Source organism: Motacilla alba, chromosome 7, assembly GCF_015832195.1.
Source record: "Motacilla alba alba isolate MOTALB_02 chromosome 7, Motacilla_alba_V1.0_pri, whole genome shotgun sequence".
Lineage (NCBI taxonomy): Eukaryota > Metazoa > Chordata > Aves > Passeriformes > Motacillidae > Motacilla > Motacilla alba.
The window spans coordinates 10487189-10740522 of NC_052022.1; the positions used below are offsets into that span (position 1 = coordinate 10487189).

At 41.7% G+C, this 253334-nt stretch overlaps 3 protein-coding genes across 5 annotated transcripts in view; 2 read left to right on the forward strand and 1 right to left on the reverse strand.

The window, feature by feature from the left end:
* HACD2 (3-hydroxyacyl-CoA dehydratase 2) overlaps positions 1-4758 on the forward strand; it is a 20529-nt gene extending 15771 nt beyond the window's left edge. For both annotated transcript variants that reach the window (XM_038142909.1, XM_038142910.1), the window contains 2 exons: positions 1-47; positions 737-4758. The exon at positions 1-47 is cut by the window's left edge and continues 132 nt beyond it. In XM_038142909.1, coding sequence (XP_037998837.1) covers positions 1-47; positions 737-819 — 130 coding nt within the window. In that variant the 3' untranslated portion in view covers positions 820-4758. The remainder of the gene's footprint in view (positions 48-736) is intronic.
* Positions 4759-12330: 7572 nt separating this feature from the next.
* Positions 12331-216797, forward strand: ADCY5 (adenylate cyclase 5). Its single transcript, XM_038143319.1, has 21 exons — positions 12331-13692; positions 132998-133147; positions 138119-138240; positions 160152-160263; positions 160442-160569; positions 164120-164278; positions 164468-164609; positions 173475-173615; positions 185776-185798; positions 190305-190449; positions 192096-192193; positions 194910-194997; positions 201410-201526; positions 202264-202428; positions 204670-204845; positions 209128-209154; positions 209957-210089; positions 211233-211496; positions 211827-212031; positions 212757-212881; positions 214236-216797. The coding sequence occupies exons 1-21, from the start codon at positions 12691-12693 to the stop codon at positions 214362-214364; spliced, it is 3651 nt and encodes a 1216-aa protein (XP_037999247.1). The 5' UTR covers positions 12331-12690; the 3' UTR covers positions 214365-216797.
* A 3817-nt stretch (positions 216798-220614) lies between these two features.
* On the reverse strand, positions 220615-240602 carry SEC22A (SEC22 homolog A, vesicle trafficking protein). 2 transcript variants are annotated; one of them, XM_038143322.1, is made up of 8 exons: positions 240537-240602; positions 236962-237136; positions 235229-235432; positions 233788-233951; positions 232512-232706; positions 227808-227926; positions 224741-224806; positions 220615-221427 (listed from the first exon to the last, which is right to left on the reverse strand). In XM_038143322.1, exons 2-8 carry the CDS (start codon positions 236973-236975, stop codon positions 221227-221229), a joined length of 963 nt encoding a protein of 320 aa, XP_037999250.1. In that variant the 5' UTR covers positions 236976-237136; positions 240537-240602; the 3' UTR covers positions 220615-221226. The 2 variants fall into 2 exon arrangements, with proteins under 2 accessions (XP_037999250.1, XP_037999248.1); XM_038143320.1 differs by lacking the exon at positions 240537-240602 and adding an exon at positions 240034-240475.
* Between the last annotated feature and the right edge of the window lie 12732 nt (positions 240603-253334).

The window sequence follows — 253334 nt, forward strand, 5'->3', positions numbered from 1 at the left end:
TGACTACTATACATTCCTGATCCTGGTCATGATCTCTTACATTCCAAGTAAGTATGAGTTTGTTAGGTTTCTTTGTATTAACAGCTGTACTGGGAAAAGCAAACAATTGTGGGATTAACGTAGATGGGAGCAACCCATTTTGCCTGCTGATGGCCTTGTTTAATTTTTGCATGGTTCACAAAAGTTTCTCATGGAAACTTCAGCTTTTGCTGTTTGTATATGTATGTTTTCCACCCCCTCCTTCATTGTTTTGCAAACATACTGTACAATAGTTTTAGAAATAAAAAGAGAAAAAGCTCTGGATAGAGAGAGGATTAATAGGCACTGATGTGTATAAAATGCCTTAGAGTCTGAAAAAGTGACACTAGAATTAGAAAAAAATCAAACAAATCTGGAAATTTCTCTTGAAGGACTGTTTCTGCCCTCAGTCTGTTTTCTTTGTATTGTGTGCATGCAGTTATGACAGCTTTTGTCATCTGCTTCCACATTTAGAGTTAAATAAGGCATTTTGCATTTTATTAAAAATGTGATTGCTCTAGCAGAAAAATTAATAGTACCTGAAAAACCTAAGAACAATATCAGTTCATCTCTTTAGAGTGTAAAAGGCAATAGATGACTTAAGCAAAAAGTGGCTTAGCACATCCTCTAATAGAGAATTGGTGACCTTGCCCATGTGACTGTGCATCTTGCAGGTCTCTCTTCACCCTTTATTGACTTGAGTCTGTTTTCTCCTCAGTCTTCCCTCAGCTCTATTTCCACATGCTGCATCAGAGGCGAAAGGTACTCTCCCACACTGAAGAGCATAAGAAGTCGGAGTAATTCCAACTCTTTTTCAGAACTTTTCAAACATCAAAATGCTGCAGTTTTTCAATACCCAGCACATTTGTAAAGAGTATACCAAGATAAGTCAGAGGTAAAAGACCAATAATTTAGCAAGAAAAACTAATAAATCTGATTTCAGTGAAATTCCAGGATGTCAAACATTGAAATAATTTTCAGCTTGCAATGCTTCAGAAAATTTAAACTTTATATGGCTTGGCAGTTAACCTTTTCCTTAAATGATGTGCTAAATGGTTTTCATTTATTACTAAATGCCTGAAGGTTGCAGTATGAGTGATGAAGTTGTACCCACTAAATGCCTGAATTGGGATTATATTACTGATACCTCTTTTTTTAAGTGCTTGACTGCATGCCAGAAACTGTATGTATTGCTGTGAAAGCAAACAATATGCTCTGGAATACTTCAGGATAATGTCAGAGCCTTCAGTGGAGAATGTAATCTGGGCAAAGTATTTGAATTTAGAAAGGTAGGTTGTGTATTTAAAGGTGATGGGAACAAGAACAAGAAACCAATTATGGAAAATGAGGGGAATGTGGTTCTTCAGGAATTTAAACAGTACAGTGTCTGACCAGAGTGTGCTCTCTGAAGATCTTGTTTAAGCTGATCACTCAAATGCTAATATTAATTCAGAGGCTGTAATTCTTATCTGAAACATTAAAACTACCCCAAGTACTGCATCCCTGAATACTTTTTTACATATTAAAAAAAAATTACTAACTGTAATACTTTAGTGGTATCAGTAATGAATCTAAATATATGGAGGTAGTTCACCCAGAAACAGGTGCAGTTCTCCCTTTTTTACCATAAAGTATCATCTCTAGTCATTGTCTGTGATACTCATCTTTCAGTGCTGAGATCTGTTTGGTCTACTGTGTTTGGGGGCCTTGTTCCTTAGCCTGACTTTTCTCAAGTGACTGAGGTCATCGCTCTGGCACATCCAAGCAGGCATTTCCAGGCACTCAACTTCTGAAGTGTTGCAAAGTCATAATCTGCTCTTGCAGAGAAGGTTATCTCACATGCTACATGCTGCCTTTGCCTGTAGGACAAGCCATCCTCGTCTGTTCTTTGCAAAGAGTGGAAGACCACAAGAAGTTATATTCTCCTAGGTGCTTTCTCTGGGTTCTCAGGCTTAACCTTTCCTTGGGAAGGTAAAAGGAAAATGAAAGAGCTGAGAAAGCCTTGTGGTGAGGCAGAAAGCACTTGTGCTGTGTGAGCTATGCCCCAAGCCTAGAAGAAACTTCTGACTGGGAGTAACAGGGTGGGGAATGAAGGGAACAAAAGGAGAAGGGAAAGTAATGGATATCCAAGCAGAGACAAAAGGAAATGTAGGTTATGGCTTTGCTCTGTTAGGAATTGATGGCCAAATAGTCATGTCTGCATCCAGTCAGAGTCACTAGACAAGACCATGTGGGCTTCTCAGGCTTCCCTCTGGTCATGATTTAGTGCATAGGTGAGGTGTGACCACTCCCATGCTGCCTGCAGTGCTGCCTCATGCTGTGCTTGCCAGCACCTCCCCTGGACATGGCCTGGTTGTGTTTGACACGTCCCAGCTCTTCTTAAACACAGCTGGGAAGTACTGAGGACACAGGCTCTCTGTTCTAGCAGTTGGGAAGAGCTGGGTTACAGTTATTCAGATTTATGCTTGTCAGAGCAATATTTAAAAAAAAAAATCCTTGTTATTTTTCAGTAATTTTCTTTGGCTCCATCAAAAGAACTGAATTTTCCTATCTCTGACTATATAGAGCCTTTCCTGTTCAACACAAACAGGGTTATTATAAGCAGAGAAAGGACAAGAGACAATAATAATCTTTGCTTCTATTTTCAACATTTCGGAGCCAATTATCGACTGGATTATAAAACACAGGAGGTTGTAGCAAGCTGGGTGTTGGTCTTTTCTCCCAAGTTACAAGCAATAGGACTAGAGCATACTGCCTCTTGTTGTGCCAGGGAAGGTCTAGATGGGATATTAGGGAAAAATTCTTCATGGAAAGGATTGCCAAGCATTGGAACAAGCTCCCCAGGGACATGATAAAGTGACCATCCTTGAAGGTATTTAAAATACCTGACTATGTGGTGCATAAGGACATGGTTTACTGGGATTTTGCAGTGTTAGGATGATAGTTGGACTCAATCTTAGAGGTCTTTTCCAACCCAAACAATTCTGTGATTCTATTACTATTGCCATATACAACCTCAAAATGGTTTTGGATTCAAAGATGCAACAATTCAGTGAATTTCTGTATTAGGTTATGTGCTTTGTTGTAGTGATCTGAGAAATGTTACCTTATTCTAAAGTCATTGTTTGAAAGTGTGAACTTCCACTTCTGAACAAAACATCTCCTTTTGCTTATACTTGCTGTTAAAGAAGTTAATGTCAATATTTCTGAAGGATGTCATCTAAAAGATCTGATTTCCTGATGTACTTAGGTTACTGGATATTGTCAATGCTCAGCTCCTGAACTTTTCTTAATTTGATTTCTGTGCCCAAGTAAAAGATTTGGTTTCAAATTTGTTGGTCCAATTTGGAGATAAAAAATGGCTGTGTAATACTCCTGCATGAAACAAACTCCTGGCTCTGTTGATGAGAAAGATACAGTACAGATCACAACAGATAGCACTGGCACCATGGAACAACAAAGCAAGCTGCCAGTAGGGAGAAAGCTTCTACAACCAACACCTTTGCTGAACAGGCTTTAATATGGAATATTTACTTTAACTGAAAGTATCAATTTATGACAAAAATGCAAATAAACTATGGCCTTTTAAAAGAAAATGGAGTTACTTTTCCTTTTAAAAGAAAAAGAAGTTGCTTTCACAGTAAGAATTCTTACTAGCAAAGTTGACATATAAATTATATTCTTAAGTCTGAACATGCAGTTACTGTGTGCAAAAATTCAATGCTTTATGTTGCAGTGCTTTTTCAAGTTTATCTTCCATGGAAATCACTGGAAGGTGATCTTGAGAGAGAACTGTAGTGTGTGATGCCCTAAAACTGTTAGGGTTGTTCCCTAATATTGATTCTGCTGACACATGTGGGGCTTCTTCTCCTCATAAAAGAAGAAGTTTCTCTTCATCTGTCACTGAAAGTGTGGTTTCTTTGAGCTCTGTAATAGAAGCTTTGATGGGTACTGTGTCACAAATGGGTTTATTTTCCCCACAGACTGTTTACTTGGCTTGCATGTTCTCCATCAGCCTCTCCAAACCAGCAGGCCCCCCTGCTTTGGTGCTCTCTGTTGTGTGCCCTGGTTCAGCTGACAGCACTTTTTGTTCTACCATGCCAGCTCTGAGTTAGTCACTACCCTCCAAAAGACCAAGGTTTTCACCAGTGTGTAGTTTACAACTGGAATTGTAGAAATGTTCGTATTTGTAAATTACAGTAAGAATGCAGGTTACAGTGCAGGTAAATTGTAATTTTTCACAATGTGATGTTTTTATCAGAGGGTTTTTTTCTTATCATTATGAAGGTTGGCATTTGTGTGGACCAATCTGCAGTGTCATTTTAAAACTTACCTTTCGGCTTAAAATTTTCATGAGTATACATCAAAATATATATTTTGATGTATATGTCAGTGAAACTTGGGTGAAAACTATATACAGTCATTTTTGTATTTTTTTCTATGTTGTGAAGAATAAAATTGTAATTTTATAAGTCTGATTCACTAAGATTATTATAAGTTAAATGTATTTTTTGTATATTTAGGAATCTGGTATTACCTGGAGCTCTGAAAGACTTAAGCATAGATTTTTTTATGCATGGTTGAAAGATATTTCAACTTGATAATGCAGTGAAATGGTTTGTATGCTAAAATACTAGTCCGTGTTGTTGCCTTGTGCAGTTGATTCTGTGCTCTCTGCCTGGATTTGGCCTACTGAACAGTGATACTAATTGCTATAATCCAAATAAAAAAATTCTGAACAAAATATGTTGTATTGTTGCTGTTTAAGGAACAAAAGCAGATACTTTGCAAGTGTGGGTTAGGCTGTATTTTTATTCATTTGTATACAATGTGTATCTTTTAATTTACAAGTTCTTTTACCACATGTAACTGTGGAGCTCAGACCAAAGAAATAAGAAGCTTCGTACTGTTATTAATGCTCTGCTTTCCACATTCAAAAGAGGTGCTCATAGCAGCACCTTTACTGACTATGTCAACACTTAGAACTCCCTGAAGGATCCTCAGCTGAGTGTGAGCTCTTTGTTCTCCTGCTGTTATCTGTACTCTGCATGCTGATGGTTTCCTTCAAAAACAAAATTGAGTCTTATAAATATAGTGGAATGCTTAACTAATGCAACAGAAAACTTCAGAGTTCATTTACTAAATATAATATGTCTGCTACCACAGCAACGTTTTTAGCATTTTTAACACTTCCTGAGAGAGATTTAAAAACTGTGTCTAGATGACATTAATGCCCATAAATAACAAGTTATAATCCCCTAAAAGGAACTGAGTGGTAGCTGCAGAGTGAGTGCTATTATTCTAGGCATATGCTTGTCATAAGATTGCACAACTACAGTGATTTTTTTGTTGACTGAGATGGGATGAAATGGTGTTGTCATGCCCAGCATCAGCACATGTCCTACGCATGATGGCTGTGACTTAGCACTGCTGTGTAATTAAAAACTCCAAAATGCTGTGATGGAAAGGTGCTGAGCTCTGTTTGTGCCTTGCAGGAACTATCACTGGCTATTTGTGTTTCCTCTCTGCATTTTGAAAACAGTGCGTGTGGAAACAATTTTCATTCCCTAGGGTAACAGTAAAGAATCTGAAAAGCATAAGGATTCTGTGGTTGTCAGCAAGTTAATGTCACAATAATATGTAAGGCTCATCTTAAAGCATTGGCAGTTCTTGATATAAAACTAGAGGAGGGATCTGTGCTGGGCTGTTGCATATAAAATAAAAAGGTGTGAATATCTGTGTGATTCAGTTTCATGTGATGTGAACTGAGCATTTCTACAGTTGAGAGTGATTGATTCAAGCCACCCAACTGCCTGGAACTTCATTCAGTATCAAGTAGCTTTTAAATTCTGCTTCCTGTCTCCTAAACAAATGCTCTTCCACACTTGTCAGAAGACTTACAGTAGTAAGATAATTAATAAAGCTTCTTAAGTGGTTTCTGAAGGCTGCCTTTGAAGTAGTTGCAGTTTTAAATGTGGATTAAAAATTTGTAACTCCTTTAATAATCTTGATCGCTAATTTCCAGAATCATATTTTCCTTTACAGATGTGCAAGATCCTAAAGCTCTTTTTATGGCCTCGCAAGTTACCTTGGACATTAGTGTTGTTTTTTGTCTTTGATGTGCCACAGCTGCCTCTCTCTAGATTCAGTTTATTCTGTGCAGTTCGTACATAGAAACTTTACATTATCTGGTACTACATGAGGATGTTACTATTGGGAAATTCTTTGGTGGAAGTTTTTTGCAGAGGCTTATTCAGCTGAATTGTGAGCAGTGAACTGCATGTTGTCCTGTGTTTTTGACTCCTGCTGCAGACAGTCTGCATAGTCTTCTGTGAACTGTAACCACTTGCAGCAAGTGTACATGAAAAGCTTCAGTATGGGCATTTCTAGTTTGAGCTGAAACCAGAACTTGCAGAATCTTAGCTCCTGTGTAATTACATTCAGCCTCTTGGGCAGGCCCGTGGATGAGTCTCACTCTACAGAGATAATCTGAAGAATACATACAAGGGGATTCAGGCATTTCAGGTTTCTTCTTTACATCAGTTTTAAGTTGATGGCAATGTAAAGATCAGTGCTTTGTTCTTTTCTGCACGTAGCATGCCCACAAAAACCATCACTTGTGGAGAGTAAATAGGAAGTGGAGGACCCTCCAATCAGCCTGGCAATAAATGGCTTTTATGAAATGAGTTTGCCATTTAAAGGTTTCTTTGGGTAAAATACATCCTCTTCACTTACTGGATAAGAAAAGATAATGAGTACTGGTCTCTACCTAATGACCATCAATAAAATGATGAGATGGAGGAGGAGAGGTACTGCAGGTTATAGAGCTCTACCACCGTGTTTCCCAGAGAATATGTGGGCATTGCCAAAACATGAAACTTTCTTCCTGTTCCCTTTGGAATGCAGTAGTTGTTGTTCTTTGGGGCGAGGGTGGTGGTGTTTGGTTTTGGGTTTTGGGAGGGATTTTTTGTTTGTTTATTAAGACAGAACAGCAGCACTTAATGGAAATGCTGCAATGTTTAGTCTAGTGTGCTGATGACATGAAGTTTGTTTTATTTTCCTCCAGGTGTTTATTACAAGACTATAAGGAACTGGATGCACTGTGTTAGGTGCTTTGTTTTAGTGCTCCATTCCTGGGTAGAAACCTCTGCTGGGAAAGTTGCTGATTTGAGAGTATCAAATGAGTTTCCTTACCCAGCTTTTTGGTGCAATTTAAATTAAGTAAACAAAGCACTTTGTTGCAAACTGGAACAGTGGAAAAAGCTGTCTTGCGTCAGCAAGAAAATGGATGTGAAATTGAAAATCAGACCTTGCTGGTTAGTTTTGGTAGTAAGACTGGATAGTGTTACTTAATAACTAGTTACTAAGTAAGAGAGTTGATACTGTTTCAGCCCTTTAGCAGAGGCAAACCCTGCAGTCTGAAATTCCGAGTTATTCTTCGAGAGGTGTTGTCAAGTCAGACAATGTGTGGAAACCTGCTCTAGGCTCACAGGTGTGTTCAGACAAGGGACAGACGTAAGCATTCATGGGCTGCTGGGCTCCAGGTTCCTGCTGATGCATAACTGCACACGAGGCCTAAGCACACCGGATTTTGAAGAAATAAACTGCTCACAGGAAGGTGTAAAACTCCTACAGAAAGATTCAAAACTCCTATGAAAGATGTAAAACTCCTGCTGTTGTGCTCTGAGCTTCATGCAGCCTCCAGGAGTCCACTCAGTACAGCCATTTCAGTCCTGTTCATTGCTTTGCTGTTATCCAAAGCTGAGCAGGTAAAGCTCTGCTGCAGTTAACAAATGAGCTGCTATGTTCACACTATGTCAAGAACTGGAATCCTTGGCTGGTTTTTTTCCTAACGTCGGAATTATATGAAATCCCTGGAATGACCACATGAATGACATGCATTATGGTGAATTTCATGATGCAATCCTCCAGTATTGCAAATGTGCACATGGAGATCTGTCCCTCAGCTTTGCTCGGACTAAACAGCACGGGCATGCAGGATATATTATTTCTACATTTGGGGTAAAATGTGGGTGCTGCTGTGAAAACACTGATAATGTGATTCAGTAAGCACCTTGTCTTGCTAGGCTTCTTGTGTATCCATGAAAAAACCCCAGAAGTCAGTAATGAGTCAGATTGTTTCGGGTTGGGCTTTTTGTTTATTTTTTAAGTCACTGTGGTTTTGTTTTTTCACTATTTTCTCACTTCTGGTTCTATTCATTTTGAATCATCACATTACTGGGAGATGGGTGGTGTGGAGCAAGAGAATTTGTAACAGCAGCTTGTTCTGTTTGAGTATTTCATGGCTTCAAGCTGGACTGTGTGATTGCCTCTTGGTTTCAGAGGGCTGTTTTGGATTTAATGTTTCCATGAATCTTGGAGTGCATGAAGACCACGAAGAGTGAAATGTGACACAGATGTTCTGAGGTCACTATCTAGTTGGTATTCCCCATTTAAAGTAAATTATGGGAAGAAAGAATGCTAATGTTTGTCTACTGCACCTGTTGTAGTAATAATAAAGCAAAAAAATGTTTGTATACAAATTATGAGACTACATGTGAAACCAGAATTTATGTGAACGTGTATGTTGAGGAAGTTTAGATCTGCCACAGTAGATCTCTGTTGACTCCCTCATGGCTTCCTGAAGGTTCTTGAGGAGGTGAAATCATTTGAATGATTTTGTGCAAGTCTTCCATATGTTTGCTTTCATTTAGGTGTTATTTTAACCAGATAAATACTTTTTGAAAAAGAGGCATGGTCAATTTAATTAAGATATGATTGAAGGTACTGAATGGAATTTTGCCCAAATACCCCACCCACCCACAAAGAAAAAAGAAAGAAAAGCTTTTATGATGGGGCAGGTAGAATTTGTGAAGGCTAGGCTAGATTGGAAGGTGCAACATTAGCCTTTCAGGATAAGGAATAGGAAGTTTCTCTGTTTTTCTACACAGTATTGTGATATTTGTATTTGTTGATCTCTGAACAAAGTAAATATTCTCATTTTATATGGATTTCTATGCAAAGCACTTATATTGATGCACTTATATTGATTAAGGTCATAATTTGTACATAGCCATGGGACCGAGATCTAGAAGCTCCTCAGTTTTACACTCTTCCTTCATAAAATGGCTGGGCTTAGCTGTGAGAGAAAAAGGCAACTCCTCTCTATGTATAATTCATTAACAAAGTATGATTGCCTGAATGTTCTTGTAGTAAGTGCTAGGCATTTTTAAATTACTTCACAGCCACCCAGAATATGCAGTGTTTTGCTTTCGTGCATAACTTTTTTGGGTGAGACAAACATTATATCTTACTGCCATTTGTCATGAGGTTCCTGAATTAGAAACGAGAGCCAAGGCTTGAAGAAACTGCAGGCTAGGAGGAAAGCTGTAGATAAGCTGTCTGTATTATGGTCTGTATCCTAAATATTAAAATATCCGGCTTGTTGCCTTTGTTCTGCTACTGTTCTATGTCATCCAGTAACATCATCATCTAGAAGCGGCCATTAAAGATTTTTACTATCCACATGGAATCATACATCCTCTTTGTCACAGCCCTGTGTGTCCTCACTGTGTGAGCTACCCATTTAGTTGGTGCTCCTCTTAGCTTCTGAGACACTTTTTAGCTTCCTAGCATCTTTCTTGTTTTCACAAATTGCAGATTTTCTGCACAAACTCTTCCAAGTGCTTCTTTACCCCTCTTTAAACTCAACACCTCATATTTATCTACCTGTTTCTAAAGTTACAGACTTTTTGTTGAAGACTCGTTTTCCCCTGTAGCAAGGACAAAACTTTTTTCCTCTCTGGCTGAATTTTTTTTTTAAGCACCCACAAACTGATTAAGCATCAATTCTTATGACATTACAGAAAAACAAAACTGTATGTCATTCAAAATGGCATAGTGAAAAGAAACTACTCTAGAATTGAAACTACCATTTCCCTGGTACCTGTGTATATAAATTTCCTGGAGAAGGGGCTGTAGCTTATTGTGACTGGAGTCCTGTCTAGGATTCAGGCTTCCAGAGGCTTCCATGGTGCAAAAGATAACTAAGACTTCATTTAGTCCCAGTGGTGAAACATAAAAACCTTAAAATTATTTGGTCTGTTATCTGAGCAATGCTTTGTTGATATCCAGAACGAAACATAACAAGATGTGGATGTCGAATGTGCTTGGTTCTTGTACATGCCTTCATAGTAACTTTCTGTGAAGCAGAATTAATTTTAGGGTCACCAATTTTATGGATCACCTTTCTCCATTTACTTGGTTTTATTGTGAAAAAATGAGATATTTTACTGCTGGCTTTGAGAGAAGAACTCCAAAATGGGACTTTGTGTACAAAACAAAAAGACCTGTCCCAGTTTACAGCTCACTGAAGAATTGTTTCACTGTCTTTATCCCTTGGGTTCAGGCACTGTTCAGCCAGAGTAACCAACTACACAATAATTCTTGAGTGTTGTTCTACTCAAGCAGAACAAAAGTAGTGTAAGGGTAGTGACAGTGTTGTATAATATCACAAGAAATGATAAATTCCATCTGAAGGGCTGTGGTATTTATATATAAAAATGTCTCCTCATGGGAAGCAAATGGTAAGTTGTGATCAGCTGCAGTACGTAGCATCTGTCAGGAAAGTGCCATGTAAGGGAGCCCCATTGTGATAGTTGTGTGCATTGTTTTAGGGAAAATCTTCAACTGCGAATTCCTGGTAAATAAAAGATGCTCTGCGGAAGAAGTTGCTGAAAATTTAGCATATGGTTTTACAAACCTCTGAAATGCACCAAGGCCTAAATTGCTGTAGTTTGTGGAGTTACTTGCACGTGTAAAGGACACGTGAAGGGCTTCTGTTTGGAGGGTTATCCGGTTTGGCTTTTTTTCCCCAGCTGTGTCCAGCACTGTTTCCTCTCTACAAATGTTGCTTATCTCTGTCCCTTGATAACCACAGCTTCAGCACTACTACTGCTAAGGACTGCTTGTGAGCAGGGATTTCCAATGTTTGATCAAACATCTAGACAATCACCAGTTTCAGCAGCTTAAGCCAAGCAGTTATCTGATTCGACGGTTTGTTTTTAATAAAACATGATGCAGAACATCAAGCAATAATATTATTCTTAGTACATATGAAGCTTACCTTCAAAACACTGTAAATCATTAATTGGCTCACTTACATCTGCAGAAAGAGTGGTTCACCTGAAAGAGCATTGTGGAAGAGTCTGGAGATTGAAACTTGCTGGGAACTGCTGTGCTGTCGTCATGCCTCACTCTCAGGTTAGGGAATATGCCATAAAACGGTGTCACGTCGCTTTCGGGTGATGGTGAGGGCCGTAGCTTAAGGGGTTGAAAAAAACAAGGTAAACCTACCTGTGCGTGTGCTTTACCCTTTAAATCTGCGTTAAGGCGGGTCCAGTAACAGGTGCCGCTGTTGCGAGAGGGTTTTCTGGGACTTGATTTTCCTCTCTTCGCCAATTCTGCCACCGGTGCTTGACGCACCGGCAGCCTGCCGGCCGCGGGAGCCGGGCGGCAGCGCCCGGAGCGGCCCCGCTCGCCCGGTGCGGCGCTGCCCGCGGGCTGCGGGCCCGTCCCGGCGGCGCCGAAGGGGTTAAGGCGCCCCGCCCCGGGCGCGCGCATTGGCGGGGCGGCGGCGGCGGCGGCCAATGGCGGCGCGCGGCGGCGGGGCCGCGCCAATGGGGGCGGGCGGGGGCGGGGCGGCCGGCGCGCGGCTGAATGGGGAGCACAAAGCGCGGCCGGGACGCGGCGCCGCCGTGCCCGGGAGAGCCGCGCGCGGGGCCGCCTCAGCCGCCGCCGCCGCCTCAGCCGCGCTCCGGCACCGCCACAGCCCCACCGGCAGCGCGGGGGAGGCAGCGCCGAGCCCCCGCCCCTGCTCCTTCTCGGGTTTTTTTGAATTTTTTTCTTTCCCCTTATCCTTCCGATTTTTCAGATTTGCCGGTTTCTCCCCTCTCCCCCCCGGTGCCCGTGGGAGAGGCGCTGCGGCCGCCCGAAGGCACCGCGGCGTAGCGGGAGCGGCGGCCGGGTGCATGAGCGGCGCGGCTGCCGCCGGCCGTGCCTTTCCGCCGGGGCTCCGCCGCTGGGAGGCGAGCCGAGCCGGGAGCGCCGCCGCAGCCCGGTCCGCCCCGGGCAGCCCCCGCGCCGCGCCCCTCGGGCAGGGGATGCTCCCGCCGCCGCCGGCTGCCGCATCCCTGCGAGCCTGAGCCTCCGCCCGCTCCCCGCCGACCGGCCCGCGGCGAAGCGCCCGCCCTGCGCCCGGCCCCGAGCGGCGGGGGCCGGGCGGGAGCGGTGCGGGCGCGCTGCGATGCGGCTCCCCCGCGGCGCCCCGAGCCCCTGCGGCCGCCGCGGCGCGGCTGAGGGCGAGCGGCCGTGAGCCGGGGGTGTCCCGGTCCCCGCGGTGCCGAGCGCGCTCGGCGGTGTCGAAGTGCCGGGGCCGGCGATGGCACTGCCCTGAGCGTCCCGCCGGGGACACCCCGGCTCTGGGGACGCCCGGCCGTTCCGGAGACTTTGGGGGCGTTTGCGGGTTTTGCCTTTTTTCTTTCTAATTTTTTTTCTTTTTTTCCCCCCATTTTTTTCTCCTTTTCCGCTGCCTTTTGGGGTTTTCTCCCGGCGGCTCGTCCCCTGCGCCTGCCCGGCGATCATCCCCTCGCCCGCGGCCCCGTTCCTCAGGGCATGTCCCGGTCCAACAGCGTCAGCCCCCCGGGCTTCGGCGCTCCCGCGCCCTGGGCAGGCACCGAGCAGCACCGCTCAGCCTGGGGCGAGGCGGAGGCCCGGGCCAATGGCTACTCCTACCCGCCGCCTCCCAACAGGTCCTCGGGCAAGAAGGCCTCCCGCATGTCGAGCAGGTGGAGGAGCGAGGAAGACTACGAGCCCCGGAACCGCGGGGAGAGCGGCTGCAGGATGATGAGCTTTAGGTCCAAATCCGCCTGGCAGGAGCACGGTGACGACAGCCGACGTCACCGGTCCCGCCACCCGCCCGGCAGTGATTCCCCCGCTGCCCCCAACAATGCCAGCCCCCGGCAGCTGGGGGAGCAGGGGGAGGTACGGCCCCGCTCTGTGGAGTTGGGGCTGGACGAGAAACGCATCAAGGCCAAGATTGAAGAGCTGGAGGAAGAGGACGGGGACGAGGGGGACTCCGAGGCGGCCTTCTCCATGGGCAGTTGTTGCAGTAGCCTGCTGCAAATCTTCAGGTCCAAGAAGTTCCAGTCCGAGAAACTGGAACGTCTCTATCAGCGCTACTTCTTTCGGCTAAACCAGAGCAGCCTCACCATGCTTATGGCCGTGCTGGTGCTGGTCTGTGTGGTCATGCTGATCTTCCATGCCGCACACGGCCGCTATGAGGTATCCTATGTCGTGGTGCTCTCCCTGGCCATCGTGCTGATGGTGGTGCTGTGCATGGTGTGCAACCGCAACAACTTCCACCAGGACCACATGTGGTTGGCGTGCTACTCTGTCATCCTGGTGATCCTGGCAGTGCAAGTGGTGGGGGTTCTGCTGGTGTGGCCCAGGAGCGCCTCAGAGGGCATCTGGTGGACCGTCTTCTTTATCTACAGCATCTACACGCTGCTGCCGGTGCGGATGAGAGCTGCGGTCATCAGCGGGGTGGTGCTCTCTGCCATCCACCTGGCCGTCTCCCTCAAGATCAACGCGGAGGATAAGTTCCTCCTGAAGCAGGTAGGCAAACCCTGAATGATTTGGATGTGTGTGCTCAGCATTGAAGGGCAAGGGAAGTGGGGCAGTCTGACTTCCACAGGCCTCCCTGATGCTGGAAGGTTGACAGGACTTTCAGCTGAACTCCTAGGTTACCTGCTGCTGGGTGGGATGGTGTCCCGTGCGGTGGCTAGCCTGTAATCTTGCTTTTTTCATTGCAGTGGTGTTCCCTCACTTCTGCTCCAAGTTAAGGCTCTAAACCTACAAGAAGTGTGTCTTACTGGGTTCCCATGAGGCTGCTCCAGCACTGTCAGCCTTCAGTTGTATTCACATAAACTACCCTGTGCTAAGCACACCTGTGGAACGGTATCCAAGCTTGCTGCTGTTTTACTGAGAAATGTGTAGAAAGTCTGGCTGTTTCTGTAAGATAGAGGTTATCTTTGTGTGTCACTCCAGGTTCAGTGTTTGCGCAGAACTTAGGAGTCTTAGGAGAGCATGCTCCATGGGAATGTGGGGTAGGCTTTTGCTTTAGCAGGGAAGTGTTTTGCTCTGAGATGTGCTGGAAATCTCTTATGGTGAAAGAGCCCCAAGTTCCTGTACAGGCAGGGTAAAAAGTACCCAAAAAAGTTTAAATGCAGGTTGTTATTTAGCTGTGATATCATGTTTAACTGAAGCAGTTCAGTTCACGGGAACAATAAGACTATTATCAAATGCATTACAGTGCAATTTTTAATTACCTTATCTGTATAAACAACAGCAGTGCAAGGCGCCACTCTTCAAGTGAAGCAGGCAGCCTTGGGACTCGTGCTTTAAGCTTACCACACGTAAAACATTGAAGCTATGAGGCAGATGTCATCCTTCTGATGTGCAGGACCCTGAGCAAGGATGAGCCTGTCACAGAGTCAGCCCTGATACCTCTGTGTTACCAGGGACTGTTTATTAAAATCAGGTGTTTGGTAGTTTTACAGCCCTAACACATAATACAAAATAAAGCCTCATGCTCAGTGCCCGCTTTGAGTCTTAGTTCTGGGTTGTTTTGAGTTCTGCCTATGGTAGTGGCAAGAAAAGTTGTAGAACTTAAATAAAGGCTCATCAGAATGAGGCTGTCACTGTTTTGCTATACAAAATAGCCCATGAAATTACTCTCTTCTCCCCACAGCCTCGTTAAGCCAACTTGGAGAGTTTCTGGCTTCGTTCTTAGTTTGTTACAGATATTTTTATAAACTGTACGTGACATATTCTTCTTATGTTTGATATAAATGGCTTTTTGTGCATTTCCAGCAGAGCATACAGTGTGAGTGGGACAGTTGGTGTTTTTCTGCTTGACTTGAAAAAGTTTGCTAATGGCCTCAGCTCTTCTCCACTGGGACTCTGGTCTTGCAAAGCCTCATATGTGCTTTTTGCTTTGTAAACGGAGATTTGTCCTGTTGAAATCAGTGTGTTTGGAAACTGTATCCTTACAAGGCAAAGCAAATCCCATCATGATTCCTGCTAGAAGATTTAGCAGTCTGTTATGAGCAGAGTTCGGCACATACTAACAAATGAGTAAAATATCATCGTGTTGGAAAATGTTGGTAACTGCATTTTAGTAGGAAGGAGCCTGAATTACAAAGGCCAAATGATTGACTCCCTCAGTAGAAAATGTGGAACAATTACAGCTCCCTCCCGTTCCAAATAGCAGGTTGTTTGTAAGAGGTTGGCTTGTGTATGAATGTGCACTTGTCAAAGGTAGAAGCATGGGCAGTAGGTGATGGTACAGCATGCACAAATCTGTGCATTGCACAGTTCCTTTTGCTTTCACAGTAAGGCTGGGGTTTTCCTATAGTTTGGCAATAAATGTTCAGTTAATAAGGAGTGTCCTAGGAGCACTCTTACTTTGTCTTCAAAGGCAGAGTGTCTCTCCACGTTGCCTGTTTATTTTCTCCTACTAACACAGTCTCTATCTTGCTGTGGTCTATACTGGCGTAGCATGGGCTGAATCAGTGGGGTTGTACAAGGCCAAGCATCAGATTCCTTACACGTTTGTGTACGAACACAAGCTGCTATCTCTGGCTGTCTGATAGAAAAATCTGTTCTGCTGAGCACATTGCCTTACAGCCCCAGTGAAGAAGGCCTGTTAATAGCTGTATCTCGTTGCCGTGGAAATCAGTTGCGTTCAGCTCTGCCCCCCTAATGCACGCAAGCCCTATTTTCCTCCTTCAAACTACCAGAGGCAAAGGCAGGTGAAGACCAGATAAGTCAAGAAGAGTGAGTTAAAATGTTTTCTGTGACTTCACACTGGAAGTCACATCAGCCTGGGTTTTGTGGAGCAGGAGTGGATGTGAGTGCCTTTGTGACTATGTGACCAGATGGTACTTTACATCCAGCGGTCACAGTAGAAAGGCAGGTTAGGATGTATATCACCTTTCCTCTCTTTTTCATGGCATTTTAAACTGTAGTACTTAAGCAAGTTTTACTTTGTGGGAGCTTTTTGCTTTAAATCCTCTCTGAATTGTTTCCAAACCAGGAGAAATCGCACACTCTCGTTATGATCACCGACGTTTAAAGCAGAGTGACTCTTGTGTTGACTCCTGAGCACTTTTGTAAGGCTCTGGAGCCTGTTAAAAACTCCTCTTTCTCAAGAGAGTGAAATTCTTGGTAGTAGGTCCCTTTTGGGGGAAAGGCAGCTTGTTGTATTCCCTAGCTGAGGATGCATGAGTTTGTCTGAATTATCTTCTCCTATCATTGCTAGATTTTTCTGTCCCCAGACTCTCTGGTCCAAGGCTATGCTAGTCAGACTTCATGGAAGGGTTAATGCAGTCTGCTGTTTCTGAATCTAGAACGTGACAGGAGTAAAAGTAGTTGTCATTGTTCAGTCTTAACTGAGCTGCTTTTTAAAATAATTCTTCTGGAATCACTGGATTTGGAAAGTAGGCTCTGACTTCTCTTTGCTACTTGGAGGAGTCTGTCTTTCAAAAGAGAAAGCACTCCTGTCAAAAAGATGAGTATTGTTGGTACCTCTGTGAGTTTGATCAGCTAGAGTTTGATCTTAACTTCTTGAATTGAGGTTTGATTGGAATAAAAAAGTGCTAATTATTGCATTATATTAAAAAGTTATCCAGTGCTGAGGGAGGGGAGAAAAAGAAATCCTGTGTTGGGGAATGTACTTGTTTCCAAAGGCAGCATGCCGCTGGAAGCGGAACACAGTGAATAGGTGATGCTCCACCAACTACAAATTCTGACTGCTTAAAAGGGGGTTTTTCATTTGTTCCTGTGATCAGTTAGCTCTAGAGGAACTGCTTTTGGATTTATTGGGGAGGGGATGACTGTATTAGTCTTCAGGTTTATGTTCTTGTGTTATTCTGGGACAGATTACAAATATGTTTCACTGCATGGAAGTGTGTCATCTTCTCTCTGCATGTAAGTGTATCTCTTTTCAGGCCAGCCTTTTCTATGTGTTGGCTTTGATGCACTTTCGGGCTCTGAAAACACACTCAAACTCTAGAATTCACGTAAGCATTACTTTACATGTGAATGATGCTTTCTAATACTTCACTGAGAAAGAAGTGTACTGTTTATCAGAAATCTGCCTGGCATTCACAGCAGAGATAACAGTGAGATTTATTCCCAGTCCCCTTGGAGCGAGCTGCCCAGCTGACCCACAGGCTTGTACGGGCGCATGGGAAGAGGTTCAGCCTGTGGGCTGCAGATGCTTAACTCAAGTCATGTGAGGAGACCAGCTGCCCTCAGCGCAGATAGTCTTGAGTAAGCCCTGGCATTTTTGTAAGACTATGGGCTAAGGGACAGGGAATTTCACAAGACAGTTTATTGGACTCTGAATCAGACTTAAAAAGGGATGGGAATTGTGTGTGGGAGTGAGTGGGGGACCAGGAGTAGGGGATAAGAATGCCATATACAAACATCAAACAAGCCCGTGGACTGAGGTTAGATTTACTCCTGTTTTCCCATCCAAACCTGTTTTATTGTAACTTTCTGATGTTCCTTGTTCAAGGATACAGTTAAGTCTTTGTAGTTTATTAACTCAGTGTGAGTGGGTGACTGGTATGGTACCACGAAAAATAAATACCTTTTTTTTGTCTTGTGTCAGTAACCTCATTGAAATAGAAACTGAAACGCACTGATCTCTTTTCTCCCCAAATACTACTGCAAACCTTCTGCAAAGGATCTCTGATAGCAAACTACCTCAGCACCTGTCTTTTGTTTGTCTGTCTGATTCAGGGCTCCTTCTTGCTTGACCCTTTTCCATGTCTCCATCATATCAACATTACATTAGTACTCCTCATCCTTCACTTTTGAGAAGTGTGTATGTGTTGGCCTTTCTCTCTGTCAATGCATGTTAATTGATTGATCTGCACCTGCATAGTGGCTCTCTTGAAAGTGCAGCATTTCAGTTTAACTGTTTCCCAGAAAATGCTGGTATGACAACCAGTCTCTCTCCTCTTCGTAAATAAACTCACTTCAGCAGGGCTAAAAACAATTCCTTACTGTAACAGCGAATTGACTTGAATCTTGTGGAGGTCTCCTAGCGCCTCGTAGAGATGCTTTCTAGTTGGCAATTTGAATGGCATTCAACAAGAAGTTAGTCACACAGTAGGAGAAGTAGTACTGTATGTTCCATCTCAGCCTCAGCAGGCTAACTACATGTAAGTGATGACTGATTTAGAGACAGGTTCTCATCAGTGTGTTAATCAAGTCCTTGCATTGTGCTTTCATTGTCTTCAAGCAGCATTGTCTTTATTCATCAGGAAGGAGAGATGAACTACCTGGAATGCAGATGGATCTGTGTGTCAGCTCTCCTCTGGTTATGTGCTGCCTGTTTTACTTTTGTCCACCTGGAAAATAGATTTGAGTAATGTTTGTATTGGATGGGATTTTTAAGGTGCTCAGCCACGCGGGGTCAGGTACTGGGTGCCTCAAACAGCACTTGATGCCCTGCTCTGCATAAACATTGATATCAGTGGAGCTCTCGTGCAGTGAGAAGAGCTCACTACTGAAGAATCTGCCTGAGCAGCAGTTGCACTGAAGTTAGTGAAAATTGATTTGTGTTCTTCTGTTCAGGGGAAAAAATGGCAACCTGAAACATTCAGTAACTGTTGCATTGCTAGTTGCCTCCCTAGGGTAATTCTGTAATAGAAGTAATTAAGTAAATCCCTGAGGTATTGTGTATCAATTTAGTCCTTTGTAAAAATATTGTCTTTATCTCTTGGGCATGTGTTGCTTGAGGTTCACAAAGGCGTATCTGTTTTTCTTATCTCCTGAATTACCCTATGATCCTGCCACCGATCTACCCCCTTGCTTTATCCTCTTTCCCCCCACCATGAATTAGTTTAATATTTCACCATAATGTTCACCAGTATCAAAACCTGTTAGTGTGATAGAGTGCTGTGTGCCTAATTTCTCTGTGTTCCTGGATTCTTAATAGCTTTGTTGTCTTTATAAATGGAGTTTATTTATTTTGAGTAATTTCTCTCAGCCTTGTGGTCATAATCAGACTTGTATAGCTGGCTTGGATCTTGGTGAATTCAAGACAAAACCTAATAGGGGCGATTGAGGTGCATAGCAAAAAGACTTGTCCTTCTAGGTACTTTTATGACATGCTTGAAAAGGCAGGGGGTGCTAGTTCTGGTTATTTCTGGAGAGGTGAAGATACTTCAGAGCAACATCAGGATTCATGAAGGTACTGGAGGGAGAAGGACAAATTTCCTTGCCTTAGTCTTACAAAGCAGCCATTGACTGGTCCTTCAGTGTCCTGGGCACAATGGCTTAGTTTGACACCTGTTCTCTGTCAGAGACCTGTCCAAGGCAGGACATCTTATTTATGTGGTCTTTTGTGATTAACCTCATTCAGGTGATTTATAAATATGAACAGCAGTGGATATAAAATGCTGATTATCCTGGTGCTAAAGGCTCACTAGAACCGGTTGTGCCCTCCTGGAGCCTGAATGGCCCAGTGCTTCCTAAATGCACTTTTGCTCTGAGTCCGCTGTTGTGTGGGCAGCACTGCCAAGGTCTGGGGTGGATGAGGACTGGGACTCAGCCCAGCTGGAATGTGAACTTTGGGCACCAGGCTGTTCTCCAAATGCATTCAATTTGTGTCTGATTAGCTAATCTTTCAGTCATGTACCATGGCTCCCTCTCGGTCTTTTAAGAAAAGTGGAACAATCGCTAGCTTTTTAGCCATTGCAGTCGTTGGAGTAGTTACAGTCTTTCGGTAATAGCTGGTTTGGCCATCATATTCTGGTACTACTGGACATTTACTCTCATTTTCTAATAGAACTAAAAGAATTTTCCCTCTGTCCTGGTAGAAGATACAATGAAAAATTCCCAACAACACCTGAAGAACTGAGAGGTAAAAACCAAAATTATTTTGACAGCAAATTCCGTGCATGTGGTAAAGTGATCCACCCTGTAGCTGGTAGTGGCTTCTGAGAACCATGCTTTGAAAAGCTCCTGTCTTTCTCTTTTCTTCTTTTCCTTCTCATCTCCTTTTTTCCCCCCTCTTGTCTCATTTTACTTATTTTAATTTTTTTTCTGTTCTTTTTTTTCTTTTCCATCTTCTTGGGCTGTTTTGGGGTTTTTTGGGTTTTTTGTTTGTTTGTTTTTTATTTTTTGTTTTTGTTTTGGTTTTTGGTTTTTTTGTTTGTTCATTCTTTTTCCCTGTGCAAGTGGGTATGGTTCAGAGAAAATACCCACTTTTGTTTGGGGAGGTAGAAGACAGGGCTCCAAGTTTTACCAGCCTTGGGCAGGGTTTGTGCTCCCATCTGCTCTGTACTGTAGGGTTTGCACGGCACCTTGCACAGGTAATCTGTACCAGAAGAGCTAGTGCTGAGGGAGCTGGAGTGCACCAGGATCCCCTCGAGCCTTCCAGCTGCTGCAAGATTTCATGATGTGCTACATGTTGGTTTTTTATGGCCCAGAGGGGTAGGACAGTGACAAAGTGTGTGCAAGGAATGTGAAGATTTACAGCTTCTGGGAAATGGGTGGGGTTCCTGTCTAACTGCTGTGTGACTTTTTCATCTCCTGCAAGTCCTGTGTTTTGATGTGGGATATGCTCGGTGTTAGTTCCTTCCCTCCCTCTGAAGTCTAGCCTAGTGATCTGAACTTGTGATATCTTTCATCCATGGGATGCTCTTTCTTCTTTTTGTTTTGACATTGGTGATACTTTAAAAAAAATGGTTTTTTTTGTCTTTACCTGAGAGGTAGCCCGCTGCTGCCAGAAACTTAATTTGATTCATTATTATGGAGTCCTTAGGCTAGGTAAAAACCCAAGGGGAAATCTCATGTGAATGAAAAAACACAACCCCAAAGATATTAAAAAGGATAATCTAGTTATGAGGGGGTGTGGGAAACAGACAAGAATTTTAATATTTGTCTCCTGAACTCCTAAATCTTCTCACCTTATCATAAGAAAGTCTGAAGTTTCTAGCACTTAATAAGGTCACACATAAAATGTCTGTCAGGCCAAGACAAGACTCAAAATGCTTTTTAGCACCTGCAGCTGGACCACTCCCAGTGAAACTCTCCGTGATGTTTTATGATGGTGCTGGCTCTTGCTGGTTTCATCACTGGCAGGTACAGGAATGGCAGCATTCAGCAGACCTGCAGTAGAATTTGGCATGAGGTGGTCTTGTTCTGACACTCAGAGAAATGGACTGAACACATTTTAAAGCTCTGCCTTGTGCTTCCAGTCTTGCTCTTGAATATTTGGGAAGCTCTGTCCCACCAGGAGCCTGGTGGGTAGACAAGCTTATGAACTGCTTCAGCCAGACACAGTTGGTTTTGCACCACAAAGATGATGTGTTTACAAATAGTAGGACCCCCCACAGTTGAAGGATTAATGGGCAGCATTGGCATCACCAACAGTATTGCTTCTGGTGCCAGACTGGCCTCACTAATGCCTAGTAGGATTTTTTTTGCATTCTCACTATAGAATGTTTCATTGTTTTGTCAGGCTCTGTTCTGTAAATAAAATATCATTGTGTTCTTTTTTCTCCATATTTATATGACACTAATGTAATTGCCATGTATCTTTATTCCCTTCCCCAGACATCAGGAACACAAATCATATTTGTGTATTTAAGATGTTATCAGGACTGTCTGTAGTGTGCATTGTATAGTCATCATTTGTGGCTTCTCCTGCTTCATAGCAGCAGAAATAGCAGAAGAGAAGTATATTTCAAAGCATCCTCAATCCTGCCCTGATTTTGTTTATAATTCCTTTACCTAGACTGCTTCTTCTGCAGTTTGAGTGATGAGTTTCCAGATGAAATATTAAACTGCCTTTTCTTTTCATGAGAAGTTTTACACACCCATGTAATACCCCTCAAATTTTTTACTGTGAATTGCCGTGTTTGGCTATCATCCTGTGTTTTCCTGGGAAACTTTGCTTTTGGGAGGTTGAGTTTTGGGAATTAAAGCTGCTCTTCAAATTCAATATACACATTCCACTAGTATCAGAGTGCATCTTTGCAGACAGTAAACAAAGAACTGTGCTGATGCAACACAGAGTGAATAGAAATGAAGGTTTGTGTTTTGTCTTTCTTTCCCCCCCAGACATTAGAAATTGATCTCTCAAAGAGGCAACTTACGCAAACTGTTTATTCTTCAAATATGTTTGCAGCTTGTATAAGACATTCTGTCTCACTTCATAGTCAGAAGAAAAGGCTGTGACATTGCTTGCAAGAATCTGTCATAAAATGTTGCTGATGCAAACAGTTCCCTGGCTGTATCTTCCCTTCCAGAAAAAGCCTTGCCTCCTTCCCTTAATTCCCCGCTTTAGACTAAACGCTACAAGCACTAATCCCTTTGTCCCTCTCACTCTGCAAACTGGATTCTTAGAGCCAGCGATGTGGTGAGGAACTACTCAAATCAGTATTTCTAAAAACAGTAGTTTGCTGGTTAGCCCACAGATGACAGAGCTCCTCAGACATGCTTGCTGAGTGATGAACTCTTTCCATTTGCTGGGAGGTACCCAATGGCAGCTTTCTCTCTGTATTCTTGCTTTTAACATGTGGGTATTCATACACACAAATGGGGGGACCAAAGGACATGTTATTAATGAAGAGGTTTCCATTTAAATGGGATTTCTCTTTTCTGGGCAGGTGGTTACTTGAAATCTCATAGGGAGAGGAAGAAATGCTCTGCAGTGCTAAGGAAAGAGGAGGCTGTGCAGTGTGGTGGGAGAATGTGTAATCACAGTGTCAGTCTCACTCATGCTGAAAGCTAAGTGCAGTCTTTCAGGCCGTTGAACATGAAGTAGGTTACTAGTGTGGGAACTGCTGTTGAGTGGTGAACTCTCTGGATCTTAAGGCCAGGATGGACTTCTGAGTTCATTTAACAGTACCCAATTCTTCTACACTTAAAAATTTCTTCCATTCAATTAAAAAAAAAAAAGAGTCTAAGTGCTGAATTGTATAGTATTTGTCAGTTGAAAAAGCAATCTACAGTGATTTCTGAACTGAACCAATACTTATTTTTTCCTCTCTCCTCTTAGTAAGACAAGATTTTAATACCCTGTGATGGAACATATTGGGGATATTTCTCTGCTCAAGTTGGTGGCATCTACTTAAATATAACACAGATGGACGTGTTAGTTGTGAAGGGGTTCTGACATCATGCCCAGATTTTGTACTGGCTAATTACATTCCTGCCTCCTTAATTGATGTTGAATATGGCATTTTCTTTGCTCCGTGTCTATTCTGGACTTTTTAGCAGTACACCACCAAATAGATGCTGTGCATATGGGTTTACTATCATATCTGAGAAATTTGCAAGGCTGTTGACAAGCCAAGAAAATGAGGGACTAGAACTCAGGCTTATATCTTCTTAGTCATGTCTGTGTGCTAGAACAAGTGCCACCTCCTTGATATGGCAGATGTACTGATAACTTTTGAAAGGTACAAACCCAGAAATGATATGATTGAAGGATACTTCCAGAGCTCAGCTATGCCATCGTGCTGCACCAAGACAAGACCAAGTCAGCCTAAACCATTTGTGGCAGGTCCTAGTCACAGACCCGTCTGCAAAAACCCCTCCTTCGTGTATGTGCTCCTGGGGGTCGCAAAAACACTGATGTGCTTTCTAGTGTGTTTGTTTCCTTGGTGGTTTTTAAGCAAACCAGCAAGCAGAGCCCTGTGTAGGGGCAGACAGTGAAGAAGAGCTGGCTGTGACTAGAGCTCTCTGGCTGCTCCCAGATGAAACTGGTGCTTAGTTTCCTTGTCTCACCTGGCTTCAGTTCCCACCCCACCCAGAGCCTGCTGTTCTCTATTGTCACAAGCAGTGAATTTGAATGACATCTGGCACAGCTGGGTCTCATTCCTGAGTGGAGCCTTCCTGAAAGCACTGCAGTTAGCTTACAGTAAGTAAGCTTGCAGTAAGGTTACAGTCCTTTCACAGGTGACCTCCTTTGTGGTGCCTGGCCCGTCTCAGCTGTTAGGGTAGCTGTGCCTAGGTAACTCCTTAGAACTCCAGGGACGCTTAAAAGTGTATGCCTCTTGCACTGTGGTTGAAATAACTGTGAACAAATACTTAAGGAAGTATTTCCTGAAAATATTTTCATATCTCAAGAGAGAAAGTTAGGAAACTGCAATTTTGTTTTTGTTAGTTTGTTTTCCTTCTTCCCTAATGCAGGTAATGAGTATCTGGCTGTGCCATGACACTGAAGGTTTGTCCAAGTAATGATGTCTAGGAAAGGTAACACTCTGTGGATTAGTTAAACCATAATATAAAGCCCACTATACAGAAACTGTAGTCCACTGCTGAAACCACCTTACTTGTCTATTTTAGATGCAAATGGACCTAGTTAATTTAATTCACTTCCAGAGGGAATGCAAACTAAATAAAGTCATGCTTGTTAAAAGAAGTGTTCTCACAGGTTTAAATAATTTTCTTCAATTTATTTTGATGAACTTTTCTGAACAGACCAATCTTTACCGTAATATCTTCGGGCTAAGGCTGTAGCTTATGTAAGTAAGGAGTACTTTATACTATTAACTTAGTGCATTGCCCTTGTATGTAATTTTCTTTTAGAGCTAGTGTAACTCTGTGCTACCTGCCTTCCCCCTTGGCAAGGGTTGGGGCTGGTTATGGTAGGGACAGAGTCAAGAGAGGAGCTTATCTGTCATGTTTAGCCAGCCCTTGGCACCATTTCCAAAGCTGCTTTTCAGGAGCCTGGTCACGAGTGTCCCCTCTCTTTTCCCCTGCTGTTTCTGTGCAAGGGGTGACTGCTCACGACTCATCCTTCCCAGAGAGATGATCTGCTTTCAGAGCATGACCTCTTCCTTGGGGCTGAGACCAAACCTTTCCATTACCAATTCCTTAGCAGCTGTGACCAGGACAAAATTCTGTATGCCTAAGATGCCAGGCTGCCACCTGGAATGCCGCAGAAGTGGCAGGTGATTCTCCTCTGAGTCTTTCCTGAGAGAAACTCCTTTGGTTTGCAGCAGCTCTCCTGTTTAAGCCATTTGCAATGCTCCATACGCTATTGAGGCAGTGCCTTGCTGCAACATGAGCATAATCTTGTGTGTCAAACCTCATGGGGAGATGCTGTGACAGCTCCCTGCCTGCCAAACCTCCTGCTGAAGCTTATTGGAGAAATATTGTGCTCCCTTCAAATGGGTGGCATTGTAACATTGGCTTGCTCATTGAAAAAGCATTTGGGTCTGGGCAGAGTGAAAATGTTGATTTCCTTTGAGTAGAAGAGGAAAAAACTGAAGGGTGCCTTCTGCACAAACAGTGGTCTTAGGCAGAGCTGCAATTTCCAGGACTGAGTCAACTAACTTTTGAATCTTAATGGCCATGATATTTACTTCTCCCTCTGCTCTTCCCTGTCCCAGTGAGATCTGGAAGGAGTCTTACCTCTCTTTGAACCATACCCTAAATCGTTGTTGCCTTGTCTAGTTTATATTTAGCACGGCAAGAAATGAGTTGGAATCTAAATGCCTCCTGCCTATCACCAAAAATACCTTTTTCCCTCTGGCTGCTTGCAAAATGCCTTTAACTCCCTTCAGGGCTTTTCTGTATGAAGGGACAGCTGGTGTAGAACAATAGCGACTGATTTACACTGATCAATCCTCACATTACTGAGAGGCATCTGTCTTGTACTAGGCACCCTGCAGTGTATCAGACCCGCTGGTGGAAGATGTGCCTGCAGTGTCTCCTGTCTCTCTTCCCAGCCTGACTTCTCTGTAGGTCCTAAGGAAAAAAAAAACTGGGAAGAAATACTGCAAAAAAAATTTTAGTAGTGAGAGGTGCATTTCGTGTTCTTCACTTATGTGGCAATGGATCATTCAGTCTGGTTTTCCAGGGTTTTTTAGTTGTGTCTGCTTCAGCAGCAATTCCGTTACTGCCAAACAGTCAAACTCAGGAACTGAAATGTTTTTTGTAGCCCAGCTCACCCAAAGTTAGTTTAGCCCATATATTTGGACCAAAACAGTCTGGGAGGTGCACATGCACACCTGAGCAAGCAGTTCAGAGGGGGGGTATCCTCCAGTGAGAAAGGAGCTAATGCAGCTGAAGGATGTTAAGAACATGTTACCACACTGATAGGGACATATGTTACTTTCAGACTTTGCTGAAGGGAAGGACATAAACCCCTTTTTTGTAGAATCATGAAGTGGTTGGATTGGAAGGGATCTTCAAGATCATCCATTTCCAACACCCCTGGCATGGACATCTGCTAGACCAGGTTACTCAGACCCCCATCTATCCTGGCCTCAACATTTCTGGGGATGGGGCATCCACAGCTTCTCTGGACAATCTGTTCCACTGTCTCACAATTCTGTTTTTCCAAGAAACCCTTAACAAAACAGGAGAGAGGATGGCCAAGCATGATCTGTCCACCTGCTGCAGTCCTCCCTCCCTCTGTTTTTTCCTTGCTTTCACCTCCTCAGAGATGTAAACAGCCCCAGGAGAAGCCCCAGGCAGTGCAGCTCTGTGTTCCTGCCACCACTGTTTATTTTTCTGATGCACTTTACCTGTGCAGGTAACTAGGATGAGCCCTGACAGCCATCAGCTTTTACTGAGAGCAATCAAATAGTGTTGCTATTACTGATAAAAGAAAAGACAGCCACAGAAGGTGGCTGAAGGATGGAATGGGCTGCTCCATTGCCCTATCCTCCACAGTGACAGCAGGGAATGGTTTGTTTCAGTGGCTCTTACCTTCTCTTACTTTGATAAGAAGCTCCAAACTTTGTTAATGTTTTGAATATCTCTGGTGGTCTGGTTAAAGTTTCATCTTTGGTCTCTACATAAGCTGTGTTTTCATGAAAAAACAAGACTGCACTGATTCCTTCAATTTTTCTTTCGTACAAGTGGAATGTGTGGTGAGAGCATGATCCAACAAGTGCTACTTTGGAAGACTCACCTACTGCCTGGGATTCAAGTAGTGCCCAGTCCCTTGCACTTCATGTGAGGGCAATTAGCGCACGTGCGTGGCAATTAGTGCTGCAAATGAAGTTGACACGGGTGTATTCTGCCTCTTTAATGGCTTGCTTTTCTCCTCTGCCAAAAGAGCAACCAAGCTGTCTCAAAGGAACCTGCTGCCTTCTGATATTTAATTTGCTTCAGGCTTACATTGGCATCCTGCCTCTTTCTTCTGCTGCCGTGCCTGGCCCACCTGCCTGCTCTGCTACCAGTGCTGCAGAGGAAATGATCCCTATTTCTGGCAAATCAGGCCACGACTTGCCCATGTGCTGCAGTTGGGCCTCACACACCTCCAGCACCATCTCTCCCTGATGTGCTTTGTCACTGCTGGTTTCTGACCTCCTTTCGGCAGAACATTGGGCTGGTTTCTGATGAGCTGCTCTGCAAGTGGCAGTGCCTGGCAAAGGAACCTGCTGATGGGAAACTGCAGAGCAATTCTTCTGTTATCCATCTCCTTGAGCTAGATATCACAGTGGCGGGGGCCTTCAAATATCTGTGATACCCAGTGTGTATTTGTGAGCAATGATGGCTCTGGAGTGTATGCTGGAGTACAGATGGCATGTGTATAAGCCCATATACATCAAGTGACATGATGTTATTCTTAAACAAAATTTTAACTGTTCCAGAATATTTTAAAATCAATATTGAAGTTTTGGTGCTGGCCTTCCTGAATGGCTTTCCTCATTGCACCTTGTACCATGGACCACACATCTAGGTTTGGTTTTGAATGCTTGAGAGGTCATATTTTTAGAGTGTCTGTTCATAGGAAGCTGGTAGTTTAGGATTTAAAATTTTGGGGTTGAATCTGGTTGTTTCCCAAAAATCAGGACATGAGTGCCCTGGATGGGAGTATGTAGTAACCAGCTTTGCTTTGAGTGGATGCTGTAGGCAAGAAAAAGTTCAGCATTAGTCTCTGTAAAATTGTCTTAGAGAACCCATCCACTGGAGATAACATACTGGGTTAATGGTGTTACTTTGGGAGCCTTTTTTATGCACCACTGATTACTGAGACAGTTCAAATGTGGGTCAGTTTTTCTTTCTTTCCAAGTAGAGTTTGCACAGAGTAACATGCAAGCTGTTGCTTTCTAGAAAATGTGGGTCAAGTGCTGTTGTGCTGAGGAAATCAGGAGGTTTTTTACTTAGCTAGCATTAATACTCAAATGCTTCCTTATTTCCTTGCACCAAGGTCCTGGGCTGTTGTGCTGATGAGTAACACTTTCTGGAACAGGAGTGTGCATGGAGCCATGATTTTGTGTCACCAGGAGCACTGGCTCGTGTGATTCACAGAGGTGGATGGAGTTCATGAAGGATGTGTGAGCCCTGCCATCCCAGCTGCCATCAAAGCAGCTGCAAAATGCATGAAAAGCAGCTGACCCAGGAGCACTGGTGACTTTTTGGAGGAGCAGGGGCAGACAGACAGAAACTGTGTGGGACAGGACTGCATATTCCTCCTTGTGAAGTAATGAGCATGAGGAACAGACTGCGGTTGAGGAGGTTGTGGGGGGTGGAATATTAACCATGGTGAAAATAATCCTGGAGGAGCACATTTATCCATGCTGGCACTTTGCACATGTGTCATGATGGAATTTTCAAAGGAGGCCCTAAACAAAACAGCTTTATGGAAGAACAAAACAGCATTGTCAGAAATGGCCAAGGAAGCTGTGCCAGCACCTCTTTCTGTATCTGTGCTCTGAACTGGTTCATGTTCTGGGGCTGTTGCATACACAAATGTGTGTTAGCATCTGCCTTGAAGGTGCAGAAAAGGGTGGCTGGGCTTTGTTTTCATTTAGCTATGTTTTCTAAAAGTTACTTCTTTTTATTTTGTTTTGTTTTCAGACCAGAAGAGCTTGTCCTAAGGGAACAGTGTATGTTATAGCAAGATTTTTTTTTTTTTTTTTTTCACAGCTGTGTTTGTGAGCATTCCCTTGCTTTGAGTCTGGGAGGCTGCATTATAGCCCTCTGCAGTGATCATGTGTCTAATCCAAGCTCTGGGCCTGGCTCAGCTCCTTGAGCCAGCAGAATCCCTCTCTCTGCTGGGCTGTTTGAGGAGTGTGATGAAGACTTGAGGTAGTCTGATCCTCCTGGATGAGCATGCACAGAGTTTGTCTGCCTTGATCATGGTCCCAGAAGAAAGTGGGTTGGGTTATGTTGTGCAGCATCTCATATTTGCCACAGTGAATTTATGGGACAGCTGGCCTGACCCATCTACCTTGCAGTACAAAGGGAATGCTTATGGCTTCCTGAAGTCCTTGGTGTTCCAGCCTCAGTAATGAGGGAGCTTTGGAGAGCTCAGAGGAAGGAGTAAAACCTTGCATCCTACTGGACTGGTTAAAATGTGAAATGAAGTTTCCAAAGCCATTCTTTCCTGTGGTGCCTTGGCTCTCAGCATGGTATGCCTCAGGCACCTGGAAGTTCCCAAGTGGGTCTTGTGAATTTAGACATCTAAAATCTTCCTAAAGAGCATTTTTCATTGACTAAATAGTGTGACTGCCTCCTCTTGCCTCTAGACATTTCTACAGAATAAATAATAAGCTTGTGGGCTTCTGTATTTCCTACTGTTCAGTCCAACTTTTGAATGTAGCTGCACTTGAACAGGCATGAGCTGCCTGACCGCTCCTGCATACCACAGCGTGCTGATTACTGATGTGATCTGCAGTGGAAATTGGTGTGGCAGAGCAGAGAGGGTTCTCACAGCACCTTTGACTAAACTCTGAACAGCAGACTTCTGCTAGGAATTAAAGAATATAAAGTAGACTTGGAGGCTTGGTCTCTGGGTTTTTTTTTTTCGTGGGAATACAGCTTTAAATTTGAATGTGGGGGAGCAAAAGGGAAGAGATTACTATTGGCAATTCTTTGTGTGTTGGACTGAAGAAAAAGGGCCTGGTCTATGGTGTGTAGGTAAAGGGCAAGCACTGAGAGGTGCAAATGGCTTCCCTACAGCTTCCTTGCTGAGTTCTGTGCTTGCAGTACTGCCTGCCTGTTTTCCCCTGTTCTCCACCCCTTCTGTGCCATCCCTGGAAAGAGAAGGCAGTGGCAGCCCACCGCTGAGAAGAAGTGAGATGTATGGGATGGTGGAGTTGGGTCTGGGGGATCCTGGGAAGGGCCAAACTGAAAATGAGATGTAGAAGAGTGTGTGTGTGTGAGGAGAGAGTAAATACCTTGCTGAGATGGAGGAGGCTTGTGGGCCTGTATGGAGACGGCAAGGACAACAGCCTGAGAGAGAAACCAGGAGGATCAGCAGGATGGTGCATGGAGCTGCTGAGAGACAGCTGTGAGATGTCATTTGGAGTTGTTATTTTCAGAGTAAACTTGTCTGTTCTTTTGAAAGCAAGGATCAGTTATAATCTGGACTGGATCAAGCAATTTTTAAATTTTCTTCTCTCCCTTGAATAAAGGAAAGCACTACAAAGAAATCGCAATTAAAATGAATTGTGAAGTGTTATCTGTTGCCTGCTGAGCAAAATCTCGTGTCCTAGCTGAATTAGCAGTCTGGTAGTGTTCTGTGTAGGATGCAGGGAAGTGCAGAGTCTTGGCTGTGGCACCAAAATGGGCCAAATGTGCCCAAGACCTGCTGCTGTCTTGGAAAGGGGCTGTGGGTTTATGGCAACAGGCTGAGAGGGTAATGATTGTTCAATACTGTATGAAGGAGAATTCAAAGAAGAGGGTGAAGGGAGGAGAGGACAACGGGCTGAATGCAAGAAACACTCTGAAAATGAGACCCACAATGTCTTGTGACAGATCTTATATTGGGACTAACACAGAAATTTCCTGGCATGCACGTGCTTTTTTCACATGTGACTTCTCCATAACAAACATCTCTCAGCTGGGACTGACAATGGAAAAATTGTAGGAAACTTTCACTAAACAACTTGGTAGTAGGGCTACCTCCTGTTTTGAGTTTTTCTGTTTTAAAGGAACCATCTGCTGTATAAGTGTAAACACAGCAGACAGCAGCAAGCCCAATCATTCCAGGGTCAGTATCCATCCAATGCACACTGCTGGCAGGCCCTGTGCCCTGTCTTTGTGTTGCTGCCACCGCCTCTTCTTCCAGGCTCTGAGCCTGTGGAATTGGACAGAGTTAACTTTGCAGATCAAACCTTCCCACAGTGTAGTGGTGGTATCCTGTGGCACATGCAGAGTTACCAGGAGCAGGAATAAGGGAAGCTGGAGTGTCACTTGAGCCGCAGTCACGCTGGATGATGGTGTGGCTCTGGGAGTGAGTCAGCCCGGCAGCCGAGCAGGTGTACTGCAGTTTCTCTTTGCAGGCTGTTTCACAGTGTCTAATCATGTCAGAAAACCTTCAGGAGGCAAAGCAGAGTACTCTGCAGAATACTTTCCCCTCTGCTTGCCCTGGCCCAACAGCATAGATCAGTAGTTAGTGCAGAAGAGTTACTTGGAGGGCTTTGGATCTTGTGTTAAAGCAAATCCTGACTGTGGGGTCTTGAGCTTTTGCACAGGGCAGGCTTCACACAGCTTTCTTCCCATGCTTTTATTGAAGTCATGTTTTACCTGTTGAGGCCTCTTGCAGAAGGAACAGGTGGAGGCTTCCAGGGCTAGAGGGAAAGAGAGCTGCTGGGGATGAAGGAGTGACAACTTGGTTCATTAAGACAAGGAACTCTGGTGGGGTCTGTTGGAGGAAGTGCTGGTCAGGGATGTGCTTACGAGATGTGATTTCTCCTCAGCAGAAGAGAAATCTTCTGTCCTGGTTTAATGCACACTGTGAACCTCCATAGCCTGGCACAGCCACCAAAAAAAGCATTTGCTGTGGCAGAACAAATATTTTTGGGGCATGTGGAGACCCAAATCTGGGAACTGACTGGATCTGAAATTACCTGAGGAAGGGGGAGAAGGCTAGTTTGAGATGATACAGGGACAGACACATAGCATGCTTGTTAGTGCTTGTGTGGGTGAAATTGTGTTTGAGTTCAGTGTGAAAGAAACTGGCCAAAATACAGCTCTTGAAGTGGTAATGTATGGTTTAATGCATTTCACTAATGGGATCTGACCTGGATTGCATGTAAAAGAGGAGAAAGAAGAAGGTAACACTTCCTCTCTGAACAGGTAGGCTAGATCATAGGGCTTGCGAGGGCCCAAGTCCTCATGCATGTCTTTAATTTAAGCCATGCTCTCTAGCAACTCGTTATAATTTATCAATTTCATCTTTGTTAAACTGATGAGGAAATTAATGCATGTTTATAGAGTCCATGCCACAACTGATATGAGGAGCAGCTGGTTAATGTTTAGCAAAGTCCTCCTGAAGATGAGGAGTGGTATACAAGTGCTATTCTGACTGTACCATTACTCTTGAAAGAAAAATGCTGTTTTAAAGAATGCTTGTGTCCCCTTCATCATTGTCTTTACAATTACCTTAAATTATCTATACCCATATATTCACCCATTGCCTAGCTAATACAGAATTAGAAAAGCATCCCTACAACCTAAAGAGAGCTATATGTCAGGTGAATGAAGCCTGGAGAGAGCCAAGCTAAGAAGCATGCAGAGCAAAGTGACTCAGATGGCAGAATGCCCCAAAGGAAGCTTTCAACAAGGGTGATTCATTAGCAGTCAAAGAGTCCTTTTTCTTTTCCTGCTCTGCTATATTTACATTTTGAAATGTGTGCACATCTCATGGAAACAGCCTTCCTAGTTAAAGTGTTGTTCTAAATGGGAGAAGAGAAGATTTTGTGCATTATGTTTGATAGGCTGTGAGGCTTGGAATACAAGCAAAGCTTTCTTTAGGGAGATACTTGCATGTAGTCTGTAAGGTTTTATTAAAATCTTGTGCTGATAGCATTGCAGGGATTTAGGCTGTGATTTCAATCTGCCTAAAGAAGACTCCCAAATCCCAGGCCTGGATTAGTGCAAAAAGGAGAGACCTTGAATTTGTCAGGTAATCCGCACGCATTCTGGCTTTTTCAGTGTGCTAAGGCATCATGATACCTGTGAATCCTTTTGCATCAAGAAATCCCTCTGAAACCAGGGTAAATGTCTTACCACAGGGACATGCATAGTTGTGTGAGCCACGTGAACTACTGACACCCCCTCTCTGGTGCTGGGGAAGAGTGTCTGTCCAGCAGCATCCAGAGTGAGTGTGATTCCTGTGTGGCACTCCCAGCGGTGTGCTGTGTCATGATTGCAAGGCTCCTGCTGTTAATGTGTGAATACGATGAGGTTTCCTGCATCGGTGTTGTGCTGGCAACAGCCGCCAGCTCCTGAATCAGTTAAAGCCAGGCACGATGTGGGCAGACTGGTAGCTGTGATTTACAGGGCTCTGTTGGATTAGAAAGCCTGTTGTCTATCAACACATTGTCCAGGCAGCACAATAGGGCAAGGTAAGCACTGGAAAAGCAAGGTCAAAGAGCTGACAATACCATATTGTGTTGCATGACCCTGAGCAAGTGGTTTACATGCCTTGCTTCTGCTATTCTGAGTAAAACCAGAATAGTGCTTGCTTTTAGAAAAAATGCTTTATGTTCTGTGGGTGGAAAGCATTAATCTGAGTGTGAAGTATTCCTGTTGTAGAAAGAGATAGTCTCCCTTTCCATAGTTTCCCCATTCCCAGACCTGGTTTTCGGGGAGATCAGATGCACTGGTTCCTTTTGAAGATGAAAATCTCTTTGTAGGTGTTCTGTACTTCATTCATCACGATCCATCTGGAAATGCATTTTAGAACAAACCATTTTGTTTGTGGCTTTGGCTGGATTTGCATTCTCCAAATAGCAGAGTGTGGTTTGGGCTTAATATGGGATATATGGCCTCCTTGGCTTGGTTTCAGCACAGGTTGGGGAGAACTTCTCTTTAGGTTTGTAAGGCAATAGAAAAACGGAAGGTATCTAGAAGCAGAAGCTGACATGGCTGCTCACTTACAAGCAGCCTATATAACAGTGATATAATTTGGTGGTCTCAGGCAGCCAAAAAAAAAATTAGTGTGCCTTGTAGAGGATCCCAGGAGATAAAAATTATTTGGAGTGAAGGATCAGTTACTGATTCAGGTTGCTCCTTGAAGTGGTCTCCCATTCAGTGTTGCTACAGTGGATTGTAAGCCTTCACAGCACTGTTTTCTTGCTCCTGCTAGTTCATGACCTTTCTCCAAATTCATAAGCTGTGGCCCAGTCTACCAGTCTGTATGGAAATGGCACATGTACCTGCCAGGTGAGCCAGCACCTTGTCTTTCTAGGCAACCTGGTGCCTAGAAGAATTGCAAGAATTTAAGCCTGTTAAGCCACAAACTCTCTTAGAAGGTTGGGGGTTTTTGCCCTTCAATGGGACTGGACCAGATATTATTATTAACCTCTCCACCTACCTCCCAGCTAGCTTTCCACTGAGTGTCTGCATTTTTAGATTCTGTCTGTCTGCGGTCCAGCCCCAAGACAGTTAATTTTAATAAATAAATAATGACAAAAATAGTCTCTGAGGACTTGGCAGGCAGCAGGCCAGGGAATCTGGGCAAGTCGCCAGCAGCTCTTCCACTTGAAATCTGATGTTAACTCAGACTGTGGCGCTCGCATCGGTCTGTTCAGATTCTTTGGAAAGTGCTTTGCCTTCCCCACCTCGGATGGAAGCTGTGCCTGCTGCCCGGTGCTGTGGGCTCCAGGGGTGGGAACACGAGACTCGGCCCAGCAGCGGGGAGAACACGCAGCTGGGGGCAAAATGCTGCAATGGCAGTGCTCCCCGAATGAAGGCTGGGGCATCAACTCGGCAAAACTTTTGTAAGTGCCAAAACTGCAGAAAAGCCTCAGCTGGAGCAAGTGGGTCGGCCACGAGATGCAAGGAAGGAGGAGGAAACCAGCCTCTGTGCATTCTGGCACTTGTGTTGCCAACTGCTCAGTCTGCTCTGATTTTTCAGCCAGTGTGCAATGGGCTCCATTTTAATCCCCAGGGTGACTTAATCGTTGTGTGATGTCCCACACCAATCTACAAGTTGTATCTTAGGATAGGAGCTGTCACACCTCACGCCTTTGCATTCCCATTTCCTATCATACCATATATTCACAGCATACCAGGACCTTAAAGAAACCATGTGAATCCTGGGCAGACAGTTACCTCTATCAAGAATGTCTGGGAAAATATGTATCCAAGAAAGTGCATGCCCTCTGGTGAGAACTATAGCCTGCCAGTAGGCGGGAAGGTTAAGAGTAAAAGAGTTTAGTTTTCCCCCTTGAAGGAGAAGTGAAGGGGTTTGGAAGAGCAAAGCTGTTTGGACATACCAGAACACAACAATCGGCACAGTTCTTGCACTATCATGCCTACCACAGAGAAGTCAAAAGTACAAATGCAAACTTGTGCCTTCTCAGCCAACCCTGCCAGAAACACTCCCCAAACCAGCCCTGCTTTTCTCAAATTGGTTGAGAGCTATTTTAAACCCACCAAAACGTTCAGACTTGCTCCTCTGTAGGCATGTTCCTGAAAGAGTGTTCACAGTAGGAACGGGTGGCAACCAGGTTTAACTCTTGCTCCCACGGGCTTTAAAAATCCTGAGTGTGGGATAATCAAACATCCCCAGATAGGCACACACCTGCTGCACTGGTGTGGGCATGGAAATTCCAGCAAAGGCTGGTTTGGAGCATGGTATGTTTGTTTCACTGACAAGGCTGGGCACAGTATCTCCTTTCTTCCCCTTAGCTTTATTTTCTGTGTTAATAATGTTTGGCCTAGAAAACTGGCAAGGTAGCAAAGATAAATGCACTTTCCAGATTTCCTATCGTGCAAGCCAGTCCCTGGGGATGTGTCTGTCAGTGGTCTCACCTGGAGCTGGGAGTGTAAAATAAAGCTGTTCACAGCTGGGAGGTGGTTGGCCAGCAGAGTGAAGAAGAGGAGAAGTATTCAAAGTACTTCTGCCTCCAACACCAGGGACAGTCTCAGGTGATATGGGATAATGAGGGAGAGGAAATCCCTTTGAATATCTGAGATGTCTACTCCATTTTGGGCCATCTAGGGGTGCACATTGCTTCTGAGGGAGGCAGTGTGGTAAATTGACATGACACTAACTCACTTGTCCAGGGCTCGGCTGCAGGAATGCAGGATGAGGGCTTGCACAGCTATGATGGATCAAAGGACCTGTAGAAGAGGGACGCTGAGAACATCCGTGGAAAATTCAGCACAGACTAGGATTACAGTTCTATTTATTTGAAGGTTTATTTTTTTCCCCTAATCATGCATTAGGAAACCCATCATCCCCACTTTCATTGATTTAGCCACTGTTCTTATAAAAGCTTGCCAATCTATGGTGGTGAACTCTGGGTGAAATTTCAGGGCTTGATCTTTCTAAGGCAAATGAATCACCCTGAAGCAGCCTTTAAGATTCAGCAATCTCAAGTCATGTGTGGGGAAAAGCTGGTAAGCAAAAGGCTTCTGGGATGCCTGTAGTGTCAGCTACCAGAATTAGGGAGGAAATTTGCTCTGGAAGCACCATTCCTGTAAGGAGAAGATGCAGAGAGAAAATCAATGGCCTTAGCTGCATCCCTGGAGTCTTTCAGTTCTTGGGAACTCCATGCCCCTTTGCAGGGTGACAAAAAACAAGGGCCCTTTGTAAATGCTCTTCTAGAGGGAGAGTCCTCAGTTTCTATGACAAAACTGAAGTGACAGGACAGGGCTCTGTCTTTTCCCCTGGCACCAGATGTGCATACTACATCAGTGAAAAAGTGAGATGATCTTCAGGGTTTCAGCACAGTATTGATGGCATGAGAAAATTGCAAGGAGCAAGCCCAGACAGCTCAGAGCTCTGACTGGGTCTCGTCTCAGGGAGTCCTTTTCCACAGTAAAAAATTCCTTCTTGGTCTGTAGCATTATTGGACTGATTGTCTTATTTGTCATGGAAATACATTAAGTTGAATAACTCTGGTCATGGCCTGTGACCCTGCATAACCTGGAAGGTAATGGATTTCCTTTGGTTTATCAGACATAGAATAAATATGTAAATACAAATTCTCAGAAGGCTGAAGTACTTTTTGTAGCTGTGTGCTGTAGCAGCTCACCTGATATTAACGTGGACACAGGACAATCCTGCATTAAGACAGGGTGGTTCGTCTCAGTTATTTAATAGTTAAGTACTCAGATCCTGCTGCAGTGACTGCTTAACTTAATAGTTAATAGACTTTGGAGGGTCTGGGATAATGCTGATAATATCTACTTACAGCTTCTATTCCCTGCATAGTTGGAATGAAATGCTTTGTGTAGGTGTGGGAAGAAGGGCTGGATGAAATTTTATACCCAAACATATAAGGCAGTTATGGAAGTGGGAATCATAGCGTAGTTATGCTGAGTCTGTGAAGTCTATCTTGTCTATAAGATACCCCTATTCTAGGAAAGGATGGAGAGGAGCTCTGCCAGGTCAGCATGCGGGGTGGTGACTCTGAGATCAGCAGACTGTCAAGCTGAAGACAAAGCAGGCAAAATAATTACATCTTGGCAAAAAAGTGTAATTAGGAAAGAAAGGCCATGGCTTAGATGGCTGAGCACCCCTCCCCCTGCCATGCTTTTGGATGGTGCTCCTTGGAGATTTCCACAGAGCAGCCCCCACTTGAGTTATCCCTTTACAAGGAGACACTTGCGAGAAGACGAAAAGTGAACAGCTTGTTCTGACTTCAGCTCCCCATGTTCAGGGAAGCACAGCAAAGCTCACGGCGGTGGTGAAGGGCCAGTTAGTTCCTGGGATAACCCATCAAAACCAGTGCTGTGCTCGGGGCTCCTTTGCTGTTTCAGAAATGGTGGTCAGCTACTTGTGCTGCCACCTTTACCAAGCCCCATCACCACTGCCAAGAAACAAACTTCAAAGTTTTGGCAAAGGCTTTTCAGCTGTGACCAGCAGCAGCTGTGCATTGCCACTGACAGATCCTGTGTTATTTTCTTGATGAAGTTGTGACCACTTTCTCTCTTGATTCAGACTTTTTGTCTACTCTTTTTACCAACCTTCCATCCAAGAGACTGGTCTGTTCTTTCAGCCTCTGTCTCTTAGCCAAGTCGTTGCTGCATACAGGGAAAAGGGATTGTGTTCGTTGTGTTCCATCACTATTTATTGTTGGTTTGTTTCCAGTAGTTCTGACTGCCTCCCTGTATGTGTTCATCACCTCTGCTTTCATTGCCAGTTTTCCCTGGTTCTGTCTTTCCTGTCCTAGTGTGTCATCCTCATACCTCTAGCCACCAACTTTTTGGATTCACCTCTCTTGCCTCTCTCTTTCTCTCTTTCTCTCTCTCTGTCTCTATCTAAACTATCTTCTAAATGTCCACAGGAGTAGGGAAGATGCTGGAGATTTCAGACAAACAGTTGTGGTTTGCAGGCCCACAAGGAGAGCTGTGTCTCACAGTGGACAGGAATATGGGATAAGACTCTTAATTCCTGTGCTGGCTGTCACTAAACCTCTCATTTGCAGTGGATGCATCATTGCTGGATGTCTCATCTGTAAAATGAGAAAAATTGTACAACACTTTTCCTACTAGTACTGAATCCTACAGTATTTGGGAAAAGTGTGTTTTATCTCGTGGAACGCTGGCAGCAAGTGCTAATGGTCTTGTTGAGCTTAGAAAAGCATGGACTTTGAAAAACATAAAATATTGGCATCGTGTAAAAGGCAGCTAGACTGCTGCAGCAGCTGAGCCTAGATCCTAGCACTAAGTTCCTAAATTAATGATATTGTACTAGTGAAATAATCTCAGAGAGCTGCTGAGAATCTCTGAAGATGTGCTTGAATGTTGCAATTAAAGCTGTTTACCTTTCATTTACTTGTTTAAGTTGTGTGAGACATGAAAGAGCGTGTCTCTTACCTTTAGCTATGGGATAATGTTTGAATGTTTAAAAATAAAGTAGCTTTAAAAAATCATGTTGAGGTAAACAAAAAAAGTTCCAGTAATCTATTGCTGGTTTCTCTCTGTGTCAAATTTGCTGTTGTTTTAAATTCAACTTGCCTCCCAAATTTTTGGCTCTCTGTTAAATATTTCCTTCTTCAATTCATCTTCCCATTGTGAAATGAGTTGGGAAGTCCATGCTCCAAAGGAGTATGCTGCACAATGTTTCCATCTTGTGCCAGGGCTCATAATTGAGTATTCGAGGTAGTGTTAGCTTTTCCAGAGAAATGAGATTCATTTTGGTAACCTAACCCTTGCATGGGAATTTCCTAAAACCACTTTTTTATAAACATTGTCAGTGTTTGGTGAAGTTTATGTACCTTCCCTCCAGTCAATTTGCTTCGCAAAGAATATGGAGGGAACATTGGCTGAGTACTTTCCCATTTTCCCTTTATTTTCTATTGTTCCACTTTATTTTCCAAATTTATTTTCCGTGTTTGTAATCAAGTAACAATATTGACTGACTGAGACACTGTTAATTTAAATTTAAATTACCCTTAAAGGGTGAATTAATTGAATAGTATTCTTAGATTCTCTGATAAGCAATGGAGTGGCACGTTTCTCTAGAATGTCTGAAAGTCTTTTACCTTTAATTTCTTCACTGTTGGAGACTTACAGCTATTTACCTTTCTGCTGTCAGGTGATGTGGTTGGTGGTGATACACAAACATTGCAACGAAGGGTCAGGAGGCTGCAGTCCTCCAAACCCATAATTGAGAACTAAATTTTAGCTGGCAGCATTTCACCTCTGTCAGTGGAAAGATAGGGAAGTACCTACATTTCCTTCTGGTTTACAGGATGGGTTGTTCATTCTTAGCCTTGCAGGAGAAAGTTAATAATAAACTACTTGATAGAGATTGTAGTATTAAAAAAAAAAAAAAAGAAATTTTGAATTATATCTATCAACATTGTTGTGTGACCTTTAATATAGCAATAGAAACATGCACCAGGAAATAAATAAAGGCTAAGTTTGATCAGCCTAAAATAAATGGATGGGAGTCAGTATAGTTTCTGCAAATAAAAAGAGTCAGACATCCAAAGAAACCTTTCCTATGTCTAATCTGGATATATTTGTACAGGTTATAGGCAGATGTGAGACTCTACCTGCAACTAATAAACTTGCAGAAAGCTTTACACAGACAAGGCCTGTGCAGATGCTGTGCAACCTCTTCCACTCTCTTAAGCCAGTGCCTCTTGCCTGGGCTGAGGAGCTAAACATCCGTGGAGCTATTTCAGACTCACAGGGATGCATTATGGAACTGCGATCAAGTTCCCTCTTGAAACCATTAAGGATCCTTTCCATTGCCTTTGTAGGAAGCTGGGTTACCCTACAGAGCAGAATAGCTTCTGTTGACAGTTCCACCCTTCCCTGTTTCTGAGGTTCATTAGTTTTCCCATAGGAGTGGTATGCTTAAATGGAGATGGAAATTTGGAACTCTGCTGAATACTGCAGGTGCCATTTCCCAATTTAGAGCTCCTGGGCTTGGCTCTGTCTTTAAATCATTGCACATGGATGTAAGTCTACCTCAACTGTCCAGTCTATAATAATCACCAAAGTAGACTGACCTTTGGGACCTTCACTTAAAACTACCTATTTAACAAGAAGAACAGCATTTAGTAGTGAAGAACTGTGTATAGAACTGAATTTACAGGCTTTGGGTAGTGTCTATTGTGTTTTATTGCCTTTATGTTATAACTGAAAAATACTATTGCTGTGGATTGTGGCATTTTAACTACTAAGGTAAGGAATAGGAATATTTTAAACTCAAAGTATGAAAATCAGTGAGAAAATTTGGGCTTAACAGAAGTATTCTTTATGGAAACCTCTCAATTTTGTATAAGAATCTGTCCTTAAAGCAAGGTATTCTAATACAGTTGCATTCTTTCTTGGAAAAAAAAGAATGATGCAAAGGTGGAAGCTGTTGTTGGCTCAAGATTAAATTGGATTAAAGTCTTGGGAACTTACATGATTACACCCCAGGATGGAATCAGAAGCTCAGATGTAGGCAATGTGGGCTCCTTCTACAGGGGAAGTTGGAGTACAATACAGACAAGCAATAGCATGCTGAGAAGCTTACAGAATTTTCTTGTATTTAAATATGTAAATTAGGGGATGCATTTAGGCCCTTGCCCCAGTGTGAATCCCCATGAAGGAATTTGAAACTACTAATAGTGGGCTTGTGTTTCCAAGCTCTTTTCTGTAGATTAAGGCAAGGCTGCCAAAGAGCCAAAGCAACGTGAGGTTTCTTGGAATACTGACATTTCCTCTTCACTGACTTTTTGCAAGTCTTTCAGAATAGCTTCTTGTTTGTGTAAATGGTTTTGTTTAAACCAGGCACTTTTCCTCAAATTTTGCTTGTTGATTATCTCTAATTACCAGGGAAACCAGCTAGGCTGCCATCATCCTAAGGTGTTCTAGATGAGCCCATGATAACTTGTGTACAAAACAATATTTTCATCTTCTAATTCTGTTCCCTAGGACAAATTCCCAAATGCATGCACAGAACTTCATGAACTCTTGGAGACAAACATTTTCAAACTTTCTCTGCTGAAGGAGGAGTAGTTCCTAAATATTTTAGTTGGCAAATTGCTATTCTTCTGACAGCAAGATTAGGTGTGAATTTTCTTCAAGTACCTCATTGCAATCAGTTTGAGATGTTTTATTTTTTTTTCTTTAATAGATATGAAATTGGACATAATGTATCTGTCCATTTTGAATTGTTTAGAAAATTCTGGAAGTCTATGGTAACATTAAAAGGGAAAGTTGCTTTTGGCTGTGAGACATGTTAGGCTTGGCTTATACCTGGGATTTCTAGCAGCTGAGTATTTATTTTGAAGTATGATGATGGCTTATATCAACATGACTCTTAGCTTGTATTCAGTGGTGTGACAGCATGCAGTACCATTTACAAAGACTTGTGGTTTTATACATAAATAAAATGTTTTAAGTGTTCTCATGGTCATGTAGTTTCATCCATGCTAAGGAAGTTTCACTGTTGTCCATGAGAGTCCTTGAACTAGATGTATACCACATCAGGATGTTAGCAAGGCTTTTGTTTCGGGCTGTTAGATTTTCAGAGTTTTTGTTTCAGGAGCAACTATGTGACTCTGTTACATTCAAACCTCTGGTGACCCTCTCATGTGATAAGAGAAATGATTGATGAAACTGCCAGAAAATTGTTTGTCATGCCCTCAGGCTGACAAGCTGTGCTCTGGGCATTGGAGCAGGGGTGCTTCTCTCGGTGTTGGTAGGAGCCATTTTCTTAAAAGCCCCATTTGCTGTCAGGAGCAGGCATGCTGGAACACTTAAAAAGTGGCTGAAACCCCCTTCTTACTGTGTTAGTTCTATTTGAGAGGTCATTGAGGTAACAGAATGATGGAAAGTATCAAACATAATGCCTGCCTTTTAAAGAAGGGGAGAGGGCAGTGGGAAGTGCTGGGGAATTGCAGGTCCATCAAGCTTCGGTTCCTGGAAAAATCTGAGAGAAATAATAGCACAATGTGCAAGCAGCTGGGTCATAACACAGAGATGAGGAACAGCCAAAGCAGCTTTGCTGAGAACAAATGGCATCCAAACAGTCACATTTCCTTGTGCAAATGCAGTAAAAGAAATTATAATAATAGCAAAGTTTTGTGTCTTGTGGGTTAGCTTCTGACTGTCTCATACAATAATTTTGGAAGTAAACAGTATCTAGAGTATATTTTCCCAGTTGGGGTCAAACAGGAGAGACAAAAATGATTGTTGATCCCAGCACAGTTGTAAAGGAGTCACTATTGAAGAATGCACTGGATGAGATTCTGTAGGTATGTTGGTTTGTTTTTTTTTTTCCTGGAACTGCTTCTACTCAGTGCCTAGCAGAAGAGATATAGCTTTCAAATGCGTAGGTGACCAAATCCCTGGAAGAACTGTAAGTCCATCAATACTGGTGGTGAGACAGCAAACCTCTCCTTGAACCTGAGCTGTTTCCTCTGGCCTCTATCTGTAAGGCTACAAATAAAATCCAAACTGGCTGTAGTCAGTGATGAATATCTGTTGATCTTGTCCCAGGAATGAAGTGGAAATTTGAAGCTGAGGTTGGCCAGACCTGCTTTCTGATAAAAACTAAGGTGACCTGAAGGTTACAGAGCTTTTCAGTCACCCCATGCCTTCCCCATATCACCCCACCAGGCTGTAGTGTTTCTGCTGACCCAGCAGACATCCCATGTCATGAGAAAAGGCACATTAAACAAGCAACCCCAGCAGACACAGAAATAAAATTCAGGCACAGCTTTGGTACTTAATTTTTTTTAATTTGTTTTTTGGGTGGTTTTGTTTTGTTTTTCTTTTTTGTTTTTGTTTGTTTGTTTTTGTTTAGTTTTCTTTTAGTCTGCAGCTGGGCTGGACAGCATGCCTTAGTTAAAGTGATATAAGCATCATTGCATGGGCTGTTGGAAGTAATTACCATTTACAGTCAGAGACAGTCACCCTTTCTGACAGTTTGGTGCTTAAAGCCATAAATTCAGTAGGGACAGGAGAAACCAGTCAAATGCCATGTATTTTTTCACACCTTGCATGACAGGCTAGAAACAGCTCTTTGACATGCTGACTTTGTCAATTTCCTTCAGCATTTGGGGAAAGCTTGGAATAGCAAATATAGATGGGTAAATTAATTTTGTTCTAATTGCTTCCCCTCTAATTAGCATATTGGAAACAAGATGCTGAAAAAAATGCAAACCAGCATGGATTTCTACAGCATTCTTAAAGGATGCTTCTATGATTTAAAGGACCAGCTTACAGATCAGGAGGTGGTATAAAGCATAAAATGTTAATATGAATAGTTTCGGGATACTTTTGGCTTGGCTTCCAAAGAAACAGCCTCTTTCCTTTCTCTTCCCTTCTTCTTCATTGTAACTTTCAAAGTGTTAGTAACTTCTACTATTTTGAACCAAGTAGGACCCTGACACAGTGGCAATTTCAGATAAAATGTCATATACTTAGGCAGGTGCAGGACAAGACATCTCATGCATTAGTGCCCATTCAGGCAGATGGTAATAATGAAAGACTGACCTCTGAATCTGAAAGACTGACCATTTTCAATCCTCAGAGAAGAAAAAAATTTATAAATATCCCAACGGCAAAATAAAATCTTTAATCAACAATCAAAGTAAATCTCAGCAAACCAAACAGTAAGTCCATGGGAAACTATATTTATTTTTCCTCATGATGGGGAGATAGTGTGGGCTGAGGCTCTCCTTCCAACATTTGCAGGGCTGGAACCTCAGAACCAGAAGCTCAAACAGCTCTGGAACAACTTTGCAAGTACAACCAGGCTTCCAGCAGGCAGTTTTCTGACTCCTGAGGATTTGCAGAAAACCAGTGTCTGAAATGTGTTTATGACCTGGCTCTGCTCCTTTTCAGCCATATAGGAGGAATAAGAGCAGAAGTGACAGACTCTCTACAAGCCTGACCTGTGCATTCAGTTGTTTTTAACTGGACTTCCATGGGCTGCCTTCACTGCTGAATGCTTAAGCAGTACTTATATTTCTCAATGATTTAAATCATGCTTTGGTTGTTTCTCTTGAATTTAGTGGTGAGAATTGTGTAGGTGAGGGGCAGCTCAGCTCCTGTGTTATAAATTAAATGTGAGCACTTTACTGCTTGTCTCATATGATGCCCAGTACAGCAACTCCATAACCTGTGAGTAGGCCCCCAGTCTTCCTGTTAGCAGTGTCCCTAGAGACACTGTGTTAATAATATCTATGTTTTAGTGATAACCTTACCTTTGAAGAAATGTTGTGAAAATATTGGAGGGATATTTACATGGATCACTTGTTTTCCCCATGTTTGTACTGCCTGTTTGGTCGTTTGGTTGTTTTTGGTTTTTTTTTTTCTGTCCAGACTATAAAAATTTGAGGGCAAGCTGCTTCAGGTAATTTAAAGGTATTTCCCTGAGCCCTTAATGTAACATACTCTACTGTTGTGTTTAAATTGTTCCCATTTCTGCTTTGTATAAAAGGGGAAATCTTAGTGTGGTCTAGCCTAGGGATGTTTAGCAGTTGCTAACAATGCTGAAGACTTCAGCTCTACTTTCTCTGTGGTCAAAGTCTGGCAGGTCACACCTTGGAGCACACATCTGTTAGGTGTTCTGTACTGAAGGTCTTTGTCCCAAAGCCCACGAAGATTTCCTGTTTGAGCTGAAAGATTCGCTTTGCCAGGTTTTACCTCTGGCATAGGCATTGCTAGATGGGGGCAGGACACAGTGGATGTGCAATGTCTCATTTTCCTCCCTGTTGGCCAACACAAGGACGTTTTACAGTTTATTTTGCCTTGGGCACCATAATCAAAAGCTCCCTTTTCTTCTCCCAGGGAAAGGCTGGGGTGATCTATGCAAAGAAGAAACCAGCAGTAGAATGCCTTGCCTTTCTTTCCTTCATGCAGTTTTAGGTGGTTGAATGTGTTGCTATTACCTAGAATGAAATAAGCTTTCAGCGTTGTCATCTGTAGTTGTTCAGACTACATTTGCTACAGCTGAAAGTTTCTTTTCCTCTGATGGCTGCTTGTGGGCTTAAACAACTTTTTAGCAGATACCAATTCACACTGAAGACCAATGGCAATACAATTTTTCATACTAAAGTCCAAAAAGCTGTGGACCATGACTTATAGTGATAGAGGGAGAAAGCAGAGCACTGGTGAAATGTGGGGATGAATACTATAGGGTGGTGACTGAACCAGAGGTGAGTGTAAAACCTCTGTTTACATATGAAGAAGATGGTGACTGAGATAGAGAAGAAAGCAAATTTTATCCCTGTTTCCTCAAAATCTTGCTATATTGCTTCCCTAGCTAGTCAAATTAAAAATTTGAGGTATGTGTCATTGGAACAAAACCAGATGCTGGGGGGGCTGAAATAATGTAATTTTCTTGTTCTCCTATATGTGGTGTCTGCATGTACCCGTTTGGTAATACAAACTGAGAGAATGAATATTGCAAAATTTAGGCTCTGTTTATGAAGTATGGAAAAACAGATCCCACTTTCTGGGGACAAGCAGAAGAGCTAGAGCAGTGTTTCTACTAATCTACAAAGAGATCTTTCCTTTGTATTAAAGTGGCAAAAATGAGTAATTCATACTGATGCTGTCTTAATGATGCTGCCTTGGCACTCAGACTGTTTCATACTTCCAGTCAGTGGCAGAGCTGGAAACAGTCCATCATTTCTGGACTCAGTTGCATATTGCTGCTATTAGTGGCTGCTAGCTCCTCTTATTAAGGTTTCTAAATGTTGTGTTAGTGGAATCTCGATAAATCATCCCTGAGTTCCAGCCACACCAGTTAAGCTGGAACTTTCATATGTTTACTTTATCATGTTTTCCTGAATGTCTCTTTCTTCACCTTGTATCACAAAGACTCACTTTTTTATTTCAGACTACTCAGAGAGAGTGCAATGTGACTCTGCTAGCCAAGCAAAAGGTGACTTATAGATTATTAGAGAATAAATCTGTGTTTCCCTCCATTGTCACCGTGGCATTCAGATCTTTCACATGTGGACAAAGTTTTCATCTCTTAAACTTCTTGCTTTGGAAAATAATTTAGTTGGCAAATGCTGTTTCTTTCAGGATACTGTATTCTCAATTGAATTTAGGTCTTGTTTTTCTCTGGATAAGAAACCAGGAAATTTTCATCGGGAAGCTTTGAGCTTAAGCAGCATTGATTGAAATAAGAATTGAGCCTTCATGTTTGAATGGTGACCATACAGGTTCAGCTCTATGTAAAATCCTTCTGAAGCAGAAACTTTCCTTTAGCAGCAGTTTGTTTTCAAGCTAGAATGTAAATCCCACCTGGTAGAAAGGTGTATTTCTGGAGTGATAATTCATTGCCAACGTTGAGTTTGTTTAGATGGGGTCAGTGAGACTCCTGTCTCTAAGTCACAGATGTGCTTTGTGTTTGAGGGCTCAGTTACTGGGAAATTCATTTCTCCCTATTTTGCATGCAGAATTAAGTAATGTAAAGCAGGAAACAAAGTGGCTGAAAAAACCTCATTGAGCAGCTGTGTTCTTTCACCTACTAAGGCAACAAGAATTGGTAAATTTCACCTTGCTAAATAGTACTGATTCTGACTTAATCTTACGCAAGGCATTTTGATGTGCAGAACAGAAATGGTTGAAGAATGCATGTTAGACAAGCTGGAAAAAAAGCAACCTTCCCCTTTGAAATAGACGTTATAGTAAGATTAAAGTAGGGCAGATAATTTCTTTCACTTTCTTCATGTCATGATTGACTTTTATGTCCTAATGATCTATCGTTTTGTAAAGCTGAGGAATCCAGTAACTGGAACCTCTGAGCTTCCCACGTGGACAGAGAGAGGCCCATCTGTGGTGCAGTGAGGTTGACAGTCCTGTATACATGGGTGCTTACACTTCCCTTTGAAATCCAGAAGAAACATCAGCTCTGGTTCTTGGTTTAAGGTCAATGAAAGCCTGATTAGTGTTGTTATCCTTAAGTGCACCCACCTTTTCCCTTAGTTTTTAGCTTTGATGGTAGCTTCAGCAAACTCTGCCTTTATAAAGACTCTTTTGTTGTATAAGCAAATGAAGGATATTTCTGGATCTCCTGTGGAGAATTGGTGGCAGTCCTTAAGTTATAAGGTGTTCCACTATAACACACTGTTGTTGCACATCAAAATGTCCAAGTACTTTACACTCGCTTTGTATAAAATTGTAAAATTGGATTTGTAATGCAGCACATCAGCTAAAGACCTTTCCTCGCCCTTTGTGGGTCATCGGTTATTATGGTTTTTTTTAGGAATTCCTTGCTGTACTTTCAGAATCTTCTCCTGAACATTTCAAATGAGGACAGAACAATCTCCACCAGTCGGCTAAGCAGCGCTCTTTTTCCAAGGTCCCTTCTAATATCTTCCTGATAACAGCACTTTCTCTGCCTTTGTGAGGAAAAGGTCACAGTGGTGGAAACTGTGTTTGTTCTCTTGTTTCTAAGCTGTGCTATTCTCTTTTTCTTGTTGTTGCTGCTGACAAGATGGTTGCCAAGCCACTTTGTCATCACTCCTGCATCTTGACAGAACACAGGAGCTGTCCCAGATAACAGGAGAATACGTCCTTCCAGCAAAACCTGAGTGACTTTATCCCGTCCCAGATTTAAACAGACCTGACATATTCTGTCCCTGTTTACAAACTGGATGCTTCAACAGGACTCTGTCGCAGAAGTAGCTATGTTTCTCTTGCTAGAAAACAAATGTTTCATTTTGGTAAAAACAGAGCTTGACACTGATGGCATAATCAGTAATGAATCTTGGTAAGGAGCCCATGCTGTTTATTGCTATCTGTCTTAAGCCTCTGATATTGCATTGTGCTGCATGTTGAAAGACAACAAACTAAACAGAAACTGTCTGCTGGGGCTGTTACACTGAATTCAGGCAATATAATTTTACATTAAATTACGTGTATGGTTGCTCTAATTGCGTGAGGAGAAGGAAGAACAAAGAGTGAATATAACAAACTACTGGCATCATTATCTTTTGTCTACATCCCTGTGCTACAGCCAGTTACATTAATGCAAATGGTAAGAGCCTCCTTTGATGCTCTTATCAGTCTGCCTGCAGTTCCTGTGCCCTGATGACTCCCAGCAGTCCATCGAGAGGCACACTCTGTGTGTAGCTTATCGTTCGGTGAAGTCATGATATCCTTCACAGCCCCTTCCTTCATGCATATACATTTACTTACATGTGGATTCTGGGATTTTCTGGTTTGGTGTTTATTTTTCACTTAATGCTCAGTGAAAAAGGCATTTCATAAACCTCCCTGTGTACCTCAGTCAGGATGACACATCTGAGATGCTGCTTCCCTGCTAAACAGCCATGCAGCATTACTGATGCTCGACAAGATGCTCCAAGTGATTTTATACTTTCTCAGTCTCCCAGAGATGCTGCCTCCTTATGTACAGTTTCCAATCTCAAAGTTATAAGGTGCTTTTAATGACACGCTTGATCTTAGAGATTCATTTATCTGGGAAACTATGGCAAGATGTGGTGTTTATCATCAGTCATGAGGGTTACACTTATTTGCTTCTGCTACTACTAACAAGGGAGCAGCTGTCTCTGAGGGAAGACAGACGGGCTTAAAAAGTCTGAAGAAAATCTAGGTTGGTTTTTTAGAGAGAAAATCTTTTTTAAATTGAAATATCTGAGACTACCTTTTTGAATCACGAAGCATAACTCTTTTTCTCAAAAACTCGTCAAAATTCAACATCCAGTTGACTCAGGTTTCTAAAATAGTTTCAGAAGATTTTAGAGAGTATATCAAATAAGATTTGCACTGGCAAAATGATGAGATAAATATAAATTGAAGGAGAGGAGAGGAGAGAGGAGAAAATAGTATTCAGTAATGCTTTTGCAGTGTTTTTTATCTCGCCATCTCTTCAAAGTAATGTAAAGATCCATAGCACTAGAGATGAGTGGAGAGAGCTGCCTTTAAAAGATGAAGACTCATCACATGCTAATTTATTGCCATCATTCATCAGAATTGCATGCTGCAGTCCTGATTTTTCAACAGCCTATGCTATTGCAATAACCACATCCGTAGGGAGGAGAGCTGGCTGAAGCTAGATGCAGTTCCAGGCACTTCAGATGTTTAATGTTGCTTGGAATGATACCTCGCACTGAGCTCTCCCACATCCATGAAAGTGTTTTAACCATGGGGCTGTGATGTCATGTTTTCCTTCTGCTCCCATGGTGTTTGCTTTCTGACTGCATTCAGGGAGTGCCTTCATCTAGATCAGCCAGATAGCGCAGGAAGGTGGGTACCATAATTGTAAATGTTCTTTAACTGAGTAGGGCATCTTTCATTTTTCCTGGCTGAATAAACTGTTAATTAAAGCTGAGCAGGGACAGCATGACCTCCTTCTTGCTTGACACATATGCCAGAAAAATCTTCAGTTTGAACCTCATGTTCAGTGCTCAGTTGGGTGTCTCTCAGTCGGGGTCTCATGTCCAGCTCCATGAAGACATCCAGTGCTCAGCCCTCATTCCAACACCTGTATCCTAGGGAGAAATGGGGACTTAGAGACCTTCATGTACAAAACTTACAGTGGGACCTAGGTAACTCTCTGTTATGGCTTGTGAGTCTGGAGCACCACTTTTCTGAAATATCCACTTCTCCCTAAGCGACCGTGTTGGGAACCCAGACATCTGGTTCTGTACTTCAAGTTGCCTGAGCTGGGCCAAGGGCTTATCAAATGTGCCAACATTAGAGAAGACAGACAAAGGAAACCCCTGCTAGTCATTACTTACTTGACTTCACTACTTTATGGTGTCAGTCCTGAGGGACTTGGAAATCGTGTGAAATAACCTAATAATACTTAGCATTAGGTGGGGAGGATCAGAAGGGGCAGAGGCTGGCATGGCATTTCATGAAGTTTGGACTTCCAGGTATGAGTTTGCAGGTAACTCTGAGCATTGCACAGCAGACTGGCAGTGTGCAGCCTGAATATCAGCTCTCTCCCTCTGAATGTTTTAGCACCTTGGCTTGTTTGCATCCATGCCTGGGAGAAAACCTGCTCCATGGCAGAGCTGAGTCCTCTCTAGCAGTGGTGTGGGTGGTGTGAGCTAGTGAGTAAGTGACACCACAGAAAGATGACACCTTCCTGTTACATGACATGGAAACTCTGGCTTTGTATTTCTGAACAGGCAGCAGCAAGGGATCTGTTGTTTGTCTCAAAATCACCTGAGGAAAAGGAAGTTACTTTCGTTATGATAAGTGTGCTTTAGAATAAACAATTGATTGTCTTCTACATTCAGATATTTTAAATGGACTGTCCTACTCCTGTCCTAAACTATCTTTATTCTAGGTTATCGAGTCTTGGTGGCTGCAATAGAGACATTGCCTTTGGCTTACCTCACTCTGTTACCAGTTAAGTTACTGGACTGCTCTTAAAAACTGTTTTGCTGGGCAAAGAAATCAATTTTGTGCAGATCTTCATTTTGTCTGACTAAATGAAAATGTACTTACTATAAAAGCTACAGAGTTCCTTGGTAAAATGCTGGAATAAATTAGGACTAGCCAAATGTGTGTGCATTTTTATGTCTCCAAAAAGGTTTGATTTTTAGGGACTGTTGTGTGAATATGTGAATTACTATTTCTAGTGGAAAATAAGGCCCTGTGTAATTAATTAATTGGTAGTGCTTGTGTGTCAGGATGGTGTCCTTTAACTTTCCAAGGGGGATATTAAGACAAGGTATTGGATAACTATTAATTGTGGGTGAGTCAAATACATCTTTCAATAAGTACAGCATAGTGTCTGATGATAAAGAATCTGAAATTTAAAAAAAGGGACAACAAGGAGCATTTTTTTCTGGCCAACAGCCAGAAGATGGATCATTCTGTGACCATGAAGTCTTTAGTAAAGAGGTTGGAGTACTCCTGGAAATGTGATGGCAGACTTGGCTGTAGGGAGGCATCAGTGTTTTGCAGGGGAAAATGTTATGCTTGTATCTCAGTGGTACTGGGGTGAAGCTTGGAAGAAGGAGGGGTGACGTGGCATTGCCCAGTAGCTGGCTGAGTGAAGGTCATGATTTCCCTCCGAGCAGTGCCAAAGAGCAGCCTTTCTTTTCATGTGCTGGGAACTGTGTGTCGAGGGCCAATGCTGCAAGTTCCTCTTCCAGAGGATTTTGTAACCCTGTTAGAGAACTGAAAGGCTGTTGTTCTTGGATAAGATTTCTTTTGTGACAAAGCAATTCCCTGCAAGCTGAAGGTTGTTTTGTCTGTCTAGTGGCAGATCCCAGAGTCTGCTCTCTGAAAGAAGCCACCAGCAAAGCTGCCTTGTTGGGCCCCAGGGAAACAAGCAGTAGACAGTGGTCTCTATCCTCAGCAGATGAGCAGGTGAGTGGTCGATCTGGAAAAGGCACTTGCTAAGCCAGTAAGGAATTTGACTAGAATCAGACTGAGAGTCTTTTAAATACTTTGTGTATTCTGCTATTGATTCACCTTAACAGGCTTTTCTTTTACATAATGTACAAAGTGCTTGAGCCTTTGGTGTTTAGCTTGGTTATCTGCCTGGTGGAGTTAGTGTCTTTCTGCATGTGGATAATTTAAATGGCTCCTTGTGGGTGCTGAAGAACAGAAGTTATTCTGCAAAGCTGCCTCCCTGAAAGTAAGTTATATTTACTTGATGATTCAGAGCTTTACATGGCACTAAGAGCAAGTGACTTAGAAGGGGCTTGGAAAATAATTCCTTTCTGCTGGATTGGAGTGTGTCTGGCTAACTTAGAATGTTCGTCTTGACATTAAAAGAGGAGTCACTCTACAGGGAAGAGAACGGATGCTTGGAAATGCCAAGGCGTTTGGAGCTTTTTCTGTTCTTTAGTAGCTCTGAGATCTGTAGATACAGGCAAATGGCAACACTTGGCAAGCTTCAATGCACGCATCTCTGTTTTTCTTTTTGCCCTCCCTTTATGTGTACTATGCATTGTTTATATATGGCAACCACGTCAGTGAGGAGCAAGCTCCATGAATTGTATGCAGGAGATGTGATAATAAAAACAGTCCAGAGCATCCAGTTTAGACATCATTAATTTGGCTCTTAAACAGCCTTTCAGTGTTGGAGTATCTGTGTGCTAACCATGTGCTCAAAATCTACTGATGTCTGCTCGCTCTCCTTCCTTCCCCATTGCACTGCCATAATGTGATGCATCATGAAAAACACATCACTGCAATTATTGCTGATACTCTTGCTTGAGATAGTGAAGGGCATATACTTTCTGCTGCTTGAGGTTTCTCTGTCATCTTATGCTCTGAAACAGAGCTGGCACTAAATTGAGTGTTCATTTCATAATTTGTTGGGTTTAGCCTTGTTTCCATAGGAAACGAGCACGCAAGATGAAGCTCCTTCTGCGTATATTTTCCTTCCTTCTTCTTTTCCCCTCCCTTTTTTAACCCATTGGCCAATCACAGCCAAATTTTCAGGCCGGTGGAAGTCTCAGGGATAACTGTGTTACTACAGATGAGCTTCTTCCTGTGAGCACTAAAAAATCTGCCCAGGGCACAGCCTTGCAACACGGTCCCAGCCATGGGAAGAGCTTTGCTGGAAGCTTGTGCTGTGAGGTATCACTGAGCTGGAGTTGCAGATTCTCAGGAAACCACCTCCTTGATTCCAGGACTCAATACATCTTCCGTATCAACTGGCAGCAATACCTGTGTTTGTAGCTTGACTTACATTAGGATTGTGTTTGTGTGCAGTATTCTGTAGCATGAGGACCTCCTGTTGGAGCCTAGACTGGAAGCCAGTTAACCCCAAGGCTGAGATCTCAGAAGGGCCTCCTGGGTTTGTGTGCGCTGTCTCTGTGTCATTCAAACAAACAAATAAATCCTCCTTCAGTTGTTCTTACTGTTTAAAATCTCTAATTTTTGTTGTGACATCTTTATTTTTTTGCAAAATAGAAATACTGCGGAACAGTTTTTCAAAGCAGAAGCAATCCTAGTTATACTCCTGGGCTTTACAGTCTCATCTCCATGATGCATAGCCTCCAAGTGATTTTTTTAATCCTGTTTCTGCTCTTCCCCTCTCTTGATATTTTAAATAATTCCTATGATCTTGAGGTTTTCAACCAGATATTTTCTCCTGATTTTTTCCTTTAATCTCTCTTTAATTATTTCAAGAACTTTGAGAGCTGTTTTCACTGTACTCTGCTTCAGGCCTAAAATGCTATTTAAAACTAAGACTTTGTGATGAACAAGCTGGTTTCAGTGGCAGTGTCTGGAGGGATTTCCATTTTAACAGTGTTGATAGTGCACTGGGATGCTGGTGTGAGCAGCTCTAAGCCAGTGTTTAGTGTCTACCAAATACAGTATAGTTGGGTCTTTAATTAAATATTTACTAAGACCCAAGTTTATTTCTTTAGCCTTCCTTCCTTGTGTTTGTTTCACACTCACCACTGTGACACCTGGAAATCATACAGACCTAAGCCCATCCTAGTGCATCACAGCCTGAATCCTCCCTCCTGCATCAGTAAGGAAAAAACAGCATCTTCTTTCAGCTGACAAAATCCCAGTTCTTTTTTTGATCTCTGCTTCATCTTGGCTCACAGTGCACATTGATCAAATATATTTTAGTCTCTTATTTCCATTCTGACTTCAGTTTCCTTATGTACTCTTCATGTGATCCATAGAACCATCTCAGGATGTCCTGGCTGTGATGGAATTAAGCACTTTCTGTAAAATCGAAAGCCTAAATAATAAGAAGTTGAATTATGACAGATGAAATTGGGATATCAGGATTGTCTTAAATTTGAGTCTTACAAAAGCCTGGCCTGTATTAGAATTATTCAGCAGGGAGATTTTAGCCTGTTGCACTGTTGCTACAAAGCATCCTTAGATTTTACCTTCCCCATCAAGAGAAGGAAGTTGAAGGAAAACACTCAGAATATCAATAATGGTTGGTTAAATACTTTTCTTATGGTGATTTACCTCCCTGCCTTCCCCCAGCTGATAATTATATTGAAGACAGGCAAAGGTTCTCAATCTTGCATTACTTTAAATGAGGTGAGATACCATTCTGCTGCTCGGCTTGAGGTAAATCAAATTCCTTGAACCTCACATTTTTAAAAGTTATCCCCACAGAGCAGTGAATGAGAGCCAGATTCTGAATAACCAGAACAGCTTTTCCTCTTCCTGCTTGGACACCAGCAGCCTTGCACAGCTTTATCCACTGCTTCCCCTGTTTTGTAAGGCTGTGCTGATGGAGAATCACAGTGTTTTGGACGAGTCATGTGGTCATGTTCTTCTCTTAGTCATAGCAGGAGAACAGATGGGTTTCTTCCTTTGGGCCTCTCTGGTAAGCTCCCTCACAAAGCTCAGTCTCACTTTCGCTCTGTCCCCCAGTTACATGCTTGTGTGTGCTCCGCTGTAGCTCAGCAGAGATGTCCTGAAATCAGAGTGACAGAGCTGGTGTTTCTGCACAGGCACATGGAACTGGGCTTGCATGTGCTTAACAAGCTGTGGAAGTTGCTCAGCTTTGTATCACTGTAGAAACATAAAGAAAAAAAAAATCTTGAGATGCTTTTTCTCTGTTTTCCATTGGCAAGAAGCTTTGACTTGGGGAGGTTCTCTGATTCCTGTGTTTTTGTGACAGAACAGCAGCAGGAGAAAAAAAAGCTAAGTCTTCTGGCTTGAAGTTTCTCTCTTTGCTTAGTGGTGAGAGCTGCTATATGTTGTCAAATTGCATGTCCTCACTTGAAGTTTTATCTTGGTGGTGCCTAGAGAACAGCCTTACATAAGGACCTATGTGCAATTCAGTCTTTGTCACACCTTGTTGGCTGCTTGTCCTCTTTTTCCTAACTGCTGTCTGTTCTTAGTTCACATGAAGGCATTTATTTCTCTGGCTCTGCATCATTCTTCAGCTGTACTGAGCATACAGCTCGGAACAAGGTGCACAGTAAAGTGTTATGTAGTGTACTTAAGCATGAGAAATTATCGAATGCAATGTTCTTAGGCTGAAAGAGCTGGATGTTTCTTCTCTACTTTTTTTTAATGACTATGTCTCTAGAAGTTTTAATGGGGAATTGGTTCCATATAACAATTCCATATAACAATTATGCCTCTGAAGTTTCAGAGGCATAAGGTCATGGTTTACTTAAAATGTCAACATCTAAAATACACTGACATTCTGCTTTAGTTTTGGATGAGTTTCACTCTGTGTTTCAGCTTTCAGGAATCTTTTATTTTCATTTCAGTGTCACTATGGCTGGCTTTCAGCCAGCTTTCACAATTTTGAAGGAATTATTAAGGAGAACATCCTGAAGATAATAGCATTTATGAGATAAATTAATAATGATGTGGTATAAAGCTTGTATTGCAGATAGTTTAAGAGTAGTGCATTATTTGCTGGCAGAAAAATCACTTCAGTGTAGCGTATTCTGAATGACTGCCAATAAAAGGAATCTGCACCCCACTATGACATGTTTAGGCTTTAGAGGCTCTAAGCTATAGTCTTCAAATCTGGGCTTTCTGTTGATGTACAATTGGCATTTGCTGCTTTGCATCCTGATGTAAATTTTAGCTGTTGTTCTGACTGCAGGATGTTGGTAGTGTAGAGGTCATAGTCCTCACCTTGAGAAACACGAGACCTGTCCATTTGACCTTCCACCAAGGGGGTGTGACATGGGTGTGCTTAGTAAATGAGTGTAGAAAACAGGGGGGGAAATGGTTTTTATTCCGTAAAATGGGGATATTCTAGAAACCTGTATGGTTTTGTATTGATAACATCAAACTGAGCATGTCTGGGTACCAGTGCGGGGAAAGAGAACCCTGGGTTGCCCTGGGCATGGCCCTGGAGGAGCCTTAAGGACTCCATGAGAGAGGAGCTGTGCCTTCAGTTCCCCCTGCTCATCTCATTCCCTGCATGTGCCAGTATCCAGCATTGCTCAGGATCCATCCCTTCCACTGTGAAGGGACTGTGCCTGTGGTTGATAACTGTTTGCATATCTGTACAAAAGAACATGGACTGAATTGGTGCAAACTCCCAGCTGGGAAAGCCCTGCAAAGAGTAAGTCATCATCTATCACAGTTGTGTTCAGACTTACAGCTTTAACTCCTAAATTACACATTGTGTGAGTCCCAACAAATTTTTGCTTTAAGCTGGGATGATGCTCTAATTCATCAGTATGAATTAGAGAATTTTCATGTGAAATACTCTGGTTAGATTAAAGTGGGTCCTAAATTATAGTTGATTACCATTGTCCTCTCTAAGCCATCACAATAAGGGATTACCTGTGTGGTAAAAACGTCCTGTCTGTTTCCAGCTTGAATATCCTGTTTCTAAAATTCTGACAATTGGGATGCTTGAATGGAAAACATTCCCATCATGTTCTGCCTTCAGCTGCATGACTCAAAGCTCTGTGGTACCAGTGATCTTTTCTGCATATGAATAATTGTCTCTCCATCTTGCTTTCACTGAGCTGTGCAAATGTGCTCCTCATGATCAGTTCTCAGGATCAGATCATTCTCTTAATTTTTCCTTGAAACCTTTTCAGACTTTGTCTTTTTTTGTGCAGGCTGAGCTTTAGAGTAGGAGGGGGCTTTTAGTAAAAGGTATGCCAGGACAGGCCTTCCATAGTGCCAAGGCCACCAGGAGCCACTGGGCGTGATACAGGAGCTAGACTTCCCCAAATTGTAGTTTATTGTATTGATGAAAACAGGACTATTATCAGGGTTGAGATCTTCAGCACAGAGAGGGGAATCCTAAATTCCCAAGAAATTTTGTATGAATTTTTGTGGTGGATTTTGGTTTGGTTTTGGGGTTTTTTACATGTTTGTTTTGGTGGGGGATTTGTTTGTTTGTATTTTTGTTTGGTTTGGGTTTAGTTAGGTTTGTTTTTTTCAGGTTTTTTTTTGTTTTGTTTTTAAAGAGATGTGGAATATGCTTTATAAGTTCAGCATACAAATGGGTGTAATGTTGTTTCTTCAGCTGACTGCAGGTTTCCAGACAGTACATGTTTCTCATAATGATAACAAGTTGATTGATTGAGCTGTTGCAGCTTGGAGAAGATGCTTGATTTCTAAGCAGCATTATCTCCACACCCTTTTCATGCAAAGTTCTGATTCACAGATCAAAACCTTGCTTGAAACAGGTCTTTAAAGGCATGACACTGATCTTAGTGAATTTGTGGAACTGTTTTATATTGTTTGCATGTAATTGTGAGCCCTATTTGAGAAGTAGGGAAAAAATGCTTACAAAAATAATACTTTTCCATAGCTCTGTAGGTTTACTGAGGAACAAACACCAGTTTAATGTTAGTTTCTAGCATCTTGTCACAAAAACACAGCTTGAAAAACCTCATGTTAGGATTTGGGTTTTTTTCTATTTCCCCCCTTCTCCCTTCCCCTCTCTCTGCTGGCAGGTGGTCATTTGCCCTGTGGTCTTTATCAAGTATAGAAATGTGTGGGTGATTTCATTTCCAAATGGATTCAGAAGAGAGATTCCACCCACTCAGAAATGACAGTCACATGGTTTTATTAGCCTTCAGTTTTCACAAACCTGCAACTCCTAGTGGCTTAGAGAATTGCTCTTTGAAACAGAAAGGCATTAGGATGCTTGGCTAACTAAGTGATTCGAGCAATTGAAGGTGTTTTTGTGCTTCTCCTTCCCCTCTCTGCTCTCTCCCTAAATAAAGGAGCAACTTATTCCACAACTGTATTCTAGGCTTTTAAAAATCTCTGTGGGGTAATAAGAGCCATTGCTGCCTTTTATGTGTGAAAATAACACAGCGAACAATTGATTCTAAATTAAAGTTTGGAAAAATGAGTCAAATCCCTGTAGAAAAATAACATGCGTCTGAAAATGCTTCTTTTGTAACAAGGTGATGTCAGATTTCAGAGTTCTGAGTCAACGAAATTGTCATTGAGTCAACAAAATGTGCCAGACAAATGTGTAGTTTTACTGCTTTTTTTGCCCTGATGTGATTTGAGATGCATTTTTTTAAATATCACCTTCTTCCCTCTTGCCTTTCATTCCAAGTGATCTGCCAGGCCTACTAATTAAAATTAGTTTCCTTAAGTGCTGATATGATTTGTAAAGATGAAAATGTTCAGAAAGAGGCTACTCTTTGGCAACTCTTGCAACTCTGCTTCTTCCTTTGACAGCTAGGAGAAGGGTGTTTTGTGTCAAGACTAGGTTAGTGGGATGTTGAACAGATGGTAAATGGCAGTGCATTTTTAGCAGTTCTGCAAATGAAGATCTAATACTGGTTTTACGGGTGAGGGGAGACAGAGACATGAACAAATGAAGCCCTGCAGCAACTCAAGGGTACATTTGAGATTCCAGCTCTGTCTTGTGCTTGTAGACTGTTTTGCTGACTCTATGTTTCAATACTTTTCCCCAAAGAAAATCTTTCTCTGAGTAGGATAATCTTTTCCCTTCTGTCTGTAGCAGCTTACTGTCTCCAGTTAAAAGAGTTGCTTAGAAATAAATTAACAACAATGGATAGTTTTCTGTGGTGGCAAAACACTGGGGAAAGCTCCTGGGCAGTCATGGAGATAAGTGTACCCCCAGACCATGGGAAACCACACAGCAGAGAGAGGCTAAGACTTTTTCAGTCCTATGGAATTTCACTAGATCTCCAGGCTTCCTCTGTTTCACATTTCTCTATTCAGAAACTGCCACAATGAAAAATATGTTCCACGGGGAAGAAGAAAAATTAACTTTCTGGCAGTGAAATAGCATGCCTTTTGCTGCAGAATCTCACTGCTCTGAATTTAGAGATAGAAATAAAAGTCTTCATAATTGGCAAATAAAAATCTGAACCCCTTCTTGTGGCACTTTTTAGGTATAAAAATACTCCTTTTATGCTCATGCCTGTAGTCATCTTCCAGAAAGACATGGAAACCTTTCCCGATGTGAACAGAGCCCTCTCAGCTTTGATGAGGGTTGGTCAGCTCCACCATCTCTTGAATGCCCCACTTGCCACCATTCTCTTGTAAGGCAGGCAGAGAGAAGACAAGCCACAGGGGAGATGTGGCTGCTCCCTTGGAGCCATACATAAGGGTGTGAGGAGGCCAGGCAGCACCCACAGGTCAGCCAGCAGGAATGGAGAATTCAAGTAAAATCCCTCCCAGGAGGGAGCTACTGGCCCTTGCTGGCCGGTCACTGCACTGTCCCTGGGCTACACTGCATGCCTGCTTGGAGCTCTCAGGACTGGCAAAGAGGGAAAGGGGAAGTACGTACAGCTCTGCTGTCATCTGCTCCCTCAGATTCTCCTGAGGCCCCAGCAAATGCACTCTGCCATTCCCTGCCTTCAGCCGGCGCCTTGGGAAGTGCAGATGGGAGGTGTCATGATGGACAGGCTGCTTTCCTACCTGCTGCTGCTCCATGGGTTCACCCCTTCCAGGGCAGGTAGGATCTGGTGCTTCTTTGCTCTCTTTTGCATTCCTTGGGTCTTCCCAAGGAGCTGGTGGGAGAAGTTACAAAATCCACATGGTTAAAGCTGATGAGGAATCATTGCACTGCTTAATGAGCAGAGCCAGCCCCATTTGGGTGAAGAACTCTTTCCTGACCAGGGGCACCTAGCAAGGCAGAGATTGGATGGCCCAAGGAAAGCACCCAGTCAGCCTTGTGACTGAAAAACAAGCAACACCTTTCCTTTTGTAAAGCTTTTCTAAAGCAGTTTCTTCAAGGCTGGCTGCGTTCACCGCAGAGCACAGCAAAGGATGCACAATGCTGTGTTTTATTTCATACCTCAGTATTTTATGATATTACACAAATCAATGCCAGTCCTTTCACCCTGACTGCACACAAAATAAAACGAGTCATGGTAGTGTGCAGGTCGTTGCTGGTGCATTTCTTTCCCATCCATTATGCTGTCTCCTCAGACAAAAAAGTGACACTGAAAAAGGGACCAATGACTCGAAGTACATACAGTTGTATAGGAGAAAGGTGGGGCAGTGTTGGACCTTAGCATGGGGCTTACAGAGGTCACTACAATTCCCTTGTGCCAATTTATTAAAGTATTTGCTTTTCCAAAGTTCAGGCAGCTGAAATGAAAGCAAATTGTGTGAAAGGATTAGGCTGTGTCCTGATGAAGAATAGAACTCCTCTTTCACCTCAGTTTTCTTTAAATGAAGTGTATCATTGCTTGCAGTTGCTAACCAGCAGTGTTCTTCCAAATCACAATGGGAAGGGCAGCAATAAAGTTAAAATTATTAGCCATGTTTGTGCAATGTGTCACTGATGCCTCGTGACTGTATTTTGTGTGCATTTCTCTCAGGTGATGGTAGGACTTCAATTATACAAATAACTGATATCCTAAAGCTATAAAACATGTGTTGCTGGTAATTCTGCTTATCAGCACAGGACAGTTATGCCTTGATTTATTACTTTAACTCAAGTTGTTTGGCAGCAGTGCTGAAAGATACTGTATGCACTTGCCAAGGTCTCCTAAATGATGAGTATCATAAAACAAAATTTTTCAGTTATTGAGAGAAATAATTGGAAAATTAAAAGGTCAAAATTATGGTATGAAAAACCATGAACAAATTTTTTATCTGTTTCATGTGACAGGTCATCCTGATATTTGCTTGTTAGCCATAAAACAGGACTGATCCTCTTTGGGGAATAATTCACTGTAGTCATTTTGGGAGAAGCTGGTGTATCTCAGGCTTTTCATATGTTAAAGCTTTAAAGAAATCCAGTGGTGGTTATGGTGCTGGGAACATATGCTTCCCTGTAATTCTGAGTACAGAAAAGGGAGAATGATGGGTAGGATTAAAAACACTCTCTGTTATCAAAGAATATGGAACTATGTCTGTTCTTATATGTTTTGTCATTACATGTACAGATGGGCTAAAGTAATTTCTGAATTTTCTGCAGCACGGCCTTGAAAATAATAGCTTGTAAAGAAAGACTCCTTTCAAAGTACAGTTAGCTCCTATTGTTTCCTTTCAAAGGCTGAGGAATACAGCTCCTGCACAAGTGCCTGGATGGTGCTGCGTTGGTTGTGATGGAAGGCTGTGAAATGGAATTTCTGGTGAACAGTGGAGGAGTTATTCCCACAGGAGAGTGGAGAAGTACTGCAGACTTCCCTGTGATGATGTTCAGCAGCATGTTCTGCTGGAAGCTTTACTTCTCAGGAGAGAAGGTTGTAAGATCAAACCTGTAACTACTGTGGCAGACAGGGAGTGTGTACCTGAGCGTTCCTCTTAAAAATTATGTTGAAGTCATGAGGTTGAGTAGATTTGCTTTAAAGTGACTTAAGATTTAGTTACTATCATATAGACCATCAATAGTGTTAAAATGCCAACAACTCTGGATACTGAGATGATGTTGAGGATAATATATCCATTTTGGGGGGTTACTGAACTATAGTTGTGAACCTTTGGGCATGTGCGTGCATGCAGCTGTACAGTGCTCCAGTTAGAATATGTGACACAGGGACCTGTCAAATACAATCTGCAATGATCTCTCCATGTTCTGTATGTTATTTGTCCTTTGGTTTTCCTGTCTCCATCAGGTTTAGAGTTGTTAAAGGTTTTACCTAGAGAGAGGTTGTTGAAGGTTACCTCTAGAGAGGTAAACCAAAAAAACACAACTTCTCATAATTTTTTCAATAAATGAATTGTCTTCCATGTGTGATCAGTCTTACCTGGTAACTTCTTTCAGGTTTTACTAAACTTAATTTGATTTAGCCAAATCACCTGGTAGGATAGAAGGGACTGAAGTGATAACAGTAGAAGGGAGTAAGCTTTTTTTGAAGATGCTCTTTTAGCTGGAGAAGCAGAGAGCTAAATCATTTGACAGTATTTCAGTGAAGCTTGAGGTATTTGGTTTCCTACTAATTTCTACTATGTTTAGCTGAAAGCTGAAGATGCTTTGAATCTGAAAGGACTGAATAAGTCCTGGGAACTTTCTTGGATCAGTTAGTCACTGTGTGTGTACACATGCCAGTGTGTAAAGTTGTATTGGGCTATTTTTAACAAAATGAGTCAGGGAACCTGTTATCAGAGAAATGAGTACATTCAATGATTAAGCTTTGGTAGGTAAAAATACAAAGGAATATACTATTCCATGAGACTGTTTGTACTTAGTGGGTTTTGTGTTGCTGTGAGAGAGATAAGTGTCTCGTATCTAACTGGTACAGATAGAAATACATATATAAGTCTAATTCTGTTTAAGTATATAAGATTCAGAAGGTGAAGTTCAGCTTTGTCCTCTGGTATTTCTTTTGATATAAATTTCACATGAAATAGAGAAAACTGACAGTAAGGTACTGATATAGAAAGGGTCTAATAATGGACTCCTCTGTCTCACTTGGCAGTTTAATCAGTGCAGCAAGTTGTTTTTAGTCCCTATTTTCTGTTGGTTTTTTTTGTTTAGTTGGTTGGTTTTGGTTTAATTTTTGGGAATTGTTTGCCAGTGTTTCACTGGATCTGTATCTGTCATTTTCTACCTGGGGAAGTGTCTCAAAAGCTATACATCATGTTTACAAAGGCTCCCTTGGAGGCACAAGAATGTTGGCAGCAGAAAAACAAGCCAGAAACATGTCTGTTTCTGGAAACACACAAAACCTGAGTGTCTGCCAGCGCGCAAGCCCACTGGATTTATTGCTTAAGAAAGGAGGATCTTGAACGGGAACAAGCATCCAAGGAATGGACTGGCACATTGTTACAAGGGAAGACACAAAGTCTCTAGGGTATAAATACAGTAGATTTATGTTCTTAAATGCAATACTGGACTTGGTGATTAAACTCTTTCCTCTTTTGCAAAGCTATCCTTTGAAGACTTGGGATGGAACAAAACTGTGTCCCTATAAACTTCTTTTCTTGCTGCCCTTTTTTTTTTTTCATTAGGAGCCTCCCTAACAAAGCCTTCTTAAAAAAGAAGTGGTTTTTTGGGTTTTTTTTCTTGTTTACTTCCTTGTGTATTATCTGTGGCTGTAGTTTTGGGAGGCTGAGCTAACTGAGCCTGTGTGGGTGAGGTGGAGCATCGAATAATCTGATACAGAGTTGTCATTCATATAAATAGTCCTGACTGCCCAAGCTTGATGGCTTTATAGCTTGATAGCTGTAAAAGCTATGGCTTGATAGCTTGTGGGGTGTGCCTGTGCAGACCAGTGTGGGTTCCCCAAGCTTTTATCAGATTGATTTTCTGCCTTGGTGCCAAAACTCCTTTCTGTAAGGAGCTTTCCTAGTTTTTACCAGGAAAAAGTGTGAAGTTGTTGTTAACATTTTTATCAAGGCAGAGAGTATAAAATGCTGATGGAGGTGGAACACAGCAGGACTGAATATAGTTCTACAGCACTGGAGAAATCTGTGCTGGTAGCTCTGTCACAGGCTCCTTCTGCCATTTTGGACAATTTGCATGAAAATCTTTACCTTTTCTGCTTGTTTATATAGTGAATCCCACAGGCCATGAATATCTCATTGTAATGATATATTAGACAGGAAAAGTTCTTGATGTAGTATCTATGGAAAAATCTTTCAGAAACATTCATTTTTTACCCCATTCTGCTCCCAAAAGAAGTCAATAAGAGTGTTGCCTCTTACCTATAGAAGAATTAGGCTCAAGGGGAGTGAATTTTAAAATAAGATAGAAGGAGTCCTGATGGTTCACCTTGTGCCTGAAGACAGCTCTGTGGTGATACACGGATGTGCTGGAATCCTTTTTATCCCCCCTTAATTTATCTGTTTTTACCCCACCCATCTAACTACAACTCAGACAAATATTCACTAGGTTACAAAAAATGTAGTTTTAAAGAAGTAATGCTGATTAGGCAGCTCCCCAAATAGTACTTGCATTAGGAATACAGCTTCTATAAAAGCTAACTCTCCTGTCATTTTAAAACGTTTTTCTACCAGTGACAAACAACAGACTGCTTAAATTATTCCTAAATGCTTGAATTGATTCATTATGCTTAAATTTATTGGTTGCAATATCTAGTTATAACCTTTATTGATCTTTTGTGTTGCAAACGTACTATCTTATTTACAGCAGGTGGGAGTACAAGCGCAGTGTGAAGCAGCATGTGCCTTGTGTGTAGTGGGTGTGCTACAGGAGCAAACAGAAAATCCTTGGTATTCATGAATGTGTGTGTGTGTTTAAACATGGCAGAGATTAACAGGAGAAAGTATGTGTTTCTTTGGAAACTGCGATTTCTTCACACCATTTAAAACAAAAATGAGGTGGAACGGGATACTTTTTTTGGGTGTGTGTGATAATCTAGTTTCTGATAGAGTTTTGACAGCATTGCACAATTATCAGTTACAGCTATGCAAAGCTCTTTCCAGTTGGCAGCTGTGGTTGTAATTTATAACAATGACGACTTTTTAATGTTTGTGACTTGCATTGGACCAACCCCTCTGGCAAGTGAAGTTTAACTCTATTTATGCAGCATGAGGCAGGAGCAGGGAGGCCCATCTCCAGGTGTCTGCTCCTTGACCTGGAACAACGAGCCCTGCAGCTTCAGTTTCCACACCCGCCCAGGCCTTGGCCGGCCATGCTAATAAGAATGCCAGTTATTTTTATGGACAAATTGCCAGGGAGAAATCTGTCACCAGACCAATGTCAGAGATCAGCTGTCTGAGCCACGCTGCAGCCATCTGCACAGAGAAATTGTACTGGGCAGTTCTGCTGCACGAGGCAGCCCTAAACCACTTGCTGGGCTTCAGTATCCTTTTCCTATGTTGTGGGATCATTTTCTTTCAGAGGAAAATGTAGGATAAACACACTTGAAGGAAAGTGCAAGACATTGTTTATTTTAAGAGTGTTGCCAGCAGTAATACAAGACTATCCATTTCTCTTGACAAAATGTAGTCTCTCATGAGCTTAGTGGGTTTAAAGAACATATTGTGCTACGCAAGGTATTAAAGGTTTCCATGGAAATATCAAAATGTGAAATACATTTGCTACTTTTAAAAAAGTTTTCTTGATGACCGTTGCCTATGAAACTTTTTGATTGGAAACACGGGGAGAAAAAGTTAAAAAGTAGGATTATTGGAGCTTTTGTAGCTCTCTGGGTTGTTAATTTGCAAGGGTGTGCTGCAAATAACTGTTTGCTATATTTGACCAGACTCTCATTTAAAAGAACTCTGCTTATGCCTGCGGAGTTCAGCCAAACTCCTCCTTTGTGTGTTTTTTCATTAATCTGTGCTAAAAGCATCCTTTTCTGTGGATTGCACTGGGGCTGACAGCCAGTGTCCTGCTGTGCTATCTCATCTACTTCTTGAATGAGACCTTGATCCACAGAACAGTGTTTGTTATGTGGTATAAGGGTCCTCAGCTCCTTGACTCTGCCATGTTACATTAAGATCACAGAAAGCTTTGGGATAGACTGAGAAGTGCTTGTTCAAATCTTGCCATGACACAAAAGGTACCCAGCTAGTTTGGTAGGCTTGACTTGAAGTAAAGATTTCAGATTGCCCTGATGAGCAGTGCACCACACAGTGAGGCTGGTCTCTGAAGAATTCATCTCTTGCTTCCCCACTTTCCTTGGCCTTTACTTTCCTGTAGCTGGTGAACGAATCTCTGTAACTTAATTTCTGTGCTGTATAAGGATGATATGGGATGGTGACTGCAGGTGGGAAACAGAGCCAGCTCCTAGGACCAGCATGCAAGGTGAATGAGCTGTCTGCCATAAGAGTCTTCAAATGATACAGTGATTTGAAATGAAAACAAATTTAGTAAGTTTAAACTTGTTTTAGTATTGAAGCATCCTGGCGTTACTTTGATCCCTCTTGCCCACTAACCTCTCTTCTGTTAGTCATGTAGCCCTAGATATTAAACTATAATTTACTTCAGTTAGACATGGTTATTATTTTACAGTCCTGGAGTGTACAGTAAGATCCCAACCTGGCTAATGGCTTCTCTGCAAAACACTGATTCACATTTCACTTGTGGGTCGTGTTAAGGATCCTTGAAAATTAGGCCATATAACGTCTGGCTAAATCTCTTATTTAGATATGGTCTTGCATATTATAAGACTTGTCTCTTACTCAGTTTATCTTGTGTCATGATGCTTTATCATCTAATTTTTGCAGAAGTGTTTCTAATCAAAAGTTTGTGTGGGCTGTGTGATGGGCAGGTCTCTGCTGACGGCAGGAGGGAGGGCGGGCGAGCTGGTCAGGGATTGCACCAGCAGACGATAAAACACCCGCTGCAAAACTGACCAGCTCTTTACATCAGCACTGCCACAACCCCACCTCATGAAGATAGTGTGGGAACAAACAGTCCACTCCCCTTGAAAGCGCTGGAGGGATGGGGAGTGATTACTGATGGCTTTAATCTGTGGGGAAGCCAAAATGAACACGGTGACAAAGCAGTTAATTCTGCCTGGGAAGCGACCGAAATAATGAGCCCAGCAGGAGCAGCTCGGCCTTGCTGTACAGATGTTTCATACACCATGTGATAAAGAGGCTGCTGGACTGCTCAAGGCAGGAGTGATACTTTGTCAGATGAAATGAATTGTCTGCTTCAAACTGGTGAGCTATTGGAAGGTTCTTTAGCACAGACTCCTTTCTGAGACATGTTTAACTTCACAAGACAGAGCTAGCAGGAAATGCATTTACAGGCAGGAAAAAATGCTGCTCAGGCCAACTCTTTACTATTTTTACCCAGTGATGAGTTCCAGAAAATGCTTAGGAAAAATGAACTTTGTCAAACTTAAGGAGCCCAGAGTAGAGTGGTTTGCCTCAAAGAATGATATGAGCTTGAAACAGCACTCTTCAAGGCTGCAGTTAAAGCAATACTCTCTGGTAACTGCGATGATTGTGATTTTAAAGTATGGAAGTGGAGGGCAAAGGTTAAGGGTGGATTCAAGCTCCATCATTATTATTCTGTCCTTTCCAAGGGAAAGATAGTGGATTAGAATCTACTCCCAGATTTTCACATTACCCGCTGTCCAAAACATCATCTGTTTATAAATGTATTGATATTGTGGTTTTCAGCTTCTGTGAGCTTCTGGGTTTTTAGCAGCTTTTCAGTCAGCTGTGCTTCTCATGGAAAGATCTTATGGACTGGTACTGCTGGCATAAGGAAGTGAAAAAGTAAGAAAAAAAGGTTATGAAGAAAGGGCAGACAACTAAAAAAGGACATCTGAAGACAGGGCAAGCAGAAACTAATCTTGGTCCAGAGAAAAGGAGAAACTAGGGGAAAAGATGAGGACAGGAGAGAGTTATCTGAGCACCCAGTAAAAAGAAGTATCTTACTACAGGGTATAACTACCATAAATCTTGTAATGTAATGTTCTGTATTCAAATTCACAAAATGGAGTAATGCCTTTTAAGCTTCTTTTAGTGGTCATTCAAATAAGTATTTCCTAAATAAATAAGTATAATTGACAATAAGTATAATTGACATATGTCCTTTAAAACCTCAAACCAGCAAGCAGGAAATTAACACTGCAGTTCCCATTTTAATGAAAGATCCACCCTGCATTAAAATAAACAGACAAATTTTACAGGTCTTCAGAAAGCCTGCCATGTATTTCAGTACAGATTAATCTTTATTTTGATCTCTACTATCTTGAAGCAATTTTTTACCTCTGCAGAAACAATACTAATCCTATTGTAGGCAGAAAAAATACTAATCCTATTGTGATGGCCTACGGAGTTGGTTGGAACTTTTAAATGTATAAAATATTTAGAAGAATGAATATTTTTTTGGTATATCCTGCTTGCTGTATCAAGTTGCATTATTTATATAGGGAGAACTACTTCCAGTGATGTTCTGGGAGTGCATTTCTTAGATACTAAAACAACCTGGAAGTCACAAATTCTAAAAACTCTGAAGTTTTAAAAAATAGGTATTGTTCATAAAAATTTACTGGAGCCTCACTCTGTTTGCACCTTGATCAGTTTTATATATCTTAAAGTAGATTGACTTAATGTATTCAGATATTAGGAATCTTGTAGCTGCTTGTCACTTTAAATGAACTTGGAAACTTAACCACCTTGGAAAAGTCCCACAGCTGAGACTTCTTATGGTTTCTCATGGGTCTGTGGTTTTAAAAGGAAACTTAAGAATGCTATCATTTTTTGACTGATCCATGCTGCTAAGGTCAGACATCATCAATCAGCTTTTGCACACTTGAAAAACCCCTCTGTCTCCCTCAGTTTCTCTCTCCAGTTGTGTTTATGATTTTTGGAGATGAAAGCTGTGGTCTTTACATTGTTTAGAAATTGCTGTTTGATATCTTTGAGAAATTAGTTTGACTTTGAACAAGTTACTGCTCTAGTGATCTAATTAGCTACATCTATGCCAGAGTGGGCAAAAACCAGTGATTATATGTTGCATGTGTCTATCCTTTTGACTAGAGAATTGAAATTGTTTGATAGTCAGGGAAAATGCGTATTTGAAGTTTTAATAAATGACTATTTGTTTGAATACAGGACACCTAAGAAAAAGTTTGGGTTAGCAATCATTTATTGTCTTTAGAAAAGATGCTGCAGTATTTGAAGTGACTCTTGAGATCCATTTCTAATCCAAATTAAACCCTTAATACCAATCTTGTTAATTTCAAGCCTTTCCGCTGATCAAGATAGCAAAGATTCATAGACAGTCCTTGAATCTAAAATAACTCAGGGATGGTAACAGTTTTGGACAGGTAAACTTATAGAGCATATGGAAGCCTTTTTAAGAGCTCACTGGGATAGAAACTATCACTATTGTGCTTCAAGGATGATTTCTGAACACCATGCTGTTGTCACTTGAGTGCCTCAAGGCCCTAACTGAAATCTAACCTCTGAATCTTCACTGTCAGCAACAAATTGAATTTAAATGTAGAGAAAAGGTGTGTATGTTCTGTCATTTTAACTCTTGAAATAGAGGAGACTATGATCAGCAGAGTGATTTGCCTGGAGTTGTAGGCAGAGCTGATATTCAGTAGTACATCTTCAGTGACCTGTCCAGTGCCTTATTTGTACTGGGACTCTTTAATCCATTGGTGCTTGTGAGATCCAGAGCCAGCTCAGCCCTAGTACACCTCTGAAGACCTTTTTCACTGTCTGCTCCTCCTTTGTCAGAGCTGCTTCTCGTGGACACAGGAAAAGGTTTTGCTTGTATTTCTCTCCAGAAGGCAGATGGAGAACCACTCCAGAGATGGAGAGGGTATAACAAAAACCTTGGTGGCAGTGAAATGCATTCAGATGTGCCAGTTCTAGATGCCTGTCCAGTGTATTTAGTCATAACCTTTTTTGATTTTTTTCTTGTTCTGCTGAAGGTACAGCTTGCAAGTTCTAGGGATAACTAGTTCTGGTGCAGTAGACTTGAAACCTGCTGATTTCAGGCTCTCCAAATTCTATATCGACTCAGAATGAGAATTCAGCATCTGCCTGCCTCAGGAGACAAGATTTTTCTGGGACTGCTCTTATTTTTAACCACATTAACAATAAATTTAATTAAATATCTAGGCCAGAAAGGCTGTGGTTGTGTACATGCAGCTGGCATACGTGTTGTCAGTTTTGCATAGATAGGGATTGGTCTGACTTTACTCCCTAATGCATAGTTATCAGCTTTTAACTGTAGCCTCATGTTGCTCTTTGAGTGGCAGACTGAATGAGCCCGAGCACTCTACGTGGTGTTTGTGAGTGCCATTTTGCTGGCTCTTTTGGGTGAAATCTTTGCCCTTTGACTCCTCCAATCTTAAACTGCTAGCAGGGACTGTAAATGCTCTAATTCCATGTGCAGCTGCAGCAGGATCCCTCCAGCATAAAAGCTCCAGAGGGCAGTGATTTTCTAGGCAGGGCTGATGTGATTAGACACATCTACAAGCCCTAATGCAGCACAGCCTCTGAGCAGTGCTGTGGCCCGTGGGACATCCTCACACAATTACCATAACTCAGCAAGGCCCAAAGGTCAGAGCAGCCAAAAGAACAGGAGTGCCAACAGGTGACACCACAAAGTCTCTCTAGTTTGTCCTACCCTTAGGCTCTGAATTCTGAACTGCTCCTCTCTATGGATGTAGGATGAAATCTTGCCCTTATTTCACTCCCAGAATAATGCATAATGCTGCAAAATTACATCAATTTCTTTCTAAAGCTGTTGCAAAAACCTTATCAGTGGTAACAGCTACAGAGAACATCATTAAAAAATTCATCCTGTGCACAGCAAAGCTGGGGTTCATCTTGTGCTTAAAGGTAACTTGTATGACTTACTACTATTTCATTAACTTGGTGTTTAAGTACGTGTGAGAATTTAAGATATTTTTCTATGGCATGGGGGGGTTTCCCCCCATTAAGAGCTGGAATATAATTCATGTGATAAGCTGCAACAGATCTGTAATGAGAAAGATGAATACAGAACAGTTCATTAGTTTTCTTTAAGAGTATGATACTGTAGATCTCTGTTAATTTAGACTGGAACATGAGTTTTGAGGTCTCTGCAGAATGTAACCAGTTTTGTACCTTTGTGTAGGGCATTCCTGCAGCAGAGTGCAGGGTTCAGCTATTCTGTAGCCATAGCTGTATTTTTTGCTTCTTCTCAGATGTTAATGGCATCCCCTGGAAGAGCTTCTCTATTCAGTGCATGTGTTGCTTCTTGGAAAGACAATTCCAGCTTTTGATTTAAACAATCTTTTCATGTGCAAACGGTGATCAGATTTGTTATGAGGGACAGGTTCAAAGCCCACACCCTATAAAACTTCAAATCTAAACAATGGGTTGTGATTTTCAGAAGGCTCAGAAGTGTGTTTTTCCCCATGGGAGCCTATGACTGCCGTTAGATAATACAGGATAATGTTAGAGACCCACAGCTAATCTTGACAAGATGGAGTTTTTTCTTCATGTTCTGTGAGCAATTTGAATGCCATTCCTTTCTCCTCTTTAAAAATTGTTTTCATTAGCATTTCCAAAATATACATTACAGGAAACTGTAAACATTATGGGATAGCAATCTGGCTGTGATTTGATACAAACTAAAATCACCACCGTCAGCAATAAGCAGAGACACCATAAAAGGGAAACGAAGCAGCTCTGCATGTTTGTGTAGGGGCAAGGTCAAACGTGAGAGACATCCCAGCCTCTCTGCTGAGGAGGAAGAGGTGATTGAAAGGGTGAGGGCCTGGGATTTCATCAGGCTCCAGGGAATGTTTGGAGGGAAATAAAAAAGGCAAAATACCAGGTTTACATAAATGGGAGCATAACGCAGGTGGGGTGAACGGCCAGGGTGTTGTGTCAGAAAAAGTAAATAGTTTGATTTCTGAAGGGGACAGTGTGACTTGATGACAGGGGAAAGGCCTGTGGGAAGCACAGAAACTTTGCTGGGGTCATCTTTGTTTTTTCCATTCACTGAATCCCCGGGCAGGCCTTGTGATGCTGCTTTGCAGGGCAGGATGTGTGCAGTGTGCTCCGTGGATGGACAGTACCTTGGGCTAACACCCGATGGCACCACCTGAACCCACAGAGCTGCAGCCCTGGGAGGGCTGGAGCTCATGGACAGCCCTGGGAAGGGCTGGAGCTCATGGACAGCAAGCACTGGGAAGGGCTGGAGCTCATGGACAGCACTGGGAAGGGCTGGAGCTCATGGACAGCACTGGGGAGGGCTGGAACTCATGGACAGCACTTGGAAGGGCTGGAACTCATGGACAGCACTGCTCTGCCCATGCAGTTCTCCTGCTTTGAGACTAGGGCACACATCCTCAGGGAAGGCACAGCAGCAACCCCTGCAGCTCTCTACCACTGTACATTAGGGGCTGGCTGCACATGCTGCTGGCAGCATCCAAACAGTTTAAAGGCAATATGCAGGATTTTTCCCACTTGTGTGCTTGCCACCTTTGCCATGGAGGGTGTGGAAAACATCTATGTGGGCTCCATGTCCTGTTGTCCAAGGGAAGATGGGGTACCTGCTGCCCCACTGTTGCCCTACTGCTCCCAGGTTTTTCTCCTGTGATACCCAGAAAAAGCCTGCTGACAAGTAGCTGTGGATGATGATGCTTCTCATTGCAACAAGCAGATTCTAGGAGTTGATATCTCTTCACAGCCAAAGTTTTGTGGCGCTTGAAACTGAACTAATTTGAACTGGGGTGTAAAGAAATCTGTTCTGGCACAGGGAAGGGATGCTTTCCTTCATCTTGTTCTTTCCTGTAAAACCACAGCAAGTTCTTCTGCAGGAAGCTGACCCAAGCAGTTATTGTACAATAAAGTACTTTGCAAGAGCAACATTTTTTTAAAATTTTCTGAAATGGGTGTTGCACTTTAAAACTATGCCTCATTCCAGAATCAAGGCTTCCTGTAGATAAACCTTCTGAGGTAGAAAAACCTTAGAAATGCTGAAACTGGAATAACCAAAAAGACAGAAAGTCAAGCTGGGAACACAAATGAAACAGACTGGGAGAGTAGTCCCTGGCACTGGAAGCCTAGTGCTCGGTGGGACATATTCCAGTTTCTGTGCTGATTAGTTTGCACTAAATCTCTCAAGTGTTCGGTAACGCAGTGATGAGAGAGAGCCACAACAATCAATAATGCAATTCTGTCTCAGTCTGCGATAGGTAACTCACCTTAAACTGCAATTTCATCTTTTTGTGAAGTTGTGCTTGCAGATTTTGCTCATCAGAGGCCCTGTGGGCACATTTCACAGAATCACAGCATGAGTAGGGCTGGAAGGGACCACACTGGGTCAAGCAGGGTCATCCCAGAACACATGGCACAGGATTGTGTCCAGACTCTTCTGGAATATCTCCAGTAAGGGAGACTGCACACCCTCTCTGGGCAATCTGTCCAGTGCTCAGTCAGCCACACAGCAAAGAAGTTCTTATATTCAGGTGGAACTTCCTGTGCATCAGTTTCTGCAAATTGCCTCTTGTCTTATTTCCACTTCTATCTCTTGAATGTGCAGTCACTTTATTTACTCACTGGAAAGGTTGATGATCTTGGGACAGTGGATTTAAAGTCTTCCTTTTTCAGAATAGAGGATAAGAAAAATATTGAGAGAAGTGTAGATAAAATGGAATGCAAGAGATGTTTCTGGGTCATCTGTTTAAGGCTGATTGATTGTCAGTGCTTTGAGAAATATGGCTACGTGAGGGCCTTTTTTATTTATGGGCAACCTCGTCACTGCATAGTTTGTGGCTTTATTTTACTGCACCTGTCATCCACTGGCCCACACCTCCTCCCACATGCAATTGCTGATACAAAATGGTTCTGTTACAGAGACCCAGATTGCATTGCAAACAAATAGGCTAAAATTACAGTTCAGCGTGGTGCAGATGATTTGTAGCTACAGTGCAGTGGTCTGTCATTTCAAATTACTGAAATGTGTGTGTTGCCTGAGAGGATTTTAATCAAGGAGCTCCTTGGTACACCTTTACTGCCTGTAGGGACCGGGTGCATGCTGAGCTCTGTGGCCCAAAAGAAGGAAGGGCCTGGGTTTCAGATGCCTGATCTGATTGCCATTTTAGCATCATAGGCAGAGTGTGAGAAGAGGGCAGGATGGCACACAGGCAGCTACACCTTTATCAGTGTAACTCACCTTTCACAGGGAGGACTCCACTGTCAGGCTCTGCAAAGATTGTTTCTTAACCCCTAGGAAATAGGCTGGAAAATGCATGGCAGCCAGGCTGGCTTTATGTCCGGTGTGCTCAGATGGTTTTGGGTGGGAGGTTCCACCCAAAGATGCATTACAGAGAGGTTAGAGACTGGGCTTTTCACTCACACACATGTTCTGTGTTCCTGGTGGGTTTCCAAGGTCAGTAGATTAAGTTCACGTAATTTTCAAAGACCTAGAAGGAACTATGTATTGAAAATGTGTTCACTGTCAGTTGCAAAGTCAAGATAGCCTAGGGGAGGCTTTAAAACTGCTCCTGCTTGTGATGGACAATGCAGGTTTATTTTGTAGACCTGTCACTATCTTACATTAATTTGTTCTGTCACAAATGAGGCCAACAAAAGATATAAAATAGAACTTCAAGATTTTTGTAAAATGTGTCAATATGCAGGGGTCTGGAGAAGATGGTTGTTGGTTCAATTGTTTTCTTTCAATTGTTTTCTAGGTTAAATCTGGTTTTTTGTGCTCAACTAGTGTGCTGTAGTAATAATTTATTAACTATACTGACAGTAAAGACAGGTGATTGATGCTGCCAGCTTCTGTTGGATGGCTTATAGACATCTGCACAAGATTTGTGTTGTTGATGGCTTCCTAATGGGAATAGCTTTTCTTTAAACACTATAAAACTTTCTAATTAGGTTGTAAATAGGGCACTACATTTTGAAAAAGAGGAATGTTAAATAAGCCATAATATTTAAACCAGCTTTTATTTCTGGCAATTACTCAGACTCTAAAGTTAAATTCCCTTTCATTAAATCATAGTGAGGGCCTATTGTTGCTAGTCTTTGTGTAAATATATACTTACCTGTACAAGTCAGGGAAAGATGGGCAGGAGAAACATGAAAAGAGTCAAGTGTTGTGTGTAAGGAGGCAGGGCTCATAGGGGACCCTTCTGAAAGAGATATTTCACTTCAGCAATAATAATCCTTGATGTTTGCACTGCTGCTTTGCACTGCATTGTCCTCATATTATCAATTGTCTTTTTGTAGAATTAATTCCCCTTCCCAGGTGAAGGTGGTTTTACAATCAGAATAGCTTAGATAACCCCAATTCTTCCAGACCAGGTCTGGCAGGTTTACCTGATAGTAAATAGTGCCTTTGGAACACCTGTAGCTACATCAGCTTTTTTCATCAGAAAAGGTTGTCCTTGAAAATAATTTCCAAACATATTTTTAAGACATCATATATCTGGAAGTAGGATTATTACCTGTTTTATGTAGAGTTAAGTGATCTCAGCTGATTGTATATAAAAGTAGTCTAGCCCTTAAATAAAAATATATTTTTTTAAAACCATGATAAAATTTTGGAAAAACTAAATAGGGCAGCTTCAAGTAAAATTTGTAGAAAATCTTCCTGTTTTAGAAAATAGTGTTTTAGAATCTGGGTTGCCACAGAAGGTAAAAAAAAAAAAAAAAGATAAACACTTCTGGTATTTTGTTTGTTTGTTTGTTTTGGGGTTTTTGTTGGCTTGTTTGTTTGTTGTATCATGGAACTTTCACTGCAATCAGTAAAAGTTTGCTTTAAAGTTGCCTTGTCAGAAATGCAGACTAGCTGCATCTCTTCAAACTCTCCACAATTTTCTGTTATGTTTGTGGAAGTACCTGCCAACTATTCCACCACGAGTTTTGCAATTCATTTAACTAAATACATACTTTGCTGTATCCTATGTGGGCTAAGGCAATGCTATTCTAACTGAGCAGTCCCTTTGCAAAATTTTGCACATTCACAACTCGGCACTTCTTGCTCCCGTAGGTAACACTGCCACGGACTTGCATGTCTAAACAGATGCTTGATTTTTCAGTGGAGTAAAAACTGACTTCATCTCTGTTTCAGACAGCTCTTGCTTACTCTAATGCAGAATAATTTAGGGTTAATATTGCCTGTTTGATTTGAGAATGAAGCAGTTGTTGAAGGTAGGGTGAATAATTCATTTTTCAGAGTTCTAAAGGGTACATGTTAATAGTGTGAAGCTGCAGCTGATGCTACTAAAGCCATTCATGTTAAAAGAACAAATTGCCATTTGGCATGCTGAAAAATTAACCCAATTTACAGCATGGGTGAAGATGAACTCTCTCTGGTGAAAGCTATATTTAAACCACCAATGAGATAATTACATCTTGGCCTTCTAACACATCTTATGTAGCACAGATGTGACTGCTTTTTCTTTATAAGTGAATGCATCTAACAACTTCTAAAAAAATGTGCTGTTTTTCTAGATTTTGTGCATTTTTACTGGGAAAGTCTGGAATATAAACAATGTAAAACATCCATGCATAATGTGTCAGCTAAGGATTAAGCTACAAAATAGACAAAGCCAAGCCACTGGATGCTTTTTGTACATGACCAAAATTTTGGAAGAATTAGTGCAAGTCCCGTTTCCAAGAAAGATGAATATCTGCTGTGGGTGCAGCATCTTATGAATACAGTTAATGACTGTACCAGTTAATTTAAATGGAAGCTTTGTCTTTTCATGTTTATTATTTTAATAGAAAAGTTGCACAAGCAAACCAGGGTCACTTCTCTGTGATGATAAAAATAAGGCCTATGATATTTGAACGGGGGATTTTTAGCTTTATCTGTTTAAATCATCTGCAGGACCTCACAGCAATTGCTACTCCTGCAATTGAGCTGAGCTTTCCTGAGCAAACAAATTGTCCACCAAAACAATGTCTTTGTGTTTCTAACAGAACTGAAACAAACACATCTCTTTTGTTCCCTTGTTTGTGCATGATTTGACAGTGCAGAGCAGGGAATGGCTTTCATCTGCTAAAATCTCTCCACTCACCAGGCTACAGGAAGATCCTAGAAGCACCTACCCCCCTGTACATCTTTTTGCCTCCCTGCTGCCCTGCCTTTCTCTAATTTGGGGGAAATGACAGCCCAGGTGTGATGTCTTGTGCCAGTTGACAGTAGTGGGGAGGCATTTGAACCTTGTGGCGTGGTGTCACCAGGACAGGGTGAACAGTCACTGGTGGTCACAGGGTGGAAAAAAAAACTGAGAAGGGGTAGGACAGTGTGAGAAAAATCTGAGAAGGGGTAGGACAGTGTGGAGCAGGGGTAGGAGAGAAGGGGTAGGACATTTCCCCTAGGGGAATTGTTTATTGTAATGAGTTTTTCTCTCACCTTTCTTTCTTCAAATCACTGGTCTTACAGCTGTCCTTCCCTGGGTGTTTTTAAGCCTGATGGCTTCCACGAAGTCCTGAGCTTCTTTACTGAGAGGGGCTGTCACTGTGCTTGTAAAAAGGTTTTGCTCAAGCCTTGCCTATTTCTGACACTCTTCTTGGGCTGAAACTGGCTGGTATTTACACCATCGATTTTATGTTTGTTGAGGAAAAGTTATAATTCACAGTCAGTTACAGAATTTAAGCAGGCTAAATAAACAGATCATCTTCCCATGCAAGTCCTGTTGGTTAAGCAACCCGAGATGCAGTTGCAAGGAAAAAAAGGTGCTCTGTTCTTATATAGCAGTATTCAGTCCTCCCTCCAAGAATACTTTCTGCACTCTACCTACCTGCAAATGTGCCCCAGATCCTGTTGTTTAGTCAGGGCTTACAGACAGTATTTGGGGAAGGGTCTTTGTGGCCTGTCATGTGTTTACAATTACCAAATGTCAGCATCTAAGTCTTTCTAAGAGAGCTTGGGGTAGCTGTGATGAATTAAAATATTCTTAATCTCCACATGGTGCAACTACACAATAGTTCCTGTATCACATGTACCTAAAAAAAGATTGGATGTGGCACTCAGTACCATGGTTTAGTTTAGTTGAGGAGTTAGGGCATGAGCTGGACTCAATGATCTTAAAGGTCTCTTCCAACCTAGTGATTCTGCAATTCTGTAATGAAATACTGATTTGTTTTCTTTGTAAGTAGACAGGTAAAATCAGACAGATTGTTACTTAGCGTCTTGAGCTCAAAAAGGAGAAATGAAAATGCTAGTTTTGAGATGGAGCTGATGAACTCATTCACTCAGATTTATCTAAGAAGAAAAACAGCTGAGAGGAGAGGTAAATTTCATTTTCTGTTTTGTTTTGAAGCCATGTCTTTACCTTTAAATTGATCTGAACCTTAAAAAGAGATCTGGATATCTGAAGCTAATAATAATAATAATAAAGCATTCAGTTCATGAACCTCAACAAAAAAATACAACCAAACAATCAAAAAAAAAAATCCCCAAGCAAGGAAAAAGAAAGTATTTGGGTATGGTTTTTTATTATTTGGTTACAGCTTTTTCAAAACAAGGAGACATCTTTGATCCATGCAGCTCCATGCATATTGAGTGCTGAATGTCCAGGGGGGTTATCTCCCAAACTTAAGAGCAGAGGAGGCTGAATTTGGAAAACTAGTTGATTTCTCAGTTTTTAATTAAAGAAGGAACAAACACAAGGGTGAAGTAGCATGCCAAAAGTCACACCACAAGTTGGTGACGGAGCTGAACACATTACCCATTTGAGTGCCTTGGTCACTGCTCCCTCTCAGCTCTGCAGGAGAGAAAAACAGATGCCTGTGGCTGATAGACTGAGCTGATCTCCTCCTTGTGCCTGTGCCACACTTTAGCAAAGTGTGGTTAAGGCTCGTTCCTCGTGCTGTGGTAGCACCCCTGCTCCTCTCAGCCATGGTTCACGGACAATCATTTATGCAGAACTGAGTTTTGCAGTGGTGTTGACTGGTTATGGTCTCTCAGTTCTAGCCAGTGGGGCAGGTTAGGGAGGGAATGAATGCACTGTGGTATCTGTATGGCATTAGAGGTGCAGTTTAGTATTTAATCTCCATTAAATACTGACTTCAGTTCTGAGAAAAACAAGCTCCAAATGCTGGTTCTGAGACTTGCCATTCAGTGGGATGTTAGTGTAGATTTACACTATGGGGAATGCTTTGCAGTTCCTGCTGTCTACTTGTGGGAAATATCAGAACCTTGAACCTTCACTCAGATTGTCCACCCAAGCATGGGAGCTGATCTAATAAATAGGGGTTAAGCTATTACTAGTGGAGTGAGTTGCTGGATGGATGTGGTGGCTGGATATCGGAACTTTCCTTTGACCTCGTGGGTGCCACTTAACTGCTGTGTGCCTATAAAGTGGACATAATTGCTCTGTGCTCATAAAATGAGTGTCAGAGCTATCTCACAAGGCTAATTAATGTTGTTAAAGTGCTCTAAGGCCCAGAGATAAAAGGGGTCATAGACTATTGGTGTTAAATCTGACATCTATTTGTTGATCGAGTAACTTCCCTCAGTCATTGGTTTCCTGCCCTATTGTCTAGGATCAGACTGATTCCTGCTTAATAATTTGAGTGTTTGTAGGTCTGGAGATAGATAGCTAATCAACTACATATCACTACAATTACTGATATGGAATCATCATTTTCTGTAAGGATTCCTCTAAACGGCTTCTTTTTAAGTTTGAATAGTCCACACACTTCATTACCATTTGGCATGAAAAAGTTTTGGAAAAAGTTTCTCTGTGATGAATAACTGGAAGCAAAGGCCATCTCTTGAGTCTCACCACTTGACCTAATCACATGTGTGATGTACAGTCCTAAATGAGCTGCATCCAGCATGCCATGGATTACCTCTCCTCCCCACTTCCAACAGGCATTTTCAAGCTTCCAGGTAAACCATGCTTGTTACAAATAGGGCTTGATGTGTGTTTAAAGCAGGAGGTTGTATGGATTTAAATAATTGACTGTAGTATGTCACAGTCTCAGAGGAAGGTTGTTGCTCCCAAATGCCATAAATTTACCCTAGTTGTCTAGAGATTTTTTTAAAAATTCATAGTCTTATGGTGATGGTCAGTTGAGAAAGTTTCAGGCTCCTTTGCCAGAATGAGGCTGGCATGTGTAAAAAAGCCTATCAAGCTGCATTTCCTTAGCTAGCATCCCTTGATTTTCTTTGGAGAAGCTGTGGTTGAGGTGGCCTTAGTTTGACATCAGATGGTGAAAATATAAATCATTTTCCTTGAGCTTTTCCCTCACTTAGTGCATAGTTCAGGCTCTGTTGTACTTGTGCATCCCAGCCAGTACAGCACGGAGTCATTCTGTGCCTGTGTGTGCATGCAGGCTTCTGTGTGCCTGTGCAAGAGGAGAGGGGGAACTGTTCAAAGCAGGACTTGTTGTGGGGTGCTGGATTGCACTCATCATGGTAGATGGGACATTATGGTACTGTGGGAAGATGTGTTCCCATGGTAACTGAGCTGTTTTACCCGGAGATGGAGTGGAAGCTGAAGCTGTGCCTTTCCTATGGTCCCTTACTACAAGTTTTTCATCCAGCATTAAGGGCTCATTATGTTTGAATCACATTGGTCTGGATAAGAGGTTTTTCAGCACAAGGCAGAACCTGGTTTCTCGTAGCTGCAAAGATGCTGCAGAAACCCCATGATGCTTTGTGGGCATTGGGAATTTTAGCAATAGGACCACACTGACAGTGCAGCTGTGGGGTTCCAGTTCTCCCCTCATGCTCTCTGGGAAGTGCAGCCTCTGAGAATGAGCTCTACACCATTATCAGAGTCAGTACAGGGCATCTATCTACCATCTATAGAAAAGCTACAGCATTGTGTCAGAGAAGCATCTGCCTCTGAAGGTTGGGAGCTGACTGTCCCAGTGCTCCCCTTTGCTCCTCTTGAAGGAGGGGAGTGTACAACCATCCCTTCACAGACCTCACACAGACCTTATACTCCAGGCAGAAGAACCAGAGAAGGTGGAGTTGGGGTTAAGCTGCCCCTTTTATGTCCAATAGCTCATTATTACAGCTTATTTTAGGGACTTGCTTTAGAAGCTAACCATGTTAACTCTTTTGAATGTGAATCTTGAATTTAAGTGCTGTTCCTTTAGGGTGATATAACATTTTCCTTTGTTTAACATTTTTCTCTGTATGTACTTTTTCCCAAAAAATATTTTGTGGAGTACATGAGAACAGGGCCCTTTCCAGCCTGTTTTGTGAAGAGTGTATAAAGGATATGTGGAATGGACACTTTTCCAATATTGAAAACTCCTACAAAGTTGTAAAAGGTTTAGTGCAAATCGCTCTCACTTCAAACCTGTCCACCTACCTGAATCTCATCTTCCCTGTTTTTTGAAAATGCAGAGGAGGAACAAATTTCACTTTGATAAAATTGCTTCATCTTGTTCCATAAGCACCTGAATAACTCAGTATTCTAAAACTATGCTAGGGAAACATTAAAGCAGAAACAGACAAAGAACTCCAGAAGCTGACAATGATTTGTATTCCTTCGTGCATAAGCATTTCTGCATAGCCCTGAATTATTGATTAGCTGTTATTTCAGTAATTGATTTTTCTGCATATTTGCACTGCCCTTAGAGAAACCTGCAAGAACACAATTGTTCATTTGTATTGTTGAGACAATCTAGCATGTCTTTAATGGCTTTTATGCGGTGATCCTGACCTTCTTTGGCACTGCTGATCCATGGAAATTCATTGCACTGGATTTAGCGTATACTGATATATATATATGAGAGAAGATGGAGCCTTTCATTGCTTTGATACATTTTTCTTCCTCCAAGCAATAGCTGTTGTGCATTTAGCAAGATGTTTTTGTGGTTTCAACACGGAAGCATTATTGTAGTGGCATAGAAACCTTTTGTCATGGACATGAAATTTCATGCAGCAGTAGGTTTAGCTGAAGTGGCTTTCTAAGTCACGTAGCAATGCCCAGATAAAAGAAAATCTAAAAGTATGAAGTATAGGTAATCACATTACTTTAAATAATTGCTCATTGTAATATTTCTGTTAATTTGTGGTATAGGGAAGGAATTAAATTTGGATATTAATAAGCATCAGATTATCAAAGACAAATTAGTCCATTTCAGAAGAGCATTGAAACAGCTACACTGGCTCACAGAAAAGTCCTTCTGTGATTCAGACCAGAGCTCAGCTCTTCACTTTCTTTTCCCAAAGCATCTGCTGCTGGCCAGTGTAGAGCAGCAGCAGCAGCAGTATTCTTTCCCAGCTTCTGGCAGCCAGCCATTTGGGTTCTGCTTCAGCCAGAGGTTGTATCTGCATCATTGTACTTAATAGCCCATGGTGGACCTTTCTTCCATGAATTTCTCTAATTGCTTTTCTTTTAATCCGTTTATGCTTTTGGCTTTCAAAACATCCTGTGGCAATAAGTTCCACAACTTAATTATGTAGTGTATAATAAAAAAAAAATAAAATTGGCCCCTCTTGTTTTAAGCAAACTGTCCGACCATTTCATTTGGTGCCCCCTATTTCTTGCATCATGAGAACAGTTGTTCCTCCTCACTGTCTCTGTGCTATTCCTGATACTAGACCATAATCATATTCTTCTCCACAGTGATCGCTCTTGCAGGCTGCAAAAGTCCTCATCTGGGTAATCTCTTCTTGTAAAAAAGGCTGTTTTGTACCTCTGCTATTTATGTCTTCCTTCTCCCTGTCTTTTTCTAATTATCCCAAATCCATTTCAGAACAGCACCCGTTAATGAAGATGTGGGCAAAACTCAGTTTATATGCAGAGAGATGATGTTCTCTGTTTCTTCTGTAATCATCCCTGACACTGTTTTTCCCTTTTATCATCCCCAAGCATTCAATTTGGCACTTTTCAGAGAATTCCATGTTGTGATTTCAAGATCTCTCTCCTGAGTAAGAAAGGGTAACTTAGATCACATAACTGTGTAAGCAGAAACTCTCTGGGTTTTATCCATGAATAGCCCATTGCATTTAGTGACACTGTAATTCCCAGCATCTCACAGCAGCCTTCTTCCTTCCTGCTGTTCATAGAGCGTATCTTTGCCTAATGGGTAGAACTGAGCAAATAATGTATGTAAAGATTTTTGCCTCAGTTGTTGCCTGTTTCAGTTGAATTGCAATTTCTTCAAATTCAGGTTTTCCCACTGCTGCACAAAGCAACACCGAGTGGTGAGAGGAAGATTTGCTTAAGCAAAAAACCACACTGATCTGTTTGTGCTTTTCCTGGGATCCAAACTAGCTCTGGAGTTCTAACACAGCCTGTGCTAGGGTGTCTCTGCCTGCACAGAAACTGGTCCAAGAGGAAAGCTGTCTCTCAGTAATACTTTTCTCTCTGAGTGATAAAAATTGCAGCTAACAATACATAAAAACCCCCAAAACCATTAAAGGTTATGTGGTATATGTAGGACCAGAGTATGACAGTGTAAATTCATGAATAAATAGATGAAAAGTGGATGAAGGCTTCTTCATGCTGTCCCTCACAAAGGCAAGGCAGGAAATGCCACCTGGGCAGGAAAAGAGGGGTGTAGGCAAAGGACAAAGGGTGCAGCAAGGGACCCTGCTTTCCTCCAGCTCCTTCCTTACCTCCTGGTGCACAGACATGACTCGGGTCAAGGTCTGCTTTGTTCTGTGAACTCTTTCTCTCTCCTGCTTCTGTATGAGTGCTAAACCAATGCAAAACTAAAAGCAAAGGTAAAAATCCATTTTACTGCCATTTGACTTGCTGAAAGGCACAGTATTTCTGGAAACAGAATACTTATGTGCTGTGACTGGCTCTTTGGTGGAAAATGAAAAGCTGAATAGCTTGCTAAAAAATCCAAATAATCTATTTTCTCTGGAGCTCTGGCTTTCCAAGTAGCAAAGCAGTAACCAAATTTGGTTCCTCAGAGGCTTGCATGGTCATTAGGTATTTAGTATTGAGTAAATATTAGCTTTCCTGATCTGGTGGATTTGTGGTACTGTGTGTGATTACTGTGTTTTATTAAGAGGCATCTTTAAACATCTGTGTGATAAATAACTGCAGCATTATGTCAACTTGTATCTGTCACATGAGTTCAGACACAACCCGAAAGGCAGTGTTTCTTCTATGGCAAATGCATATTTTGATGGTTTTTTCTTCCCCAGAGAAACAAGAAGACTTTTGTTCTCTGCAGCTCTGTGTTTATTGTCCTTCTGCTGCTTTACACTAGGGGATGAAAGTGGAGGGAGTGTTTTTTAAATTATTGTTGCTATTTTTTTTTTTTACCTGCAGCTATTATTATCCAGAAATAGAAGTTATCACTTTTTGGGTATGAGTAGAGCGTACAAGAGAGCCATTAAGTGCTATTGATATGAGGTGGCAGCAACTGCAGCTGGGCTTGCTCAGGAACCAAAATTAAAACTGCTGAATGCATAACTAGACCTGAGATAAGTCACAAAGGAAAGCAGGGAAAAAGTCAGCCAGTTAATAAATACATTAGATGCAATATCTGGCAGAGAGCCATCCCTTTTACATACCCACCCCCCACCATTCCCAGAGTATCCACTGAATATAAATTTAGAATCCCTGAATCTTTTTATTGCCTGAGTTTTGTGTGTGTAAGCTGATACTGAAGAAAAGTGGGAATGCTTCCATTTCCAGGTTTTGGATTGCTGGAGGAGGAAAGGAGGGGCGTGGTTAGGCGTAACTGCACATGAGAACCAAAACAGTTTGCTGAACCCAAGAGTCTTTCAATAGCATATGAGCCAACAAATCCTTTGTGGTTATAGCTTGTATTGATCTCATTAATGGACCTCTAACAATGAAACTTCCCAGCTGCAGATGGTTTACAGACAAGTGGAGAATACACAAAAGAGATTTACCTTGTTGACTGGATTCTATTATATTCTAATATACTACTATATATAAACATAGATGGATTTTTTTTTAATCCTGTAATGCTTGAATATCTAAACTGGATGTGACAAACTGGTAGAGGAAATTATTTGTCTGGGAATGCTTTTGTTAGATTACTTCTGAATCATGAAAATTTCACAATAAATATGAGAAACTTTTAAAATCTACATTTATGAGGAATGGCACAGTTAATTTGTATTTCAGTCTCATAAATATTCAGCATACTGTTTCAATAACATAGTGAGTAGACATGGAAAAGCATATGTTGAGAACAACTACAAGGAAAAAAAAAAGCAGCAGCATTTTGTACTTCAACGAGTCTATATATAGAAAATGAGTCATTGCACCCACCTCTGAAAAGGAATATGGCCACTTACTAGAAGAGTATTGCACCACTCTGTGATACTTCAGGGCAAGGTAACCATATAAATGTATCCTAGGCCACAGCTAAAATTTGGGGGCAAAGAGGCATCCTCCTGTCCTGTGCCTGCTCTGATAAGGAAAGTTTGCCCTCTGCCAACAGAGCATGAGCTGCAAACTTCTGCAGAGGTTTCCTTTCCATTGCCCTGCAACATCAAAAACTTTCCTATCTAAAGCTCAAAGTAGATATGCCTTTCTTAAAACAAAAATCAGGAGATGAAAGAAATTCTTCAGCTTTTGTTGACTGCTTTGTCTCTGATTGCTAGGTCAAGATTTAATTTTGCAAGCTGCACTGACTGCCATGTATTTTCTCTGAGGTGAAGCAAATTAGAAGGTAGAGAACGTTACCATTACAAACAGGTCAGATTTGCACCTCATCATGCTTATGGAACCGTGTAGCACGTTTTAATATCTGTGCTTTTCTGGTCTAGGGTAGATTCACAGCTCTTAATCATCTTCCCAGATTAGGAAGAAGATAGACTGATAGCATCAGAGTTAAGGAGTGGATATGCTCTCCTGAATTCCATATGGGAGAAGGTCCTTAAGAAAAGCTATCCTTAGGGCAATCCTTCAGCTGTGAAGAAAGCTGTACTGGACCCAAAGGCGATTAGCTGCTGCCCCGGGTCCTTTCCCTTCCACCTGTTCCTGTGAATATTGTAACTCAGCAAACACATGGAAAAGTCTCACTTAGGCACTGTGGGGCTTTGAAGGGAAACTTAATGGGATGAAATGTGGCTGTGCTATGGTGTGAGAGGAAGTGATGGTTGATTATTTCAATCCCAGTCATGGATTTGTAAGGAAGATTTCTGCCCAAGTGAATTATGTGAAATTATTCTCAAAGCTGACAGTTATTAGTAGCAGATCTAATTGGAACATCATGGGAGGACTGGAAATTTTTGCAGAAGAGGCTGAGTGGTTTTGTCAGTTGTATGTATGCCAGTGAAATTGCTGACAGTTTAGGGATCCAGGATCGCATATGCTTAAACAAATGAAGCCCTGCTAGCGTGGCTGTATTTCTGTGAACAGTTTGTGAATGCCTGGAGCTTCACCCTGTTTTATTTGTGAGGTTTTTTCCTAGTGAATTTGTGTACTACTAGAAACAAATCAGCATTGTACTTTGTGTTTAGTCCTGTCTGGAGTGCAGGTGCACAGTGGAGCTCACCTGGGTCCTCGGGATTTTCCTGTTACTTTTTAATGTGAAGGGTGCCAAGGAGGAGGAGGTGACCCTGCAGAGGGGGACTGTGGAGGGCTGAGGAAAGTGAAACTGGAAACCCCTCTGCCTTCTGGATTGCAGGGTACTGATGAGCTTGGTTCTGAATTTCATTTCTAAAAAGGTAAAATCTGTTATTTATATTGGGGAAAAAAGCCCAACCATGACTGGAGAGAACACTGGGGGTTTTGGGTCTGAAGGAATGTGATTTTTGTACCTCAGAAGGGGCCTGGTTAACTTCCCTCACTGTGTCTGCATGTTTTCCATGTAAGGCTTGGTCTCCTGTGGGACACGAACCCCTCTGGTTCAGGGGGCTCCCCTCCCCTCTTGGCCAGGCCAAGGGGGTGCAGTCCCCACAGTGCTGGTGAGGGGCACCTTCAGCCATACCCCTGAGTGTGGGATGGGGGAGGAAGCAGGCCATCTCTGGAGCTCTTCCTCATAACCCACACTCTCATTCCAGCAGATCTTAGAACCAACCTTTGACAGGATTCTCTGTTTCTGTTTGGGATTTTCAGCCTGACTTTCCAAGCAAATCAGGCCCTGTGATCACACTGTCTGTGAATTCACCTCCTTCCCTCAGCAGGATAGATTTAAACCAGCTTGCTGGTTTTCTACCATGTTTGACAATGCAAAAGAGGTCTCAAAAGTGGCTGAGGCTCCCAGAAATTGCATAAAATAGCATCTGGGGAGAGGGGGCAGCCCACGTTCATGCCTGCTGAGCGTATAGGCAAAACTTGGGAGCAGAAGCAGCAGCTGGGTGCCCAGTGTGAAGGGGGTGGTGGCCCAGTGGCCACTGCTGTGAACCAGCCCTGGACAGCCCTTCCTTGCCAGGGGGCAGGGCAATGGGGTACCACAGTAGGAGCAGAAAGTGTGTAGGATGTGTAAATCAACCCCTCCTTGTGTTCTGAGCTTTGGCTGTCTCCCTTCCTTCTTCTGCTGCCATGCTCAATGTCCGCAATCACTTGTGCTTTCCTTCTGCACAGAGCTTCTAAGGAGTTGGGTTTACTGAAAAATCAGGGTTTGGCACTTAGGTCTCCATGCAAGGCATGGCCTATGAGGGAAGGAGACGGTGGACAGTGGGATTTGGAATCCTGCTTTGCCACCTCAGGGCCTCTCCAGTTCAATTCACATAACCAGAGCCTTTGAGGCAGGAAATGCATCGGAATGATGGAAAAGGTCACGATCCCAGCTAGCCTGTAACCAGCCTCTGTGTTCACAAGCTAAAAATCCTCCTTGATGCAGTGAGGTCCCTGTGTCACCTCACTGCTGCATTCCCTGCTGGCAGTAGGGTAAGGGCATGTCCATAGCCTGAGGACACGAAGCCAACTTCTGCTGAGCTTTGGAGGAGCATGCCACTGTTCTTGCTCTTAACCTGTTCCCATGACATCTGCTAGAAAATAAAGTGGTTTTCCCAGGGACATGAGACAGTCCTGTAAAAGCCCTGTTTGCAGCACAACTTCCAGTAGAGCCAGCATAAACCTCTCCTGCACATTCCTGGAAAACTGAAAGTGAAGTTGCCATTTGTAGTGTTGCCTGTGGCTCCCTTGGCACTGTGAGAGTTTGTCCCTGTCGGTCTAGGAGCAGATGCATCCTCTGGGGGAAGGTGGATGTGTCCCAAAAATGCTGCAGAGACGCAGAAGCAGGATACAATTATGAGGTGGGAGCCCAGGTTTCTCTGCTCTCTGGGCAGCTTGCTCTGAGCACTGCAGAGCCACTTTGGTGCAGTCTGTCTCCAGAATCACGCTGTCTTGAGCTGGGTAAGGGACATGGGACTTCTCGTGTCACTGTGGAGAACAGCCCTGACAGCCCGAGGGCGAGTGTCGTGACTTCAGAAGAGGGGGCAGGAGGGGGAAGCCGAGTTTGTAGGAGGTGCTTTCCAATTTACACTTTCAGAAACTTTTAGCAGCTGATTTCCACCAAATTCTCTCCAAACTTCAAAGGCATGGCAATTGTTTGTGACCAAAGGGATGGAGGGCCACCCATGAGCAGCATTGCTAGCAAAAGCCACTTTTTCAAAGTTGAGGAAATGCTCTACTATGCAATGCTGTGTACCATGTGAGCCAGAGAGGAATGTCTCCTCTTCAGCTTAAGTGTGTTTTTTTGCAAAAATAAGCAATGTCTCATGAGTGAAGTGCATCACTGAAAATACATTAATCTAGGTTTTGTTTGTATCTTCCCTTCTAATTTTTTTTCCTGATCTTGGGGAATATACAGAAAGCTTTCAAAAACAATATTTATTTTTGAAACAAAAAGTAAAATGATTGTTAAAACAGAATCTTTGCAACTAGTGAGCATATGCATCTCCCAGTTGTGTGGCTTGAAAGTTAAGTTTTGGCAGTCAGAGCTGACACATTTGGGGAAATGATGTTGTATTCTTCACTGGAGTATGCTTTTTTATACACAGCATAAATATATTTTCAGGATTTTTATTGAAACAAAACTTTTTAGGACTTGTCTGATATTCAACAATGGAAGCCATTTGATGTCATAAAAATTGTGTTATAAATTCAGCTTTTTCAGAGACACTGATTGATAGTAGAGTAAACCTGACTTTAGGAATCTAATAGTCCAGCATCAAGGCCACTAAGGGATGGTGATGTGAGGCATATACCATGTGCTGCCTGTAGAGTAGCTGCTGAGAGATGGCCTCAGTGGATCCCACAATGGCATTTGTGGAGTCCAAGCTGAAGGTGTAGAAAAGAATTTTCAGCTTCCCCTCCTGAGGGATTTTTATTAGCACAGATTTTAGGCTATGGAATGGCCTGAAAGTGTTTATTGTAGGGTGCCATTCCTCACTGAATGGAACAGTATTTCACTGTTAGGGCTTCTTTCTTTAATGTTCATTTCCCTTCAGATTATCTGCAGTTGGGTTTTGTTTATTGTGTTGGAATTGTGGAAATTTTGTAGTTCAAGGAACTATAGTGAGGGTGCTTCTTCAAGATAATATTGTACTAGAGATAATGTAAAGGTATAGGTGGGTAGGAGCCACTGGACTGGACTTCTTGTTGAGTTTTGTTTCTCTCCTTTGATAGGTGTTCTGTTTACTGCTTGGATAAATTTAAATTTTATTCTGCTGTTTTATAAGGTACATGCTTATAATTCCCATTTTTCTTTTTAACCAACCCACAAGCTGAAGAGCTTCCCCAGACAGCTTTGCTAAGCATTTGTGTTTCAGGACAACTATAGGAATATGCAGAGTGGCTGGTGGCAATGGAAGTACACTGAGCATCTGTTATGTTTGTAATAACTGTAGAATAGCACACTAAAAATCCAGAGACGTAGCTTAAGTGATCCAAAATAAGACACAGATCTCAAGTCAGCCTGTAATTCAGGGTTTTTTCAGTTCATTGTGTTTCACAAGAATAGTCAGAAGAAAAGGAACACTAAGCAGGTTTACTCATAGCTTGATGTTCTACCTGCATACGAACTAAACCTGTTAAACTTTGCACACAGTCTGTATTCACCACGCTGGGTTGTAGCTGTGTGGCTTTATAGAAGAGTATTTACAATACATGGTCAGCATTAAACTTACCAAACCCTCATTTATCTGGAACATCTTCTTTCCACAAAAACGATCCTGAAGTTAAATTTCCCAAAATATTTTTGTTTGTATGCCTTACTAATTTAATGAGCAGAGAACTGTTGGAGGGCTGCTTTTAACTGCTTGCTTAAAAATACCTCTGTATCAGCCTCCCAATCTCACAGCAATTCTTACTGAGACAGTATCACTAGATCATGTTTCTTCAAGATTTTAATGTGTATAACTACTCTAAATGTTATGGCAGACAGCGACTTCCCCCCGTACTGGAGTTTTTTTAGCTATAATTAGAAACATTTACTAGTCCTGGGCAGAGGAAAGATGGTCTCTGAGTCCTACAGGGCATGCAGGCAGGAGCTGGTGGTGTAAGCAGTATTGTTCTTTACTCAGGTAGAAGAAGCCTCACTTGTGGAAGGTAATTTTATGGTAATAGTATAAAGTATGATGTCTGGCATAGATGTGCCTCCTCCTCTTGTAGGAACCTGCCCCTGCAAAAAACACTTGAGATTATTTAATTTTTAAAAAAAGCAAGAGAAAAATTTGTTTTCACTGGAGTGGCATTTTTATCTTGGGAAGGGAAAGAAGTGTTAATTTTTGAGTTCATTCACTGAAGACTTTGTCAGTAAATTTTGTTGTCCAGCATATTATAATATGCAGCACATCTCTGTGGAGAGAGCCTTTCTGCTTAGTTGCTCTGAACACCACCCCAATGGCACAGAAACCTTTGGTTGCAGTCATCGTGCAAATTCTTTTCTTCCCACCAGTGATGTCACTTCAGCAATGCTCAGGCAAAGGAAATGTTTCCCCAGCTCCAGTAGTTGATAAATGCAGGGGTCTGTGAGCTGCTGGCAGCTTAGAGAAAGAGAACTTTGGTCCAGTCCATGTCTAATATGGGTTACATACATTACCCCTCGTTGCAAGCAGGATTTTGCTTGTTTTTCAAGTGAAGTAGTTAACATTCTAAGAAGTGTCATTGTTGTCAAGAGCAGTGAATAGTGTTCAGGAGGGTTGGTTTATGTGAAGGCTTTTTTCTCAGCCTAAAGAGCCAACTAGGAGGCTTTTCTGGGAGCAGTTCAGAGCACCTATAGCACAGCTTCAGGTTTGAATCACTGTCCAAAAAAAGCATATTCTTCTGAATCCTTTTGCAAAGTCAGTTCAGCTTTTCTAAAAGAACCAGAAGTTGTGAGACTAGCAGCTACCTGCAGGTGGGCTTTGCTTTCTGATGCTTTTTTCTTTTATTCCCTCCCTGCCACCTCCCCCCCCCCCCCCCCCCCCCCAGTATCAGCTCAGGTTTGTTCTTGAAGCCTTTGGGAATCATAAATATAATCTACCCCTGGAAGGGACTTCAAGAAACTACACAGCTTCATTTTTCATGACTCACTCCTCTTTTTCTGTGGCACAGCTGATTATCCCAAGATGTTCCTGAAAGCATTTTTTTATTCATTAGCATTTTTAGTGAACACAGGTCAACAAGTATTCCTGGGACATGTTCCCATCCTCAAGTGTCCATATTTAGAGAAACATTCCCTAGAGTCTGACCTTAATAAACCTTCTCGTCTGCAAATAGAGCCAGCTACTTGTCTTTTACTCTGTAAATGTGATGAACGATTAATTGCTGTCTTTTTAAATATTGCTAAAATATATGAAGTTACTGTGGCCTCTCACATTCCTTCTTCTTAAACTAATCCAGATATTTCACCTTCTGCTTCTAATTAGTCCCCAAAGCTTTCATTTTCTAGAGAGAATTGCAACATTTCACTTTCCCATTTTGCTGAGCGTTTAATGTCAATGGGAGATTCTTGAAGATGTTTGGCAATGATTCACAGGTTTGTGTTTTTCTGATTAAATTCAGTATTGGGTTTCACCAGAACTTCAGGCTTGACTGCACTTACCCTGTCTTACATTTTTTAGCTGCTTCCTTCCTTATTCTTGTTCGTGTTTTTGACTGATTTTTGGAATTGTGGGAAGCTTCTGGCCATAGATAAGCCCTTTAAGACATGGAAGCAATGAAAGCATGGATTACCTTAGTCTCTCTCAATCATTTATTCCTTCCTTCTGATATATTTATAGAATATTCCCTTTTCATCTTTCATGTCCTTCAGTACATGCATTGCTCTTGTGATGTAGGTTCTGATTTTGGGGTAAGGGAGGTTTGCTGTTACTTCACATTCATACTGAGCCACAAGAAGTCGTTTCTGTGTTGGATTTTCAAAACTTGTGAATCTGAGCAGCTAATACCTTCTTGTCTACTGTCCTGCTTCTGTCCTGCTTCTATCCTTTCCCTCTGGCAGCTTTTCAGTGTTTTCTTTCTGAAGCTAGTTCACTGAATTTAGTGAAGCCTTTTTAAGTCCCATTATCCTAATTTTGTTGCTTTTATTCTTTGTCTGTACACTCAGAAGTTTCAGTCATCTTTCCCTGACAAGGTTCTTCCCTGTAAACCAGAACTACATCAAAAACACCTCTATTGTAGCTTCCTGCAGGTTTGAAAAAGTGTTAGTCCCATTATAAGTGAGTCTCCTTTAAATAAATTTTCATGTGTTTGAGATTCATATTATTTAAATGTAGATGTAAGTCCCTAAAACCTTGGTGCCATCTTGGCAGTACTTCTGAGTGATCTAGGCAATGGTAAGCAACAGGTATCAGTAGGGCAGTTCATCTCATTAGAGGAAGAAATTTTGTCGGAGGTGGGATGGTCCAAGGGCAGGGACAGAAGAAGTGAAGAAAACAGTTTATGTGTCTCAAAGTTGCTTTTTCTGCTATGTCAGCTCAACAAAACATATTCCCTCAATTTACAAACCTTGTTTTATCTTAGAGGATGGGCTTACTTCATCCCACCTCAGTAGAAGCCTGTTGTTTCTGGGTAGGTGGTGAGGAGGGGGAAGGCCTGGATGTGCCCACGGATCCTGTGGTGTACCCCTGCCACACCTGAGAAGAAAATTCCTAGTGGACATCATAGCAAATTCCATTTGAGGAATTGTTTAAAGCAAAATAGTTCATATAAATCACCAGAGTGAAAATCTGGACAAAGCAACTTCTGCTACTGTCCAGACTAGGAAAATGGCCAGTGTTTACCAACTGCTTTAGCTAAACTGTTTACCTAAAGTAGGAGCTAAGTGGTGTTTAAAACGTTAGCTAACACCTTTCCTGAACATGCCTCATCTGGTTTGTTTAGACAAGGCTGGCCAATATCTCCCTTCACTGGGAACGATTAGTCACAACCCAGAAAAACTGTTTGTCATGGATTTCTTAGGTTTGAGACTGTGGAGACACAAACCTTAGCCCCACAAACTGGTGGATGGTGCCTGCAGTTACCCTCTTAGTCTTTCCATGCCAGTTGTGTGGGTTTTGCTTGAGTACAAATTGTGTTTTTTCATTGCTAGTTTTCAGCTGGTCTAAAGGGAGAACATGAAAAGAGTGAAGTGCTCATAAAGCTTACTTTAGAAAAGGCTTCATTAACAAGTGACTTATTTACAATGATGGTTCTTCCAAGTCAGCGTCAGAAGTTGACTGAAGTTTTCTCAAGTCAATATCCACATGTAGTGAAGAACTCACCACCTTTTAGTCATCTCTGGCAGGACTTAAACTTTTAGTTGGCAACAGAACTGTAAATTTCAGAAGAAATGGGGAAAGTGAGAATGTTGTCTCCCAGGCCTCTACCTTCCCATCATACAGGGATGTGGATGTATTTGTGGATTGTTGATGAGAATGTTTTAATGATTTGCTGAACATCCCAAGTCATGCCAAATCCAAATGCCTCTCCCTAAATTTTCCCTGCAGCTGCCTCAGTAGGATTATGCCTCCTTTTCATCCATCTTTCAGTAAGTGTATTGTGCAAGAGCATGTAAATATCTGTACTGAGAGGGCAGATCAAACTGTGCACATGGTACTGTTTAGGCAACTCAGACAGATGGTGTGACTGTAGTTACAATGAAAACAATTCCTTCAACATGGGTGGAGGAACGTTTCATGAATCTTTGGCTGTGTGGCAGCTCTAGCGGGATCTGAGCCCGGGTAAGAGTAATTCCTCAGCTCAGGGCTTTTGCTGGCGGAAAATTGCTTCATGCCATTCCAAGTAGCTTGAGTCCTATAATAGTTCTCACTTCAGCAAAGGTGCAGGATGAAGGAGTAATGCTTGTTCAGCTGCTTTTTGTTCTGATCCTTCCTATTGTTTGGCTTCCAAGAAGCATTTTTATTTACCCTTCTGTGGAAGAAAACACAAAACAATAGTGGGATTGGTTTTTCAGGGCTACACATCCTCTGTTAGTCATTTACACTGCTGCAAAACACTTCCTGTGGTGCCAGACCCATCTTCTGCATTCTCATTCCCTCACGCACAGGTGAGGTGGTTGGAAAAAACAGAAAAGTAACCAAGGACCCCTTTTGGAAATAAGGACCAATGGCAAAGCTCACCAATTTAGACTCCCCATATGGAGTGGAATGTGTGTGTTCATTCCATCCATCCATCCATCCATCCATCCATCCATCCATCCATCCATCCATCCATCCATCCCTGCCTGGCTCATCCCCTTGCACTGGCTCATTATTCACCATTTGGCTGCATTCCTTTTAAAACAGGGACTTGGCAGTGTGGGAAAAAACTGGGGTGAGAGGAAACTGGGAGAAGGCACACACGGGGTGGGAAGGGCAGTAAATCTGTGCTCAGCCTATTCCTTGAGAACTGTCCTCACCATTCATCTTCCTCTGGCAGGGTGCCTTTGCTGCTCCCCCCACTCCCCTCCAGCATGCAGAATCCCTCCTCCCCTGCCTGTCTTGGCCATGGAGGAGCACCATTCCCTGTCCTCCCAGCTGCCTTTTGCTGGAGCTCCAGGGTGACTCGGGTGCAGAGACGTGTGACAGACAGGACCTTGCTCAGGCGAGCAGCTGTTGCTAGGGATGGATGTGCCATTTAGTGCTAGTGCAAAGGGTCAATAGATAAGGGCCCCAAAGATAATTCCTGTAATATGGGGTTTGTTGATTTGGAGTGGGGGAGACAGCAGTAAGAATTATGTAGCCACTACTAATCCAGGTTGGTTTGGGTTTTTTTAACCTTGCCCCAGAGACATCACAATTTCAAGCAGACAGGTGTTACCACCTTCAGATATTAAAGACATGCTTAATCTCTATGGAGACATTTGCTTCAGCTAATGAAATGTGCTGCAGCAATCAGTTTTATTCTGCACCTATTGATCATGTCTGTTTTAGGGAGACAAATACAAGACAACCTTAATTAAGAGGATCTATCTCTTCTTTTAGCAGTGGTTTCCGGCAGGAAGCTTTCACATCTCATGTACTTTTGGATAGAAAGTATCTCTTGTATTTGTATCAACATGAAATGGAAATCAAAATCTTTCATTTCTATACCCAGCACTGATTTTATAGGAACAAAGTATTTTGTCTTTTTAAAGTGCCTAATTCAATTTATTCAGATTCATTTTACAACAGGAATTTGAAAATCAATAACTTTAGCTGCCAGGTGCACTCTTTATTTATACATATATTTTTTAAGATTGTGAATGTGGATGGCATCTGTCTTTTCTAAATTGAGCAGCTTTGTTGTAAATAAATAAAAAGCATAGGACCATTTTTTCTTTAGCATTTATGTTTGAGGATAATCTCTCTTAGATTCTTTCCTTCTCTTCCTGGCCATGTTTCACATACAGTACATGCTGTTTGCAAACTAGATTGCCTTTAGCACAGTCCTCAAAGAAAGGAGCTCCAGGCAATCTAACAGGTATTGTGGGTGTTGTGGAGGGACATCTAACTCAACAGCTGCCCTATATATTAAACGAGATAGTGGTGCCACTGATGTAGAACATGCTCCTTTTAGTGTCTGAGGTCTAAATGTCACTTAAAATACTGTGGTCAGGTTTCTGAGAGAGTTAGTTCTGGACACCCATTCTAGAAAGCATTTGCAGTCAAATCTGTGAAGTGTTTGTGGCTGGTATCTGGCAGGGCTGTGTGGAGCTGGCTTGTTCAGCCAACACTGAGCAGTTTTTTGCGGGAAAGAGGGAAAAGATGGTAGTGTGATGGCTTTGTAGCAAGAATAGAGTTCTGCATCATTTCCCTGCCAAAGAAAAGCACTCCTGAGTGGAGGAATGTTTTCTCTGCTCACAAGGCATTCGTGGAAAATGCACACAGGAATTATATTTAAGGAAATATTTGCTTTTGTGGGGGCAGTGGCATAAAAACAGTTAAGCAGTGGCATTATGATAGCTCACGGTAACTCTCATGGTAGTGTGGCTCAGTGTTGAGCAATGAAGGTACCAAACTCTATCAGCAGGGAGCAGCTATAGTGCTCAGTATGTGCTGTGTTTCTCACCATCCCAATGCACACATCATCCTCCTCAGAGTGAGGCCTCTTCCACTGCATAGCACGATAAATTTGGGCACAGTGAAGTGTCCAAGCAAACTGTTGTATGGCAAAACTGGCAAGACTGCAAGAGGAACTTTGCTGTTCATCCCCTGAATCTCCAGGTGTAAAATAAGGAACACTTTGTGGTCTTGTCTGATAGCTCAGCATTAATAGGGCTTCCTGATCCCCTTGTTCCAAACTGGTTTCAGCTGGGTGCAGCATAGAAATCTCTGGCACATGGTGCAGAATATCACTAGGGTTAACTGGTCCTGACTGCGTTGGGGATGCTGAAGATGTAGCAATCTCTCTGTGCCTCGAAGTCTCTTGGATCCAGTGAGTCTCTGTGTGGGTGTTAATCCCAGAATGGTTTTGTAATAGCACTGCATTCACCCAAGTTCTCTTAGTTGAAAACTCCTCTTTGTGCCTCAGCCCACCATGTCCCATCATGCAGAGAACATTAGGTCTCATAGTGAAATTTCTTCTTCCATTCTTTAAAAGTTTTGCTCCAGGTACTTCTCAGGTCAGGGTCAAAAAGACTTTTTTACTTCTGAACTCAAGTTAGCCAAAGTAGTTTCCTTTTATGGGAAAGCTATGTATGGCAGCTGGGGGAAAATGGGAGTTTAGCAAGTTGCTCTAAACAAAGGGAATAATTTGATTCTTCAGTCTTTTAATCCCCACCTTTTGTGAAGCTGATAACTCTGTTTTTACAGAATAGTGCCTGAAATAATTACATGGAAAAAGTGTCTACTCAAAGCAGTAATTAAAGTGGTTTTCCTGAATTGACACTGAGAATTTCTTTGTGAACAATGATGGACTTACATAAGCTCATCTTTATTTACATAAAGTTCAATAAAATAATCTATTTAAAAATAATCTATGAATATTTTCTTCCTCCTCCTCTTTCTAGGATATAAATTTGATTTCATTTGACTTTCTTAGACATTTTTTGCCCCTATAAGGAAGTTTAGCATCTCACAGCAGTATGCTTTGCTTTGTTTTAGTTCTCTGCTGGGTCCCTGAGTGAAGTTTGGTGTTCTTTAGATGCTACTCAAGAATTCAACCCTCTAGTTTGTTTATTTGTAGGAAAACAGTTGTTACTGGACATCTGCTGCTTTTTGTATTTCATGCTAGAGTTAAGACTGTTGCACTGCTCAGCCTGAATTAGTAATAAGTACAGTTTGACTTATATGACTTTGAGAGATGGGACTTATCCAGGGCCTTACTGAGAGTGGGATGAAACATTATGTGAAGATGGATTTCTGAGTCCTGCTATGATGGATATTGTAGCCAGCAGGAAACCACTGCACTTCAGAGCTCTAGCCTTTCTTATTGTTATTTTTCTACTCAGACACTTGCTTCTCACAAAAAACAAACTTTAATGATTCATTAATTTAATGATTCAGCCAGCCCCCGTTGGTTCAATTTAGCCTGCACAGATTAAAAATGGTCGTTCTGTTGGTCTCGGACAGACAGACTGCAGAGAAATGAGCTCTCCAGGATGATTAGCTCGAGAGAAGGGGACTCTCCAGGGCTTTTCTAATGAACTGAGAGCTCTTTTAGGGGCCTGCTGGTAAGACAGGAGTGCCTTCTGCTTTTCTGTCTCCTTCCTCCATCTTCCTGCTCATCACTGCAATACAAGTAAACCAAAAAAAATGCCATGATTCATGCACAAAGGCTTTAGAACAATGTATTTTACAGCTGAAGACAGTGTTTTTTGTCCTTTGAGATACTGATGCTTAGATAGTTTTCTGTCTGGCATTTTTTTCTTTTAAAGTTTGTCAGTCATACTAGTATTTAATGACTTCTCAAAGGCCAGTTAACATCTACAGGACTTTGTGGGGTGTTTTTGTCCCAAGTATCTCTTTTCCAACCTTGACAGTGGATAGGGTTGCTTTCTCTTTGAGGTCATTTAAATATGAGACCAGTTTATCCAACAACAGATTGAAAAATGGGAGTTGTGGCACATGTTGAATATTTATTATTAAAATTATAAAATTGGAAATGTTAGATCTGCTTAAGTACCAGGTTGTATTCAATCTACCTAAATTTCTACTGGAATTTCCCTCAGAGATGGTTTAGTTCCTCCTCTTTGCTGTCCTGTGTGTGGTTGAGCTGCCTCAGCCTTTTCCAACAGGTTCATCCAATGGCACCAGGTTGAGTGTGTGTGACTGTGTTTCAGAGAGCTGCAATTCCTGTACTGGTATCTCTGTAAAGCCTGGGGGATTAAGGCACTCTGCTGTTGAGAAATGTTTTCTTGGTTTTATTACTGCAGTGATAACATCTCACATTGCTTTTTCAGTGGCAGTATTGCACCCAAGAGGGCAACGGTTCGTGCATTAGGACTACTACAAATTAACACTACTTTTCCCTTTCTCTTTAAAGTGAGGAAGTAGCATCCCTTTTTAATAAACAGATGAAGTTGAGGCAGAATTAAAATTCCTTTTGAAAAACAGTCAGAAAAGCTATTGCAGTGAGGTTTTAAGAACTCAACCCAGAAGGCAGTTTGTCATTGTGCGTTCCACAGGACAGAGACCCTCTTTTTAAATTAATGAGGCTAGTTAAAATAATATTCACCCATACACAGCCTTAGGTATCATGGGCTTGCTGTTAGTTCCAGCAAGGTAACATTTGCTTACTACACGGAGGCAACAGGCTTAGCTTTCAAAGACCCTTTTCATCTCAAGGTGTGGGAATCTGCTGTATGGTAAAAATGGAGGGGGAAAGGATTTTTCTCCTTACATAGAATCTTTCTGCAGTTTGCTTGCATTGTACAGCACAAGTCAATTGGAAATTCATGGGAAGAGTGTGTTTTGAATGCAGCTGAGTATCCCATATTGAAATAAGTGGTGAGGATTTAATAATTTTGAGGTTGGCGGCCAAACATGTTATAACACCACTTAGTATGCAGTCACAAAGTAGAATTGACTAAGTCATTTGACATGTGAACTCTGCTCACAATGGAAATGTTATTACAACTCCAGCTTCTTACGTTTCTGTTTAATGGTTAAATAATACGAGCAACATTTGATTGTTGTAATGTTGCATTGATTTTAAACCACAGGCTTACTCAAATGGTAATGATTCAGTTGTCTTTTTAGGAAACTTAGCAGAAAGAATTTCTTCTTTGAGGAAAAACACCAGTTAGTGGGCATTTTCAGGGCATCTCCATGGCATTGTTTCTGAAAACAAAGCGTAGGAAGGAGCATATGGTATTACATCTGCAGAGTGTTTGACAGTAACCAGTCCTGGGTGTTTCAGAGGTCAATTTACAGAACTCGGAAGAAAGCAGTTACTCTGCCCAAGGAAGTTAAACTTCTGAAAGCCAATAGCTTTGAGGTTAACATAAACTCTTAAGTGTTAGACATGTAACTCCTTCACCACTTGCCGTTTCTGAGCTTCATTTCTGAACACCTCTATGATCAACTGTCCAGAGATGGGTCCAGTTTTTCCTGGAACCTCAATCAGACTTTGGCTTCATTAGCATCATTAGTATTTTTCAAGCTTTACTAGGGATCTTGGGAAACTTTTGAATAACCCTTTGGACTTCAGTTATGAAAGAGTAAAGGATTCTGATATACATTCTGCTGGTATTTTGTGACTGCACATACTTCTGTCAGTCACTGTCTTACTTCAGGTATGAAGTTCCAGTCTCCCATGTCATTTTGTGAGAACACCTTTCCCTACCATGCCCTTGATCATTGTCATTTGTTTATAAATACTGGAAAGCTCTTTTTTCTTTTTTTTTTTAATGGAAAGAATGCTTCATTCTTCAAGATGAGAGTGAACCACTGGTTTAAACAAGTCTTTCTTCCAACTTTATGGAATGAGAACACTTATCATGTGGAAGACGGATGAGTTTCCTTCTCCACAGCTCTGTTCTTAAGCCCTGCTGATACAAAATTCTCATTTTAGATATTCAGTGATTAAGTATGAAGATCTCAGTGAAGCAGAGCCCCATCAGAACCCAAATTGCAACACTGAGATTGCTTTAAGCAGATAAATGATTTCTGTCCTATAAAGACTTCAGTGTCTGAAGAGATTAAATTGTAGCAGTGAACAAAACCCATATTAAAACTTATGTTAGCAAGATGAGCAATTTTTTTTTATTATAATTTGAAACTGGACATGAAAACCAGCCTGAAAATTTAAACTAATAGAATCATTCTTACTTTGCATGTGTTTTATTGTTTCACATTTGTTATGTTTGTGTCATTGACTTTTGTAGTAACTCCATAATATGAGCAAATTGTCACCAATGAAGCAGATGGAATGAAATTCCTTTTACATAATGGAATTAAGAAAATAAGCACATTGTAGGGAGAAGCTACTATGCTGCTTGCTCTCTCATCCAGCAGGAACTCGTCATCCATGCCAACCTCTTTTGGCAAAGCATGAGGGTGCTTTTTCTCTTCTTAAGCAAAAGACTGTTCTGTTTGGTTTTTCTTTTGATTTTGTGTTAAAAAGTCTTGTGTAAGTGATGATGCTCATAATTACTGCAATCTCACTGAAATGGTAAGAGTTTTGGCCTCATTGGGAACACTGCTGAATCCCTTAGTTATACAAGCAAGAGTGCATTTTCCTCTTAATTAGAAAATAAGTGTTTCTAATAAATAAAATAATTTCAGTATTTATTCAATGTTTCATTCTCCTAGCATAAGCCAACTGAGATGTATAATCCTCAGACATGTTAATTGACACACTGTATTTATTAAGAAACTGTGTCATTTAAAAAGTCATGCTCGTAAGATAATAATTAAAAAAGGCAAGATGGAAGGCTTAAGTGTCATTTTTGACCTGTCTCAATTATTATGTAGCATCTCTGGAGTTTGAGATTTCCCAGCTTCCCTAGGCAATCTGTTTCACTGCTTAATTATCTTCACATTTAGAAAGTTGTGTTTGTTCCTTAAAAAAAGAGAAGAAAACTAATGATGATAATTTGCTTTGCTTTGTTTTTTTTTTTGGTTTTTTTTTTTTTTTTTGGTTTTTTTTTTTGTTTGTTTGTTTGTTTTTGGTTTTTTTTTTTTTTTTTTTTTTTTTTTGTGCTATTAAGTTCTTGTCCTGGCTAACAGTGAAGAACATGAAGAACAGAACAGATGATTTTCCTTGATTTTGCAGTAGCCTTTCATATATTAAAATGTCAGTCTTGCAGCTGCTCTACTCCTTACAGTATTACTTTAATGATCTGTGTTCTCCTGTTGGAGAATGGCAGCATTGCTGTCTGTGTCATGCAGACCAGGTTCCTATTTATATACCAGTACCAGAGTTTCTGTTGGGTTTTTTTGTAATATTTGACTTGATTTCGTATCATGTGATAAAATACATGTCATCTGCATCATGTAGCTTACAAAAAAGAGGGGAAGATGTTGGATTGTGGTGTATATAAAGGGGGAATGAGTATGTTTGTAATTTAAATGCTGTTTTCCTAACATTACAGTTTTGCTGTAGTTCTTATAGGGAACATTGGTAAATATTCACCTTGTCTGTTTCACAGAATCACAGACTGGGTAAGGTTTGAAGAGACAGCTGAAGGTCATCTAGTCCAACCTCCCGGCTCAGCAGGGTTCTCTGGAGCATGTTACTGTGGATGGTATCCAGATAGCTTGAGAGCATCTCCAGGGAAGGAGATTCCTAAAGATAGTTGCTTGTGGCCGCTGAGATAAATAAAAAAAAAACTGCTCACATCTTTGCAAATGGTTGATTTATCTTGTTTTCAGGAGAAAAATTGTTAAAAAATACAAGACTTAATAGGTCTTGTTCAAAGCAAATCAGATGAGGTTGAAATTAGAGTGGGGACAATGGAGAAATAAAGAGCTGGAATAGAAGAAAGCTAGGGATAAATTGTAGCAACTATGTTTTTTACCATTTATGTTGTGTTTTATTGGTTTTGAATTGATCCACGTTAATAATTACAAATTACTGTCTCATAGGGTCTTATAGTAATGTGGTTTTCTTTATCCTTAATGTGGCGAAATGATTCTTTCAGCAATGATCTCTGGATTGTTTCCAGCATAAATCTGGATCTTGATTTTGTTGAGCATCAGAACATTTTGCAATATCATTAGTATAATGGCATCTCAGTATTCCTCATATTCTTGAGATGTGTTCAGCTGGAATATAAAAATGCAGAAGGCACCACAGCCTGAGTTGATTGACTTGGAGAGAATGATAGAAACTTAAAGAGATGACTGTAAAACTGCCTATCAGTGTTGCCACTGAAGACGTGAGGAAACATAATTTCCATCTTTCCAACAACTTGTACCTTTGTCTCTGTTGTCCTTGCGGCCTACAATGCTAAGGAATTCAGTGCAAAGACACCTGAGCTGGCTGGCTGCAGTCAGGTTGAATGTCACTGACTAATGACCTCCTTAAATTAGCATTAGTGCAACCTAATAAACTCACCTTAAACTGGAGTTAATAAGACTTAGATGGCTTTGTACTATGCCATGCCAGACATATTGCCTTGGGCCAGCAATAACTCATGTCTCTTTGCTCTGTTGTGTTGTCATGTAAACTTGTCCACCGCCTCACAGATGTCCTGAAAGATGAACAACGTAAGGTTTCTGTGTATGGCCATAAATTGAATATAACCCCCATAAATTTTTATTTGATGGCAAATCTAAAGGAGATAAAGGACTACTTGAAAGCTGTGAAAAGGGAAGCTCTTGGGAGAGTTTGGCAGCATTGTTAAACTAATGCAATCTTGGACCTAGCGGACACAAGATGTCTTCAGGTAAACCAACATTCCAGGCCCATGTGCTGGAACTCCATCTCTCCAAAGGGAATTTGCATGACTAGCACTCTGTTCTTTCACAGTTTATCATCTTCTTTTGTGACTCCCTAAGCATTTTCACTCTGTGAAAGGTGTCAAACCACAGTACTTCAGTTTCAGGTAGAAAAACTGCATAGAAAATTAGATTAGGAATAAAACAGAGAAATAAATGAGATAATTCAGACTAATCAAGTTCTTGCTTATTATCTTAATATTTGCAAACAGTGCGTCTGTATTAGACTTCACTAAAAGTTTACCATAGTGCAAATGTTCATCTTAATGTTAAAAAATGCAAGAGAAGGAAAGCATAGATAGTTATAATAAATGCATAATTTTTTTAAATATGGTAGACTTCAAATTTCCCATTATTTCTTTACAGCTTAATTTATTCCTTCTCCTATAAGAAATCGCTCAGAATAAAACTACTTTGGCACCTCTAATTTAATATTTGTTTCCTAGTGAAAAATTCTGCAAATTGGTGTTCAGATTGATAATCATGCAGATCTCATGATCTAAACTGAAAGCAAATGTAAAAGGTTTTATCATCTTCAGTGCATTTTGGACCACAGGTGACACAGAGAGGATTGAAATAGGACAAATTATATAGATATAATAGATTAAGAATTAATTGTATATTGCAACCAGAACTCAAATGGAATCGGGCATGAGCAATTCATAGAATTGCTCAGTTTTAGAGTTATGGCCAAATGATGATCTGTACTATGTACTGGTGAATTAGTCAAAAATGGGTGTTTGGCTCATCTTTTATCCAAGACTAAAAGTCTTACCAAGATCTGACCCTCTCAGGGAACAGCTGCAGGACTGAAGGCTGCCGTGGTCTCTTGTGCAGCTCTGGGATGTGTGCAGGCACTCTGTGGTTAAGGACCAGGCTCAGAAGCTGAGGTAATGTATCATACTGTCACTTTGAAAGGGAAGGGCTTTTAGAACCCTGCAATCCAGGGCAATATGAAATGTGTTACCACTTTAGCAGCAAAGCAAAAGCAGACAGAGACCCACTGTCCTTATTGTTGTACCCAGCTATGAAATGAAAAGCTTCAGGGTATAACTGAACATTTATTGGAGGAAAAATCCAAATCTTCTAACATGCGTGAATTTAAAAGAGATGAGAGAAATAACCAGGCTGAAAAACATGTGCCATCCTCAGAAGGAAGAGCAGCTGTTATTTGGATTGCAGTGGGAATTTCGAGGAGGTGTTTGCTTTTATCCCTGCTGCTATCTTGTGAAGTGGTGTGAGCCAGAGAAGTGACCAGGAGATGCTGGGGCACAAATAGTGCTGGCCCACCCAAAGCCAACACTTGGGAATAAAGAGGATTAAAGGAGTTTTCTAAGCTTCTCGCATTGTCTTGAAATAGCACATTGGAGAATGTGGTTTCCCTGGCATGGGAGAGAAGGGAAGACTGCTCTGTAACTTATCCTAGCTTTTTGTTCCCAGGTCAGCCTAATGCCTGAGGTCACTGTCCAACAGAATTGTGGAAAGTTCAGCAGGATTTATTTTTCAGTGAAGAAATACTTCTTTGTATTTTAGCTCCTGACCAAATACTCATCCAACATAGCACCCCACTCATCCCCAACTCCACCCATAGGATTCCTTTACCAGGGAATAGAGGAATTCAAAGGCCCATACTTCCTTCATGTTTTAGATATGCCCAGCTACTGGAAAGCTGAGTAAAGTTGTCATCACCCAGCTGGCCCTGATACCAAAGGGCACAAAGTTTCCTTAAATCTTGGATTCCAGACATCATTGTTCTCTATTTTTCCAAAGCCAAGAATTGTATTCCATGTGGGGAGTCCCCTAGGTCCCAATATGCTGGTAAAATCACTCGCTAACATTGTTATCCTCTTTGCTGAGTTGCTGCAGCTTCTACTGGTGGCATTACTTTGAGCATCCTGCCAAGAAACAGCAAATAAAGGTTTAGGAATACTTCCTTTTGTACAAAGTCCAGTATTTCATGTTGTAATGCATGGACACTATGAATACAATTGGGAAAATGTGGTGAAGCATAGGGAGTAGTTCAACATGGCAGGGAACTGTAGAGGTTAATGAAGACTGGGGAAGATTAGGGCAAAATGAGATGAATGGACATGAGGGTTATATAAAATGCATTTTTGTCACAGAACAAAGAATAAAAAGACTGATTTGTGCACATTGGGCAATTTTAAATTAACAGCCATTCGTGGGTGGAAAAAATATTTTTAGGAAAAAAATTATTTATTTCTGGAGCTTCCACTGTGGGAAGCTGAATGAGCATGCCTGCTCATTGTATGGTGGTGATCTAACAGAACATATGTCAGAAGAGGACAGCAAATAATAGTTTCCTTTACTATTTGTAGGCATTTTCTGTCTCTAATTCCATTCCAGTAATGCTGCATCTTTGGTAGAAAAATAATGAAGTCTGAACAAAATGATGCCTACCCAAGGTCTAGAACATATCGACCAATAACTTCCCCCTTTTTTCTTTATAGAGAAGAACTTCTCTGATTCAGACCATGAATTATGGTGAGTGATGGGGGTTAGGAGGAAGCTTCCTTCTGTGTGCAGTTTATCATCTTATTTTTCCTCTGGAGAGTTTCCTGCTCTTCTACTTTATCTCTTACCATGCATGATCAATTACTGGATAATTAATTCATCCACGATCAAACACTGGTCAGACTTGCATTGATTTTTGTATTGATTATATATGCTTATATTACAGGTTGTTTTATATCTGATACAACAAAAAATCAAACTGCCTTTATTGGTGACCAGTTCTGTATAGGCTTTAGGTCCCAATTGGGACAAACCTGAATATTGAGGAGCAAACTCTACAGGGAAAAATTAAAAAATTGATGCTGTTTCTGCCAAATTCTTAAAGCAAGAGTAAAAAACCCATAAATTTTGCACCCAATGCTGCAAACTCTTTTGGCAATAAAGGTACGTGTATGTCATTGTAGATATTGAAGATCCTAAGAATTTTAGAGAAAGAAACTGGAAAGATATCAGAAGTCAATTAAAATAACTTGGTAATGAAAAGACACTGATATGTAGTGGGACTTTGTAGATAAATTGAAAAGCTAACAGCAGAGAATGGGCATAAGAATAATTGATATTGTGGAACAATTTTATCTCCACAAATTTGTTTGTTTGTTTTTGTTGGGGGGGCTGAGATGACCACTAACTGCTTCCTTACAGACCTTAATTTCTGTTACACTGTAAGTGTGCAGAGAGGGATCAGGACCTTGCTGTAGTGAGCACTTGGCACACTCCTAACAAGAGATCTCCATGAAGGCCATTCACTTAAGATCTGGATTTGATGATTCTTGTGGGTCCCTTCTAACTCAGAATATTCTGTAACTTCTGTCAGAGATGTTTCCTAGCCCATTGGAATGTAAGGGATGACTAGTAAACAGTGTTAATACTCTGTTTGTTTTCATGTTCTGAACCACTGAATTCATCTTAGTGTCACATTTTTACAGTTTCAGGATTTTATTGTAAACTGAGAGTTGTGCAGCAGAGCGGAGAGTATGGATTATTTCCATTAAAACCTATGGAAATAAGAACTAGTTTATGAGTCCTTCAAGTTCATTTTGTATCACCCCATGTTATACAGATTTGAACTCGGGCAAAGCAGAAAGAACTTTAACTTTTTCACGTGTCAGCCCTTTTGTTTGTGCAGTGTTTAATTCAAGAAGTGGATTACCTGAAACTCCCCTGGACTGCAGGGTTCCAGCAGGAACAAAACTACCCCAGATGACTTCACATGGAAAAATAAGATTAGGTACAAATAACATGGAGTTCCTTCCTGACATTTGTATGCAAACTTCACTTGCTAACTGCCACTGAAATCCATCCAAGCTTGCACTGCATGGGACAGAATCTCCCAGAAAAAGTACCACTAAATGATGTGGAAATCAGCTCTGCTTTTCCCCAGATGTAATAGAAAATATGGCTCCTTGAGGAGACATGAAACATGGAGTAGCTTAATGAGCTTAGTCTCTTTTCAAAGATTCCTTGCAGCCCTTCAGCATAACATAGCCCCTTCCCACATGCATTTTTCTTTGAGGAGTGGCAGTGAAAAAGACATGTCCAATTTCCACTTTTATAGAAGTATACCTCATCTTGTCATGATGCTTGACCGTCTATTTATATTTTTTCATCCTTTAAAAGTAAGGGATGTTGCTTTCTTGCTTTTCTTGCTGCTTTTCTGTGTAGGTAGCCTTTTTTCCTCTTCTTACACAGGTTTGCACTGCACTTCTCTCTCCTGATTCCTAAGGGCAGTCTGCCATCCTTCCTCTTTGCTATTAATGTATTCCATAGGTCATGAATTTTTAGTTTCATGTGCTTTATGCTAGTTGTGACGCTGCCCAATTTATTTGGGACAAGTCTCTCTCTCTTTGAAACTCAGTTTTGGGGTTTTTTTTTTTAGTTTCATCCATATATTGGTAGTGTTTGATTCAAATATTTGCTTCTACCTTTATTCCAGCCTGCCTCAGTTCTAATCTTTCATTAAGTTTTTGCTTCAGTTTTGGGGAGGGATGGATTTATGTGGAATAAATATTGACAATATTTTGACAGGTTGGCATATTTCACTTCTTGTGTAAACATGATTATAATAATCTGTGGCCTGTTTTAAACTAGTGTTTGAAGCTTAAAGATTGCAGATGAAAGTGAGTCATGGTGGTCTATTGTATGTAAACATAATAGAAGTTTGATTGATTTCCAAGATCAGTTAGGATTACTCGATTAGAAAGGGTTGCCATGGGAAATGAAGGCGATAACCAAAGTAAGCAGCTCGTTTCAGCCCATGATGGCAACCACACGTTCTCATCACACCAACAGGACCATGTTCAATGGGGTATTTTTAAACCTTACCTTAGTCCTGCATAGTGTAAACATTTGCTGGAGTTCTGCCTCAGCGGAGCAAGAAGCAATATTTGCTGGAGAAAAAGGAGCATGGGGCAGGGTCACAGCAGCTACTCCTTGGCACACCGCAGCTGAGCTGGCTGGCTGATGTGTCTCCCAGCCTACCAGGCCACTCTTGTTTTTCCTTTCAGATGAATGATCTCTGGGGGGGCCAGGTTTCTGTGATGTCTCAGCAGGGGATGTGTGGCATTATGTGTGTGAGGTTTTATGCTTGTTTTGGAAAATGCTGGCTTCCACATGCCTTCTCTCTCATTTTGGCCAAGTCCCTAGATTAGAAATGTGTTCAGTAAATATTTAGTTCCATATATGCTGCCAGAAGATTCCATGCTCTCTGACTGCTTTGAGGTTTGTTAGTGTGAATAAGTTTTTATTATTTCTTAGAGCTGACCTTGCAGAAGCAGAAAAAATGGTTCTGAGCAATTATCAAAAACACTAGGTGAACCACCAGCCAGTGAAGTTGTAGCTGCCTACAGTACAAGGATAGCAGTTGTACCCTGTTATTTCCTAGGAACAAGCTGATGTTTGTGGCAGAGCTGTGAGCAATATCTCACCTGTCCCTGGTCAGCACTTCTGCCTCTTGGATCAGTTCTTGTTGTGTTACAGAGCACGAGGTTCTGAGGTGTTACAAACTGGCTTTCTTCATCACACTGTGTCGTTTAACTACCCACCTCATTGCAGTAATCCTGTTCTTTTTTTTTGCCTGCCTGAACATATTTACAAAGATAAAAATAGAGCAAGGGAAGAATAGCAGCTGCCAAGGCTGGGTTTGAGTTAAAGACCACCTAGGAATGGATTAAAGGTGAATAACTGTTTTGCCTCAGGACAATACTGCTGAACGACAGGGGAGAGGGAGAGAAGAGGTGAAAGGAGCATTGCTAAGGAGGAGATATGGAGAAGTGATGGTGTAATTGTCATATTAAAATACAAGCACGTTTTAAGCATGCTGAAGCGGTGATAGAGAGAGAAACGAGTAAAGAACTTGTAACAGGCAAATGGCAGTACACTGAATTACAAGGAATTTTAAGGAATGCTTTATTTTGGAGAGGATGCCATAGGTCTGAAGGATAGCAAATACAGATGGATATCTGAGAAGAGAAATTAATCTGAGTGAACTTTTAGGATGGTCTTCTTAGTGATCTCTGTTGTGATGTTTATTGGCAAAGAAAAACCTTGGCCTTAAACCCTGTTTTACAGCTGCACACTCCTTCTAGAGGAGTGCACACCCTAGAGGTAGGGTCTTATGAGTTGATAGGTGTTAAATCATCACATAGATTCCATTTCAGCTCCATGCTTAGCCTTCAGTTGGAAATGACAGAAAAGGAGAAAGACCACAGTGCATGAGTCAGTCTGAGAATGACTAAGCTGCTGCTGGTGCAGCCGTGAAAGACAAGTACAACCCTGGGATGCATTTAGTGAAGTGCTCCCTGTCCAAGGGGGGATTAGCAGTTCTGTTGCACACTGAATGAGACCCTGTGGAGTTAGGGATACTGCATACAAGTTCAGTTAGCCAGGCTTGGAAAATGATTTCCTGAAATTAGATGTATGGGAGAAGAAGGGGTTAGTAAAGGAATGGAGAGTTACTCTCTCACACAGGGAAATTAAAAGGAAATAGCTTCTCCTTAATTACAAAAAAGCAACACTGAATATTTTAAAATATAGTTGTTTACCCTGTTTCATGTATTAAAGAGGCAACTAAGAGCAGGAGAAGACAGAGTTAAACCAGAGGAGAGTATTCAAACAAAAAAAATGTGTGGCTGCGAGTTAATTTGAGCTGAATATTATTATTTCTATGCCTTCAAACAATATTATTTTAGGATAGCCTATGCTGGCCCTTCCTCAAACATCTGCCCTTCAGCTAAAGTTCTTTGGTCCTTTAGTCACAAACAGAAATTTATACCAAAATTGTCACAGTTGCACCCAGCTGGCCAGCAGCTGGAATCTGCAGAAAATTAGCAGATTAGATTCCTATAGAGCACACATTACAATGCATTTCCAGCTGCTTCTTCCTTGTGTGTATTCACTACACAAACAAATTCATCATCTGTCAGCATCATGACAGCATGCTTGCTTGCACGTGTACTCAGTGTGTTCAGGACTACTGCAGCTTTGGGGCAATCTTTTCAATTAGTGTGTGCAACTACAGCCAAACTTAATTTGGATTATTTTAATCCTGAGCCTTTGCTCTTGTTTGCCTGCTGATAGGAGCGTTGCACCAGATAGAGCAGGACCCCAAAAGGAGTTCTTTCTGTGCTAGCTGGATGCATAGTATTTATGATCAGTGAGAGATCTGCATAGTAGAGATGGAAAAAGTTAATTAGATTCAAGGGTCACCTACATAAATCTGTGGGAGATTGCCTGTGACACCGCGGGCCCAGTTTCCAACATCCCTTTTGCATTCCCACAGTGCTGGAGTAGCAGCATGGCTTAGCAGACCACTTTTAAAGGGAACACATGCTCTATGAAAACAGTAGTATTGCCTTGACTGTTGGCAGCAATTCTCTTTCCTCCTACCCCTTTCCTTCAGTTATCTTCATTCTGATTTGATATGTTGATGTTCTTTTAAAAATATTATTAAAAAAACCAAACAAAATGAAAAGAAAAAAACCCCCCAGAAAACGTAGTCAATTCAAGTCTATTAAGTAATGTTGGAGTAACAGCTTTCCCCCTCCCCACTCCCCCAGCTTTGTCTTTTTAGTGCTGTTTTAGGTCAGGTTCTGTCATTTTACACCTGTCCAACCTTGTGAAAGGCCTCACTGGGGTTGTACAAGGACAAGCGTGGGTGGAACTCAGTGTTCAAAACCTTGTGTGGCTGTTGACAATGTGTGAGAAGGGAAGAGCCCTCTGCTTCCCAGACCCCAAATTAAGCCTGCAGGGCTGACAGCAAAGCAATTTTTGTAATGGTACATGGAGCTAATTTGTTATGAAATCAGAGAAGCAATAAATTTGGAAAAACCCCCATTCCGAGTTTAGAGTAGTCTGGAGGAAAATTACACTGTGAGCTCCACTATGCTGCTGCTAACTTGCTGTGTTGTAGACTTGGGCAATGACAGAATGTGGTAGGTTCACCCCCTCTCATTTAGCCTTTCCTGAGCTGATGAAATGCACTTTTCCCTACTGCACCTTAAAACCAAGTGAATTCTTGTGGAGATCTCCCCACCAGGTTCTTAGGTGTGCTGTTCAGTCACAATACAGAGCTGCCTGTCAGTGCAAAATTGCTGTGACTTCTGAAGAAAGCAAGACTCAGCTGGTCAGACCCTGACATTCCTTGTTCCTGCTGCTCAGGGTGTCCTGCTCAGTGGGAAGGCTCTCCAGCCTCGACAGAGAGAAGTAGGCTACATCTGCAAGATCTTTGCAGGCAGCAAAGATCTGCAGCAAATCCTGCTAGCTGGACCAGCTAGGATTTGTGTGGCTTTGTTGCCAGGGTCCTGAGCTGCATTCAGGAGAGCCACTGCTGGCATTAGGGCACCCACATGGTTTTATTCCTGCCTGCATCATCCGTGGCACTCATTAGTTCTGGCTGTGAATACACTGTAGGCGTACTCAGCACACTCAGTACCCTTTGTAGATGAAAGGTAGTGAGGAAAGGTTGAGACTGGTGATAAGGTTGGGTTCAGGGCAGTATAGGTTTTGTGTGTCTTCTGAATAAGTAAGTACTTGAGTTTGTAAGGCATCTCCCATGCCAAGCTTTTTCCATTAAGGCACCAGCCAGGAAGCCTTGGTCAAATGCAGGATTTCTGTGCTTTATTATTCATCAAGGTTCATGGTTTTATTCAGCTCTATCATTGTTTCTGAATTCATGACCATAAAGAAACAGAGGTCCTGCAGATAGTGTAGGCTATGGGAAATTGCAGCACTGCTGAGATAACATAGTTGGTACCAGTACGTCCTGATCTCATGCTTTCCAAATTACTTATGTTAAAATAAACAAACAAAACAAGAAAACTCTGCTGGCCTGGAAACCTTTAGGCATTCTTTCCTATTTTATGTTGGAAAGACTTAAAGAAAAAGGCATTGTCTGTTTCTTATTTTCACTGCTTCTTTTTTACAAATTGCTTTTAAATGGAACACAAGTAAAACAGATTTTATTTGCTGTCATAGGAAAATACATCTAGAGAGAGACAAGGATGGCCTGGAAGGAAGAAATGATATTCAGGTTGCTATTTGAAGATAGTCTTTGTGGCTGCCTGTTGTGACTCAGCACATTGGCTGGGGCTTTGGATGGCAGAGGGGTGGCAGAGGGGATTCAACAGGTTGAGGTTTTAGAGGTTGGTGATAGCAATCAGCTATTTATTGATGCTGCTGCAAGTGCATTGATTTATTTCTTGTAGAAATTATGAGATTACTCTGACCAGCTGAAGGCACTAGGATAGGCTTTGTCCAAGGGACAGGACTATGGGGTTAAATCATGAAGAGTAATTGCTCTGTGTATTCTGTGCCTTACTGCAGCCTTTCCCTGCTGCCACTGGCCGGCCACACTGTTTGTAATAAATGGTTATTAAACTGTTCTCTGTAGGACCAGAACTGGAGCTGCATTGTGCTAGAGGCTGTGGAGCTGCATAGTAACAAACTGTAAGCTGTTCTCTGAGAGGCCTGGTTAAATATGAGAAGGGATATGAAACAAAAATAATCCACAACCAAGCTCTGGCACATAATGATATTAAATGAGTAGCTGTGGGTTGTACAGTAGGTCTGCTGCAGAGGAGGAAGCTGGGCTGAAGTCTTCTGTGCTGTCATTATGTGCTAAAAAAAATTAATTCTTTATTATTTTTGTTCTCACTTAACTGCTCTAATTTATTCCATCAGGTCTTGTCCAGAGGATGGTGTAGATGCACGTGCAAGTGTGCACGTGCAAAGGATTACAGCCTTTTCCCTCAAGACTACTTGCTCTCAATCCTCTACTATCCCTATTACTGTAGGGAATAATAGGGAGAGATTGCAAGGGTCTTGTATATTGCACTGGCACAAATGGGGTGCATCCTCGAGTGTGTTTAGTTTGAACTTAGGCTTTTGTGATTAGTATCTGCCTTCATGCAAAATACTTTTATATGAAGACTTGCATTCATTCTGGTTTGGGCTAATGAACTTGGTCATTTTAAACAGACACTTTGAAGACATGAGTCAACTCAGCTATTTGCTCCTCAGCTTTTTTTCTCTCCTCATCTGTTTGATGGAGAATTGGAAATTAAAGAGGGGCTATTGTCTGAATTGATTCTTCTCTCCACAGACACGGCAGTGGCCAAGGAGTTTTGGTGTGGCTGCAGTATTTTTAAATATGCAGGGACAGGAAATTCTGAAGTGTAACTTTTATGTTTGTGCTTGTTGGGAACACCAAAATAAATTTAAAGCTTGGGAATGTCTTGTTCGTGTGCAGTCTGTACCAGAACATCAGCAGCATAAGCAAGGAACAAATCCATCTTCAATGAACATGGTAGCCACAGGGCTTCCTCCCTTTCTTGTTATTTTTGACTTGCCTCCCTCTTCTCTCTGTTAGTTCTCTGTAGCTGAGCATGTGGACATGCCAGTAGAGCTTGGGCTGCAGTGCAGCTGTCCTGACAAGGCAGGCCCTGGTGCTCTGCTTGGTTTTCAGAGGTGGAAGGACTGGCAGTGTTGACACAGCGCAGTGTGGCGGGTGCCTTGTCACCCTTTGCCTTTCATTTTCCAAAGTTACAGCTCACCTGGTGCCTGGCCTGTGGCTCCACCTCAGGGGAGGTTTTCATAAGGCTAAATCAGGAACCAAGAGCAAGCCATGCAAGCTGAATTCAGGGAGTCTCCGTGTGTGTGATGGGGATGCAGGAACTCTGTTTCTTTTGATGTGCTAAGCCATGGATTAAAGCTCTGCTGACTTAAACTCAGGGAGCTGTGACACATGCACGCCAGAGAAGTCACTTTAAAAGGAGTTTCAGGCTCATTTTCTGCAAGTGCTCAACTTGATCAAGGCTGGTAGAACAAACTCTAATAAAAGAGGGGACAGGGACATAAGAAATCCTTTGTGAGAGCCATATGTAGTACTGGGGAGAGATGATCCTCACTAGAGTGTATCAGAAGTATTTGTAAGGTTATGTTTTACAACTGTGGGTTCTGTGCATTTACTCACCTGCCTCCAGCTCTTGTCGTAAGGCAGGCATGCAGGCAGCCATGCTGGAAACTGCCTCCCATCTTACTTTTGTTGTTTCCTTTTTTTTTTTTTTTTTTTGGTTTTTAAATTCATTTGAAGGTAAATAATCAAAACAGAATTCGGGGCCTCAAAAGCTGTAACTGCGAGAGTTGGCACTTAATGGCAGCTTTGCCTCTAGTCGTGGCATCAAGTTACTTTTGAAGCCTTTGAAGTCAACAGGGCTGGAGGGGGAAAGTGTTGTGTTGCTTCTTTAAAAAGAAACATGCTTCAGTTATATTTGCAGCTGGGGTTTTAATGGCTGCGAATTAAAGCATGTTTTATTTGGCCTTTGTTTTTAGTGCACTTTTACCCCTTGGGGCACTTGAAGCCAAGGCACAGCTTGAGATGTAGCTGGCTGCAGCACACGAACAGAGCCATCATCAGCCTCCTCTTCTGCTCCTCTGCAGAGCTCATTATCAGGGTTTGTGTCCCCCTCACCACCAGTGTCCCACCCTCCCCAGTTTACTTGCCTGGCACCTCTTTGCAGGCACTGGGTCTCTGCTTACACAACAGCAAGCAGTTTGTGGCTGGCAGTGAGGCTTGGAGTGATCTGATGTAAACTTTTTGTATTGGCCCTGGAGACCCTAATTTCTAATCAGCTCCAATTAAATTACTATGAATCTGATAAAGGGAAATAAGCTCAGTTCAAAACGGTGCAGATAGGCACTTAATGTGATTTAATGTATGTCTACGTAGTCTAACTGCTTATCTGCACATCTGGCCTAAATACTTGTGCAAATCTGACCATACTCTTTTTTTGACCACATTAGTACTAAAAGGAGAGCAGGTAGATTATGCAGTTAATATGTCACAGCTTGTTTCCCTGTCGATCCTTGGGGCATCAGCCATCCTGCTGAGTAGAAGCAAAGGGGCTTGGAGGATGGTGATGGGGGTGGCTGAGCAAAGTGCACTGCACTGATGGTTTAAGAGTCCTCTGACATGAGAAGATGTATAACCTTTCCAGCTGGGCATCTGCTAGGCCCTGTGTGGTAGAATCCTTAGGAAACCACATCAAAATGATGGCACAGGCACCAAAAAATACTGAGCAGCACCTTTTTTTCACCTTGCTTTATGTTCTGCCCAATTATGAGTGTTGCTACATTTTGTGATTAGCAGGCCACATCAGCTCAGTCTGAAGCAATGCGAAGATAAGACACATTTTTTTAAATGTAATTGTGTGATAGAAAGTAGTGCTTTGTACTGTTAGCTTTTTAAGCATGGAAGCAGAGGACATAAGACATCTGTCCTAATAATAAAATAAAGAGGTTTTTGCATGTTTGACAGGTGACAAACAGCCCAGTTCAGACTGTCTTTCTAGAGGCTATATCAGCGTTCCTTGAAGAATGAACAGAATTATACTGTTTTATCTGATGCATTGAATTTCAGTGAATATAGTAATGATCATTCTGATCCATAATCCATGAATATTGAGGACAAAATACTTTATGGTTTCAGTGAGGCCATGAAAAAGGGCCAAGGAGGTTCTTACATGTCCTCCACATACTTGCAGATGAAAAGCTCTGTCTCATGCAGAACAGAAATGATTCTTTGGTTCTTGTTATGAAGTAGTTTTCTTTATGTCAGAGTGATTTTATTCCTCAGTATCTGAGATTTTTGCAGCTGTCACGTGTTTCCAGCCTTTCATGAGTGACTTGGGGTCACTTTCCTTTCTCAGAACTCACAGAGGATATGGTTAAGGCAAATTCTGTAACATTTCTGACTTCAGGTGACACAGCAAGAATATTTTGCTTAGTTCTCCCTGTTTAGCTTTGTCTCAGAGACTGAGACAGAGAATCTGATGAATGCTTTTATTAAAGTATTGGATAATCTGTTGCTTGAGAAATCTGTATGCAAATCCTGGCTTTGCTGCTGTTTTTTTGCTGTGATCTTGGACTAAATATTTGCTTGTTCTGTGTGTACGAGACACGAAGGTACTTACCATTCTCATTTTGAAGCATGGTATAAGAATAGACCTGTAAGTACTTGAGGGGTCATGGAGTCAGGAAATGTCATCAACCAAATGTTATCGCCATGCTTGTACACCACTGTAAAGGAAAAAAAAAGTGAAGAGAGAAGATTTTTCTTGTGTCTCCTGCTATTCCAGCAGCCTGTTATTACCCTTCTACCTAACACAGCCCTGCCATGTGAGTCTGCCCAGCTTCTTGCATGGGGTACCTGACTTGGATGTTGCCCTATGGCTGGCTGTGTTTAGTTTTGTTTTTGCTGGGTTTTGTAGTTATCAGGACCTAGGGGGGGAAAACTTAGAGCATTCATTTTGTCTGAATGTTAACATGCCTTCTTCCTGTGCTTGGTCTCTGTAGTAGTTTTCCTTGTCAATTTTCTTTCTCAATAAGAGGAATAAGGAGTAGATCTCTGTTTTAGAAGGTATTTCCCCTGCCTCCCCTTGCTTTCTGTGCCTAGGAGGTGGTGGCCTGCAGCAAATTCCCTGCAGCATCTGTGTTATTGCATACACATGCTTGTGACACTTTAATAGCAGCTGTCAGATAACATTAATGTATTGCTGCTACAAATAAATCAAGCAGGGCTACGAGTGGAGAAGTGAGTGAATGAGACAGGACAGTCTTGTCCATCACTATCAGACAAGGCCACCCTAAGATTGTCTGCTCACTTCACCAGTGGAATTGTTGGCTGTGTTAAGATGTGCGCAGTGGACACACCCAGACCTTAGCCAGCAGCCCTCCTTTCTGTGAATACCCAAAGGGCTTAGTGTGTCATTTATTCAGAATAAGGAGAGGAAGCCTTCTGAAATGACCTTGTCCCGAGGACGATCCTTTTTTTGTGGGTCTGAACCTCACAGTTTCTGTCAGGTGACTCAGAGTGACTCCTGTGCTAAAGCCAGTGGCAGCAGGGTGGTCAGGTGGATCCTGGAGCCTGAAACCCCTGGCTGCCCTGCCAGCCCTCTTTCTAGGAAGGGTGTAGGTAGTGGAGCTGGTCACCAGACGAAACAACTGAGTGAGGGAAAAGCAGTCACACTGAAATTCCTCCCACAAAATTATAGGCCTCATCTGTCAGTGTGCTACCACTTAAGGATCTCTGTTCTGTGGCTCTCTTTATACTTCGTAGAAATTCATTAACTTAGTACTGCTTATAAAAGGCTCTTTATCTGATAGTGCAGATGTTTCCAAACTCAGGAGTGCAAACTGTGCCTGGAATACTGTCCTCCTCCTACTGCTTGTGGAGATCCTGGAATTATCTCTTGCATTTTAACGCTGTATTAGAAAATTGGCCAGCAGTAACTTGCTCACAGCTGAGATTGCTATATACTCACTGCACTGCCTCTGCAGGCTGTGCAGACGCACGGGGAGTACAGGTCTGGCATTTGAGAGCTGGCATAATGTGGATGGAAAATTACTGTGTTAGTTCTCCCACCTTAACTCTTGTTGATAGTTGTAATAGGTTGTGATAGACTACAAGGAAATATAAATCATAAACTTAAAGTATACCAGACCACTGCCTAGTTCCTGAAAAGCATTAAAGTGTCACATTGAATGACTCTGCGATTTAAATGCGTTCTTTGCAAGAAAGCTCAGAAAGTTTCAAGAAGTTTTTTTTAGAGAAAAAAAACTTCTTGCAGAAACATTTGCTTTTACTGTGTGAAGGTGGAAAATTATTCTTCAGGATCCAGCTGTAGAAAGGATCATCATTACTTTTATAAATTTATACATGATTGTCGTGTTCTTAAAATTCTCTCCATGACAAGTCCTTTGTAGTTCCTTAAACTGGTGATGATTTTATTATGCTGAATTTGACAGGTTAATGATCAAGTAGGAAATTGTTTAACGCTTGTTAGTGTTAGATATAGAAAGGATAGATTAACTCTATCCTTTCTATGTCTAAAATCAGAAACTAAATCTAGAGTTTGGTGGTAGGGCAGGAATTGTAGCAGGTAAGTACCAAGAGGACTGGCTGAGATCAGTGCTCCCTCATCCCCTTGCATATTGCATTTAGGATAGCAAAAGAAACATTAACCATGATGCTGAAGAGTCAATACCAAAATAATGGGCTCTTGGAGGAATATTGTGTGGGTTATTGTAGTGACACGTTGGTGTTATGTAGAATTTCTTGGAAGTATGTTTCTCTGAAGTATCAGGGTTGGAGTTTTGCTGTCTAGCAGAGGTAGCAGTACCTGGTGGTTTGTGTGCTGGTTTGGAAAACTGAGCCTGTTTGAAGGGGACTGCTGTCCCTTTTTTATTCAGTCATTAGCTCCCTTGCCATGAAACCACTATAAAAACTTGGTTTGAATGGGAACCTCTGTGCTATGGGCAGTCTCTGACAGTATGGTGATGGAGGTAGCATGGACAGAAGTGCTGACATGTCACTAGTAGTAATAAAAAGCAGTAAAGCAGTAAGAAGAGTAAAGGCATTTGGTCTAGGCTTGTGATTTGGAGAGCAAAAGAACCTGGAGCCTGTTTTCAGTCCTCATGCTCTGTGTATATATTTTAATAACTTATGTTTTTCCTGTTTGAACTGAGCAAGGCCCAGAGAACAAGCTGTTCTTCTGGAATCCTTTAGTTCATTTATTCCCAGTAGATTCCAGTGGGAAATAAAATCAACAGCCTCTCCTCTTCTGAACAGTGACCCTCACTGTGTTTGTTAATACCTTTCAGTGCCTGTCTCCATCAAAACTCAAGATATAATTGCTCAACCAGAATATGCAGGGGAACAAGAATTAAGTTGTGGTGTTTTGGTTTTTTTTTTGAGCTTTTAAAAATGGTCATTAATTGCATTTGATATTGGGTGTCCAAAATAAATGTTGCACTGTGGGAGCAGCTCATTTGTTTTAACTGTGATCCTGAGGTTTAGATCCTAAAAACACCTCATCAAAGCATCTTAATGAACTGGTGACAGCTATACACCTGAAAGATCTTTGAGTGTGTGGGCAGAAATGCCAAAAATTTATTTCCCTGTGGGACCAGGAGAAAAAAGCAATTTTTTAAATCTTCTGGGTGAATTTGCATGTGACTTTCCTATTACTTCATGCTGCTTAAATGGATTAGTGACTGAGTACTGCGGCATAAGATCTAGAGCATATTTCTAATGTGCACACCTTGAATATGCCCAAGATGGTTTTAAATCAGGTGTTGCAGAGCAATTATAACTGGGCTCTGTAGTGCACACAATGAGAAAAGGAGGCAAGAGCCAAACAAAAGACAGGAAGGTCTGATTTACCAAAATAGACATGGCAAGAGATCTGGTATAATGATATCCGGTAAGTAAAAGGTTTCTTGGAAGCGCTAAAATTCTGTTTGAATCATAATCCTAGAGGTCTAGACTGTAAATTCACTTTCTGTATATCTTGCCAAATGGAGAAACTAGAATTATACTCAGGGGGACAGAAAACAGTGTAATTGAGGCCTAAAGATCAGAGCAGACTCTGGTGAAAGAGGGAATATATGACAAAAAGTTAATTTGAGGAAGGTAATAATTTCTTTAAAAGATACCCCTCCCTGTGATAGTTGTAAAAAGTAGTGGCAATAGCTTCAGGAATTAAATAAATTTTCTCTGTCTGAATAAAGTACTAGTGACAGTGTCAATATTTTATGGGTCTTAGCACAAACTTCTTGACTACATGAGGTGCGAGGTAACATAAAGAAATGTGTGTTTTCCATTTAATGCAGCTGTTACAGACAGAGGAGGTAAAAAGGGGGCTTGATGGAGCTCCTGGTGGGTGAGATTTAAGTGTGTCTGGGCTGAGGCGCTTCTATAGAGCTGGGGAAATACTGAGATGCCATTGCATTATTCACCTCCCCTGAGGGAATTGCACCTGCTGTTAATAAGATGATTTTCAATGTCAGGGATCTTCATCTGCTTCCAGACAGATTAGGAATCCGTGTACTTGAGCACATTTTCTATCTGCATTAAGACCATGGGCTGACTTTCTTCTCCCTGAAGTGGAAGCTGTTCCTGCCAGGTGTATCTTTTGTTCCTTTGGTGCAGGTGCTGGTGTTTGACACTCAAGCTGCCAGGAGCAGAGCTGAGGAGGCATGCTTGCAGACAGGCTCTTCATGATCCACCAAACTGCTTTACTGTTTAGTCAGTGTCAGCCCACACTGATTCCAATTCTGGAGTGGCTTTTATGACACTGTATAGGGCAGTGGACTTAGGGCAATGAACAATTTTGGGTCTTTCTTTTCTCCTCCTTTCCCCTCCTGCAAGAAATCATGCTGCTCATGTTTCTTGAATGAAAGAAACACATGGGTAGTAAGCCAATTTATTTTCCTGTTTCTGTTGTTTTCAATCTCTAATTCTCATTCTTCTTGTGGATAGGTAACTTCTACCATTTTAATTCTTGTTTGGAACTGATGTGTGCATAGTTGGATGCCATCTGGCATCTGACCCATCTGTAGCAGTAGGAAATGGTGGGGAATGTAAATATTCTTCTTGGAGTCCAAGTCCTGCATATTGAGCTGTCTCATATACATATTGAAAGTCCAGTAAAATAGGATGCTGATCTTTCAAGTAGTTTCTCTTCCAAAAGAACACAGCTTGTTCTGAAAGTAATTAAACAGCCATTTTAAAGATAGTTCTTTGTGATCTGTGCAGTGCTGATAATCAGATAAAGAAATATTGCATTGTAAAAGTGATATTTTAAGGGCAAATGGAATCTCTGAAGTTGGGTACTCATGCTTGGAAATGTGACGCTGAGCCTTGCTTGAAACAGATAAAAACTTGCCTGTGAGCTGATGAACATTATTCAGCATTTAGGTATTTGCTGCTGCAGCTTCAGTTCACTTCTCTGGTTCAAGGCAGTCTCAGGACAAATACAGTGTTTAATACTTACATTCTCTGTGCAAGGGATGACAACAGAGTCCATTTGGTCCTTTGCAGACCTACTGATTGAAGGGACTGTACGTGTTGTTTGTTATTCAGCAGAGTTGGTATTGAGGCAGAAAAAACAGTGGGAAAAAAATAGTGGCTTGATTTCAGGTTCCATAGGAGGGAAATATGTAATAATTCCAAAAAGCTGTTTGTGCTTCTTTGTCCATAACTTACCACTCTTAGTCCTCTGTTCTGATCTCCATTTCTTTTTTCTGTCCCATTTGGTGTGGATTCTGCCCCTTCACTACACTCTCCCTTTTCTCTGCCTGTTGTGTGTGTGTGTGTTTTCCAGAACTGCAAAGACTTTGTGAATTTTTCAGTTAAACATGAATGCAAGAAGAAAACTGGTGGATGATAACCACATGAGCAATTGTCAAGCAGGTTATGGTAACAACAAAAGCATCAGATAAACTTAGCAGTGGTCACTACTGCTTGTGATGCCTGATGTCATGCCAACAGCTTAGCACCTGATTGCTGGACTAGCTGTGTTTATCCATTGATTTTTGCCACAAATTTCCAAAATTGTTTCTTAAAAGGGAAGAGTTTGGAGGGTTTTTTGTTCATAGGCAGACAGTGTTCATCTGAGTCAGTTTATTTTGTGCTTTCTGTTCTCAGACAGTAGTTGGCCTCTTTTAAAGACTGTCTTGTAGACCTCAATGGATGAATCAAGCTGATGACAAAAATGACACATTTAAGTCTTTTGGTTTAGTCTGTTATGTTTTTGTGTTCTCCCACTTTCCATTCCATATCTGGATTTGTGATTTTTGCCATCCTTTCACTTTTTCTTCTGTTTACTGTTATTGTACCAGTTCTGCAGCAGGATGTGCCAGTTATCACTGCTGTCAAGGACCACCTACTTCACTTTTGAAAGGATAGCTCATATTTGTTTCACCAGAAAGCACAAAGAAGTGTGTGATGAAATAACATCTTAGAAATATAATTAATCATTTTCCCTAGTTCTATCTGTCTTAAGCTGATACAGTTAAACTGATAAGAGTAGACAACTGCTTCCAATATCTTTATCCTATCAAAATGGTTTAGGAACTCCCTATTGGATTTAAACTGACAAATGCTATCACATTACAGTAGCATGGCAAGGAACCAGTTTAGGATTTCAAGCCACAGTCATGGATCTGATTACATACTGAAACATTTCACACCACTTCTTTATTATTATCTCTTGCTAAATTCTTCATTTGTGTGGCTTTCATTTCCTAGACATAAAGGCACCAACCGTACCTGTTTTTCTGTAGACAGCAAAACCTCTCAGCTGTTTTTCCTCTTTAGGCAATTGTTTATCCCGTTATCTTCCACGTTTGAAGTACTTTCCATAAACTCATTTTGTTTTGAAGTGAACTAGTAAATCTGCACACAATACAAGGGCTGATTTGTGAAAGGCTTACTAGGCAAGGCCAAGTGCACAGGAGCTGTATTCTTGGGAATTAAAAATCTGATGCCATCACTTAATATTTAAGCAGCGGTGCAACAGATGATGATGACAGGGAAAGAAGATTGCAAGCTAATTTGTTTATTGTCAATATTATCCACTCCAGGAAAAATGTATCTTTGGAATATATTAAGGGAAATATTGCATATAATATGAGAAAAGCAACTACTGCTATTCAGAGGACTTCAAACTTCAACAGAATTGTGGTAACAGTTTTTTGGTTATGACAATTTTTAAGAGGCAACTGGGAAATGAGCTCTATAGTCCAGGAGGTCTCTTAGATCCTGTCTTCTTGTCATATTACAAAAAATTCTGAAAATAAGTACTCCCTATTTTTTTCTGTTTGTCTTCCTCATATTAGGTTGCTTTAAATAATTGTAATTTATTGTTTTTCAAAGTTCAGTTCTGTGGTGTACAGTATCCTCTTGGGGAGGTTAGTATGATATTTGGTCTATTTTAGGTTCACCTCAGAAAACCTATTCAGCTGCATAATCTCTGGTAATGATCTTGGGGAGAATAAAAGTACATGCTCAATTACAGGCTCAAAATTTTCCACTAGCAGCAGAAATTTGGATTTAGTTTCTTTACATCCTGCCCAATTCCCAGCCAACCCAGCTTACTTCAATTGTCAGAATTCAGAGGCTCTTCCAAACTGTACATCTCCAGGAAAGTGAGGCTAATTTGTTTACTTCTGTTAAACAGTGGAATTTTTACAGTATTATAATTCCAGTATTTTCAGTATGTTCATCTTGCATATTTGACAGTAAGAATAAGCAGGTTTAAGATCCTACCAAAATATCATTTCCCTGTAGCATATCTTCATTCAAGAATCCAGCTTCCTGTCATTTCATAATGCTTACAGAAATTAATGACGCAGTCATGGGGTATGTTTCCAATGAATATACCTTGAAAATGTAGCTTGAAATGTTTTCCTTCAGATTCTGCAAAGCAATGTAAATTGTGACTTACAGAGTATGCTGTGAAAAACTCACGTAGTAGTGAGTAACCAAATTGTCGATGCTACTGGAACAGAATGAGGTTCATCTTGGCTAATTTACAAGCAGTCATTTGGGTTGATCCTGGAATCGTGAGGCATTTGTGTGTGTGTCTGGGGACAGACAGAGCTGGGGAGCTGAGGAGAAAGTGCAGGATGGAAAAAAATGGGATTTGCTGTGTAAAAAAAGGCAGAATGAAAGACTCATGGAGAGTGCAGTAGTGTAGCTCCAAAGGCACAGAGGAGAGGGTTTGTGTACAGTGAAATGGAGGCAGGCTAAATTATGTTGTAATTTGTATTATAAACAGAGCCAGTCGTAACCAATGTCATTGGGTTGTCTTACACTTGCCTTCATAAACAGTTCTGAAGTGTCTTTCAGAGCTTCTCTATAAAATCTTTATTGTATTACTGTAGACCTTTGAAATTCAGCGTGACAAAGCTGAAGGCCGAGGAATGTGCCTTCAAGCTGATCACTGGGCTCGGTTAAAATTTGGTCAAGAATTTGCTTACTGAGTTTTTGTGTTGTTGAATCCAAATCTGTCTAGAGATCAGCATGCTCAGCTGCTGGAGCAGCCAGATGCGATAACAAATGTCATACTTGTGTGCAGCCCCTGTGATGCAGAAGTGAGCCCAGTTTACTGTAACAGCTGGCAAAACCCCCCAGCAGCCTTTGAAGGAGAGGGTGTGATCCACCTAGGTCCCCACAGATTGACTTGGATGTTAGTGGTGTCTGTGTACAATCTTTGCAATCTGCCACGAATGCTGCTCCTTCACCTCATCTGGTGCAAGCCACTGTGTCAGTTCAAGAGTTCAAACTTTGCTGGTGGTGCTTTTGGTAAGTTTTGTTTATTACAAATATATGTTGGGATAGGGATGTTAACAGGAAGGAACAGAGATTGTGGGCAAGCTGCTCTGGCTTGATTTGCAATCCAGCAACAGAAGAGGAAAGGAGGTATTTTTTAAATCAAAACCAAAATACCCATCTGTATTCCATTCTTTCTCCAATTTTACATTTCTTCCCACACAAACAAACAAAACCAGTCTAACTCACCACCTCCCAAAAACACACATTCTAAATGCTTGGGAAATAGTAATTTTTATATCTTACAGACCATATTTAGGGCACTCATTTCTGCCTGCTGAGCAAGTGGAGAATGTTCCTTTTTCCCAGATAAATAAGACTTTCATGTAACTAGATAAATATTTTTGTTTTCCAAGTGACCTGGAGGTGACTCCTGTGCTTAAATGATGATGAAAGATAAGAGACGTGATGCATTGCCTGTATGAGAGTCCAGGGCTCCCTGAAATATTCCCAGGAACGCTAAGGACTAGGATTCACTGTGACAGGGGGAAGCAGAGGAGTGTTTGTCTTCATGATTTTGCCTATTTAGTACAGACATTTTCTCCCAAAGCCATTGAATGCAACCACAGCCTTGGGCACGTGCTTCCCTGTGGAGCATTTGCTGGCACTGTGCAGGGTGTTGGGAAAGGCAGAGCTCCCCTGGACAGGAGGGTGGGGAGGGGACATAGTGGCAGCCATAGGGGCGATGGTGAAGGACTGGGATCCTGGGCTTCACAAGTCTCTTCTGCTGAGATCACAAACTTGGTGTGGCTGCCAGGCACAACCCGTTCCAAAGGGGAAAAAAATTGCAGAAAAGCAAAGTAAACATAATCTTGCTTCCACTATGGCTTAGAGCAGTTTATGTATTTGCATGTTGAGTTATTTGGTGTGTATTAATGGACTTTCATGTTTCAGTGTAGCAGACTAATTTTAAGAGAGCCTGATGGAAAACCTAGGCATTTGTCTTCTGTCCTGCACATCCCTTCCATCAGATAGAGAAGGAAATGGGATATAAATGATGAATAAAGCTTATTTCTTGACTTTTCTCCTCATTGATTAGAGCTCCCTTTAGCTTCAGAGACATTGTGCAGAATCTGGATAACCAGATATCTTAATCTTCTATTCAATTACAATATTTTTCTACTAACACCTATGGTATCTTCTTATCTTACCAGCTCCTCGTGTCTTGGGAGCACAGGGACAGGTGGGACTGGCATGAAAATAACTCAAACGTGATTACAATCATTTGCAGAACAATTGATTTTGCTGGAATATTAGAGCTTTGCTTAATTTTGTTAACTAAAGTAATTGTCTAAATTGCCTAAGCTATCATGCATCTGGGAAAATTTTGTACAGTTGTCAAAATTATCTTGACATGTTTTTTATGGGAAGATGTTTATCCAATGACAGCTGTGAGTCATGCACAGAAAGTCTAGAAGCTTTCATCCACTTTCACATCCTCAAGGAGAAGTACCTAATGTTTCAAGGCCCATTTCAAGGGCTTTTATTTTGGTAAGATTGTATTTGGTTGCTGAAGTCTTTGTCACCTCTGTGGATCAGAAATAAACACACTTCCAGGGAGATGAATTCACTCGTGGTACAAATGCTTTTTTACTCGGGTCAGGTTAAGTGAGCTGGAGGGTTAAAATGTTACAAGCACTGCACAGTACCGCTCATGAGATGCGTTTCAATCCAGGTCCTCCATTTCCATCACGTTGTTCCTTCTGGAGGCTGCCACAGCAGATTTGAAACAGGCCAAACTTGCAGCTTGTGCTCAGCAGGAGCATCTGGCTGGTGTTCCATCTCTTAAGATAAGAAGCCACTGGATTTCAAGGAGACAGCCTGGTTGCAAAGACTTAGGTGGTAATTTAAATAAAAAAGCAGGGGCTGAATTGTCAGCAGGGGAAAGGAAATGAGAAACGTCTCTGTTTTAGTGGAGGAAGCCTCCCCCTAAGTTGTTTCACAGTCCCAGTCTTGCATCCAAGGGCCACGGTGTTTCCCTGGAATGCCCTTGCAGCTCTCGCCTGGCTTCATCTGAATCACCATCAAGGGAGGATTCTTGCATGAAAACCAGCGCTGATTTGTACCTTTTAAATTATGTTAAGTGTGGAGGTAAAGAAAAACTTGTTTGCCACAGAGATTTGTGGAGGATGGGTGGCAGACCCAGGAATCTCCTTCCCTACTGTTTCATTGCTAGAGAAGGGCAGCATTTTCTCCCCCAGGCTGTGCCACCATGCAAAGGATGCTTTTCTGGGATTGTGATAGAGTTCCAGGAAAACTTAGACGCACAAATATTTCTTTCAGCTGATGTTGCACCAAGATTTGGTTAGGACAATATATTTTCCACTTCTTAATCTTATCAGTCAGTAATGAAAGAAAATGAAATCCCAGCAGAAAAATTAATAAAACACTGTTAGGGAAGTAGATTTTATCCATTTTATGTAAGATTTTTTTCCTTTTGAGAGGCTTTATTTTAAAAACCTGTATTGGTAATATTTTGTTCTTTTAAAAAAGCAGGATTTAAAGGTTTTAATGATAAAAACCCCCAAATCATAAATACTGTATTCTGCATGACAGTACAAATATTGTTGGGCAAGAATGCACAGAAAGTTTGTAGTTACAACAATCATTAAATGAATTAAAATTATATAGAATAGAGTGGGAAGCATTACAATACAATGCAGCATCAAAGATTTTGGTATCCTCTGAAACAATTAAGAGAATTGAAAAATATAAATATCTTTTTTTTTTTCTCTGGATTAGGGTTATGGTGTTTTATGTCTCCACATGCAACTATGTATTTAAAAGGTAAATTAGATAATAATTCTTTTCATTCTAAAGAAAGAATGAACTTATATGGAGCAAAATACTTGTTTGGCTTTCCTCTGGGAGAACAGCATCACATTTGAGGGATCAGTGTACATTGGGGCTGGAAAGGTGAGATGGTCACTGAAATGCACAAAATGGATGGCATCAGATGAATGTTTTTATTGACTGCAGTTCTTGAACAGAGATATTCACAAGTGGCATAAGGGCTCTTTTAGTGTTTTCAGACAAAATACCACAGGTCACTCTCAGCAAGTAACTTTATGCCAAATATAGAATCTAGTTGAAAGAGTGAAGCGGGCAGCTTTTGTTCCTTTAGGCTCACCAAACAGAAGGAACATCAGGAAAGTTTCAGAAGTGTTTCTGCAGAGACATTTTTTTGTTCTCATCATCAGCTGAAGAGATTCAGTGCGTATGTAGAACATCGCTCTCTAATACTCTCTAAAGAATTCTGCTGCTTTGCAATAGTTCAGCTATGACTTACGGAGGCATTTACACTTGTGACACTGGCTTCAGCAGCACTGCTCTTGTGTCAGAGAAGCCTTTGGAAGGTGGTGGCTGTAACTGCTTTTCTGTTCTGCTCAAGATCCAAGCAGTGGCTGCTGTACAGCAGCGGCAGAGCAGAGGGAAGGCAGCCCACAGCACCTCCAGAAAATTTGTTCTGAGGCTCTGGTGTATTAATGTCATCTTTGGATGTTGCAGTTATCTTTCAGTACTCAGTAAAAGTACTTCCCACGTTTGAAATTGAAACCTCCTGATTTCTTCACTAGTACTTACACTGTTTTTTAGCAGCCAAACACTGGGAAAAGACCATGTGACTTAGACTGTTTAATTATCTTTCTAGCATAATCTACAAATTTTCACTATCTTAGTACTCTGCTGGCTGTAGCTCTGGGAAATGAAAGATGTTGTTGTATATACAACACAAATACATAAGTAATTTGATCTTGGAGCCAGCTGATGTTGTCTTTCATTTTAATTTTCATTATGCCTTTGGCTCTGTAGCTGCTCCAATTTTTTTATTAGACAGTATTGTATAAAGAGGCAATAGAGGGTTAATTGCAGTTCAGGGAAAGTGTTTAAAAACCAGCACCAGCTATATCTTATAACAGTAACACTTTTCCATAATGTTGGTGCTTTTTGTCTTTAGAATTTATCCATACTTCCAATTCATGATTGCACATATTGGTGCAGCAGAATTGTCTTGGATAGTTAGAGATTTTGTAATCATCATATTTTTGTTCTTACATTGTTTACAGTAAGTATTCAAGATTTCATAATAATTTGTAAAGGTTCAAAAAGTAACTCTCAAAAGTAAAGATAATCTCAGTATCTGCCCCTGCAATTAATAATTGGACCACTTTGCCAATTCAACAGACAAACACTTTAAAATGTAGCTTAGAAAGTCAAGTGCTAGCTGCTTTTAATCTGGCAGTTGCACAGATGATCACTTTAACAAAAAATTTGCTACTGGCTGAGTATGATGAGAGTTGGAAAGCTGAAGCAGAGCAGTGCCACACTGGAAAGAGGGGGTCCATAGTTTGGTGTTTGTTGCAGGTTGTTTCCTATGACTTTTAAATCTCCATATATGTGCTTTATTTCTCCTTGTGACAGTTTTGTTGTTTCACAGTAAAAGCTTCAAAAATAATTGTTTTCAAAACAGGACCTTATGAAAATATTGAAACAATATTTTGATTTAAATGAAAAATAAATAGAAAAACAGAATACTGGTTAGTTAGTGGTGTTGGAAACTAAAGGGAATAGCCTAATGCTGTGATCTTAGAACAGAAGTAACCCTGAGCCTCTGCAACAGAAGTGGACCAAAGCAGAGTAACATGGCAAAAAACCCAGAAGCTGTGACTATAATAAGCAATGATATTGCAAGGAATATGACCCACCTTCTCATGTCAGTAGCCAGCCTTGTTTGCTCTGGCAGAGGTAGGGAACTAACTAAATTTATCTCGATGCTATTTCTCTTAAGCATGTTGTTGTCTCTTAATTACATATTGAATAGCATCTGGTGTTTGAAGAATTATCGAATAGAAACACAGCAGGGGGAAGTGTGGCAATATTGCTGCAAGCTGATACTTTTTCTGCTGTGGTGGTCTGGAGGCTCTCTCCTGGCCACTGAGACATCCTGCTTCTTCCTCAGCTTGGCCTGAGGTGCCCAAAACATCAAAACAACACTGGTGTCAGGCCAAATTTAGCTCTTCATTTTGATTTTGTAATACCAGGTTTTCATAACTCCTAGAACATGTGGAACTAAACTGTTTCCATCTCTTGTCTTTTTTCCCTTTCAGTCACCAGGGGAAAAAAATTATTGAAAACAGTTTCCTGCAGGAGATTCAACAAAGGCGTTGCAGAGCTGTTTGTGCGATGAAATCAAAGCGACTGGAAACTGTTTTGTTGTCTGAGATTGAGGGATCTATTATTTCAGTGGCACTAAGGAGCCACAGTGGTTTTTGAAAACCCCTCATAGTACACAGCTCTTCCTTGGGTGCTGAATCACCTTTGAAGAGCTCTGCCTCGGTAACACCAGGAGAGCAGCATTTCTGCCTCACACAGGTCATGGAAGAGTAAACGTGTTAGTTTATGAAATGCTCATATGTGCCAATACTGCAGGCAGGTTTATTGGCTTACCTAGGAGTTATATGTAATTAAATGGTCTTTATAAACTATTGTGTTCCAAAAGCAGAAAGGTAGGAATCTTCTTACTTTAAATCTCTAGTTAGGCAGGGGAAGGAAGTCAACTACAAAACAGACAATTTTATCTTTCCATTGCCTTGAACAGCTCTTCAAGCGCAGATTGTCTGAAATAGCTGCCATAATATGTTTTTACTTTTCAGGCCATGGAGCTTAGGGAATCAGATTTTTAGTATCTACATCATCTCTTTCCTCCTGGGACTGAAGCTGGTTACCATAGCAAAATGGCAAGGAAGCTGATAAGCAAGTAGTACCATTTGGCAAACAGGATATAAATTTATTTTGTTAAGACAGAGGACTGTGAAAAAAAAAAAAGATTGCTCCTAGAATTTTTTTCATTTTATTGTGTTTTAAAATGGCTGTGTAGAAAATTATTGTGAACAGATCTCAAACAAAATTCTCTTGCTTGCTAACAAGTGTGACTGCAAATAAAAGGAGCTTCAGTTTTAAATCTCTGCAGATCTTTAATATTTTCACAGAAAAGTTACACAGTAACACAGATAATACAGAGTAATTTCACTCCTTGTGTTTCAGGGTGTTGCAAAGATGCCATACTGTGATTTAAATGAGCTCCTGCTAAACAGAATAAATACAGATACCTGTCCCCCCGCTACTTAAAAATTACATTGCAATATAGTTTTTGTTCCAACTTGATGAAGCATGGTCGTCTGAGTCTGTCTTGTAAATCAGTCTGTGAAGTCCCTTGGGTTTGTGTAGAGTAATGTGAGTGCTGAAAAGTTAAATTGCTTGGTGTTCCAAAAATGTTATCAATAATGTCAATTCTGATGGGTTTTTTTGTACTGCCTGTCTCAGTGTCCAGTATGAACCACACGCCCTGGACAGCACAGCCTGGCTGTTCAAGACATCATCACAGCTGCTGTATCTTTGTGCATGGACCCCACTGGGGAGACTTTTTGTTGGCACAACACCAATTTGTCCAGAAAGACCTAAAAAGAGCTTCTTTTCAGGGCTGAGGTGTTCCTCTTTCTGCTGGGTCAATTCTTGATATGTTGCCTGGCATCTAGACCACCCTTTGTCTCCTGTTCTTGGTGCAAGACTTGAGTCACTGTTCTGGGGAGGTTTTTGGGGGTTTGTGCTAGTGACTGTAAGCAAAATGAAATCTCAGAGTCTTGGGATTAAAGGCAGGAAACTGCTTATTTCCTTAAAACCTTCTTTGTTCTCAGTTTTATCCACTCAAAATATATCATACATGCTTATATCATTCTATATTCCCTGGCAAATTTTCTAATCACTGCACAACTCCAATAGCGAGGATTTTGGAGTCTTGCTGTAATCTGGACATGCAAAAGATGCTGTTTAGTTTTAACCCCTTTGAGCCCATATTAACCAGAACAGAACTTGTAGAAGTTCTGTTCATTGGCTGAGAGTCTCAATCAGTGCACCCATGGAGTGGGAACCCGAGTAAATCCTAGGAAACCCCTATTTTGACACCCTTTTTATGTTTGGGGTTTTTTTCAGTAGAATGAGCACTGGCTGAAGGTTTTTTTTATGTTAGGGGGGATTTTTCATTTTTAGAAATCATCATTATCACCAAAAAAAATAGCATCAAATGCCCATTGAATGCAGCACTGGCTCAGGTTAACTGAGCAGGATTTGGGTGGGGGTTGACTGGTGTCTGATCAACTTGGGGGAGAGAGGTGGAGAACCTTGGATCTGGCAGGATCCAGCCAGGCTTTGAAAGAGCTGAGTGAGAATACAGTTGTGAAGGGGATGTGTGGGTTTAGCATTGGGACTTATTTCATGTCCTCGTGTGTGACCTGCACCTTCATCACACCTCTGTGCCATCTGTGGGCTCTGCATGGAGGGACCCATCTGTAGGGGGTGGGAATAATTTCATCCTAGAAAACCTGTGTTCTGCAAATAGATCTGGATTGGTGACAGTCACCTGGGGGTGTCCATGACCTACAGGTCCTTGTATTGTAGAGTGGCACACAAATGTGGGAACTCACTGCGGGGGCATGGCCCAAAATGCTGCGCTTGGATGCAGGAGCTTGGGAAGTTGGAGTGTTGCCATCTACTGGCAGCCATCCACAGAGAGGAGTCCCTCCTCTGGCTGTAGTTGATCGTGTTGCTTATTTTGAGCTGACAGAGGAGGTTTTTCTGCCTGTTTCGAGTCAGAGCTGTCAATAAAAGAATTGTCGCTGTCCTTAGCATATGAACATAGTCAAACAGTTGGACTAATACCAGTCAGATTTTTGTGGAGAGGTTGTTACTCTTGGGATGTGGGTCCATGTTTGAGATGGGGGCAGCTCCTCTCTCCTCCACAGTGTCTAAGTTGGTCTGGGAAGTCCTGAGCATCCCCTGTGAGCTCAGGGCTTGAGGGGTGTCCTGCAGCTCTCCTGCCATTCAGAGTGTCTCCATATTTTCAGGGAATGGGCTGGGCTGGAAACTGCTTTTTTTATTCTGCAAGTAAAAAATTAATAAAGGCAAAGGATATATTTGGGCTCATTAGGGAATAGAGCAAAGATCTGTATTATTAAGAATTGGAGGTCTGACTGTCTTTTCCCCTGGAAGAGATGAGAGGTTTTTCAGATAAGTCTGTCCTCAAAGGGTGACCCAGTACAGCTTGTGCAAGTCTCAAAAAGTCCTACTGGAACTGACCTCTGTTAAGGGAAATGTTTACATTAAGCCATCCGTACAGGCTTTGAGTATTTTGCTTGAAACAAATACCAGCAATGGGCATTAATATTTTTTTCCTTTTTATTAAAAAATAGTTGGGAAATAAAAGGTTGCAATGCAAGTTTTCAGCAAAAGTTATGTGGCTGCTTCCTTACAAAACATAACACGCATGGGAGTAGAAGTGACATAGCTCTTCCTTCGTGCTTGTCCAGCTGAAATATGCTTCAGACTTAGCAACTCATTTCTGTACTTATGCATAGAAATGTAAAAAACTTATCTAGAAACATACAATTTTGAGTTGGAACTATATTATAAAAACTGCTCTGAAACCTTGTGAAGCACTATTTCAAAGTAATGGTTAATATACCTTTGAAATGTTTTTGAGCCAGATATGTAGGTGCACAAACATGAAAATATTAGTGTTCCTCTGCCAGATCTCTCTGCATGAGTTATAGGTGACTTCCAGTGATGGAGCAGTGATGCACTTTTAGATTGATTTGTGTCTCAGTAGTTCCCAGATAATAGCTAACCAAAAGCAAGATTGCAGAATTACCAGTCGAATTGTACCTTTTATTTGTGAAGTAGTACACAGTGGAAAGAACATATATTTGAGGTCATATATGGAAGTTTTATATTTTAAAGACTAGAGAGGTAAAATACATTAAAATTAAGAGACTGAGGTTTAAATATGTGTTGGTTTAAGGAGTAAGGGAAGGGACTGGATTCTGGCTGGTTCTTTGTTACCAATGGCAGTTTTCCAAAGTGTAACCAAGTATTTTTCTCTCTCCCTCTCTTTTTTTTTTTTTTTTTTTTTTTAGCTGGTCTCCAATGTTCTCATCTTCTCCTGTACAAACATTGTAGGCGTGTGTACCCACTACCCAGCAGAGGTGTCCCAAAGACAGGCTTTCCAGGAGACCAGGGAATGCATACAAGCCAGGCTGCATTCTCAAAGGGAAAACCAGCAGCAGGTAAGAACAACAGTTGGAAATAAAACATGAAAACACTGAAACAGAATTAGCATGCAAATTGTTCCTGTAGGATGGCATTTGCAGGCTTCTTGCTTCATGAGTAATCCAGGCAAGAATAGGTTGTTGTTAGAGGACAGGATTTTTAAAGGTTTGAAAGAAAGCTCTGGGCTGTAGTTCTTGCCCAATACTCTGGTGGACTTTTCCAGAGACAAGCAACATATGCAGTGGCATGTGCTCTGTGGACTAAAACTACACAGTACACAAAGAGCCTGCATAGTTTTTTGCACCGATCATTGCTGCCAAGATGCAACACACAGGCTTTGGACTGAACCTGTTTGTAAGGTTAAAGCCTGGCATGATTGTCAGCTATGCCACTGCCAAAAGAGAGCGTAAGGCAATCAAGAATTGGTCCACACAACATAACATTCCTTGATGCCTCCAAAGAAGGTCCTCTTCCCTCCTTTCCCAAAGGTTCCTACCTGCTTACACACCTCTCTGTATCTTATTGGCTTCAAATGAATTGTATTTGTTCAAAAATTAAGATTCATCATCAGCTTCATTGGTTTTTTGCTATAAAAAGCCCTCTTGCTGCCAACACACAGCTTAGTTATCAGGGTGCTGAATGTATCTGCTCCCCTAATTCATTTGTGGGTTCTCTTGCAATGAATCTCCTGTGTCTCAGAATTAGACACAGAAGGTCTTTTGGGGCAGCTTAACTATTCCCTTGCTAACACATCTCTGCCCTGCAGTACATCTCATAGTGGTCTGTTCAGTCCAATTTGAAATGAATCATGAAATGGGACTTCCATTTATCCCTTGGGAGATATCTCAGAGCTTGATTGTGGGTTTGAGGAGAGGTCAGGGGAATCAATCAGCTGGGGAGTCTTTGCATCTCTGTGGCAGCTCAGTTTCATTTTCCTTCATGTCTCAGCCCATCTGCATCTATGGATTTGTGTTTTGGCAATGTTTCATGAGGTACCTCTGGCTGACATAGCTGCTGTTCAATCCTTACTGTGAAATAACTGTACATGTGCTTGTTTGGTACTTTCTGTATGAAAACAAGATTCACATTCAAGACTCCTTTTTCCTTTGCAACGAATATCATCTCAGAAAGATGAAATGAGCAGCCTACTCCTTCTACACCTTGAAGTGGAGGAAAGGATTGAGCCAAGAGAATGTGCCATTTTACTCATTGATTACAGCCCTGTCCTCCCTGCTGAGAGCCTGCCTCAGCAGCGTGGCTCAGATGCCTGTGCTCTGCTGGATTTGGGCACTTCTGTCTCAGAAGCAGCTCCCTGGAACAGTCCTGACAAATGCCCTATCTTGATGCTTTTTTCTTCTTCCCCTCTCCAGGAAGTACTATACCATACATAAGAAAGCCAGGACATCAGAAAAAGGGTCAAAGCCAGGCAGTGCCAAGTGCTCTTCAGTCCCTGCAGCAGTAACTGCAGGTCCTGGCAGCTGGAGACTCCTAATGAGATTATTTGCTGCCACAGCCTGCACTGACATTGATCTCCAGGTTCAGTTCAGATGACTCTATGCATAATGCATTGAGATAAGCACGAGGTGACAGCAGACACAAATAAGGACAGCTCAGCCCACATGTCCAAAAAGGGGTGGAGGAAAATACAACTGCACAGCCCAACACTGTTATTTATAGTTGCTTGTCTTTTCCTGGAGATCGATGGTGCTCCTGTGTGCTGTTCTCTTATAAAGGCAGGCAGATTTTCTCAGGCAAATGACCTTGTATTTTCCTTTATTAAGCATCTACCAGCACCCAAAATTAGCCTGAAAGTAAATAGAAAATTCAGAATAGCCAATGCAGAAAAGAGATGACTTGTGATTTCATTACTTGAGATAAGCTAGGGCAGAGCCATAACAGGAATTGCTGTTGGTTGCCCACAACAAAATATTCTTGGATGAAAAATCATGTGTTCTCCACATTATGTAGGGAGCAGATAGCATTTGAGCAAGAGATGGGTTGCTGGGATTGGATTGTCTTAATTCTAGCATTGCATGTCTTCTGTCTCTGTAAAGTTGTTCTCTCCTTTTTTTCATCTCAGTATCACTTTTGGTAAAAAGTAACTGTTACTATACCTGAGGAGAAATGGATAATCTTAAGATACTAAATATTCACAGTGATTTGAGGTCATCTTGGGAGAGGACTTCATAAATAGTTAAAATTTCTTTGCATAGTCATTGTGGGAATGTGTGTGCCCATGCACAAATATATCCATGTGTACATGTGTGAAACAGGGTAGATCTGTGTTGAGCTCCTTCATCTATGTGCCTGTTTTAGACACCAGCTCTCCTTGGGATGCAGTTGTTTCATGTATAATTCAGTGGAACTATACTTGCATGTTATTTTGAAGGGAGAATTATATATGGATTTGCTCTTGCATTTTTATCAGGTCAGAATGCTGCCTTGTTATACTTGTAAAACAGCAGTCCTGGTCACCTCACTGGTGCCTAATACAGCATTTTACAGCGAGGGCTGCAGCACTTTCTAGTTATTGTATCAAAATGAAAATTGCTCTCTAGTGGAGACCCTCATTTCCCTGCTCCATTTGAAATAAAACATAGGGATTTTGTTGTTTCAAAGGCCTTTTCATGTGGTTTATGCCTTAGAAATGCACTTGTTATAGCCTTCTCCTGTTAGCTTCAGAGGTTATTAATTGTGATGACTCCAAGCAAACAGAATAAAGGTAATGCTCAGCTCTGTAACACAGCTCAACTTCCTAATTAGTAGCTGCATGAAGGGATGTTGTGCCACATGCATTTGTTTCACCTGATGAGTCTATCTTATCCCCTGATTATTAGTTCAGAGCAGCGGTAGTGCAGCTCCTGGAGATCTCAAGTGTCTTGAAAATATTGGTGATTTAATCTGGCAAGTGCCCATGGTGTCAGGAAGAGTAGGGGTGGGGGCTCTCAAGTAAAAGCTACTCGGAAATGTAGGTGACAATCTCCTGGAATGCTCCTAACTCAGGCTCCTGTCTGTGTTTTGGAAGCGAGTAATCCCTCCGTGCTCATGCGCCCACAGAGAATGTTCCAAACCTGTGGGTGCCCCCGAAACTCCCGTAAAGTTCCAAGTTATTTAGAGGATGTGTAAAATCACACATAAAATAGCAGCTTTCACACATTTGAGGATGCCTATTAGAATATGCAAATGACATCAGTGTATACAACGTTTACTCTGGAAAGGATACAAATGTGTTGTGTTTTTCCACTCAAGGAGTGCACCAATAGCTGACAGAAGCCTAAGGACACGTGCATGATTCATGAGCTGCTTTTTTTTAAAAAAAAATAAGGATATGTAACTGTTAGCACCTGCAGTATGCTAGTGACGGTGACAGCACTTTAAAAAACAAGTGTTTTCATGACTGCTGCAGTTTTGAGCAGAGATAGAAATCCCTCCAACACATCTTCTGTGTTATTACTATCTCTTCAAAGACTGAAGGCAGACTCTTTACGGTGCACATTGAAGGGGAAAAAAGAAATACTGGGCAGTGCTACAGACTATAAAATGTCTCAGTGCATGCTGAGCACATTTTCAGTGAATTCATCTTCTTCTGGTTCCCCCAGGGTTCCTCTCTCTCCTTAGAGGAAGAAATAAATGGTGAAATTTCAGTTAAAACTAGGAATTAGAAGCCAGAAATGTGCCTATAACTGCAGTATGGTTTGGTTTGGTGACGTGAGTACTTGGGACAGGATTGCTGACCCCTCTGAGTCAGGCCTGTGTTTGAACCCTGCTGCTCCCTGTGTGGTTGAGAATTAATGAGCTGTTAGATAAGGTTGGGGACCTTCCTTCTGTGTCATCAAGAAGGAAGGCCCTTTTCTTCCTCCTGCTCACTGCAGGGAAGGAAAAATAAAGAAAAGGATGGCACAAGCTTTTGGGATTTTTCAGCTATTCCAGAGCACTGCCTGCAGGTTGGACCAGACCACAGCAGAGCTGATCCTAAAGGAGATGCTCCCCACCTTCGTGAGCCATAGCAAAACCTTTTGAACTTCACGGGGTGTGACTGGGAATAGAATGCAGCTCTGGGCAGAATTCTCAGGTGTGATTCCTGATATACACAAATGCATCCCTGGGGCACAAATTACCTGCAGATTTAAATTCTATAATTTCTGTGTGAAATTGGCATCAAGTTTAGAACAACAAGCACTTTTTTTTATGTGAGTTTTTAGGAAAATCACCAGAAAGTCATCATTTTGTCAATTTTTGCATACTCTGTAGGAACGGCTTGCAAAATAATGTTACAAAAGTCACACAAAAGCTATGATCAGTAAATGAAAGTGCCAATTGAGGGGCAAGGAGAGCCACAAACTGTTGATGGTATGTGGTTATTGAAAATACTCTGGTGAGTGGGTGGGTTTACAGGTCTTAATGCAATTGGCACTAACAGCAGTTTAAAGTGTAGCAGTAGCACTTCTCATGCTGGTTTTATCGGGGCGTTTCTACCACATTTTAGCTGCTAAGAGCAGGTTTGTGCCTGCTGGGGGAATGTGCTCAGATAATTAGATAAGCAAGGAAGGAATTTTAAATAGTGCCCAAGGGTGTTGGGGTATCATTGCTCTGGTGTTAGGTGAAGGAAGACTTCGTGGTGGTGTGCAGAGAGTGTGTGGGAGGTCAGACAATCTCATTTATCTGAGTCCTTCCAAGAACGGTGCACGGACACTCTTTGAGTTGCCTGGTTGGCATGAAAATTGGCAACCATGAATTGTAAAGCCCGTGCATCTGGAATGAAAAATAATACTTTTTCTTCTAAAGCCATTGAATTCTTATTGTGGGGTTGGGAAGAGAATTGCATATGACTGGTTAGGGGATCAGCTCCTGGGTTTATGGAGCCCATTTTGCTTGGCTGTGCTCATCTCTCACCAAACTGATGAGTCATTTCTCCCCAGTAAGGAACAAAGTGTGTTTGTTAACTGGGCAGCAGGTGTTTTAATTGGTTCATCTGTCTGACTCCACAGGAGCGTCTCCTGCTCTCTGTACTTCCTCGACATGTTGCCATGGAGATGAAAGCTGACATTAATGCCAAACAGGAAGACATGATGTTTCATAAGATCTACATCCAGAAGCATGACAATGTCAGGTAAGAACAGCAGCCTGTCTCCCAGCCATAGGGGAGGAGGGACCCTCCCAATGCTTGGCCCTGAACACCCAGGGATGAAGATGTCAGTGGCACATAATCCAAAATTGGTGTAAAGGCTCTGAAGTGTCACTAGCTGACTTTTGAAAGTTTGTTTATAAGATGGTAGGAGGATTGCCTCATTCAAACAATATCTTCCTTTGAGAAGTGACTTGAACTGATCTCTTTCCTTACATTTTCTTTCTATTTTCCTTATTTCTTTGCTGGAGTGAGTGTTGATGGTTTTGAGAAGGTGTTATATTGGGGGTCAGTTATTTCTGGACAATTACAAGCAGCCCTCTGATAAGAGATGATGGAATGCAAGTTAAAAATTGATAACACTTTCCACAGGGTGAATTGCAGAGCCTGGCCAGGTCTAGATTTTCTGGAGTGGTTTCTGGCAGTTTGGAATTACAGGGGTCCATTAGTGACAACCTTGACACCTGCTCAGTCACCCAGCAATGTGTTGCTCCTTGGTCTACCTGGATGAGAAGAAGAGTTTGATATCAAATCTCTGGAAAGCCATGCAAAATCAAACTCAGCCTGTGCTGCTGGGGTAGTTCAGCCCCAGGAGCTTCTGAACATCTCCCACTGTCCAGTTTCCCAGGGAAGAGGCAATAAAGTAGTACTTCAGGTGGCTTGATAGCTTTATAGGCTGCAGTTGCAAAGTTTAACCTAATCTTAATGCATTTCACCTCTGCTGTTGTACCTGATCTCTTTGGAGATCACTTATGTCTCAGCTAAGCCAGGTCCTGGAACTGTGTAACAGCTGTGTCAGTCTATAAATGCTTCTTTTGAGACACATGGACTGGGGACAGACAGCTTCCCTTTTCCATCTCCCCTTACAACAAGGGTTTTTTCCTGTGAACTCCCCGTGTAGTCTTTCTCTCTCGTGCAGCCTTAGTATATTGTTGAATTGTATTTTCTGATACTTTATGCTCAACAAATAAAAGTGAATGTCTAACACACTGCACCCTCCCATAGCTGACGTGAAAAAATCCACATGAAATTCTGATGCATTTGAAGACATTACCTTAGGATTGAGGGTAGCTGGGAGAGGCAATGTGCAAGCAGAAAACTGGGAGCTTGCTCAGTGCTGAATGTAGAGTCTTATATAAAACTCACTGAAATCAGGGAGAGTCTGTGTGCTGGCTTGGATGGAATTCACCCCTTCAGTTTTTTTGGTTGTGACTCAGCAAAGAGATAAAGATCCACTAGCAATACAATGAAGACAAAACAGTGTCAGGAATCAAAGACAGTAACAGTTCAGTGATGAAAAGTAAAGGATATAGGCATGGTGATGAAGGGGAGGGGAAGAGGCCATCCACAGTGCCCTCAGCAGACTTTGTGCTACAGTAAATTACATTTTGTGTCTTCACATTCATTTTTTCCTTAATGACACTGAGCTTGTTCAAGTAGGTGTGTAAATTAATTGTGATAGATGCTGATTGTGAATTACTTTTTTCCATTATTCAAAGGTCAACCTGACATTCAAACTAAGTGCAATTCATTAGCATGCCATAAGACTATGGTATTTTAGTGTTCCACATCGATTTCCATATGTCATTATTCTGCAGGTTCGACAGTTGTTCAGTGGTCAAATCTTAGTAAAGCTGATTGTCTCTTTAGGATGATACTGATTTGAAATTTTAATTTATATGACTACATATACAAAAACTAAATAAACAATAATGAACTAAGTTTGCAAATGAAAAATTTTCAAGGGGGAAGGGGAATCTGATGTAACAATTGTGACTGGAGAAAATATAGACTAAAGATAATGGCTGGTATGGAGACATGGAGATCTCAAAAGATGCATCAAAAAATAGCACATGGCTAGGAGGTATAGAAAGAGAGAAGAGCTATGATTTTCAGCTATGGCTGTGACGAAACATGAAAGGTGAAACACAAATACATAAATGGCTATGTGCACCAGTCAGTTCCTGATGGGTAGCTAACATAACTCTTGCAAACATTTAATTTTCACATATTGCATATTTGTTGAATAATGCAAGCATTTATGTAATAGTTTCACTTCTGCAGCTTAAGAGTAATTTTGACTTTATTCCTCATGGTAATCAGTGTTTAGGAATCAGGCCCTTGCAGGTGCCAACCAGCTCCAGTACAAAGGGACTCTAAGGTCTCAAAAGATCTTAAGAGGAAACAAATGATATCTTCCTCAAAGTGTGGGCTTTGTTGTCTGTGCCTGTGAGGTCCTAAATCACAGCCCACTGAAATCATGGAAAAGGCTGGAAAAGTGAGATAAGAAATAGGAATCAAATAGTGTATGTGCTGAGAGCAAATAGAAAATAACTCAGGAACATCTCATCTTCATGTACTTTAGGGAAATGAATAACTAAGTGCGAATATTGAAGAAAGGAAACATGATTTGGAACAAATGACTCATTTCACACCAGGAGTTCAGCACGGAGCCTTTGCTCTTGCCTGGGTGCACTGAAACCACCTCTAGTGGGAATGGCTGTGGATGATTTTGAACCATTTACGTGCACACAGGAACACCCTGGAGGGGGGAGGTAGCATCTCAGGGATGCTGATTAATGAACTGGCTGAATAAAAGCAAGCAGGCTCTTTACTTTGCACAGGGAAATGCTCAAGGGGAGGCTTTTGAGATGAGAACGCTCCAAGCAATTCTGGTTTGTGTTCGTCACTATTCAAAAATGTCATAAGAGCTAAGTTTTTATGAGCTAAAGGTTATTGTGTCAAGGCAATTGAGAAGTATGTGAAGTCAGTGCAAGGGTGCTGTGCCCAGCCATTGAATCTGGCTTCCTGTTGATGATTTATCAGCAGGAGCATTTCCTCTGCAGTTCAGAGGAGTGGGAAGGTCTGTACAGAGCTGTGGGTTTTCCTTCTCCATCAGCTGTATTCAGTGCTTCTTTTTCCCCCCATTCTCCAAGATCGTGTATAAAGGCAGATTTTAATGAAGGTATAATGGATGGGAATTTTTGTTATCTATTGATTTAAAAGTTTGATTGTCATCTTAAAGCTTGGAACCCAACATCTTGATTTTTATTGGATTTTCAGAGTGAGGTTGCTTTCCAAACCCCCTGTCAGCATGAAAATCATGAGGCTCTGGAGGTTTCCATCCAGATGGGTTTAACTTGGGTCCTTTGAACTCGGGAGGCACCAGAGCACAGCCTGGTGCATGTAGCCTGGTTTGACATTTTGTGGGGGAGAAGTGGCTTACTAAATTCTCTTCCAGAGAAGATTAAATATTTTAATTTTCAGGGATGATTTGGTCTGGGCTTTTGGGACCACCTCTAATTTTAATTAAAAACCAAACCCAAACCACTCTACCAGCAGAAAACGTTAATCTAAAATTATGTGAAGTTAATGTGTGTAGGCTTTCTTTTCTAGTTTAGAAATGAAGTGTCCTTAACTTTACAGTTGTGCTTTTATATGATTAGTTTTAGATTCTAGGTTACATGGTTCATGGTTTTTTGGGGTTTTTTAGTTTGTTTTTTTGTATGTTTGTTTGGGTTTTTTGGGGGGGAGGGGGGTTAGAAAAAGAGGTTACACATTTCTTTTTTTTTTTTTCTTTTTTGTTTGTTTAAGAAAAAAAAGAAGTCAGTTTAAACTTTTGTAGAAGAGAACTTCATTAAGTACCAGCAGTAAGTCTGTAAAGCATAGCCATGGTCCTTCAATAAGGAGCAGTGCTGCTATGATATTGCTTACTGTGAGAGAGTGGGCTATCTCTCCATAAGGGAAAGATGATTTTTTCAATGCAAAAGACTGTGGTCCTATTTGACCTGGATGGGTAAAAGACAATCTTTTTTGAGCAAATCTTTTTATCTGGATTTCCTGCAAATGAGTTCATAATCTCCTGATTATTGTTATGGAAAGTAAAGTTCAGAGACTAATTTATCCACAATGAAAATATAATTTCCTGTAATTTTTGGCAGCAAAATTTGTTTCAGGATCACGTTCTTCTGAAAATTTTAGTGGTGACAAAACAAAGATGCAAATGTTTGAGGTTGATACCCTCTTTTTCAATGCGTGTGAAAAGAACCCTTAAACAGAGAATGAAACATTTTCCTGTCCTGATTTATTGAATGAGAATTAACTTTGACAAATCCAGAACCTCAGAGCATGATTTGACCTTTCCCACATATGTGTGTGTGTTAAATATAAAGTCTATTGTCAAAAGCAATCAGGAAAGGAGTTCCCAAGACTATGCAAGTAATTTTGGGTAAACAACAAGGTGAATTATGTAACTAAATTTGTTCATGTTATCATGAATGAGATTATGTCTGATAGACAAGCCCTAAATTATGCATAGATAATATTGTTTATCTATCATGCTTCCCAGACAGAATTTTAAGTGTTTTACATTACTATTACTATTTATAGTGTCTCACTGCAATGATAATGGCTTTAATGTTATCTAGGTTTGGCCAAATATAGTAATCTCTGTGCTATAAAAGGAGGCTTGAAGTCCTCTGTGAACGGATAAAGGTTGGCTTTGTCATTGAAATTCCTTTAATGAACTGTTTCAAGAAGCTTATTTTAGGGCTGGCATCCAAGTGCAGTAAAAGTGACAGTTTCCTCTCTTCACCCCTTCACATAATTCTTATGAATCATGTACTCAACAACATTAACCTGCTCTCAGAGTTTCTTAAACTTCTTGACAACTTGAACTAAACCATTTGCAGAAATGAAACAAGACCATTTGCTTTCAGCTTTTTAAATGAAAAGCATTTGTAACTCGTCTTCTGATTTCATGACATTCTAACACCAAAAAGCTCTCCCCTTAAAAATAACCAAAGAGTTGCACTTTGGCTGAGTGTCAGGGTATTCAGACCAGCTGTGTCAACTTAACCTCTTCACCTTTTAGGTGTTGTGATGCCTAACTAGTCACTTAGGAAGTTTTTTAAATTCCCAGGTTGCAAGGTTCTATGGAATTGTGAACTATGACATTTGAGGAAAAATTCAACTAAGCAAACATCTTTTTCTTCCTTCCTCCCACTGTCCTCACACACAGGACATCCATTATTAATGTTTCTTGGTGGTGAAGGACTTATGCTCCTTAATAAATAAAGTTACATTATGGCAAGTATAAATTTCTGACAGGTCTGCCATGGATATTTTCAAATATTGCAAAGTCCCTCATCTCTGCCAAAGTTTGTGTAGCTTTAATTTCTCTGGAAGGCCTCATTGCCAGGAAAGGGCAGGAGCAGTAACTTTTTAAAATATTTACTGCATAATCCATCTACCTCCTTGTCTTCTTTCCTTTCTGTGGGGAGGCAGAATGAAAACTGATGGTTTCTGTTTAAAAACAAGGAAGACCAGCATTAAGAAGCAGAAAGCCCAAGAGCCACTTTTATCCATGTTTTGCATGCTTGCTGCTGCTCTCTGTGCCAGTCCCTGAGCTTCAATTTCCTCCAAAGTGCGTTGATGGGTTGGTTGGTTGTTTCTCAGAATCGAGGCTTGGCAAGACCTCTCCCTCCTTTTCCTTATTCAAGGCATGTGCCCACGAGCAGTAGAAAGTTATTTTTGCCCGTAGGTGGGGGGTAACTGTGGGTTTCATGTGAGTTTAGAGCATTTAATTGCTCTAACTTCTGGTTGAAGCTGTAGGATGAGAAAAGTGAGTAGGAGGGAAATAATCCTGCCCACGTCTTTCCCCAAATGACAGCAGGGAATTTTACCTAAGCAGGAACTTTCTCTTGGGAGTTTCACCTATGCCTGGCAGATGTGAATCTTTGCTTTTTTATTGTTGCAGATTTTTCTTCTTTCTTTCAAGTTAGCAATAAGTTTTAGGAAGTGCAGAAGTAGGTTTCACCCATGGATGAAGGAGAAATACTCTGCTCTTACCACCACTAATCACTTGTCTCTTCCTAATCAATTTGTTGCTTTTGAGAGGAAAAAGTCATTTGTCTTTTGGAGATTGTCATTCATGCTAAAATTCACGTGTAAAGAAATTCACTTATTGCAGCCTTGACACACCTGGAGTTGACCTCAAAGCTGTGCAGTAAGTCTGGGTGTTAATATTACAGGGGATGTTTCAACCCAGCATCACTCCCTCTCCATAATAAATGTATTGATGGTTCAGCCATGGAAACTTTTAAGCCAATAAGGACAGCAGTTTTATATATTTTAGTAAATCTACCTCTTTGTGCATGTGCACAGCAACCTTTAAGAGCAAATACATGCTAACTCATTGAAGTATTCATTTGCTCTGTGATCTTCCTCTATGAGCTGGGAATTTATTGTGATCCTGGTCCCTTCTGGGAGCCCCTGGTGTCCTCAGGGCCGTGAGCAAGCCTTGTACCCTCTGCAGAACAAGGCAGATAAATGCCTGGTGCAAGGCACCCCGCTGGATGCACTCCTGAGCACGTGTGCTGCCATCAAGAAAACGTCCCAGAAGTGCAGCCTGCCAGGTGACTGCAGATCTGCAGCCAGCAGCAAGCCAGCAGCAATTAGGAAGGGCCTGTGATGTATAATTCACACCCTGCTATCTGAGTGTACACAAGGGCCTGTGAAGTTCACAGGGTGATGGATTGAACGGTGTTAGATGTTTTAATGATGAAATACTGTGAAGAGTAATTTGGAGAGAATAATGAAGGTGCCCGCAGAAGTTTACAGAGCAGAATTTTAACTCATCAAGGTTATTTGGATTCTCTTTTTTCTTCAGTAGTGCTAAGAAGAAATTGATTTTTAAAAAATGTATGACTGCTGATTGGTCTGATAAAAACAAATGTATCAAATTTATAGTAAAAAAACCCCATCTAATTACGTTTATTCAGCTAATTCACTCCCAGTCCTCTGTACTCTGGAGTAACCTTGACAAGAAAAATTGAGTATTCTCTGAACAAAACTTTTCTTTTGTGAAGACATGCTTTTACAGAGTTGCTTTTCTCCTGTAAAGACTTCGTGAGATTTCATTTGATGAACTGCTTTGTCATGTAGTTAACATGCAAAGTGGTTTTAAGAACACTGAGTTTATATAACATTTGAAGAGGTTTTTATTAAAATCATCATCCCACCTTTTTGCTTCCTCCCTAGATGATAATGACTGAAAAGCAAAAATTAGTTAAACTTTTTATTCTGTAATGCAGGGAACTTTGCAAAACTATTTGAAGCTCTCTTACAGAAGCTATAAAACAGAGGCACAGTTCTGGATGGGGATGGATTATCTTCTCTTGTTTTATACTGTATTTATATCCCTCAACAATTGCTGCTAATTTGTGCATCTGTTCCTACTGGTGTATATATAATTTTGACAGTGGATAAATAATAAACGAGAGACAAAGCTGAAACCAATTAATGGAGAAGAGCTCTTGAGTGCTCTGGCATCCTGTGACTCAAGTTAGTACCACTGCTAACTTGAGTCTATGTCCTTCAGTAAATGAAAGTCATAGTGTAGTTCCTAAAGTTTCTCTTTCTTATTAACTTTCCTTTATATTAAGTGCTGAAAAAGTTGGGGAGAGGTTGGTACTGACTGTGCAGTCTGCATAATTCTGTAAGTGGGGTTTTTGTAAGAAACCAAGCTAAGAACAGGTCACTTCAGAAACAGAACTGACAGAAATGAGGAGCACCAGAGGACTGCTCAAAAGAGCAAAGGAGGCAAAAGACCAAAGGTTTAATTAATTTCATCACACACATCCCATTGGCATGGCATTGCCCTTGTGGAATGATAGAAATGCTATTTTTAGAAAACTGAAATTTTTCTCTGCCCATTTGTGGTTTTGTTACAAAGCCCAAGAAGGATGCACATAATTTAAATGGTGGGAATAAGGATTTGTAAAACTGTGTAGATTCTGGGAACTTGGAAGTCTGCAGGTGGCTTTCAGAGATTGGGAAGTGTCTCTGTGCTTCTAATTAAAAAGCAACCAAAATATAGCACTGTAGGTGTTATCTTCCTTGATACCATGACCAGCAGAGCTCTTTGTGGTTGCTGTGTGTGATTTTGGCAAACATCTGAGGCTCTCAAAGGCACTGAGAAAATCTAAGGACGTTCTTGACCAATAACCACATCCATTTTTTGAATCAGCCTCCCAAATTGATGCCTTAAACATATAGGAGGATCATCAACATTTAAAATCAACTTCCTCATCTGCAGTTCTACAGAATCAACCCCCAAGATGAAAAACCTGGCTTGCTATTTATAAATTTATTTCTAAATATTTATAAAACTAATTATGAAACTTGGATCTGTGTGACCATCAGCAAAATATTCTCTCCTAGCCTCCTGTTGCAGAGATCTCCCCAGTAAGTGGCATGCAGAAGGCTGGATGACCAGGGCTTTGTTGAGTTGCAGGATCAGCTGTAAATGCCAGCGTGTCCCAGCAGCAGCTGTGCAAAGTACCTGGAAGCACGACTTGCCCTCTCACATGGAGGGGAAGGTGCAGGTAGGAAGCAGTGGGGAATTTTCCCAGCAGACTTACAGTAGTGACAGTTTGATCCACCATGTCAGCTGATTGTTTTGGGGTGTTTTGATGGTGATGTTTTGGGTAGGTTTTTTTCATGGAAGCATGATTCTTTGCAGAGTGTGATCATGCACTGGCTCCCTTCCTGCTCACTGTGGGGAATGCTCCTAATAGAGGGTTACTAGGACAACCCTCCTTCTTCTCACAGCTGCTTAATTTCTGTTATCTGCAAGGCCTGGCAGACCTATACATCAGTGCTGAATGAAGCAGCAATTCAGAAAAGTGCTTTGTAACTCCCTGGACCATGAAGGAACTGAGAGAACCCTGTCTCACAGAGCTGATGGGATGTTAGTGGGGAGGAGAAGTAGGCAAAAAATATGGGGAAGACAAAAAAAATTCTTGGAAAGAAAGGAGCAAATTTACCAATTTTTAGGATCTCTGGAGGAAAAAAAGAAGGGGCAATGGAAACCAGATGCAAGCAGGTGTAGATGAGGACAGTTATGTGCCATAGCAGTGCTGGTGGAAGCCTCCATTCCCAGGAACATGCACACCAATGCCCCACAGCTTTGTGCCGTGGCTGCTTCCAAAGAATGAGCTAATAAGAATCAATTTGTAGAACAAAACAAACAAAACTTTGGCTTCTGCTCAGGGGAACTTGAGCACTGCAGTTACAGATCAGGCTACAACAAATGCCAAGAGCTGATCCATAAAAGTATAATTATTCTGTTTCATTTGGAATCTTTTGTTCTGGATTGCATTCAAAACTACTGTAAGCCCCTTTGTGAGATTAATTTCCTTTCCAGGCAAGAGAAAAAGAGGCCTTTTCATTTAATAGTTCTACTTTGTTTCAATTAAAAATGAGAAAAAACTCATGTCCTCACCTTTCTTCCCTAAGGTACTTCCTTTCTGTGGAAGGGTGGCCATCAGGTCACAGTTTGGGGTGACAGGTCTCATGCAGAGACAAAAGTTGTGTTACAGAGTGGAAATTGTAAGTGATATTTTGTTCTTACTCTCCAATGCTCTTTAAAATTTTCAGCTGCAAACTGAGTAAAATTTTTCTGTTGAAATTGGAAGTGATTACAAATTTCTTACAAAGCCCAGGGACCTTGAAATTGCAGGTGTAGCTTACCTGCTGAGCTGCTTTTCCTTGGAAGTATGCAGTGGTGGAAGAAGTAAACTGAAAATGGTATCTCGTCTGAAAAGTTAAAACCTGAGACAGACAGTGAGTTCTTTAATTTGGCTTGGTAGTGAGGCTGATCAGAGCTCAGACATGCTTGGCTCCCATTGCAGAATTGTCCTGATGACTAGGTGGTGAAGGCTCTGAGGAGCCGTGCCTAAGGAGCCAGCAGGGAGTGTGCACAAACACAAACACACACTCACACTCTGTGTGGGCACTTCCCATGGGTGCTGGCTGTGCTTGTCGGGGAGCGAGCAGGGCATGGCTGGGCTGCAGTGCCAAAGGGGCATCTTCCTGTTCCTCACTGAAATGGAAACCCAGAGAATTAATCATTCAGTTGACATTCCGTGTGGCAGAAAGGACAATACAGAGGTAGCGAAGACCTGAGGAGGCACAAGGGATGAGGCACACCATGCTCATCGGGAGCCCACTGCCAGGGTAGGTAATCTGAATTCAGTTTTCCCATGTACCAGAGGGCATTTGAGGCCACGTCTCCTAGGAGAGGCCATAAATGAAGAAGGCATCCTTATTCTCTTTTGTTAATTCTGTTTCATTTTTCTATATAAAAGAATCAAACCCCGGAGCAGCAGCTTGAATCCCACTGTCCCATGTCACAGCGTGCACCATAATCAGCAGGGCAGAGCGGAGCGCTCTCCATCTCTGCCTCTAATTATTCTGAGTATTTTATATGTAATGAGCAGCTGCAGCATGAGGTCCTGAGGGCACCCCTGTTCCCAATCCAAAATAGCCAGTTGTCCAGTTCAGGCTGGATTCAAGCTGAGGGAAAATTAGATCCATGTTTTCTCACATCTTGGGTGATGGGTCTTAGGAGATGGTTTTCTTGCTTTCAGTTTCTCTCCATTTCCTTATAAATAGCAGGCATTTGCAAAATACTATGGAATCAAGGGTACAAATTTCTGTGTATGTTTCTGTACCTTAAAGATATGCCAGTTCTTTGTGACAGGCCAGTGGTATTTTATCTGGCAGGATTCTTGGCTCCCAGGTAAGATTTGGCTACAGTCATGTAGATGGCAACACAGACATGGGAGGCATTTTCTTTAATGCTGGACACATACTGTTTCTTATTGTAGCTGCTGACTTAGTCTGAGCCCTGTCTGTACCTCTTAATTCAAACAAACAAATAACAACCAAAGTGATAAATTAAACAACAGTCCTGTAAGGTGCTATCACGAGGCCCAAACTGAAGTGAAAAATCACTTGCCAGGGTTTCTAGCCGCGGTGGTCTTCGATTAACCACAGCATGTCCTAAGTAGCCAGGAGGTGCAGAAGCCAAGAAGATCCTGGGGATGATTTGCTTTTGGCTTTGACTGCTGTTAACTTCTTTTCTGATTCTGTTTACAAGGACTCTGGTGACTGGATGTTGTTAGCAGGATTTTTTTCAGTTGCATAAGGATTGAGAAAACAGTATCTGTCTGACTCTTCCACAGTGAATGGCTTTCAAGTTAAGCCATGGCTTCAGTTATTGTGCTCTAGCTGTGACACTATAAATAAAGTTATTAACAGCAATATGTAAATGGGTTTCTATTTTTGTTCCCTGTATTGTTTGCAAAATCTAGGGCAGTTATTCAGTAAGAATCATCTGCTATTTAGCACTGAGCCTACCAGCATTTGATGTGTGGGCTGCTGCACTTCCCCTCCTCCCCTCTTGCTTTCTTTCTGTGCAGTGGCTATTAGAATCCAGCACTTCTGCAAGTTTGTTTATTGTGGTATTTAAGAAATAGAGTAGCTGTGCTAAGCATTTTCAGGCTTCCGGAGAGCGGCTTGGTGTGTAGGAATAGGGAGTCATCTCCTGATATCTGAACTGCAGGAGCATTTAACCCAGCCATACAAGCACCAAATAGCACAGCTGCACTTTGCCTTAGTGAGCATCTTGCAAGTTGCAGACTGTTCAAAGATCTTTAGGGTTCGTGTTTGTTTGCATGCTCCGTTTCCTTCGGCTGCCCTCTGCACTGCTCCAGATCTGCCTGCCAGCCCCAGGCCCTGCTCACGCTGGCACCTGGTGCCACATCAGTTCATGCAGCCACAGCACAGACCCCAGGGAGAACACAGATGTGTTGTTTGAGAAACACTTCACCTCAGTCATTCCTACTCCTGTCTGGAGGAGCAAATCATTCTAATCCCTGGCATCTGTGAGAAACCTGAGTGTATCAGTGCTGGGGACAGGATCAGTGTGGCTGTTAACATGGATATTCTAAAAGACACTTCACTTGGGGCAGTTTGTTCAAACTCCTTCCTTCCCTGCAAGTGAATTCAGCTCTGGATTCCCCAGATCCCCAACAGGAAAAGTCCCAACCTGTCTGTCCTGTGACTCGTCAGCCACAATTTTATTGCCAGCTGTGTTAAACTTCACATGGGCATGTGTCCTCCCTGGTACTTAAATTCCATTCCATACAGCTTTGGGAAAACCAAAATTGCTGCTACTGTGGTGGCATAGAAATAAACAGAAATTAGCTAGACTGGTTTTGCATAGATGTAGAAAGATTGAAAGAGCAACTTTCCTCTTATTTTTATGCTATGAGACACATTACCATATTATATGTTTTAAGTGGTCTCCAAGTTGGCTTTCTGTGCTGTAGAAAAGACCTGGTCAGACTCGAGTGATTTTATTGGTATTAGAACACTGGTAAACTAATAGCTGTTTGCAGGAACTAAATTTGGTAATAATATTTTGTGAATATTGAAAGTAGCAAGCAAATGGCTTAGTGAAATATCTTAATGCATTAACACAGAAATTAAATTTTCCAATGGAAAAGGCAAGAGAAAAGCCATTTCTTTGTATGCAGATCTATTATTCTGTTGGTGGCAATTACAGTAATTCTCTTGAAATCAAGTTAAAATTATATGCCTGCTTCATTATGAGAAGAAACCACTGAGTACAAAAATCAGGGGAGATTTAGGGGAAAGTTAGAGAGAAATTTGCAGTGAGCTGACCTGCCTTCACCATGGTTCCTGCTCCAGCATGTCAGGAGTAGGGTTTGTGTGGATGTTTCCTGGGCTTAGGAGGCCAGCATTCACATTCCTGCTTTGCCAGGGTTTTCCCATGTCACCTTGAGCACCTTTCTGTATTTTATCTATATACCATACTGCTGTCTCTAGAAAATAGTGTGTTGTTGCTTCTCTAATACCAACGACATTGTAACAGTTGCTCAATGTCACTGCTTACTCTCTATGAAATCATGGAAATATGCCAAATATTTGGAATATGAGAAATGTTAGGGCCTGAAAAGGTGCATGGAATTTCATATTCCCTGTTCAAGGACCATCTTTGCATAGAAATCCTTATGCAGTAACTCACCTGAACTGCCTTCTGAGGAGGAGTGGTTTTACTGATGATACCAATTGTACAAAATTTCATTATATTTACCTTGTTTCTCTATGGAAGCTAGAGTTTTCTGTGTCACCAAAGGGAACCAAAGATAGATACCAGCCCAAGGGCCGCTGGTCAATTCAGGTGTGATGGTAGGTGACATCTTAAAAAGGGGAAAAACCCCTTAACGTTAAATTATAGCTCTTGTAAAGTTGGGAGACTTTAGTTGTGAGTTGAGGGTATCTATTCATAACTGATTCTTATCAGGTAAGGAAAATTAATGCAGTGTACAACAACCAGATAACAAGTTCAATTTCCTGCAGGATTTTTTCCTTTTCATTTGATTCTGACATTGCCACCAGTCTCCCTTGTCACTGAAAACATGAATGTGGTTTATTATTACATTTATTATCAGGTTTGTTTATTAATCAAATAACATTGATCCCTCAGTTAATGAGTTGTACCAGTTTCTTTGGGCAGCCATTTTAACTTCCAAAACACCTGATGAAGAATTATGTCTTCATTTTACAGTTCCTCTCCACTGATGTTCATTGGTGTTTCTCAGAAAAGTGACCATTACAAAGTGTGCACAGTTGAGTGTCTCTGAATGCTTTGGGCCCATTTCTCTTTGCAGTTTCATCAGTGTAATTTTAAAAACACAACTGCTCAACTACATTTTAAAGTGTAGAAGTGGGGGAGGGCAGCGAGTCCACTCATGCTGACTGTTCCAAAAAGGGCAGGAAGACTCGTGTCCATATTCTTCAGCACTGTTTTCCCACCAAATGGCCACTTTGTATTATTGATCTAATAAGCTACCCATGGAAATCATGTATACAGAACATCACAGCACTTGTCCCTTCTCAGCTGATCTGTTGGGAGTCTGTATTTTGCTACCTATCCACTTTGGGAAATGCACAACTGCTCCTTAATGTTTTAAATTATGACATTTATATACTAATGTAATGTTTCCATTATGTAGTGACTTTCCAGAGGGGAAACTCTGACTTGATAAATGACAAAGTAAATAGATCCCAAAAGGACAGGACATGGGAAAGAGTGAAGAAGTAAGGTTAGAGTGAAGTGCTGGCTGCATGCAGAATCACTGCAGCTTTTTGGTTGGGGAGTACAAAAGCATCATTGTTAGCCTGAATATCCATGATACCAGAGAACAGACTGAAGGCAGTTTTCACAGCTATGAAGAGCTCATTCTTTCTCCATCAAATACAAAGACCTGAGCAATATATAACAGAAAGCATCACAAACCTGATTAGAAGCAATTTCATCTCTATGCCATGTGCCTGAGCCAGGATACACTTGTGAAACTGTTAACTGTGACAAAATATATTACTCTCTTGCCTTCTCTGACAACTGATGGATTGCTGGCACACAGTCCCTTTGCAACAGGTTTTCTTTTGCTTTAATGCTTAAATTTTTAGGAAGGAATAGTGCCTTCCTGGCCTGAACAGAATTACAACTGTGCTGGTCCCTTTTTTCAGAATTCTTTTAGCCCTGTTGTCCTACTTATTGGTTTACAGCGGAATTTTCATATCAGAGATTGCTCCAATCTCAGAAAACAGGCTGCAGGAATGCTCAAAGGAAAAAGCACACCTGAAATTCGAAAACCAGAATATGGCTTTTCCTTTCTGTTTTACCTGCAGATCTGGATTTCAGGCTGTCTTGTGGAACAAAAATGAATCTGAGATTTATTTTGGTGTGGGCCAGATTCAGCTCCAGTTTGGACAGACCTGCCAGCTCTTTTGTACTGGTCAGGCCGAGCTGGGTGGGTTTGGGCTTGCTTGGAGCCACAGCAAAGGCACATGATTTGGGTTAGCACTGTGCATGGCTCCTTCCTGCAAAAGGCCCTGTCCTTCAACTTTGCCCTCTTAAACTTCCTCATCATCTTCCTTGGAGATGGAATGGATTTGGCATCTTTTTGCATTCACGTGATTTTTCCCCCTGACCAGAACAACTGGAAAAAAATTGGCATTCCCATCAGTCCTTTCTCAGATAAATGAAAAAGGTCTAAATTTCCTCCTTAAGCATAAAGTCTTATTTAGAATGGTTGGATCTCTTTTTTAGGTTTGGCAGACAGAAGTATCTATTTCAGCTGGTAGTGATGGAGGATTAAAATTTCTTTCACTCTCAAAGCCATCTATAGTGTGTCACACCTATAGTTTGGCTGGTAGCTGCTGTGTATCTATTTTTATTTGGTTTTGCCTTCCTCAAGTAGCTTTTCTTCCCAAAAGACTATTTATTGCTCCTGTTTCCAGTGAAAAATCAATCTGGTTAAATATAGTCAGCTGAAATAGGAAAATCTTGTAACTCAAAATGTTTAGGAGGAGAGGATAGCAAGTTTTTCATGTTTAAAATCAAAAAAGGAGTACTGATGTTGCCTAGCTATAGCTAAGTTCCAGTAACTGGGGATGCTTGCATGCTTGTAAACTGCAAACCTAGGGAGGTCATGGAAAAACTTTTCTTTGCATGACGGGTGCATTTTTCCCCTTCTGGTTAGTGATTTCAGGATCTTAATTTCTTCTCCTTTCCTGTGCTGTCAGTGAGGGACAGACCACTGAGGTGAGGAGATGACCATGATGGACGCTATGGTGCCATTTTTCTCAGCAGCTCCTGAGCATCAGCAGGGCTGGAGCCTTTCCATAGGGCATTCCCAGCCCTGCTAATGCAGACAGAGCTGCAGCCACAATGTTTGTGCGGGAGATTTGCATCTCCCAGATGAGCCCCTCAGGCAGTTCTGACCTCCAGTAACACTCACCTGAGAGCACACACAGGAAAATCAAGTCAAAGCAGGGCTCTGCAGTCTGTGTCCTTGCAATGAGCCTGGCTGTCATCATGCAGTGGCTGTGGATGGCAGTCTGCACGTTGCCACCAGTGTCTCCCAGAACCATCTGGTCTTCTGCTTCTTTGTTGGTTTTTGCTGCCACCAGATTTACTTAGTATGGCCTTGCAGAGTGGAGTTCTCAAATATGGCATGTGAGTTTGGTTTACATTTTTGGCAACTTTGAAAAGGGATGGGAGAGAGGCTTTCTGCCTTTTGTTGTAAAGAAAAAGGTGAAAAGGCTCACAAAGGGTTTTGGTTTTGTAAGGATTTTTTTATGTATTCCCTCCTATTTTGTGTTTTTCTCTCTCTTACCAGTACTCCTTTGCTTATCACAATATTTGTGTACATGTGTGCCTTCTCACGCTCTTGAGCAAGTGGGAGCCAGCATGAATGATCTCAAGGTGGAACATGGTGCAAGACTGAGTCCTCCTTTCCAAGGGGGAGCTGTGCCAGCTCATATGTAGCAGCAGTGCTAGGGCTCATTTTAAACAATAGGTGATTTCCAATACTAAATGGATCTTCTCCAAAATGACCATATAAGTTTAGGATAGAGCGTGTATCTTTTTACTGTTGTGTTTGGATTTTTCTCATGAGTGTAAGAAAAAGAAAAATTTTAACCTCTGGTCTGTCTGATATCCTGCTGTTCTGGAGAACATTTTTTGCATCGCTAAGGCTGTGTCTTTAGCCTGTCACTCAGACATCCCAAGAGAGCAAGGCTGTCGTGCTGTTGAGACCTGAGATGGTCTAGAAGCAGCTTGCTGGACTGGTCACTGGGCTGTCACTCAGCACTGTGATCTGTGTGGGCCCCTTCACCCTCCCTAGGCGGGCTCTGCTGCCCTTGCTCACATTAGTGCTGCTTTTCCCACACACGCTGCCGCCTGACCATGGCCACTGTGGCACCGCTGGGAACTTGTCCTCAGCTTGTTTTGGTTTGTCCTTTTGTTGTTGCTGCTGTCAAATTCAGCAGGGAAAGAGCATGATGAGATGTTCTCAGTGTTTCTGGAAGCTGGAATCCTATCTCGCGCACAGGGTGAGTAGAAGACACGGAGGATCTCTGTGCCATCCCATCCCCAAGTAGCTAGGAAGGAGAGATTGGATTTATCCTGATGTCTTGTCTATTCCAGCAACTTCTAGATGAACTTAATAATACGTTTATGCCACTGGAGCTGAAAATAATTCTGGGCTTACAGTGCATTTTAAACAGACGTCCAAGTGCAAAAATTGACTCATTTACCAAAATGCTGAAGAGATAATCCCACCTTGGAGATACTCAAAAGACATCTGAACATGGTCTTGGGTAACCATCTTTAGGTGGCTCTGCTTGAGCAGAGGGTTAGACAAGATGACCTCCAGAGGTCCTTTCCAACTTCACCGTTACTGTGGTTCTCTGAAAGCCTACTTTGCTGTAAAGAGCTTGACCCAGCCTTTCAAGTGAGAGTTTTGTTAGCTTCATCCTGGTCCATCCTTCTTCTTTGTTCTTTCTTGTTCACAGTATGACTCAATGACATGCAACACCAGTTGCAGTGGATGGTGTTGTAGCACCCTGAGACCCTGTCCTCACCCATTAGCTTAGGGAGCTCACTGGCAAGGGCAGACTGTGTCTAAAGTCAGTGGCGTTCTTGTTACACCTCTGCTCGTGAACGCTTGGTCCTAGCGAGCAATGATTATTTTATCACGGCATATGAACTCTTTCTTCTCTTGTAGGTAGTGTTCATTGTGGTAAAATACCATGGTTCAGATGCAGTCAAAAGCACTTTGTAGTTATTATAAGCCATTAAAGCTCTCTGAATCTGGGGTTTTGTTCTGTTTCCCATGCAGTGCCTGTGGCGTTTGGTTTCCAGCAACACATGGTGTTTATATTCATGACTGGCATTAGCGTTGTGATGGTGATAGGGTTTGTGTTTCTTGCCTTGCTTGATTTATGTTGTGGCTGGCGTGCATGGCACGCACATGGCTTGAAATAGAACACGACTGGGTTTTTTTGTTTTTACATTAGAAGCACTCATGATTTAATTTACCATTTTGAATAATCCTGCATTTGCAGGGAAACGTGTGTCATGTCCCTCCTTTTATAATTGTATTAGCTCCAGATATTAAAGTCTGCATTGCAAAATCATTCCCTGTAGATGTGTGTGGTTTTTAAACATCTCGTGGTTTCCTGCTTCCCACCTTGTCCTTAGCTCTTCTTATTCCTTATGTTCTTTGCTTTCTGCTAAATTTCTCCCCTTCCTGCACACTTGCAAAGAAAGTTCTCCTTTGCTATCTTTTGCCATCCCAAAGATCCTGTGATGCTTCTGCCTCAGGGTACATCAGTAAAGCAAGGATCACCTGTCTTACAGCAGATAGTTTTAAAGGGCCTGCAGTGGTAGGACTCCAGGTGTAGTGGGATGGACCTGAGCGGGTCTCTGGGATGTTGCACTGAGGCTCCTGCTGGTTCCAGAGCTGCTTGTCCTGGTGTATCGTAACTGTTGTGTGAATGCATTACAGACAGAAAAGTGGGAAAGCTAAACTCAGCAGGATGGGAATTTTCTCCTCTTGTCTCTGCATCCTGGCTGTGCCTCCCTCCATTTCAGCTCAGTCTGCCTTTGCAGTTCTGTGATGCACTGTGCACAGAGCACCCAGACATCCTGCCCATCGAGGCCTTGCAGTCCCCTGTGTCCTGGTGGTTTTGGGAAGAGCCGAGCTCAGGCAGAGCTGGCATTGCCATGGCAGCAGCAGCTGGAGCTGTGAGCCCAGCCTGCCTGTGCTGCCCTTCAGACATGGTGGATTCCATAGGAACCAGCTGCTATGGGGTGTTCCAGTTCCTGTATCCCTCTTTTCCTCTTCCCTTGCCTGGGGTTTGGGCAAGACCAGGCACGTATCAAGCTGCTCCCTAAGCAGAGGGGAGGATGTCAGGATCTGCCATCAGGCTCTTTTTCATCCTTTTTTCCTGTCAGTATCATGAGCCACGCAGGGCAACAGCCACAAAACTGAGCTTGCCTTGTACAGCTATGAAATCTTGAGTCAGTCCTTGCTGGAAATAGGAACTGAAATCGGAGCTTAGGAAAGTATTCACCTCTACCCTAAAACACAATTTGTGGTACTTTTCAACTAAAATAAAACAGAAAGAATTTTAAAAGACATATAAAATTAATGATAACTCCTCTTTTCTTCCCTGTCTTTCCCAGAAATAAACCATTTTCTATATTTTTTGAGGTCATACCCTGGTTACTGCTGGACAAAACCCAATCAGATGGTAAATCTGAAGACAGTGATGGAGTGGAAAATATATCGAGAACTCTGAAACCATTACAACATTTTAATTACATGCTAAACTGGTTTTTCCACAAAGCAGTAGCCTCCCAGATGAAGGGACTGGGACTCAGGGCTGATAATAGTTGCTGATGTCCAGGCTGCAGATTTTGTGGTCAGTCTCTTCTAATCTGTTCCAGCTAATAGTACTGCTAAACCACTGCCTTACTTATCTCACAATATTTTATGGCTATAATATTTATTTTCTTTGACCTTTTTTTGACCACTGTCATTTGCCACACATTTTGGCACAAGGGAGACCTGTTACTGGCATTGTCCTCCCACCAGCAAGGAAATGGCATGATCTCTGAAGACCGACAAATAGTTGGCATGAGTTGGGCCCTTCATCACCATCACCATGGTCCTTTAATAACATCTTTTCATTGCTAAGGGTAGTCTGACATGACTGAAGTGGAGAGTAAGGAGTTATGGGTAGTGGCAATCTGTGTGTTTCATCTCTAAGGCTGCTAGTCTGGGTAAGATGCACTGGCAGGGTCTGGAGGTGCTTCAGACATCTCACTGTGTGTGTTGTGTGTGTAAGGACATAGATATTACAGGCTTCATTTTCAAATAACAGCTCTGACTAAACACAGGATGAGGATCATGTGCTGTTCCATGATGGCTGCTGTAAGAGGCACCTCTTTTCCTTGTCACTTCTGGACTGTTGGGCATTCTACAGGGAGCAGGCTGAATTTAAGGGTTGCAAAGGCTAATAATAGCAGGAACAGAAGTTCCTCAGTCCCCATTCCTCCCTTGCAGGAGGGGCTGGGACTGACAAACCTGGCTGGAGTCTCTGCTGCTGGAGCTGCAGTGCTAGCAGGAGTGTGTGGAGGGGGCACATTGGGCAGAGGAGTAAAATGTGATTTAGTGGCTTTCAGAGTACCTTGCTGAGAGCAGAGGACAGAGGCTTCAGGCTGGATTCCAGATGTCAAGGACTGTTTTCTCTGACTCTTGTGTCCTGTTCTTTCTCCAGTTGCCTGGCATGAATGTGTCTGTCCTCTCCTCTTCAGTTCCCAGCTACCTGCACTGTCCTCTGCCATCTCACATGCAGTCCTTTCCATACGTGATGGGGTTTTCCATTCCCTGCAGCTCATGTATCCCAGGGAGTGTCTGCTGATAGCTCAGCAGTGTGGCTGTTTGGTGGCAGAGCAGGTCACACGGCTGGCTGGCTGCAATGCACCCAGGTGCTTGGTTAGCTAACACAAATCTGTGTGTAGAGCAGCTCCATAGGGCTCTGCTGAATGCTTAATTTGTGTGGTTGAAATATTGCCACCATTTCACTTCTAGAAATGTCTGATCCATTTATCTGGGATGATAGTAATGGGGGATGAAGGGAGCAACCTGAGTCATTTATCCACACTCATTAGGCACGAGGAGAAGGCTCAGGGCATCCCTGTGTAATATTTTCAGATACTCCCGTTGATATCTGAATGTCAGAGCAGCAGCTGATCTTGATTTCTCCTGTTCTAACACAAGGCTATTGCAACATGCACACATGCAGAGTGTGAACATGTTCAAAAATGAGTAATTTGCAATTTGCCCTATGTTGGAAGAGGAACGTGCTTTCAACAAGACATAATTTGTTACTGCCACTAGAACTGGAGACGTTTCCCATTTGTACATTACATATTAGCACATACTTAAATTGCTTATGAGCAGTACAGATTTGTCTAAGCTTTCATTTGATTTCAAGTGTGTTTCTTCAGGAGGTTTACTTTTATTTGTAAATATGTGGAATCTTGATTTATTTTTGTGTGTTTTCTCAAGTGTTTAAAAATGGCAAAGTATATTTTGATTCAGACATCCCTGCATTTGTCTTGTTTTTCTCTTGCACATTTTCGTATCAGTGTGACTAACAAAGAAGCATTTAATGCAATATGTTTGGTTGGTGATTTATTGGAGTTGAAATGTAGAAGGAAAATATGAAAAGCATGCCAGAACTGAAATGTGTTTCAGGATTTTTGCAAAAAATGCTTGTGAAAATATTTTTGTTGGTTTTGCTTTCTGACTGAAGGCATTGCAGGGAATTCCAACTGAAAACATACCTCTGCAATTTGCCTAAAACATGCTGGAGTTTTATTTTACAAAGAAGAAACAATTCCAAAGTCGTTGTTATTAAGACTTTTAATTTCTTTTCCAAGTACATCTTGATGGCAATAATCAACTTCAAAGAACAAATCAACCACTGGACAAATGTTTCAATATACAAGTAGAACTTATGAATTTTCTATTTATATAAATGTGTGTGCATGTCTACATTTTATCTCGGATCTACATAGATAAAGTCTGCTGCTTCTTTTACTGAATAGTTTTAAATTTGCCATAATGGCTGGGTTTGATTGCAAGTCAGTATTTTCCATGTTGTAATTATCAATGAGACAGAATCTTTGTGCAGTTTAAAAAAAAACCACAACCCACTGTTGTCCTTGCAGCACAACATTAATATTGATTCACTGACATCAAAGAGCCATTAATAATACTTGTGATTCAAATAATTGTGCTTTCAAAACAGTCCAGGCTGCTTTCACAGGGCTTTCCCAGTCCATCCTGGGTGGACTTGTGATGTGATATCCTTATGTCTCAGTTGGCCTCAGCTGGCAAGGTGTGCAATTGTCTTTTGGCAGCACGTTGGTCATTTTGGGCTTGCAGCCTTACTGGGAGGAGCTCCTGGGTGCTGCAGGTGGGGTGGGGACTGCGTCATAAAGCGTCATTAGAGCTGCTCATCTCCTTGTTGCTGTAGGGCTGGAACACCCCATAATCCTTCCCATCCCGGACTCCTATGTGCAATTTACACTTACACAAATATCAGCAACAAATTTTGTAACACTTTTTTTTTTTTTCCCTCTCTCTTTTCCCAAGCATCCTCTTTGCAGACATCGAGGGTTTCACCAGTCTGGCCTCCCAGTGCACTGCTCAGGAGCTGGTCATGACACTGAACGAGCTCTTTGCCAGATTCGACAAGCTTGCAGCGGTAAGTTTTCTATTATCATTTTGTTTCCTCTTGTTTTTATTCTCCTGTTGCACGAATGACATACTGTGCTGGTTCACTGGATTTCTTAAATATTCACTGCCCTAAAAGGCAAGCTATTGCAAGCATGAATATAAGCTGAATACTTCTTTCTCTTTTATTATTCTTATTTTTTTTTAAGGAGAACCACTGTTTACGGATCAAGATCCTGGGTGATTGCTATTACTGTGTGTCTGGGTTGCCAGAAGCAAGAGCTGACCATGCACACTGCTGTGTTGAAATGGGAATGGATATGATAGAGGCCATCTCGTAAGTACCATATTCCCCAAATGCAAGTAGATTCTCTTTCCTGCTAGTTCTTCTTAATATTAGGAGCAAGGTAACCAAACCAGAGAACTCTGGCCAGCAAAAAGGGAAAACAGCTGGAACAAAAAAACAAAATGCTGTTAAGGTTTGACAGCAGCAAAACAGACACTTGTGTCCATACAGTCATCTGGATGTCAGAGCTCAGCCCCTTGATGAGAAAGGCAAAGGTTACTGTAGTTACTGGAAGTCTCATTCCCAAAGGAGGATTCCAGAGAATTGCAGAATTGTGAATTCAGAGGGTTAATAATAACTTTATTACATTTCAGTCGCTATGTATTTAAACCAGTTTTTTACTCACCTTAAAATTGCTCTGCTAAGGTCTGTCTTGTCTAGTTCAACAAATCCTCCTCTATGTGTCCCTATGCCTAAAGGGTCAGATTCAAGGCTTTCTTACTTTAGCTAAATTAATTACTGAAATAAAGCCTGAAGTTGCTCTGGCACAGACTGGGACAAACTCATGATCTTTTTCCTTTATTTCCATTTACTTCCCCATCTGTATTTTTTTCTTTTAAAATATGTGGTGAGGCTTTGCCTGCTCCTAAAGTCAGACTAGCAACCATGTTAGTCCAGACCAGTCCTGTCTTGAGAGTAACAAAGAGGAGACCCATACCTAGTTTTATTGCTTGGAGGATTACAGACAGTGTTGAATATTGTTTGCATTGTAATTGTGCTTTCACAGGCCAATTCTTTCAGAATTCAGGGAAGGGAGATTTATTTGGTCATCTTGAGTGTATGCAAGTTTAGATGCAAAGTTCAGTCAGTTTTGGATGGTAGCTGAGCAGGCCTTGATATCTACACCATCCCTGCTGCACAGACTCTCCTGCTCTTTCCCTTCTCTTTTGTTTATTTTCTGAAAGCATCTTCTGAAGTATTAGTGGTACCAACAGAGAAGTAGAAGATCTCTCAGCATTCTCCCCTTATTCCATGCAGGAAATTGATGGAGTTTCCACTTCAGCTTGATAAAATCTAGAAGTACCTCCTTCCTGAGCTTGGTATAGTACATCCTTTACCATTCGAATCTCTGCAAGGACATCAATACTCCCCCAGAGTTTTCAACCTCATTTTCATAATGCAAATACACAGGGTGAAAAGCAGTGTTTTCACCTAGGAGACCCCATTTAAAGCACAGTATGCAACAGCATTCCCTTGCTTTGTATACAGTGTACACTGTCAGGACTTTTTACCTTTTCTTTCCTGGTTTTAAACTCCATTGTCTTGCACCAGTCTCCTTTTTGGGCTTGTATGCAATGTGCAAAATAAGAGGAATTGCAAGTAACTAGCCCTTGAAAGAATGCTGTTTCTTCCACATGAGATACAATTAAGTAGCAGGTGACAAAGGGTCTTGTCAAACACAGGGAGCAGCAATCCTTTGCCACCAGCCCCACAGAATATTGTGTTCACTGCCCAGTTGTTGGCCTGATGAAATCCAGAGGCCTTCAGGTGTTGCTGTCTAATTCCCCACAAGGCTAAATAACACCAGGAAGTCTAGACTTCATTGATTAACTGCAACCCACCTTACTTGGAATAAACACAGAGCTGAGGTGCACTCAGTGTTTGTTTACAAATAGCTCTTCAGCAGCCTTTAAAACTTGTTTCCCACTCGCTGTATAATGAATGCATTTAACAACCTTATCTCTTAATAAGTCTGGAAGGTGATTCTGTTCTCACTACCCCTGCTCTCCCTCTTCCTCCCTCCTCCCCTAAGGATCAAGATAAGAGGTTTCACAATTAAGGTAACCAATAGCTACTGAACATTTGATTGCAGGTAACAAATAACTACTGAACATTTGATTGCAGACTTCACCAACACTGGGCCCTGCCTGTAGGCTGATTTCATCTGTGTCTAATAACAGCAGGGAGTGTTACCCCAAATAGGAAAGACTTCATGAAAATTGTATTCACTGTACCGCTGGTATAAATGAGCTGAAATAAAAGGAAGGTAACAAAGGATATTTCATTTGTCTATAAAGAATAACCAAACTTATTTGTTTGCTGCAAAGTCTGGACAAAGTCACCTGGTCATCATTGACTCTACTGAGAAAAGTTCCCTTGTCTTGTGTCAATAACATGGCTTGGCAGGGGGTGCAGGAGGGGCTGTAGCCCCCAGTGGGGGGAGGAACTGCAGCTGTGTTGTTTCTATCAGGTTTATGAGTGCAGGTACATTTTTATTGCTAAAACTCCTGTTCCTTTCTCAAGTGTTGTGGTTGGAGCTCTTTCAGTTCATAACACCTCACGCATATCAGTTTCCTTTACCTGCTAGACAATCTCTGCTGCTTGTTAATAAAAATAATAAATGTCACTTCGGTGAGAAGGTAGTGAAGCATAAGATAGGGATCATAAAGAGAAAGGAACTCAAAGATGATAGGAGCTGTTTTAAGAAGAAGTCATCTTGGTCACTGTTTTAAGGGACATATTGCACTGTTAGGAGTGAACTGGAGTCCAGAACTGGTCTATCTTTATTCATGCAGTTTCATTAATAACTAAAGCCTAAATATTACAACTGTGTTGATGTTAGGGAGTTGGGAGGACTTATCTATCCAGATGATGTTATCTAGAAAGGACTAGATGAACCTGAAAACTGAAGAGACTGAAATCTGATAGGTATAAAGTACTTCCTTGCTTCAAGGAACGTATTATTCAAAGGAAGGGACAGTGGTATATGATATAGGTGATTTTGCCTGTGAAGCATGGACGTTCTGGGAGTGATATGATTGGCAATAATGAGAAGCAGAGTTGTTCTGAAGGCCTCATCAAGGCTTTTCCCTACCCACACTCCTAAATATATTTCTCATGTGAACAGCTCTTGAAGTTAACTTTTGCCCTGAAGGGGAAAACTCACTAAGTATTCTAGCAGTGTTTTTGAGAGTAAGCAGAGCATCCAAAACCTCATTACATTCAGAACTTGAGTATTTGTAGCTGCCTGTTTGGAGTGACTGCAATAGATGTGGTTCTCTGGTTTTGCTGCTGTAAGGCCTGTTCAAGCTTTCCAGCTTCAGTGGGGTATTTCACACACGTATCATATTTCATCTGTGGAAGAGTTGATGCTTGGTGCCATACAGACAAATTAAGATCTCTGAAATCATTTCCTTTTTCTCTTTGCAACATGCTATTACTCTCAATGAGACCGAGTGCTGGCAGGTTATGTCCAGCTTTGGTATGGAAATCAAAGACCAGCGCTTTCATCCTTTTACTGCCCCAGAGATAATTTTTTTTATGAATTCTCAACTTGATCCTGAGTTCAGTGTACATGGATTTACTCCAAGAGCTCCACGTTCTAATTAGGGCTCTTCTTGGCCAGCCTGGCCATCCAAGAGCAGTACAGATCGTCCAGCTTTGTTCTGTTGTCCTGTTGATGTGGATGAGCTGCACCGTGTGTATCTGGGAATAATTTATGGATCGTTATGGAGTTTTGTGTTCTGGGTGCAAGTTTGTGCTGCTGACTGCAGCCATTCAGTTGTTAATAACGGCCCTTCTCCCCCACGTCTCTTTTCAGACTGGTCCGTGAGGTTACGGGCGTGAATGTCAACATGAGGGTTGGAATCCACAGTGGCAGAGTTCACTGCGGGGTCCTGGGCCTCAGGAAGTGGCAGTTTGATGTGTGGTCCAATGATGTCACGTTAGCCAACCACATGGAAGCAGGGGGCAAAGCTGGGTAAGTGGCTTCATCCAAGTTGTTGTGTTTATCCATTAAAGTCTCACACTAAATGTGCAAGAGTAGTGGCATGGCTAAGTTGGGGTTTATTGCTTGTTTGTTCCAGTACATGGAACCCATCCCTGGCAGGACCTGGCTTTTTAGGTGATCACTTTACAGAGTTTACAAAACATGTTTGTCCCGTTCCAGGCGCATCCACATAACAAAAGCAACCCTGAACTATCTCAATGGAGACTACGAGGTGGAGCTGGGCTTCGGAGGGGAGCGCAACGCTTATCTGAAAGAGCACAGCATTGAGACCTTCCTGATTGTGAGGTGCAGCCAGAAGAGGGTAAGACCAAACAAACTAATGCAGGTTTAGGTACCTTTCATAACTTGATGTGTCTGACACACCAAAGTAGAGCCTTTATAGATGAGACAGTTGATATTCAGTGACTGAAATTCCAGTTTCTCTCTCCTTTCCTGAACTTTTATGTGTGTAGAAGGGAATAGCCACCATCTACAAAGGTGTCTGCATTGAGCTCTTTCTAATTCTTTCAAAGAAATTGTCCTCAATTGTTTCAAAATCATGTTGAAAAATGTTGTTAATATAGATATGTATTTTGTATAAGTACTTAAAGGCATAGATTAAAACCACAAAGATATTTTCTCTGTCAGATTACAGAGGTGATTTTGTCTGCCTGCTCACCAGATGAATGAACATGAAGATTAGAGCAGTTCCTATCATTGCTTTTCATCCTCTCTTTCTGAAGATGAGAAAAACTGGTCCACTGATCAATCATCATTGTGACAGTAAGATGAGGTCATACGAACTGTGACATGGTCAGGCTGCACAAAATAAGGCTATGAGGGCATCACTGACTTGAACTTGAATCAAGTCAAACTCAAGCGGACGTCAGCCAATAAATCTTCTTTTTGTGACACTGCCAATAGCAAACTATCACTAGTGTGTGTTCTTTTTAAAAATGGTAGAAATACTACAAAAGGACCTTTTTGATCTAGTTTATCATAACCAGTAATATTTCTCTTATTAACTTCTCACTGTAGCCCCTACTTTGCTATTCACAGTATGGGCAAGCATATACAGATTGGCCTGAATTGAAAATAATTTAATATGTTTCTGAATCTAAAATCAAGTAAACCTCCCCACATCTATAAATATGACTGCTATGAGATTAAGTGAATTAGTGTTTGTGACATGTTGCAACAGCACGGTTGATTTGAATAACCAACACCTGTACAGAAAGACTATGCTACCATTGCCTCATTTCCTGAGAGAATGGAAGTCTCAAATCTCCTTGATAGATATTGTGTAAAAAATCTCCAAGAAAATCCCTTATCATCTTCTAAAGAGAGAAGCTGATGTTTTGGTCTCTATCTGCTCATAAAATAAATCTCATTAGCAATGTCAATCTTAAAAAGAGGATTAGAACTTGCACTGCAAGATTATTGTTCCTGAGCATCACTGCCTGTCAATGAGCTAGCTGTTTTAGGTATCTAAGTCACTTCCTCTTTGCTGGGCAGATTTAAGAATATAAGCCAAAATGCCCTTGTGGTCAGACCCCCTCTCCTGGAGTGGAGAGCCTATACTGACTCTTAAATCATGCAGCCACCAGGTTGTCTGCATGTTCTTGTGAAGAATCAAAAGTTTCTCTGGAGAGAAGATGAAGACATAAGCCCTTTAGAGTGCTTGGCACCTGCCTTCATTTCTGAACACGAGATATATTTTGAGTAGGAGATTGGACAGAGACTTGTAAGAGATGTGGATTCCATTCCAGACATAGGTTTTGAGGAACTTGCATCTTTATGCCTTGATTTGCCATAGGAAAATAAAATAGGCCATTCTTTCACTGCTTTGTATGTATTTATTGCAGCTCTGTTACATAGTGTAGCCCTTAGCTGAAGTCTCTGAGCACTACTATAATGCTGCTGTAACATGCTGCATCCCAGAGTAGCTAAAAAATAGGACATTTGGATGCCTTATGTAATTATTGGGCTAAACTGAGACACTGAAAACAGCTGCACAGTGTCATGGGCATTAGGTGTTTGGAGTTTGAGGAGTTCCTGGTTTGCCCATACTGCTGCAACTTTTGTGCTCCCATAGCTATTTTTTATCTCTTTGTGAATAGTTTCATAGAATCATAGGAAGCCTTGGACTGGATAGGACCTTAAAGATTACCTTGTCTCAACCCCCCTGTCAGGGCAAGGACACCTTCCATTAGACCAGGTTGCTCAAAGCTCCATCCAGCCTGGCCTTGGACACTTCCAGGGATGGGACATCCACTATTTCTCTTGACAATCTGTTCCAGTGTTTAAAGTTCTCTCCCTGTTCAAAAACTCATTTTCACATAACATGTAAATCAGAAGTGAGAAAAGCTTTTGACCATTGTCAGTTCAGTCAGTCTTGGAATTTTTGCCTGATGGAGGCAAAGTTCTGGTACTTTACTTTTTCCTTTCATTTCTGCTTGATTTTAATGACTTCTTGTGATGTATTTAGCCAGGTTTTCAGTTCATTCTGTTCCAGTAATGGCCATAAAATGTTCACCTAGCTCAGTGAAGCTGTGTCTGGGTTCCTGCTGTCCTTGTACATAAGGCTTGGCATTAGTATTGACCTGAGAGCAGATCCAAGTAACTGCCTGAGCTGTTCCTTGGTTCACACAGCAGAATTATCTGGATACTTGGTTCATCAGTTCCACAGTCATCAAAACCCAACAATACCATGAGTTTTGATAAGTAGATGAAATGTAAGGATATGTGTTCTGTACCTTTTCTGCTTACTGCTGCCATGGGGAGCCACACTTGGAATTTTCTGTCTTTTTTATTTGTTTAACTTTTTCATTGTGTTAATGCCATTTATTGGGCACAGAGTAAGTGGGAGGAACATCTATCTAATATTTTTGTTCCAGGAATTGAAAATAACTTCTTTTAAAATTTTTTTTTTGCTTTTTCCTTTTTAAAAATGCTATTAACTGGGATATAGTCAGTGGGGTTTTAGGAAGGAAAAGCTAGATTCTTCTCCCTCAGTCTTCAATAATATTGCTAGACCTGAAAATGTAGTCCTTGTTTTCTGTCTGATACGCAGAAGAGTTGCTTTCTATTAAAAGAGAACAAAATGCAAAGTTTTAAAATCCAGTCTTTTCGAATTGTTTCTCCTAATCTTTACCTCCAGATCTGCTTTCACCTTTCTGTTTGCCCTGTCCTGTGATTCTGCTGCCCTCATGGGTGAGCACTTGCCTGAAAAGATGACATTAGCAGGTTCTGCCATAAAGGTCTGTTTTGGAATCTTTTGCTGTGGTTAAGCAAACACTTTAGTGCTAACACTAACACTTTAGGGCTGCCCTAAAACCTGGGCTGCTCTGGTTGTCTGCTGTCTGTCAGCAATTGTATCCCCTCTCCCTCTCCTTTTTTCTCCCGAGACAGACTCTTCTAATGTTTTCACACAACAAAGAAGAGACAAGCACAAGCTCTCATATTTTCTTGCTCCTCAAAGAAAACCTTTACCTTTTGCAAAGTTGGATTATCTCAGTGTCTTCTTTTTATTCTGTGATGAACTAATGTGATTCCTGAAAATGAAATGAAGTTTCTGTCTATGATCTTTAAGGGAATGATGCATTTTGTACACTTAAATGTCTCAAGTTCCATTTCCACTATATTAGTCCTCAAATGTTGGGTGCTATTACTCCTTTTCTTCGCATCTATCAAACACACCTCTGCTTCTCCCATTAGCAAATCTGTCATTGCTCACTTGCTGCCAGGCGAGATAAGAAAAAAATTCACAGAAATCTGCCCTAAGAGTAGTAACTGAGTAACTCTGCTAGTAACCTTCATCCAGACTAATACTTCCTTATTCAACACTGTCTCTTGCCCTTTCACTAGAAACAAGCTCTTTTCCCAGCTTCATATTCCCCACCTGTCTTAGCCCTTACTCTCCAACGCTGCACTGTGTCAAAGGCTCTATGGAAGAAACAAAGCCAGTGACAGCTACTGCATTTTTTTCTCTTTAGAAAAACTTGGATTCAAGGCTGTTAATCCAAACCCAGCATTTGCTGCTCTACAAGCTCGGTGTCATGATCACTGACTAAATAGTTATTAAAAATATCTGTTACCAGAACTGACATGGAAGTTGGCAGTTTTCCACAGATCTGGAATGGAGATTGTCTTTCTGACTTCAGCACATCACACTTCAAGTTTTGCTTCCAGACATAGTTTTGTGGGACTTGGCAGTGCTGTATTTAATGATCTTAAATGCAACCTAAATGGTTCTATAATTCAGTGTTTTCCATTTATAACCTTATGCTTATGAGCCTTCTTCCCTTTTGCGTCCACTGAGGCAGTAGTAGTGATTACCTGGAAAAAACCAATCTGCTCCTTCTGTTCTACAGTAATGAAGAATTGTAAATTTCTGTTATCCTCACATGGTATAGGGTGATTTACACAGGGTACCTTTGATTCTTATCCAGTTAATTTTCACAGTCATTTGGATATGTGTTTCTAATGGACTGAACACATTAGCATGGTAGAAATACAGGAATTCTCCAAGGAGATCTTTGCCTTTCTTCCTTACTGGCTTCATTCTTTACCCGAAAGTCTGTATTTCCAGATAAAAAGCAATTTATCAGCTAGAATTACTAAAACTGTTGCCCACATTTTAGTGATTCCCAAAATTTAACCCCTGGGCATTGCAATGGGGTTAAGTTTGCACAACATCTTTACTCTTCTACAGAGTGGTTTTGTCTTATCCATGTTTTTTAGCTTACACTGCAGACTGTAGCGTTCATCTCGCATAGCTCTGATCCTTTACCTTCACAACGTGTATATCTGCCCTTCTGAATCTTATTCAAAACATTTGTCCCAGTCATTATTGCCATCTTATCACTTCCCTGATATTTTTACAGTACTCCATTTACTTATTCCCAGTTCTTGTGCTGCCCAAGTTTCTGGTGTTTGTACAGGAGCGTGTCACTCGGTGGTTGTTGCTCACTTTCTGCTCTTCTCTGCAATCAGGTGCTGCTCTAATTTGCAGAACCATCACAACTACTCTTCCCAGCACTTCAAAGCTGTACTCTGAGAAGGGTGGAAAAATGTGTGTTTGGAGGAGTGGGAAACAGACCTTATGGGGAATAAGATTTTAACAGCACATAGTTTTACAGCTAGTTTGGTCATTCTCAACATTGTCAGAAATCTAGGGGAATGCTTTGCTTTGGACACCAGTAGAAACAAAATGTGCCTGCAAACAGATGAGCAATACTGCTGACCAAACACGCTGTGCTGAGTGCACAAAGTCTGCAAGGGGAAAAAATCGTTTATTTTTTTTCTAATGTCTTTCAATTGATTACACTTGGGTGTTTCTTTTAACAATAGCAGGTACACACCAGTTTCAGAAAGGATTGTTGATGGTGGCCTTAAAACAGCTCAACAAAACTTTGGCTGTAACTCCTAGAAAAACAATTCTCATTCTTTTCTAAATAGCGCCCTGGAATTCCATCCAGCTGAAGAAACAAAATGGTCCTTTAAATGTTGAGCATGTGACTCTCCTAAAACACAATCAATCTGATGCGATGATTCCTCAATTTAACACATTTAATCAGAGCTCAGCAGGGTTCCACTTGTGTAGATTTATGAAGGCAGTGGTTTGGAGCATGTAACACTACCAGAAACATCATGCACATGTCAGAAGGGTGTCAAGAAAATTTAAAGAATAATATGTAGCTAAATCTGATTTGAGTGATCCATGATCAGATTTCACTGTTGCATGATAGTGATCAATATGTTGGAAAATCCTATCTCACACACACCAAAGAAATAACAGGCATGCTTGATTCAATTGATAAGTACAAGAAAACCCCAGCTCTTTCTGCAGTTTTGCTGTAGCATTACTGTAGCTCAGTGTGTGGGAACTGGTGGTGGGAACACAATAAAACCCCTGGGAATCAGATTTACAGTCTCTTTGTGAGTCCAGATTTGAAAAGTTCCCACAACAGCTTTCTGGAGTTTAGCCACCTAAAATCTGAAAAACTCATTGCTGTCAGAAACTTTTGCACCTCCTCTTGTTGATAATACCTGTAATGAGTAGGACTGAAAGGTATCACCACTTCTCTTTCTTTATTCTTCTTTTCCAGTTTTGTTGTGCCTTAGGCAGCCTTGTGTGCAAGTTGTCCTTATGCTGTCACTTAGCTAGGAAGAAACAGAGGAGGCATCCTCATAAATTTCCACAGAGGAGCTGTGACCCATCTAATGCTTCATTTTCAGAGTTTATTTTCATCACCCACTTAACAAGTGATTTTGCAGAAAATAAATTATCTCAAGTTTTTAAAACAACAGGTTTTATTTTTTCTTTAATAAGTGTTGATGTTAGCAGCAAAGTCCTATTATTCAAGATGACATAGTAGCACATTATGTAATGTGGAAAAGCAGAAGTGCACTGTGCTTGTATATATGTGTTTTAATCTGATTGGAAATATTACTGAAACATTGTCCACAATCCAGTGGAAACTTCCTACAAGAGGTGGGGGGGGGGAAATACTGCCAGAGTTCATGAAGCCATGGAAAATTTATGGCACCTGACCTCATGGTTAGAAACAATCTCAGAATTACATGTTTACCCATTTTCCTGTTCTTACCTCAATCCAGATGTGTCAATAAACATGTATGAGGTCATTAATTTCCTTCAAATTCATCAAGCAATGTTTCAGACTCACTAGCACTTGCAGCAGGTATGAGGATCACTCATGGGCTGAGAGGAGTAGTATGTCTTCATGGACTTTGGCATGAAGCCTTTTCTCAAATTCTAACCAAATTTACTAACTCATGGGGCAAAAATCTGCTGTATATCACTTTTATCATCTGTTGATGTAAAGGCATGTGTAAAGTAACCAAATAGCTTTGCTTTTATGGGTCCCCAGACTAGTTTCAACATCTGGGTTTTTTTATTCCATTTGGTTGAAAACCCTCCCCTTAGTTGGAATAAAATGGATTGACAGTGTCATTTCTGTTATTGAAAAACAATATCTATTTGCTTGGAGATAATGAAACTGTATTTCCTACCAGTTTTCTGGCATCACATCATAAAAGAAAGAAGCATAACTATGAAAAAGATTGCATAACTGAAAAAAGCCACAAGAAAGTATTATAAATGGTGGCAAAGAGTATAAAGAGCAGTGAGCCTTAAAAAACAAAACCTCAAACCAACTCAAATCTGGACATCAAGATTTCATCACATTAATGTATTTTTAGAAACATTTAAAAGATGTGTCTCCTGGAGGTTATCCAGTGGCTCTGTCATGGTTGCTCATGTGAAACTCAGCTGGTGCCCAGTGCTGGAATTTTCAGGCTTTGCAGATGAACCAGTGATGGGTTCAAAGTGGGGAAGAAGTGATGTGGGAGGCACTTGCTGTCCTGGGGGCATCCACGTGGGAGCACCTGTGGTTCTCCCGACATTCATCCTGCTCACACAGGGTTTCCTCGTGACCCTGCACTTGTCGTCCTGGCTGGGTGAAGGTCTTTGCTGGCACCCTGGGGCTGCAGGACCACTTCTGCTCACTGTCACGGGGCCACTTGGCTGTGGGGCACAGGGCTCTGTCACAGGTGCCCCATGTCCCCAGCCCCTGGCCACGAAGCTGCAGCCCCACGTGCTCTGCAATGTTGGTGCCCATGTGGTGAGCTGTGGTCTCCAGGGAAATGTTGTCATTGTAGCTGTCTCTTCCTTGCAAGGAGAGAGAAGATGATTCCCCATGCTTGTCAGTCAGGCAGCTTTCTCCAGCACTGAGTTTCAGCAAGCCTTTTTAAATTTCTTTTTAAAAACCCTAATTTAAGGCAGCATAGCACTTGACATTTAACTCTGTGGTTACCATGGAGATAACACCAGGTATTTTGCAAACTCCTGAAAGGTACAAGTTACATTGAATAGTGGGGAATCAAAACAAATAGATATGGAATGCAGACTCCAGGCAAGAAAAGCAGCAGACCTACTTGTATTGTCAAATAACACTTGAACCAAAATTCTAGAGTTGAAAGCAATAGAGGCTTTCTTTTTAAATATCTCATTTGTCTGGAAATCCAAAATTAACTATTAAGTCTGTTTTCTTCTCTAATGTCATTGAAGCAGCAATTCTCTTGAAAAAGTTTAATCTCTCAAGTAATAAACAACAATCCATACCTTCTGAATTTTCAGTCTCTCCAGAGTTTGTCTGCTTCAAGCAAGGATATAGTAATTGCCACCCTTCTGCCTTCTGAGTCAGTTCAGGTAAATCACACAATCCTCCCTGAGCCAGTCAGCAGTGCAGCCCTTGCTAGAGGGACTTCTGTCCACAGAACACATTCCTTGTGGAAACCTGCCTGTCTTTTTGGCTAGGGACTATATTCAAAATAAGGAACGCATCTGCCTGTTGTTGAGCCTAGTTACATGTTGCATTTCTGTGTTCCTGGGACTGGCACTGAGCTCCAGTGAAACCTGTCTGACAGATCCTGTGCTAACCTCACAGTGAGCTCCCATTGCAGCCAAGAGGCAAAGCCTCAATAACAAAATCAAAGACTTTGTCCAAACTTCAGGAGAATTAGTGTCAATGTCAAATTGGAAGGTAGCATTAGAGTTGGGAAGACCATTTTGTCACACTCTGCAATTGCATTACCCTTAACGTGAGCGTGGTTTGCAAGATTTACATGCTTTCCTTGGCATGTCTGGGAATATGCTCTTGCAAGTGTGGAAAATTATTTGCTTCTGCCTATGGAGAAAGGTGTCCTGTATTCCCATAGCTTCAAGGAGTTTCAAGGCTCCTGTTCTTCAACCAAATCACTCTGTCTGTTGTCTCTCTTCTAGATGGAACTGTTCTTTGGCTTTTTGAGGACCCTCTGTGTGGTATCTCATCTTGGAGCTGCAATTTTCTATCTGAAATTATTCCGTTTTCTTCAATTTGCTAATAAAGAAAATAGATGTCTCCATTTTGGAACGCTCCCCACGTTTACACAGGTTATGGTGGTTGTTCAGAACAAGTAAAGGAATAAAATGATGGGCACCACTTAGAGTAAAGTATTCTAAAAATAAGACAAAGAGATGGTGACTGTGACTGCTTCCGATTGCTTCATAGAGTTCAAGGTGCAAAGCCAGCTTTTGGAGTGAGAGATCAGAAGTGCTTGGAGAATGACTGCTGTGTAAATATTTGAAGATTTATTATGCATTTCTCTCTGGTTTGTATTCCAGAAAGACGAGAAAGCCACGATCGCCAAGATGAACCGCCAGCGTGCCAACTCCATCAGCCACAACCCACCACACTGGGGCGTTGACCGGCCCTTTTACAACCACCTCGGAGGCCACCAGGTCTCCAAGGAGATGAAGAGAATGGTAATGCTTATTGCTCTATGGACATTAATTTGTTTTCTTATTAATACGGTGTTATATATCCCTCCTGCTTTGTGTCTGAAGGTTTTTACAGCCCCCGAGGGCGTTTTCCAAATGGGGGTGGAAAATTCTACTTTGGCTCCAGAAATAACAGTAATCGGTACATCTGGAGGTGAGTGATTGTGAGATGTTTGAGAGGGGAAGGAGGCTGAATGGCACAAAGAAAGCTCTTTTGTCTGACTTGTCCCACATTCTGAACACTCATCCAGGCTGTATGAGAAGACGTAATTATCTGCAAAAACTGCTCCATAACCCAGGCATTCAAGAGGCATCTGACATCCATTTCTGTTAGCTCAGTACCTGCAGAGGGTTCTGGCTTGCATTGTCACAGCCAGGCGCTGTTCTCCTCTCGAAGCTGTGTGCTTGTGAGGCCCCAGGGGTGTCACTGCCGTGTTTAATCCTGGAGAATACATCCTCGAGTACATGGATTAATTGGCCTAAGGTAGCAGGCATCTTCATTTCTTTCTTGTACCTTTCACAGTCTTTCTAAATTAAAATGAACAAGAGCTAATTACCAATTCAATTGCACTGAGAGGACTTTTATGGCTTATTTTACATAAAAGGTGTAGATGATATCTTTGTTTTCTGCAATAAAGATTAAGAAGATAGCTTATATTATAGTGGCTATTTTTAATAATAATAGAAATATTTAGTACCTCTATAATTACATGCATAATCAGATTGTTCTATAACCTTATTTATACTGTTCTGACCCTTCATGCACAGTCAAAAGTGTCTATTTGTTACTTACTTTATTGTCTATAGTCAAAGTTCTGCTCCAGGTCACCAAAGCCTTTAAGTATTTTAAAAAAAATTACGAACAAGAGATTCAATCCCACAGTTTAAAAATTTGGTCATAGCTATAAGAAAATGCATGTGGTATCTTTTAAAGGGAAATGCTGGCACATTTATTAATAGTTAGTGTTAATATTATTCAATCTTCATATTATTTTACAGTGCTGAACCAAATTTCTTAGTAATAGTAATGTTTCTTTCATTTCTCAGATCTCCAAATGAGGGCTTCTGACATGAGCATACAGATCAGTGGAACTGTGCATTTTTTATGCGGGCTTTTCAATAGAGTGTGCTCAATAGGCATTATTAGAAGAGACTAATCACACTAGCACATAATTATAATTATAAGTTTCTTTGAATAGCTTTTAAGGGGTTCTTGAAGCCTCCTGTTCAGAAACAAGGTGTATGCATGCCAAATGGTATTATGCTTCTTGGTGTTAATTACAGTTTGCCGTGTCTAGCTGGTTGTTCAGTTGGAAAAACATAATTATTTATTGAAATACCAAGCTGAGTCCTAAAAACTTCACTGCCCCTCACTTGCAGGAGGAAAGACTTAGGTTTTTTTTTCCTTATCTTGAGCCTTTCCCTGTAATGCTATTTACCTTCTTGAAAATCCAGCAGTTCAGAAAGTCTCTTCTACTCAATCTGCCTCTTGTATTAAGCTCTCTTTTGAGAAGCTGATGTTGCATGCATCAGGCTGTTTCTTGAAAACCAACTGAAACCTGATGCAGATGTATTATTTTCAGCTAGACTTTTTGTTGTTCTTATGGATTGGTTTTTTTAAAATCTGTTATTTGCAGATTTACAGATCTGTTATGTTTGAGATGCATTAGTGAAAATGCAAACAAGCTCCCCATGGCCTCCCATTTTAATATCTGCTAGATGGACATTTTAGTGATTCTCTATCTCCTGTCTCAACTCTCTCTGTGTTAACTTCTAATTTAAATATACATTTTTTTTTTGTACCACCCAGCTTTGCACAGTGCTTTGTCATCTCTAACACTGTGTTACATGTATGCTTAATGCATGCAGAGTACATGCTGGCTGCAAACTGCCTGCTTAGAAATACAAAATGCAGAGAGACAGAAGGGGAGCAGAGCTACAGAGGCTTTTATCAGTGCTCCTCTGGGATGACATGTCATTGATCTTGGTAAGCAGCACCAGCTCTCAAACATCCTGAAAATGTGCTCTTTGTTCCACATCACCCACCTTTCCCCAGCCCTTTTGCATGTTGTTATACATAATCTTTCTTCTTGGAAGCTGTGAACATGTAAGGTTGGATTAGTCAAAGTATTATGCCAAAGGTGGGCAATGCAACATTGCATTTCTCTTCAAGACCTAGAGCTCCTTAGCTCTGTAATTTCAAAACAGGTATTTCTAAGGGTAATTGTGAGACAGTCCTCAGGCAGGAGCCAGGTAATATTGCAGTGATGTGCAGTTCCATTGTATTAATGTGTAAATATGAATGCATTCGTCTGTAGGAAATAATACAGATGGTTACGAAGGGCACTGGGTTTTGTCACAACTGTAAAACATTTTGCATTTTAAAGACAACCATATTTTCAGGAAAAAAAAAATAGACACAATTTTTTTGTGGTTCTACTTACAATTCCCTGAAAGAGAATAATAAAGTTCCCTGAATTGCATTTTTGGGAAGGCACTGTTATATTTAATAGAAAACAGAATTATTTTGGCCATTTTTCTTTCCAGTGAATGCTGGCTCTGGAGCTGTCTCTATTCTTAGGATATATTAGCAGTAGTCTGAGAGGAGACAGAGTAGTATCAAATGTAGCCCTTTATTCCTTTTTTTCTCCTCCTCCTCCTCCTCCTCCTCTTTTGTCACATCATTTCAATGTGCTGCCATGTCTGGGCACATCACCAGTGCAGGTGGTGGGGTTTGTGTGGGATGGCAGCCTGGGCAGTGGCATGGGGAGGCTTTTGGTCCCTGCTTCTCTCCGTGTTGTGGCTTGGACCTTAACCTGCACCAGGTCCAGCAGATTTTCCACAATGTTTCTAGTTGAAGTTTTTCCATTGTGCACACAGGAGTTTTTTCAGACACTTGCACAAATGAATATGATAAATTATCCTACATGTGTCCATGTGGTGGTAATCTAAAATGTCCTGTCTAAAACAGAAGTCACTTTCCTACTCCTACCCTGGCTAACTGGGGCCCGAGTCAAGTGGTTGCAACTGTGTCAGCTCATCCCATCCAGCACTTTCCTTGTGCACAGGTCTTCTCTCCAGATCATCACAAATCTTTCTTTTTCCCTTCCCATTGCTTAGCAGTGGCCTCCCTCACCCTGCAGAGCCTCCAGGAGGCAGCAGCCCAGAGGCACCACTGCTGCTCACTGCTGACCCTGGCCTCCATTAGCCGGTGCAGGAGCCACAGCCCCAAGCAGACTGGTGACTCTGCAGAGAAGGTCAGACCCAAATGCCCTGGGAGGGCCAAGAGCCCTGCCCTGAGCTGGCAGCCTCTGCTGGAGCTCTGCTCCTGGGAGCCCCCGGTGCTGCAGGGGCTGGGGGCACAGGACAGCTCCAGGGCTGCCCCACGGGCAGGGGAACCTGCACGGGATCAGGGCTGTACACAGAGCAGGAACTGAGCCGCAGTCTGGCAGAACAGCAGAGCTGCTTTCTATTTTTATTGCTTTTTACAGCTTGTCTTCTCCTTTCCTAAACAAAAGCAATCAGTCCAGCACCAGTGACTGTGTCTCTCTGGAAATGGAGACTTTTGTGCTGCTCATTCCTCCAAGTCTCCATACACCAGCCTTGTCTTTCCCACTGTCTCTCTAGTCCAGTTCGTAATTGCAAGAGGGTCAAAAATAAGTGGACTTAAAAGCATTTGAGAGTACAGGTATATTTATAGCTATAACAATATTTATACACCACTGAGAAATACTTTGCTTTTCCCAGTATATATTTCAGAGGGCTTTTATAAATATTGATGAATTTTAGACTTCTGGAAATAATACTCATGTCTCAGTTTTCATCAGCAAAACAAGATTGCTATTAAAGAAAAACCAATTTGGGGATTGTACTTGACTGTAAACTGAAAGAGGTTTGTTGTAAACAGCAATAAAAAGGGAAATGTTGATACTTTCCAAAATTACAGGGCTGTTCTAGATGACAAATTATTTTCTTGCATCTTTTACTCTGCTCAACATTATTTGTATCCAGAAAAGCACATCCAGTTAGGGATTGCAATAATTTAGGAGATGTGGATGAGTTAGAGATAATCTAGTGGACAAAATTACAAATTAGCAGAGTTTCAACAGTGTGTCCTATGAAAGTGTTGAAATATTGTGTTTGCTCTAACTTAGAAGGGAGAAGACTGGTTAGAAATAAAAGTCGTCAAATACAGGAACGTTTATAAGGACAAAAAATAATGATAAATCATTCTCCATGACTGTAAAGGGCAGGTTTAAAAATAATCATCCTAATTTGCTGAAAGGAAGGTCTAAGTTAAGAAAAAAACCTTTGATGCAAGGAACAAGCAGTATAAGAAGCTTGTGAAATCCCTGATTTTCATGAACAATTTCTAATTATTTTATCCAGGGCTTTTAAGTCTGGAGTGGCATCACAAAATCCTTTGCAAATATCAAAATAATAAGGTTAAAAAGACTCTATTAGGAGAATGTGTAGGGAATAAATAATATGAGATACATGTAAAGATTTTAGAAAGCTTCTGATCTGGGCTGCATGGAGCTTCATGCCTTCGATCTCCCCTCTTTGTACAGGAGCCAGCTATAACCCCAACACTGCTGACAGATACTTGTCTAGCCCTTGTTTAAAGACCTGAAAGCATGGAAAGTCTTGCTGGGGTTTCTCTTCAACAGTTTTATGATTTTTGTTGATATTTTACTTCACATGTCCTCTCTTCAGTTTGAAACCACGGTGCTGCATGAGCTCTTCACAGTAGATAGAAGACAGTTTAATTTTCTCTCCTTTACAATTATCTTCTCTGTGGTTGAAGACTATTACCATGTCTCTGCACAGCTCTGATTCCCTCATCAAGTTTGTTCCCTGGTTGCAATGCTGGTTTCAGTTGGACCATGCTTCTGTCATGAGTCTGAGTACAGCTAATGAACCATTTAATTTGCAGTGAAATTGTGTATGAATGTTAGTTACAAATTAAAAGCTAATGTTAGTTACAAAGTAAAAAACTGACATAAAATCAAAGAGAGATTATATATGTGTAGGAAATACTACTGCATGCAGATGTGAAAGATGTGAGACAAGGTTATAAAAATGGATCCTGGCTGGCATGATAAAGGGATGCTTCCTGATTCCTTTGGTGCTGCTCAGAGCTCTGCACATCCTTCTATGTGATATTTGATTGCTTGGTCTTTGTTTTCTAATGAAACAGCACTCATCTACAAGCAGGGTCATTCAATGATAAAATAATTCCTTGTCCTGTTCCCCATGTTCTAAATCAAACAGTTCTTTGCATTTTGCATTGTTAATACAGCTCATTTCCTCTCTTTATGTCTCCAAGTTGCCCTTACAATAGATCTTGTTACTTGGAAATCAAAACTGGGGAACAGGTGCCTCAGTGGAACAGATGCCATAGCTGGTTCTGTGCCAATTCTACCTCTTAAATATCAGAAACAATTAAAATAGAAAATAAAAGGACAAGTTTTCCTCAGTCAGCTCTGTCAAAAAGAATTGGATTTGAGTCCATGAATTAGGCCCTGAGGGTTCACCCTCCTTCGAAAGGTTTCATTTAACTGCAGGTCACCATTATCCTCTTTTCCAGCAATCATCTGCTAAATCTGGTAATTGTAGCACTGACGTCAGCAAAGCTGGGCAGGGGCCCCCAATGGAGAAGAATTTGACCCACTATTTTTTCACTGCTATTGTAGTAATCTAACTTGCAATCAAGCAGGGAGAAACTCACAAAATCCTTTCTGCTGTAATCTCCACATATTGCTATAGATCTGGGAGGAAATTGTTCGTCTAGTCTGGGTTTTGTAGAGCCAATTTGGTTTTGATAGCTCTCAAACAGCAAGGGGAGAGGAATACCATCCAGCAGTTATCCTGTGTAATTGCTTTGGTGCTCACCTGGAAAAAGGGTTTGCCTGGTTCACATGATCCATGGGATCTCACATAAATGAGTGGGTGTACAATGTGCAGTGCTCAAATTGTCAGAGGCTTTACACTGTTTGGTGTCCTCATCTGCTAGCCTTTTATTCTAGTTGATCAGAACTTGCAATCATCCTTGCTTACCTCTTTAAAAGAGAGATAAGAATCCCTCTTTTAAAGAACTAATCAATGCAACAGCAGATCTGCAGCTGCTATTGAGAAACCTAGACAGAGTTTGATATTTGCATAGAAGCCTTGCACTGACATTTCTTCCACCATTCAGTACCCTTTTATAGAATAAATTTTACTCCTGTGGGAAAGGTCATTTGGATTGAGACAGTACTAAAATATGTCAGACTGGTTTTGATTGGGACTAAATTTAGCCTGCAGAAATAAAGACGCAATTCCCTTTTATTCACAGAAACATTTCCTCCAGTGTTCATGGAAGCATTGCACAGGTGGATTTGTGGCACTTCCCAGAATGATTTCCAAAGCTTCCTCAAGCAGGCAGTAAGCCTTAATGTCAAAGGGCTGCAGGTCAGCAGGTTTGGGTCTGGGTTTCAGAGAGGGGGAGCAGCTCTGGCCAGCACCAGTGGGCAATTTCAATTAAGGCTGGTTAGGCTGGGATCCAGCCTGTCTGCATCTGATTAGAAGGCAAACAGTAGTTTCTGCAGAAGTTTGTGGTATTTATCATCATTTGGAGCATAGACATGGAAGGGCAGAGATTATGGAGCCAGGAACTGATTCAGAGCATTTCTAGGACTGCTTATTTTTATGTCTGCTTTGCAAGTTCTAAAAACTGTTCACAAATGAGGCACAAAACCAGAAACCATTTCACTTGAAAATATGACCTTTGGACTGGAGAAATTTAGATTCAGAGTTCACAGAAAACTGTGAGCAACCTGCAGTTTTCAGAAGTGTGAGTTCAGAGCCAGAAGTTAATTAAAAGTAAGGTAAAGAAAGCCTATTTCAGCCAAAGTAACCTCTTGTGATCTATAGATTTAAATCTGATGGCCCAGATAAATTCATGGCATTGGCCAGGTCTCACTGCCAGCTGAGGACTGTCTACAGAATCATTTTGAGTTGAAGAAAGCAGAGGGTTTCACCATCTGTGACCAGTGCTGTGGAATTAAAGTCTTTTTATCAAGTGGGGTGGGCTGCAGAAAAGGAGCACTTCAGGTTTCCTTTTCAGACCTCATTAGTCTGTGTTCCAGCTATAGCAGACACACTCATCATTTAATCTGTTTCATAAACTGGTTCTCTGCCAATCTGTTGTTCTGCACTTAGATGCTTGTTAAATATCCTTCCTATCAGGCTTTATTCTTTCTGGACTCTGGAAACAGAAATTGTGTTATTTTTGGCTTGAGTGCTTTGAAGTCCTTCAATTTTGCTTCTGCATTTACACCTGACAGCATCTATCTTCATAGCCCTGTCTTTTTGACCACAGGGACAAAGCAGAAGGTACAACAGCGCTGAAAATAGATGTGAATAATTAGTTTTGTGGTAGAGCCAAAACAGGTTTGTTTTTTAACAACGTCTACTCTCAGCCTGTCGCTCTCCCTTTCTGTTTTCTGTGGTCACTGTGTCTGGGAAGCACCTCTGCAAGTTGGCCTTAACTCTTACAAAACTCATTTTGTCCCCAAGTCCAAAGTTATTTCGATTTCTGCTTTAACATAATGTAAGTTCTATTTTGACTTTGTTCTGGGGATGAAAACAGGGCAAGAAAAATTAGTTTCTTTGTCATTTTTGCTCCCAAGATCTTTGCCGGAGTTGAGAACTAAGTTTGTAAGGGTGGAATTTATGCTTCCCACACACACTGCCATTAAGAAGGTCATGAAGCTCATCAGCCCCTCTACTGCCTTATTTTTGGAGTTAAATGAAAAGTTAAAAGCATATAAAATCTACTCCACTTTTCTTTGCATATTTACGATATGTTAATAATTGCAGCCAGTGTTCTCGAAGTTAGAATTATTATTTCTAATCGTTCTTGATTTGAAGTGTTATGGTGTAGCAATCAGCTTGTCATGTCTTTGACAAACACTTTGTCATTCTATTTAAGGAATCAGTTTTAATCTTCAAAGAAAATGGCTTAGTTAATTTAGAAGTCAAGCAGAGAGATGGCAGTCATATGAGCTTTTAGCACAATAGATATTCATAAAATATCCCCCATAAAGTAGTAAGCCTTAGGGGCCATAGGGACAGAGGCAGTAATATTCCCTCTTTTCTTCCTCCTGCACATCTACTCCCACTGAGGATGTCAGTGTAGATTCTGAGTCACCTGACCTGCCATATAACAATAAGGCTTTTTTAATAATCTCCTGTAGAAAAGACAAAAGAGCAGAGCCTTTAAGGGACTTGATTCCGCTGAGTTTGGGTTGTTCCTGAAGTCAAAGAGAGGACTGTCTTAGTCTCAGAGGAATTATTAAATGCTATTACCTTTGCTTTTGCAATCTGATGGCAGAGTAATACAGCTACCTGGGGGAATGAGAAAAACACCAGTATCAGGGATATTTAAAATGAGACTGAATGAAATTTGCATGAGGTCCTATGTGCAGCAGTCCATTAGTACTGTACTGTGGTATGACCTATCTCACGCCTTATGGTCCCTTCTAGAGGAAAGGAATTTTGGCCTGAACAAGGGCTACTTCATCATCATGATCATGGAGCTATTCTTGAACTCCTGCTAACTCCTATCTGTCTGATTCTTGTAGCCATCATCACTTTTGTCATTTTCATCTCTGCTGACAATTCCCAGCCTTTTCTTCATAGCTCCCCAGAAAACCACTGGTATTGTTTCAGCCTGCTGGGTACAAATCCATGAGCAGTCAAGAGGGGATTTATATTCTTAACTCCAAGAATTGGTTGTTTCTCTTCTTATCCATTTACACTCTTTCTCCTAAATGTGAGATACCTCATTTTTATCAGCTTGCTTTTTTTTTTTTTTTCTTTTTCTGGGGGGTTCAGATTTCTGTATATGTTTGTGTAGGAATGCCAAACAGGCTGAGCCCAGCCCAAACCCAGCTGTCCAACCTCCAGTGGATGACATGAGGAGTGCTGGACAGTGCCTTTAGCCCCTTGTATTTCTCTAGAGTTTGGAAGTTTGGCTACCAGATTATGAGTAGGAATGAAGAAAAATCCATCCAGACCCTATTCCTGCAGCGTTGGTTGTGTGTTTATCCTGTGTATAACACAGACCACTACAATTGATGGGAGCAGCCTTACTCTGAGCCATGGGCTGGAGCAAAACCTCTGACTCCTAAAGATACTAAACTGTTTGCCAGCTGTGGAGAAGAAAAAAAGACCAATATGTCATTAGTGCTCAAGCCTTGTGCAAGGGGAAGGAAATAATTTGAAGTGCAGATTCTTTAATGAACCAAGCATGCCCACAAGAGCGGAAGAGGTGAAAGCACATTAACCAAAACCCAGGGGGAAATTTCCCTCCCAACCCAAAGCAAGGTGGGCAGCATGACCCTGAGCACCTGATCACTTCCTCTGCCTGAAAGGCTTCTTGGTGAGTGATTGAAACATGGATGCTTTAGTGGAGAGGGAGGAAAATCTCTGGTCACAACCAGATCCTAGAGGTGTATTTGCTCTATATCCTGGCAAAGTCTTCCAGTGCAAATAAGAAAGATATCCTGTAATAAATGACCAGGTTTTAAGAAGCTGTGTTTAAGGATTTTTTTTTTCCTAAAATATTCCCACAGACCTTTCTCCATAACAATTCCATTTTTGGCAATTCTGCTTGAAGAATCTTTAGTATGAAATGGGAGCGTTTGAAGTGAATCATTTAATTTGCTTAACTTAAACAGGTTCCTACAACATTTAATTTTAAGCTGATTCTCTCTAATTAAAGTTCAAGTCACTCTTAAATATTTAGCCTTGTTAAACGAAGATCCAGGAAAGAAAATGTGATAGTCTTTTTCTTTTCTGCTTTACCTGAAATACGTATTTTTTTGGTCTTTAGTTTTGAAGCACCAATTTAATTTGAGTTACCAGCAAGAATAATTTCCAGAATTTCAAGCACAATTTAATGTTGTAATTGAAAAGATAGATCAATTAATTCTCTTTTTATTTTAGAAATTTTCCTTGTAGCAGTTTTGCTGAGGGACAGAGCAGGGAGAATCAAACTCCATGTGGATTAAGTGTTCACCCATATAAATGGCCAGTTAAATATTATTCCACACTTGAAGTATTGGGGATGTTTTTGAGGATGTGCTTGCTGAGGTGTTCTAGTAACTTGACCTGGTCAGCCTGTGTCCTCACACTTGTGCATCTCAAAGGCAGGAGTGTGAGATCTGTGTTTAGTTTGAGGAATTCAGTGGGATGGAGGGTTACACAGCTGGTTGTGAAAATCAGACCATTTATGGGGACTCACCCACTGCAGTCAGTCATCCAGTTCCCAGCTGCCTAAGCTTGAAAAAATGACCTTGATATCTATCTAATAAAGTACTGGCTGTTTTCTCATCCCTTCCCTCTGCTTATTTCTTGGCTGGTAGCTATTCATGTTCAGTTGACTTTTTTTTTTTCCCCAGCCTAACTGACTATTACACCAGACAAATTAGTGAGCATTTTGTCTCCATGATTAATCAGTGAGCTTTCAGTTTTGGCACTGTGTTGTAGGATTACTTAGAGGATAAATAAATAAATCAATCAGATATTTCTGACAACTGTAAAATAATTAGGCAAAAGATGAAGAAAAAAACACACGACAAAAAGCTGAATGATCACTCTTTAACATGAAATCAGAAAGTACTTTTTTTGCTTGAATAACTGGACATGCTAACTTTGAATCAACCTTATTATTTCCTTCTTCCCACTGGATCTGCTGGTGGTTGTGACATGGGACTGAGAGACTTCCTTGATCTGAATTTCTGATGGGTTAAGTTGGAGTGGCAGTTTCTGTTTAGGGGTGTGGTTTTAGTCTGAAACAGAGTATGTAAAAATGGGAATTGCTCTCTCAGTGAATCACAGTCCTGAGTGACCTGAATGACAGACCTCACTTTTTCCCTCTGGCAAAGCTGGTGTGTTGGCTTTCCTTCTGCCATGTGGCCACATTGCTAACTCACTGCAAGGGCAAAATCTGTTCTCATTTAGTATCTGGTCAATGTTGTTGTTTCTGATGGTTTTGGACAAGGCCCCTGTGGGAAGACTTTTGCCCAAAGATGTTTGATTTTCCACAGTCAGGATGGATTTCAGTGTGCTGCCCCAGAATGGTTGCTGCTGCAGGTCCAGCAGCTGGAATATCCTCACGTGCCCTGAGCAGTTTTGACCTGAGGTCTCTGGGAGAAAAACAAAAGCAATTCTTCATATCTCCCAGCTACATTTGTTTTATGTTTTGGAACACAGGGTACAAACTCTGTGCCTGAATATTTGACCCTATTTGTCAAATATGCAACTTTTCTTGACTACAGTTAAATTTAAGCCAAGATGTCAGAGGGTACATTTTGTTTCAGCCCATGTAAAATGGCAATTTTGATGTAATTTGGTCTGTTAGGTACATTAATGCTGAGCATATAAACTTATGCCTCCATATAAAATTTTGTCTAAGGCCTTCTAGCCATTACAACTATGGCTGACTCATAAATACTTAAATAAATAAATCAATAATAAATAAATAAATAAGTAAATTCCACCATTCACGTGGTCCTGAAAGAATTGTGAATATTTGGGATATTGCAAATATTATAAATAATTCCTGAACTCTTATTCAAGAAAACATTTTCTGTGTGTGCATATGATGAGGGGAGGAGCAGGGGGACCCTTGTGAGAGATAAAAACCAAAATGCATCCATTGCCCTTAGCTGAGCCCTGACATAAAGAGATGCAGCCTTGTTGAATGCAGGGGTTTATTTCTGTTATCATTCTGAGTTTTGTTTCAAGTAAAATACATCCTCAGTTACAATATCAGTACAATTTCCATTGTGTCATTTGTAATGGTGACTGCTAAAAAGAAGACACCTGAAATGAAGTGTGCCAGCAGTCAGCTGAAACATTTCCTTTATCTGCACTGCCATGAATTTATATCTGAAGGAATGTGTTTTTCCAAAGCTGCTCTGTCTGCCCGCTGGCAAGGCTGCACAAAATATTGTTGTGGGTGGGAAAAGCTGTCCATCCACACCTAACAAATGAGTGCCCTGAAAAGTCCCCTGTGAAATGCTGTTCCCGGGATGCTTTGTGTTCTCAAGATCAGCCTGTTTGCTCACCCGTGTGCCCTTTTCCTTTCTTTCAGGGTTTCGAGGACCCCAAGGACAAGTAAGCAAATTTACTTCTGTCATACACTGTTATGTTTACACGTTTGGGATTTTTTTTCTCATATTAAAAAAGGACAAAAATTGATGCCCGGAAGCCAGAAATAATGCTTGGACTCCCCAGAGGTTTGTCCTGGAGGGACAGCCAATTGAGGGCACAGGACTGACTGATGTGCATTCAGAACAGCCACTGCCCTCAAAACATTTATTTGTTTGGTGATTCTAACTTGCTTTTATAATTAAAATGCTTTTGCTGCACTTCCCCTTGCCCCAGATAATCTCCACTCTTTGAAAATAACCCAAGACAAAATCTTCCTCTAAAGTATATGTAAGTGTTGGACATCTCCAGTAAGAAAGGTTTATGCATGTATTGAAATGCCTGTATTGTTTCTGAGTTTATTTGTATATATTTTATATTATTCATTATTGCATATTACTTATTTCTACATGTAAAGATAAACTCAGAAATTATATCTTGTTTGAAAAAGTAAATTCAAAGTTTCATGGTCTAAAATATAGCCAAATTTTGGCAGCATTTTCATTTTTTTCCTATAGAAATTTAGAGAAATTGTTAAAACAATTTAATGAGAGTGGTATTTTGAAAAATTGCCTTCGGAGGAAAAAACCCAAACACATTCACTTTTTAACTTCTGCAACTGGACACAACAAAAGCATTTCCTGTATTGAAGGTGTTTAGAATAATTTTGCGTTCAGTCCTGCTGAATGGCATTAATTACAAGATTCTAAGCTTGCTTAGAGCGAGTCAGGCAACAGTGGAGGAGACTGATGCCTAAAATATGTTGCTGTTGCTCTTTGTCATGTTTCTCAGGCTGAGTGGATTTCTGTGAGCTGGGACAAGTAAATGCTTCTGTGAGCTCTAGGCATTCAGCTGTGGGAAAATTCACATTATGGTGGTTGAGCACCGGGAGCAGCTGCCTAAATGGAAAAGAAAGTGATAAGTTTGAACATGGCAATATTAAGAGTCATTCCCTCCTTCCCTCGCCCTTCCCTGCAAACTGGATTTTGGTAACATTTAGCTCTGTGCCCCCTGAGATGTTTCTCTGGTCCCACTGTTTCCTGTTCACTCTTTCCTGTTGTATCCATGGATGTTGGGAAACTCCACTGATGTTAGATATGCTTTGGGCAGAAAATAGTTAAGAGATTACAACAAAATAATTCATAGGAATACAGAAATTTTCAGTATCCCTCACAAAATAGTATTTTTCCTCATAGTTTCTGCAAGAAAACACAAAAATCAGCTCTTGGTCCACAGCAGAGTCACCCAGCAGCTGAGGAGCAGCATCTCCTCGGCTGCTCCAAGGACCATAATCTGTTCTCCATCCTCTAGTTTGAAAGGTTCCTTGGGCTGTTACAGCCAATAGCTGAGCTGTCTCACTCAGCTTATTATGGTGCCAGCTTATTATACAGATTTCAGGATTTTTGCATTTCTGTTCAGTAGCAAAAGAAGCTACTACTTTCCTCTGATTCTCTTTATCCAGAAATCTGTTTACCTCAAGTACAAAGATTTGACAAAAACAAATCTCTAGCAGAGTATGATCATGGTGAGAATGGTTAAAATTAGATGCCTAAACCATGTCAAGTACTCAGGCCATTCCTTCACATGCAGAAATACTGAGGATCAATGCCTTTGTCTGGCAGCAAAGGAAGACGCGGGCAGCACACATCCCTGAAAACAGGACCAAGCCTTATGTGCATGAGTGCAGGTTTAGTTACTCAACCCAAGCATGAAGCATTTAAAATTATGGCATTCATGTAGTTTTGGCAGTGGTCACACTCTGCATTGGCAGAAAGTAATTAAATCAGCAGCACATTTTTGGACCACTCTGAAGCCAGCATCTCTGGGTTAATTGGTAGCGTTCACGTTTGCAATCAGAGTGAAAAAGTTGCTACAAGCTCTTGTTTGTGCTGCTCCTGTCCTTTGACACAATTTTCTGTTGGCTGCATTTGAAGAAATCTCAGCACTGCTTTTAGGATGTGTTTTTGGAAGTTTCATGACAGCCTGAAATCCTCATTTCTACCCTCCCCCCTCCACCAGCCATACTATCAATATATCAAAAGGCATTTTGACATATGAATTTCATTAATCTATGGCAGTAGCTCAGCTCTGACTTACAGGCACTGCCTCCAGGGCACTCCTTAGAACCGGGAACTTTAGTATGCCAGTTGAAAATTACATTTATGCAAATGTACCCAAACTTGCTGTACTGTAATTTAGCTTGGGTACAATGGGCTGTGAAAGTCACCTGAACAGCTCAGTCTGTGCAAGGTGACTGAGCTTCCTTGCAGCCTGTGTGAGGGTGGCTTCCCACTGCCAACGTCCCAGCAAGGCAATTTAAAAGCAGCAGGGGTAATTCCACACAGCCTGCAACCTTGGAGGTTCCTGTAGTATTAGAAACACCCCGAGCAGTAAAACAACCTATTACAAACCCGCAGGCAGCTGAGGTAGACACCAAGCAGGCAGGTTCTTCCCTTTGCATCCTCCTCAGTGGAGTTTCCAGGCTGGAACTCGAAATGTGAGTGCTCTTTGCCCAGACGCTGAGCTGCCCGCTGTGCTCGGGTGGCAGCGGAATGCGCGTCGCGCCTCCGTGCGCGGTACGGAGCGGGGAAATGTCAACGGCCCCAGAGTGTACATAACTCACAGGACCTTGGAAGACGTTCTGTAAATACAAAGCCTAATGATTTCCTTGCTCGTTTTTATGAGCCCAGAAGATGTTGCAAGGTCTGAATGAAGAGAAGCAGCATCCCCTTGAATGCTCAAGCAGATGTGCTTCCTCTGAGGAAGTAAACTGAATGTCTTGATCTTGTAGGGAAAAAAACACTTTTATTTTCAAAGCTGATTATATGGATTTCTAGGAACTAAATAACTTCTAGAGGCCCAAAATAAAAAACTCTTTCCCTCAACCCCTCTGAAATACTAAAGTTGGCTAAAATAGAGATTCGACCTTGAGACAAACTAGGCTTGCAAGTGCTGTATGGCCACTGAATAGAAGCCACTGGTGTGCTGTCATGACCCAGCTGAGGTGCAGACACATTCAACTTGCTAGCTGGGTCAAGGAGTGGTAGAATGGAAATGAGCAGATAGACCTGATTTATTTTTCTCTTTCCAAGAGATGCACAGAAGAGTTGAGGTACAGAGGGCTTCTTAGAATCTGAACCAGTTTTGCAGAAAGCTTTTAAAGAGCCTTCCTTTTGGAAAGGGACCTTTAACTTTTAAAACAGAGTCACATTCTGGTTTGTGAGCAGCCTCACCTGTGGGAGCCTGCTGGCTGCAACACAGAGAGCATTGTGTGCTCTGATGCAGTACAAATGAAACCAGGGAAATAAAGCAGAGTAGCTTTTCATCGTGCTTGTCAGACCCCAGGATTTTTCCTCCGGAGTGCCTAAGCTGAGGGTCACACAGCAGGAGCCCAAAGCTGCTGTGCCACCATGGGGTTTGCACACAGAAATAGTTATCTGCTGGAATATACCCCCGTGCAAGGGAGGGGCATATTTCAGTGGATAACTATTGGCAAACCCTGGGGATAACCTGGGCAATCATACAAGCAAAGCAGAAAAACAGCACTTCAGGAATAGCTTTTAATTTCTGCCGATAGCTCGTTTGAGGGCAGGCCATTAAAGTGACAGCATCAAGTCATTAAAATACTGTTAGATTTTAAAAATAACTAGAATCTGGGGAGGTGCTTCTGGTTTCCTGATCCTCCCTGCAAAATGCCTCAGGACAATTAAGTTTACAGTGTTATTTTTTCTCAACAGTTTTTGAAAATCAGCTTCATTTTTCTCTAGCTACAGCAGAGATTCAGAAAAACAGTGACACAAAATATTATAATCTTGTTCCACATATTTAGAAAGCAGAATCTAATTTGTATTTTTTTCTTCTGTTGCCTTTTTCTTTTGCAACCTTTCCTTAAGTAAATATCTTGTAAACAGATTTTTCTTTCTGTTTTATGCTTTATACTCCTAAGTAACTGTGTGAAGGGGAGTCAGGCCACATTTTTTTCCCCTGATGTTTGTTCTGTAAACAATTTTTTCTCAAAAACGGAGAATTGTTCAAGTTTGGAAATTTTCTTCGTAATATTTACAGGAATTGTTATTAGAAAGCGTGAAATATGACTGGAGGCGTAAATCATTTTTTTCAGTGCGGGCACTAACAGCTTCAACAGTACAGCAGTGCAGGGAAGGATAACTCAGAGGACAAGGGGAAGGAGGCTACCCAGTGGTTTTAGATAATGAGGGATGGAAATGAGACCTGAGTGCAAAGAAACAGATGTAGTATAGAAACAGGGCAAATAAATAGAAGCCTTGCAGTAATCTAGATACTAGTAATCTAGTGGTATCTAGAGCTGATACCACTCCCCTCTCTGCTCCCAGCTCCTTTCCCAGCTGAAGCAAAAGGCCATTAACCTCCAGCTCACTATACACTGCCATAACACACAGTGCAGAGGCAGAAATTATCTTGTGCTCTTATGCTCCCTTTTCATGGCATCCTCAGGAGCACCCAGGAGAGTATGAACCCAGAGGATGAAGTGGATGAGTTTCTGGGCCGGGCCATCGACGCCAGAAGCATCGATCGCTTACGCTCGGAGCACGTGCGCAAATTCCTCTTAACATTCAGGGAGCCTGACTTGGAGAAAAAGGTAACGCTGCCCAGAAACCATTGCAGTGTGTCAGGCAGGCTTGTTGGGAGTTTTAATTCTCCTGCAGAGGGTCAGGCTGTTATATCTAGGGTTTAAGCTATGGTTTGGGTGCTGGAGGTGGGGCTGTGATTTTTAAAAATCCATGCTTCTTCATGGAAACCTTAATATAACTTGTCCTAAAAAAATCACCGTTATCTGAAGGGAGCACTGGCCAGGAAAGCCGTTTCTATCAGACACACATGAATGTGCAGTGATAAGCTGTAAAGGGAATCCAGAACAACCAGAACAAACCAGATTGTTTCTCTGACTTTGAGACTCCAAACTGAGATTGCAGTCACCCCTTAGCTCCTTCAAATCACTGGAGAAACCCACTTCAGCCTACCTAAGCTCTGAAACTCCTCTGGAGGGACTTTTCCCTGCCCTTTGTCCTCAAAGAGCCCCCGGTACTATTAGGGCTCATTGGGATGCAATCTGTACTCTGGATATTTTTGGGAGCCCATTTTTAACAAGAAATAGTTCTCTATCCCAAAAATGTGAGAAAGGAGAGTAACAGACCTAAAGCTCATGAGCAGTTGATTTCATCCTGATCTGGTTTCAGATATTGCTGTCAGGCAAAGATCATATCCCTGACTATATAGTACAGACTATCAGCTGTCATCAGCTCTAGGTGGCTGCAAAGTTAAATTTCTAAGTCTAATTTCTAAGTCTAGAGGTACCTGGATGACATTATTAAAGGTACCACAAGAAATGGTGGGTTTAATTGCACAAAGAAAGTAATCCTTTTTTTTCTTTCATTTTTTTGTTCAAGCACATATCCTTAGGATGCTTGAGTGGTCTGTGGGTTAAACTCATTATACCATGGAAAACACTTCATAATAAGTCTGCACTAATTATTTTATCCTTTTATTTAGAAACAGTCTTTCCTTGACAAGAATGACTACCTATTACAAAAGCAGAGCTTTTCAGGATTTGCAGCTGTTCAATGAATCAGTGTGGGACTGGATAAAAGCTCGAGCATGTAATTTCCCCCCACTCCTCCTCTTCAGTTTTATAGCTGAAAACTGCCAGGGAAATTAGTGGTTCACCTGTTCAGAGCACCTTTTATTTTGTGGTTCAAACACTGATATGGTCTGTGCTGAGAACTGAGCTCCAAGCTAAAGAAAGCATCTTTGGGAATCGGGTGCAGCTCCCACGTGGCCGATAGGTTGACAAGAAGTTGGAAGGAGTGACTGTGTGAAAGCCACAGCAGCCTTGCACTGCCATCAGAACGAGTCCAGTCATCTGCATGAAATGAAAGGTTTTCTCATTAGCAGCATTTGTCCCTCTTGGAGGAAACTTCCCATGCAAGAAGTTTAGGTCTGATGACAGTGACCTAGAATCTTGGGCCCCGATAATCCATTTCTGTTCCTCTCGTGCAAGGGGCAGCTGGTGAATCCTCTCTTCACCCAGCCCTGTGGGTTTCTCCCCTGGCCTTTGGGCCTGTTCAAGCCCTTACAGATTGGTTGGGGGGGAAGGGGAGTTGGGAATGTTGTTTCTTACCAGCACTGCTTTCCAAGGACCTAGACAAAAGCCAAGTAAGAAGTTTTTGTGGAGAGAAGGCAGCCAACCAAATTTCCCACTAACATAATAACTGTGTTTTTTTGCAGTACTCCAAGCAGGTGGATGACAGATTTGGAGCCTATGTGGCTTGTGCCTCCCTAGTCTTCCTCTTCATCTGCTTTGTTCAAATCATAATCGTGCCACAGTGAGTACCCTTTCATCCCTTTGCTCCCATCTGCTCCCCTCCTCTATTCCAGCCTACTTTTCTTTGTTTTTTTCCTTGAAAATTCAGAACTCCAACGGGAAGAGAAAAAATCCTTAAATAATTCATGCTCAAGTGATGCATGGTGCTTATTGTTTTCACCCATTTCTAGTGCAGATTAAAACCTTCTCACTGGCATGTGAGGATTTCTGTTTTCCCAAAGTGATTTCTCTTATAATTTACCTCGGTCTGAGGAAATTCAGTTCAGCACATTTATAAGCCTGTGGAAAACAAATATCTCTGAGTAGTAAGGATTGGCTACCAAGGCATAGCACACACTCACTGCACAAGGCTGGGCTGCTCTCTTGTCTGAACACGTTGAGACGGGGAGGTGGAAACCCATCACAGCCTCATTGCTCAGAGCACAGAGGTCTCAGGATCTGCTTAGCAAATGAGGATAATCTCTCACATATTCATTCTTCTGGACTCAGAGCTGCTGGCCAAGAGGAGAGATAGAGAGGAGGTTGAGCTGCACATGCCTGAGCTTGTGGCTCACTCCAGGTTTAAGAGTTGCAGTCATTTCTTTTCCCAGGCAAGAATGGCATAAGCTCCTCAGGGCCTTGGGGCACAGTGCTCTTGGCCCACTGCAGTGGTCTGCAGCTTTGTATGCAAGGCACAGCACAACCCACTAAATCTTTTCCAGCAGTGAGCTCTGCAGAAATGGGACTTCTCAAAGAGTTCTTTAAAAGTCACTTAAAATTACAGCATGTGGGTATTTCCTATGCTCTGGTTTAGTAGCAATAATACACCATTCACTGAGCAATGCTGTGTTGGAAATAAATTTAGAGTTAGTCATTTTTAAACTGAAGAACAAGATCACAGAAGCTCTGAAAATGCTCCAAATTGATTTTCCTTACAAGAAGACAAAAAATTGTCCCTAAAGAGAGCTCCAGCCCTATTTTATGCCATTACAACTGTTTCCTACGTCTGTTCCCACCACAGATCTTCTTGGAGTAGAGACTGGTTTGCAGTGCTCAGATCAGATATTCAGAAGGTCACAGAAATAACACATAGTCTGATGTTTGTCGTTCACTCTCCCAGGCACAAGTGCTCACAGAAGGATTGAATCAGCAAAATAACATCAGGACAAATGCACTATGTAAACAGACAGGTCTGCTTTGGGAAACTGCAAGTGAAGCTGAAAGAGGCTCAAAATTGGAACTAGATAATTCCCAGCAATCAATACAATGTTAATTACATGCAGAAATGTTCTCTGAGAGTAACTAATTTAACAGGGGCTTACACTTTGGACTTCTAGATATTGCTATCATAACTTCACACCTACAGAGGCCCTCTACCAGCCTTGTGTTGCTCATCAAGCTCCCTAAGCAGCCACTATGCTGTCTCCATAAAACCCAGTTTAACATTTAAATGACAACTTGACAATTTCTCATGTGTGGCAACCATATGGCTGCCTCCTTTGTATTACGCAGGAGCCCATCCCTTATGGCAGTGTGGTGTAAATGTTGTGCTGTTCAGTCTCCTTCCATGCTGCCCATAAGGAGGGTGGTTGTTTATTTGGGTTTTTTTTTTGCAAGTTCTGAAGTGTCCTTAGTCAGCCTGGCCTGTCTGTTTGGTTCAAGAGTAAATAAAATTCTACATTTTAACTGTAGGTCAGATAAACTTCCCTTCACCTTTTGCTTTGTTTCTCCTTATATTTCAGTTGCATAGCTTTGGTCTTTCATTGAACACCAACTGAAACCACAGGTGCATATGTGTCACCATCAGAGCTTCATGAAAGACACACCGTGAATCTGAATTTGAAACTAGAGACAGAATGTCAGTGTCAATTTATTATGATAAAGAGGAATTGCTTTAAGGAATTTCAAAAAAGGCTCAAACAGTGAATTAGCAAGTACAATTATCCTGGTAGTCACGAGAGAACACAGAGACCAGCTGGCTTTGGTGTTGTTGCCCTCAATGTCATGTCACAAGAGTACTTCCTTTAGATTATGAACAAGGCTGGCTCCTGGGAGGGAGCCTATCCTGTCACACTGAGACCAATCACTGGGAAATTGGTGTCGAATATCTTTGTGAGGAAAACAAATGAAAATTCACAGTACAAAGTTGGCCCTGGAATCCTCTTTGTACTTCAAAGTTGGGAGGAGCAGGAACCTCTCAAGCTGGCCAAGATAAGGCTGTTATCCCTGACTATCCTTGTGCTGTGCTTGCTCACATCCCAGGCACAAGACAGAGCACAGAGTGGTGCTGCACAGACATTCCCTGTGCAAGACAGGAAGCCATTCCCACTGAGATTATTCCCACCCAGCTGCACTTCAGCACTCAGCCCTCCTTCCTTCCCAGGGGTGCCCTGCCCACAGCCAGCTGGGGGCTGACCTGCCACAACAAGTCGTTCTGTCACCTCCTCTAGTGCATGAAATGTTTTTCAGTCCCACCTCTGTCACCCCAGCAGGAAGGTGATTGCTGTAAAAGATGCAGCATTCTCTGTTCTGCAGCCTGTCTGAATAATTCTAAATAGGCCAGAGTATCTGTTGGTATTCAGGGCACCTCGTGTCTCCTATGGCTATCCTAATTGGAAAGCCTGTGCAGTGTGTCATAGCTTGTACAAATGTGTTCTGGAGAGCAGAGCTGTAGCTGTTCTACACAATGTGCATTTAAAAAACAAAACAAAACCAACCAAACCTCTCCTTGATTTCAGCTCTACGTTTATGCTGGGATTTTACCTGACCTGTTTCCTGATCCTGACCACGGTGGTGTTTGTTTCAGTCATTTACTCCTGTGTAAAGGTGAGTACTGTGGTTTCTTTGTAGTCCTCTGCCTAAGATAACCAGATCAGCAATCTGCTTCTTCAGCTAACAGAGTGTGTTTTGTTAGCCAAGCTTTCCACACTATGTGATAAGGGTTACAGAAAAAGCCTTTGATAAGGCAGAATGAACTGCAAACAGATGTTAGGGTTGGCATCTCTGTAGTTCAGCAAGAAGTAATCACTCTGTGGATCTGCATGTCTATTAAGTCCCCTGCAGACACTCTCATATTGATATAAGAAGAGCACATTTTCCAGTGTGGGACCAAACCCTGAACATTCATTTCCTCCCTTGTAAACTTCCTGCAGAGTCGCCTGTGTATGGCCCCTGCTGCAAATGCGTGTTTGGGTAGGCAGATAATCAGAAGCAGAATATCATCAAGGAAAAATGTCCTGGAGGGAAGTAAAAGCCATAAACATATAGAATTTTATCAGCCTTTCTCACATGAGTGTACAGAGCTTCCAACATTCGCTGGGGTCTTTCTTGTAGCTTGGCTTTGATCAGAAAAGAAATACATTGTGTGAAGTCCAAAAACATATTAATTCTTCTTGTCAGCCTGTGGTAAACTGGCAGTGAGCACTGTGGGAAGGGTGCTCTGCTCATCCATTTCACTCAAAGGTGTTCCTATTAAAAACATTGATGAGTTTCAGGTTTAGGGATCCTTCTAGTCTAGAAATGTCTGAACATGGAACACGGTCAGATTCAGGTTCCTTAGCCCAAGCTGAGCTTTGTTCCTCAGTGCCTGGAATAAAATAGCTCAGTAGCATTATGTTTCCTGCAGAAGAAACAGTGGGATAATGGATAATGTCAGGCAGATGATTTGTCTCACTTTAATTATCTTCTCTGTGCCATTTTTAACAGTTGAATGTGGGTGCTCTTGACAGACTTGCACCTTACATGTCTTTCTGATTTTTTTAAAGTTAGATTTGGAAATTAAGCTTTGCCTTCTCATATAATAAGAGCTGCAGAGTGTTCCCAGTGACAGAAGCTTCAAGTTCTATTTGAAGTTAACTACTCATCACAGGGTTTCCTTAGGCCTTATGACAATATTAAAGGGAGCCTAGTTTGTAAGTGCAGCATCCCATTGGTCTTGCTTGTTTACCAGCAATGAGAAGCAGAGTTAAAAATAACACTGCTGATAGGAAGGCTTGGGTGCCTTGAGCTGGGAAATGGTACCCACGGTTGCCTGGCTGTACTTGGTGTGTCCATTGCACTTGAGGATTCTACTAAAAGTCATCCATTTGTAAACTGGTATCAGCAGTTAATGTGATTAGCAGTTAATTAACCACCAATGTGACACGATTCAGGTCACAGGCACAGTGAACTTGAGAATTTGGTGCTGAGCTTTGCTGCCTCCTCACGCTGCAGATCTCTGGCAGCACCATCCCAGCACTCTGCCAGCCAAACAGGGCCACCCCAAGTCACTGGTTCTGCTGGGACAAGAGCTGGGGCAGGCCTGGGGCTCTGGAGTGCCCTGCCTGACTTGCCACCAGCCAGATTCCAAGGCTCAGAGCTGTTTGTCACCCAGTGGCATTTACAGGCCACTTCCACATACTGACAGCAGCACTCGATTCTTCTGCTATCATTCAAATCCTCTGGTTATGGTTTGGGCTTTTTGGTTAAAATTATTACTGATCTTAACTACTGATTAATTTAAAAGGCACACAGGACTTTTCAGTCCCTGGGATGGTAGGCAGATTTTATTCTTGCTTTCTTTGTCTTAATCTTCCAAGTTCCTGTAGAAGAGGTCTGTTCTGTGGTGCCTCCAACTGTTTCTAGGCTGGCTTTGCCTCTGTGCACAGGCTCTAGATGCACAAGACATCAGAGGGAATTCAGAATAACATCAGAATTTAATGGGATTTTCTGAAGCCGCTGACATTTCCAGCAGTGAGTTTTCATCCCCACAACATATTCATGCATAACATCCAGTGTGGCTTCTGTGCAGAGATTGCAAATATTGAAAATATTGAGCCTTCTAGCTCTGGTTCCTTTTTGATTGCCCCTTCTTAGTGCTCCAAATTAGCCTCTGCTGACAACACCTGATTATGAGATAGCTTGTTTAGGGAACAGGTACTTCTAGCTTGTCAGCTCCATGTCTGATGGCAGCAGCTTCTAATAGCTGCAGCCCACTTCTGTCATCCAGAACAACATCTTTGTGTTTCAAGTCTTTGATTTTTAAGCAATAGGTTTACCCAGCCCTTGGATAAGGGGTGTTATTTTATTTCTGTACTCCACGTTGCTCCAGGGAACACACACCTGCAGAAGGAAGGCAGTTTTGCAGATCCTTGAGATGAAATCCCTGAAGACAGGGATGTCAGCATTGTTTGCTTTGTTTCACACTCAGATGAATAGGAGAGCATGTGTTTTAAATACCAGTGGTTTGTTTCACACAAAGTTGGAAAGCAGGTGTCCACCCCGGGACATCAGCGTAAGCATAACTTTTGCCTGTTTGCTGTGCTGTTACATGATAAATGTCTCTTTTTTTCTTCCTCTTTCCAGCTTTCATGTGAGATTTCCCCTCCCTGTTTTGGCCTCTCCAGCTCTGGCTTTGACAGTGGCCAGCAGGCTCTTTCTGAACAGCTTGATCGTGTTTTATTTTCTTTTGCTGTCATTATTATCTTCCACTATAAAATTCTCCACGGACTAGAAGTTGATCCTGGAACTGCCAGCACAGCCAGCTTGGCTTTCCAAGTTTCTTCAGCTGTAATAAACAAGAGAGTTCCAGTTCTTTGCTTTGATGCTCCATGAAGTCTTGGCCACTGTGAGGTGGTGTCCCTTCCCAGCAGAGTCTAAGGTCATGGGAACCGGGGTCCCTTCTCAAATACTCTGCTGACAGACATCTGGTTTGCTACTAACTTATCAAGTTTGTGGTTTTTTCTTAAAATCCTTTAACTTCTGGTATCCACACTGCTGTGTGGAATTCAACTTCTTGCATGGTTCTGGGAGAACACAGGAGAGAAATTTCAAGTTATCCTTTATGAGAAAATAAGCTTTTCTGTAGCTCTACATAGGTGTAGCTTGCCCATCACATTCTTTGCCTCCAAAAGCTGGTCTAGATGCTCCCAAAGCATTTGGGTTTTTTGTCTCAATCAGGAAAATAAAACCCTCTGAAAACTGTACTTTTTTAATAGACTAATAAATCACTGTGAAATAAGTTACAGAAATGGACTCGCAACATCAAGTTGCCTGGAGATGTTGTCTTTTACTGCAGAAGCATCTTAATGTACTTCGAAATGACTCAAAGGCTTTTATTACAAATTGAAAAATCAGACCTTAAAGACCTCATCTTACAACATAACAGCAATTATCTAAGCAGTTTTCCATACCCACACTAGATGTTAAGAAGACAAAAAGAAGAAATATTTCTCTTCTGTCCTAGATCAGTGGTTGTTCCAAAGAATTGACTTTATTTAGAGTAATTTCATCATGCAAATGACTGGAGGTTATGGATTATTTTCAGTGTGACATACTACTTGTTGGATCACTTTTTAAACTTGTACTTTCACCTGCACAGCATTGCCCTTTTTTTCCCCTGCACGTACACATTTCAGTTCAGAGTGAACTGGAATCAACTGGACAATCCAATTTTCTTTTTTCCCATTGTGGTTATTTTTCTTTACATGGGGATTTCAGAGTGCTAAGGAGTGACCTCACCTTGTGTGGCTGCCCAAATGTGGACCTCAGCTGCCCAGATGGATCAGATCCTTTCTCTCAGCCCCTTCTCAGTAGTGCAGATGGGTCTGGGAGTGGCCATTCCATGAGATCCCTGCTCGTCACTCAAGCAGGATTTGAGTGTCACTTGGGACAGCACAAGCCAATGGGCCAACCAGCAGTGCTGCTTGGATTTTCACTGTACTGTAATGTCCTGGTATTCTGCTTCTTTTAGGACAGAAGAGGCCTTATTTTTGGGTTTTTTTGAAAGTGGGAGGGAAAGTCATCTTCTTTCCTTTTTTTCTACTTTTGTGCTATTCCCCTAACATGTGGATGTTTTTATGGGAGAAGCACTGCTTGAATGGAGCTGAATTGTCAGACCTGAGAGAGGCTCCCCATGTCTATCACAGAAGTCCTTCAAGCTACAGGTGTTCCTGGTCTCCAGCTGCCTCTGTGAAATGGGGAGAGCGTGACTTATGTGACAGGGCCCCCAGGAGCGTTCATGAGGCAGAGGTTCCTCAGATGCATGGCATGACTGTGTTGTTGCACTCTCAACTGCAGCCCTGACCTCCTATGGGTTTTGGCATTTCTTTCTTCTTCAGGACTTTTTCCAGCTGTACTTGTTTACTGACCTAAAATTTTTCCTAGTTTGCAAAGTAATGAGAACCAAGATTAATACAAAGAAAACATGTTTTCATTAGAATTTAAGTGTCTTCCACTGATCGCTTTGCTTGATATCTCAGGCTTGGTTCAAAGTCAGGCTTTTTTGGGATTGCTGGCAGCAGGGGCTTGAGCCAAGATCCACAACAAAAAACTCCAAAGTTTTATTTAGGTGCCTGATTTCCCAGAGATTACAGATGGAGGCTAGATCCCTGAATACCTTTGTGGAGCTTGGCCTTGAGGCCTAAACAAAGAGGTGGCAGGAAAACCTGTCCTGCTCTAATTAGTGAGAAAACTGTCTAAATGCAGTACAGATCTTCCTTCTCCTTCCAAAATCCTATAGGGGCTAGAGCAGAGGAAAGCCCCATTGGGTGTTTTATAACCCTATTCTAGTAGGGATCTGCTAGCTGACATCTGTGTGGAAGCAGCTGGAGATAGTGGGGCAAAGAGATATTTTGGTCCAGGGCTTATCAACAAAGCTAAGGATTCCTATGTCATCGGGGTTTGTTTGTGAGAGAAAGGGAAAGGGGGTTTCCTTTATTTTATAGCGGCTGCCACTGAGCCTGAAGGATTGCATAAGCTTTCAGAGTATTCCAATCAATCCTCATTCAGTGCAAATAAGTTACAACCCCACTTTCCCCTTTTCTCCAGTCCCCCACGGGGCCTTGTTCTCTCCTTTCACCTGGAGCATGTGCTGGTAGCAGGTGAAATCAACTCTTTCAAAACTCTTGCCACAACCTCTCCCTGCCTCTGTAAAAAGTCACCAGCTAATCAGAGCCTTGGCCGCTCCAGCACTCGGTAATTACACTGCAGGGCTGCTGTGTGGGAAGCACAGCGCTGACAAAATGTTGCATATCCCAAGATGTAAGAGTGAAGGATAAAAGGGAAAAGCAAGACTTTTAATAGAAACATTAGTCATAGTTAAATTGCAGTGCCATGGCGCTGTGCTGCTGTTTCTTTGTGTCTCTAAAAATACCCTCTAGTGGCTTGGTTATTCGTGCAGTGAGTGAGGGAAGGGAGAGTTGGGCTCTGGGAAAGGCTTTGGTGGTGCTGGGCTGAGCCCCTCTGCCCTGGTGTGGAGGGGCAGGGCACTGTGGGGGGACAATCTCCTGTGGGAGCATGTCAGCACACGCTGGCTGACATGCTCCAGCCAGCAGTGCAGATGGGTCTGGCATTCCTGCTCCAGCCCTGGCATTCCTGCTGGTTTCCTGGCATTCCTGCTCCAGCCCTCAGCTCCCACTGGCACAGCAGTGGCACGTGAAGGGACCGGGCTGCCTTGGCTGTCTCCTGGACACTCTTGCAGCCAGCACAATGCAGGGAGGTTCAGGCCCTGCCAGGGGTGACCCTGGGAAGGGCAGGGTCAGCCTCTGCTCTGACACACAGACCGTTTCCATCTGGGATGGATGCAGCACCTGCAGCGGGGCTCGCAGGGATGCAGTCAGTAGCCATCAGCAGGGAGCTCCTGGCCCTGCCAGCAGGGAGTCACTGGGCCAGCTGGGCTCCCTGACTGCCCTCAGCCACGGGTATTTTCATCACTGTGAGTGTGGAGCAGAGTGTCACAGCCCAGCCTGGGCCAGCTGATCTCTGCAGAGGGTCTGACACATCACAGGGCTGGCCTGGGCTGTTTTCAGTCTGTGTCTGAAATGGCACCAGAGAGTCCTACGATACGCCTTGGTGATCAAAGGGACATGACATGCACTCTCATTTCTGCGTTTTTAAATTTTTGCTCCAGTAATTTCCAGGCTCAAGCTCCTGGCTATTTCAGTTACAGATGGCTTGTGGTTTGCTTCTCACGACAGGATGAGCACAGCCCTGCAAGCCATGCTATCTGGGCTCGGGAGCCATCACTCCCATTAGGAAGGCTAAGTAGATTTGGAGAGCCAGCTGGGCCTGCTGCCATGAGGCAGACACGTCTCTGCTTGCCCTTGTCCCAGAGCTGCCATCCCCCATCACCATCCTCCAGCCCCTGTGCAGCATCCACACAGACCCGCGCTGAAGGACGCAGGCGGCTCAAATGCAGGTTTTAATCTGTAAAACAAGCAAGGATTTTGTGTGTCTATTTGATTTTTTTTCTCTCACGCAGCTTTTCCCAGTTCCTCTCCAGACTCTTTCTAAGAAGATTGTACAGTCTAGGACCAATAGTACCTTAGTTGGAGTCTTTGCCATTATCCTGGTTTTTCTGTCTGCCTTTGTCAACATGGTATGTCCATTATTGCCTTTTGATCCATTCAGCTCTGCATTGTTCTCTTATTGGTGCTCTGCAGCATTGTGACTCTTAAAAACACTGAATTTAACATGACCCTGCCTAGGACTGACAGCATCTGAGGTTGGTGCCCTTTGTTTTTTGGGCACAGAAAGGAAATGGGAGCCAAACAGCTCCATCCCCAGAGCCCTTTATATGCCTGGCACTGATTTGTGCCCAGGTCCTTTTGTGATTCTTTAAATGCTTCTGTACAGGGGCCCACCTGATGCGTATCCCTGCGGGAAGGGCTGGCACGAGACTGATGTGTTAAATAACACATACTATAATAACTCCCACCATACTGAGTGGGACATAAGTGTTCCTTGGGCTTGGTGCCAGCCCTGCACGGTGCTGCCTCCTGCTCCAAGTGCAGGGATCAGCTCATGGGCACGGTGACGACTCTGCTTTTGAGTTGCACTTTTGGGACTGAGGTGGTCTGGCTGTGATTCCAAACACCACTGCTGAGTTTGGGCTCAGAGAGGGACAGGCTGTTCTCTGGGGCCTGGTTTTTGTTAATCAGTATTTTGGGGGAGAAAAAGCATAGCTACTGCACATGCAGTAAAACATAAGCTGATGATTTCATGCTGCATATTTTGCACATTACCATTTCCAAGGGGCTTTTAAACTGATACAAACTATTTTGTTTTCTTCTCTTTGTCTATGATGTGGAGCTTAATACCATCTTTGTTTTCCAGTTCATGTGCAGCACTGTGGATCTTGCCAGCTGCATGGCTGCTGAATACAACATCACTCCTGACCGGGTGGACATATGCCTTATCAGCAACCTGACTTCCAACTACAGCCTGGGCACCTTGCAGGGGTTCTGTGACAGTCCTTTGCCCAGCTGCAACTTTCCAGAGGTATTGCTTGAAAAAAATGGGTTTTAGAGGTCGGTCTGAAAAAAGGCAATCAAAGCTGTGTGATAAATCTCAGTGATTCTGAGGAAAGCAAGGTTGTTCTTGACTGATATTAGAGGACTGACACAGGCTACCACACGCAGACCTCAGTGTCTGAAGTTATTATCATGAATCCATATTAATGTTTCAGTTCCTTCAGGGCTGAATAATTAGTAGGCTTTTAAAATAGTTGGATCCTGCCCATAGCAGGGGAAATGTCCCTCTCCATGAGGTCCTCAATGGCATGCAGAACTGCGAGTCATTTCAAAGGAGTTTGTGGATGCTCAGTTTTACCTAAAAATCAGTTCTCTGAAAATCAGTGTCTAGTCATAGATTTGATGCTTCCCTCCATTGTTTTATATCCTGATGAAAAACTTGGCATATATATTCTTTCCCAGAATATGGTAGGTCTGGCCTCAGACAGTTCAGGAGCCCAGACAGGGGTCTGCTTCAATTTGCAATGCAATTCCTGTGACTTCAGGACATCTTGTTTAGAAAAAATTTAAATGCTTCTAATGGGAAAAAAAACCCAACCAAACCCACAACCCAAACCAGCCCAAGTATGTTTTTCACATTGATATAATACTTTACAAAGAAAAAAAAATTACCTTTTTGCATAGCTATTCAAGACCTTTCTCCAAGTTTTTAGGTCATGGCTGCTACATGTGTTGTTTACTGGAAATTGAAAAGGAAAAACAACTCTGTCTAGGATGGAGGTAGAATTTATGTCAAGGTCATCTGGGTTTATGGGGACCTGACAGATTTATGGTGGATCTGTTACCATCCAGATGTCCAAGGTGCTACTGAAAGTCCTGGTATCCTACTGAACGTATTTCCTTTCAACTAAACAGGAATATGGTCCCCATGTGACTCAGTGAGGTTTCTGAGACCATCTTTACTGCAACTTTCAACCTTGCAGAGGCTTTAGTGTGCTGAGGCTTTCTGCAGAAAGACCCAGGAGCAGAATCTGGCACAGTGCAGATCTAGGAACAGTCTGTGCCCACCATGAATTTGTATGGCGTGCTGGCCCAGGGCAGAGAGGAATTTTTAAGCAATGAGGAATAACCATTTTGCACACTGAGGTTGCTCTGGCAGCCTTTAGCCAGGTCCTTCTGTTCAGTGGGCTAAGAAGTGAGGAGTTCCTCACCTGCACTCTGCAAGGCACGTGTTGGATCTGCTACAGGTGTTGCCTGTTGCTCCCAGTGTCCACACAGGAGTCAATGGAATCCTACCCCTCCTCAAGACTGAGGAGTCAAGAACAAGCTGTACAAGTTATTTTCTCTAATTTAATATATCAGACTATTAATAAATGAGCTCAGAACACAAGCATATTTCTACTTCAGCTAGGGCTTGCTTTTAACTGAAAGGATGGATTGCCTCAGGCACATGATACAGGGTTTTTGCCAGAAATAGGCCTGTCCAGACAGAGTGGAAGCTTAAATCTTCACAGATTTGATAGCAGGAAGGTGGTGAGCTGGATAATACGCCTCTCTTCATTTTGCATCCTTGCTGGCTTTCCCAGGAGCCATAAATGGCACCCTCAGTCACACTGGGAAGCACTGGCATGCTGAACACTCAGCTCCCAGCCTGGCAGGAGCTGCTGCTGCACCCCCCAGGTGTGCCAGAGGTGCTGCACAGCCACACATCTGCACCTCTGCAGCTGCTGGCTGGACAAATTATCATGGGGTGGGCATGGGGACATTTGTCCAGCCTCTACCTTGCTGATAGAGCCAGTGTGTGACATTAGAGGGGACAGTGCTTCCCCAATGACCTCAAGTGGGCATCTGTCCAGGAGTGTGAATTGCCGATACCCTTGGTCCTATGTGTTCTACAGATATTTGAGCCTAGAATTTGGCCTTAAAGCATGACTTAATCCAGCAGAACTGGTAGTATCTGTGTCCAGGGAAAAGCTGCATCACAACCTTGGGTGTCCAGCTGTGTGTGAGGCCTGTGTCTCTTGAGAGTGAAGCATATAATGCCGGGACAAGAAGGCCACAGTTCTCCTTTTCATCCATTCAGTTTAAACTTCTGTAAAGTGGGAGAATTGCACAGGTAGCCCCAGGTTTATATGTTTGGTCAGCTCAACTACATAACTACCAATCCCTTTCTATCCCTGTGTTTAGTTTCCTTTGTTTTCAGTTTTGATTTATCCAGCTGACATTCATCTCTCTTTTGTTTTTTTTTCCCATTTTTATCTCTATGCAGTACTTTACCTACAGTGTCTTATTGAGTCTCCTGGCCTGCTCTGTGTTCCTTCAGATCAGCTGTATTGGAAAATTGATCCTTATGTTAATCATTGAATTTATATATGTTCTCATTGTGGAAGTGCCAGGAGTCAACCTTTTTGACAATGCAGATCTCCTGGTTACAGCCAACACCTAGTAAGTGCCTTTCACTTCTGAAATCTTCACCTGATTTCTTTCCCACAGTGATTCCAGTGTGGCATTAGGTGGATGGGAGTGCCAAGGCTGTGGTGCAAGCCAGGGAAGTGCATGCTGTGCTCTGCCTCTGAAGAGTAGGAGAATACAGTTCCCTTTAAGACCTTTCTAATGTGGGACTTGACTAATGAACTATCTATTAATAACAGAACATAACTGGAATCAGAGTGGATCTGTATTTCCTTTTTTCCAGAAACGGAGAGTGTAGTTAGTCATTCTTAATGCTGGTATGACACTCCCAATATAGAAATGTCATTTCTCAAATAAGAAAAAAAAATCCTCCAACAAACTTGAGCTCGCTCAGGGATGTGATGTGAGCCCCCACAATACATCAAACCCAGCTTGGGGTGGTGGAATGGTGGTGCTTGATGTTTGGCCAGTGATCTACTTCCAGTTGCTTCCAGGACAAATGTCCTTGTTTGAAAAGCCAGTATCATAGCTGGGCTCAGCACAATTCCCAGCAGAAGGGCCTGGGCTCAGTAGGAATGGACAGGTGCCCTTTTACTTACAAAAGCTGGCTTGTCATCAGGTCACGCTTTAATCCTGGTGGCAGCCTCCTTCCACTGCTGTGGTGGCTCCCCATCTCCTGGAGGTCCCCACACCAGGGAGGGAAGTTTGGCATATCCACAGGCCTGTCCTCCTCCACGAGTTTTGTTTCTGGTTGGGAATTGCTCTGTTGTGTTTTGATGATTTCCCCTTGTAGGCAACAATTGGACTTAAATGCGAGTGAATCAAATCATGCCAGTTTAGGTGAACTATTTGTCAAGGCTGACAGCTGTGGTTGTTCCTGCCTTGGACAGGAGGGTGTTTGAGAAGATTCCCATGGCCCTTCCCAGTGTGTTATGAAATACCTTCTGTAGTTGCTCAGATTTCAGGATGGCCATTAACCATGAGCCCTTCAAGCCATCATTAACCATCAACCCTTCAAGCCTGATGCATCTGGTTACTCCTGTCCTTCACATGACTGTTCCATGATTTCAGCACTCCTGTGTGCCCAGTAATAATTAATGGATATACAGCTTTTGCTGCCATTGCCAGTTAATGGAAATGTAGCTTTTGCTGCCATTGGCAGTAATCACTTAAATTATTTTGTTAACTCAATTGAGTGAAATTAGGTAGGAAACCCCATGGAGCTTTCTGTGGGGAGGTATAGGGAGAATGAGGTTTTCTTCCCTTTTTTCAGATATTAGGTGTTCCATCAGCAGAAGCTATTTAGCATTTTCTAACACAATTAGTGAAATAAAAGCATTTTATATCTCAAATATAATTTCATTCTTGTAATTCAAGCACTAAGCGAAATTACAGCACTTGGAAGTGTAATTTACATCACTTCACAATCAGAATGTCAGTAATAAAGTCAGTAATAAAGTGGAGAAGGTTAGCATGTTTTCCCAGAAATAGCTTTCTGTGATGCTGTATTATCTCTCACTAAATGGGATTTGTGTGGTGGTTCAGCCCCAGCTGCAGCTCAGCCCCACACAGCCACTGCCCTGTGGTGGGATGGGGGACAGAGCTGGAAGGGGAAAAGTGAGAAAACTCATGGGTTGAGTTAAAGTCAGTTTAATGGGACAGAAAAGAGAGAAACTAATCATAGTAATAATAATAATAATAATTAGAATAGACAAAACAAGTGATGCACAATACAGTCGCTCACCAGTTGCCAACCAATGCCCAGCCAGTTCCTGAGCAGCAGCCCCAGGCCAGATTTCCCCCCAGTTCCCATACTAAGCATGATGCCATATGGTATGGAATATTCCTTTCGGCCAGTTGGGGTCAGCTGTCCTGGTTGTGTCCCCTCCCAGCATCTTGTGTCCCCTCCCAGCATCTTGTGTCCCTCCAGCCTGCTCACTGGGGTTGTTGAGGAGCTGAAAAGTCCTTGACTTAGTATAAACACACTACTTAGCAACAACTAATACATCAGCATGTTATCAACATCATTCTCATACTTAATCCAAAACACAGCACTGCACCAGCTAGGAAGAAATTTAACTCTATTCCAGTGGAATCCAGGACAATTTATTTTGTCCAAAGAGCTCCGTGGATGGCTATTTATTGCCCCAGTGTCTGGAAGGCCATTTGTGTGGAATGGGAGCTCAGCATGTAGCACAGAGTTCAGAGATGGGCCTTATTGTCCAGCTGATACTAAAAAACCAGAAAAGCCACCGTGACCTCATACTGCTTTAATTGGGTGCCCATTGTAGCCACATAATTAGTGTCTGCTCTGCAGCCACTATGGTACTCTGACTAATTAGAAGTGAGGCAGATGTCACTTCACACTTCTGTGTACAAACCAACCCAGCATGCAGGCAGCTGAAAGGCTGATTGCAGCACGTTGGGAATTGCTGGCCTTGGCTGCAGCCACACCAGCGTGTGACACAGGGAGTGTGACTGCAAGCACAGGGCTATCGTGTTACCTTCTTCCTCTGCAGAAGATAAAACTGATCCATTGCTTTAAAGATGTGATGGGCCAATGTGATCTTCTAAACTGCGTTCCTGCACAGGGAAGCCCAGAGAGCTTTGCCCTGTGATTTGTTCATCAAAGCCATCGTTTCTGTTCCAGCTGTCTGTCCTTGCAACTGTGGCTGGGAAAAGTGAGATGCTCTGGTCCTATGGGAGCTGTCTCTAAAATGAACTGCATTTCCTGCTAAAAATGTGCACTTCACTTGAGCAGGAGTGCAGTTAGCAAGCTTCTCTCTGTGTTCCCTTCCAGTAATTAAAGAACCATCTGCTACTGGAAATGTCTGTTCCGTGGGGAAACAACCTCCCAATGTAACTCCCGTACTGCTTGCACTGGGCATCTTCACTTACCCAGAGAGTTATTGTAAATACTGGTTTGCTGCACTTCATAGTCTCTGATGAAGGTTTTAGAGCAAGAGTAACCCCCACAGTGAGCTGCAGCCTCAGTACTAAGGGTCAGGTCTGCCGTGCTCCCATCATAAGAGAGAGTGAAAAGGGAGGGCAGTCAGTCATCGGGAGTGACATTTAGGGAAGCAGGGGAATCATACTGCATGTGGGCAGTGTCTCCAGCTAGATCCAGCCTTTCATGGGGGAGTCCCCAGGCTTTATGTCGGTGTCCAAGCACACATGTGCAGTGCTGGAGCTGGCCAAGAGCCACGCAATAGATTGTGTGCAAGACAACAGTGGGTTGCAAAATCCATGTCAGAAGAAATTCCATGCTCAGAACTGCAGAAAATGTCTTGGAACAAACAAGGTTAGAGAGTTGCTATGCTTTTGTTTTTTGATGTTATGCCCAGTTAGGTTCCTTTGCCTATTTTGATTTTGATCATTTAGATGTCTGATTGTGTAGCAAGGTTCCCTCCAACCCCATAAAACTGTGGCCTGAAGCTCTCTAGAGAGCTGTCACATTCTCAGGCTAATATCACGTTTGTAGCCTGCAAAGTTCTAATTGCATCGATGATACTACAGTAATTTAAACACTGATCTCTTTCCTTGCATTTCAAAAGATGCTTGTGCATGGTTCTCAGCCACCTAATACTCCACCCACACTCGAGAACAAAGCCAGCAGCATTAAGCAATCAATCAGTCAGGAGCTCAGACAGCTGCTACCTACCAGAAAGCTCCGATCTGTCCTTTCAGTGACAAAAAGCACACCTTCCATCTCCCCCGGCAGCTCTGATGCACCTGGGTACTTTGCAGAATTGTCAATAGTAAGAGGAAGGTGCTAAAGGGTTTTCTTCAGTGCCCTTGTGTGTGGTACCCAGAGCTGGGCACCAGCTGGCAATGAGAAATGTGCAGAAGGGAGCAAGATTAGAGTTAAAGGAATTAAAGACATCTCCATGCCACAATAAAAGGAGAAGAAAAGAGTTATCCCTCACAAGATAAAAAAGCCCAAAGCTTTCTTCCTTAGGCCAAATTTTGTAGTCTGACCTAATGAAGGAGTGATCGATGCACAGGCATTTGCCAAGCATCCCACACTGACATTAAAATCCCAAATTATTCTCTCACTCTTAATGCTTCTTTGATATTTTACCCACATTAACCATGTCACACTATCACTCTGGAGTTTTGAGTGTAGCTCAGAAGCCTGTTTTCTCCTCCCCCTCCCATCTTTTAGCAGTTTTCTGCTTCCAAAGAGCTGTAGCCCCACACAGTGTTAGAGGTGCCACACTGCAGAGGCGCTGTGCAATGATGTGCAGAAGGGCAAGAGCTGCAGGGAGCCAAACACTCCACTGACCTTGTGTTTGTGCTTTTTTTCTTTTTTCAGCGTGTCTGCAAATGATACATCCTCATGGTGAGTCATTTTGGCATGAAATATTTTATAGGTCTCTGTTGGTAGGTATTTTGTGTTCGCAAGGTGCAAGAGCAGCACACTGACTCACCAGCAGTGTCTGGTGGTTGTGCATTGCTGGGAGCTGCTACAGCACAGTGCAGGTGCCCTGAGTGGACTGAGTGTTGCCCTTTTGTATGTATAGCTGCTCTCAGAGCATCCTCTTTCCTGTGGGACTTATGTCAGCTCAAGGCTTATTTGTAATACAATTTAAAGGTTTTATCAAAATATTTTCATACTGTATAACTCTGTCATTCATATTTAACAGTTTTTATTTGCCTGCTTGTCAGAGGAGGTGTGAATATGCCTTAGTGCTCTGTTCAGCTTACAGAGCACTTACACAACAAAGCCCATTAAGAAGTGACTAATTAGAAAAGCCATGAGTTAGAGCAGTTCCTTACTCAGGAGCCTGGGGAAGCTAGTGCAGAAGGCAGGATGAACACAGTCTGAGGAGCTGTCAGCTTTTCAATGTTGTCACCCTTAGCATGTATGGCCATTCTCTGAAGAGTGCCCTTTGTATCAATGACAACCCTTTCTAAGAAGCTGGATTACCTTTCCAGTTTCCAAGTCCTCCTTTAGAAATTGGCACCTGTGAGCCAGAGTCTCCAGCTTTTTGTAAAGATTTGTCCCTTTGCCAACACAGGCTTTGAGGGGAAAGGAAAAAAAAAGCCTGAGAGGCTGGGTAGCCTCAAAGTGGGAAGTGTGGGGTGTGGCAAGGCCGTGTTCTTCCAGTTACAGGGAAGTTGTGCTCTTTCCTTGGCTGCAGCCCCCCGGTGACGACACGAGTCGCACTGAAGATTGTGACCCCAGTCATCATCACCGTCTTTGTCCTGGCACTGTACTTGCATGCCCAGCAAGTGGAATCCACTGCAAGGCTTGATTTCCTCTGGAAACTTCAGGTTAGTGGGTGTTGGCTGTGGGAGGATCACATGTGGTCTTTGGCATTAATATAAAATGACTGAGCTCTTCACTGTCGAGTTGAGGAGTGTGATGAAGTGCCTTTGAATTTAATCTGAATCTGGCTTATAACTGGGCATACTAATAATGCTATAACTGGGCATACTAATAATGCTCTGCTCTTCTTTGGTACTTTGCATACTCTGTGCACCTCATCCCAGTTATTCAACCCGTTTTTTCCTTGTAAATGCCCCTTGGATGGCTCCCATGGTAAAGGGTTATAGATCTGAAGGTTGAGATTAATGAATTTGGGCAATTGAGCTGTTACTGCTGCAGGAACATGTAATGTAACACAATTTATAGATATAGGAAGCTCATATTCACTGCTGAATTCTTTCCCAGAGTTCAGTGAGCTTTACTTTGCTGTGCTTAAGGGTGTGAAAGATTCACATTTGCATTTTCATTCAGTTTCCTGTTAAGCAGTGGGAACTGGCTCAATGTCCAGCCTTCATTACCCCTCAGGCAGCAGGACTGGCTAACCAACACTCTGTGGATAATGCCACACTGTGCTTCTGTCCCGGGGTTCACCGTTAATGTTTTCACTACTTGTGCCCATGAGTGACGTTTGGGCCCTGTATGTGATTCCCAAGCAAGCAGGACAGGGCTGGGCTCTGGCCAGCACTCATGGCTGGGGGATGCAGGACTGCAGGTTTTATTTAGATTTTCTACCTTCTGGGTGGCAGGACATCATTCTAATTATAGGTCTTTGTGGTTTGAGTACAAGGCACTGAGGAAGCAACAATTAATTAAAGCTCCTTGGGAAGCAGATAAACATTGTAATCCTCATTTATAAATGGGAAAACAATGGAAGGAGTGAGCTGAGTGGTTAACCAGGTCAGGGCTCAGAAATACAATGCTGGATTCTGGCATTATTCTCTGCCTGCTTTTCCATACATGTGCGCACGAAGAGATGGAACATTTTCCACTGCAAAACACAAGTTTCTGCATCCTCTGGCTCTGCTCTCCTTTGCAGTTTCCCCCGCTCTATTTCCGCTCTCACTGCAAGTTAATTTTCAGCTTTTTCCCCCTCCCCAGAGCAGCCCCCAAAAGATTAAGTGCATCCCTGTGTCTCTCCCCTACTCTAGGCCACCGAGGAGAAGGAGGAGATGGAGGAGCTGCAGGCCTACAACAGACGCCTGCTCCACAACATCCTGCCCAAGGACGTGGCAGCCCATTTCCTGGCTCAGGAGCGGCGCAACGATGAGCTGTACTACCAGTCCTGCGAGTGCGTGGCTGTCATGTTCGCCTCCATAAGCAACTTCTCGGAGTTCTACGTGGAGCTGGAAGCCAACAATGAAGGGGTGGAGTGTCTGAGGCTGCTCAATGAGATCATTGCTGATTTTGACGAAGTAAGTCACAGAAAATCTGGGTGAGCAAAGTGAACTGAATCCATGAGGTTAGTTGGGCTTTGCTGAGCTCCTGCAGGAGGGTGGTGTATTGGATCCATGGTTCATTTCTCCTTACCCTTAGGAATCTTCAGTTTTATCTTTTTCCCACAATGAAACCCCTTCTATTCCCTTGTCATTCCTTTGAGTATCTAATCCCCTTCCTTCCTCTGTCTTCCTGGCTCTGTCCACTACTTTGTAATGCTTGCAGCAATGCGGGACACGTGGCATGGACATTACCAAGATCTGTGTGTTTGTCAAGGTTTATTTGCTTCTTTTGCTCTTGTGACACAGATAATAAGTGAAGACCAATTCAGGCAGCTGGAGAAGATCAAGACCATCGGCAGCACGTACATGGCTGCCTCAGGCCTCAACGACTCCACTTATGACAAGGAAGGGAAGACACACATCAAAGCTCTGGCAGATTTTGCCATGAGGTTAATGGACCAAATGAAATACATTAATGAGCATTCATTCAACAACTTCCAGATGAAGATAGGTAATGTCCTTATGCTGACAGGATTCCATGTAGGTAGTGGTCATTCTGGGGTGGGGATTTTATGGACAGTAAAAACCACAGATGTTACATTAGCTGTACAGTGAGGTTGATTGTCTGGTGGCTGGTGACCACTTCGGCCTCTGTGAAATATCACAGTAGTTTTTTAGGTTATAGCAGCACCACTGAAGCTCCCTAGGGAATTTGAAGCAGTGTAGTTCCTGCCACAGCATGGTCTTTCATGGTGGTTGACCATGGGCTCATTTTGCCCCTGTGCTTCCAGCTCTGGCAGTCTTGGACATTAAATTGTCTTTCAAGTCAGGGAATAAAAAGTGACAGAAAAGGAAGAAGATATTTGAGCATGTCAAGTGTGGTGTTTGTTCTGGAAGGCTCTGCCTTGCAGGCCCTCAGCATTGCAGCAAGTATGTGCTGACTTCAAGTGAGTGGTTTGCTTGTTAGCCAGGTGGCAAAAAAACTATGCCATTATCTGGCACTGGAAAATAGGTCTGGATTGAGCAGATCCATCTCAAGCTGCTAGTCAGTTGGGCATAATGGATCAAAGAAGCCAAATTCTATTTTAACATTTCTCTCCCCACAGTTTGGCCATAGCTTTACGTGTCAGGGTAAAGTACAGCTAGAACCAGGGAGGCTCAGGATGGGTTTTTACCGTCTGAAAAACAAGCTGCCTCAAGCAAATGGATCTGAGCATATTTCTCCTCTCCTTCCAGGCCTCAATATTGGTCCTGTTGTAGCTGGGGTGATAGGAGCCCGCAAACCCCAGTACGACATCTGGGGCAACACAGTGAATGTAGCCAGCAGAATGGACAGCACAGGAGTGCCTGACAGGATTCAGGTAAGGCAATCCCTGGAAAACTTACCCTGCCAGCCCTGTGTCACTTACACATTTTGAAACTTAATTAGAATTGAAATTTTGGTTTCATTTTATTCCTTTATTCCATACATCTACCTACACAGAACTGAAAGAAAAGCCACTTAGGGAATGCTGGTGGTACCAGCAAGTTCTGTCTTTTAATCATGATCCACACTGCAACCTTTGTTTAAAAATTTGCATTTTAGTTCTGGGTGGAAGTGCTGAGCTGAGCCTCCTTCCCCGTGTGCTCACTGGCACTGAGCACAGTCCTGCTGATCCCTGCTCACATGTGCTGCTCAGCTGTGTGAGGTGTTTGTTCCATTTTCCAAGGGCCCAATTCAGCCCTGTATTTCTGTAATTCACTTTGCTGCTCACTGTGACATGAGCAGCATGAGGCCACCAAGGGTCCAGGCATCAGCCGGATGGGGACACACAGCAGACAGAGAGAGGATTGTTTAAGGGGTTAATGGGACCTGTCTGATAATCACACATCTCCTCGGCCTCCAGATGTGACCTTTCCAGTGAGTGATTCAATTCCAGTGTCCTGCTTTTGCTGAGCCAATGTCCACAGTGACAGAATGTCATTCCTTGGGAGAACACTGAAGGGTTATAAAAATAGAGCAGCTGACGTAAAGCCCAAGAGGGGCAGCCCTGCTGTTTCCTTGCCTGTCAGTTAACTGGATCGATATTTAGGCATCACTCTTGAGATGGCCTGTAAAGCCACCTAAAAAAGGGTGAGAAATGATATTGTAATAAACAAATACCTCAGGAAATGGTCTTTAAACTTCTGTTGTTCTGCAGCACAAGTCATTATGTGAAATCTGCAGAGACAATTTGGATGCTGGCTAGAGTATTCCATTTGATCAGTTCTCTCCCACTGCCCACTACCTTCTCCTTCATAAAAACAACCGCTGACTCCTAAACTGTTCACCCACTGTGTAACTTCTAGGTAATTTTGGAGGATATTTTAGTAAGTTTGACCTGTTTTCCTACTGCCACAGTGATACAATGAATACGTCTGAGCAGACTGAACTGACTGGTGTGTTTTAAAAAATGTGACTAATTTGTTAAGCTTTATCCAGTGACCTCCTTGAAAAATGCAGTTTCCCTAGTTGTGAACTGTGTGTGACATCTGTACTTTCTCAGGTCCTAACGGTTGTGTTTGTTCAGCAATTTGTGCCAACCTTTCAGTTAGTGACTGATGTGCAGACATTGATTGACTTAGGAACAAAACAGTTGATACTACTTTATTTTGTCCATGGATTATTCCAAAAGCAGATGGAAAGACTGCGTGGAAGACAAGGCAAGCACCTGTTCACTCTCATTTATTCTGCAGGTAACCACGGACATGTACCAGGTTTTAGCAGCCAACAACTATCAGCTGGAGTACCGAGGAGTCATAAAGGTCAAAGGCAAAGGGGAAATGACCACCTACTTTCTAAATGAAGGGCCTCCAATCAGTTAGCACTGACTGCAGCACCTCTCAAAGATGGATTTTGCATTACCCAGGATTGTGAATAGGAGAAGAATAATTTTTTGGTAGTGAAGCTGAACATGCGGCGCAGTTGAAATCTCACCCCATGACTCTAGAGCTGGTATCAGCAAATTCTTTGGCCACCCATCGAGAAAGGCAAGAGAAAGAAGAAACCACCTTGGAGTTGTTCCTGGCCGAGTGCTAAGTTGACCAAAGATGTGCACTACAGAGTTCACAGACAAGACATGAATTCGGCATTTTTTTTAAAGGCTGCTACCACAGGATGGCATAAGAAGCTATTTAAGTATTTATTGACACAACACAACATTTACTTGGTTGAAGGAATGTATGATTCACTACAAAGCATTATTTTGGAATGGATTTGCACTCCCATAATGTTTCCATCCCATACTGCCAGCTATTTGAAGTGTACCACTGTGCTTTTATTAGCTGTTTTGAATGGGCTTTCAAAACTGACACCCACTGTTGCAGCACACAAAAAGGCCTTTTAGAAGGGCATTGGTAATGTTTTAGTGTGACAAGACATTATAGCCTTGCCCCCTCTTTTTCCTTCTTCTCCATGGCTAAATGACTGCTCTTCTGAGTGGGGCTGGCACACCTGATGAAGGGGAAGATCAGGATAAAGGAAGATGGCTCTACAACCATATTTATTAAAAAGTCGTCTGTGCTCTTCTTTGGTATCTATCAGTTTACATGGGAAAGACTAGATGTAAACAAGAGACACTTTGTGGGGGGAACTCCCCTGAAATTTGTTGTGGGTTTTTTTGTATTTTTTATTTTGTAATATTGAAAACATGGAGATCTAACAGATATACCAAATTCTATATTTTGTAAATTATATATAAATTAGAAGGCAGGCTGTCCACACCAAGGTGTGGGGGGAGGTGTATATAACCTGTAGACTTTTGTGTAATTTTTTTCTGTGTAATACTCTGAACACAGACTTGGCAGTTTTCAGATTATCACTATACAATCAACCAACAACAAACAGGTGAGTTTCCAGGCTGAATCAGATGCATTTTAAAATGAAAATCCAGAAAAATCTACAACCCCAAAGAAGAGGAAAAGCCCGCGGTAGTCACAGAATTGTTCCATGCAGCGTTCCAGCGGAGGGTGGCGGCTTCCCAATGGAAACAGGACCTTTGAGTTTTTAGCTACTGAGACGGTATCAAACACGTCAAAAAGAGCTCTAACCCAATCTTCTAACTCTTAACAGGAGCTCTTATGAGAAAAGGAAAAAAAGCTCATTTGAACTTTTATTTTTAAAAAATCATTTTTCATAGATGGTCTTAATAGAATCTTGCTGATCTGAGAGTTGTCTGACATTGTAACTGCCATGTGACATTACAAGGAACTATGTGCTGCAGCATCGAGTTTACTTTCCTGTAGTAAGCACTTATTTAAACTGATTCACAGATTTTCAATTTTCAGGAATTAGCTGATCTTCAAAAAGGATTATGATGGGAAGTGTGTATATGAGGTGGTTGACCTTAAAATAGTGCCATTGATACTGTGTTGGGCATCTTTATCACTAGTGGGGGGGTTTCTGAATAGTTCACTGTTATCATTTATGTACCTTTTCTAACTGAAAGAAAAATCCCTTGATATTTTATTAAAAAATATTTTAAAAAGCTATATTTTTTATATTCTATGAGGGGAAAGTTTTGATATTGAATTTGGCTAGCACTAAAAATTACTCCAATCTTTTGACATTTAATAAACTTCTTTTCCACTCTTCTCAGGGCAGAATTATTGTAGTACTCACAGCATAATGATTGCACTATGGTGGTGGCGATTTCTTTTTCCTACTCAACAATGAGAATAAGTGAAAATCCATGGACCTGTCTTAATTAATTTGCTCTATTGCTAAGCATGACCCAAGCATTAAGCCATTTAAACATGAGCTTAAATGGCATCTCCCCTTTCCTTCTCCCTTCCACTAGGAAACATCTCTGAAAAGTATAGTATATTGACTTCTGTAAAACTGCCAAGTCTGCCCTTGTACTATACTTTTGCTCCTTTACATCTTTCCTGGTTTGCAAAATAAACTTAAGTTGCCTCATGGTGTTATGCCTTTCTCCCCTCCTCCACCTCCCATTCCCTTTGTCCCTCACTGAGTTTCATTACCTTCATGCCATACACTTGATTTTAGGTTTGCTTTCTGCTTTCCAAAAGTCTGCAGTCTTCTTAGCTTTTGATTCACCTTATGAAGTTGTGTTGTCAATGAAATTTCAAGTCCCCAGTATCTCTAGCTGTGATTGTTGACAGTGTGTCATGATCATTTCAAGGGGTATTCACACACTCTTTACTCTGGATCTTGCAAAAATGGATAGAGTTATGATTTCCCATGGAAATTGAAATCTATTTAAGTAATTTAACTATATTAAACACTGTTTCACTGGTGATGTGTCTCTGTCTTATTTTAGCTGCAGCTGGCTGGTGGGATGAGACTTAAGTTGTATAGGAGATGCTGGATTTGCAAATAGAAACATCCAGGTCGTGTCTGGCACTGATGGATGCCCTGGTCCTTTGCACTGCCCCATTATGGAGCCCCAAGGGCTTGGCTACCCAGCAAACATCCCCTGGGTCCTTCTTGTGCTCCCAAGTGCCCCTGGAATCAGTCTCAGGGCAGCTGGCAAAATACACCGGCAAAACTGAACAGCTTAAATCTGTGTGTGCATCCTATTAAAAAAAAAAAAAAAAAAAGAAAGTTTGTATTTTCAAAAGCACATCACCTTTGCCAAAGTATTCCCCAGGTAAGGCACTTGTCCTCTCAAGGACCCTGGAAGGAGGCAGCACTGCTGCCAAAGCAGCATTTTCAATCTTTACGCATAAAAGTAAAAACACTACGTGTGACTGTACAATTAACAGGAGCCTCAGGTAGAGCTGAGAAACAAAACCCTGCAGCTGCCAGCTGACTTCTTTCAGTTGAGAAGACATTGCACAAGCAGCTGAAAATCAAATGCCCTACAATCTGTTATAGGTTAGGAGGGATTTTATGAGTGTACTGAGAACACAGCTGCAGGAACAAAAAGCCATGAAGTATTTAAGGTATCGTCTTTATGAAAATTGGCAGAGAACTATTTAATACTTTCTGTGCTCTCCTAAATAATCATACAAACAGCAGTTTAGGACATTGCCTTATGTAAGCAACTTTTTAAACTATCTTTAGGAGAGTATTCCCCTGGGCAGGGAAGGCAGGAGTCTCCAACGCTGTGCCCCCTCATTTCAATTACTGTACACAGACTGGCTGTATAGTTTTCCCCAAATGCATCTTTTTCCCACCCAGAAAGTATTTTGATGAGTTTTAAGGCATTTAGCCACTTCTCCCCAACACAGATCTGGCTACACCAAGTATCTGCCTGCACTTAATAAAAAAGATACATTTGGGACACACTGAATTTCTTAGATGTGTGTCCTGCACTGCAACTATCTCCAGCCTGGCTGTTGATGTGTTACACAACGTCCACAGACACCAACACCTGGCCAAAAAGTATGCCCAGAGGCAAATATTTTCATTCTGTTAAGTTTCACAACTGCTCCTCAGGGCACCATCACTTCCACACTGAAGTTTAGGAGTTGTCAGAGAGAGCAAGCTTGGGATGCTGCTGGGAAAAGGGCAGCTCAGCTGTTTTAAAACTGAGAAAACCCAAGTTTCCTTGCTCTTGACCCACTTTGTCCTTGCAACTGAAGGAGCAAGTAAGCTCTGGGGAGGTGAGGGAAGACTGAGAAAATTGAATTTGAGACCAGATGGGGGGCAGGAGCAGCAACATTTTCCTGCCATTTGGGAGGCAGGTAGTTTCCTGTGAGAAGCAGAGTTATATATTTTCTGTCCCTGAGCATCTCTCAGTCCCTGCCTGCCCTGCTCTGGCACTTGCCTGCAGAGCAGGTGAGGTGGCTGCACTGCCGGGCCAGCCCTGCCCTGTGGCTCCCCTGGGAAAGGGGAGGGGGTGCCAGCAGGGACTTACCGCAGCAGGAGAGCCCAGCACTGACAGCCCGGAGGGGCAGCACGGCACAGGCATTCCAATAAAAAGCTCCAGGGGACAGCAGCTGCAGTGAACCTCCCTGTGAGCAGCTGGCCCCAGAGATCTTTTAACACAGAATTTCAGATGCAAATAACTATTGCCATCTACTGGAAATGGCATTATACCCCTACCTTTGTAAGTCAGGCAAGCCTTTGGTCATTCCTTCCTGAAGGCAAATACAGTGGCACCTTACTGAAAGATAAACATTCTCTTGTGGATGTTGGATGAACTCATTCCAACCCTCAGGAGGTCTTCCTTTATAAATACAGCATGAAATGGGCTCTGCTTCTAAATCCCACTGATCAGGCAACCACGAACGGCCATCTGCACTTCACACTAAAGTAAAGCCTATTGTTCAAGAGAGTTATCAGCTTTCCTAAATTCATCTTCCTAAGTCTGGTAACTCAAGTACACCTGGTAAAATCGGCAGGGAAGCCCCTGCCCAAGTGTTGAGTTTGTGTAAGCAAAAGGGAAATCCTGGGAATTTTCAATAAATTTTCACCTCCAACCTGGCCTGCTGTATCTCGGTTCTGATCTCACACCACGATGTCAGCAAGTTCTAATGTTACAAACTCAAACATGCTAAGAAGCCGTGTTTTTAGCACCTAGTAATACCACATAATGAAGAACAGTCATGGTCATTAACTTTTCATTGTGAAATGGGATTTTTATCAGTGCTATAAAAACAGGCAAACAAAACCCCAACTGTTTTCTGTTACACTGGCAGTTGCTTTTGTTCATTATACCTGCTAATCAGCAATTAGTTTAATGCCAGCATAACTGGAATGGAATAATGGCTCCAGATGCTATGACAAAGGAAGTTTTCATTCCTTAAAAATGGATCTTTGGGAATAGCAGGAAGGGATGGTGCCTCAGAGAAAACAAAATTCTCTGCCAACATATAAACCAAAGAAATGATTCAACAAAAAAATCTGTATGTGCACAACACCCGCGTTAAAATCTAAGCAATACTTAAGGCATTCATAGTAGCTTCCCTGCCTATCAACAGGGGTGAAAATACAGGTAATAAGGGTTCTTCTAGACACTATAAGCAAAATAAAACCTAGTTTAATACTTAAACCACAATATCTTTATTTTTTAATCACTGATTTTAAATGTAAAGGACTGCTCTTCACCTTTTCAGAATGATGCACTGGATGCTAATACAAACAATTCTGGGTGCTAAGTAAGGGCTGCTCATGTTCATAAACACCTTCTTCTCCCCTAAGTGGGGAGGGAAGAGAATTAACTGCAAAGCACCAACCCTGGAGCCTGCACAAGAGGGATCTCCAAAGGCTTCACCTCAGACAGCAGCCTGAGACACAGCACTTCCCACTGCAGTTTCATTCTCTAATTCTTCTTGGTTGTATTATGCACAATTTTCTTAACTAATACTCCATCTATTTAAAAGAAAATAAGCTATCCAGATTCATTTTTCTTGGTCATAAAATCTGCACTAAGCAACTTATTTAAAAACATAACATTTTGATATGAAATGCCCAAGAAAATTTGCCTGGGCCAACATTTCACAGCACAGCAAAGCTCTGCCCATTCCCAAATCCAGCAACACAAGGGCATTACAACCTCTCTGCCATTAAGGCTTGATTACAAATTGTAGATAAAAACTTACATCTATCTGCACATTATACAACATCATAAATAACTCTCATATATAAATAAAACCCCAGTGGAAGTGATGGTGGTCCTCTATGGATGGTTGGAGTTTGCTGGTTGATTCACCAGCTTTAGCAGCATACAATTGTTCTCTCAACTAGATCACAGAGGTTTTATCCCAGCACAAAAACACCCAACCCATAAAGCCCAAAGAATTAACACAATCCCTGTATTTCTTGTTTAAGCTAATCAGACTGATTTATTATTCTCCTGTCACCAGTTGTCTGTCTCAGGTTTGAACTAATTATTCATCCATTTCTGAAAGTAAGGAAGAACATATAAAAAGAACAGTATTCCAAACAAGTACAAGTCACTCCATTTACTCACCAATCTGTTCTCTTTCAACCCTTCCAGAGTCCAAACACATGAAGTGTGCAAGAATCCTGGTTAGTGGCAGAACTTTTTGAATAGTTACAGAAAATGAACCCTATCTACATAAATCAATTTCAAAGAATAATTAAAACAAAATCATAAAGGAAAACACATTAAAGAACTTACAGCACAAGACAAAGCACCACGGGTGAAGCCGATCCCTAGAAACTGAGTTTCCAGGTTACATTTTAATTAAGAAAACATTCACATATATGTCAAAGTGAAATAAAACATTCCAAAATTTAGTATCTTACATATGCCATATCTAGTTTGCTAATATGCAATAGCATTATTATTACTTATTTAGCCTATTCCCTACTGCCTCACAAAGGCAAAACTGACCTTGGAAGTGAAAAGCTTGCACAATATGCAGAACATACCCTACGCATTCCTCCAGTAACGTACAAATGTGCTTCCACGCCACCATCAGATAATTCCACATCAGATTATTCCATGAAGGAAGGAATGAAGATTTTTAAGCCACCAGTTCATATTCTACATACATTTCACTGCATGGATATACTTCACTTTCCTCCTCTAGTCCCATATTCTTTTGTGTCCTTTTCAAGAAAATAAAAAAATAATTAAAAAAAGGTTCAACCACCAAGTGTAGAATGTCCACAGGCATCTTACACTGACTTATTAAAAAAAAAAAAAGAAAAAAAAAGCCCCATTCAGACAGCTTCATCTTTTGGAGAACAGCTTTACATTCCTGAGAGTAACTACTGGAACAAGACTTGGTCTCAATGTTCCAGGACTTGTCAGACGTTGTAATCAGGGGACTTTCCCTGGGGTTGCCGCAGTCGGATCTGTAAGGTAGAAAAAGCTCCCACAGTCACGTGGAAGAAGAGCTGCCACAGGTTGCGCAGTTCATACAGGTACATGTTACACAGGCAGATCAACCCAAAAGTCAGGAAGGACTTGGCATTCCTCCAGCCTGTGTAGTACACAAACAGGTAACACTGTCAGGAAATGAAAAAGAAATCAGGTTACCTCATGGAAAATAACTGCTACTGAAGAAAAACTCTCATGTCACTGAAAAACTACAGCCCAAACCAAGGAAAAGTCTGAATCAAGCATGGAGGAACAGTAACAATTCAGCAGTCATAGAAGGATGAAGAGTACCTGGTATCAATACAAGGTTACATTTGCCTTGTATTAAACCCCAAGAACAACTCATTCATAATAATTCATTACAGCCTGCAATGAGTGGCCCATGAATAAAGATAGTGATGTTCCTGGCAATCTCTGGTCAAAATAAACTGTTCCACTCAAGCAGTGCAGAAAGAACAAGAGAAGTCTTCTTCAGGAAAGCAATGGGAAGGACAGGGACAACAGCAGGGCCCCAGAGCCCAACGCAAGGCAATCCCCCAGACACCTCTCAGTGTCCTGCCAGGGGTGATGCTGAGGGTTTCCAGGCAGATGCAGCGGCCCACACCCTGCTTCAGCTGCTGCAGGACTCATCACATTTGGAGAGAGACACAACTACACTCCTGTAATTTAAGGCGATGTTTTGCACACTGTGGTGTAACACAGTCTGTCAGGACTGCCCACAGTTCCCTACTCAGCCCTCTTCCTACTGTAACTGAAAATCTGTTCAAGTCTTTTGCCTCAGTTTTCATCTCTAAAAGGACAAAGCTTTTACCCAGACATTATTTTTATTTCTTCTGTTGTCTGAACTACTCCTTTAACTGCTAAAAAATAAAAAAATGCCTTTGCCCCTTCCCTGGATTCAGGTCATTTCTGCTGAAGGAAGTTTTTTTTTTTCTCAGGTTTAAGGTAGATAACAATATATTTATGCTTACTTTCTATTCCAAATTTGTTCCCAGTGGATTTATAACTATGGTCACACAGATTTACCAGCATCCATCATCAGATTATCTAAGTGCCATTTCTGTTCTTCCTGGGCATTTGCCATGTTTTATCAGTCAAAAAAACTCCACTTAATTTTCTTTTCATTTTTCACGTTCCTCAAAAAAAGGGCAACTGAACAATACAATTTATTGAGGTTACTTTATATTCTATTTGAACTCTACCACTTTGTTAAAAGCATGCATTTCCACTGCAAGTGTGGCTGAGAGCAGCAAAGCTACTCATAGTGTTTGGGTATCTAAATATTGTTAGAGAAATGAGGACTGGCATTATCAGTAAGATTTGTGAGTTCTTCCTAAAAAGCAAAGTAAAACTAGAGGTTAATAACCTGCATGTTTCAGAATCTAGACAGAAGTGTTCTGAACCTGCTTGACCATTTTGAGCAGAGTAAATGCAACCTGCTTGTGCTGACAACTCCACAAATCATATCTAAAAGAGCAGTTAGCTGGTACTGATATCTCAGCAATAAGAATTCAGATAATTTCCTAGTGTTGTCACTTCCACTGACAATGTACAAACAAGTGTGACTGCTTCCAGGATTAAAATAAGAGTCAGGATATGCTTCATCAAAATGATTAATAAAGGCTTGAAAACAGTAGTTTAAAAATGTTACTATAACATGATGTCAAATGACCGAATTTTACTGAAGAACTGTTTGAAATGAATTGTGAAGTGGATCTTTCATTGGTCTAGCTCTGAGCTACTGGATGTGCCCCTTACAGAACAGATGAAAATGCCAAAACACAGTCAAAAGGCCAAAACAATGCAGCTTTAACAGCTTAATGTAACAAGTACTGTTATGAAACTCCTGAGGGTTGTTTTTCTACTACTAAGGAAAGTGTAATCATTCAAGTGTTATACTGAGCATGCTTTATGAAGAAAGCTCCTCTGTGCTACTTCAGAAGAGGAGATTTTGATTTTTGATTTTGATTTTTTTTTTTAATGAATGTTAAGAGATGACTGAAGGCTCAGCTTCTGGTACTTTGCACTTCTGGTACAACTGAGGCAGTTACTACTTTTTCCTCTTTACAAAAGACCAGAAACTTTGAAGCAACACTAGACATGTCAGTGAGTCTAAAACATCATATTCCATGTAAGTCCTGTTCTTCTGCCGGCACATCATAAACATTTCTTGGGAACTAGAGACACAGTGCTGTGTTGTAATTAACTGAACAAGACAATACAGCATGATGGATGCCTGGTGGGGGAATGACAGTGAAATGGGCTGTCATACAAAACAGGGAATTAATGTCCTGAGCTCTTAACTGTAGCCAAAGAGCATCAGAACATACCAGAGAACCAACATCCCTCAATCCTGAAAACTGACCGATCGCATACTACAGGAATGATACCAGAGGGTGAGAAACAGAGTTTCAGCAGATGTATTTTGAATATTCATAAAAAGCCTACATTCCAAATTGCATGGATTCTTTCTTTCAGACAGCTCTGTTCAAGGTACATAGTGGAGGAAAGATGTCTCAATGGACAGACATGAATACTTTATAAAGAACAAGGTTTCCAGTTTGGGATAGGAGGGGAAAAGTGTATTTTTTTGTATGAAAAAAGAATGGAGAAGCTCTACCTTATCTGATATGGAACAGACTGTTGGCATGGAAAACTAACACCAATCTAAATTATTTAAGGCAGAAGTTGATGGAAAGTCAACGAGTGTTGGAGGCATCGGGACATTTTGCTAGAGATGAATTGTAAAGAATGAAGATTACAGATGACCTGGACAAAAGACAGACTGATGGAAAGGCATTTTCTTATATTACTGTCTGACACAGTACTAAACACTGGCCCACAGAAACAAGTAAAAACTGCATACTCCACAAGTCTAAGATTAAAAGACAAAGTAACTGTAATAACAGCAACTGAGCATGAGAGACATGGACATAGGTTAATGTAATAGCAGTGTCACTGAATGACAGATGCCAGTGGGCACCTTGCTGTAAATTATAAAGGAAAGTCAAATTCAGGTGCAGAAATGGAAAACTGACAGAGAAGAAAAGCAAGAAGTGTCAGGCAGGAAAACAGTGAAAAGCGACCACAAGCTTTGAAAAGGAAGAAGATGCACATTAAAGTACAGAGTGAGGAAAATTCTGGGGTGCAGAATTATCAAGAAAATAATATAACCTCCACTGCTTGTGACTTCAGAGATAATTGTCTCAATTAAATGTCTTAATCATCCAGCTGGAGAATAAATGCCAGCAAACAGAAGCTCTTTGTATCAATCTACTACTACAAGATAGTTTATGATTAATGAAAAAAAACAGAGCAGAAAATATTTTTTGTAATCACCCTATTCAAGTATCTGTGACATTTAAGAAAACATGATGACACTTATGTATGACTGGGTAATGTTTCTAAACTCTAGTGAATTATGCAAACAGAAAAACACACCTGGTACAAACAGGCTGCCGTTCCAAGAAAAAATGCAATAACATAGCTGAAATCTTCACCTTCATTCTGCAAGAATAAAACAAAAAGCCATGTTTTACAATAAAACAAGTGAAATACCAGCCATTCACAGTATTAAAGTTATGAATTATTGCACGTTAAAATAGTTTCACACGGGTTCAAAGCAATTCCTTTACCACACTAAACTGACAATTAGGACTAATCAGTGCTTACTTACATGTCTGCAAAAAATTATGTCCTAGAGTCTGACCAAAATGTTTATTCACAACAAACAACTCTATTCAAGATTTTCAAAAAGCTTTAAAGATGTCCAGCTCTAACACTGGATATTTACCTTCTCCAGATGCCTTCGAAAATTCAAGCCTAAACACCAGGAACTACCTTTAATAGCAAATTCATAGAATTGTGCCTTCCTAAAGTTTCACAAAATGGAAACGAGTTAACAGGAAAGGATCCAAACTGGCCACTAGGGTGGGGTAAAACTCTGCACAGAGAATAACGAAGGCAGCTCCATGCTCAGGCAGCGAGAGCTAACAGCAGCACAGGAATTTATCAAGGAGACTTGGAAAATAGGGCTCTCTTGAAGGAAAGATGGAAAAACTTACTTGAAGTGACAGATTTTCTACTATGTGTTTTGAAAACAAAACAAACCCTTTAACTTATTCAAACAGGTTGTTACAGCTCCTACAGAGCTGAGCGGAGTAAATTTCCATGCTCAATGACTATTCTAACTGCATTTCTAGCAAACATCTGCAACCACCAAAAACTTTCCTAGGAAAACAACAGGCACTCATGCAAATATGTCCTTGAGAGCAAATATCACTTGAGAAGATGGTGGTCCATGCACAAGGACAACTTGTGTCTGCTGAGAGTATGTTACGTGTGAAGCATTTCCATGTCCTGTGCTGACCAGGAAAAACTTTGCACGTCTGCAAAACACAAAAGTTACATCCACAATGCAGTAACTTCTACCCAGTGTGTAAGTCTTTGCCCCAGTGCCACTGCACATTTGGTGGAGTACAGTTACAGATTGTAACAGAATTTTATTAACACCCAAATAAAACCACTGATTATAAAGCAAACAGTAATTCAGAGACACGCTTTTGAATGACTTATGAGAACACATTCCATTAATTGTGTTTTGGATTATTTCTCCCTGAACCTTGTAGATTTTCCATAATAAAGTAAACTAAGAGAAATTTTAATGGATTTTTAGTGTGCCTCATTTGTCAGAAATTAAAATTATCTTCCATCTGTACTGCAATCTATTACCTCCAGATGCAATAACAGAGAATAAAATTAACTGGATGTCCTGTCATCACTTAAATAGATTAATCTAACGTTTGTGCTCTTTTTAAAAAATCAGCTGCAGAAAGGTAACAAAATAAGTTTTAGCAACATTACACTAACTGACAGAAATCTGCTCAGTACTATTTGTACTACAGCATACTTTAAAATCATTCCTATTTATAAACTGAGGGAATTGTGCATAACACAGAAAAAACCTAATTAGGGATAAAGTAGAGATGCAGGTTCACTTGGTCTTTCTTTTAAAAACAAACCAAAGACAACTCAGAAAGAAGGAACTAGCATGGAACATTTTCATTAATCTTGTTCATCTATCCACTAGTCTTCCCAAAATGCTGAGACTCAACAGTACTGTTTATTCAATCTTTACATATATCAATACTTTATAAGATAACTAAAATACAGATACTCTTCTTTACCTTATTTCCCTAAAAAAAATCCATTAGGTATCAAAAATATTGCAGTTAGCTGCTGAAAGGCCTAGAGACCAAGACTTACAAGGAGCAGCTGAGGAAACTGGGACTGTTTAGCCTGGAGAAGAGGAGGCTTGGGAGAGAACTTACTGCTCTCTGCAACTACCTGAAATGAAACTGTAGCAAGGTGGGGGTTGGGCTCTTCTCCCAGGTAAGAACGGGTAAAATGAGAGGAAATGGCCTCGTGTTGCATCAGGGGAAAGATTTCTTCACTGAAAGGGCTGCCAAGCTGCCCAGGGAAGAGGTTGAAACATCACCCCTGAAGGAATTTAAAAGCCTTGTAGATGTGGCACTTTGGAACATGGTTTAGTGAACTTGGCAGTGCTGAGTTATGGTTGGACTCAGGTCTTTTCCAACCTAAATGACTCTATGAAGTCCAGATAGTCTCTTTATTTAAACATATCTACCAGCCAAGCAAGAGGATTACCATTTTCTCTCAGAAAAGTTCCATGGGGTTTTTAGTTTCTATATCTATCACCACAATAACAGCCATTAAATTTTAAGGAAGTCTTTAGGTTTTTTGTGGCAGCACACATGAACTTTCTTGCATGCCTGCCAAGTACTAGCAGCATATTCACCTGAATTGCTTGAAAGCATAAACCATTATTAGTGATACTGTAGCACTTGTGGGAATACAACCAGCACAAGAAATGGAATAGAAAGAAACTGAAAGAAAGATCTTACAGGAAAAAAAATGGATTTGGGGGAGGTTGTTTGGTGAGGGGAGTTTAGAAGAAAGTACTTGACAATTTTCTGACACTGATCCTTTCAATACACAATAAGAAATAAGGTATATTAAATACAAACAAAAAACTACAAAAGTTCTCTAAGAAACAACTTTACAAAACCTGTTTAAAGATTCCCGCTCTGTGGACTTTTCAAAAAAACTGCCCAGATTTTCCAAGCTGTTCATCATTTCACTCAAGTGTTTTTAAATAGCATCTATAGAAATTAAATGCCTCATACCCTGGCATAAATTTAGCAAACAGAACATTTTGTTCACATCCTCACTGCTACCAAGGTACCAGGGAAGGAGCTGGCCACCCACCTTCCACTGCTGTTGAAACTCACAGCCTCGATGAATGAGGCAGCACACTCAAGGAGGATGCACAGATCACAAACAATACAGGTTTTGTAACAGAGGCCTGACCTCACGAACAGTACTTTTGAAATAAAACTGGCACAACTCAAATCATATACAATCTTCTAAAACGAGAATTGTGGTTGCTATGATGCATAACTTTTAAATTCATGGACATGTACAATACCTGGAGAAGACTTTCTATGGCATGGAAGCCACGGATTAAATTCAAAGCTCCACATAACAGACTAAGCACAAATGAGACAATCCCTGGCAGAGTCACAGGTTCCAGACGTTGATGAGGAGCTGCAAAGCAGATCAAAAGAAGATATCAAAGGTCAAAGCAATGCCTTCAGAAATTCAATAAAATAATAATCTCATTTGTCAGTGCTTTTCAGCTCAAGAGATCACTGAAGCAAACCACAAAATGTCATTTCTGTTTTCTAAAAAGACAAAACATTGTAAATGTTTCAGCACAAGATTTAGCAAAAAGTAAACTTTCCTCCAGTTCACACATGTAATTATCTTGTTATATTTAGTCTTTATCTCAATAGGTTCCATTTAGATGGCTGCTCAAACATGCCAAGAAATCAAAAGTAAAAGACGCACTTGCTACTGATCAGTAACCAGCTAATAAGTAACGTACTTAAGAGCTTCTCTCACAACCTCCACTCTTCTTTAACACCAATGCATTAGTGAGCTACTGAGACTGATTTAGCTTGTTTGCTGAACAGAACACTGACAGCTTTGCTATCACAGTCCCCTTCCTTAAAAACACAGTGTGTGCTACCAAAGACACACATGAAGGGACAGCTCTGAAACTCAGCTGGCACCTGTACCACAATCTTATATAGGCCTTCCAGATTGTGCTTAGCATCTAACAAGTTAAATACATTACAATTAAAACACTCTCTTTCCATGCACACCCGCTCTTTCAACCTTGTCTAGGGTCACAAGTATGTAACAGTTATGTATGTTCCTCATTACTGTCCCTTTCCATAGTGAATACCAGAAAGCAAATGTGAAAAAACAATGCAGAACTCTTAACAGTCTGGGCAACACTGGGATAAGAATGGGACTACTGAGCTGTACTCAAATCATTCTGTTCAAATCAACCAAGTGTAAAGATGTGAACAATGAGGTTAATGAACTGTAACATTGATAGAGAGGGGGTGTCAATCCCAGTTGTTTGTATTGCACAGACCCAGGAAAAAGGTTTTTCAAACAGTTTATGAAGTTACAAAACCTAAAAAAGCCCCAACAAAAGCTATTTCACATTGATAAGCAGGCAGGGCTGTCTAATTAAGAGTGTACGATAAAACAAAAATATACAGGATGAGTTCAGTTAATTAATTTGTGCTGAATTTAATAGTGTAAATCAGCTGGCATGGTTTTTTAAACAAAAGTATAACCCACATTTAACTGTGAGAGCTCACTGCTTTTCTAACTGTAGGGCACATTACTCCCAGCAATCACTCAGTTAAGGTTAAATATGCTAGATGTGCTATCTGCATACCAAACCACTCTTTTTCAATGACTCCCAATTGGTTGTTTTGTTTTAGGTTTTTTTTAACCATCTCATCTCAAGAGTGGAAAAAAGCTGAAGATGTATATGACTGTTTTTAGCCAATAGTAACTCCATTCCATTAATTGGTGGATAAGATTAGTCCACCGCTCTCCACCTGCAGCTCTCCAGAAAATCTCCTTTTCCCCATGTATTGGGTAACTTAAAATCATTGTGTGCTAAAACAGCACTTAAAACACCTCTTTGAGAACCATGGAGGGAAAAGTAAAGAGTTTGGTCAGCTAAATCAACGGAGTCTATGAAGGTTCATAAAATAGTAACTTCACTCTTGTTAAAATATGAAAAAAAAAGGACATTATGTACCATTATAATGTTATTAAACTCTCCAGGGTGTAACAAATTTTAGTGTTACAATCAAAGCAACAAGACTCAATTTATATACAAAAAGATGAAGGCAAAACCAAAGAATGAAGAAGGAATGTCAGAGAAGGCAGGGTAAAGGGCAACTGACTTTGAATTGGTACATCTACCAATCTTAGAAATATGATTAAGTGCCATATCAAAAATTCTCAGTTCAAATAATGCACAAATTCTGAATTTAATGTTGACATTTACATAGAAATTCAGGAAATTTACATGGCATGAGAAACTACATTACTTGTAAGAAAGTTTATTTAAAACTAAAACGTAAAAAAAAAGCCAAAGCATGGAGTATACCATCAAGCAAAAAATAACTTTGATCTGACAACTGTTTCTTCATTTCTTCACTGAAAAAAAGCTCAGAAACCAGTACTTTTATCCTAACCTGAAACATCACAAATCAGCATGCTGTGACCTTATTTCTAATGCCTGCCAACACCTACATGTACCTTTGCAGGAAGATTCTATCCATTATCTGCACACTTTATGCTTCCCACATGCAGAATGAACCCTGTTCCTCACTGCACTGCACAACTCTCAGAGGGAAAAGGGCAAGCCCTGCAAGCACTGCCAGCACAGCAGGCCTGGACTCCTCACCCTGGCTACACACCCAGTTACAGTGGGAGCGAGGGAGAGCCGCTGCTTCCCCTCCACGGCCCGAGCTCATGCCTCCAACTCTGCCATTCTGCACAACAGATTTGCATCCACCTAACTTTCCACCTCTGGATGCTCTCCAACTTCATTTACCACAGCTCACTCCAGAAAGTCCTACTTTTTAACAGTACAGCATATTCAGGAAATTCCACTAGGCAAAACATCTTTTTGTGAGAACCTTTTGCTCTGTCCTTAGAGCAAAGGAGAAACTTGGAAGTCCAGCCAACTGAGTGGGCAGCAAACATCCAGAGAAAGTTCTTTTCAAGGGTGGAGAGAAGTGATGAATGTAAAGAACTACAAAACCATTAGCAGACTTTCTAAAAAAGACACTGTTATTCAATAGCATCTAAAATGTGAAGAGCTGAAGAAGTAGCAAAGTGCCAGCTTCTCATAATGTACAGCCCTTTGATGGCGAGTTTCTACAGCAACTCAAGGAAGGAAGTGGATAACTGAACAGAGATCTATGGAATTCAGAGGAAGAAGAAAGTTAAAAGCAACTGAAAGAGAAACAGAAGAAAAATGACATGGAAAGAAAAGAGGAAAACAGAATTCTTCTTAAGAAGTTGTGGAGAGGTAAGTAAAAAAACAGACAATCACCTGCCAATTATTGTTGAATCTTCTTTTTTAGTTAAAAGGGAAATGGTCCCTATGTTTTTTAATTTAGGTCTATATAACCTTCAACACTCTTACTCAAAAAAGTGATAAATATCACATCTCCCTCTACATGGACAACTTTTAAAAAACAGCCAATTTTGACACAGGCTAAATTCTCTCATGCTTACTGCTTTTTCTTTTTCCAACTGCAGGAAGTTTGAATCTAGACAATTTACAGAGCTAACCAGCTCCCCTTCTGCCACCATAACCCTTTCCACAAAGCAGGATTACATGAGAACATTAAGAGTAAACAACAATATAAACTAAAAGTGGCAAAAGAGTGGTATCACAGCATTACATACCTTTAAAAAGAGCCCACACATGTAAAAAGATGACAAAGGTACAGTGCTGCTTAGATGATTCCACTCTTTTAAACAACTTAAACAGCTTTACACTTTTCCTTTTATTAATTTTCCTGACTCTAACTCCAATACTGTTAAATTGTAAATACAGAGACTGCAAGCTATTTCTACACTGTCTCATAGCACCTGGAATTCTCAGAATCAGGGCCCCAGAGTACACACAGGACACCCTACTGGTTTTGTTTGGTTTTTATCTTCCATAGAAAGGAGTTTTCAATCTTCTAGAGTAATCCTCATGAGTAAGTACATAATAAGGATAATATACTGGCACAGAGATCCTATTAATGTATACATATACATAAACTGCACAAAATCTCATTTATTACAACATTGTAGGAGGTGTTTAGATTTACGACTGCAATTCTATGATTTATGATTGCACCCTGACACTGTAACGTGAACAGCATCGGTGTGCGCCTGCTCGGGATGATTTACAGACAGAAGTACTTCTGGGAAAAAAAGGAAAATATATTAACTAATTAAAATCAACGCTTCCTTCCATTCTATTTATGATTTTGCTTCATGAAACTTGGAGGACTGAAATCAGATGATGTCAGTTTCACATGTGGAGCCCATGTATCAGTGCAAGGATTTGGCATTTTGTTTCTGTCCTGCTGGGAAACATCTGAAGATGGGCCTCAAACCCATTCAGAGGATTCACTTAATAGCACAAACCTTTAACCCAGCTCAACCCCACAATTCCACATTTACCTCCTACATGAAATAAATTTAAGTTTTAAGAAATTAATGACTAATTAAAGAAATTTGGCAGTTTTATACAAAATTGCAATTCTTAACGTTGTACATAAGGCACTCATTTTAGAGAGTATATCTTTTAGCCAGCACAGCTCCTTCGATTTTCACCATTGCAAAGGCCTCCTAAAGAGATGCTTCTCCCTCCAGCTGCTCTAACTCCTGGCACTGCTCTCAGCTTATATCAACACTGAGTCTTACTGGGCAGAAATATCAAAATGTTTCAGAAATCTTAAAAGGTCAAAAAAAAAAATCATCTTCTTGTTAAGTGCTCATCTTCATTAACAGGGTTTTTTTCCTTCAATAAAGCAGCCTAATCAACAGGGCCATTTCCTCCTCTGAGTGCCTCAGGAAGGTCGGCATTTGGAGCAAGAGACAAAACAGACATCTGAGCTAAAATACATGTAAGGTCATATCAGCTTTATGTTTTAGAAACATGAAAAAACCTTTTTTTTTTAAAGAAAAAAAAAATTTGCTGCATGTGTCTCATTTAAAGATACAACAACAGAAGTCTGGAACTCACCTGCAGATATCTTACCAGTACCCTTATACTCCCCCACAGGTATATGAGAAAAACCATTGGCTGAACCAAGTTCTGACACTGAAATTTGATATGGTGGTCTCAGCTTGATTTCAGTCTGCATATCAGCAAGATTCATCTTTGTTGACAAAGAACGTGTGTTGTTGTATCTCTGTTTGGTCCTCTGAATGAAATTATCTGTGCAAAATTTAAAATAAAAAGGTGTTTTTCTATGGACTTTGTTAATTACATAATCCAAGACCATGCAGCTTTTCAGTTCCAAACTGAAATATATTGCTTGAAACATTTGTATTTATGTTGGGTTTTTAACACTATTTCTGTTTTGTGCCTAATACATCATGGGTTATTTAATTCTGCAGTTAAAAAAAATTAAACTCTAAAAATCTAATTATGTAATAAGTGAATAAACTAATGACTTTTCATTGCATGAGACTGAACACATTCCTAATACAATGGATTCACTGCACTTATTCTAGCTTTTCTGTTAGTTTAGTAAATATCCTTATGAAAAAATTATGTTGTGGAAGAAAAACAGTGTTCATAGAAATCTTCACAAGGAGGACAGTAATGTCATATAGAAATTGTCACTAACTGACTGAATTATAGACAGGAATTAACTAATTGGAGTATCTTCCCCCGTGTTTCTAAAACTGCAGTTCTCTTTGCTCTAATGTGCTTCATAAGAATATTGAATTACAGTAATTTCTAATAGATAGTATTAAAGCAACATAAATTAATGGAATTCATAACAGCTGTTATCTGGTATATATGAGATGAGTTGCATTTGGAGTCTGAAGATTAAATGCTCCACTACATCATAAGAGAAGTAAACATTTCTCCCTTTCATGTATTGAACAAGAGGTAGCACAGCTAAGAGCTCACGTGAAACTGCAATCTTTTACTTGAGAAATTTATGAAGCTCAATGACATCACAGGTTAAGTATTTCAACAGGTATGAAGTCAAACAACTCCTGATATTACTACCAGAAGATGAACTCCAGAGTTGTTCACACAAGGCTTAAACCAAAACCTACTGGAATGAACAGAAGTAAGTTTGGATAAAACTCTAATAGATTAATTTAATGCCCTCAGAAATATTTCTTTATTGACTCTAACTGCAGTTAAATCAGATTCTAAATCCATCTGAAACAGAACTATAAACCGTTTTGAACATTTTTTTGTGTGCATTAAGTTGTATCTATTTAAATTCTCATTTGTCTTAGTATGAGAATGAAGGGGGAGGAAGTCAGATCCTTACCAAACTCTATAAAACAGTATGGTCTGATAGCAGTATTCGTCTTCATCATGTTGTAGGTCGTGATGAACTCCTTCTGAAGCTCATCCAGGAAACAGAAAGCCAGGACATTGGGATAATTTTCAGTGCACAACATCATATAGCTTACTCCCAGAGAACTTATAAAGCTGGAATTGAGAAAACATATTCAAAATTTCAAATTTAAATTCAGTGAATTAACTGCTTTTCTAGTCTGATCTCATATTCTGCAACCAAAAAACAAAAACTTATCTGGGGTAGCAAAGGAATAAATGGTTACTGAAAAGCCCATCAGTATTCTAGAAGAAAAACAAGTTACTTTTAGGCAATGTTTTACTTGAACACTACATTGTACAATCAATCATATGAGAAGCTGTTTTACATGAATGTGTATGTAGGTATCTGTATGTGTGCACACACTCATGAAACAGAAAATAACAACGCTTTTAGGATGCAGAAACACAGGTTCATCCCCGTAACAGCTTTTCACTCATCTCAAATGTACAATACAGAATCTGGTGCAGCTCAAAAATGCAAAACCTTATCTTCAGATTTGGGGGAGGGCTGTTGGCTCTTTCTAGAACATGGGAAGAAATAGAACTGTTCTGTAGAGTGCAGAATTAATAATTCTCCAAAGAGAGCTGCAAGGACAATCGGAGATGGCAAATATGAAATCAGAAAAGGACAGTTTGCAGTATACATATTCTGTTGCATTTAGGCAATTCATCAGAGTTTTGGTTTTCATGATAACATTCAAATTTCTTACCAATCTTGCTGGATAACTTACAGTATTAAAAGTAATCAAAGACAAAAGCAGTAAAATCTACCCTGATTGAGCCTTATAGCTTATTCTTAAAAGTTTGTTTAAAGCTAATCAGTTTACAGGCCAACTGTAGTTAGCCTGTAAAAAATAAACTGAAACAATTTAGTCCATCCTGGGCTTTAATCCAAGAAATGCTGGAAACTCACATATACCTATAGGAGTATTAGCACTTTCTAGGATCATTCACGTGCTACACCTTCCACTGTAACTTCTACATGGTTAACTAGGGGTTAAGATGAAATTACTCACCTCATTTAAAATATCTAAATTACAATCCGAATTTAGGCCAGTTAAAGTGCAAGTGAACTATAAATAATAAAGAATTTCTTCTAAATATCTAATCCAAACCTACCCTTTCATCCATGTAAAGCCACTCTTCCCATGATGTTGCCCTATGACTATGTGCCATTACAAAGGAACTTCCATGAAAGTCTGAATAGGTTCAAACCATTCTACAATTGCTCAGGTTTTAAATTTCTGATACATAAATAGTGCTAACAATTAATCTTAGTTTGACTAAGCATTTCTAATGTGCACAGTTAACTTTATAACTTACAGAGAGACTCAACCTAGGATGTTGCAAATACAAAGGAGATGCCTTACTTTATATTATACTGTCCAGTTTTCAGAGTACATCTATCAGGAAGCTGAGAAAGTTTTTTTGAGAGCATTTTAAAATATTTTCTACATTCTTGCATTCCCGTGCTCTGGTCATAATCAGTAGATGCAGAGAGTGGGAGTCCATCCCTCACACGGACCACAGAGGCAGATAAAATCATAGACATTGCCAACAGAGTTAATGACAACCTGCAACAAAACACAAATCAGGAGGAAACAGAATTAAGGTAAAAGCACAGACAACAACAGAGTCAACTGTGACGAATCAAACTTCTCAAGCTGTACAGTGGGTTCAGGCCTCAACTGGGGCACAGTTAGGATTTTCAATTGTAACTCAGACTAGAGTTTTAACTGAACAGGACTTACTAATCTACACAAGCCAAAAAACAGTTCTTCAAACCTTACATTAAATCAAATAATTCACAAGTCTAGCAAGACACATATTAAAAGGATTACTTATCTGCCAAGCATCAGTACACAAATTTGTTCTCCTATAGTGGGCGAACTGCTAGAATTTATATGAAGCCAAAAGCAAACACTTCCTCAGCTCTTAACACTGCTCTGCAGACTCCTACCATATACTACACCTATCACTTCAGACACTATGAAAAAATACTTCTGCCTCCCTCAGATGATGCTACTCAAGTTCCATACAGTCACAAATTGCAAGAGGAAACATATTTCTGGCTACAGCTGAAATATGCTTTTGTGTGTGACACTGACATGTTTACAGCACCTTTCAAACTATGACGTTAAGGGCGCTTTACAAGCCTCAGCAGCTGAATGACTGCATTCTCACAAGTCAGAAATGCAATTCTTCCCCAAAAAGACACTACCTCTTCATAGAGGAAATAGCTATTTTTACCTGAACTCTCATCTTCTCTATTTCCCACTCCCCAAAGATTATATATCCATCAGGAAACTTAATGAATAATCAACAACATTCAGGCTTTTCAAGGTTATTTACTCTTCAGAAAGAAAGAAGCATATAATAATGTAAGCACTAAAAATGTGTTGTAATTTTCAGTTTAGTAAATTCAGCTTCAGCAGCAGTCAAACTTCAACCTCCTTTGAGATCCATCACGTTAGCTGAATAAATTCCAAATTAATACCCTTGTATTTTACTTGTACAGCACATCAGACTCTCCCCAAAGCTGTAAGAGCAGGGGAAGCCACTGTTGACTGCAGTCTGCTGAACACCTTGGGGTTTTCATCGGGAGCCCTTGTTATTTCAGCACTTAACTGGAGAATTCCCTCCTGAACAAAGTGCTTCCATCAGCTGGACACAAAAACACAAAACAACCCCAGCTCCAGGACTTCCTCTAGATCAGCCTGCTGGCATGAAGCATTCAAGAAACTAAACCCACAGTCAGAACCTTTTACCTATCTCCAAGTTCATGCACGTGCTCCAGAAGGACAATTCACATGGAATGCACACGGACTGGTTCTCTTAACCATGCTGCTAACCACACAGCCAAGGAGCTAACCAAGCAGCTCAAGAACACGACACAATTGCAGAGGAGCTTTAAACTGCAATGGTTCTCTGCCAATAACCATCTCTACCACTCAGACCTCCATCCTGACAGGGACTTTTGGGAACTGTATCAATATAAACAAGAGCAGTGATGCCATGGCACAGTTTAAATACCCCTTCATTAACTTACTTGCACAAAATGTAATTTCATGGATCTGCATTTCTGATGAAACAAGTAACTTACTTAGCAGCTAACATGAAGAAAGGAACGCAGCTCCATGTCCTGTTTCAGGAAAAGGCAGTGAATAGGACTGCACTGCAGGAGAAACCCAGAATCCCGCAGCCAGCTCTCAGAAGAAAAGATATTATTCTGTTCACTTTTTAAATTATCTTGATGGTTAAAGTTCATGTTGAGCTATCTGATGAGATAAGAACAAACAAAAAAAGTTAATAAATATATTTACTGGGTAACAATGCACTTCAGCTCTTTTTTGTGAGGCCTTACATATTGGAAAGGCCTGAACATAGCCAAGGGAGGTTACTCAAAAGATAATCAAAGAAAAAGAAAACTGGGATAACAGAGATATTAAAATGTTTCTGTGTTCTTTAAGTGAAGTTCAGGAAGTCCCATCACTTGGGGCATTTAAAATGGGAAAACATGCTATTCATTTGCACAGTACAGGAGTATCTCAGGTTTACACAACCTTTGATGCTGAACCCCATCATTCCCCCTATCCACTACATTTGAATAATCCATAACCTTCTCTGCTCAGACCACTTCAGGAACGAAACACAGCACAACACAGCTCTATTTCCAAAGCATTAAGATTTTCAATGTTCAATCTCATCATAGCTGCTTTGCTCCTACAACTGAGAAGAACATAAACACCGCTAACAACAGCATGAACGCACAGACAACACACAAAGCAAATGATAAGGACAAGTTTAGAGGTATTCTTTCAACTTTTGTGTCTATTCTGTATGTTAATAAATATTTGCATAAATCTACGACTCCTACTTATATTCAGAGAAAAACAGGCTCTGTAACAGAAGACAAGCCTCTGTTGAAAGCTGCCAATTCTCTTAATATACTACGAAATCACACAAGGTAGAAATTGTGCTGAGCTGAAGATCTTAACACCAGTTAGGTTTTGTCACCATCATCTTAAAAGGCCACCCAGTGAAAATATGAACTTTTTTCTCAGCCTCCTAACAGAAGAATCAGGGATCTATCTAAAAACCAAAGCTAATAACAGAAAACTACTTTGGCTGGAAGATCATACATTTGTCAAGAGATGTATAATACACATACTGTAACAGAACATACAGCCTCACCTGAAAATGTATTAACAAAGAAAAAAAGTTTACTAAATCTACCTTATCCAGCTCTCAAAACAACACAGCTTTACACAAGGAGACAAGTGGTAAATTTGATATGCACTTACATATTTAGAGATTGAAAAAAGATAAATTTGTTTTCAGAGCTATCTCTTAATGTCTTTTTGAAACGTCTATTCAAAGCTGCATTAAGTAAGTCACCAAATCGTTACAAACTTCATACGCTTTCCTCCAAAAATTCTGTATCCCTCAACCACCTGAAGATGACTAAAGACTGCACTTCCACTGCAAATGGTCTGTGACTCTCTTACAGGTGCAAGGAAATGAACAGACTGGGTTTGCTGTTTCACTCCATGACAGAACTGTAGCATTCCAAATCCAACCAGCAGCTGTTTGGCTCACAGCTATCACAGAGGTCCAAACATGTCACCAGCCAGTGGAACCCCCTGTCACAGGCTGCCGTCCATGCTACAGGGTCATATGAATTTAAGAGGCAACTGGAAAAGTTCAGAGAAAAACTACCAGGGGTATTAAAAGCAAGTCACAACCCTTTCCTCAGCGGGATTCTGACCCCCACACAAACACCAACAGGGAGAGCATCACAGAAGCATCACTACACGCTTGCAGCATTCTTGTTTCCCTTAGTTAGTATTTGCTTCTGCCCCACCGTTGTTGATCTCCCCAGCACAGCCCTCCCCACAAACGAGAGAACTTATGGACAAGAGGAGCATGGAGAAAGCTGGCCACAGACAGGTAAGAGTCAGCAGGGTGGCTATTCCTCTGCTACTGCACCTTCCCAAGAGCTGTCCAATTCCTCATGCACATGCCAGCATCCACTGTTTCACAACTAGGAATCGGCACATGTGCCTGGCTTCATTTCCTCCCAGGAACAAGAAACCTCGGGTGATGAAAACCAGAGCCTGTTTCACTGTACTTGTTTTTTTTTTTTGAAGCCATATTCAATTATCATGTTGTTTATTTCTGTGTTATGATGGTACTTGTTCCTGAAGCAGCATCTAGAAAAGTCCTAGAAGCACTGAAAACAGAAACTGGAACATTCCAAGCTTTTGTAACAAATTCATCATCTAACTTGTGATCTGACAGTTGTTTTAAACCTATTTGACACAGTCTTGTAATACTTTTTACAAATGTTTGAAAGTGGCTTGTGACTTTGATTTGCTCAGGATACTTCACCTAAAAAACCCTCTAGCTTTCTCAAAATTCTGAGCAGATCTAGTGTAATGGCAAGCCTACCCTCCTGCACCTGATAACCTTCAGCCAATTTAATCACAGCATTTCTTGCTGGGATGTCTGCCTCTCATAAAAACTTTCCATAAAATATAAAACTGGGAAGCATGTGCAAGCTACATGCCTGTCAGACACAGAATAAAGATAAAACTTCTGTGCTTACTTCAAACATGTACCTTATACTTACTGCTGGACAGTTTATTGTCCCCACTTCTGAGGGTTGTGACAGCTGCATTAAATGGGAAGGAGCTTAATTTTTTCACTCTACATCATACCTCAGAGATTTGCATTACAAACTGGAGCACTACAGAAGGACACAACAAATAAAGCCACTTTGACATCACCGGATATGATAAGGCAAGAGAATAATCCTAAATCGCCAGCCAATATAATCCTTTCCATAAAGCCAGGGAGAAAGAGACCTCAGAGGCAGAACCAAGATTTAGAGAATCAATGAGGTTGGAAAAGACCTCTGAGATCTTTGAGTCCAGCCTATGACTGGACACCACCACGTCACCAGCCACCACTAAGTGCCACGTCCAGTCTTTCCTTAACAGGTGGCTCCAGGCATAGTGACTCCATCACCTCCCTGGGATCCCAATCCCATATATAATTACCCCTGCTGAAGAAATTCCTCCTAACGTCCACACAATTCTGACAAACTAAGGGAACGGAACGAGTTGCATCCCAAACTTTGGGAGCTTGACCCTTTCACCTAGCACCTACTTACGTGGCAGCTCCGACACGACCATCTGCAGCCGCAGCAGAAGCGCTGACTCAGTGGTCACTGACTTAGGCTGATCCGCACCGCTACAGGTCACAGAACTTCACACAACCTCCCGCAGAGCCTGGAGAGCGGTGGAGACCCTACACACAGCGGGCTCCTGCTACCGAGCGGCGCCTGCCAGGAGCCCCGAGCGGCCCTGGCTGCCTCCCGCGCCCGCCCTGCCCGCGGCAGCGGCGCTGCCGCCGCCTCCACCACCCCCCCGACACGGCGGCGGCGGCCCCGCGCCGACCGCGGCTGAGGCGCGAACGCAGCCGGCCCTGAGGCTCCGCGGCCCGGCCTGAGGCCGGCAGGGGCGGGCAGGCGGGAGGGGAAGGGAGGCGAGGCGAGGCGAGGCGAGGCGGCGGCGCGGGCAGGGCGGGCAGGGCCGAGCGGCGGCCTCAGCCTCGGCTCCCGCCCCGCCCGCGCCCCTCACGGCGCCGGCCCCGCGCGGGGGGCGCGAGCCGTACCTGGGCAGCGGGGCGGCGGCGCGCGGCTCCCGCCGGGCATTGTGGGAGCGGACACGTCCGCGCGCGCCGCAGCGCCCCCGCGCGTTGCGGCCGCGCCGCTGCGGGGCGGGGCCGCCCTGAGGGGGATCCGCGCGCTCCCGGCGCCGCCGCCTCAGGGCTCCCGGCGGGCCCCGCTGCCGGCCCCGCTGCCCGCCCGCGCCGCTCGGGGGGCTGCCCTGGGGGCTGCGGAGCGGCATGGGCTGCTGTGTACGAAGGGGAAGCCGCCCGTGCGTGGCTGGGATGCGACGGCCACGCTCCCGAGCCAGGCTCCGCGGGAGGCAGCAGCCGAGCCACCGCCAGCGCTGTCCCGCATAGCCTCGTCTGAGGCTGAATTTGTCATAGAATCACTCAGGTTGGAAAATATCTCCGGAATCACGGGGACCAATTTATGACCCAACACTACGCTGTCAACCAGACCAGGGCCCCGAATGCACACCCAGCCTTTATCTAAACACCTCCAAGGATGGTGACTCCAGCTCATCCCTGGGCAGCCCAGTCCAGTGTCAAATCACCCGCTCTGTGAAGAAGTGCTTCCTAATGACCAACCTGAACCTCCCCTGGTACATCTTACTGTCCTCTTGTCCTGTGCCCTGGGAGAAGAGCCCGACCCCCGCGGGTCTGCAGCCTCCTCCCGGGGAGTTGTGGGGAGTGCTGAGGTGAGCCCCCAGCCTCCTCCAGGGCAGGGCGCTCTGCTGTCAGCGCAGCTGTGCTTCAGGAGCTGTGCTCTTTGGGTTCTCCCGTGTAATAACTCCTGACAGCGGCTGGCTGGTGTCCACCAGGTTTAATGGATCACGCAGCCCTTGGCATACTCCTGGCACTGTGTGGATAACCAGGTGTGTTGGGGTCCTCTGCTGGGGCAGCGAACGTGGCTGCTGGCGCCTGTGTGATGAGGACAGAATAGCCACCAGCAAAGGTGCACTGAGATGAGACCAGATGCGAGGCTAATCTCACTCATTTCCCAACAAATCAACTGGGCATGTTTCAACAATAAATGACAATACAGAAGTGGAAGTTTGCAAAACTCATTAGTAATCCTAGAGTGAGGTTCCTATTTTAAAACTTTCTTTACTGATACAAGGATAATTTTCTCCCTGTACTACTCTTTGACTTCACTGTTTTCATACCAAATCACACTGTTTTAGTCTGTTGGCTCAAATCTGAATTGAAAGCAGCTTATTTCCTCGCTCGCCCCTTTTAATTTCACCTTCCATCTGTTCCTGCTTCACTATCCAAGTGCCTGAAGCACGGCAGTGTTGGGATGGAGGTAACACACCTCACACTCTGACTCTCAGGCTCTGCTGAGCTCTACTCAGGAGCAAGGGGATCAGGAAGATGGTATTGGAGAAAATCAGTGCTCTCCAACCTCAACTCTTCCTTCTCCAAGCAATTTTATGTGGATACCTATGGCAACCCTGGATATCAGAGGGGCATTGCCTCACTCCCTATTCCAGTGATCCAAGTGAGGAAAAACGATCTATTGGATCTTAGAACGAGGAGTAAATTGCTATTGCTAGGGATTAATTGCACCCTTTCAGGCTCCAAGCTTTCTTCTCTGTGCTTCAAGCAAAGCTCAGCCAAGCCAAGGGCTCGAGCTCCCTGGGTCAAGTAAGACCACAGTAAGGGGTACAAGATTAGTTGTGTCTCTGGAGCTGAGTAACAGAGGGGAAAACAGAGGAGGGAAAAAAGGGGAAAATTGTTTTTAGAGCAGACTCAAGACAGGAAAGTGGTGAAGAGGCCACCCTCAGAAGATGGGGCTGGCATGGAGATGTGGGAAAGGGAGGAAGGAGCAGGTGAGCAGAGGGGCCACGGCAAGAGAGGTCACCTGCTTGGTGAGGTAGTTTTTCTCTGAACATAAAAGCTCAAGAAAAAGTGATGTCCTGGAGAGCCTTTCCTGAGCATCCTTCTCTCAGTGAAAGCTGGCTGTTGGCAGGAACTGCCAAGGATGTGCACCACAAACAGGTCTTGCCAGAGCCTCGCAAGGGATGCAGCGCCTGCGTGTTTGAATACACAACTTGGCATCTGCAAGTCAGCATCTTGGCCTGTCAGGAAAAAACTGTCCCCAGTCAGGCTTCTGTAGAGTGGAGCACGGGAACATTTCAATCCTTGACAATGTACAGGTAAAGCACACATTCAGAAGATGATACATTAATCTGAATAATTTCCAGAGTCCTTATCCTGTATAAACAGAGTGCACAGTATTACAAGCTGCTACACAGTTTAACAGCTTATGATAGCATCTACTATAATACAGAGAACTAGTGATTACTTAATTAGAGGCTGTCTAAAGGTTTGTGATAAGTGCATGCATGTGTAATTTTAATTTTTCTAGTTCTTCTGAACTGTTTATCTTTCAACCCTAAAATTCTCTTAACCTTTTGTAAATGTTTTAAAGAAATAAGATTAGCATTTTCCATTTACATAAACAGGATTTCAAGTATTGTATGTACGTGTATTAGTTAAGATTCCTAGGGGAACAAAACCACATTATTCTTTATTTTCAGGTTAACCTGGCCCCAAGAGGTTAAATAAATCACACAAGGTCGCTTGAGGGAGGTAGTGGCAGAGTCAGAAGTGAGGTTACAGCTCCCAGCTCTCATGGTGAACTTAAATCATATGTGTTATTCAAGAATTTGCATGGCTAACAAGCCAGTTACACTTTAAATTGTGTCTTTTCCTTGTCCCATTGACTCCCCTAAGACACAGAAGCAGTAGAACATTGTCAGAGGGGCAGCGTGCAGTGAATGCATTAGTGAAAGCTGCAGCCAGAGATAAAACATTCATAAGAAGTAAATCCAGTCAGTGCAAAGGGTGGAAGAATGAGGTGTTTCAGAATGAGGAGGAGAGATGAGGAGACAAAGAGATGTGGACAGTGTCAGAGGTTGGAGGGAGGGTGGCAAGGGAGTGCCCACGGTGCCAAACCCCTCAGAAATGCCAACCGGGGGCTCTACATGAGCAAAACAGAGAAGCCATCACTTGGAGTGTGTCATCAGCCAGCTGAAAGCAAAGCCCAACAGGAATGCTCAGAGATGAGTTAGGACAGGATTTACCTCACTGATGTTCAGTGATCTGGAAATTGCCCTCTGTGAAGAAGCTCTTTGTTGCTATTTCTCCTCAGTCACTGCAGGGAGCAGACATGTCCAGCTGCATTTATGCACCTTGGCTTTGGATGACTTAAGGTAGGGAAGACAAACCCTTAGGCTCTGTACACTGGATTTAAACATGACTTTTAAATCAGATTTCCCCAAGGAAAAACACCCAGCTTGAGGAGCTGGCAGCAGTTGTGTTCATCAGTGATGGAGTCACAGGAGCAACACAAAAGTAAGGTTCTGAAAGGAAAATTCAGCTTCAGGGGTTTTTTTTTTTCAGCAAATTAAACTGTGGAATATATCAGATTACTGATCAACTTTGTAACTGTTTTCAGGTGGAAAATAAAAGCCTTCTCTGATTTAGACTAATTAAACCCAAAGCCTTCATATCTTTCTCTTTTTTTAACCCAAAAGGCAAAAAAATCCCTCTTCTGTTTACTACACATTTCTCATTCTATTGCTCCTTTCTCTGTACCATTTTTTTTCTTATATCTTTCTTAAAGTTTGGTGCTTGAAGCTGGAGGTATTATTCAAGCTGAGGTTTTAGCTAAAAACCAGACTAACAACCATTAATATGCTTCCTCTTCCTTGGATAGCACTGTCAATTCCCAGGAAAAAACAGGTATGTTGAATTAGTGAATTCAGGTGGAGTGCAGCCCTGCTGCATCACGAGGCCTTTGCACTCCGAATCAGGCTCCTGAAATCATGGCACTAGCTAAAAGCCCGGGACTTTCTAACAATTTTGCACTCTAAAAAATTGCATTTGATTTTCGAGGTTTTAGAGAAACCTGTGTCCATAATCGCAAGAGCAAGGATTATACTCACTGGAATGAGCTGCTCTTGCTAACACAGCATCAGCAGAAGTGTGAGCAAGGTCATAAAAATCATCAGCAGAATATGCAGTTTATTTCCTTGCTTCTCTTTTTTAAAAACCTCCTCTGCTGATTCAGTCCTAAGGTTCTGTGCTGGGCCCAAAAGTTTCTTTCCTGGAACACTAGTATTTAACTCTCAAGGGCTTTGCAAGACTGATGCAACCTCATAATGTCACAGAAAGTCTCTCACTGGCAATGAATGCAGCTGTTAGAACAAAATACAGTGTTGTCCCAATGGCTCTTGTTGCAGCAGGGCCCAGTATGATCTCCTGCATAAAGAACATCCTATTTCTGAAAAGTAATCTTCACACTGCATCTCAATTAGATTGAAAAGCAACATGTTGTTAATGTATTTTTATTTACAGGGCCATAAGCATTATAGGCTTATGGAAATAGCATGAGTGAGCTTTTCTGATGATCATGTCCCAAGCCATTCCAACAGTGATGGGCTCTCTTTGGGGCTTTTCTGCTTACTTTATTCCCTTTCTGGTAGAAGCAGCAGATCTGAAAAGCCACATGAATATACTCCTAGTACACATAATCCCTTTAGTTCCCTGCATGACTGTAATTGAACATATTGGCAGACTTTGTTTGTATTTAAATATTTTCATAGAAGGGAAAGTCATTCCAAGCTGATCACTTCATGAGGCCAAAAATTTCATTATGAGCCATTTGAACAATTACAATAAATAAAAAAAATCATTATTTGTCAATGCAGTTGTGCCATAAACACTATAATTTATATTAAAAGAATTCTTAGTCCCTAATGAAATTTGTCTTTGTTTACGATAATCACCACAACAAATTTACTAAGTAAATTTGTAAGAGTAAGAAAGAAAACACATATGGTTTTGTAATCCACAGTTAGGTTGTTCTATTTGAAATTTAATTCAGAAGGATAGAGAGGTTTCTCAGGACTGAAGGGATTATAGGTACTGTAATATCTAATAACATTGTAAGATGGAGGTGCTGGCTCACTGTAATAGAAACCCACTAAGACACAGGATAGGCAGGACTTTCTGGATTATCAAATCCAGTCCCCAGGTAGGCAACTGGATCACATGGTCCATTTAATACATTTTGTGAGCTTCACAAAAAGCTAGGTATGGTTTCATCCCTATAACTTTTATACCCTCACTGTGCAGGTGGATAAAGAACACCTAATTGATAGTCTAAATTATTCATGGCCAATTTATACCCAATTGCTCATACATGCAGATGGCCTACCCTTAATATTCCCCCTACCTGATGTATTTACAGAAAGTAATCAAACCACATCTCACTCTTCAGCTCTGGGCTGAACAAGCCCCCTGTGCACCCTGTCCTTTCATGAAAGGCTCTCCAGTGTTCTCTTAGCAGCCCTTTGCTGTACCCACTTCATTAAGAACCCATCTTTCTTTAACACAATCAGAATAATGTGTTTTATTCCAAAAAAATCTTACTAGGGTCTTATTCAAGGATGTTCATACTTCCCTTGCTTTGCTAGAAATTTGTCTCCTACTGCATTTTAGAGTTTCAGTTGCCTTTTCCATGCCCTTGCTGCACTGAAACATGAAATCTTCCAGTGTCATTGGAGGTTTCCTGCAGAATTTTGTCTGCTGCTACCTCCCTTACTCCTGTGTCCTCGCTCTTCAAGGACATTGAGCTCTTGCTGTGTGATATTCTGAACTTTCTCTACACTCATGATACCTCCTAACTTGGTGGCTTCAATGTATTTTTATGATCAGACACCTCTGGTTTCCAAATAGGTCACTGATGAAAATAATACCAATCAGTCTTAAAACTTACAGTTTAGGAGCTCTGAATAATTTCCTTTCAATACAGTTCAGCTTCTCATCTTCCAACACCATGTATGCCTTGCAGTTCCTCTATAAATCTCAGACTTCTCCATGCAGGAGATATAAATTTATACACGGCTCCTCATTGGCTATTTTATTCAGGTCCAGACAGCCACATTTCCCTTCTTTGTCTAGCTAATTAATTACTCTATCAAAGAAACCTATCGAATTAGTTTGATATTATCTAGCCTTGGTAAATACCCATTCCATTTTATTCTGTTTTCCAGCGACTGTCATGACTTGTACAATTCTCTCCTCCCACATTATTTCCAAAAGCCTGATATAAAATATTGCTGTACACAAAACAAAATATATTGTGCTTTTTCAGTGAAAAATCCATGTTTTATTTGTCTATGGTATAGATTAGTTATTTACAGCAATACACAATTTTGACTAGCAGGTAGTGTTGAGCTGCAGTTATAGATTGGTTGACTCTATATTCACAGCAGAAATGTATGTGCATTCTTTTTTTTTATTCTAAATAGTGTTAGTATCACTTTTTGAAAGGATTGCAATACAAATTTGGCAGGCTGGTCCAACTGAGACACAGCCCCACATGCAACAGGGTCTCTTGCAGAACAGCTTTGTGGTTAACTGATACATGTTGCAGAAAATCAGAGGACAACAGGTACAGTGACTTGTATGGTGATCACAGGCATTGGACGTGGCAGAAATACAGGTTTTGAAGAGCAGAGAAGAGTCGGGGAGGATTTGGCTGAGAGGTGCTGGATGATTGTTACAGATAGAGATAAATTGCAGAGAGTGTTGTCTTCTTTGTGCTTAATTTTAATTATGTTGTGGGCAGTACACAAATGGGAAGAAGAGCTAGTAAGAAACGAAATCAAGACTTGAATTTCAAGTCCACGGCTGACCCACAGACTTTGTGTGTCCTTGGGCAAAATGCTTTGTTGGGGTTTTTTTCTGTCTCACTGCCTCATCTGTAAAACAGAGATAACACTACTTCTTTTTTCCCAACCTGACTATTTACATAATAAAAGCCTTTCCATGCATGACAGACTCTTATATATTTGTACAGCATCTAGAATAATGAGGACTTGAATCTTGGGACTACAACACAAACAATACACAACAATTAGGATTATACATCCATCCAAAATGTACCTAATGCACCTCATAGTACAGTACCTTGCCAGAGAGACATGACTTTATTCCATGGTGAATTCTGTTTCTTTGATTTCTGTAGTCCCTCCTCTTGTGCTGCTCTTTTGCCTAAGAAAAGCTTTGGCAGAGAGTTAAGCTTAAGGTAAGCAGTGACAATGGTTTTGTGGTGTGCTGCAGGTGGAAGGCATGATGGATCCCAAAGTCTGAAGGGAATGGCATGGAACTGGGCAGCATTGTGCAGCATCTCTGCATTTCTGCAGCAGCTCTCCTGTGGCCCCATTCACCTCTCACTGAATCAGGGAAAATCCGCCTTAAAGGATGCTCGTCCCTCTGTGAAAAGGGAAAAGAAGGAGCCTCTCAACCATATTGCCTCTGGGGAGGACTGTGCACCCACTGCAGGTGAGACCAACACAGAGCTCTCTTCTTGGTAAGCAAACCCTCACACCCTTGGAGGGGTCTCAGTACATTTGGGGATGCAGTAGTAAATGTTGGATGTGCTCATCCTGTTCCATGCTTGTGGGCTGGGGTACAGTAATAAGCATCCCTTCACCATCAGCCTGGTGGCTGCAGGATCAGAGATCCATTACTGTGCTTCACATTTTCCTAGGAAATGTTCTCTGAAGAGTTTATGCTCAGCTTGGAGAAAGACAGCTTCCCACGCCAGAACTTTGGGAAGTGGGAAGCTTTTTCCCCCCAGCATGTATGCCCAGAAGGTAATGCCAAAATATGTTGGAGGTCAGGCTGGGTTCACACTGTGATTTTTCATCGTGCTGAGAGAAAATAAAACAGAGGGTGCTTGGCTGCCCTGAGCTGGTGTGTCCAGGCCCTGAGGCTGGGCTGGCTCTGCAGCTACTTGGCATGGAGAGGAGGAAAAACATGCATAAATTAGGAGCTCTTAAGGCCAGTTTCCTTCTTTGGTCCCAGAATATCTGGCCGAGGGCATTTGTATTGCAGCAGCAGACCAACCCCTCGGTGCTGACAGGTGACACTCTTTAGTGCTTCCCTTGTGCTGGCAGATGCACCGCGACATTAATTACACTGTGCAGCACTGCCCTGGCTAAAAAACATGGATGTTAAAAAACCCTAACTTCATCCTTTTCTTCATGAGACTTTTACAAACAAAAAAAGCCAAGAGAAGTGATGGTAACTGCATCATTAATAATACATAGTTGTAACTGATTAGTTTGGTTTGCTGTCCTGCACAAGGAAGATGGCATTGGGCTGTGACTGTTGTCTTCTGGGAACCTAGGCTGGATACCAGATGTCTGTTACAAATGTTGGGCACCAAATTAAACACCCACACATCCTGAAAGGACCAGCAACACGACACGAAGAATTATTCATTTTGCCAGCAGTAAAATGACAAAGCAGAGGAGTGACAAATGCTCTAGATAAACCCAGAGCTCCAATTTAATGCATGGGATAAGGACCTCTTTTTCCAGATAAAGACTCCCAACTCTTGCAGTTTCTTACTTCTCCATAATTTAGCTGTGCACATATTTGGCATTTAGAGTGTGACGGATTTACACATTTGCTATCAAATGAGCTGCAAGAGCTAATCAGCTCGCACAGAATTGCACATATTAATGAAGAAGGCTCTTCTGCATGCCTGCGATGTAGACACCCACTTAACTGGGGCACCAGAGACTAATTTGAAAAGATTTTGTTCACGTAGCTCTTTTCCTATGATGAATGCTTGCAGGGAATCATGCTGTAGAGAGGGAGCAAGCAGTATCTGCAAAATCTGGCTAAATGGTTCTCATTACTGAGTGATGGAAGAGCAATAGGAAAGATAATTTATTAGTGGCTCAAAGCTAATGAGAATAATTAGCACTATTATGCTTTCTAAGCAAACACAGAATAACTGTTCCTTAAGGAGCAATGTCTCCCTGCAGCAGTGCCAAGTGCTCTGGGCAGGAGGACATGACTTCCAGGGGCAGGAATCTTACCAACCAACGACCAGGGCAGCTGCGTGGAAACACCCAGACATCCTATGGGCCTGTATTAGAGCTGTGATTGCCTAAATTTTGGGCTAACAGATCATCTTTTTTTTCTACCTCAAAACCAACTACACTGGGCTGATGAATAGAGTTTACTCTTCAGCTTAACTCCTCGGAAACCACAGGCTGGAAATTGCTGCCTTGGATACTGGGTTTTTTTGCAATGTTGCATCACACAGTACCTTCCAAAACCTTGCAAAAGCCGAGCCAGTCGACAGTGCTTTGCAGGGAGCACTTCAGCAGCAATGGTCAGTCCCCAGGAATCCTGGCTGCCAGCAGAAAAAACGGCATTTGGCTTCATTTCCTTTTTAGACACCCAGGTATCCTCCTTGTCCATTCTGTAAATAAAAGCAGGATGTGCAGAGAAAACACAGCATCTTCTTATGATCAGTCAAGGAAACGAATGGGAAAAATTCTGGTTTCCAATCAGTTCCAGCACAGAGCAGTAATGTACACAACCGGATTAGCCAAAGGGCTGCACTCCTGTGGTTCCTGCAGAGCCATGGAATGCTCAGGGATGCTGGGCTGCCAAAGGCAAAGGAAATGCCAGCGTTTGGCTGCAGTGCTCAACACCTGCTGGTAAGAGCTGATTTCCCCCCCCCCCCCCCCCCCCCTCAGTTTTCAGAATTTACTCCTGCAATCTCAGTGTTCCATTACAGAGCCAATCCCACTACAGTGAGCTATTAAACTGAAACGAGGTGCACGTGGGCAGCAGTCCCCACTCCCCCGAGTGTGAGTGTCGTTTGGAGCAAATAGCTTGTTTCATAGTTTGTAAAACGCAGTTGGCAGGGGTTCAGTGTTATTCTAGGAAATCCATGTAGGCAACATTTCTTTCTTGTAATATAGCACTACCAGAAATATGGAGAGTGATTCTGATTTTTATTTTTTAAAAGGCAAACAGACAAAACATCTCTAGGCTATGTCACCAAGTCTTGACTTTTCTTTTAAAAAGCAGTTCGCCTCTACAATCAAAATCACCCATAAAGCAATTCCTTCTGAAACAAGACTCTCTGAAGCATTCTCTTAGAGCTTACTCATGATGGGAGTTTTATCTGCTTTTTTACTCCCAAATTAAATGCTGCAAGAACATAGACCTTACTTCTCTTATCTTTTTTCACCAGTAATATCAATCTATCTTTGCAAATGCCTATCAGAAGGATTTTAAGTTAGCAAGATTTGGGGACTTAATTTGGTCTGAGTGGGAGTTTAGAAAAATTCCCAAGGCTTTTTCACCCAAGTGCAACTGTTTAAGAGGGGCTTGGAGGTCAACATGACTGTCAGATCCAAAATGCAATTTTACATGGGGAGGAAAGAGGAAATGGAGATTTGTTAGGCTGCTTTTCTTGACACAAGATTGGAAAGCAAGTCTCTTCCAGTCTCTCTTGGAGGAGTTGGTCTGGTTTGAACAAGTAAGGACACAGTTACTGGGTCAGAGATAGGTGGATTACAACAGAGCCAAATCATCCTCTGAGGTGGCAGGGGCTGGGATGGAAGCTTACGCTCATCTTGGGACTCCCAACTTGTGCTTGCCATATCCCAGAGCATTCATTCTCCTGGGAACTTTTCCCTCCTTTTCCCTCCTTTTGATGGATGAAACAAATCCAACTTCTCAGGCTCTTTCATTAGATGGGAAAACCATTTCCTCTCCAGCTTCCAGTACGCACAAAATGCTTGGCGCTGCTGCCCTTCATCTCTTGGTCCAGCCACACAGCAGGACTAACACAGCCCTGTGGGCTATTTATATCTTGTTTAAGCCAACACTGGGGAACAAAATGATGCACAATCCTGGCTCAGCCTCTCTGCTGTGTACACGTTTTACCCTTCCTCGACAAGATTTAATCTGCTTAGGGTTAACTACGTAGCGGATGTCCAAGACCTTTGAATCACACCTTAAAAAGACTGAAAGACCAAACCCATAATTGCAAGAGCAGAATCTCTGATTCACTGCAAACCATTTGTTATCAGCAATTAAGTTTCTTGCTGATAAACGATTCATGACTTGAAAGCCCAGATTACTCACTTTTAACCACGGCAGAAATTCCTGTGTGATTATGAACGCCTGGGCTACGCATCTACTGCGACAGGCTGGGAAGTCTGAATGTGTGAAATGACCAACCATTTAAATACAGAAAATAGGAGCTCTTACATATATTTTTCATTCACAGTTTGTAAAAAATAACAACATGTTTCAATTTCAACATGACCAATGTCAATATAAACATAAACTGACTTCACTGGCACTTTAAAACACCAACTTTTGCTTTCCTGGAGGCAACAGTGAACAGAACTAAAACAGTGTGACTGACATCCAGACCTGGCCTACTAATTAAAAAGGCTTGAAAGCAAAACTCTTGAGCTCCTGGTGCACTCTAGTTCACAGTAACTAAGGCTTTTGTCAGCCATTTAATGTAATCATTTATGGTGTTCAAAACTGTATTTTTCAAAAAGCATTTAGACCATAAACCAGATGAGTCATGACCCTGCAACAGAAGGTAAATTATTCTCAAATATTTTATATTTGTGCATTAACACATGTACAACACATTTTTTCTTTAGCCAAGAAAAAATGAATGCCCAAGTCCAAGAAGCAACTGACAAAAGACTGAAGGGAAAAATGAGAGTTCCTAATTTTATTATGGTGTAACCAGCTGTAAGGAATTACTGGTCTGAAGCACAGTGTGCAATTGTCTTATCCTAAACATTTACCAAAGCCTATAATTCAAAATGATCCTGACTAGTGAAGTCACCATTGGCAAGCTATCATTTTTTTTCTTTTTTATTTTTGAAAAAGTCTACATTTCTCACCAATTAGCACAAACATAGGCACAGCCTATGCACAGAAATGCTCAACATTTTCTGGAGGCTGTATTTCTTTAGTGCCTGCTGCTTTGACTCTGAGATCAAAAGAGGCAGCAAGTTCTGGACTGATCATATTTGATAGTTTGCTAAAAGCAGAAGAATGCCTGTTTGAGATCAAATGGCATCGATATGTATTGTTTCCTAAATGCAGGGTGGAGTGCCTGCTACTTATGTGAGGATAGCTTGAAATAAAGAATTATCATGATGCTCTGCAAAGTGCTATACACAAGATAAGTAACTGTGCTAATTGAAAGGAAAAAAACAGAGAAAGAGTCTTCATAAATTAAGCTACTTTTACACTATGATATTATGTACTATCAGGCAGCTGGTTTTTTTTGGGTGAGGAGGCTCATCAGGTGCCTAATAAGAGAAGATACTTGGCGCAGCTCCATGGCCATTCCAATTGATGCTATGGTTAACAAGCTGGCCACCACACAAGGCCAATCAGCTCCTGGTATTCCACAGTACTCACTAATGGCTTCAGCAGCTGAACAGTGCCAAACAGACAGTGCCATTAATTGGGCAAGAGAGAGAAAGAAAAAACACCCAGGAAGGAGGCAAGATGCCATTCACCTCCTGAGCGGCCCCTCAGCACAGCCTGCAGATCCCAACTAGAAGAAAACGGGCAGGCTGAGGAGCAAGAAGAACGTTTCAGACCCAGGTCACAGCTTTCTGCTGTGAGAAGCTGTTTGTGCCTCCTGGAGTGCCAGGGCAGAGGAGTCTCACCCTCACACAGCACTCACCTGCAGTGTGACCCTCACACAGCACTCACCTGCAGTCTGACCCTCACACGGCACTCACCTGCACTGTGACCCTCACACAGCACTCACCTGCAGTGTCACCCTCACACGGCACTCACCTGCAGTGTGACCCTCACACGGCACTCACCTGCAGTGTGACCCTCACACGGCACTCACCTGCAGTGTGACCCTCACACGGCACTCACCTGCAGTGTGACCCTCACACGGCACTCACCTGCAGT

What these genes read in the sequence shown, in the direction of transcription:
- SEC22A (XM_038143322.1), bottom strand. An exon ending in ATACTGTTTTATAGAGTTTG is followed by an intron (nt 232,707 to 233,787) that starts GTAAGGATCTGA and finishes AATTTTGCACAG; the next exon opens with ATAATTTCATTCAGAGGACC. An exon ending in CCATAGAAAGTCTTCTCCAG is followed by an intron (nt 224,807 to 227,807) that starts GTATTGTACATG and finishes TTATTCTTGCAG; the next exon opens with AATGAAGGTGAAGATTTCAG.
- ADCY5 (XM_038143319.1), top strand. Translation starts at nt 12,691, where the DNA reads ATGTCCCGGTCCAACAGCGTCAGCCCCCCGGGCTTCGGCGCTCCCGCG. An exon ending in AGCCTGACTTGGAGAAAAAG is followed by an intron (nt 190,450 to 192,095) that starts GTAACGCTGCCC and finishes GTTTTTTTGCAG; the next exon opens with TACTCCAAGCAGGTGGATGA. An exon ending in TCATTGCTGATTTTGACGAA is followed by an intron (nt 211,497 to 211,826) that starts GTAAGTCACAGA and finishes CTTGTGACACAG; the next exon opens with ATAATAAGTGAAGACCAATT.